At 38.2% G+C, this 288,358-nt stretch overlaps 2 protein-coding genes across 3 annotated transcripts; one reads left to right on the top strand and one right to left on the bottom strand.

Annotated features, from left to right (window-relative positions):
- The first annotated feature begins 85,073 nt into the window (after nt 1-85,073).
- COL3A1 (collagen type III alpha 1 chain) lies at nt 85,074-134,989 on the top strand. Its single transcript, XM_032190534.1, has 51 exons — nt 85,074-85,398; nt 101,510-101,718; nt 103,827-103,859; nt 104,433-104,549; nt 106,788-106,859; nt 109,695-109,760; nt 110,297-110,350; nt 110,569-110,622; nt 111,323-111,376; nt 111,535-111,588; nt 113,150-113,203; nt 113,727-113,771; nt 113,990-114,043; nt 114,727-114,771; nt 115,366-115,419; nt 115,717-115,815; nt 115,939-115,983; nt 116,108-116,206; nt 116,948-117,001; nt 117,133-117,240; nt 118,455-118,508; nt 118,626-118,724; nt 119,819-119,872; nt 120,177-120,275; nt 120,420-120,473; nt 120,592-120,645; nt 121,197-121,250; nt 121,601-121,654; nt 121,840-121,884; nt 121,972-122,070; nt 122,192-122,299; nt 122,831-122,884; nt 123,828-123,881; nt 123,982-124,035; nt 124,703-124,756; nt 125,105-125,212; nt 125,389-125,442; nt 125,944-125,997; nt 127,052-127,213; nt 127,864-127,971; nt 128,439-128,546; nt 128,952-129,005; nt 129,185-129,292; nt 129,913-129,966; nt 130,077-130,184; nt 131,298-131,351; nt 131,589-131,696; nt 132,376-132,658; nt 133,074-133,261; nt 133,450-133,692; nt 134,683-134,989. The coding sequence occupies exons 1-51, from the start codon at nt 85,320-85,322 to the stop codon at nt 134,827-134,829; spliced, it is 4,380 nt and encodes a 1,459-aa protein (XP_032046425.1). The 5' UTR covers nt 85,074-85,319; the 3' UTR covers nt 134,830-134,989.
- A 10,112-nt stretch (nt 134,990-145,101) lies between these two features.
- COL5A2 (collagen type V alpha 2 chain) lies at nt 145,102-246,592 on the bottom strand. Of its 2 annotated transcripts, none has more exons than XM_032190374.1 (54): nt 246,292-246,592; nt 196,695-196,931; nt 195,055-195,068; nt 192,942-192,974; nt 192,194-192,226; nt 191,474-191,527; nt 187,840-187,950; nt 186,213-186,290; nt 184,630-184,674; nt 184,051-184,104; nt 183,382-183,435; nt 181,819-181,872; nt 178,864-178,917; nt 178,096-178,149; nt 176,745-176,789; nt 175,416-175,469; nt 174,549-174,593; nt 171,567-171,620; nt 169,711-169,809; nt 169,211-169,255; nt 169,007-169,105; nt 168,500-168,553; nt 167,241-167,348; nt 166,567-166,620; nt 165,729-165,827; nt 164,933-164,986; nt 164,021-164,119; nt 163,858-163,911; nt 163,704-163,757; nt 163,154-163,207; nt 162,514-162,567; nt 162,157-162,201; nt 161,529-161,627; nt 160,727-160,834; nt 160,557-160,610; nt 159,667-159,720; nt 159,497-159,550; nt 158,372-158,425; nt 157,451-157,558; nt 157,290-157,343; nt 157,036-157,089; nt 155,907-156,068; nt 155,698-155,805; nt 154,593-154,700; nt 154,388-154,441; nt 153,957-154,064; nt 153,791-153,844; nt 152,345-152,452; nt 151,333-151,386; nt 150,537-150,644; nt 148,699-148,990; nt 147,840-148,027; nt 147,057-147,281; nt 145,102-146,156 (listed from the first exon to the last, which is right to left on the bottom strand). In XM_032190374.1, the coding sequence occupies exons 1-54, from the start codon at nt 246,392-246,394 to the stop codon at nt 146,010-146,012; spliced, it is 4,503 nt and encodes a 1,500-aa protein (XP_032046265.1). In that variant the 5' UTR covers nt 246,395-246,592; the 3' UTR covers nt 145,102-146,009. The 2 variants fall into 2 exon arrangements, with proteins under 2 accessions (XP_032046265.1, XP_032046266.1); XM_032190375.1 differs by having other exon boundaries at nt 196,695-196,919; nt 246,292-246,591.
- Between the last annotated feature and the right edge of the window lie 41,766 nt (nt 246,593-288,358).

Raw genomic sequence — 288,358 nt, 5'->3', positions numbered from 1 at the left:
TGTCCACCATTTCAAACACTTTTATAGGGTGATATGATTCAATGCAGACTCTTTAGATGAAATGCGTGCTTAAAGACAAAGCCTCTGGACTTACTGAAGTCAGGAAAATTTTCTCTGAACTAAAATGAAAACAGGATTTCACATGGACCTTCCTGGTATTTTAAAAGCCTAGTTTATCAATTTGAGGAACTCCTATGATAATATCTATAGAACTCAATGCCCAGCTTCAAAGCTCAGTTGCTGCTGTTCTAATGTGACCTTAAAGAACAACTGCTTTCATTTATCATCTACCACATGTGCCCTTTTGTCTAGAACATACTGTAGGGGGAATCAGTAATATAAGACTGGTTCAGAGAAGAGCAACAAAGCTGGTGAACAGACTAGAAAAAAAAAGTGTAAGGAGTGGCTAAGGGAACTGGGATTGTTCAGTCTGGAGTAGAGGAAGCTGAGGGGAGACCTCATCACTCTCTACAACTACCTGAGAGGAGGCTGTAGAGAGGTGGTTGCCGGTCCCTTCTCTCAGGTGACAAGTGGTAGGATATGAGGCAGTGGCCTCAAGTTATTCCACAGGAGGTTTAGATTAGACATCAGGAATAATTTATTCATGGAAAGGGCTGCCCAGGGTGGTGATGGAGTCACCATCCCTGAAGGGTTTTTGGACAGAGCACTTAGGGATGTGGTGTAGTGGTAGACTTGGCAGTGTTAGATGGATGGTTGGGCTAAATAATCTTAAGGGTCTTTTCCAACCTAAATGACTCTAAAAGTGGAATTTGCCTGGGAAGCAGAAAGGCAGTACTAGTGTATCTGCACAGAAAGTATAGTTCTTCTGTAGCTCAAGATAGAACAAAGAGATATAACAAGAATGATTTAAAGTCTTTCTTAAAAGTAAAGAAATAAAGATTAATATTTACAGAAAGTGCAGTACCACACCTCTCCTACGCCTTTTTTTTTTTTTTTTTTTTTAAATAAGAAAATCAGCTAGTGTGCATGAAGTTTTGTTGTTTATATTTTTTCTTCAGCATAAGGAATGTGCAAGGGAAGAAAGTCATAAAAAAAAAAAAAAAAAAGTACCTAAGCACTAGCTTCTAACTTCTTTGTGATGTCATTAGTATTTTATGTCTCACTACAAGATAATTGCACTGGTGAAGCTGTATTAGCTCTGGAGCATTAAAGTTGTCTAGATTAACAAAACAAGAAACCAAAGGTGCATTTAATTCTTCCTGACACACAGACTACTGTCTGTGCACTCCCTATAATCTTGCTCTATGCATTAAACAAAAGTTACCGGTTGCTAGAAGACCCTGGTGGGCTTCAACTACAATGATGATAACTGAGAAGGTCTCTACTGTTGTTCCCAGCTGTTTGCTAGAGGGCTCTTTCTGTGGTGAGGGTTGGCATGAGAATAAAGGTGTACAAATTGGAGCAAAGTTGTTTTAATCTGGAGAGTAGAAGGAAGCTTTAAAACATTTCTGGAGCAGCCTTGCACTAAGAATACTACAAATTTAAGCATTAAAAAACAGTTAACTTTCAAGAAAAAAAAGGCTTTGAGTTTGTAGGCCTCTGCTGCCAAAAAAACAGACTTAAGAAACAAGATGATCTTGTCCTTAAAATCCTCAGAGTACTGAGTCTCGGGAATGCCTCTGTAGCATTGAGTCATTTGAATCCTCTGTTGTATACACGCTGTTGGTTTTTTTTTTGTTTTTTTTTTCCCCTCAATTTATATAACTGACACTTAATTCCAAGAATTCTGAGAAAACGCTCAACAAATTATTAATGCACATAAACTATTGGTCATTAATTTATCCAAAAGAAACCTTGGCATTACTTTTGTTTAAGAATGCACCTGACCTTTTCTGTTCCTTCGTACAATGCAAGTATGAGTGTCAGTAGGAGTTTAACAAGACCCAGACAATAGAAGGCTTGCCAAAATCTCCTTACAGTATATGTATTTACTCCAGCATCAAGATCCTTTTATTCGTAGGACACTAAATGTTGAAAAATATCTACTTTCCAGATAAAGTTGGAATGCTGGAGTGAGGAGGGAAGGATGGGGGTTTGGAAGCCCAGAAACATGAAGCAGCTCACACCCTGCTTTTACTCTGTGAGCCCAAACTGGAAGAGCCTCGCTTGAACTAGGTGTTGTGGTGGGAATACTGTCTATGCAGTCTGTATTAAGACTTTTCTTATATTGCAGGTCTTTGTGATTATTTCTTAATTTTTTTCTGTCTCCAGACCTTACCTGCTTCTGGTTGGTTCACACTGACTTAAAAATGAAGGCAACAATTCATGCTTTGAAGCACAGATTTGGAAATCACTGGAGAGACTAAAATGGCATAGTTGATATTTAGACAATAAAATTCTCTAAGTTATAGAAGGCAAACATGGAACATTTCTAGAAATTCGTGCTCTGTGGAGTCCTCTTTCCTCACATCAGCTGTTGGGCTCACACAGTGTGCTGGGAGTAACTTTATTTGCATCTTCAATATGAGTTTCCTGGGAGAAAGTAGTGTTGTTGCTGTGTTTGCAGGGAAGAATTTAATTTATTTGTCATATTTCAGCTGTAAGTTATTTGGTTTTGGCCCTACCTGTATCTCCATTTGTCTTCATTAGGCAGTTTGCTCTTTGCATGCAAAGCATCCTTCAAACTGGGACTGCTGCACATGCAACCAGATGACCGTCACCAAGCCTTTCATTAGGGTCTCCACCAAGGGTCTGTGATGCAGTAATGTGCTTCCCATCAGGCCTGCTGTAGCATTGACTTGTTAACAGCCTGGGTATGCTGCAAATTACTTCCAGTTATGGAAGCATTTGCATCCAGGGTTTTATTTTCTGTCCCTGTCACAGCAATGTTTGGCCGTACAGCGATATTTATTGCCCTCATGTACAAACTACAGCTGGAGTTCCCTGCCAAACTGACAGCAGAAATTTTTGTTTGTTTTTTGAGTATAAAAAATATCAGACAAATTACATCAATCTTTTCTTTAATCCGAAAAAAGAAAAGCCCTGAAAGGAGCATTTTAAATAGGATTTTATGGAGTTCAAGACAAATACCTTTGAGAGATTCACAGCAAAACATTCTCAATGGAGGTTCCTGTGGCTGGCTTTTCACAGGTCAGTCAAATGACCAACTCCTATTGCAGTTTGGAAGATCTTCACCTGGTAGTTCATTCCTGGGAGAACTCCGCTTTGCATCATTCACTGACAGTGACATAAATTTGCAAGAATCACGGCCAGTTTTACCTGTAGTTCAAGGTGATGTGTCACCCAGGATGCTAGTGGAACAGCAGCATTTGTTGGCTTGAGCGTATCATATTTGCTTCCCAGCAAAATTACAAAACAGAGTGTGAGGGCAGCTCCCAGATGGTTTTGTCCATTAGGCAGTGTTAAATAGAGTTCATGTCCCACTTTAAACAACAGTATTTGAATTTATTTTATTTAACCTTCAGGCAGTATTTAGGTGATCCTCTTTACTTTCTGTGGCTTGCTGCTATGTGCATTTGTGTATTTCAGGGCTTGTTCCTGTACCTGAAATTCCCTGGGTGTCCTTCTCAACTGAGCCTAAACCTAATGTCAATCTCTTATATAACCTTGCATCAGGTCAGGTCAAAAACCCTGCATTGTCCTTGACCTCAGCTGTGCCTTGGATCTTTGAGAAGTGAGGTAATTCTGTTTCTAGGCCAGATGAGAGTAGATCAATGTATGAATCAGTGTAGATGCATGAACTATCTTCTCTTGTGTTAAACATACTAGGAGTTTGGGCAATTTGATATCAGTAGAGGATATTAGTTTACTTTCTATTTTCTGTGAATTGTTTATACCTTTATAACAGCACTAGATTAATCTGTATTTTAAAATAAATTTCCTACGTTCTTTATTATATGCAGTAATGAGGGTTGCACAAGTATACTGCATTTTATTTCTTCTGTATCGTGCTGTCTCTTCTACATAGTTCTTTACAATTTGGTAACATGTAGTGAACATCTTTGCATGTCCTGTGATTTGCTCTTTCCTTCTTATTGGGAAACATTTTTTTCTTTGTCATAGGAGAAACTGGCTCTCCAATACTGTTAACTAAAAGCATGCTCCATCGTTTGCATTTATTTCAAACAACAATTTTTAGAAGTATGTGGCTGGAGGGAGGGCACAATTTTTAGGTGAATCTTGCCAAAATTTTGCTCCAGATGTGCACTTGTGCCCTGGGAAGGTGGGGACATGCTCTGTGTGGCAGCACTGGGACTCTAGCTCTGCCTGTACCTGTTTCTTCAGCAAAAGAAAGTGCATTCTGGTGCATGTGGTATATCCAGTCCATCATAAACTCTATGACAAAAACTATTTTAGACTTGTTAGTGTTTACTCCACAGTCAAAAATCACACAGATGTGTCTTACTCTGTTTGCTTTACAAAGAAAGATTCCCAGTTTCCACACTGCAGACATATAGTCACACTGAGAAATAGAAAACACTGAGGAATTAAAAATATGTTTATTTTACATTAAAAATATATTTCCATTTCTGCATTCACATCTTTAAGAACTTCTTTTCTTCTATCTCCTGGTTGCAGTGCTAAAAGGGTAATAAAATTGTCGACTGCTTTAAAGGAGGGGGGAAAAAAAGACTGAACACAGAAGGTTGTTATCCTCTGCCACTAGCAAGTTACAAAATGTGAATTTATCCCTGCATATAAAGTTGCTAAAGCAACTGCCACAAGCACAGATGTCTTAGCAAGGTATTTCCAAGCAAGGCAAATAGCCAAGGGACAGAAGGTTATATGTAGACAATCCAAGTAATGAAGTATTCTTAGGTATAGGGAATAATAATGCAGCCAAAAAAAATTAAAAAGGCTCACACAGAAAGGCATCGTTTCTTTTAGTTAAATGAAATACATTTAAATACTGTGTTCACATAACGTTCTGGCTGGGTTAGTTGTATGAAAAACAAAAGAGTGCCAAAGTCAAGTCATAGATTGCACATATTGTCCAGAAAAATAGAGTAAAAATGCCAATTCTGCCTTAATGTGCCTAAAGCATTACTGCTGTAAACACGCAAAGATAATCTGTGGCAAAATTATTGTATGCAGCTCTCATATCTCTGAAGGTAAGGTTCAAAATTTACTTAAACTGGGTGGTTATCTTTTTGTATTTCACTTGTTAGAGTAATTTAGAGTAGTTAGAGGCATTTAGAGTAGATGGATCCGATTTTGGTTGCTGCTATATCCTAATTATAACCATAAATGCTTTTTGTGTTATAATGGGAATCTCTGTAATGCATGAGACTCAAAAACAAAGGAGTTGTTTTAGCCCTATTTGTGCATATATATTGACAGTAAACATGAATGGGGCCCCTTATTTCAGTAGAACAGCATGCTTAAGAGTTAGTATGCATAAAACTAGAATTATAAGTGAACAGAAGTGAGACTTGTACTAAAAGATAAAGAAGGTGCTGTAGTGCTGGCCTATTCACAGAATGTCAGATCATCAGAATATAAAGAACGATATGACATTTTGGGGAAGAGATGGATAAAAGATTGAGGAAGACAAGGGGAAAGTCTTCTGACTCTGACAGTTACTAGAATTTGCCATTTGTTTAGGGTATGGCTTTTTTGTCTGTGTGTTTGTCTTTTCTAAGCTAGGCCAAAATACAACAACATTGTATTGTTACACATCACTTTTTTTTTTTTTTTTTTTTTTTTTAAATTGGGAAAAGTAAATCAGGTCTATACTGTAGTGCAATTCTCTGAATGTAGCTTCCTCTGCTCTTGGTTGGATTGAAAGGCACAACTCTGTAGACATTATTTTGTTATAAAATCTAAGTCTGCAAGAATGTTGTTTAGTGCCTGCAAAACTGAGTAATTTGGCTGGAGCATTATTTAAAATAAAGTTATTGTTGATGGGTCAGAAGAGAGAATTTGAAGAGTAACTGCTTTAAAAAATAATTCAACAATTAAATGGTTAAATTCCAAGTGAATCACTAATAGGAATAGAAATATTTAGTAGGTATCTTATGATTCTTCCTCACTATTGAGAATACCTTCCTAAATACAACGTCACCTGTTCTGTGCCAAACCCAAAACCTAGTGCCAGGATAATTAAGGAAGCAATCATATATGAAGTCCTTATTTAAACCTTTGACTGTGCTTTTTTAGAACTGGCACCTCATTTCCCCTGTAAAACTGTTCTCAGTGAAGGAATTAGCTATGGAAGCTAACTGGGCAGGCAGAAACATCGGGAACTCTCCTTTTATGCGTGCAGTGATTCAGATGCATGTTCTGCTGGGTCTGGCCAGAGCACACAGCCTGAATAATGGAATAAGTGATTTTTGCTTCGAAGAATGAGACAAACTTATTTTCCAGTTGCAAACTTCCTGCAGTCAAAAGACTTATTGAACAAGTAAAACTATGTGACATTTTACACAAGGCCTATAGATTATAATCTATTTATAGTCTATATTACTTGAAAGTGTTTGTTTTCATTGCAGATTAACTGTTTTCACTGCAGAAATGTTGTTGCATCTATCACCAAAATGTAGTTTTAATTCAGACTTTACAACATCATAATATTGAGCTGATTTAACCTGCCTCTTAAATATAACAAGGTGTACTGTGTAAGGATGGAAATAGGGTGATATTTCCTATACATCAGATTTCTAAGGCTGATACTACCACCACCAAGGTACAGTTACAAAAATTCAGTCTTTTTCTTACTGTAGTTTTAAGCAGTATAGTGAAGGTTTGCAAAATCCTTAAGTGTCACAAGTCTAATATGTATTTTTTCTTTAATATTGGCTCTTCATTGTCAGTTTTGATGGCTTTTTAGGTCTATCATGCTTTAAGTTTTATTCACTTATATAAAATACGTATACACACATATGGGAGGTTTCTCTCCAGCCTGCTAAACTAAAAAATCAGCTGAAAAGGTACTAGTGCTGGGCTCTTGGCAGCAGCAAATCCTTGGTTATTTTGGAGAAATTTGGAGAGGAAACTTTGAGGAGACCCTGCCAGCTCCTAGAGCTGGGCCTAGCTGAGTTCTTCACCTCCATTGATACAACGTTGGGTTGGCTCTAGAAAGTGTAGCAGGGATGATTGCCCCAAACCATCTGGTACTTTCAGATAGCTTGAAAGCAGCATGCTATCTGCCTTTGTCCCAGGGTTGTGGCGTGGCACAAAGGCTTTTGGAGGCATCATCAGCAAGTCCTTCTTATTGGAGAAGATGGTTGTGGTGCCCCAAAGTGGCACAGGAAGTAGTCCTTAGGTTTTCAAAGCAGGGACTGCTCTTTGTACTGTGGGCACGGCATATCGACTGCATTGACTTTGCAGCACTACTTTTGCAGTGCAGTCTTTCAGGTTTGCAAAACACTTCTGGACGCTGTCAGCATAAGTTTGGACTCAGTAATGCCGTTGGCCATGGCTTGTGTACACGGGTAAGATGTTTTTGGAACTCAACACATGCATGGAGCTCCACCAAGATGAATCAGCAGCTCAGGAAACTTGGTCTTAGTACATCTTAGTAAAGCCAATTTTTTTAAAATTTCTTTTTAACAAGTGAAGGCTTAGTGCTGAACTTTTTTCCCTTCCCGAAGTTCGTATTCTTCTGCCAAAACTTTGACCATCTCGGAATAAATGTCTGGGATGGTCAAAATAGTGGTGATACCAAGTGTCTGTTCTTACCAGAATGCAGTACTGGACTCGGTTTCATCACAGTGAAAATATACTGAATAATATTACTTACTAACTTATTAGTCTATATTACTAATGGATTTAAAACCATTGATAAATGTTCAGTATGTCTGCTTTTTAGGGTAAGCAGAATTATGGCTTGGATGTGTTTCACTGTTCCAACTGCACTTATTTGTGTATGTACTTACTTCCAGCTAAACTATTTCAGGACCTTTACTAAGGATAGTGGTGGGAACAGTGTGTCTATTTCCATTAATTTCACAGGAATTAATGGTGCACATAACATACTTGATTATCTAACTGCTTTAATATATGTGTTATCTCTTGAAGACAGAAGTCTTCTCTCTCACTGATGTTCCACAGTTATATTTCTCATCTCCAAATGCAGATGTGTATTTCCAATATTAAATATATTCTATATTAAAAATATAGAATATTTGCAGAATAAGAAATAGTACATTGCTCTTCTGATGATATTTGTCCTTAAGAAAAATATCCAAGTGTGTTTAGATGTGGAAAAAATACTTTATTCACACTGCAGTAAACTGGTTCAAGATGATGCCATGTTTTTTATGCCAGCAGTTTTACTAAGTTTCATTCTTGAGCAGATTCTGCTACCTGGAAATACTGAAAACATGGAAATAAATTAGTCAATTAATAAATAGGAAAACATCAGTATTTCTGTGATAAACTGCTCTTATCTTTCAACTCATGCAAGAGTTCTCTGAAATTTTTCACATGCAGTTAGGCCTCTTTCAATTTTTATTTTTGTAGTGGTAGTCATGTCCAGGTGATTTCTTCATTGGTTTCTCTTTCTAATGCTTTCTTTCCCACCTGTTTGTATTATCTTAGTTGCTGTAGTGAATTAATAAAATAAGGTAGCTGTAGTCTTAAAATAAATAAATAATATATGGTCATTGGAATAAATACTGCTCTTTCAGTCATTTTCATTGTCCCTTAGTGTTATTTTCATCTTGATCATCCCACACAATTTCAAGTAAAACATCCTTAAAGTCTGCAACCTCTGGCCTGCCATCAGTTTTCCTTATATCACATAGAATCTCCTAGGTCTGAACTGCCATGTAATCAACACAGAGGAAATAATAAAATATCCTTTTCCATTTAATAACAACAAAGAAGATGTGAAAGAAAACAATTTAAAAATGAGGAGACTTCAGATGGAAGGAGGAGCCATGTTCTTCCCTCATATCCTCTCACTTGTGGAATTCTTTTATTTATAGAATTAAAACAGTAAGAAAAATAACCTATCCAAAGTAAGCAAAGATGACAGAGTATGGCAAAAAAATATTATTTTTAGATAGCAAATGCCTCAGTCTTATTTATCTTGCTTTCACCAAATTCTTCCTGACCAAGAAAGGAGAAACTCAATCTGTCCAAATCAGCAGTTTTACCAGCAAATGAACTGTTTTCCCCTTCTGTTCCCTACCCCCTGATTTCACCTCTAGATTGCATTTACCAGGAAATTACAAATGGTCTTGAAGTAAAGACCATCAGAGGAATCCCTGTTCAACTGCAGGATATCTTTGCTAGCCTTCAGATGCAATCTTTGAAATGTGTAAGTTAATGGTCAATCCTACCAGGACTATTGGAAAGCGTTCTTACAACACAAGCTGCTCTGGGTGTTCTGCAGTCATTACTAGATTGGATGAATGTTCAGCTAAACCTTCCCTCAAAACCTAATGGTCACACCTCTTCTTTAGAGGAGGTTTAACTAACAATACTTTCTTGTGAAATCTGTGAAAGAGTGAGCAATAAGAGCGGTGAGAGGTAATTGTCTGAGGATAAAACAGTTCAGCTTTGACTCATCAGTATAGCAACAGGATAAAAACAAATTGGTGTGTGCTCATATTTTCAAAATACTTGAAGCTGAAAGAAACAGTCATTGATAAGGTTCAGATCTTAGGGAGTCAAGAGGTTTAGAAAGCTAAGAGGAGCACCTCATTTAGAAAACGAGGCTCTGTGGGAGTCTGCTGGTTAGCCAGCATTGTACAAATACAAATGGAGAGTCTTGTTCTCAAGATGCATAGAGATTTTGGCCAGGTGGTTTCCTCAACAGGCATGCCATCTTCATCACTTTATATAACTCTTCTTCCTTTATCTCCTCTCATCAAACCCGTCTCTTCATTTTGACTTTCCATCAGCTTCTCATGTAAGTGTTGTCACCTCCCTGTCTCATGCTCCCCTGCATGTGTCACAGCCTCACTTGCTTCATCCTCCAAGCCTTTGCAGCTCTAAGTCAGTCTCAGTAAATAAATAAATAAAAATAAATAAAGTGGTAAGTTTCAAAAATGGTAAGACATAACTTTCAGGGTGAAAGTGCTGACCTCCCGGGAAGTTTCCAACAACCTACAGCTTTCAGTTTACCTCAGTGTTCTGGGACTCCTGTCATTCAACTTACCCATTTGTTTGTAACAGGAGGCAGCTTTTCTCCAATGCTGACTAGCGTTAGCCTTCACTTCTGAGTTCGTCTCTTTCCTGCAGTGTTCTCATTTTCTTAGACTTATATTCACGTATCTTTTAGAAATATATAGAAAACATCTCATATTTTGTGAGAATAAGAGGCTGTCCTTATACTGGAAGGCAATGTACTATTAAGTCACAGCTCATGATTAAAATGCATAGCACGTAGAAGTACTTGATTTGCCTGGATTTGTATGTCTGGTGAGGGTAGTCTCTGCTGCTTTCTTGATTAGTCTTGATTTTTCAGTGTTGTGTCTAATTGAATGCTCATCATACCGTAGTTTCTGAGTTTGGGCTAACAGCATATTGCAGAATCTGCCTACTATTTTTCTAGACCAGGAGTTTGCAATGTGCCACAATGAGTGGGCGAATCCACTCTTCACTTCCAAAGTGATATTCCATGACTCATGGATGACCTCCATAAAATTCTTTGTAACAAGTGTTTTACCTAAATTAGTTTTGGTTTTATATAGCAACCAATTCTATCTTTAAAAGAAAAGGAAACAAAGATAAGAAAAAACAACAACAACAACAAAAAACCTTCAGCTGTCTAAGGAAAACTGTTTGCTTGAATAAATGTTACATCAACACTTGTATAAATAGAATGAATGTAGATGAAACACATGCAAAAATCACTGAGGAGGACAAAATGGTTTTAACATAGGCTTCCTGTTATCCTGATTTAATTCTTTCAAACACATCAAAAAATAACTGCAATGCAAAAATAATTTAAAAGTCTGCACTGTACTCAGAAGCTTCTACTTCAGGTGATAACATATAATACCCTGAGTAAAAATCGTTGAGCTCAATAAGATGCTCAATAATGCTGTTAGTATGAAATGCTGTAGTAGAAACTCCAGGAAACAGCAGGGAGAAAAGAGGTTCAGATTCCTAAATACAGTCCCACCTCCCATGCTCCCCCTTCCTCCTCCTTCTTTGCTTTCTAGGACACCAAATGTCTGGTAACAAAATCATTCAAGAACTTCCTGGAAAGAAATTAATCTTATTTGTGTCTTCCTTTGTTTGCCTAAATGTATTTTTGCATTGATTTCTCTTCAAGCTACTCTGTGTTAAGAGATGGAAAGGTTCCAGGCACAAGGCAGAAAAGCTGTCTTCCTTCGAAGACTGCATGTGATCGCAACCCAAGAAAGAAATTCTCTGTGCTTAGGTACCCTGACAAGTAGTTCCACTGATTTCAGTGAAAATACATCAGGTATGACCTGATAATGTTCTCACATGATTTGGTGGACAACTATGCAGTTTTTAGTTTTGTTTGTTTTTTTTTTGTTTTCCTCCTCTTTATAGTACAAAAATTCAGGGCAAGGTGGAGTTGTACTGAATAGAAAAAATATATAATATATACTTCTTGCATGTGAAGTCTTAATCACAGTTAAGACGGAACAGTTCTTATTGCAGAAAAATGTTTGTACCTTGTACAAATTGTAAATTTTAATAATATATAATAATAAATTTTATTAAATGTAATATATATATATTATATATATTATATAAATATAATATATTTTAATAAATATATAATCTATAATAATAAATTTTAATAATTGTAACAAATTTAAAAACAAATTAAAATTAATTTACAAACAAATTAAATGTGTTTGAAAACAAATTTACAAAATTGTAAAGTGGAGAGCACCATGACTGAGCAGCCTGGGTACATTAATACAAACACTACAAAGCAGCATGGCCAAGTGCACACACTTGTGTCTTTGTGCTGTGCTTCTTGAAGTAGTAGTTACTGAAGTAGTGGTTAGCTGTGTTGGGGATACTTGTAGCTTGCCAGAGGTCCAATGAGTTCTTCAAGGGAGATGTGTGCAGTTCTTGCACCAGCTTCTGCAGCCTAGCCCTTGATATTCAGGAGAAACTGGAGGTGAAAATTCTGTAGGTTTTCTTCTGGGACTCCCATGAGCGTAGCAGCATTGATGGGGAAGAAGGTCCCACCGTGCCCTCGGGATATGCTCAGGAGCTCTAGGAATTAGAGGAAAGGATGTGGAGATATGCAATTGCAGCAGGTAATCACATGCCAGTCCCTAGTCCTCTCCTTCCCCCAAACTGTCCTGTTTTACATTCCTTCAGATAAGCTAATTGCTTTGGGCATGCTGGGGAAAGATGGTGTTGCTCCTCTACATGTTGCAGTGGAGATGTGCAGCTGGAACATCAAGGGACTTTGAGGTTGAAAGGGATCTGGGGATGCATCTTTTTCTTTTCCTCAGATTATTTCAGTTCAAAAGATGCAGAAATTAATGAAGTGATAGTCCATAGCTTTTAGAACATTTCTAACCTCAGTTGTCACACTCTTTAGTTCTTAATCTTGATTTAGGAAGTAATTTGGCGCAGTGGAATACACCATGTCCTTTTCCACTTGTGTTCAGTGTTCGTGTGAAACCAACTGACCCCTTCTCTACTGTTTAATTTATCTGACAGAGTGCCTGTAAAAATATTATCAAAACAGGCTCATTTTGATCATGCTAGCCTGTCTCCCAAATAGGGAGGCCGTGGAAGGCTGTGGCCATGAGGTGAAACCTTCTCTTTCCATGGAATTTGAGTAGAGTAAGATAGCCCTTGGAGACCATGCTGTGGGCCAGAGATCAAGACTACTGCTCACAGCTTTTTTCCCCACCCCTTCCTTCCAAGGCAGTCACAGATAGCAATTCAAGTCAGGCAGTGTGCTTCATGTAAGTGAAGCCGTGTGGTTGCAGAGGACTTTAAGAGATGCCACAGGGGTGGGTGGGATAACCAGAATAAATCTAATTGTCCACGGAAGCAAATGGGATGCTTTGAAAGCTGCTAAGATGCCTCCCATATGAGTGTGTGTAGAGCAATCATAGCAGGACAGTCTATATTTAGCCAAAAAGAGTAAGGCATCAATAACACTGAAAAGGTGCCCTGTTTATGGTGATGGAAGATTTCCTTTGAGTTTTCCCCATAGAAGTAATTATATGAAAATGGAAATTACTGTGTCTTCAGGGACTTTTGCCAGTCTAGCTACGTTAATTACTGGCATATTTTTTTTCCACTTCTCTGGTTCATTTAAGTCAATAGGCTTGTGTGACACACTTGAAGTCATAAAAGAAATATGCGGTGGAACAGGAACCTGAAGGTAGCTTGTGTGAGCCCAAATCATTTGTCACAGCACTGTGCAAGCAAGGCTTGCTGAAAGCATTTGTAATTTGTCGGATGCCTGTAGAGTTCATGATTACCTTCTGCCAGGCCTCAGCATTTACTGTGCATTACTGCTGTCCACTTAAGAAGAAATTCTGGATTTAAAAAATTTGTATATTCTTCTGTTTTCTTAAAACAGATAGGGTGCTTCATTGCTGGTAAGGATCAACGCACCGCTTTTGCCTATTTGCTCACTCCCCACCCTGCCCTGTTAGGAGAGAAAGGAAGACACAAAATCAAAAGCAAGAAAAAGCCCTGGGTCAAGATAAAGAAAATTCAGTAAATTAAAGAGGAGTGAAAAAGGAGAGAGGGGAAAAAAAAAAAAAAAAAAAAAGACACAAAGGCAATCACTTGCCACCAGCAGACCAATGCTTAGCCAATCTCCTAGTAACAGCTGCTGTGGACCCTTCACTCCACCCTGATCCCATATGTAATTGACAACATGGTGTTATAAGGTATGGGATATCCCTTTGGTCAGTTTGGGCCAGCTGTCCTGACCATGTCCCCTCCCAGACCCCTTGCTCACCCTCAGCCTACTTGCTGGGGGGCAGAGTGAGAAATGGAGAAGGTCTTGATTTGTGTGACCACTGGATTTGGGCTCCTTTTGTTGCTCCTTTTGGAGGAGGAGGGGACTGTTTCTTCCTAGTCACTTGTAATTGCTTTTTCTTCTTGATTGCCAGAGCAATGCCAGTGTTGCTACAAAGTGTTGTTCTCTCCGGAGTTGAAGACTTCGTGATGCTCAAACCTCCATCATAATCACAGCTTTTGTGTGTTAGGCATTGCTGAGCTGCTCTCAGATGAGTTTGCCCACAGGGCCTTTGCATGTGCTGGTAAACATTTTCTTGTGAGTTTGAGCAGCCTTGCTTAATGTATCTACTTTCTCTCAAATGCAAGTGATTAAAACAAGAAAGAGAAGTGAAATCTGAAGGGAAATTCATAGTAACAAATGCATGACTTTTCACATTGGGATGTATGAGGCGACACCAATGTTCCAGTGGTCACTGCCACAACACCTTTAGCTTGTGGAAAAGCTGCAGTTTTCTATTTTCCACCCTTTCCTGCATTAGGGGGCCAGCTGTAAACCAACCATTGAAATCTCTCTCGCTATTAGAAGAGTTGAAATCTGTAGAAATGATTTTTCTCAGTGCAGTTGCAATAAAATCGTTCCCCTGTAATATGGTATGAGTTAGTCTGAGGAAAATCTATAAATACTGCTGACAGCTTATAAATACGCATAGTAACCCTTCTGCTGCTGAAATATATTTCAGATTGCTTAAAAAAACAAACACAACTTTCTGCCTTTGATTGACATCTTCTACCTTGCTTAGACACTTTAATTTTGCTGTAAAAATCTAGGTGTTATAAGCTGTACCTAACAGGAAAAAATCTGTTTGGTAAACTACTAGCAGTTGAAGTTATGGGGGGGAGGAGGAACCTCTCTGTGATGAAGTCCTGTGCGACCAGGACAGTCCCTGCCCAAGGCACTGCACAGGTTACCTGTTCAGCAGGGCAGTGGCCAAGGCAAAGCACTTTCTTTCTGTCTGTAGCCCCGTAATGGCGACCAGCTTGCTTTCTCTTGGCTGCCCCCAAGGAAACGGAAAAGTGGAGCCTATGACTTCAGCAGTTTGCAGAGAAATGTTTACATGTTTGGGAAATAACCTTAGTTTTGTTACTAAGTGAAGTGCTGTCTTGCAAATCATTTGCAGGTGACAATGAACTTTTTTTTTTCCTTGTTTCTTCAACCCAGCATCCATTTTCAATCAGTCTCGGTGTGTTTATAAATGTATCACAATGAGATTTCGTCAGAGGCGCCTCTCACATGCTCCTCTGTGGAGATGCTGAGACTTCCCAAGGCTTGTGGTTCATTTTCAAGGACACAAATAGAAAAAGTCTTAGGATGTGGCAGAGCTTGGAGCTGCAGGGTGGATGTAGACAAAATATGGGCAGTCTCCTGGCAGCAGGAGACAGCACTGCAGGACCCAGGCTTGCCAGATTTGCCAGTTGTTTGCAAGACTAAACCTTGAAAGAAGGATGCTGTTGTCTGGCCACTTGTGTTCACGCTTGTAGGAAGTGGCTTTCTCATGTCCATGCCTTGTCACTACATTGTTATTTCTATTGCAATATCAGCCAAGGATATCACCCCTCAGTCGCTGCATTACCGAATTAGCTTCTGTTAAGCTAAGGCTCTATTAAAGCAATTAAGCCAGTGTGTATAACACTGAATTATCCTTTTAGAAATGTTCATTAGTCAGAAAATTCAAAACATAGTTTTCTTTAGTCAACGGAATCATCATCAGAATTTGCAATGTTTAAAAAAAAAAAAAAAAAAAAAAAAAAAAAAAAAAAAAACACCATAAATCACAATGGATAATCTGTAGTTTCTTCCCTATCGAGATCATGAGACACTGAAGGTGATTTAACAGGGACCTTCAACAACACAGCATTCCACTTAAGAACTAAAGGAGTGCTTAAAAGAATCTAAACAGTGTGATTAAATAAATGTTTTGATGTGAATTATAACCAAATCTGGGAAGAGAGAAGGAAAAAGATAGCTGTGCCAAAGTACAGTAACAAACGACGTACTTGTGGCAGTTACGAATGTGTACTTGTGTGTCAACCTTAAAAGAATCATCTCGATGTGTGCCTAAAATCCTGCAAAGTCATTTGCCATGAAGTCTGGAGGATGACAACTATGCTACATTCTGCTATGCACCTATTGATGACTTATCTGTCCATTTTTCTACTATTTTTCACTTTTTCTTCTAAGTTGCATAAATAAGAAAACATGACCCATTTTTTTTAAATTATTTATTTCCCCTTAGTGAATTCCCATCGGCTCCCATGGGACTGTACAAGAAACACAGAAAACGCTACCCTGAAGATTTAGATAAAGTCCTTCTTTAAAGGATAGTTTATTTCCTTGAAACAGTTGAACCGGACCTCTTACAATAGCATTTTGTTGCAAATTCTCTTTGAAATGAGGCTGCCCCATCAGAGATTTCACTGTTTGTTGAAAACTGCTTCATTAAGGACTGCTTCATTAAACTGAAGCATGATGAACCTGAGTGCTGGGCTCCTGTAGTGGGTGCATATGAACTACAATTCCCACGTGGTCTTGCATGACAGCTGGTATTTGTGACTGGTGGGGGCATCCCTCATGCTTTGAAGATTTCCCTATATGCATACTTATATCCCCATTAAAAGAAATTAAATAAATATATATATATATATATATCCCATTTTTTTTCTTTTAATATAATCTGAGTAACTGTACAGCTTGTGTCATAAAATTTGACCGGTCACCTCACTTAACCTCAGTTGCACTGATGTCTTCCCTGGCATTAGTTTTGACTGCTACAACTGTGAGATCAGAATTTGTCCATTTGTCAAAATAAACTGTTTTGAGGCACAACAATGAAATGCCATGGCCACAAGATGGCCTTCAGAACTGCCAGAAAAAGAACTCCATTCGGAAAGCGAGCATCCGTGTACAAATACTGCTTGTTGTTGTTCTTTGGTGTTTTATTTTTCCTAAAAGCAATCATATACAGTGTTCCACTGGGAAGACTGATGGGGTTATGCTAACCTCAGAGAGATAGAGACCTTCCAGAAGGTCAGTTCTTGATTCTTTTTCTTTCTTTTTTTTTTTTTTTTTTCTTTCTTTCTTTCTTTCTTTCTTTCTTTTTTTTGGTGAAGGATCACCCTATTATCACCTTATTCGTGATCAAGTAATACTGAGTCCTTCTGCAAATGATTTTTGGTAGGACCATCTGGACCATAAATAAAGCGCTAGTTGTCCTGAACTGGGCCCACAGGGATGAGAAATGAAGATGTCTTATAAAGATCTGATACAGATCTGTTACGTATGAAAAATGTTTTTTCTACAACTCCAAAAAAAAATGAAAAGTCAGATACAATGTAAGATATTACCAGGTGCCAATCTACCTACCATCATCATCAATGCCATCTTTGTCACCTTCTGCTCTTGTATGCAGCTCTAATCTGTGCTTTCACTACTGAAGTGCTTCTCCATCTTCTGCAGGTCAGGAAGCAGAATAAGAGAAATATCAGCCACCCCACTACAAAATTCAGCTTTTTTTCTATGAGTTTTACTAGTATTGCAGCATTTGATATTAACACACTATAAATCTTTCACAAGTTCAAAGGCTTTGCTAATAAACCCCAAAAGTACTAAACCTTTATTGAGTACAGATTTTACAGCTTTTGCTATCTGCCTTTAATACCTGCTTACTTCACGCTTGACAAAACTATCTAAATAGCATAATTCACTTCTGACTTCAAAGATCACAGCAAAAAAATATTTTTTTTTACATTACCTAGTTTTATAGTACACTAATGCTGCTTGTGCCGCTTTTTCTCTCTAGTAAAATGAATCTGATTCTATTTAAGCTGTGATAAAGATTTAATTTTAAAACTATCTGGTAGCTCAATTCTGTGAAATGTATCCTTCCGCTTATGTTCAAGTAGTATTAATGTGGAGCAGCTTGTCTATGCACAGTAGACAAGCTTTGAAAATCAGAAATACTATGAACTTTAAAGTATTATAGCATCAAATTAACCTAAAATTTGATAGCTTCATTCTAGGCATGCACTGTAAGCTATGGGCATAAACAGCATTAATCCATTTTCTTCAGCATGTATTAATGTTGACTTAGGAATAATAAGGAATAGCTGACCAGATATAATGCATAAACATCTGATGGACTGTAAGCTCCTCTTATGCATATAATTCTCTAAAATCGCTTCTGTGGGCTACTCTTGGAAATAGCAAGTGAATTTTTCTGCTATGGTTAATCACAGCACGTATTACGTATGTTTTAACTGTGAACGGAGACATACAGAAATATTTTAATGAAGCTTCAGCTGTCTAGCTCCAGAGAAATTTCTTTGTGGATGTCACTGATAGGATGATCTATGCTTCTAGAGAAATTGGATGGATCAGTATGGCTCAATAACATTATTTTGCTCTTCCGTTTTCTGGGAGGAAAAAAAAAAAAAAAAAAAAAAAAAAAAAAAAGCCAAAGAAACCAGTGAAAAGAACTATGTGTTTATGTGAATATACAAAAAATATATCCTTCAATCAACTTTTAGTGAGATTTTGGATGATAATGGTAAACGTGAAACTGTTGCTATTGGACTCACTACATGCCCATAATATATATCTATATGTGGATCTCTCTCTGCCTCTCTGAATGGAAGCAAGAGACACTTGACTAGAACATAAAGATAAGGGGAAAAAACACTTAAGCAATGTTATCTATATTTCCTTGAATATAAATCTGCAAGAGAAGGAAAAAAAAAAAAAAAGGTACCCTGGCAACTTAGAAAGTAAAATAATCCATTTCATTGCACGGAATATGGTAAATTCTAAACTAAATAAATGGGATCATATCTCTGTGCAAAGATAGAGGTTGATAGACGTAGGACATAAGGCAAAATATACTGTACAGAGAAGGAATTATGCACTGTTCAGCATATTTTACATAAAGGAAAATTATGCCGTAACAATACAGGAACATTTAGGAGGCTTTTGTTGTTTTTGTTTTAGTTTACTTTAGATGATATTTATTATGGATTACATTTAATTTTCAGTGGACTACAGTGCTGAATTTGATCATCAGAAAACTTTGTAGTACTGTTCAGGGATACTGATATGTGAGAACTTCACAGTGGTGTACTGTGCAACTATTTACAAGAAAGATTTTCTTTTTATTTGCTGTGGTTACCAGCAAAGTATTCTCTGTATTTTGTGGATAATGCAGAATGACTTTTACCCTTGATAACGTAAACAAAAACTTCTTCTCAAGGCCTATTGAAGAAGTACTAGCATTTCACCACTACTTTGCCATGTCAGAATTTTAATTTCAGGTGATAACCAAGCAAGAATCTTGTTTCTAAAGTAGCAACGACATTATTATAGGTTTTGAGGACTCAGCACCTTGACTTATGAAGCTCCCATGATCAGAGTAGTAGTATCAAAATTTAATGTGCATAAACTATGTGAATCCTGTTTAGGTTTTAGTTTAAGTGTTAATATTCTAGCCTACCATTTTGCTCTGAATTGCATAATTTTATTCTAGTCCACCCTACTGATGATGTCTGAGAAACACCTGGTAGACTTTTTGGAACCCCAAAACATTGTGGAATATGGACTATAACCTATTTAATAAAGGAACCTACTACTGTCGTTATGGTCTTGTATTAAAATGAGGTTCTGAATCAGTAGCCAAAGGTTTTCTGTGTTTAGAAAATGGTGCTTAAGCTGTTACATAGCTGCTTAAGCAAAACAGAAGTATACAGCTGCTTTTTAAGCTACTAGAGATGAGAAGTTCTTAAGCCTCTCTCTTATCCCTCTTCTAAAGCAAACATTTTCTAATTCTTTAAATCTTCAGTCATGGTTTTATTGATGTGGCATTTTCTTGCACATCCACCAACAGCTGTAGGATACTATTAATGTGGTCGCTTCCATTAATGGCTCAGTAATATCTAAATTATATGTGAATGTTGCCCTCACACAAAATACACTCTTAGTTAATGACTGATTGTTTATATAGTTAAACTCACACCACATCAAACATTTGGTTTGTTTCATGTCATGTACCCTAATTTTGAAATAAACTGTAGACTAGACTACAGATGTCCTAAAACCTCCATAGTATCTTTCTCTCTGTGTTTTACACCTTAATAATGTTACCTTTTGTGCATTAGAATTTGAATTCTGTGGCATTTTGATTTGAAGGGATCAAAACTACTGGCACTGAGTGAGGCAAAGCACTACCACTTTGCTATCTGAAATTCCTTTGTGTATACTCTGCAAGATGATTGGCATGACCAGCATAAATCAAGGTAGGCAGAAGATTTGGGGCTTAGATTTTTTTTTCCATGCCTTTCATTGTCTATCATGGTAAATGCTCATCTTCCATTTCTAATTAGTGGCTTTGGTGCCTAAATGCTATTTCAGGGGTCTTGCACAAAATTTATATTAAGTGCCAAAATCAGGAGAGTTCTTCATGCAACATCCAAGCCAGTTATAAGAACAGTATACTGGAAATCTTTGCAAGGTTGGACTCAGCTGGGATGATTTTCAAGCATGCAGATTGTGAAATATCTCCCAGTATACTCAAAAATTTGGCCACTAGTTAAGAAAACAGCAGCCCAAACCTAGAGTTAGGAACCTCATTCTATGTTTTCAAATTGCTCTATGTTTGTATCTGCTTTTTTAAATCTACAATGTTGCTTTCCGTTTTCAGAACCTTTGATAAACACTGAACTGTTTTAAAAATGTTGTATTGCTGAGTCTTGTATGATATCCATTTAACAACAGTAAGGGACACAAATCCTTTATTTATAAACAGGGCTATGAACTCACTGAACTGAAAGGGGGGCAGCTTTTTTAAAGTTCTCTTCTAGGTAAAGCTTTGCCAAACCATGATTACAGCTGATATTCGAAGATCTTAAAGGGGATTTTTTTTCTCCATATTGATACTTAGTTGTGATTGAAGATGAGTTTTTAAGAATGAGCGTGAGTGTAATCTGTAGACATGGCATAGTGAAGAAAAGGGAAATTGGATTATATTCAGAAATACCATGTCAGAGGAATCTTTGACAGAAGCTAATTTATGTTTCCCAAATTTTGGGGGAACAAATGATATTTTTCACTAATATTCCATGTGTCTAAATTGCAGAAAACAGATGTTGTGATAAGAAGTAGTACCGAGTTCTTATTAAAGATGCAGCGAGCTATGTGTGAAGTTTTTTGTCTCTTCTTCATGTGACATATGTTGGCTTCTGATTCAGGAAACATAGTTGAAATAAAGTTAATAGAAGGTGATTGGGGGTTTGTGGAATATTGTCTACAGCCTTCTTTCTTTGTGACTCATAATTTATGTAGTGTAATATATAGGAACAGAGAAAAACCAAAATACATACGTTAGCAACCTTTTTTTTTTTTTTTTTTTTTTTTTAAACTCTGTTTGTCTCTCTCCCCATTTTATGTCCTGTGATGACTCTTACTCCCTGGATCAACTACTGCCTTATCCTCATGTACCTCAAATAAATTAGTGATAATTGTTTTTAAAAATTTACATTTTTTAAACCCAGTGTGCTATAACTGAAATCTGAGTCAGCAATGTTTTAGGTTCTTTCACTCATCATCATCTGAATCAAATGAATCCTAAAATATAAGTAAACCCATTATGTAATTGCAGTACCTTTATCACCTGTATTATACATGGAGTTTCAATTTTACCCACAGAAGTTCATGGGAGATGTACTGCTGTACTAAGAAATTAGCAGTGATGAAAGTAGTCAGGCTCTCTAGCAAACTATTTTTTAGTGTCCTAGTCTTGTTAATGCTAGCAATTCTCAGTCTATGTCAGAAAATATCCAGCTTTCAAGAGTAGGCTCCACACTGTTTTTAACACTACAGTGTAAAATATTATAGTATTTGTTTTGTTACTACTCTAGAACCATATCCCATGCATGAAAAACCTAAAACAACGACAAAAAAAATAAGGCAAAGCCTTAATCAATTAAGGGCAAAGGCTATGTGTGTATCTAAATAGTGTCATTTCTGTTAATTTCATTAGCTTGGTACATATCTAACGTTAAGGGTTTTTCTTTAACTGTTTTGAAATATTATGAACTTCACTGCAAGTTGTAATGATACTGAGTTTTACTCTTTATTCTCCAGATGTTAAACATGAAAAATTGCACCAATGTGGAAAGAGCCTTGATTAATGGCACTTCACTGATGGTTACGCAAATGTTTTCTGGCTGTGCTGTCCTCTAATTCAGTATTAAAATAAACTGTTCATTCTTGTTACAAATAATAGGGCAGTCAAATAGTAGTCAAAAGATTATACTGAGGAGAGGAAATACATTTTAAATTAAGTGAACGTAGTCACAGTTTTCACACCTCATGTTACTGGAAGTAGTCATAAAATGAGTCGTTATAACTGAGCCATGCCATGGCGTATGCACCACTCTGGGAGATGCCTACATCACTGTTACCCTCTTTTTATGTTTGTGACTGATATTAATATAATTACTTGCTACAAAAAAACCTCCAAGTACTTGATGATGATGATACAATCCAATGCATAAATAATATTTGACTTATTATTCCTTCATATTGACGTCATCTGGCTTCAGAATAATTTCTGTTCATTAGTACTGCTGGTATACCTGCCAAGAAGAAGAGGTTAAGAAGTACCAGTATATTTATGACCATGGTCATGCTTTCTAGCTGCAAAGATTATGACTGACAAACTGGAAAAAAAAAAAAAAAAAAAAAAAAAAAAAGTATACTAATTTTTAGTCCCATTAATGACTACATACATAGTATGTAGCAGTACGTAACAGCATTTGTTAGGAAAGACGTACTGTGCACATTTGCAGGACAGACTGAAGTGATACCTGCAATTACTATGGAAGGCTATTCTAATTCTATTCTAATTACTGTTCGGTTCATCCACTGTTATTAGAAAAAAAAAAAAAAAAAAAAAAAAAAAAAAGCCTTAAAAAGGAAATAGCAGAAAAAAATAGAGAACACCCCAATTTTTCAAGCATTGGAAAAAATAAACATCTCTGTATTATCCTTCAAAGTAAATTTATGTAATGGAAGCACTTGCTGCTGTATGGTTTAGTATGGTTTGTGGGAAGACATTGTCCTCTAGTGATTTTTTGGGGGGGGGAAATTAAGTCAACACTGAGAGCTTTGGGAATAGCTGTTTTCTTAATGGATATGTTCATCTGTCTACATTGCCATTTATGGCTTTGTATGTTTCTGCCTCATAATGAAAATAGTGTTTGGTTTTCACCCATTATCCAAGAAAGAAAATCTTCAGATTTTCCATGTAAACATAGATGAAAGTAATAAAAGACTAAAAATAAAGAGGATAGGCAATTAACACCATAAGACAAAAAGTGGGAAGAGATCTTAGTAAGGACTAGAGAGAACAAAGGCGAATGGTTCACCACTGTAAAAGCAGTTTACTGTTCTGTATTTATACGTATTAGTTTCACATAATGTGTTTGTATCTTTTGCTAGTATAAGTTAGGAACAGTTTATTGACTTCATAACAAGGGTGATATATAATAAGGAATCTGGCAAACAATGTTCAGCATAATGATTTAATGTTTCTTCAGCCTCCCAAATACAAAATTAAATGTTTGCTTCATTATATGCTTTGCCCTTCTGAGTTAATTGACCAAATATGTTGTGGTCACTTTGTGAACAAGCAGTTATCTTATTATTTCATTAGTCATATATGTGCTGAAACATCAGTTTAAAAAAAAAAAAAAAAAAAACAAAGAAGTTTCTGTAGACTAACAAGCTCGGTTTCTTAAAACAACAAGAGGAAATAAATATATTAACCTCAATTTCTGCCACCAATCCAAATGTATAGCAGGTTCTTTGTGTAAAAGTTGATGAACTGTTTGTAAGATGTAATTTCAAGGTTTCATCCTGACCATCATCACCATTAGAATTTCTGATGGTGTAACAGCTGTTTTCTTAAAAGAAACAAATAACTTTTAGGCTGAAAAGTATAAAAATTCATCTGGAGATCTGTAATTCAGCACTTAGAAAGGGAACCTGGAATATGGCAGTAACAGACCTAAGCATTCTCCAGCAGTGAAATAAAATGGAAGGATCTTTCCTGATCAAACAAACCAGAAACCTCCATCTGAATCTTCCCAATTCCTATTCACAGACTTGCTGACTTCAAAATTCATGTTTAGAAATTCTAAACTCATGTCTAGAAACTCATTTAGAAATGTCTGTTCCTGCATGCTTCTGGTTACATATGGCACATGGAATCCCACCATCAGTGGAACTTGATAATGCAAACTTAATTGCATTCAACCACTAAGAATAAATATGTTCCTAAAAGGATCAAATCACTCCCTCCAGCCAGTAATGATTTATAAATCTTCATAAATTCATAGCAAAAGCAAAATTTTGTCACGTTGCAAGATAGTAGGATGATTTCCTATCATTCTAAAAATCTTTGTCTATCTGTGTTAGAATTCATCTTTCTTAAACATGAGCAATCCAAACTCTGCCTGCTCAGTGTTTTGGCATAGTTTTCAACACTGCATGTTTATATAATTGTTAACGACATGATATTTGCTATACTGAGGAACTCTCTGTTGTCCCTTCCATTCTTCAAGTGAGTTATCGTACCATTTTTCTGGCATCAATGGTCCCCGTTCTTTCTGTGGTTGCCTATTGAATCTCAACTCTAATCCTCTTCTGATTTTAGCTAATGAGACTGTTCTTGCTTTTTTCCTTATGTAAGTGCATGGGTTTAAGTTTTCTTGTACTTAGCTTCATCCCCTTTCTATTTCACCTGTTGTTGAGATATCAGATCTGATAGGATCTAGGCTTTGCATATTTGCTGCAGTGTTCCCAGCTTTAAATCATCAAGTACTTGCATCCCTTAACTAACCTTTTAGGGAGTCCCATTTTCTTCTTTAGTGGTACTACTAGATACCTCCCGTTTAGCCAAACTTCTTTTTTCAACTGTTTTTGTACACAAAATCAGGAACAACTAACAATATACTATGTGTTGCAATATTAAATACTGTAGTCTAGAAAGACTAGATCTATTTAATTTCATTTTGATTACCATTTGTCTTATCAAAGATACTCTCTCACTATGATGCAATCTATGTGAGGTCTGTGTTTCATTCTGCCTCACTTTCCAGTCATGTTAGTGTTTTTAAATTTTCTTTTAAATGTATTCTGAATCTTACATACTGCTGAAGTCAGTCTAATAGGACTGTAGGTGCAGGTTGGAGTAATCATTTTTCCATTCCAATATGGAACAGAAAAATTTTTTTTGCATGTCTGGTAAAGAACTACAAAAAGTTTAGTCATGCTGTTTTAAAAATAACAATAAAAAAACATAAAATAAGCCACCTTTTGTGGTATTTCCCATCATGCTGGAAAGAACCAAGCAACTCCTGGAAAAAATGTGGGTGGTGTTTTTGTTTGTTTATTTTAACCTTCTTTTACTGTCAGCTTGTCGTTGTTGTTGTTGTTGTTTTTTGTTAAATGTTTTGTCTCTAGTCAGGCTGCTGGTGCTGCCCATATCATATATGCAGACACAACGGCAACAGTTGATGCTCTAACTTTCTCTAAATCTGGTTAGTCCAACAACTCTTGCTAGCACAATGTGCATTTCTCCTGCCAGGAACCATGTGTTTCCAGGGATCCCATTCATTTTGGAGAAGTAGAATTTGGTTATTTATATATAATTTTTCCTAAAGCTTAATATATTTATATGAACCATAGGTTTTGACACAAGAATTTGTGAAAATAATACAAGAAAATTACGTAGAATACATGAGAAAACAATGGGAAAAGCTGTAAGAAAACTGACAGCTAAAGTAAAAAAATATATATAATAATCTTGAGGCCACCACACTTCTTTCTGAATCCAAAAATCTATAATCTTTGTGGTGTTTTGTTAGAACTGCAACTCCTACATCTTATGGCACGTGTTTATCTCTGTAAAGCCTAAATTTATTGTTAGGTAATCAGTTTCATAAGACCATACAGCAATGGAAAACTTTGTAATGGCCTATTGGTTTTCTTTCTGTCTTTGCAAACACTAGACTTTTTTTTTTTTTTTTTTTTCCCCAAGAATTAAATATTTAAAAGAATATTATGTTACGCTGGAGCCTGTTGAGTCCTGCTTGTTGGATTTGCTGTGAGAAAAGCATAAAGAGAAAAATGTCCTTAAAGCAATAAAATACAGGCCAATAAACTTGGTGTTTTAGTGGTTTTGGATATGTTTTTTTCTTTTGTTAAAGAGTTGTTTTATACATGTGAATGCTGTTCTGCCCCATTTTGGAAGTTTAGCTTCACTGGAGAAAATGTGAATATGTTTTGATGTGGGTTATGGCTAGATATAGTAGCGTAACAATAAACAGTGTCTTGTTACTCACTTTTGTGGTAGCGTTGTAGAGACTTTTGTTTAGTCATCTTTCATTTACAAAAGAGGGTGCAATGAGTCTTTCCACTGTTTTAATAAAAAAAAAAAAAAAAAAAAAAAAAAAAAAGGTGAAATTCTGTGGCTTGAGTAGTGCAATTGATGAGACTGTAGCTCTTGTTTTATGGAAGTTAGAAGAATCTACATGGGGAATACAGGATTCTTAATGTAGCTACATAGCTCCTAGTGGAAATATTTGTGACACCTATGGATGACCTAGCGATTGGTGGAGGATTAGTGGTCATAAGCTGCAGCATCTCGCAGATGATCCAACTCGGATTTGGAATATGCTTTAACTTATGCTCATTAGCTTCACACAGCTAATTGAGTCTTTCCTGAACATCTCTACATAAGCAAGCCCAGATGTTCTTTCAAAAATTCATGAGAAAATTCATTTAAAAGACCCTGAGAAATTATTTGTAGTCCTTGATGTGTCTGACAGTATTACAGAGGAGTTATCTACTGCTTGTCCTAACCACAGCCTTAATGTCCAGTGTAAGGGTATGTAGATGAAGAGTGTCTACTCCTTCAAGGATGTCTGGTCAAGGACCTTTTCCAGTGCAACAAGAAATAATAAGAAAGGTAGGTGGTGATGGGAACCAAACTTGGTCAGTTGTGCTAATTGATAAGGAATACATGTATGCCTTCAGTATAGGTGAAGAGCTAAGCCTTGCAGCTGAACACCACAGTCTGTCCAATCTTCTTATATTTATTTCCTCATGAAATCTTTTCTTAGCATTCTGTATTTATACTCCCTCCCACGTGTATACATGCTGAAGGACTATGTGCCAGCTCCTGATGAGACCAGCACGTGCCTATGTGAAGGCTGGTGCCAGCTACTGGGCTCAGGCTGTGGGAGTGGGCACCCCAGCCAATGGTGTCAGCTGCTGGGGCAGGTGGGCCCCACGTCAGTGCTTGGCAGGGCCATTGCACCCTAGATCTGAAAGGGTCCTACAGACTTTGAGCCCACAGGGGAACTTCTGCTCCCGGCCTGAAGCACCTCTTGCCCTCCTGAACGGGTCTTGGTGTTTGCAGGGCTAGTTCTTACTCCCCTCTCTCTCTTTCTCTCTCTCTCTCTTTTTTTTTTTTTTTTTTTCCCTTTTCTTAAATCCTCTCTCACAGAGGCACAAACAACATCTCTTACTGGCTCAGCTCTGGACAGTGGCAGGTCCCTTTGGAGCTGGCTGAAACTGGCCCTTATTTAACATGGGGCAGCTTCTGGAATCTTCTCATGGAGGCCACCCCTGCAGTTCCCTTCTACCAGAACCTTGCCACATAAACCCAATACAGTTATGGTGAAGGCAGCCTTGTCAGTGACCAGTCTGTGTCTATGGGGTATGTGCTCAGCTTTGCAAATGGGGAAGTGGCAGCCACATTCCCCAGCCTGGGTCCTCAGGCCTGTGCCTAGGCACAAGCGTCCAGGCAGAAGCTGTCCTAGGCCAGAGCAGCTGGAGGAGATAGCTGTGCTCACTTAACATCCAGGACAAAATGAGGGTCACACAGATAACGCCTCTGCCCATGATAACAAAACAAAAAACCTGTTGCTCTGAAGTATTTGTTAAGCAGCTGTGCAGCTAAGTATTGTCAGCTGTATTTAAGTTTTGGTACATATTTGTTGGGGAGAAAAGATGATTTTGGTAGCATCATTGAAAGTGAAGTGAAAATCATGAATATGCTGCCCAGTCAATCTAAAAAAGGAAGGCCGGGTGGCCAATAAGGCCAATGGCACCCTGGCCTGTATTAGAAGTAGTGTAGCCAGCAGGATCAGGGAGGTGGTTGTCCCCTGTACTCTGCTCTGGTGAGGCCGCACCTCAAGTGCTGTGTTCAGCTTTAGGCCCCCAGTATCACATTTTTTTTGCATAAGTCACATTCTTTCATAACCTGCTCACTTTTCTAATGCTTGGTGGTTCAAGAGAGCAGGTTCTTGGTGTCCTTTTGCCAATTACTTATAAACAGACCATGCCCATTTGCTTATTAATGAAGGATTCAAGGACTTGTATGAATTCCATTGCTGAGATTTTGCTCTGGATGTTTTCTTGGAATGGCTAAACAAGTTGTTCTTTTACGTGTTCATCAATATGACTTAAATACAGAATGTTGCAAGTGAGTGCATATGGTACTGCGTGCTGTTTTGCCAGGTTGCAGAGTAGAAATTTTAAAAGTAAAAACCCATCTGCCCTTCTCTGGTTGCTCAGTAATCTCTCAATTATCAAATATTTTAACAAGCTACTACAGAAGTTGTGCTTATCTATATTTGGAGTCAATGGTATTTTTGTTTTAATTTAGTTTGAAGTTCTGTGGTAATAGTTAATTTCTTATTACCTGAACTATCAAATAACCATTATCACATCTATATTAGGTGACCAGCTGCTAATAAAAGGAGAGTTAAAAAAGCCTGAAAGATGGTATTAAAAGATCAGTCAATTTTAGTTCAATTTTTCACAGATACAGTTTGACCTCTCAAAGACACTGATGGGACATGTTGACCATCAGTAATAGAGAACTGGGGCAAAAAGCAATAATGTACTACAAAACAGAACCATGTGCCATTAAAACATAGAATGAGATGCTGAAATTGAGATAGTGCTCTAAAAATCAAGTGGACATATGTTTTTTTTGAGATGTGTTTTATATCTGAAGCAACAATGCAGTTTTAATTTCAAGGCCTTTTAGCTTGTCATTCAAAAAATCTTTTGTTTCAAATAAGCTTATTTTGTTGGGTTTTAGTGGTCTCCAATAAAATTGATCTCAGCTGATGTGAAGAAGATTGTATTACCTTTTTATTCCATAGAATACTTTTTTTTTTTTCAATCAGATGAATAGAAGTAATTGACAGAGAAGTTTATAAACCCTGCCCTTGACAAAAATCTCCATTTAGATGGACTTGACAGTCTATCTGTGGCTTTCAGGCAAATCCTACGTAATTTATTCACAGAAGTTATCCCTCTGCAACTGTTTGAGAAACCCACACTGCTACTGCTCCGATAGCTTAGCGTGTGCAAACATATACTCCAAACTCCTTGGAAGAGAGTCCAGGTTTAGCATGTAGCTTAATATGTAGCTTTATTGTGGTTGGCAATGAATTCTAGCTTTTGTAACACTTTCAAAATAGATTTTGTCAAAATGAAAAATTGACTAGCACGTAGTTTCTATGCAGTTGCTCCAGTCACTCCAGTTTATCCGTGTCTTTTCCTGAGCTGGGGTTCAAAACTGGATGCGATATTCTGGGTGTAGTCTAAATGCTGAACTAAATGCTAGTTGCTTCTACCTTATTATTGAGATCCGTGTGAAATGGGATTGGTACCTGTTAAGATGCCTGAGGATTGTCACTTGGCGTAATATTACTTGGTGTAATACACCTCCAAATAACATACAAAACCTTTGTAACGAAGACATCAGTGTCATGCTTCTATATAGTCTGGAAACAACTGTACTTTATTTTGGGAGGAGGCAGAAAGCTTTTTTTTTATGTAACAACACAAGTTCAAGAGTAATATAACTGTGAAACAATTTATGTTGCTTCTAACTTAAAGGAAAGGAACATGGAAGAAACAAGTATGAAAAGGGGCATTAGTGGATGAATTGTAATCTACAGAAGTTCTCACACTTGTTTTGCTCATGTTTCATGCCTGTTGCCTGCAATCTGCAGAATTGTTTCAGGGATTTGAAGTGTTGTATGGGGATTTTGTAGTCCTTAGATAAGATGCATTTGATCTACTGAGGACTTTTAAGATATACATTGAGTAGGAATGAAAGTGCAGGATGAAATACTGGTAGTAAAGTGGTGTGTGTTTTTTTTTTTTTCGTTTGTTTGTTTGTTTTCATATAAATCTAATGTCTCCATATTCTCTTTTGCCTTGAGACATATCCTACTGCTTGGAGTCCTGTATACATAAATTTTCTGTCTGGGAAAGACAGGGAGCTCATATCGAGGATTACATCCTTCAGATTCATCTAAAATGGTAAAAGACATTTCAACTCTTCATGTCCGTGTAAATCTAAGAACGTTTAATACTGCAGAAATCTGCTGTACAGTGAGTGACCTTTCCCATCATATTAGAAGTGCTTTTGGAGGAACATGAGGATGTTGGAGCCATTTAAAAGTAACCTCTACTAAGTATTTTCTCCTATAAGTACCATCAGTTGTTTTTTTTTTTGTTTTGTTTTGTTTTGTTTTTAATGTACATTTAGTGACACTAAACTCTTATTATTTTCTGGAAGATATTTCATGTGTGAATAGATGTTTATCATTTTTGTGGCATGCTTAATATTTTAATATTTTCAAATTCACAGTCCTTATATAGCACCAAAATGCATTTTTAGTTGAAATAGTAGACAAATGACAAATAGCAACTGCTTTAAAACCAGGCTTTCTTCAAAGTTTCTGGAGACATGATATGAGAACTCCAATAAGTTTTTGCTAAAATGTGTCTTCAAAATTCTGTTACCCTTTTATTAGACATTGCAATAGCTGAAACATTGGGGATCTCTTTGGGATTTAGTGACTAGCAACAAGGCAGTGATGCTATTTATTGTTGATGCTATCATCCACTGAAGCAGATGGATGGGGAATTGTTTACAAGGGAAAATGTAAAAAATGAAGTAGATTCAAAGTTCTTTTTCTTGGATTTTTTTTTTAATTATTATTTTTATTACAGACTTACTAAATTTGCAGTTGAAACTTCCATACCATTTTTGCAAATGCTGTATTTGTATCATCATCTTGGAATATTTCAAGAATTTACCTGTAGAATGTATCAGATAGCAATATGTGATATTAATGCTGAACATTCACAGAATCACAGAATCACAGAATTTTCTAGGTTGGAAGAGACCTCAAGATCATCGAGTCCAACCTCTGACCTAACGCTAACAGTCCCCACTAAACCATTTCCCTAAGCTCTACATCTAAACGTCTTTTGAAGACTTCCAGGGATGGTGACTCCACCACTTCCCTGGGCAGCCTGTTCCAGTGCCTCACAACCCTTTCAGTGAAGAAGTTCTTCCTAACATCTAACCTAAAACTCCCCTGGCTCAACTTAAGTCCATTCCCCCTCGTCCTGTCACCAGGCACGTGGGAGAACAGGCCAACCCCCACCTCGCTACAGCCTCCCTTGAGGTACCCATAGAGAGCAATAAGGTCGCCCCTGAGCCTCCTCTTCTCCAGACTGAACAAGCCCAGCTCCCTCAGCCGCTCCTCGGAGGACTTGTTCTCCAGGCCCCTCACCAGCTTCGTTGCCCTTCTCTGGACCCGCTCAAGCACCTCCATGTCCTTCTTGTAGCGAGGGGCCCAAAACTGAACACAGTACTCGAGGTGCGGCCTCACCAGAGCTGAGTACAGGGGGACGATCACCTCCCTAGCCCTGCTGGTCACACTGTTCCTGATACATGCCAGGATGCCGTTGGCCTTCTTGGCCACCTGAGCACACTGCTGGCTCATATTCAGCCGACTATCCACCATCACTCCCAGGTCCTTCTCTGCCTGGCAGCTCTCCAACCATTCCTCTCCCAGCCTGTAGCTCTGCTTGGGGTTATTGCGCCCCAGGTACAGGACCCGGCACTTGGCCTTGTTGAACTTCATGCAGTTGACCTCAGCCCATCGGTGCAGCCTATCCAGATCCTCTTGCAGAGCTTTCCTACCCTCAAGCAGATCGACACACGCACCTAACTTGGTGTCATCTGCGAACTTACTGAGGGTGCACTTGATGCCCTCGTCCAGATCATCGATGAAGATATTAAAGAGGACCGGCCCCAGCACCGAGCCCTGGGGGACGCCACTAGTGACTGGCCTCCAACTGGACTTGGCTCCGTTCACCACGACTCTTTGGGCCCGGTTATCCAGCCAGTTTCTAACCCAACGAAGCGTGCGCCAGTCCAAGCCAAGAGCAGCCAGTTTCTTGAGGAGAATGCTGTGGGAGACGGTGTCAAAAGCCTTGCTGAAGTCAAGGTAGACCACATCCACAGCCTTTCCCTCGTCCACCCAGCACGTCACTTTGTCATAGAAGGAGATCAGGTTTGTCAGGCATGACCTGCCTTTCATAAAGCCATGCTGAGTGGGCCTGATCGCCTGCTTCCCCTGCAAGTGCTGCATGATGACTCTCAGGAGGATCTGCTCCATGAGCTTTCCTGGCACTGAGGTCAAACTGACAGGCCTGTAGTTTCCCGGGTCTGCCCTCCGGCCCTTCTTGTAGATGGGCGTCACATTTGCTAGCCGCCAGTCGATTGGGACCTCCCCCGATAGCCAGGACTGCTGATAAATGATGGATAGTGGCTTCATACATATGAAGCTACGAGTACATATACGATTTTCTCATTTACCTTTTTTTTAATAGCTATGATGTTATAGGACTTTAAAAATCTACACACATTGTAATTAATCTTTTGAAGTATTGTTTATATTGATTTCAAGGACCTTCCAGAATACACAGCAATGACGATTATTCTATAACATAAATATATTTAGTCAAAAGTAATAAGAAGAGTAAAGGAAATGTCATATTTCTGATAATCAAGTATATTAGCTAGATATTGATGGAAATCTGAAATGCCTGCACCTGATTTAAAATCTTAGAAAAACCTTTGCTTTTTTTTTTTTTAAAGTTAAAAAAAAAAACTTTTTTTTAATTTTTTTAATTTTTTTTTTTTTAACTTTTTTAAAGTTAAAAAAAAAAAAAAGTTGAATAACCAGCATGCACTTATGTGTAACATCTCCCAGAAAAGTGATAAATAATAACTGTACATAATGCACGTACTTAGCTTTAGGCAGTTGGAAATGAAAAATAGTTGCCAGAACACATACTCGTAACAAGTTTATCTTGGGGAGGCAAAGGTAATCCATAGGCAAAGGGAACAAAACACACAAATCCTCCCCTGCTCCCTTCTAATATCAGGTGGTATTGTGTGTGTTTACAGGTCCCAGCAGTGGGGATGTATAAATACTTTGTGAGTATTCCTCTGCAAAATACAATTGCTATGATGCACGTTGTTTTAAATGAAAACATCCTGAGGCCATGACCATGGCATGCTGGTTTTTTGTTTTTGTTTTTGTTTTTGTTTTAGTCTTTCTGAGATTACATCTTGATCAGATTTGGATTTTGGAGGGGATTTGATTGCAGTTTACTATCAGCCTGGAGCTTTGTGCTAAAAGTACCAAGTATGGACCTCCTTGTCTTCCAGGGTTTCCTTGGAAAGCAAAACATCAGTTGCCTAGCTGGCAGTTTTGCTGATGATGCTTAACTTATTTTTCTGTAGATGCATTTCCTATAACATTGAGTGGACTATGGTTTTGGTCAAGAAAACAAGCAGGTACAAACTACAAATCAGTTGAAGTATTGTGAAAAGAGCAACCTTACCTTTATTTTTTTTACAGCATCTAAATTTAAGTCACCCATTGTGATAATAGCTGTCCATACAAATGGCTGCAGAGACTGTAAACATTTCGGACCTTCTTTGTATAAACCTGAAGTTCTGTTCTGCAGCACAAAAGAAAACCCATGTTCTTCCAGACTTCAGTGTGTCAGGATTTTGCTGGAAAAGTATGGTAGCTATTCCTTTATACTTCCTGCAAAGCTGAGGAGGCAGTAGGCTAAATTAAGACTTGATGATGTAGTTCCAGGAAACTTAGGGATTTGATTGACAATTTCTAAAAAACAAACCTAACCATCCCTTGTCACTGGAAGATAACATAAATAAATGGAAAAATAACATAAATAAATGGAAAATCAGTATTCCCCATGGGATTCAACATGGGAATGAAGGTTACAAAGCCTCCACGTGAGGGGAAAAAAAGTCAGAAGAGTTGCATGTTATCTTTTCTGTGTACATTCAGTACTTTTAGACAGGCAGTCTTCAGAAATAAAGATTAAGGGAAGCATAATTAGAATTTGTTGAAAGAAATGAATGTTGCTTAATGAAGTGAAGTATGTTTGAAAGACACATATCTGATCATCAATGCTATAAAAAATAATTCCTCCACGTGGATGAACTGTGGAGATACGGTCAAAACCTGGTGAAATCTCACTGTGCTCTTGCAATGTATTTTGATAGAAGAGCTGCCAAAATAAAAAAGAGATTAAACAAAACAATAAGGACTTCTAAAACAAATACGAGATAAGGTGTTTAATGTGAAATGTGAACCAAGTGAAATTGTAAACTATGTTAACAATATTTCAGGAATGGATAGCAAGTGGTGTAAGGAAAAAGTGGCACGTTCCACATACTTTTAACCATTGGGCTTGAATATGAGGAGATTAATTTGGGGGAAAAAAAGGCAAATGTTAGGAATGTTGAGAGAGAAAAGAATTTTAATAGTTTAATCTTGGACATTCTTAATCTCACCAAACCTTTTTAAGAGAAGCTTTCTGCAATCAGAGAGAAAGATGTCTGGGGACTGGCAGAAATTGAGAGAGAGGTGCCAGTGAAAAGCGCATGAAGGCTGAAGAACACATAGTTTACAGGGAGAAGACTCCTGGATGCCACCAAAATTATGATCCAGGGAACAGTGAAGCATAGTGAAGTAGATTTTGTTTGTTAAAAATCTTTAATCTTTAAAGAGGTGGGTGTGAAATTACTGAAATACTGGGATGCTCATATCAAAAACGCTGGTAGGAAAAGGTATTGATGAAGTCATTTAGAGGAGAAAGACCAGGTAGTTACCAAAGTCAGTGAGAAATCTCTCGCTAAAATCCCTAGGGCCGGGTCAGACTTGGGGAGAGAAAAGGAGGGGAACAGAAAGCAAATAGCAAGGATGCTGATTAGGAGAGAATACCTAGGTACAACAGGAATATAATGTATAAATCAATATTAGCGGCTCCCTTATCTCTGAAGGGAGCAGTTAGTTTTCTCTGCTCAAACTATGCTGTCTTGTCTAGTCAAGATTTCTTTGAACATCTTTTGGTAAGCTTTCAGGCTCTTCAGTATAGATTTATTTAAAAAAAAAAAAAAAAAAAGCTTCTGGTACTCTTCATGGTTTTTCTTAACATCTGTGGTACAAAATTAAAGATCTATACCAAATTATTGTCCCTGTTCCCATGCATATTCCAAATAGCAAACTGCTATTGCTATTATCAGTTGGACATTTTAAAACCACATTATTCTTTCATAGTCAGGAAAATATTTTAGTGACTAACTGTGGTTGCCTTCACTAGGGAACACCTCATTTGTTCTGTCAGATAGTCCCTTTCTGGCAGTGAAAAAGACTGCAAATACTTCCATATCCCACATGGGTATATGGCTAGCTCTTCTGTTTTCCAGTAGCTCTTTGGGGAATTCAGTTTCTTGCTTCAGACATTTCCTGTTTGATGTTGTCATGGTTTCAGTGAGGATAGAGTTAATTTTCTTCCTAGTAGCTGGTAGAATGCTTTGTTTTGACTTAGGATGAGAAGAGTGCTGATAACACCCCAATGTTTTAATTGTTGCAGAGCAGTGCTTACACCAAGCCAAGGACGTTTCAGCTTCTCAGTCTGTCCTGCCAGTGGGCAGGCTGGGGGTGCAGCAAGAGCTGGGAGGGGACAGACCCAGAACAGCTGACCCAAACTAGCCAAAGCGGTATTCCATCCCATCTGGGGTCATGCTAAACAATATATAGGGGTGGCTAGCCTGGGTGGGGGGGCCAGACTGCTCGGGGTTAGGCTGGGCATCGGTCAGCGGGTGGTGGGCAATTGCACTGTGCATCACTTCTTTGTACACATTATTAGTAGTACTACTATTATCATCATTATTGTTATTATTATTGTTGTTATTATTTTTCTGTCTTAATAAACTGTCTTTATCTCAACTCTTAGGCTTCACTTTCCCGTTTCTCTCCCCCATCCCAGAGAGGGAGGGGTGAGGGTGAGTGAACGGCTGTGTGGTGTTTAGCTGCCGGCCAGGTTAAACCACGACGGATGTAATGGGTTGTCTGCAGTTTGGTAACTATGTTGTAGGTTTATTATTAAAATAAACACAGTTTTCCTGTGGTTCTTGAAAGCACCTTAGAATTCCACAGTTCCCATAGGGGTTATATTCTCCAAACAAAAGATAAAACAATGATAGCAGAAGAACCGTAGTGGGGAAACATAGATTTAAGCATTTGAGGAGGTTTGAGTTATTTCACTCTTGTGGGTTTTTGCAGCATGGACATTGCAGCATTTTATCTGAAACTGTACACTTGCATTTGGATGCTCAACTATGTCAATCTACTCTGTGAGTTCTTTAGGGTGTTATCTTAGGGATTGTCTTGTACTTGATGTAAGACATTAATCTTGCCTGGGATTCTACATTGTGTTTAGCAGCAACTGAAAGGATTTGCAAGTGAAATAATGCTTTCTTATATTCTCATTCCTCTTATGGTATTCTGCCTCTGCCAGCAGCCACTTACTCATGTTAAGGTTCTGCACATAAAGCAGTTTCCTTTTTCTTAAAAAGGCTTAAAATACCCTATAGTATTATCCAGTCTGCTATGTCATCAGCCTCTCTTTTTCTTCTGGGAGCTATACTTGTCCGTTTTGCAAATTCCCCAGCAATGTGGTCTGAACTAATGTAACAATCTGAAGTATTAAATACAGTCAAAATTAGAGGGGGAAATGTGTATATTCATAATTTTTCCATCTTAATGAATGTTTTTCTGTTCTTCCTAAAACACAATTTACATCCATCCCAAAAATATAGTTTATGACTATTTATTCACTGGGACAGGAGTTGAATGTGAATTTTCTCAGATTCTGACCGCATTCAGCTCTGCCTCAGCTGCTCTGTCTGGCAGAAGAAGGCATTTGTGTTCACCAGAATTAAACTGATGCTCCATCCCATGAAGACAGAATAATGACATGAAGAGCAGGTCATTGCATTGAGCTATGGTGAAAACAGTCTGATGCTGGTGATTGTGCCTGAAGTGAATATAGACCAATTTCACCACTCTGGGGAAATCATAAGCACATAAAGGAGACCATTAGGCTACTGTGCAATTTTTTCTGTTCTACTAAAGGAATAGATTTAAGCACTGCCGATAACTGTTACTAAAAGCAAGAGAACTTGATTCTTTCTCCAGTATTTTCATATAAGAAAGTGAGGTCATTGTCTGAACACTGCTGCTATTTGACAGCCATCGTGGTGCGTGGGATGAGGTTTAACAAGGCCAAGTGCCAGGTCCCACACTTTGTCCACAATAACCCCATGCAGCCCCATAGACTTGGGGCAGAGTGGCTAGAAGGTTGTGAAGAGGAAAGGGACCTGGGAGTGCTGATCGATGCTCAGCTGAATGAGCCGGCAGAGTGCTCAGGTGGCCAATAACGCCAATGGCACCCTGGCCTGTATTAGAAGTACTGCAGCCAGCAGGAGCAGGGAGGTGGTTGTCCCCCTGGCCTCTGGTGAGGCCACACCTCGAATGCTGTGTTCAGCTTCGGGCCCCTCACTACAAGAAGGACATGGAGGCCATGGAGCATGTCCAGAGCAGGGCAACAAAACTCATGAGGGGCCTGGAGCATAAGTCCTGTGAGGAGCGGCTGAGGGAGCTGGGGGTGTGTAGTCTGGAGAAGAAGAGGCTCTGGGGAAATCTCATTGCACTCCACAACTTCCTGAAGGGAGGTTGGGATGAGGAGGGCGTCAGCCTCTTTCAGATAACTAGTTACAGAACTCGAGGAACTGGCCACAAGTTGTGCCTGGGGAGATTTAGTTCAGATATCAGGCAAACTTTTTCTCTCAAAAAGTGGTCAGGCTCCGGAACCGCTTGCCGAGGGAGGTGGTGGAATCACCATCCCTCACGGTGTTCAAGAAGCGCCTGGCTGAGGTGCTACGAGATATGATTTAGTAGCTTAGTGGGTAGTAATGGTGATAGGAGGACGTTGGACTAGATGATCTTGTAGGTCCTTTCCAACCTCGTGTTTCTATGATTCTGTGACTCTGTAATGCTGGTGTTCATGTGGTCTCAGAATACAGTAGGCCGCTGGAAGAGCTGAGTGGCACTAGGTTCATTGACTGACTTATTCAGGAAGGACACGTTCCAGTAAATTACGTGGTCCCATTTTAAAACAGATTCCTAATCTCAGAGGAATATTTTGTGAACCTCTTGGTTCAAACCATTGCATATTGGTTAAATCAGATAAATACTTGTCCGAGGCCTTAGGATTTCTGCCCTGTGGGATTAAGTGCAGCTTTCCTAGGAGAGCTGTACTTAAGATGGTGCCACAAAACGTTGCAAAGGATCTGCTTCCAACATGTTCACAGCTATTAAAACAGTCTTCCCTGTGGGAGAGTACATGGAGTACAGTAACCTGACAGTGCTCTTTCACGATTACTCTGGTAACTCCTGATTCCACTGTATTTGAGCTCTTCCCCTTGGGAACTACTGAGAGATGAGTCACTACCAGGAATGAAAGCAGCTGTATTTTGTATTCAGAATCAAGAAACTTGGCAGTGGTTCTCCTCAGGAACTTAAAAAGAGAAGCACCTAAATTATCATTATTTATTGTGGTTTAAATTATCTAGTACAGTTTTATGGAAAAGGTTGTGTCACTACTTATATGATAGTATAGCTTCCTTTATGCTGGCTGTTCAGATGTAGTGATATTGGCTTTTTGAGTCAATAAGTGAACAGAATGATTGAAATCTTTTAAAGTAGCTCTTTGTGGAACCCCTCTGTGTCAAAAACATTCCTCTTGTATGTATGTGCATATAAAATACTACATCTGGCACAGAAAGACAAAGTGAGCTTCTAGTTTCTTGTTTACCTACCTTTAAAATCAATAGTGTAGTTATATAAATCTTATCTGTAAATTCCTTCCAAAGCTTATCTGAACATAACAGTTTCTAGAAGAGAAAAATTCTAGCCTCTCTGCAGCAGTTCATTATCAAAAAAGTCCCAACAGATATTCCTTACAAAACAGCCAAAGGCAGGGAAAACAAATTAAACTAAATAAATAAATAATTTTACATAACACTTGTACACTTTTGAAAAGAATACATATGCATGGGTCATTAAAAATCATATTTAAATTTTGGATTCTCTAAGCATGTCAAATCTAATCCCAGTTCTCTCTCTCTCTCTAGAGAACAGCAATAATATGTGTAATAAAAAAGCTCTCCAAAATGCAAAAGCTCAGTTTGGAGAGAGAAGACAGAAGTCAGAAATGGGAAGGGAGATGAGTTACTGGAAACTGGGATAAAACAAGAAATTTCACCCCGTCCTGTACAAAGGCCACCATGGTGACCAAACGATATTATCTGTCCGTATTTCTTCACTCCACAGATAGCTGAAGCTTTTATTTTCTGCTAATGCCTAAGATGAATTCTGTGTACTTATAAATACATCTTTAGCATGTCCACACCTGCATAACATCTGGGTCCCAGCAAAGGGGGGCCTCAACTGCTATATACATGGAGAGTTTGCCTGACAAACTTAGTGCATTTCTAAACAAATTTTATAAAAGCCAAACGTGAATTTTTATCCAAGCAAGGGAAGTTATCTGGAACCAATGTTTTATAGGCATCAGCCAAACTGAGGACTATTTTCCTTCTCTGCAGTTGCAGCAAGAGATGAAGCCTTCTCAAGCCAGCTGTGGCGTACTAGGCCAGTTTTTTTGGATTCAAAAATGTGTGCTGTGACCCTGGCAGATTGATCATGCAGCTGATAAAGAATAACAAGTCATTCCTAGGAACAGCTGCTAGGCTGAGTAAGGATTCCAGGCTCTCAAGTGTAAGTAAGCACTCTCAGGTCCTATTAATTTAAAGAGAACTTATTGTCACATGAACTGCAAAACTTCTCTCTCCAAACTGTGGCTTACTGTGCAGACTACTTTGCAGTTCCCAAAAGTCTGATCACCAGCAAAGCACTTCTCCCCAATATTGTTCTCCAAGGTCTACTGCCAGCAGAGGCATTGGTGTAGTCCCAGTGGGCTGTTTCACCACTTCATTGCCGAGGATGGTGTGTTGTGTATAGAAATGGTAAATTTAGATGGATTGTTTTGAATTTCTGTGGTAGTTGTAGCATAGCGTTTGTGGAGATGAACAGTGAGCTCTCCAGGAGTTTGGGTTTTTGTTTCATTTTGCTTTATATTTAACACTTACCTTTTTGGTCTTCAAGAATAAAAATAGATGAGTAAGAATAAATTTCACAAAGCAGTTTCCTGTGAACATCTGTTTGAATATTTCAGTAATAAATATGCTGTGTCCTTACGACTACGGTTTTTCAGAATAAGGAGCATTGTTTTACTATTCCTGTAGAACCTCCTCATTCCCTGATTCGGCCTGTTACTGTGTTTGACTTGCAGTGAAAACCTGAACTTTCTGGGGTAGAAATCCATGTCTTTCATGCATGCTAGCATAGTACCAGAGCAAAGCTCTGGCAGTGGCACAAAGTAATGGGTATCATGGACAGAAGAAAGCAAGTCAGGAGATAGTCAAGGACCCTAGGTCACTGAAGGACAGAGGGCAGGTCAGCTTGGGGAAAAAGAAGCTGATGGGTTAGATTTTAACCAAGACCAGACAAAGTCTAATGCAGCACAGATTATCATTTGCACTATCATTTATGTAGTATTTATCGTTTATGGCCAAGTATTCCCAGACAAATATATTCCAACAGCTATCTTTAGGGCCAGAGAAGGGCTAAATGTAGTCTAATAAATGATGCATAAAGGTGAATAATTACTTCTCTTGGTCTACTGGTTATGCTTCTGTTGATACAGCCCAGTCAACCCATTCCTCTAGCCTATGACTGTCACTCTGTTGTTCAGAATTATGGCTTTTCTCGAGCATGTCAACATTTCCCCACCATTTGCTCCAAAACAAATGGGGCTGCCTGAACGCAAGTTAAGGTAGATCAAGGCTCTCATTTTTAACATATGAAGTAGAGTGAAACCTACTGTGTTGCCCCACATCCTGAAAAACAAAATTGTAGACTTTTAGAGGTTGTAAGCAAACATTGCCAAGTAATTTGTGAGTAAAGTCTTCATAAATAACAACAACTAGCAGGCTTCTCTTACAAGTGCTACCAGTGCATGAGCCACTTCATGAACAGTCAGAAAGATGTTAATTTTCAAACTTTTTGACTCAAATATCTTGGCTTAGTTATCTCAAATTTTCTCCAAAACAATTTCAGGGCAGCCACAAATCATATAGCATTTTGTTTTTTTCTTTTGTGAAAATATATCTCCATGGGAAAATCAAGTTAAAAATAGAGATTAGTTTGGAATAGGAATCTTAACTTCATGGCTGTGATGCTGTACTGAGGGATTAGTGTAGAAATAAAGCCCAAGTACTGTGGGGCATTAGCACATGTATGGAGCCTCCTTGTTCTGGTGTTGATTTCAGGAAGTTCTGCACTACAGGTGGTCCCTGCAGATGGTCCATGGTCAGACATACTGGCCAGTTCTAATTACAACAGAAGACTTGAGGAAAAAGTAGCTCACCTAGACACTCACTCCTTATATCAGAAATAACCACCTGTTGTCTGTGTTGCTAGTATTCTGCATGGATGCCATTCTTGATAAGCATTATGCCTACTTGAAAAAGCTACCTGCTACAGTCAGGGGAGTTTGAATTGGTAAAGGGTCACAAATTAACTTTAGCAGAAAATCAAGCTAGAAAGTGAGAGGGATAAACTGTAAAAAGGTTAGGAGGAGACAATGGGAACATTTTGAAGGACTGTAGAATTCATCTACTGTATGGAGCACCAGTAATACGTCACTGCATTAAATATACTCGTTAAGGGTAAACCTTGATTTTTCCATTGTAGTGTGCAAACATTTTCTAGATACGTCAGGTATGTAATGGGCTGCATCATCTACCCATGTCTTGAACAGAATAAATCTGCTTGATTTTTCTCAATAAAATACTAAAATTTAAGATATCAAGATTTGCTAACTGATTCTCATAAACAGCAACTGCCACAAACTGAATCAAAATCCAGAATATTGTTAATGGTGCAAGCATTTGTAAGACCAAAATCCAGAACAAAAGAAAAGTAATTTCGTGTCTCAAGCAATTTGACCTTCAGGAGGCTGGTAGGCAGTCCCTCAAAGGCCTTTCATTTGCTTTGGCACCTAGAACGATCAGTGTTTTGCACATGCATATGTTTAGAATGGTACATTCTGTCTCTGCATGTGAATGACCCATTTTTGTTACAAACCAGACTGTCGACGTATGGTAATATATTTTAAGAATGGGTTTATTTCTTTAGCTGTCTCTAAACAGTTTCTTAATTGCTTCAAATTTTCCTTTCTTTCCAATTTTATGCATAATGGTAGTTGACATGAATAACTATTACAGGTAGTCTTTAGTAAATATTTGTTATGGAAATTGGATTTTCTAGCATATTTGAGTCTATCATTTTCTGGACTGGTATGTATGTATGATACAGTATAAGTTGCTTAATTTTTATTTTTTATTTTTTGGATCATCTTCCATCTATTTCCTGTTATTTTTGCACAAAATACCTTATTTAAAAGTCAGTGAAGTCTGGTGACACATAAGTAGGTGAACCTTATTGACACTGTGTGTGTATGAGGATAGGAAAATTTTTCTGTTAATGCTGTATTTGGTATTTTCCACTGAGCAACTGTCTTCTGACTCTAAAGTGGTCATTTTCTGGTTACATTTTTTTAATTCATTTTCCCTTCCTGTGCATTTATATCCCAAACCTTTCTCCCTGTGATTCTCATCATGTGTGACCTCATCAAGGTGATGAAACCTCAAATTTCATTCATTCCTTTTTCTAATGAATTTTCCCTTTTCCCAACCAAAAGAAAATATTAAAATAATAAAAAAAAAAAAAAAAAAAAGGTTTTAATTAAAATGCATTTCTTCTTAACTTAAGTAACTTTGCTTGACCCCCTTCTGCCCTTTCTGTGTCATCTCTCTGGCCTTTGAAGCCTAGACAAATACTGTTTAGAACTAAATGAAGGAGTTTTGAAATACCCCTTATTAAAACAGTGAGGTTTCTTGCACGAAGCATATAAAACTGGAGATGTAATTAGGCTCTTTTTTTTCCCCTCACCATTGGTGTACTGCTCAATGGAAACTCATTCTGGCAAAGACAGAAAGCTGTGGCTAAATGACATTAGTGGATGAGTCACTTGAACAGAACTTGCAAGGAAGGAAAGAAAAAAAAAAAAACAAAACCCTCTGCTGCTTGATAAGAACCAGAATAAGTCCAGATGGTCTCAGTAAATCTTCCCATACTTGCCTGAGTAGTAATGGACAAAAACATTTGGGGCTATGCTTACATTTTCAGTAGTTCTTGTTTTGATGCAACAGGAGCTTTCAAGCACATGGGAATTCTCTTCATCAGGTTTCTGTGCAGATTAAGATCAATGAGGCCAAGCTGAGCACCACATTGCTTCCACAGGTGTTGAAAGTTACTCACAGCTTAATAAGGATTGTAAGTGTTGTTATTAGGAATAACAGTTTGATGACTAAATACTTCACTTGTATGAATAACTGAAAATACAGGAGACAGAGTTTGCAGAGCCCAGTGCAACCCAGAGCTCCCACAGCAGAAGATCTGTGCTGAATCCTTGGCTGTGTTCCAGGACAGATGGAGTCTCTGGAGTAATGACGATGGGGCAGATCCCAATAACTGCATGCAAGCTCTCATGTTTCAAATGTTTGTGCATTGGACAGGTTTTGGTAGATTTTCACAAAAAAAAAAAAAAAAAAAAAAGCTGGGCCGCGTTCTGTCAAATTTCAGTTCTTTGCTCCCAACTTGGAGATTCTAAAGGTTTTCAAACAAAGTATGACTTCTTACCCTTGCATCATTTTTAGAAGTGACTGAGCTGTTTTGCCTGATGCTCTTCCTTTCTCTTGCCCTGATTCTACATCAGTGTGAGACAGAGTTGGCCTGGGTAACTTCAACATAGGGAACTAGAACTGTGCAAGGCTCCAAAAAGAGAATTAAGTGAGGTTACACTTGGGGTAACATGATAAAGGTAATGCTGAGACGATGGTCATGACACACGAAAGGAGATGCTAGAGCACTATGGACTTGTGTGTTTTTGAAGTGTTAGAATGTATACTTTCACATCAACAAGTGTAAGTGTGTTACACTTCCTACTGATTCTTTTCTGCTTACTCTTGTATTGTCAGGAAAATATCCTCAATTTGAGAATTAAGAATGTTCTTCTGTTTGTTTGTTTTCTAAAAAATGCCTCTCTAAGTGCATGGAGAAAGCAGGGAGGGACAGTTATTACTGAAATGTTCTTTCGTTTTCAGATAAAGACATGGCCTATGTTCACCGCAGTGTGTGTGAGAGAACCTACTCGTTATATACATGTATACTCATATATATATATACACTCATTATATATACTCAGTATATAATTCTAATTCATGTAGAGCTTCTGAGAGCTGCTGGTTGATGCCTCAACCTGTGTCAAACAAGACCTTTCACGTTCAACTCGCGATTCTACCCAGCCACTGGCTGCTGCAGTGGCCATGCATCACTCACCACTTCCTAATCAGCCCATTGAAATTCAGCGCAAAGGATATGCAGTCTGCAGCGCATTCTTTGAAGAACAATGAATGATATCATGCAGCATAACTTCCTTGTAGGAACCACCATGTAAACACAAGCATGTACACAAGTGTAATTGCCTTTGAAGTAGCTCGGTTAGGTGTCATGTCAACAGGTTTGGGCCTGAAGTTCTTGGCTGAAAGATTTCTGTGGATTGGTGTGAAAATAAATCATTGGGTGTGGGCCAGCATGAAGTAAAACTGCTGGCAGCTGATCTTTGAATTCATCCTACTAAGACTGTGAGCCGACAAGTGATATTGTAAGACAGTGTCTTAGCTCATTGAGGGGGAAAAAAAGGGAAAGAAAAACAAGCACTAGTAACTAGGGAAGGTGTGGATGCAAGCACAGCTGCCTAACCTTTGACAAGCAAACCACATAAAGCTTCTTTTAATGCACATAATATTCTGGTGAACTCCAGTTCCTAGTCTTCGGCCACCCACTTTGTCCTGACAACACACACTAGCCTATGACCCTGTTCAGCTTTTCAAGGGACATGGGCAGCGCGATGACTTGAGGGACACCACACGAGGGTTTGCAGTGAGCTGCTTGCTCTCCACTGCATTTTTTCCTGAAATCAAGCTTGCTTCCCCATAACAGAGATCAACCTGCAAGTGCTCTTCGGTAGTCAGCACAGCCGGCTTCAGTTTTGAAAAGGGTAGCACAGTAACATTATGCCTTGCTGGGAAGGGAATTCTGAGAGATTTTTCTTTGGATCTAGGCAAGCCTTTTGATCTAAAGATGCAAAGCAAGTTCCAAATAGACAGAGATAGGAGAAAAATAGCTCCAGACAGCCCTTAGAAACTGAAGCTTCAGTGTTTCCTTCGTCTCAATGCGATGTGAGAGGAGTTCCTGCTTATGAAAGCTTGTTTGTTCTAGGAGTAAATCTGGAGGGGAAAAAGATTTGGAAGAGCATCAGCAAAATTAAATGTAAATGTCTGATATTAATCAAGTTCATTTTGTATATTTATACCATGTGTGTTTATAGATAGAATTTTTTTTTGACAAAACGGGTGTCTATACGTAGGGATGACAAGCATTCTGACAACAGCAGAGGAATTAGATGTTAGATGTTTTTGTGCATGAAAAAAAATCTACTATGATTTCTTGATTGTTTCCATAGCAATATCACTGAATCACTATGCTTTTTGGAATGCAGTTATTCAAAAGACAAGAGGGGTAGGATCAACTTTTGACCTTTCAAGGTCAGCCAAAAACTACAATCTCTGAGTTCTCTCCTTATTGCTTAAAGTAAAAAAATGGGTGCTGTGGAGGTGTTGTGAGCACTCATGCTCAAAGATTTGATATCAGTATCATATCAAAAGCATACAAATGACAAACTGCTATCTGTAGCCTTTTAAAGCACAGTTTTGAGTTATTGAAAAGGTGGAATTGTCATCAGAAAATGAGGGATGATTGTTATCTGAGATATTTAAGGAACGAAGAAAGGAAGGGGCGGGGGAGGGAAAGCTGTAGAAAATACTGCTGAGAGTAATCCAGCCCTGGATTTGGCTACTTACACTACTCCATCAATAATATATGTTCTGTGGTTGAGAAAACGTGCTTCTTATGTCCACTGGCTGTAGTACATTCCAGCGAGGAAGCGTGAGATGCAGACACGCATTCTTTAGATATCTGTTAAGAAAAAAAACGGTGTCATTCAAGTTAACGTAGGCTGCAAATACCACAAGCAGCAGAAAACCCTTGCTTCGCATTCTTTCTAAAGAGCTCTGTTGCAACACTTTATAAACGATGGGAGCAATATTTATAGGACACAGGGCACCTTAGGTTAATAAATAAAAAACGAGTGACTTAAAACAAGGCATTTTAGGCAGAGGTGGAAATGGAGCACCTTCAAGATCTGTTCACGTTGTGGGTAGGTGATAGTTTACTTCCAGCTGACAATCAGCAAACAGTATATAAAATGCAAGTTGTTTTTTTTTTTTTTCTTTTAAACCTAGGTCTGCTCTCTGCTGTGTTTCTGCCCTCAGCTCTATTTCCAAGAAATCCCTCCTCTGAGGTTTCTCATAAGCTAGCTGAATATTTTACTACATCAAGAAAGACTTGCATGTTATCAGCTGGGAGGCAGCAGGACCATGCAGCCATGAGCACGAGAGCAGCCAGAAAATAGATGAGTGTAGGTGCCTGTAGACTTGCAGATTCTGTACATGTCTGTGTTGCTCAGCAAAGCCCTTTGATCTTCTCTGAGAATTCATCAGAGAGGATTAAAATAAACCATATGCTTTAACTTCCCTGAAGAAGTTTAAAATGAATAATTGTCTGCCTTAAATACTTTGTATTGTACAAGAGGTTACCAGGCATCACAGCTTCTCTCTAAGTGTTTAGGTTACAGAAAGCACTGAGGAAAGGGGGCAGATACAGAGAAAGGGAGAGTAGATGTAGAAATTGGTAAATACTGCTAGAATGACAATCTGTAGAGATCTCTCGTGCAGTTTCATCAAAAGATTGGATGCGAGAGTGGGGGAAGACTTGGAGTGAAAGGGACAGGTTCAAACATAGTGTTTAAAAAAAAAAAAAAAAAGTCTGTAAAAGTGGTCAGAAAAATGAACAGCACCGTGAATTTTTTTTAAGGATGAGAAAACTGGCACAGCTTCTACAAAACTGAAAGCTATGATCCATTGACCTGAAGGGCAGGCTGATGGGAGTTTGGGAGAAAATAATCATTTCAGAGAAAACATACATCTGAAAAAGATTTGTGACAAACAGCTGGGGAAGGTATTGTGTAAAAATGAGTCAGAAGTTCTGTTTATTTGGCACCCATGAAAGGACAGATAATGTAAATGCGATGGGACTGTGACATCTGTGCAAAAATTCCACATTTCCATTATTCCATAAGGGGAAACAGCTTAAGAGAGTTCATCCTGCACCTTGTGGTGGCTGGCAGCAGGTAGCCACTTCTTCAGCCTAACAGAGAATAAGGCATTAGTGCTGATGATTATTACAGTCATCTTTTCAGAACTATCTTAACTAAGCTGCATATTAGTCAGTGCTCTGGCTCATTTCTGCCTAAGCAAGAAGCAGATGGAGTAGTTTTGGGATGAGCTCATCTCAAATTAAGGAGCTGAAGGAACTTTGAATATTTCCAAAGGACTGGTCTTGCACACACATGTATATTAGCGTGGTCTGTATTACCATGAGATGCAAGTAGCCATGCAGGCATGATCCAAAGAAAATGAGATGGTTTTAGGCTCAGTCTCCCTTTACTTGTTGTGCTAGGTGCCTTTGAAATCCAGGGCTTCATCCCCTCCAGTAGTCATGTCTTTCTGTCTGCAGGGTTTTGGATATACAGCAATCTCCTGATGCTCACAGTTGCAAACTGCCACCAAAAAAAAATCATAACTGGTAGAACAAAATTATGGCAACAAATTTGACATAGCATTACGTTTTTCAGCAGAGAACTACAGTAGAGCTGTAAAATCTAAATACCTATAGCAGCCCTGAAGGAAAAGAGTGGGTCAAAACAGCAGTATTTATGCAAACAAAGCACGGCACTTCAGCGAAACTGGAGACCGATCCTAGTGCCCTTGCTCACAATAGCATATGGAAATACAACCAGTGATGCTTATAAAGTAAGCGAAGGAGAATCAAAATGAAATCCCAGCTGTTTACCCTGCAGCATATAAATGTTTACAAGTACAACAAGCATCTATCATTCTCCATAAGTGCAAACTCAAGGTGTGAAAGATCTACTAAATGGTTGTTTCATTTCATCCTACCTGGTATGGTTTCCATTGCTCCAAGTAATCTTGTATAAAAGGGTAAGTTGATACTCTTCTCCAGCAGATAAGTTGGAACTTAGAAAAGAAAAACCAACTGTGCAAGCGTTGATATGCCAGTCTTATTCATTTTAATCCATTTTTTTTATTATTATTATGGGTTATATTGTTTCTATTATAGAAACCGAGCAATGTTTATTTTTAGGTTGATATAAAAATATTTAAGTCCTAAAACAGGCAGAGCAAAACAAGTCTAAGTGGGAATACTTGGTTAATGCAATCAAGCCGCCTTATTCTGCACTAGGGGCTGTTCCACAACCACTTTTAGGAAGCTTGAGTATTCCCATTAATTTGTGCTAATTTCAGCCATAAAAATCCACTTCACTTGAAAGGTTCCTCTACAAAATATTAATCTGATGAGCATCAGTTCTTCTCATAAAGAAGAAATCCTTAGAATTACTTTGAAGGCATAGTTACACAGAACAGTTGTGTTTAAATAACATCAGTTTTAGATGTCATAATATGGTCTTAAAATCTGAAATATCTTTATAGTTTCTGAAAGGCCACACCAGGGAGGAGGTGATATGGGAGGGGATAAACATACCAGAGGAGAGTAAAGCATCAATTTAGCAAAGTCTCATCCTGATAAGGAAATGCTACCCTACCAGACGTGTAATTCTTCTGCAGTATAAACATTTCTCTCACACTGGGGACCAAATTTTCTTTAGAATTTATAGAATTTAGTGCTTCTGTGGGGTCATAATTTATTGATAGAAGTTTCTTCATGCTTTTTCACCAATGTATGGTCATTTGTAAAGTAAAACCTCTACATTTTTGGAAGAGGAGGTCATCACTATCAATTTATTTTCCCCTAAAATCTAATTAATCTTCTGAAAGGCTAAATTCCTCTTTTGCTAAAAGCCTAATTTTTAGAGCATGTTGTACTTCCTTGAGGTCAATGATATTAGCAGGTTGGGCATTGTGAGAGATTGAAACAATTTATATGTTCTGTTCCACTTTGGATGATATTATTTAGCTATCATAGAAAACTAGCTTTCAAAAACCTTAGTTTCTCCATTTTTTGTTAGTAAAATCTGGAGGCTATTAATTTGCAGCAAAAGTAATTAAAAACAAAACAAAACAAAACAACAACAACAACAAAAAAAAAACTCCAGGTTAGCCATTAAAATAATTTTCTGGATTTGTTGAGAAAAGCAATGTGTTTAACATACCAAAGCAAAAGCACTATTTGGGATGCCTCTGCTTCCTTTTTAAAGTTGTAAGTTCTCAAGATCTCCTAGCTGACTAAAGAATATGCTATACATAGTATTTTTGCTATTGCAGCAATCGGAGTTCACAGCAGAGTATGTGGATTTTCTGAATACCAGGCAGAACAAATCCACTGAATACAAAAAAAAAAAAAAAAAAAAGCAATAAAAGCAATAAATAGGAAAATATTCTGGGTGAGTTGTTGTTGGCTTTGTTGTTCGTGTTGTTTTTACTATAGCATTCCAAACCACTTAGATTAGAAGATTAGAAGCTTTCTGGCAGGCCAGCTATAAACTGTCCATATGTGTACAGTACATCCTACAAGATGCTTTGTTCTCAAGTACAGGGAAACAAATAAGGGCAAAAACACAAGATGCAGCAGAAAGTTTGTGCAGACATGTAGTGAGGAATACAGAAGAGTTTTGTATAAAGAAAGTGTTTAAGAGACTCGGTAAAGTATGTGAATGTTGAAGAGTAGGTGATAAAGATGTTTTGTATCCCTAAGAATGGTTAGAGGAGAGAAAGAGGAATGGAGTGTGCTCCTCTGCAGTTAATGTGAGCTTACTGCCTCTCCATATACTGTTGTAAAAGTATAGACTGGGTTACCTGTCACTGGTGCTTTTTTCTTTCTGGTGGGCTTCTACATGCGTTCCCCACTTCTCTAGACTCTTCCTTTACAGCTCCATTTTAGCATAAACAGAGTTTGGCAAAAATGAGGTGTTGGATTAGGTAGAACCAAGGCTGGAATGTCAGGACTGAGGACACATACATGTATAGCAGTTCAGCAGTACTGGGGGGGCAAGGGGAGGGGAAGCCAAATCTGATGCAAAAATGAACAAAACAAAAATAACCCAAACAAAAAAAAGCCACAGCGTGCGAACAGAGAGAAACAAGGCACTCAATAGTAACAGATCTTTAAAGATAGAATAGGTTATTTCACAAGAGTAGAACTAAGCACGTTCTATTTTATCCCGTTTGTTTATGTTGAAAGGAAAGTCAAGTAGCTCTCAGATTCCTATCACTAAGAGCTGAAGCTCCTGAGCTTCAAAATGGCTGTGGCTAAGCATTCTGACACCGCAGTAAGTCACCCTGTGCCCTTAATGTCTCTCAACTATTTCAGTTTGTTCAGACTTCCTTCTGAAAGAAGGAAAATCCATCAGGAATTAAGAACAATAACTTCTAAATGGTAACGGTTTGAAATACAATTTTCAAAAATGCAAAGTTCCCAGCACATTGTGCAACAAGGAATGTATGCCTGTGCATACATTTCTGTAGTTTTCAACAATTTTAAGTGGTAGTTTACCTGCAGATCTCATTTTAATCAGGCCCACAGTGAGGATCTGGAGCAGGGTTGTTTGCCTTTGAGGTCTTGTAGTTCAGTTCCATTCTGCAGTGAATATTATACACTTCCTGCTTCTAATGACTTCTCACTTTCTTCACTACCAAATCACCTGCCTGCTATGTGATTTAGCCTCAAATCTTCTGTAACGTAACTGTTGGTACAACTTTTAGGTCAGGAATCTACTTGAAAGAAGCAAGAATGTAGTTCTGTGTAATGCAGTAGTAGCACGCTCTGTGATGGAATTTTGTCTTTACATATATCTGAGAAAAAATGAAACCTAGCACATCTAGTGCAAGTGACAGGACAGATCCCTGTCTAGAGTACCCACTGAAGGCAGTGGAATTATAACTGGAGATGAAAGAGTAGAGTTAAAACCAACAGGTTTGCTCTGGTGGTTGTAATGGAGGAGTAGCAGTTGAAAAAATGGACCTGGGGATTTTAGTGAGTTGTTTAATGTCATGTTTTCATAGAAAATTGTCTATTTACTAAAATAAAAATATTCATCTTTTCCTACTGCTGAATGCATGCTCCAAACATTCTAGAAACACAGTGATTCTTGCATTCTAATTATGAGTAGTCTCTTCATCTTAGTGAATGAATTGCTTTGCTTAATGTCGTGATGGGCAATGGTTGAAATGGAAATTAGGAGCACCCAGATACACACTGTTCGGATGTATTAGCACATCATGCAGAAAGAAATACTGAGGGTATCTTGCCATAAACAATTTCCATTATGCTGACTTAAAATTTTTGATTTGCTTACTAAAATATTCCATTTGGAATTTCAAGAAAAATGTGTACTGAGGAATCAAAGTTTTCACAGAAATTTAACTGACAGTTTCAGAAATAAATCATAGATTTCAAAATATTTATAGTGCAGTACAAGAAGAAATAGTGTTTGGAAGGAATTACATACAGTTGTATATAAAACTAACCTTTGGCAATGACAGATCAGGAGGAAAGTTTAATTTTAGGGTTTGTTATTCTGTAGCTGTTCAGCAAGAATGTTTTCTGCTTGTCTTGGAAGCAAATGGTACCAACTACTATGGGAGATGAAAGTCAGAATAGTCAGAGTTCTGATCCAATGCAGCAGTTTGTGTGTATGACCAAAGCCTGTTCTTCCCTGTTTGTTTTTTCTCATCTTGAATATGTTTCGCTGTGACCCATTGGCCAAATGCACGATGTCTGCAAGAGTACAACAAGTGTGCAGGATATTTTCTTACACTGAACAAAATGTAATGGTTACATTTCTACGATTACATGAAAAGGCAGGTGGCTACCACTTTGCCAAATTATTTCAGTGAATGAAGAAAACTTGAGCTTGTTTAACTTATATATTTTTTTGGTTTTTAATTATAAATATATATATAATTTATAATATATATATAATATATATTATATTATATAATATATTATATTATATAATATATATATAATTTATAATATATATATAATACGGTTGTTTAACTTATATATTTTTTTGGTTTTTAATTATAAATATATATATAATTTATAATATATATATAATATATATTATATTATATTATATAATATATTATATAATATATATAATTTATAATATATATATAATACGGTTTGTAACTAATCCATAGACTGATTAGTTGCCTAATGAAAAGTAAACACAGTCTGGCACTGGAACTTCTTTGGCCATTGCAATTTCATGTTTGCAGAAGCTGCCTGAGAAAAAATAAACAGAACGAAGACAAAGAGGAGGAAAAGATCTTTTCTACTAGACCATGAAAGATCAAATCCTGTAGAGTAACAGCATGCTTAACATTTGCTCCAGTCTATAAGGCTGGAGTCCAGACTTAACATTATGAAATATGTGCAAGGAAAGACTGAGGAGTAATGTCATATCAAACCTTTTCTCTGAAGTTAAAGCTGGAAATAGATCTCTCTTAAATACTCTTTCTTATGATTTGAAAGGATAGCACACTTTTTTTTTCTTTCTTTTTCTTTTTTTTTTTTTGTCATTGAGGTTAGTCTTATTTATTGCCTTTCTTTGTGAACTTCTCATTTTTTGAAGGCTTAAAATAAAATTAAGTTCCAAACGGAAATGAGGTAGATAGTTTATTCTAGCTCCTGAGGGGTGTTTTATACAGAATTTTACAGGACAGGATTTGCCTTGCATATATTTAACTATATATGAACTAATTGTATACTGCACTGCCTGCAGTTTGCATTGTCAAGTATTGTTCAAATTAACAATGTTAATCTATAAGTCCATTGTCTTGAAGAGTTTAGGCTCCTTTTGCTCAGACTTAGAGGGACTTCACACAGTCAGGCCTAGCAGCTGTACTGTAGTTACTGATTCTGAGATGTCTGATGGGTTGCAGAAAAGCTGACACTGCCTAGCTCTTGCCTGGCCAACCCCCCATTTTTCTTGCTTCAGGCCAGTGTGGTACAGTGTTTCTGGAGCTCACCTTGAAGTCTGTTCCGGGGCCTCTATTCCTTCATGAAATTGCATAGATGCATATTGTGTGAAATGGTGTGAATGCTGGGTTTCCTCTTAAACCTTAGGGAAGTTTGCCGTGGCACTGTGCTCCTCTCACAGCGAGCTGCATGCATTGCAGGGACCCTGACTGATGGAAATGTGCTTTGGGAGCAGCACAGATCTGGGTCCTGTAGTCTACCTTCTCAGAACCTTTTTTGGAGCATCATTTCCACGCCCTGTTCCCTTCTGTTACTGTAGGGTTGATCCTCTGATACTTGCAAGTGGAAGTGCAAAAACCTGATGAGTCACTGACTGCTAAGATGGATCTGTACTATTTATTAATTATTTATTGAAAGCCATACTATAAAGTACCCTGAACTCACTATGTGACACACTATACACTGCTCTTATACACTGTAGATGTCACAGGAGGTAATAAAAACATTCCAAAAAAGTAATATTGACAAAGTATGATTTAGCTTTTATACTTATTTCTACTAATGCTGCTGCTGTTTTTATTTCATCCATTATTATTATAAGCCTTTGGCAAAAGAAGCAAAACCAAAATAGTTCTCCACCCAGTATATTCCATGTTCTTGAGGCAAAAGAAAAGAAACAGCCTTGCTGTTTGCATATGATTGTAAAGACTGTGTGGTGTAATGCATTTAAACCTGCAGCACTACAGTCAGCAGGCCGTGATAGTGTTAAACACTTACATAAACACCACTGTTAGTATTTTCAAATGAAGTGTAGGTAGGTTAGTCATGAAAGCCCTCTCCATAACCCTTTAAACTCTTTAAAAAGCATGAGTAATTTTCCATTCTTTTTTGTAAAACCTATTATAGACATGGTATTCTGTTCATCTAAATGTGCTGTTTGACTCACTGAAAGAAAGTAACATAAATGAAATCTGAATTACAGCTGTTGTGTTCTAATGAGTAACGTCTGCTTAGAAAGACATTGAGTCAAGAACCTAGTTCTCTGTGGAAGGAAAATATTTGTGAGTTTCACTGGAAAAGTTGACAGACATACATCTGTGTGCTCTGCTTCACAAGCTGAACACTAGGAATAATGCAAATTGTTGACTTGGCTTGGAGCAGTGAAAACATGGTTTGAGAATCCAACCATGTTCTGCGTGACTGAGTTCAAGAAGCAAATGTAAAGTCTTGGGCACGTGGTTTTTCTGTTTTGTCTTTTTTTTTTCTTTCAATTTTTCTTTTTTTTTTTTTTTTTTTTTTTTTTTTTTTTTTTAATGTCTGCTTGGTTTGCCTTTTTTATTTTGTGCTAGTTGTGGTATATTCATCCAGACTGCAGTGTGGAATGTCTTAAGCAAAGTTCAGCAAGTAAATCAACACTTATTTTTATCCAAGATAGATAACTGATTAGCAAAGCAGGATGTAAAAGAGGGTAGCCTATTATGGTCTGAATTTTTCATGTATGTGCATGCAGCTTTAAATAAACACTTCAGCTTCCTGAGCATGCAAATTGTGTTACAGAGTTTGCGAGGTTTGTGTGATTTATAGGAAGGCTACCCTAAGAGAATGGTGTCTGTTTTTCAGTTTCACCGCAAGGTCAGCTCTGAATATGAGCAAAGCTTCAGCATGACACTGGACTTTCCTCTCTTCATGTGTTCCAGTTGCTTAAGGTATTTGGAGAATGTGCAAGGCTTCTTCCAGTGTCATATGATAATAGCACCAAAGAATTTCTAACAAGTCATCTAACAAAATGCAGACTATTTCACCTCTTCCATTTGCATTTTATATATGCTTGTGTATCTAATAATAATTTTAAAATCACAAGCATAGTTTAGAAAATGTTTAAAAATCATGCAAAAGTGTAGAAAACCTGTATGACCATGTAACAGGCTGTGATGCACTGTAGAAACTAATTTCTACTTGTACAAGTAGAAAGACACCTTTGCTGAGACTAATGTTCTTTAGCTTAAAATGTTCCATAATATTCTTTAATAAGTAGTCATCTCTACGTACCAGGTTTGAAAGAGTAATGCTAGTTATATGTTAGAATACTCTCACTACAATGACATGTTAAGCCATATGTCATTATTTAAAATGAAAGGGCTAAAAACTTTGTCAGGGTTCACCTACCAGCCATTTAAAATGGCAGTAGGCATAATCAGTCTTAATATATAGAGCTTTGTGACTGAATTTGGGTTTTAGAAAACTTATTAGCTTTAAAAGAAACATTAATACAGTCCATATATGTGGGCAACCAAACCTTTTTGTAAATTATATTGCTGTCCAAACGCAATTATCATACTTAGTTTGCTGAAGCTGTCAAGCTCTTAGGTGATATTTTGTGTGCGTGTGTGCTGCATCTTGAATTTTGGCCTCACTGATGCCTGTGGACGCTAATGAAATCCAATGAAATACTTTATAAAAGATTGTAGTAAAATGTGGATGCATTAAGAATAAGATTCAGAACACCCAGGCCCGAATTTCCTACTGCAAGTTAGAAACAATTTCATTGAGAGTTTTTCTTACCCAACAGTGAGAGAAGTGTCTGCCTAGAGTCTTTGTAGTTTTACATCACTTGATCTGTGTTGCAGCAACTTCAAGCAATGCGTGTTCTGTCTCTGCTTTTTTGGTGTTTTTGTCTGAGAATTTTTTTTGTCTGAAGTCTACATTAGATAGATCAAGTCATGAGGAAAAGCATCAGATCCTCTTATACTTGAACTTGGAAAGATCCATTCAGAGGTATGAAATAAAATTAAAGTATTTATTCCTGGAATTAATAATACTATAAGTGTGTTTAGGTCACTTTATTCTCCTTGAAATTAGGTCTTTGTGTTGCAAGAATATGTTTCAAAGCTACCATGTAGGAGACAAAAAATCATTTTCACATTCTGCAAACTTAGTAAATCAGTACATCCTTTTTGTTTGCAGTTCTGTGAAAGGACTTTGATTCAGATCCTTTCAGTACTTCAGCCTTACTTAGGTGACCAGATTTGACTGAAAATCAGTCAAATTTGCGTCCTATCACACAGATATCAGATAACACTTGATATTCTAAATAACTAGAGTTTACATTCATTGCAATCCAATTTAAAATTTTCTCTACAACTCTTTTTTCTTTTTTTAAAAGACACCAACAACTGGTAGCTGCAGTTGTGAGTCGCCCTTGGAATTGCAGTGACACTTTGAAATGAGGCTTCTTGATTTATGTTGGCTCTAGGCAGGCCCTATGAAACTCTGAAGCAAGATGGAAGAGCAGAAACAGCGCAACCATTTAAAAATATTTCACTGGAAATTGGCTTCTGGGATGATAAAAGAATAGTTTGAGGTTCCATCACTTCAAAAGGAAAGAAAGAAAAATTTCTTTGAGAATACCCCAAGCAAATATCACACATTTCTCTCAAGATTTCATTTTGCCCTGCTTTCAGTCACTCTCTCCTGATTTACATCAGAAGTAAGCATAGAGGGAAGACAGGCTGAGACAACAGCCGCAGCTTTGATATGCTGCCTTGTGATGAAATAGTTCTGTCAAATCTGATGTTCTGAGATAGTTTTGTGCTTTTGCATGAGGGGAGGGAAGCAGGGATGAACAGATGAGGATATTGATTTCAGCCCTCACAAAAGTCTTCATGCTCAGCACTACTTAATTTATGTTAAACTTTTTTACTACAAATGAGATCAAAACCCAATTCTCATCTTCATGTGCATGATTGTGTTGTCAATTGAAAGTCGTGTTTCTCCTCCACTCCGCCATAAGCTGAATCATAGAGCTAAACGTTCCCACATTTGTAGGGAAAGGAACTGAAACATAAACCAGGCATGAATCCTGTGGCTTAAGTCCATCTCTATGTGTGATTTCTCATTCACTGAATTTTTTTATTGCTTTTTTGCTATTAAAAGCGACCGTAGCAGAGGTATAGGAAAGCTCCTACATCAGCCAAGTATAACCATCAGCAATATGCTCTGTTTTTTCAACATTTACAGTTGTCGTGATTGGAGAATGACAGACACATTTGGCCCAGCCGCCTAAATGTAAAAAACACACTTCTGTAGTCTGGCAAGCTGAGTTGCTGTAACTTGTAGGCCAAATGGGAGAGAGACAGGAACAGCAGCACTTGTAGAAGGGTGGTCACCTAGGTCTGCGCCAGAGGAAGGGCATTATGAGGGTACACGTGCATGACTTTGGCAACCTTTGGCAGTAGTGACATAAGGAGCATGAACCTCATTCAAAGTCATGAACCCAGAATGCTCTGGAAATGCTCCAGAGCAAGATAACATGTAAATTGTTTGCTTTGTCTCCAAGAGCTGAACTTCAGCTCACTCACAGTAGCCCTTCCTGCTGCAAAGTGATCTACACAGCGCAATTCGTGAGAGATTGGGAAGAATCAGTCAGGGTATACGTGACTCCATGAGTGCTAAAAATGTCATGGCCTTGAGGCAAGTAATTGGTTTGACCCAGATATTTATTTGAAGAATAAGCACGGATCTGTGCTGCAGAAGGTGGCAGCATGCTCAATACCAGCTTCCGGTTATCTCTGTTTCTTCTGTGAAGCCATAATAAGAATTATTGTTAATTTTATTGCTCATTAATGTCATACTTAAAATTATCAGTCTCATAATATGAGAAACCAGAAACTCTGCGGAGATATTCCATTAGAGTAGGAATGAAGCACTCAAAGGAAATAGTTCCGAAACATCCTTCCCACTGAAATCATAAATCCGGGTCAAATGCAAAATGCTCAAGAATGCAAAACTGGTCAAATCTTCAAAGTCAAGCAATTATTTTCTCTAATTAGGACACTCTGTCTGCAAGTAATACAAATAAGCATGGTTGAAGAGTGGCTTTCAATGTGGTTTTTTGGTTGTGTGGTGGTGGTTCGGGTTTTTTTAAGCATAAACGAAATACAAGGTTTCTCGATGTATTATTTTGTCATTAAGAGACTATTTTCCAAATTCAAGGACATCATTATGAATTCTTGTTTTAAAATATCATTTTCTTTTAATACTGCTTATAATCATGTATCATGGCATGAATCTCTCTTTCATAAGTAAGAACTTAAATACAGTATATAATTTAAGTGTGAGCCAAATCTCTGTAAATGCCATCAAATAACCTGGACTTCTATAACTAATTTTCCAAGTAGCATGTTCTGATTTACTGCTTTGCTGGAAGCACAGGAAGGAACAATAGGACTAGAATTTCTTCCAGGGCTGCCTTTTGACAGAGATGGTGAAGACTAGGTTCAGAAACAGCCTTTGTAGCATTTATCATCCCACACCATTTTAGTTACTTTTTTATTGTAAACCACAATCTAATTCTTCGTGTTCATGCATTTACCTTCTTTTATATATGGGACAAGATTCAGGTGTCATTGGATAAAGCTAAAGTCTTGCTTCACCCTTATGACTTTCAAAAGTCTTCCCTCTGGCAGTTTCCAGCTCAAGAATTCAGCAGTCAGTTGGAGAGATGAACGAGAAGGAAAAATTTCTGGGGGCTGAGCAGCAAAGTTTAATATCCAAAGCTGAAAAGACTCCCAGATGAATAGAGCAAACCAGACAACCCACCAGACACAAACCCTGGCCCATAACCTGCAGATAAATGTGCTTGCATGGACAATTACCTACATGGTCCAATGATGTCAGTGGAAACCAACACAGAGGTAAGGATTTGAGGGCAGAAGCTTGGCTCTGTTCAGGTTAGGGAAGCTGCTCAGGTATTTCATTTCTTTGTCAAGTGAGACAGACATTAGATGCTTGCTTCCATTACATATTTATTCAGTAGGCCATTATTCAGTTCAAGCCACTCAGAGTTGCTGGCTGTCATGCTGAGCTGGGTATTGCGCTTATCCCTTATTACTGGGAAGCTAGCTGCATATTTTAGACAAGGGCATGAGTGGAAATAAGACTTTTCATCCAACTATGATCTCCTTTTGCCACACAACAAAGTTTTTATTGAATCTTGCGCAGTTTGGGTCATGCCTGAGGAGACACACAGAGTAAGAAAAAGTGAAACTGAACTTCTAGCAGAGTGTCATGGAAGAGTTGGCTATTATGTAACTAAACCAAAATAATTATGCTATAATTTTGTGCTTTTGCGACTGAATTCTTTACACCAGTTTATAAATGCTAAAGTTACCCTTCATGCATACTCTTTTATACTCTGCTCATCACTTAAGAAATACAGGAGAAAAAATGTGTTTTATTAATTTACTGCCTAATGCTCTTATTACAGGCTTAGATACACATTTTGTAAATATTTTTAGCTCTATTTCATCTTATTGTCTCCACTTGCTTTCTCCTGCCCTGATTTTGCATGGTCTTAGCCAAAGAGTAACAGATGTCCCACTGATTACTAATGTAGAAGACTGAATTTACTCTTGAAAGTCTTTAGAGGACAAAAGGGAAGTCCTCTGAATAATTCAGGCTTCCTTGTCTCTTTTCCATTACTCAATCTGTGCTTTTGTTTTTCTCTTTAGATCTCCATGCTCCTTAAAATCACCTTTTCCTCACTTTTTTCAGAATCCTCTGAAAGTGATTTCTCCCAGCAGCCTAAGACGGTTTAGACTAGCTTTCAGTGGACCAAACATAGGAGATATGGAGCATGAAAACTTTTCCTTTAAATGTGTCATGCTTCTGTCAGGTTCAGACCCCTGTTATTAACCTTGGAAGCTATTTCTCTTTGTAAATGTCATCCTATAAGAGTCTTCACAAATATATAGCTGAGAAAACTGACACATTTAGTACTGAGCAGAAAAAAATACTTTTTTTTTTCCTAATGTAAATTATTTCTATTTATAAATTACTCTCTGGTATCCTGTAAAAGTTCTGAGTTTGTGGAGTTGTTCAGGAAGCACACAAGCTTTGTTCTTCAGATATTTAAGTAATCCCAATGTGTATAGAGATATACATACTTTGTATTTTCCAGGGTGCAGAGGCAAAATTTGTGCTGAGTGCAAATTTAAAAGTGAGGTTTCTGGCTTGACTTTCAGATGGGCAAAAAGGAAAAATAGGTCACATGGTTAACAGCGGCCACATGGAAGTTTTGTTTGTTTGTTTGTTTTCTCTGAAGTCTCCCTGAGACTAGTTTAAATCTTCTATCCTTTATACTGATGTTTTCATTTTATTTTGTCTTTTTTCTCATCATCTCTTGATTCCAGAAATAGCTAACAGCCACCATTCATTTTGATTACAAACGTATTTGGGTACTTTTCAGCTTAAAAGCATATTTAAAAACATATTTTAAAAAAAAAAAAAAAAAAAAAAAAAAAAAAAAAAAAACTGATTATCCTAATTTCAGTTTGTTACACTGTATATAATATATTTGGCTGAGTTCCACAGACAACATCTAAAGAAATGTCATGTTTTCATACAGAGTTCTGGCATCTCTGCCTGCTGTCCTGCCAGACGTTTTGAGTTAATGCAGGTCTGCCACTCAAAACCCCCTGGTTCTACCAGTACATCCCTCAGGCAGTGTAATAGTCAGTTTGTACCTGACACAGATGTTTGTAAGAATTACAGCTTGGGAGTTTACATGCATACTCTAAGATACCATGGTGAAAGCAGGTTGAAAGATGATGCAAGGTCATTATCGCAGAACATAGAAGGCTAATAATAATGGAGACTTTTTAGTTCATTATTAAACAATATTTTTGAGCTGATTAATCTTAGCTGTTGTCTGCTTTGCATTAAAAAAAAAAAAAAAAAAAAAAAATAAAGGAGAATTACTGTAGGGAGTAGGAGCAGTATGTCTTGGAGCACCATTATTGTGATGGCTTGAGTTTCCCATACCGCACCACAATTTTAGTTCTGTATGAACAGGGCTTTCAAGGGCTCTCAGCCTCTCCAAAAGGTACTTCATGATTCTGTTCACTTTAAAAAATACAGGCTGCTCTGATTTTGGCTAATTCTTTTCTCTGGCACAGCTGAATTATTTTATAGTACACAAACCTTCCCACACTTCAGCTCACATCTCTGGCAATGCAACCAACCCCTGCTCCTACAGAGCCAGAGTGTGTGGAAGGCAGCCATGCAGCTGACTTAGGTTGATTTAAAAGATGGTGATCAGAGAGAGCAGAGTCCTCCAAAATGGGAAGCTCTCAAATGGGGCTGTAGCCACTGCACATGACTGACCTTTCCATTCATTCCTTCTGGTGTCTGCTAATAGCAGCCCAATCTTCACAAAACATGCTTCCAAAAAAGCTTGGGCTAAGTGGAGAGGAAAAACATTTTGCCTGCTGTGTGCAAGCCTTTTGCCTTAGGTGTTCCTTTTCCATTCAGAGATCCATAAGGTTTACTACTTTCTTTGCTACGCATTCTGTTTCTCTTTCAAGTCCTTACCAGACTGAAACACCAGGTAAATCCTCGAGACCCTTAGCCCACACTATCTGCTGTGCATTTATGAATTTACACACTGATACTGCTCTCCTTTATCCTAGCTACCTGTTTAGTCTCTTGTTTCTGCAATACAGAATCACAGAATTGAAGGGGTTGGAAGGGACCTCAAAAGATCATGGGGTCCAACCTCCCTGCCAAAGCAGGTTCCTTAGAGGAGGATGCCCAGGTAGGTGTCCAGATGGGCCTTGAATATCTCCAGAGAAAGAGACTCCATAACCCCCCTGGGCAGCCTGTCCCAGTGCTCCATCACCCTCACTGTGAAGAAGTTCTTGCAGAATTTCCTGTGCTCCATGTTGTGGCCACTGCCCCTTGTCCTGTCCCCACATACCACTGAAAAGAAGTTGGCAAAAAAACTCCGTCTCCCACACTTCAGGTATTTATACACATTGATGAGACCCCCCTCTCAGTGTCCTTTTCTCCAGGCTGAACAGCCCCAGGTGTCTCAGCCTTTCCTCATAGGGGAGATGCTCCAGGCCCCGTATCATCCTTGTGGCCATCCGCTGGACTCTTTCCAGGAGATCCCTGTCTTTTTTGTACTGGGGAGCCAGAGAAACCAGAGATACACATATAATAATAATGTGAAATGCGAACATCCTTTTTTTTTTTTTTTTTTTTTCTGTCTATTGCCTGAGTCATACGTAATAAGCAACATGAACACAAAGGGATAACTTTCTTGATGATCTATTTTCTGTTAAGTGCTGTCTGTATAAAAGTCGGAGTATTGCTGTAGGCTACAATACTTCTTTCTGCAGGTCTTGTCACCAATATATCTCAGCAAATGTATAGTGCAACTATATCATGATGCCAATATTTTAACCCCGTTTCTTTACTACACATTCTTTTTCTTAAATAAAACAGTTCACATCCTAAGAAATATCCATGTTAGAGTATCAGTTAAGTTTAGATTATGTTAAGCTTAGCCTAAATAGATAAGGTTAAAGTCTAAAAAATAGGGCTTTAGACCATGATCCGGGAGAGCTTTTGTGAAATGTTTTCCTGACCTAAATGGGATTATTTGGGTATTTAATCTTAAGTGCAAAAGCTTTGCCAAACTAGAGCACTGTTTAACCATAATACCTCTCTTGCTTTTATAGACTTAAAGGGAAATATGGGAAAGCTAAGCAAAACAACCTCAAACAAGATCTGTGTAACTTCTTTGGTATATAAATATCCCTAGACAGAGGAGAGAGACAACCAGAAGCACCACTTGAGAAATGGAATTCAAGGCAAATGTGAGTAAAAGCCTTCTCTTGAAAGTTTGCACAGAAAACTTTAGAATACGTTTAAGACAGAGATATTTGCCACATTTCTTATTAACATTATATCCTCAAAGCCTATTAGGGAATAAAGACAGATGAATTTTTTTGATTAATTTTAGTATTACAAGCCTCAAAAATCCTGCCATTCCCAACTAAGCCTTAAGCATTAAGGCTTTCTCATACTCACAAAGTATCCATAAAGAAGAGTTACTGCCATCCTAGTATCCTGGAGCAATGGGCTCTACATTTTCAACATGATAATTCTGAATAATTTTTTCACTCCCCTGGACCTATAAAACTGGAAGGTTGTTGTTGTGATGCCTTACCCATGTGGACACCTGTTTTCTTTCCCACATCATTTTTCGTGGTGTTACTATCTTTTATTCCTAGTTTCAGAGAGCAAGGCTTAAGTCTTCTGTAATCCATTAGACATCCATAGTAGCTTTTCCTTAAATAATTTTCCTATACTATTTTCCAGTTTTGAGAACAATGACTGTAGTTGTTGTTGCATTTACTGTAGGTAATCTCAGTGTGGAAAAAAAAAAAAAAAAAGCAGGAGCACTGGTTCACAATTCTGTACTTTTGACAACCTTGGAAGAACAAGCAAATCCAAAGCTATAGTACACACTTCTTAGTGTTTTATGTTTTAAATTATGTCCCACATTATGTTATGTTTTAAATCCATGTCCCAACAGATTTCATAGCCTGATTATTCAATAAGCATTTTGAAATCCTTGCTCTACTGAAATGATAAAGTTACAGTATAACTTACAAGAAATATTCTGGCACTTTTTTCTGTCCGTATCTGACCCAGCCCTCATTGTTGCTTTAGGTAAACTCTCATCTTATTTCAGAAATCAGTGAAATTCTCATTCCTGTTGGGATGATCTATGTTCTGTCTACTAAACAGAAGCAAGCGTACAGACAACAAGCTAAACTTCTTTGGGGAAACAAAACAAAACAAAAAGGAAGGGAAATGCTCTTTCTAAAGAGCAAAGGGGAAATTCTAAGTCCCTTTTGCACAGAGCAATTTCATACCTTTGTCTCTCTGTTGCAAGAGGAGGCTGCTAGATTGCATGTTGTCTAGAGAGCCAACAGCTGGAGGAAGCTTTTGCAGTGGTTTATAAAACAATGAGGAGAGTGAAAGAGGAATAAGGAATGGCCGTGAGCTGCCCTGAACTACAGGGCATCCAACAAGACTCTCAAGTGGCTATATCAAACCACACAAAAGGAGCATTTCTTCATGCAAAGCAGCACAGTTCAAATGGTCATGGCCATGGGCCTTCCCATGGCATCTTGTGAATGCTCTTTGTAGAGGTTCACAACCCTCCTGGAGGATGCACAGGGAGGAAAAAAAGAAGAAAATCACATTTGGAATCTATTAAACACCAAACAGCACTTGTGACTTAGGAAATCCCCAAGCTATAAATTGCTAGAAGCAACTCTACTGCAGGAAAGTATCAGTTTATTACTGCCCCGCTCTTCCTGAGGGGTCTGCTGTCGGTCACTGCTCAGACCATCGCGCAGGGCTGAAAGTACCTTTGGTCTGATTCAGTAAAGGGGAAATAATATTTTTGTGCCAAGTAAATGATGCATGCAGTGTTTAGTAGTAAAATCTATGATATACCATGTTTCATCATTCAGAGGACCATCTTAAGTGAAGTTTGATATGTTTCTCACCATGTAAAACATTCAGTGAAGGAAAGAACACGGGGTACAGAACAGTTAGTTAATTTGGGACTAAATCACAGCTCTCCAATAATTCTGCAGAAATATATGAGGTGGGTGTTTGGCATTAGATATTTACAAAGATGTTTACCCAGAAAAGACCCAGTTTTCTTACTGGTAACTTAGATTCCCTGTTATGTTTGTTTCTTCATAAAATAAGGCCATACTAAGAACTCTAGTCTGTATGTTTTTAAATGGCTAGAAATATTTATCAATCAAGTGATTTCTCTTGTAAGTCTCAAGCATCTAGCATTTGCAGTTTATTTGCGTATACAAGCATTGATATCTTCCTTGGGAAATTGCAGGACTCCATGGATATATATATATAGGATATTATAAGAAAAAGCATGCAAGATTTTGGATGTCTGTCTGAAACACAGTGAAGTAGTCCCTCTCACTAATGAGTTCTTTAAATTGAAATTAAAGTCTCATGACAGCTGATAGTTTCACAGAATACTCTGAGGGAAATGGGGGGAAATGAAGGAAATGGGTTATATGCTGTAGAGTATACATAAGTATATAAGGCGGTAACCAGATACCTATGATTGCAGAACCAAAATAAACACTAAGTTCATAGGTTTTGTAAGGCTTTGTGTACATCACAGTTAACAGTGACAAAACCAAGACCAGGGCACTTAAAACCCTGCTGTTGCTGATGCCAGTGTACTTAGATCTGAGTAATACATTGTACTGTTTTTCAAAATTACAGGAATTTGTAGACATCAGAATTTGTAAAAACAGAATAAAATTGAAGCTCATTCTTTTAGTGAGGAGGGGAGATATTTTTAATAATGACTTTGTGTCATCAGCTTAGAATACGTACAAGTAGTTGGCCTGCAGATGAAATTTGCCATGGAGACAGAGCGAGCGAGACACAGACCACATAAGTATGTACAGTATGTTATTCTTATTCATTCCAAGGGCTGTAATTCAGCAAAGGTTTTCAGCCTGTTCTTTTAACTTAATAAATAGACCCACTCCATGCTCTTCTTCCTTCTGTGCAAGAATAAAGGGCTGATGGTGATTTATTTCATTTATTTTCATTGTTTCCAAATAACAGTCTTTGGTTAGATGATGTACAGGTGAGAATATGGAAGTGTTCAGCCCCTGCAGCATTCACGGTTGTATAACCCTGCTCCAAAAAGTAGTTTGAGCTGTAACGTTAGTCAGCAACTCCTTGATTTCATGCTCTCAAAATTTCTAAGCTAGTTCAGAGTCGTGTTGTATTTCCTTACAGTTGATCAGTACATTTCTGCTTTAAAACTTATCTAATCTGCCTGAGGAGATGGCATTGAGTTGGCTGTTTTTCTTCTTTATGTTATGTCCATGTTTTAACAATTAGGTTCATTTCTTTTGTGAGGCTGACATAAGCCTTACAACTAGCTGAGACTGTTAATGCTGAGTTGTGACAACAGCTATTTTTTTAAAGAAAATATGTTTTGCGTAGTCTGCCATTCCCCACTATTTCTATATTCTCGTATCCCACTGTCCAGCTGTCATTTCACCGTTGCCTCTGGCTTTAAAATGGCTTAAATCTGCTTCCTGCCTACCCATGCCTACTGTATGGCTGCTTGAGGTCAATCTCAGAATTTGGGTGAGGAATCTTCTTTCATTTTCTGTTATTTTCTGTTTAATGCTTTGCTTTATCACCCCTCAGATTAGTTCATGTCTTTTTTACCCCATTATGGAGCTTTGGAAAAGAAGTGCCTGTGTAATAATGTGTAACTTTTATTAACTTTTAATTCTTGATTCCTGGACCATGAACTCTGTATCTGTGTGTATTTTATAAACAGCTCTTACTTATAGTAGCAATCATAAATACCTATTGAGATGATCTCTGTCATAAAACATGCATTTGCCAAAATCTTATTCCTTGGACTTCCTTGTGGAAGATTATTCTGTAACAAAGAAAGAAACACTGATTCAAGGGGCAATACTATTTACCAAAGCTAAGTGTGGTATTTTTAACTACTGGCTTCTACAACACAGAGCTCTACAAAAAGTTCAGGATAAAATCTAATGCAACCCACGCCATCAGGAAATATATTTTCCCTTAAGTAGCATCTCACATCCCCTAAGAAAACATGTGGACTAAGAACTACAATCCTATAAGACCACATCATGTTGCCTTAAATTCATCAAGAACAGACCTAATTTAACTGTTTATATTTATAGGATATGTGAACTTGTAATGTAGTCCTATTACTTTGAGAATTTGAGTCTTGATTTCTAAATCAACATCGTTTAGAAATCTTTTAAGTTAGTAAATGTGTTCCTTGCCAAACCAAGCAGCAGCAACAGCTGTTTCCTTTTGTATTCAACATTGACAAGCCACCTCTCAGTATGTATAGAGGACACTTCTGCACCATGAGTTACCATTGTCTGTAGCTACTCATAGCTGCAGAATGGCCCCATCTGAGAAGGATGAGTTTGCACAGACAACTTCTAGTTCAGAATCTGCTCCATAGATCGCTCAGTGGTGGCACAGAAATTGCAAAACTGGCAGTTGTATGTTAGGATCGGCAAAAAAAGAACCCATTTATTGACTCTGGTGAAGATTACGGTTCTCACCAGCGGCATATGGTGTCATAATTAGATGTTATAAAGCTCATGTGTGGAAAAATACTACCAGACTTCTGGTTTAGAGTACAGTGAAGAAAAAAAAAAAAAAAAAAACTAGCAAGGAGGAAGTTTTGATCTAGGAGCAAGTGCAACACTTTATTCACAGGTTCTTCATCTTTCTGAAACCTTTCAGAGAGGCATCTGTATCTAGTGATATGTGCTTAACAATGAGATGCTTCAGTGTGCTTAAGTAGGAAGGGAATCTTCAGAGAAACAAAACATCAGGGGCACAGTTTGAATTAGAACATATTTACCTAAAAATATATTACTGTTGGAGTAGCATAACATTGCTCACACTTTTTTGCTGTCTACTCGTGGCCTTGAAACTTTGATTGCTTTCATCCAAGTGCAGTGTTTCCTCTTCACATACAGATACGTGCCAGGCAGAGCCAATCTTAAGTGTTAGCAAACTCCCATCTGCTTATGGTAGTGGATATCAGGAAGCAAACTAAGATTGAAGTCATTTTATCTGAAAAAAAAAAATAATAATAATAATCCTTTAACAGAAAGTACAACATCAATTATTTGAAATGAAAATCATCAAAAGTAAACGTTAGCCCATTTCCCAGTGTTCAGGTAGGCACATTTTTTTCTGAGGAGCAAAATGCATACCAAGCAAAAGACAAACATATTAGTACCTGAGGTGGTTAAAAAGATGGATTCTAAACCAGGCCATGAGGACACGAGTAGCCATCCAGAGTGGAGATGTCAGTCAGACTAGTATAGTTGCTCAAGAGCAGCATTAAAACAATTAAATGTAAGCGGTTTAATTTGATTTTATACTCTAAACATAAATAGTTTTCAGAAAATAAGACTATAAGGTCTTCTGGCAGTTTTTAACTTCTGTTTTCTTGGTATGCTACAAATAAGCATAGAAATAAACATTTTAATAGAATTTGGCATTAATAGATTAGTAAAGGATTATTTTGACAAGTCTTTGCATATTGCTATAATAGTACACTACAAGTATACATTTCTAACAAAAGTAGAAAAATGAAGGATAGTATTGCATTTATATATAGTAGGAAGTGAACCATCACAAAATGTGAACCAGAATACTTAAAACTGAATAAGTTGATGTGTCATGCTGTTATCCATTGTTCCATCCCTGGCATACAGGAGGGAAATACTGGGTTTGCTAAATGCTGTAGTCAAAACAGCTCTCTGGTTTGGCGTGCCTGTAGATATCGCCTACTGCTCTGGATGCCTTCAAATGCTGTGTCAACAGTTCATAATCCTGTATGGAGAATTACTCCTCTCTTTTATACAAATTGATAATTTTCCAAATATGCTCATCTTTAGTTACCATTTTAATAAAGACTCCTCTCCTGAGTATACTCACATAATCTTGGAGACTAGAAGTGGAAAGGACTTATTAGGTCATCAAGTTTATCCATCTGCCAGTGTGTGATTTTGCCCTACAGTGCACTTTGTAATTCTTGGTACAATGACATTTTAGGTGCACAAAGGGAAACAGGTTTTATCAGTTTAGAAAAAAATAAAATCTGTAGACCAGAGGTCTCTCATTTGCAAGTTTTATGTGTCTTGTTAACCTCAGTGAACATAAAGACTGAAAGGTTTTGCATGTTCTCCTTTCAGAGCGAGACTGCAGCCAGTATTTTTGCCTCAATTACATTGAAACTAAATAATAATAATAATAATAATAATAATAATAAATGTTTGAAGCTATTCCTCCATTATTCATCTTTTTTTTTTTTTTTTGCATCAGAACTTTCATACTATACTCTCTAGGTTGTAGAATGGATTGAAGGGTAAAATTAACAATATAAACTGTTCAAAAACATTAAGATTTCTCTCTTCTTTTCAGTAGAGTTTTTTTTATTGATGCAGGTCCTAGACCAGAGCTTTTATTGTTTTCAAGAAGAGGTAAGGATGTAATGATGAGGCTCTGCAGAACATCTCCCACACTATCTCAACCGTGAGATATCTTTGTTTTCCCACACAAAGGATGATGCTTTTTGGATTTTGATTGATTTAGAGTTACCTTGTTCCCGTCAGTGGAATCTTGTTGAGGTTAAGTCATTGAATCAGGCTCTGGCAAACACTCTTGTCTCATGTCATTGTAGCAAGGTACGAGGTAGACAGGGATCTTCAGAAGAGCCATCATACAGCTACTAGTTTGCTCTGGTTTTTACAGTTCTTTTGGAATTAAGGCTTCTAGATAGTCAAGATGAACATCTTTTCTCAGCTAGGTGTACTTAGTGGGTCCAAAGTTTCCACTGATATGCTCACAAAGCATAGAAGTAGACAACACAAAGAAACATAAACGCTTTGATATATTTGCAACTACATGCGTATCTAAGGTCTGTTTTTAAAACTGTCCCACTGACACTAGGTTAGTTCTGTAAACAACTGTTCTGTGTCTTTATTTGGGAGTTCTGAGCAACTTTTTGTTGTTTCAAGACTCAGAAAATAAGATTGCAGGAGCTGTTCCTCTCTAAGTTTAGTTGTTTTTTTTTTTTGGAATGTATCCACTAAAATAGTTGCCTAAAAATTTGGACATGTGTTGCTAACAATTAACCTTGTATTTAGTATTTCATTTCTCTTTGCTGTAGAAGTCTTGGAGGAGAAAAATAATCCTAACATACAGAGCACAGCTGCAGAATTGAATACAGCTGCAGAATTGAATACAGTTTCTATGCAGTTAGAATATGCATTAAATGTCAAATATGTTGATACCAAAATATACTTTATATACAGAAGTAATTGTTTCCTATATATATAAACACGGTATTACCAGAAAAAAGTTATGTTTTGAATTCAGACTCTTAAAAGCTCTCCTAACACTAATTTCTAGGCAGGGTTATTTGCTTTGTCTTCATGAGAGCAAGTGAAACATCCAGGAGCAGGATCTGAGTGGTACCCACCTCAAAATTCCTTGTTAGTCTTGAAGAACACAAAGTGGGAAGCATTTATTCAAATAATTCCACTGAATCAGTAACGAAGTAATGTTGAACTTTGATCTTTTAATATGTAAGTTATAATAAATTTTAAAAAATCTTTATATTTGAAATAGGATATAAATCTAAAACATCAAACAGTAAAAAAAAAAAAAAAAAAAAAAAAAAAAAACCCACAACACAATTCATTCAGAACTGATTAATTTGATTCTGCAGCTGAAGCTTGTTTGCCCCACGTTATTTACAACAAGCATTTAGTAATTTAAAACATAGAAAGTTACTGACATCTTAGGAGTTTTCTAGAAACAATAAGTCAACTGTTCGTTTTTTCCCAGGCTGTTACAGATTTTATTGCTATCTAATCTAATGTCCAGAAACCCACTGTAAACACAGACTGATGTAAAGTAAACACTGAAGCCTCAGTATCAGATAAACAGAACACTGACAATTCAATTATTTTTTTTCCACACAAGTTTTCCCAACTTAATTCACATCAAACTTTCCATATGTATCAATTTCCATGGGACTTTATAAACTTTACATTGTTGGTTTTTGGGTTTTGTTTTTTTGATGAAGTCTAAAATTTTGCTGGCTATGCTGGGGGTTTGATGACACTGCATGCTTTCAGTAGATGTGAATTCAGAAAACAAATGCAGCATTGTGTATATTGACAAAATGTGGAAATAATACAGAGGTCAACAAGAAAATATTTTCTTCTTTTTCTTCTTCCAGAAGAAAAAATGCTTTAACTCTTGCGTGAGTTTTCCGTATGATTTTTGTGAAACTTTTGTGCTTCTTTGACATTACCTTCCACAAGAGAGTGGTGTATTAGTGAAATCTTTCAGAGACGTGTAGAAAAATTTTGTCTAAAGACAGCCTTTGTCATAAATGTCATGAAAGCTAAGGAGGAGAAAAAAAAATAAAAAATAAAGCTTGAAAGGTGGTATATAATAAACTAGATAAAGGTGCTAAAAGGTCATTTGATAATTAACACTGGAGAGAAAGACAATGGAATGTTTCATGAAGAAAAAAAAAGCTATTGATGATGATATTATTTTATGTATTAGGGAAGTGTTAGGGAAGACCAGAGTAATAAAGTGCGAAACCAAAACCAGAGGAGTTGAGACTACCTTTACGTCTAGACACTGCTGTGGATGTTATTAGGCATTAAGAGTTTTTATGCAGAATAAACAAATTCATACTTCTTTATCTGCCAGCACAGGCAAAAACTAATTTTGTAGATCCAATATAGTTATCTAGTTTCTTAGTGTTTTTTTTAGCTCACTCAGAAAACAGTCAACCATGGTCTGAAAATTTCTAATTAGGAAAATACCAGGGATATTTTTATTGAAAGGCTGGCAGGAAATGGTGCATTAGTGGTATTTTCTTAAAAACTATCAGTTACATTTCTGCTTGAGTTATCTGAATAGAAAATACAATATAAGAATACTGAAGGCAGAAATAAAAAAGGACAGTGAGCAGGTCAGAGGTGCAAAACTCAGCCTGGAATGGAAAAGGCAGATGTGGATGGGATAAAGGAACTGTGATCCAAACATTCCAGAGAAATGCGCAATAGCTTGTGCAAACACTCCCCTCAATAATTAGTGCCCAGTTTTGCATGTTCTGAGGATCAGAGGGATTTTCAAAGTGGACAATACAATGAAATTCAACCCTGGTGCCAATTCCTAACTTCTTTCACCCTAACTGTATTTAGGCACTCCATAACTAATCAATCAAGATATTAATTTAATATTTTCAAGTAAGCTAGTTTCTACCTATTGCATAACATCAAAGTTTCTGCAAATTATTGCTGTCCCAGACATTAAACAGGAAGTCAGTCAGTGCTGTGTCTGCAGCTCCTTACAGGGAAGGCACAGAAGTTCAAAATTCGTAGCCAACATCCAAAATAGAAATTTACCCAAGCAGGTTAGAACAATCCCTGAGTCAATGAACATTATTTTTGCTCCTCATAAATTTATCCCCACCCCCCAAAAAAAGCAAAGTATCAAAGAAGCTTTTAAATAAGCTTGTGTTCTTCAGGAAGATCATGCGCAGAGAAACAGGCAGTTATTTGCTTATATGAGGGAATGGGTGGAAGGTTAGCAGACAGATCCATATCTCTGTGCTTCTGCTGCAGCAATGGCTGAAGGAATTGGCTGATCATTTTGTGGGTGGTTCTTTTGCTTTGCAAAGTCTCAGCTGAATAGCTGCAGCTCTCTTCAGCCTCTCTGCTTCCCAAAGTACACAGAGAATTGAGGAATAACTAACAACTGTGAAAATAACTCGGGCATCCAAATATGCTATCCAAGGCCGTCATCTCATGAGACAGGCCAAGCCTTTGAAAAGAACGACCAGTTTATAATAAAATATGTTACATAAAAAATATGTCATTTAAAATATATCCGAGAATATTATATATTAAAAAAAAAAGAAGAAGAAGAAGAAGAAGAAGAAGAACAGGTACGCCTTAAAGAAGCTGAATTTCTTGAAATTGCAGCTTTGTGTCATAAGGATAAATAGGACGGGAGTTAAAATTTTCAGATAATAGATTTCAGGATTCAGATATATGAGTCAAAGACAGTTTAGGGGAAAAAAAAAAAAGATCTGGTCAAAAAGAACAGACTGAAAAGATAAAAATGATATATGTGGGTTCCTGCAGATTGCAGGAAAACTTATTGTACTTTTCGCTAAGAAAATAAATTATTAATCTACTATTCAGATGTATAAACTGAACAGAGTTAAAAACCACACTTGATCAGCAAGGCCTTTCTATTAACTACATTTTAAAGAATTCAAAACTTCCTCATCTCTAAATTTCTGAGTGCACTCATTTACAAAGGTTAAAGGTCCGTGAAGTGTTTTATGTCTCAGGGTTAGCTCACTCCAGAGGGCATTCTGGAGCACAAGTGGGTCAGTCCTCACAGTAATTATTTTCATACATTTTAAGTTTCATTTATTAACTTGTCAAAATATCTGACTCTTGTTCAGTTCCGTGGGTGGAGATGGTCGCGTGCTAAAGCCAATCTTCTGATCTATCATTGCTGGCTTTGCCCCATGAGCTTGGAGGCCAGCCCCAGTAGAACAGCTCCTGCCCAGCTCCACTTTAGAAATGCTCCAGGGGCTTTGGTGGGGCTGAGGCAAGGGCAGCAGGGCAGGGTGTCAGCCCTCTGGCACTTCTGCAGTGGCTTGCTGTACCCTGAGGTCCTGGCTTTCTTCCTTTCACAGCATCCATGTCTCTCATCTCCACATCTACCTGCACAACTGTCTCTTCTGCTTCCTACCAAAATCTACGAGTTCTCCCTTTTCCTGGCCATTCCAGTAAGACCTCCTTGTGACTTGCTCATTCACTCCTTCAGTAGCTGCTGTATGTTTTGGTGGCTCCCATAAGTTGTGTTTGAAGGGAGAACAAAAAGGCGTAAGTCCCCCATTAACTGTACAGAGGTTAGATGGTTAACCCACTGCAGACAAGCGTGCTTTCATAGACATACAGCTGTCTAAAGATAAAGTTCACTAGCAAAAATATTGCAAATATTAATTGTAATGTGTGAGAGGAGCATTTCATAATATTCATTTTACAATATATCACGTGAGAGGAGTGTTTTACAATACCTATGGTCTGATAATTCCAAGGAGTCCTCAAAACTCACAAAAAATTCATATATATTTCTTATATATGAATTTATCACAAAATCACACACACATACAAAAAAAAAAAAAAAAAAAAAAAAAAAAAAAAGTTAATTTGAATTTGACCGTATGCTCATAGGAAAAGACAAAGAACAAATAGTACAAGCCCTGTGGGGCAATCTTTTCTGTCCGTGCTGGAGATGGATTGGCAGTGAAATAGCAATACAGAAGGAATCTCTGATTTAAATGTCCTTCAATTTTTTTTGTGTGTGTTAAGTAGCAAAATAAGTAGAGAAATAAACATGAGTGCAATGACTGTGAAACACTGAAAGGTTAAAAGAAAGAGCAACTTCTAGCTTTTGATTCCCTCAAGATAGCTGAGACGCTGCAGTGTCAGCCAAGAAGGGACTTGCTGATGCCATGCATCAAAATTGTGTGGTGTTGCTTTGTGCCTCTCTGGGGACAGGGCCTGAGGCATTGGGAGAGCTGGCTCTTTTGGCAGGCACAAGTCTGGATAGCTTGTGTTAAACCTTGATGTTGTGGTTTTTCCATTTCTCCAGATGTGCAGTGAGGTGCTTTGTTAAACGACTGATGTGTAAAATGAATGAGAACAAGGTCTAGAACAGAAAATGCAGGGCATGCAAACAACAGGTATGTACCCCTCCAGATGCTGGTGGGCGCCTTATCTTTTGCAAGAGGCCACAGTTTCCTACTGTTGGAAATAAGGCAATATATATAGGGGTCATATCTGTATCTCCTAGTATCTCAATGCTCTCTAGAGACAAATTAATAGTAACTTTTAAGATTTATTTTTTTTCCTGGCAAGGCACAGTTTGGATGGGCTTAAGTCTGTATTCCCAAGGAGACCAGGCCAGCCTAGATACAGTCAGTGTAACATTTGGGAAGACTAAAGTGTTTCATTGATAAGGAATGTGGTAAGTCTGTTTGTATTGACGTGGTAGGGCTGTGGTGTTTATACCACGTTTGACACGTTCAGGAGTCTGGCTTATGTGTTTATTCAGCTCACTGAAAATAATACATTTCATTTAAAGACTGCAAAACAATGTCTTCTCATCCTCTTTTATATCCCACATCACTTCCAACAGCCATTCCTGGAGTGTTAAGAATTATTCTACAGTGAAAGAATATTATTTCATGTGCTGTTTTTTCCTGACTCTTTCACAGAAACAGAAAATAAGGCGAGATTCTTCTTAATATATAGTTTCTTTCCATAAATCATTTTATTAAAAAGACCTTGGCGTCTCTCTAAATGTAGCTGATATCTATTTTAAGGTGAGGTAACACTTGCATAGTGAGCATCTATACGTTTTGGTCTTCTAATTTACTCTAAAAAGAATGTCTTCAGAATTTTCTTTCAGCTTGAAGCCTACCAGAAGCTCAGCTCTTAATAGAAGTTCAATCAGATACAGTGCTTCTAAGGAGGCCTAATAACTATCTTTCTCTTTTGAGGGGTGATTAGCTCTGCACCAAATAGATTAAAACTGGCTTGCTCATTGTCTTCCAAAATAGCCAATGTGCTAGGTCCAGAGGAAAATTGGTGCACATTGTTAGGCTGATAATATGAGAAGTTACTCAAGGACAAGTTCTTTTAATTTTTATGATTTGAATTATTTTTTACTCTGCCTAGCAGAAATTGCAATCCACATTGCTTGTGTATTTTTACAAGTACTACATCTCATAAATATTAAAGTATTGCTATGGTCATCTTTGCAGCTTTCCAAAGATAAAGATGAGGTGAATTGTACTAATTGTCCCTTGTTGGAAAATGGGGTTTCAAAAAGGTTTTGATGAAAAGCTCTGAAAAAAAACAACACCTTATTATAACTTTGAGTGGGTTAGTAAATAAATAAAAGCTATTACCTCCTATCTCCCTGCCCAGAGCTTGTGTATTGAATATGTTTGATTTAAATGTATGCTGCTTTTCCACCTATGTGACATTTCATTCACAGGTTAACAAAAAAAAGAATATGACCAAATCGGTGGTTAAAAATTTCAGTGTTGTATGTTGTCATTAGAAAGCTGCTTTAAGCTAGAATTCAAAAACCCTTTGATCACTAATGGGATGGTGACAGAAGTTTGCAGTTGGCATGCACCCATCTTGTCCCACAGATGATGAAGAGTATGTTGAAAAATGCAAGTACATTACAGCCTTCAGTGGCACCTAGGTGGCAAGGTCTCTGGGTCCTTGCTAGCTACCTCAGCACAAACAAAAATAGTATAGTAACTAGTGTTCGTATCATAATGTTGCCTGCACAGGGCTGCAGGTACACTAATTTTGTATGGGAGGTACTGCATTCAAAATATTTTAATGGTAACATCCCCAGGTGCCAGGCTTTAAGACCATGCGGTGTAGCTAGTTGTTATTCATTTGTACAAAATTTACCACACAACTTCCATTTTCTTGATGTTTCTTGACAATGTCTGCACTGGCAGTTGGCTCTGACATGGTATGTGACCCATTCAGGAGTCAAGGGAAGTCAAGTCCCGAGGGAAGCTGCCAACATGGACATAAGGGGCAGATCTAACTTTGAGGACACTCAGTACCCTTCCCAGTAGAAGTTCATAAATCTTGCTGTGATCTTTCTTCATCATCAAGTTTTAACAGTGACATGCAGTAACTCCATAACACCGTTTAACAGCAGAGGTAACTATAAAATAGTGCGAAGGCCTTATTACAGTGACATAGCATGTAACAACTTGATGGAACATGTGGCAAATTTACCTTTTCCTTTTTTCCACCAAGGTTTCAAGATGCCATCGCGTGCTGGTGCACCTGTGCCGTAGCCCTCAGCAGGTCCATCATCACCCCCAGAGCCAGGCATGGTGCCACCTGGCTGTGTTTGCAGAGGATGAGTAAGAGAAAGCTGTGAGGTTGTTGAAAGAGGAATGTTGTTTTATTCTGTTTTGCTAGTTAGGAAAAGTAAATATGTCAATGTTTTCTTCGTGATGAAGAACCTTACAGTGTGCTTGTTTTGCATGGTGTTGTTCTCCAAAATCTCTGTTGCACCCAGGCAAATGTGCATGCACATGCTTGCAGGAGTCAACTACAAAACATTATCTTGAGGCCACCCTTGCTATAAAGTAACCCAGCAGCTACTGAGAGAAACCGCCAGGTGAGTCCCTTTGTTGTTTATCTCCCTAAGGCAGTGGCCTTGAATTATGAAAATGGAAGGGGACTGCTCTAAGAACAGTCACGAGGCAAAAATGTCATCGCCGTCTGTATTGATTTTTTTTTTTAATCAGTCAGTGAAATCTGTTGATAGATTTTGCATTTCAGTGCCTGATTTAGCTCAGAACGTAAACATCACCAGCTGGGCAGCTCTGTCAATAGCACTCAATTTTCAGAGAGGCTAAATATTCTTACAGTAATGTTAACTAAATTTTTCTTCAGAAATTTGTTCTACTCTGTTTCTCCGCTTAAGAAATGTCTTCAGAAATCCAGCCAAAAGCACAGAAGGTCTGACTGTGGTGATCTGCCCTATTTGGACATTAGTAGAACATTAATGAATCATCAGCGTAATGCAAAATTTACTTTTTCACTTGGTGATGGTACTACTCTAGTTCCAAAGATACAGATATTAAGAGTTTGACAGGAATGGCAGCAACGTTTCTTAGTCATAATGGTAAATGTCATTTGGCTGGTGAGAAACAAAGTTGAGGTACACGGCAGTCTTCATGCACTGTAGCTCAGTAAATATGGCACTGGATCAGGACCAGGATTCTGCTTGTATCTTCTTTTTTCTTTCTAGAAAATATTCTGTTTCCTTTATGTTGTAGTTTGCCGTTTGCCTTTGCAAAAATTACACTTCCTAAAGTTCTCAGAGATCTAGAGATGGTATATGTAAACTATTCTTCATCCTGAAATTTCACTACACTTCCAAAAGAAAATATTTCCTCCAGTTTCTGAGTAGTTGAAGTGGTCATGGGTGATATCTTGAGAGCTTAAGAAATAACAGCATTGCAGTGGTTTTGTTCACAATGACAAAACATAAAGAGGCACAGTAAGGCAGCTTATGGGAAAGATAGTACAATAACAACACTGACCTCCTGACCCTTGTAAATTAGGAAGTGCAATTTCTAAATCAAAAACAGCACCCGAAACTCTGGGAATGGAAACAGGCTTAATTCTTTGTTGTGCAAAGAAACCGAGATTTCCATAACAGCAGTTCAGATTTTTGGTCCTGTGGACATGTCCATTTGTTTCAGAAATTCCAGACAGCTGTGTGCTCAGAGTGGCTTTGGGAACAAGGATAGACCAGTGGGGAAGTCATGAGGAGAATGGCTGGGGATCTGCACCCTTTCCATGACCAGGAGATGCAGGGAAAAGAGGGAGATCTCTATATTCCTAAATGCTCTCTGAGGAATCTCTTTGCAGTCAAGACCATTTTCTCCTGCAATGTCTGCAGGGCTGTCTTGAACACAGAGTCTGCAATAAGCCATGTACGTTTACCATCAGGGAAGAATGACCCAGACCAGATCTCTAATCTCAAAATAAACACTAACCAGATATAGTGGCATCCATGAAAAGATTCTTTCCACTGCTGCTTCCTTTAATTTTCTGTGTGCAAGATTTGTTCAATACTATGGGTCCTGGAACTGATATCTAGCAGGAGTTTGGTGGAACATCCTTATGAGGACAGGCAATTCATCTGGGGCTGGGAAGGTTGGGATTAATTATATATATATATTTTTTCAAGGCATACTCTATTTCTTTGCCCCCTTGTAGTCATTTTTTTATTTTTTTTTTTTATCCCTGTATAGTTCCACCAGTTTATTCATTGTTCTGCCATTTTAAAAGTGTTGTTCCATACCTTCAAATATTGATTTAATAAGTAGAAGTAGGTACCTTTTTGAGTTTTCTAATGTGTGTAGAAAATTAACTGCTGAGAAGAATTCATTCTTATATAAAAAATTAAAAAGATTTTGTACCTTTACACTATTTATTTTAAAAAATTAAAAGCATAATCTCGTATTGTTCAACTAAATATATACATATATTTTATGATATTTATTTTCACTTTTTTCATGAGACACAGTTGTTAGGAAAGGAGACAGAAAACATCTCTTATCTTTAGGAAGCAAAGAGCAAGTGGATCTCAAATAAGCATAACAATTTTTGTATTCCTAGAATAATTAGAATTTAGGTGTTTGGGCAGGTGGAAAGTTTACATTTTGTGTTAGTTTGTCTGGGAAAACATCTGTTTAGCAAATGCAAAAAGATTGCCTGACATCAACCCAGGACTGGGTCAAGGCAGTATAAATCAGGCTGCCCTGCTGCTACTAGAAAATAAAACTATGGCAAGCATTTGGGAAGTGTAAATTTTGTATATATATTACATTTACAGGTGTAAGCTACGTGCTATAAGCATGTGGAGATATGGGAGAAACAAAAGGAGATGTCTCAAGAACAGCCGCAGAGAAGACAGTTTTGCAAGCAGAAGTCCCTACCACGCATAGAAAGCCCACATTATGTTACAGCAACGTTGGAGAGTGACGAGGATGTGCTTGTGGGCAGGCTGGAAATCTGCAGGGGCTGAGGCAAGAGGAGGAAAGGAGGTGCCTCAGTACAAAAAAAGGTGGATTCCAGGGTTTGCTGGATTCATACCACTGTTACCGCTGTTTGTGCCACAGAGTTTGTGGGGAATGAATGTGAGCTAACTTCGTTCTGTTTTCTTGATGATTCTTCCTGACTGTTTAACTTGGTCACCAGAGTCCACCACAACTTCGTTGTTACTACTTTGGGGTGGTTTTGTGACATCTTTTTACTCTGAGTATCTAATAAAACACCCAGGCTTGCCTAAGCAGATGCTAATGACATTGAGCTGTTACATTTGAACTAGGATTTTCTGTTCTGGAATACAAAACCAAAACCTGCAAGCTCATAAACAGCTTAGCCATAAAGCAGGTTGGGATCAGTAGTATAGGAGTTCTTCTGTGCACGAGGATCCTGTGCATTACCCAGCATAACTCATAAGTGCTGCCACTTCCCTGTAGCAGATACATGTATACCACGGCCTGTATGAGTGTTAGAGTTAACAAGAAAGGAATGCATGTGACAAGAGGTCATGGATCAGAAGAGATCCCTTCAAGTAGATGTGGAGAGCCAGCCTTCCAGGCCACCCAGCAGCAGCGGGGCTGGCCCCGGCGTGGTCTGTGTTCCCTCCACCCAGAGAAGCAGCTGGACACCACCTCTCCATTCTAGGAAACCCGTACGCTCCTTGGACACGTGGCACATCTGTGGTCCAGAAGAGAACGTCACACCTGCCTTGTACAGTCAGGGAAAATTGCTCCAATGCTAATCCTGAAGATTTCTTTTTCTTTTCTTTTTTTCTTATATTTTGATGACCAGGGTTTCCTTTCTTGTGGATGAATCTCGTATTGCCATATTTTCTGACCTACTCACAGATCTTCCTTTGCCTCCATTTAGAATAGATTTTTCTAAAAAATTAATTGTTTTTCCTTTCTAATTTCTTCTGCTTTGAATCGTGTTAATTCCAAACCGATCAAGAGTTAAAACAATTAATCCTGTGTTCTTTGGTTTTGTTTTTTTCCAAACGATGAGTCATGAGTACGGATGGCCTTTTGTTATTCTTTAGTAAACTCAAACAAGAATATTTATTCCCTCATTAGAAAAAACAATAAATCAGAGAAGAGAAAAATGTGAAAAAAATAATTTAAAATAATTCCTGGCTGTGTCTTACAGTTGTTCTTTTTTATTTAGAAAATTAAAAAAAAAAAAAATGGGGGGCAGAAAAAAACATTCCTAAAATGTGTTGGATCACTAGTCCTGAAGGCTAAATCCTGGAATTTTTCTGTGTCAAGGTTTTATGTGAACCAACAGCCGAACTGCAGCATGCTTGAGCCATGCTGGGAACTCCACGTGCTCTCTGGAACAGCAGTGCTTTGAGCAGAGGCAGCAGAGTGAAGGTTGGTGCACCCCCACTTCCTCCACAAACTCTGTGGTGCAGGATAAAATACTTTATATGTTAGTGTGATCTCAGACTTCTCTCTTCACAGTCTTATCAGTTTTTTTGTTACTTGGACATATATCAAAACAGAATTTTTTGCACTCGTGTAAAAGCAAATGTAGCTGAGCAACTCACAACTAAATTTAGTCATAAGTATTTTCTGCCATTTTTATGTTCTGTTGCTGTCCATCTAGAAGCCATAAGCTGTATGTTGCAAAAGCCTTTACATGACACACAGTCTTGCAGCCATTCCATTGAGTATTTTCTTAGGGAATGGGATGGTGGTGTTTCTTTAAAAAAAAAAAAAAATGCGGAGGTCTGTTTTTTTTTCAGTTGCACAGTGGAAATCTGAATTAGAGATGAGAAGAAAGGATTCCTTGCAAAATAAGTTTGACACCTCGGTGAAAAAGAGGAGCATCTTCTCCAAGGCTTTGCGCCAGGGCCCTAAATTAACAGATTTCATCATTGGCGACAAGAGTAGGTACGTGTTCAGTACAAAAAACCACACCCTGGCCACAGATTCTGAGTTCCCCAGCATTCAGTACACCCAAAGGTCATTAAACTCGTTTGGCTTGCCTCCCTCCTGCTGTGAAGAGAAAATGCTGTGGGTGCTGTCTGCTTCACCCGTATGCAGTCATAATGTTGGCTCTGCTCTAAGAGCCTTCACAGCTGTGCTGTAACACAGTTAGTTCCCAACATGACTCAGTTGAAGGATTTTATTTAATCTGCACAGGATTTTTGCAAAAAGAGAATTTTCATTTGTGAAAAGCGTTGAAGCTGTGCTAAGGTGAAAGCAGAAGGCGTGTGAACAGGAGGCTGCATCTCAAAAGCTAATTTCCCACTGTCTTAGGAAATAATTTCAGAGAAATGGAAAGATAGGAGATAAATGGAACAATTTCATTGATTTGGCCATCTTAATTCCTGTAATTGTCCTATTAGTCATCAGTGCTGTGGTCGTAGTTTGTATTACTTCTAGTTCATAAACAGGAATGATTAAATTGCAAGGGTTTTTGTTGTTGTTGTTTGTTTAGTGGCTCTAAATTCGGCTCTTCCGGTAGGTCAAGTATTTTTTAAAAGTGGGCTTGAAGAGAAAACAGTCTGCTAGATGTAGCTTAGCAATGTGTGTTTGTTCACTAATAGTGCAATCCAGGGGGAAAAAGATAAAGTCCTTACAAGAATAGTTAGAAGACTTGAACCAGGTTTCACTGACATGGCATTTGGGGGAACTTATCTAAACTAAGTTCCCCTATTTATTTATATTTGCTTTTGGTGATTATTTGCACTATTTTTGGCTTTTTATTCCTTTGAAGTTATATACCCCTTTTTAAATTTCAAGATCCTCTACAATGATTTAAATCCTCCTAGAATAACAGCAACAAAAGAAATCTTGTTCCTGACATAAGACAATGACAAAAACTGAAGACTGGCAGTTCAGATTAAGCTCTCTTGGGGACAAAGGATAGCTACCGGCCTGTTTTACAAGTCTGAATTTTGGGAACTTTCAAAGTAACACTTAGATCATTTGCTTAAGGACTGATCTTTGGTGTAGGTGGACCTGAAGTCACCTGATAAATACATATTTTGTATTTGTATATATTATATATTCAAAATTTCATTGACCACAAGACTCAAATGTACATTAAGAATCCCAAATTGCAGAAGGAGTAGCATGAATACTCCAAAGTTGTCTGACACTGAAATTTGTCAATAGTTTTGGTCTACACGTCGTCCATGGTATCCATGGTAAAAAAGAAATATATTCAGTAACAAATTTTTCCAGGTTCCCTCCATGCCCATTCTCTGATTCTGATATGAATACATTTTTTCCAGTTTAATCCAGATGCCAAGACAAAATATGACAATACATTGCGCTTTCACTCTAGAAATATAAAATCAAATCTACCACCACTTTTATTTAAAGTTAGCATTGATGAGAAACTCCAATGCAGCTGATTGTTGCCATTAATTATTTTCTGAGTCACAGCAAAGATGCCCCAGAACTCACGGAAGATAATGTCAATAAGTGCTAGTGATTTTTATGGGATGTAATCATGAAGTGATATAGGTTATGTTTCTATTCAGGAATGTCAGAGTTCATTTCTGTACAAATTGAAACATGCAGATTGACTCTCCAATGCCTATCAGAAATAGTATATATCGTGATAAATTTGGCTTCATAACTTAGTTGGGGCATAATTTAATAGCCAAGGTGAACCATCCAGAACTGTTCTTAGAATTTAGATTTTAATTGAGTGATCTAGTGTTGTTCTATATAAATTGAAGGAAAGCAGTAGTAAAAATAAGGCATTCGCTAAGGGTGTTCTCTGTTTTTTTTAAAAAGATGAGAAGTATAAGGAAATATTTGGTGAAAATATGAAAAAAATCATATGAGAATATGAAAAAATGCGTAAGTAAAACCTTACAGGCATGTGCATACAGATTTTAAGCCTTTTGGTTAGGATAGATCAATAGCAGGTGGCTATCTGCTTATTGTAGCTAGTTGATATCTATACGCCAGATAACTTAACCTATTAAGTAAAGTGATACTGGGTATGGAAACCTACAGCTGCCTGAAATAACTCTGACATCCCAACACAGACAAGATGGACAATTTGAGAGTATTTAATTCAAGCAGAAAAGCCCTGCATCATGCCTTTGAAAGGTATGAAGCCATTTCTGCCTTCTGATGTGTAAGACGTAGAAGAGACCCTCCAGGTATGTTGAAAGTGTCATCAAATTATTTAAGATCTCTTCATACTTGCTTCACCACGTTTCACCTCAGGTGACCCTGGCAGAAGATGACTTTCCCATTTAAGTGCAAATGTATTTCAGGTAAATAGGTTTTGAAGTGAGACCTAATACCTATCAGATTAAAAGATAGCCTCACACTGCTTTGATTTTTTTATGCATGCACAGATTTGGGTCCCTTTTTTGGGGGATTGATAAATGCATTATTGACAGGAGAGACAGTTCCCTGGGTCACTGGTATCTCAGCAATGCTTAAGAGCAAATGAGTGAGCACTCTTGCAGTTAATGAGCTGGACCAAATTAATCAACTGAGAGTAGTAATTAATTTGATCACTGATTTATCAGAGATGCGCACTGACACAGCTTTCTGCATTCACTTTGGAGTCTCTCAAAGCTAAATTGCCAACAAAACTAAATTTGTAACAAAACCTGTTTAAGCCATCTTATTTGGAAAATAGCTCTGTATGTTCTAATTCTTCTGATTATCAGTAAAGTGTTATATGGAATAATTCAAAAACAGAGGTTAATTAGAAATAGTAGTTTGATTTTTTTTTTCAGCTATATCTTCCTCTTTGAGGAGCAAAGAGTAAAAAAAAAAAAAAAAAAAGAAAAAAAGGTAGTACTTGTTCTGCATTCCTTTCAAATACTGTAATAACAGCATTTAGCTGAATTATTGAAAAATGTATTAGTTTGTGAAATTGGTACATATACATATATATATATATATATAAAATATATTTAATGTGAGCCTCCTTCTCCCTAGGTCACACAAAATCCTGATGTGAGAAAAGCACTGGAACAGAAATGTTGCAATTTTCAGGCCTCCCCTTCATTAACTCTGATGAATCCTCAGCAGAAACAGCCAAGTTTGCTGCTGCACAGCTGAGACTTTTCAGTTTTGGGTGTCACATCAGGTACTCACCTTTCATCTTTGCTAGGAATCACTAAGAATTAAAAATTGTGTTTGGGTTGTATGACTTCTGATTTGCATGAAAAATGCTTTGCCCTGGGCAGGCTGCTGCTGGGCTTCTTTTTTTCCCGTCCATACATTTCGCACGCAGCGCACACTAACTGTGCGTATATAGGCTCGGTGCGCGCTTCACACATGCACAAAAGCTCCAGATGTGCTGTGTATCTTGTTTAGTTGACTTTATTCTTCTGTAAAGCCAAGAGAAATATTAATCATTCATTTACTGTTAGGGGATGGGTCTTCTTCTCATATTTCAGTAAAGGGGGTGGAAAAGTAAAGTAAGCCAATTTTTTTCCTATTTAAGGCCAAAGCTGGGGAATGCTTGTGGCTGAGTTCTGTACATGGCCCGGTGCTGGAAGGGCAGGGAACGACCGATGTTGCTACTTTGAATAGATTTTTCTTTCCCCCCCATTTTTTCTTTTTGCACAGAGAGTCTCATGTCTAATATTTAGACATGATGAGCTTTGTGCAAAAAGTAACTTTGCTCATTCTTGCCGTGTTTCAACCCTCAGTTATTTTGGCACAACAGGACGGTGAGTAATTCAAGCTTCTTATGATTTAATGTTCTTGTTTTATTTTTTATTTTTACCAATCACTTAATAGCTGGTAAGAAACGCGTACTGACAGACCTCACCAGAACATTTTTCCTTCACTAATCCAGCAGTAAAGACAGCAAATGCTGAAGCTGAAAGCTGCAGGAGCATGCATTACCCTCCCAAAGTTGCTCTTCGCTTTGCTGTTTGCCGGTGGCTAAGGGGACTGTGCAGTGCTCGCTGCTGTGCTGCATTTCTTCTTGTTCTTACTTGTTTTCCTATTACAGACACTGGAGAGTTTTTTGACTGTTTCCTTTAACTCTTGGAATAGCGTTTCAACTGCTGGCTGGGTGCTGTCTGGAAGTTATTTGTCACAAGCAATAAGTCTGCTTCCAGCTTTGTATCTGGACCGCTCCTTTGTACTTGCTTGTTTCCCCACAGCAGCATGGGGCTTTGTTTAAACAATTTGTGCAGGGAAAACAGCCTGAGAAATTCTCCTCAGCTCTGATGAAACAGCTTTTAAGAGCAACATATGAAAAATATGTCAGCGTGAGGGGTTTTTCCTTTGACATAAAGCAGGGGGGGTGACTGAATTCCCCTAACCACGATGGTTTCTGTCGTGCATCTGCAGGCTGCTTTGGTCCCTCCTGGGACTGAGCAGCGACTGGCAGTGTCTGTGAGTGCCTGAGAGTGCTTGTGTGTGTGTCTGCCGGACAGCAAGTGAGCGTGGAACTTGGAGAGAGGAAAAAAATCCTTCATATAGAATAATTCAGCTTACTAGGAAGATAAGTGTGGTATGGTGATTTAAGTTAAACATTCCCAAGTGCATCTGACCTTTTTTGGATGTGTCCTGGTCCTGCTTGCTAGGCAGTTGAGATCAGACCTTCCTTACGATAAAGCGTATTTCTTTCTTGTAAATATAAAAGATTTGCAATGTATTTATTCCTGTACTAGGGCAACAAATAACTTTACAAATCACTGAATAAGTGCCGGCCAGTTACACTGCAGCAAAGGAGAGCCAAATGCCTTTAAAGCCACACCCTACCCGTCTGTCTGCTGCAAATCAGGAAAACAGCTAGCCAGCTGATATCAAGCCTATCTGCCTAAGCCTGGCTGGAAAGCAGGAGCTTGCCATGAGCCCAGCAGCCGGCTGTGGCAGCCAGGTAGCACTGCCTGCAGCAGCAGCACGCCCAGCACCAGCCCACCTCGCCACGCGTGGGCACGGGTGAGGCACTGCACGGCAGCTGGAATTCTGTAGAGATGAAATGTGGTGTGCTGCAGACTGAGGCTTTGCTATTTCTGCTTTTCCAGCATATATGCTGTGCTTCAGTAACCCTCAGTGATGGCAATATGGGAAAATTTGAGCTAACACATGCTGTGAGTTCTTTCTCTGCTTACAGCAACAAACACTATACATATATAATTTGCATTAAATATTTGTAATACATTTCCTCTCTCTCTCTCTCTCTTCAGAGGGTTAAGGAATGTCCAATATAAAAAGAACAAACATTGGTTTTATTTCTCCCAATAAACTGAGGCCAGGTCTCTTTCCTTCCCTCTGGTTGCTTCCCTGGACGTTTCTGAAGTGCAACACATATTTGACTCAAGAGATGGTAAATCTGGGGTTAGAAGAACAATATACAAACGAAGTGTGAGGGAGTATTCTCGTTTCTCTGCCACATTCCTGTTTCATGGTGTAGTAACATTTCCTTCCTGGGCTCCCTTCCATACTACTTACAGAGATGCAGTTACACAGAGAGATTGATAAAATGCAAGTTAGCCTTTCATATATCCAGTAATATCCTCTCCTTGGAATGCTCCTTTCCACACTGCTCAGTTTGCTTTTCTCACAGGGAAAGAGATAATTGAAGTTGCTGGTTATTAGCATTGCGAATCTGTGTGCAGGGCAGTGATGGACGGGGAAGCCAAATTTTCCAGGATTCAAAAGAGAATTTCCAGACATGCTAAAATGCTCTCTCTTGTCAAGAAAAATGTTTATATGGTTAGTATCAAATGTAAGTCAATATAAAATTTTCCTTAAGAAAGCCTGCCAGTAGACAAGACTTGGCAAGATATTAAGGAAACTGCTCAGTATATACGAAGCTTAGGATAGTCAGACGTACCTCTGGGCTATGTGTTTCTTTGTATGGCTATAATAACTAGGAATGGAGGTTTGAGTACAGCCTCAGGTTGAACTTCTTCAAAAGCCTGGGCTCTGGATGTTGTGGAATAAGAAATTTTCTGGGACTTCCAAGAAGAAAAGCTGAGTACCCTGGTAATCCGTTTCAGCCTGTAAACGAAGTCAGCTTGAGACAATTCAGGTTTCCTGATGTGTGCTGACAGTCGTGGTGTAAGGAGCTGCCAAGCCCTGAGCGTGTGCAGTATGAAATGCCTCCTGGTGACTGACAGCTGGCCTTCAGGTAGATGGGACACATTCCAGAAAGGTGTATTCATTTCCACCACCTGCAGGCACCTTTGCACCCTGCATGCTAAGCTACCAAATAGCAAAAGAACTCTGAAAACAACTTCAGGAAAGAAATCCATCCTCTACCCAGCCCACATGACTTGTACACTTGTGTAGTCTTCAGGCAGTTCATCTTGTCTAACTTGGGTTAGTAGAGTCAGTACAGACAGCAACTTCCAGAAGACAGCTTTAATTTTAGCTAGACTGGCTGGAGGTACTTGGCAATGTACGCTGGCTACACAGGAAGCACATGCACAGCCCTGCTCATGTCGGGGCCAAAAGCAAGCTGAGATGGACCTGGGCCTGCCTCAGCTGTATCTGAGATGAGTAAAGGCCGTCACGTGGAGCGTGACACTTCTCATATGTACACCCAGCAGTCCACGAGGGACTTTCCTGAGGTCACCGGGAGAACACTGCTGCTCTAAAAGCAGGGTGCAAGCAGAGACAGAAACCCATTGTTTTTATTCCAACTAGATTTTTTCTCTCATGTAATTTAGTGTTTTCATTGTAATGTATTATCTTGGATGTCCGGTCAGGAAGTTCATTTCTGAGATAATAACTGGATCTTAAAATATCACTGGGAAGACTTATTGACCTTTCCTATTAGTTCGAATTCCAAGTTACGGTTTTAAAATGAAGGAGGCTTTAGGGGGCAACATGTAAAGAACTCTTTATGCCGAGTACTGATTTCTGATTAAAATACCCAGAAAGAAAGGATGATATTTTAGGAACACTTGTTAATAGGTTGATTGAACTATTTTGCTTTCTTCTTTTAGTTGGAAGGGATTAGATGGGCAATGGAATAGACAGGTACTGCTCAGCTGCATTGGTACTTCCAGACTGGCATTTTTAGCACTTAGCTATATGCAACATTACAAGTATTCCTTTTTGTTGTTGTTGTTGATAAATTCGCTAGTTTAAGGGTAATGTTAATGATAGTCAGAACTATCATTCCTGAAAGGTTATGGTAACACAAGAAAAACCTCCTCCAGATTTTTGAAGGTAAACACAGGCAATGTATATGTGGTACACTTACTGTGTGTTAACATATAATTGCATACTCTTAGCTCATCTAAACCTATAGAAGGTACAGTAGGTCAGGGGTCTAGTGCTCTTCTTCTATTTCTCCCAACTAGTTTATAGCAGACAATGTTCTGCTTAGGAAAGTTGATACATCCCTTTCTGGTTTGGAAAAATCATGCTAAACGAAAGCCTGGGGAATCCACCCTCTCTAAACATTATATATATGTCCTTGGAAATATGTCAAATTTCATAAACACATTTCAGATCACACATCCCTGGAAGACATTAGACTTAGGAAAATGAGACCATTAAATATCCTTTTCATTATTTTCCATATTTGTTTTTGATTTGAGACCAAGTCTACACAGACTGCATTTTTAAAGGAGGAGGGGGAGTTGGAAACCTCTCTTGCTTTATTACAGGGAGAAAAGGCAGAGGTAGAAGGGTGTTGACTCTGGCACTGATGTTATTGGTGATGTCTCAGAGTCATTACATTTGCTCCCTTCTTTGTGTTGCAGGTTACAAACTGGTCTTATTTCCTCTTCCAGCTTCTGCCAAAATTTTGAGGATTGAAATAGGCAGGCAAAGTGTCACTTGCAGAGTCACACTTGATGCCAGCTTTACACAGCAGCTGAGTGTTAGCTTTAATTAATGCTACTGAAGAGAAAGAAATGAATTAATTACTATTATTTTATCAGCCTGGCTGATAAAGCAAGCTGACATGGATCTACTAGTTATTGTCCCGATTATGTGCTAATGTTGTTCATTCCTTGTTTAGATCAGAAATGTGCAGAAAATCGGACATACCTAGCTTTGCAAATGGGAAAGCTTGCTGTAGATCAGTAACAGCAGTGATACAGACAGTCACCTAGCATTTTGGATCAAAAGCCATCTCTTCAGAGTTGAAAGGTTCAGCCTACCAGTAGGGGGAAACAACAAGAAAGTGTGCTTCCCCAGGCTAGCCAATGGCCTGAAAGCTACATTGCTCGATGCTCTTATGGCAGGTTAGCAGTTTGGAGAAAAGCACAAGGCACAGCTGCTGTAACAGTTGCATGTTTTAATTTGTCACTTAGAAGTAATGAGTCCTCAAAACCCACAGAACTGGAAATTAGCGCAATTGTCATGTCCATTAATACTCCAGAGTGTGTTATGCTTTAGTCATGCTTAAGCAACAAGGCAAAAGATCTCAGCTGAGAAAAGGAAAGCTATTGGTAATAGGAAATACATGTTGTTAGCAACATTGTTGGGTTTGAAGTAACTAGATTAGATTCCCAGTTCACCGCAGAAATTGGATGTGATAGAACAAAATTCAATTCAATTGTTGGCAATGCCCAGAAACTAAAGCTCAAACTTGAAAAGGACAGAATAAAATCCTTTCTAATTCAACACAAAAACCTGAGGTAGCTTGATAAATTGTACTTGTACAACCTTAAAGTGGCTTAGGGTTCAGTACCTATCACCTACCTGTACGCTTACAGTTTAAGACTTTCTGGGTTTGATTTTTGGCAGTCAGGTAAATAACCTTTAACCCAAGGTGGAACAAAAAGGAAGTTATTTTAGTGTCATCGTTTTACCTTGAAGTAGCTGCTACAATACTTTACCAACTTGTCCCTCCTTCAATACATCCATGAAGTCTTGTGCACATGGAGATCTGGGCATGGATGTGATTCCTTCTTCAGGGGTAATGCACAAAGAGAGCTATTGTGTCCCTGTTCCTCTGGAAGAGGCTGTTGAGGGAGGTGTAGATGGGTGCAGAAGAGTGTGCTCCAGCCCCAGCCCTCCACATGCTACTCATCTCCAGACAGGCAGGGACCCAAGGGACCGGTCCCAGAGAGAAGGTTGTCTGGGGCCATGCTGCTCATGGTGATGTTCTCTCAGTTACAGACTGCATGGTGACTCACTGCAGTTCTCTCCCAGGACCATGCTGTTAACAGACAGTGCTCTGGCTTAGTAACTGTTGTGGGATGGCTACTCCTGTATGGAGTTTCTTTCTTCCATTGAATCTTTTGATGCACAGGGGTTGTGAAGCTTTGCTTTCTGTCCTCTCTGTGGTTTCTCTGACAAGAGGTGCTTTGTGCCTGCAAAATCTAGAAGGAATCCCCACAGAATTTTCCGAGCCTTCTCCATTTAGCCCAGTCCAGACACTTTGCATTTCAGGCAAATAAGAGTCCCATGCATAACTGTTGGGACAGTGTCATTAATATTTCTCACATTGCTTGACGCTGCATAATAGCTTCAAAGATTAACCCTTACTTTACTCCTGGTTGTGGCTACCGGACTGATATTCACAGACATTAAAAAATAGAGTATTTGTAACACCTTACAGGAGTCAGAAAGTCTCTTCTGTAAGTATAATAGAGAGGTGTGCTTATTCTGTCTTGAATGCCAGAAGGGTGCAAGGAGGAATGAGTTCCATTGCTGGCAATAACCAATACATCTTTTACACAAAGGCACAGAACATTGTACATCACATTTATACTTTTAGACAACCATTTCTCTTTCCCATCTTGTAGTGCATAGCAAAGGTTCTCCCCATTTTGCTTGAGAAAAGCTGCCCTAGTTCCAACCGCTATTTATTTATTTCCACTTCAGACCCAATATCCTCATCTCTGAGTGTGCAAAGTTGAAGTCTCTGCCTGCTTCTTGTCAAAATTACAATGGAAAACATGATATAACCCCCTCCAACAACAATCGTTTGTTGGCTTTAGTTTGGATAAACTTCAACTCTGGGACTTCTGGCTTTGTTTAGTGAAAGGACAGCAGAAGAGATTCCTTTCAGATTAACTAAGAGTGCTTCCATTTTCCCTCATTTACGTCAACCCCTTCATTTAAACATGAACTATCAGGATGAGAATGGAAGCGGTACCTCATTTAACAATGTCTGCACAGTTTTCTCTTTCTTGGAATCACACAAATAGTCCATGAAGAGATGGCTGTCAGGGAAGAGAAAGCATGCACAGGACATTGAACAGGAAGAACGTGAAGATAACTAGAAGATGCATGGTTTAAAGTTGAATGTGTTGTGTTATTTTGGAAGCCCAGGGCTTCTCTAACAGTTAAAGGGGGGTGACATTTGTAAATTTAAGACTAGCTGACTTTGTACAAGAATGGCCTGCAGCATAAGCCAGAGGAACACAAAGCTATCCATAGCCAAAGGAGACCAATCCCTGTCTGCTGCTGCTTTTCTCTCTCAGTTAACGTGCATCCCACCCCACAGGGTGGCACAGGCAACTCTGCTCTTCTGCCAGGACAGCCAAAGGTCTGCTTCCATGTGGAAAACTTCTGTGGGCTACTATGGTGGCTTCAGGGTCTGTGTTAGTCCCAGCCTCAGCACTGCGAAGGGCAGTGGAACCCAGGAACAACACAAGCATGGTTGCAGCAGTAGATATCAAAGGATGATCTGTGTCTGGAAACTACTTCCCACAGCAATTCAACACTGGCAGTTCTTGGAAAATTTCTGGACATAATTATTTCCCACTGAAATTCATGCCCAGTGCCCAGGCATCAGCAGGCCATCTGCTGTAAACCTCTATTTTCCCTCTCTTCTTTCCCATCCCCTTTCTGCTTCTGCTTCTTTTTCTCTCTCTTTTCCTTCTCTCCATTTTCTTTTAGGAAAAGAAGCAAGAGCAAAGTTGCAGCTCCTTTTTCAAACAGACACGAGAGAAACAATTGCTCGCTTGGATACAGCTAATGGAAAATATGGGCAGCATCACTCATTATTCCTTTGATGTTCAGGATAATAGCCACACTGAGCATCAAAGGAGAATGAATTTCATCCCCCATGTTTTTCTTCAGTTATAAGCAGTGAAAATAGCCTTCATATTATCTTGGAAAACACTTCTGCGTTCACGAGAGGCTCTTTTAAAAATTTATATTTTTTTCTGGGCTTGGCTTTAAATCTGCTGTATGTTGCTAGCTCGTTTCCCTGCAGAGCAGTAGTCATTCTGTGCCAGTTGTTTAAGAGAGGAATGTTCTAGTGAAAGCAAACAATAGGCTGTGTGGTGGGAATTGCAAATCTTTGAAAAGAGTAATTGAAATCTGCTCAGATAGTTGCAAGATTTTTTTGTGCAATGTTCTGAGCCTGTTGGTGGCTTTGCAGTTGGCAGGGTGGTCCTCTCATTAGAGCACTTTTTTTTTTTTTTTTTTTTTGCATAGACAGAATAGCATAAATATGGAGGGAAAAAAAATAGAAAAAAAAAAAAAAAAAAAAAAAAGAGGAGATTAAATCCAACCAATTCTTTTGCTGCTAGAGTAGCTGCAAGGAGAAATAGTGGCGTAAACTTCTTTCAGTGAAAAGGAGGAAAAAAAAAAAAAAAGAGGACAGAGCCTCTTCATTTATCAGGTTTCCTCTGGCTTAAGCTCTTTCACTCATACCTTTTAAGGACTCCAACAGATTAACTGGTGCATCTGGCTGTGTCTGCTCAGGATGTTACAGCCCTCCTCTGCTCTGGGGAGCTGCCTCTCCTCGCTCCATGCCAGCTGGCACTGCGGCTGCGTGGGGCTGGGCGAGCAGGATGTGTGCGAGGGGCCAGGCAGGCACCGTAGTAAGCGATACTGCTCAACTCTTGTAAGAACAAAAGTCAGCTCTGGCCTTGCAGGTGCTTTGCTATGCCTAAAGTGTGGCCTTCACCTGACAAGGGCTCTAGTTTGGAAGATGCTTAGGCCTTTAGAAAATAGGTGGTGAAGTTGGAAGTGTCTTCAGTACCCTGAGAAAACCCTTGCAATACTGGCTGTAGTAGCCTTAGCAAGTTGACAATAAGAACATCGTGCTCAGTGTACAAATAGCCAATTAATGTCCTCTATGAGAATCAAATACTGCCATCTGTATCCAGCAAACTGTCCAGAATGGCTGTGAGGTGAATTGGTACAAATTGGAATGAGGAGTGAATGAATACAAATCCTTTTGCAGATGAAACTAGGCTAATGATGTTCTAGGCATTCAGAAATGCCTGCTGCATTTTGTTTTTCCCCTGACCTTGTGGATTGCAAATACTTTTAATTTATTGTCAAAGACATGATTCTTTTCTGTGGACTATATGCCAGAGTTCTTTAATCCATCACTGGAATATGAAATACAAGAACCAAAGCCTTCATTTACTTCCAAATTCTGAAATTACAGGGAAATCAATAAAACTGTACAGGGAGTTATGTGAGTGTAGAATTTGACCCCCTGCTGTTTTACTCATCTCTGATGCAAATCCACTACGGCCACAGAGCTATAAGAGGGCTGACTTTGCCCAAACTATCTGAAAATATAAATGTTATTACCATATGTAATACACTGTACTATAACATTTCCCATCTGTTCCAGTCTCAGGAGAGAAGTATTGAATCAAGCTGGTCTCTTCCAAGGAAAAGCAGAGAAATGGCATTGCATAAAGTCATTAGCCCTCTCACTGAGCTAAGGGGGAAGAGAAGATCATGGGCAGCTTAAAACTTTAATTATCTGGAAAAAAAAAAAAAAAAAAAAAAAAAAAAAAAAAAAAAAAAAGTTGTTTTAATTGCAAACTTAGGCAGCGAAAAGGAAAACCTGGTTGCACAGCCTGGACAACTTGCTCATACACAATAACTTTCCCAGATTTTCTTTATTCTTCCCAGAGCAGGCCTATGGCAAGAATGGTGCAAAGAATCCTTCAGCATTATAAACGATTTTTGATCCTGGTCAAAAACAGAAATGCAGAAGAGAATGTCTTGTGTCTTGGAGATACACCTTCACCTTGGGTGATTTTTATCTCTCTGATAGAATGGTGGATTTTGGTAATTTTTTCCACTTACTTAATCCTAGTAGTATTGAACATGAAGCTATTGCTCTCTTTTAGAAAAATGCTAGGCCAATTTTTGATGAGATTAAATTGAGATTAGCTTGACACTTGAACTCTGACCATACAAGCATTCATTGACTGCCCAAAGAGTGGGCAGGATGCATGTTTAAAGAAACCAATAAATCCATAAATTCACATCAGACCTTGAATTTATGTGAGCTTCCATCTGATTGCAGACTTAGACATGGGTCTTTGTGCCATTTGGCATCCTTCGCTCTAAAGACAAGGAGCACATCAAAACAAATTACTGCAGAGCAGTGAGAATTTGTACCAGCACTGCAACTGAATGTCCACAGGTAAACTGACTGCAGCCTGCTGCTTATTTTTAGAGTGACACCAAATGGCACAAAAGGTGATGTGCAAAAAACATTTTAATATAAGAACAGAGAGGATGGAAAAACCTCATAGGAGTTTTACCAGTAATGGTAAGAATGACTGAGAAATTATGCAATGGCCCTCCCAAAGACTCTGACTGCACTGAATTAAGATGAAATTTTTACTTGCTGCGTGCCGTCCTCTAAAGCAAACAGTTCATCTTGTCAAAATGCTCGGTAAAAGCCCAGTAAAATCAAGGGAGTTTCTGATCAGATGCTGATTACCCTTGATCAGGAATGAATGATACATATTGCAGATTATAGCAAAACAAGTCTACCTCTACTTAAAATACAGGTTAAAATGTAATTGGTTGAGTTGACTTTGGAAAGGAAATCCAAGAATAGCATCCCAATACAAATGGTCAAATAAATGAGAAATACAAATATTTCTCTGTTACAAAAAACAACAAAAAAAAAAAAAAAAAACAAAAAAAAACATGCATGTAGGCCATGAAGTTGTCAAGAAATAGCTAACAACAGAATTGTTTCTTGTGGCTATTGGGTGGTTTTCCCAAAACAACTCTTACCGATCCAGAAACAGGAAAGAAACGATTCTCAGGACAACCTTAAGAAAGAAAATTATTGACTGAACAACACAAACTAAACCAATTTGTTTTCCTGTTAAGAGCTTTGAAACAAGAAATCTGTTCTGCCATTGTCCTCCCTGCCATCCTGCAGCTGAAGGCATTGGGACTGTTGAGCAACAGTGTCCCTGATGGGATGTTGCTTGTGTCTGTTTCAAAGCAAGGCGTCCGTGGCAGGGTAACCTTTAGCAGTTGCATGGAGAACATCATTCAAGGATGTCACCACGTGAGACCGAATAGAGAAACATAAATGTTGAACACAGGGCACTGTGACGGTCCCAGTCCCTTCAGATCACATCACCTTCGAGAAGAGCAGCAGCCTTCAGAAGATACGGGAGAAAAGTTGGAGCCCTTAACATCAATCAAACTCTGAAATATTAGGAAAGAGCTATAACCTGTGAGGAAAATAAAGGCATTTTGAGTTTTACTTGGTCACATATTATGCCCATAAGGATATTGTTTGCCAAGTGTTTCACAAATTTCTAAATGCCACAGAAAGGTTGCAGCATTTGGAGCTTACAAAGAATGACGGACACAAGCAGTGATTTGCTTAAAACACAAATACTTTTTTGTACATGTGCAGGCCTGTTTGTTTGTTTGTTTGTTTGTTTTTCCCCTGTTTTGTTATGTGACAGACTAGGTGGGTCTCAGAGCAGGGACAGTCTGGCTACATGGCATAATGGACCTTTGCTTGAGAATCCAGCCTTCTCTATACATCGCCAGTGAAACAGAGAGAGTTTCCTTTCTCCAACACCTCTGACGTAAAAGTACAGCATTATGGTTTACCAGCATTATTTTATGCTGCTTTCTCTTCCTTGCTCTGCAGCTGAATAAAGAGGAAAAGGGCTGGGAGTGGAGTAGTGGCACTGTCCAAATGCCAGCTTTTTTGGCAGATGATCATCCCTAGAAGCTTTGCTTTCAGTTTAAAATTCTTATCTGCTGTGAAACTTTGGAAATCTGGGAACCATTCGGTTGCACTCCCATCCTATTGCACCCAGTAACAGCTCTTTCTTCTGCAGGCAATAGAGAAGTAAAGAATTTTTAAGACGACACCTCTCTGATTTTTCACAGGCTGCAGTTGGTGTTTTGTCAATGGAGGTTTCATCCCTGAGGCTTCCATTCACCCACACAGGCAGTACAAAATTCACCAGCTGTTTTAGGACAATTCCAGATGAGAAAATGTCTGCAGGCTCAGCAGTTTAAAAAACATGTAATTAACCTACTGTTTTTCTTATATTTCTGCCTGAACTACTTCAAGCTTTTCGAGTACTCAGCACTTACCTTGCTGGAGTCCACATGGGCAGAGCAGGCCTGTCTGGCTCAGCAAGCCGATTAGTTGATGAGGAGAGTCCATTTGTTTCCATTAGTGATCACACCATGGAATGAGCATGTTTGATTTTGTTATAAACACCACCTTAATACCAGACAGCAAGGCCAAACCACTTGCTTTGAGGTAGACACTGGCATTAATTTTCTGCTCAGTAGATGGAAAGCAGGGTTGCTTCAGGAGCTGGGATGGATTCCTCGGGCTTCTTCAGCATAGGGAAGAACAGGGCATTTCCACTGAAAATGAACTTTGTCCTTGTAAATTGGCCTCTTGATGAATAACATATAAAGTCTTGCTGGAATATACAATAAATAGATGCATTTAGCCTAGAATAAATGCAAAGATACTTTCTGAAGTAGTCATACAGTAAAGCAAATAACCCAAACCAGGTCAGTGTAAGAAAGCATAAGCTTTGTACAATTAAAAGTCCCTCCCTGTCTCCAGCAGGCTTTGGATCCAGTTAAATTTAAGGGTAAGGACTCCTTCATTTCAGCCCATTAGGCTTGACTAGATCCAAGGTAAATAAATGCAAAACTTTTGCCTGACTGGTGGTGGTGGTGGTCACCAGATTCTTAGAGACCAAAGCTCCTCAGCTCTGCTGGCATTTGGGCTCTGCGAGTTTGCCACTAACGCAATAGCTGGTCATCTGCTTCGTCCAAAGTGGAAAAGCCTGTGTTTTTGGAGGACACTGTTAGGAGATTTTTTTCTGTTTGCCGCATAAATGTGGTCAAGTCATGATCACAGCACTTCCACAGGTACAAAGCCAAACGCGAGTAGAAAGCAGGTCAGCTTCTCAGGTCATAGCACTTGCTAACAGATTTCCCTGTGTCAATGCTTATGTAATGTATGACATCTGTCATCCTCCAGGCCTAAAATGACCGTATTTGCTTCCTCCTCTACCTATCTGGGCTCCTTAATGTTCCACTCTTAATGTTCACTCTCCTTCAAGACAGAATGATGATTTTCCTTTCAGCTCTGCCTGAGTTGCCTGCTTCCATATACAACTGATAATCTGCTCATAAAATGGTAAATAACTCAGAACCAGCATATCACAAAGACTGTTACCATTTTTTTCTCCTCCTTTTTTTAGGCTTGCCCAGAGAAATACCACTCACAGCAAAATACAGAAATATTTTAAAATGTGAATGCTCAGTAAAAGGCATAAAAGCCAAGTTATTCAGGCTTTCAGATACTCTATAAAATTAATGACTTTTAAAATTTATCATAGATTGACACAGCTCCCAACAAGCCATCACAATAATTGTCAGAGAAACAAAGCTTTCCAGAGCTGCTGCATTCAGGGCTTTCAGGAGCAGAATAAGATTTTGCATTGCCTTAGGCCAACACTATTCATTTCTAATATATTTTTTAAATCTTGGCTAATATATATGTTCAGGAATCCATCAGAAAAGCTGGTTAAGGCAAGTATGCGACTGTTTTACCACAAGTCTAGGAGCAGGCAAGTCAGCTTTTTTATGGCCTTATGCTTCCTATATGTTGCTTGCCAGTGCTTTAGCACAAATCAGCTTTCCAAAGCATTTCAGAGCTAACATTTAATGTTTATGAGCAATGCAAAATGCATTATGTCATAACATGCTGACACATGGATCTACATCTGAGCACAGAGGGGGTGTCTTGAATGGACTAAGTCTTCCCAGATGCAAGTTTCCTTTGGAAATCTGTTTAATACTTTCATTCTGCCAAAGGCCACAACGATTTTCATTGCAACTCTCCTAGCTTATTTCTTAATTCATTTAATAATGTCCAGAAAGTTAGAAGCAAATATGAATGTCATTACATCCAGATGGTTTCAAGCTTTATTTCTTCTTTCTTCCTGTTAAATGATGCCATCTACTGCAGAAAAACTGAATGGCAACCTTGTAAGAACAGAAATCCGCTTTCTTTCTTTTTTTTTTCCTGTACTTGAGTCATTTAAGTGTACATTACATGTACACATAATAACAGGATTACATTCTTCTAGATCTGAGTAATGGCATTTTTATTTAATAATTCTATGCAAAACTGTGTTTTGCCCTAAGCTAAACAAAACTGGTCTCTTCCCTTGCTCATGATGTTTGTAAATGAGAAGGACATTTTACCCTGTGGAGGTGGAAAGTGTGTAAGTTGAGGTGATGCTGAGTACATTGCTGTAGAGCAGATTCGTGCCCAGCCATGCTTTCAGGAGCACGTCCATCTACCTACTTTTTTATGGACAGCAAGCTCTAGTCTTCCTAGTAGCTTTGAATTTATTCTACTGCATGCAATATAATGCCTTCTGGGTCTTCTTGTATACAGTGAGCCACTCACTCATACACTGAGCTATTCAGCTTCTGGCACTTCTAATTCAGGTTGATTGGTTGGTTGGTTTGTTTTTTTTTTATGAGTCATTAGATCACACACACACACATACAAAAAAAAAAAAAAAAGAAAGAAAAAAAAAGATTTCATTTGTAATGCTGCTCTTGTTTTCTTGTTTTGTAAAGTACTTTTCAGCCTTCTTGTTTATTGGGAAGCATTTCTAATTTGTCTTGTCAAGTTTGGTGGTTTTTTTATTTGTTTGTTTTCAACACAGTGAATTATTGGTTTCTTCGAGGAGGAAAATGTTTCTTAGAGAGACAGTCAGCTATTAATCAAGCAGAAAATCAGTTTATTTACCTGAGACACTGATGTGATTATGCAGGATGAGAGCTGGGAAACCGAGCAACTATTTAGAAACTAAATCTAGCCTGAGAGACTAATGATGGATGTCTGGATCCTACTCTGAAATAAATATTACACTCCTTATCAGATATAGTGGCTGTTAAATGTCGTCCTCTGAAGCAGCACCTGATGCTGTGACCCTATGTCCTGGAAATAAGACATTCTTCACCATCTCTCAGTCAGGAGGTCCTGGTGGGCTTCCCCTTTGTCCTCCTGTTTGAGCCCAGTTAAAGTATGAGTATGATGACATGAACTTCATGGGTGACACAGAGGGAAAAGTCAGGTCAATAGTGACAAGGAGATGCAGGGTCTGAAAAACTCATTTCAGTTGAGTGCAGGGCAGAAAAGTAAGTAGACTGTTCAGTTCTAAGACAAGAGGTTGAAGGGAAGATGGAAAGTAAAGTTATGTATTATGAGAAAGATAGACCTGAGCAGAGAAAATGGGGGGGGGGGAAGAAAGAAAAGAAGCATGAGAAGAGAAAGAACATGACCAAAAAAGACAGAAAGAAAAAGAAAGAATATAAACAGAAAATTAGGCCAATGTGCCAATGTGGTAGTGGAAAAGAGAATTAACAGAGGTGAAAGATACTACATGGGAGAAAAGAAAATAGGGCTGCATAACCAACAGTAATAAGCCGCAGTATAGATTTGGACTCAGTCTTGTACTACATAATTAGGACCATTACAACAATTTGATGGTATTCAGAGTTTTCAGTCCAGAGCCAGCAGTAATTTTAATGTCAGAACTCTAAATTACATGTTTTGGTATATTTTTGTTTTTCTTTTTGAAGAATGATGTGTAGTAGGCAACTTTTCCTTAAGGATTAACTTTTCTCTTAAGGGCTGTGTAGGTACACAGCTATTTCTCTATCACTGTGTGTTTGCAAACAAATTTTGAATTATTCATGGGGAAAAAAAATCTTATGTCATTAATGAAGGCATTCACTTATATTTGCAGTCTGAGACTAATATTTCTACAAAATTTACAAGGAACTTTGTTGATTATCTAACTTTGTTGTGTTATTTGTATATTACTTTATTAAATGGCTGAATTCTGGATCTGGTTTCTTAAAGAATACACAAACCTAAAGTTTAATGTTCAAATCTGTTTTCCATTACTCTCCTCAAATTCATTATCTACAACAAATTTGATCAGTGGAATAGCTGCTGGAAGGAATTCACATAGCTATGGATATTACAGATGAACAACTTTCTGAAAATAGAGACTTACAGCATTTGAGCAGTCCAGATGACAAATTTATGGCAAACCATTTGGGCAATTAATGCAAACATTCTTTTAGATCTATTGCATATGTCAGCTTTCAAAAACCATTTTGAAAACACTTGATGCTCTCTATTAATGCAAGATGCTAGCAGCAAGAACTCATGCTGGACAAACCACTTATTCTGCATCCATGTGCAAGTGCACATGTTGGCACTTGGGTGCCAATGGTACACTCATTTGAGAGATTTGGCCCACTTGCTTTTTATCTGCATCAGAGGATTCGATTGCTAATTACACTCAGTCTGACACTGAAATTACTCTAGACAGAAGATTATCGCAGATTTAATTGGGCTTTGGATCAACTCCAGGAGGTTTCTATTGATGTCTATTCATAGATTCAGAGCAGACTCTGCAGTTAATGTAACATCCTCCCAGTGTCTGAAGAGAAGCATTTAGCCTTTTACTGTACACAGATAAACTATATTACAGTAGAAAACAAAACAGATTATCTGAAAGCTTTCATGTTAGTCCTCTTTGATTTGTAAAATACATCTGTAATAATACTGAATTTTTTTTTCTTTCTTTCCCATAGTCCTAGGAGGATGTACCCATCTTGGGCAGGTTTATGCTGACAGGGATGTTTGGAAACCAGAGCCGTGCCAAATCTGTGTGTGTGACTCCGGATCTGTTCTCTGTGATGACATCATCTGTGACGACCAGGAGTTAGACTGCCCCAATCCAGAGATCCCCTTTGGAGAGTGCTGTCCAGTTTGTCCACAAACAACACCACAGCCTACAAAAGTAAGTCCTCAATATAGTTACTTAGGTGTCACCTTCTTCTTGAGCTAGGCCAATCTCAACTGATTTTCTCTTAGATGATTTTAAATACTTTTCTTTTAAATACAAAGCATGTCACTTTTTGACTCCAGGCAAATACTTAGAATGGGTACATTTTGCCAAAGCAAATAAAAAATACTGAACTTTCACTGAGTTTTATCTTTATTTTGGTAAAATTAAGAATATATCACTATGTCTGTATTCCAGCAGTGGATTGGTACCAGATCTGATAAAATACTTGTTAGCCCTTTGGACCATGCATCTGAAAGCATGAAGTCCTTCAACCCACTTTTCCATAGCCGACAGGCAAAGAGAAATAGAAACAAAGAGGTTAGAGGGCAATGGTTAGCTATTCATTTTTTCATTTTATGGCAAAACACAAGAATAATGCAAACAGCTTATTTGTCAACATCATGCTCATGGTAAATCCATGAAACTATTGCTAGCACAATTTTCACAGCATGCTGTGAGCTTGCATTTCTTATCATCTCAATTCTGTATCTTTGTATAGTAAATTTATTATTGCAGAGTTATTGTGTGACTTACTGCACTGTAAAGGAAAGTAAGTAGCATTAGCTAAAGCAGTTGCATCAACTTAACCTCATGAAAAAAAAATATTGTTAGTGCATGCCAAATCTACCTAAACTGCCTCAGTCCTTGAGCTAGCTATACTGAAATCTGCATTGTAGAAATACTCGAAGGTCATCTGAACATTTCATCCTTGTTCAAGATCCCTGAAATCTTAAAAAAAAAAAAAAAAAAAGTTGAAGTATATTGATTTCCACAGGCACGTTGACAGTTCTTAACCAGGCATTTAAATGGGACAGACTCCTGAGATTTTCATTGCTTCAAAGGTTGGGTTGTATTAAAAGAATTCTAATGAATGATCTGTCAGTAACTCAATATCCCAACTTCCATTATGAATAAGAAATACAGATCCCTATAGAGTGATCTTTGTGTTTGTGTATGGAAGAGAGGGGAGACTGTGTGTAAGAGAAAAATAAAAGGCTGAAAAGAGATGTGTAGACAGAAGAGGAAGGCAGAAGATGTACGATTACAGCTTTATAAATAATGTTTCTGTTTAAACGTGAAAAGTTGCATACAAATGTGTATCCTAGTGTTGGTTCCATTATTCTAGTGCACTTATACAGCTTTCAGAATTGCCTGAGCTGCTTCACTGAACAGTTTGTAGCTGCACAAATGAGTGGTCTATACAAGCATGATGGAGATTCAAGCACAGCTTCCTCTCTCCTTGAGTCTTGGAGCTGCTTTCTGTTCAGTTCCTGGAGTAAGGGGTTGTCATTTCAGGACTGAAATCCCCAGGCAGGTTCAAACCCTGTTTAATCAGTTCTGTGGTACCTTGTAACATAGGCCATGTGGACTATTTCCTTCAGTCTTCAATTTGCGAGAGTTTGGTCAGCCCAGTGGAAACTGTCCTGCTGACCTTGAGTAATGGACAGGAAACCACCACCTTGAAAAATCCAAGGTCGTTTCAGCTGAATATCCTTTGCTATCAGTAGCAGCTGAATTCAATTAAAAAAAAAAAAAAAAAAAAAAAAAAGTTCTAAAATGCCAATTGAGAATCTAGATTGTAACCTATAGATGAGTTGCTGATCGAAAAAATAAATTAATTGGGGGATTTTTCTTTCTGAAAGAAAATTAAAGTTAACTATATTATCACATGTATTAATGTGCTTTTTAGTAGGCAAGGATGCAAATAATTCGTCCTTTACAGACTTTCACAGTGGACGTCTGTCCCTATCATACTAAGTGGCAAAGCTCTACTGACTTCATTAGCACCAGATTTTTGCCTCCGGTAGATGCACACACTTTATGGATGCACCATGAATGTGCAGATGAAAGACTGACTGGAAAAAAAAAAAAAAAAAAAAAAACAAAAAAAAAAAAAAAAAAATGAATAAGAACAATTTTAATTTATTTGATAAAACTATATAAAACTATATTTCAGTATTTAAATGTATTTTCCTCTTGTTTATTTTTTTCATATATATTCAGTTTTCAGTTTGACTTTATTTTCTTTCTTAATTTAATTGTTTTTTCCTTTTTTCTAGCCTCCAGTCCCTCAAGGCCCCAAGGGAGAACCTGTAAGTGCAGCTTTTTTTTCTTTTTTTCCCAAGAAAACTAAAAAAATCAAGAGCCAGTTCTTACAGTGCGATATATACCATTCAAGCTGCTGAGATACCCAGCTTTCCTAGATGTCAGCACTGTCTGCAGCAAGTCTGTGCAGTATTGTTATTTTGAAGTAATCTCTTTTAGCTTCAATGGAACTCTTAATGATTTCAACTGGGGAAAAATAGACAGTGAGGAGAGTTTAGTCCAAACTGCATTACATGTTATTTTTGTCATTGTTTCTTCCCAGTAGAAGGAAAATCTACGGTCTCCACTTGCAGTATTACTTTCATATTCAGGAATTGACCTGTTTAATATTTCTGGTGTGCTTGATCAAATATTGGATGCAGTAAGGCTCCAGCAGCTAATAAAGGTTTCCTCATTTAAATTTGCCTACTGTCTGCATCTTTCCTGAATGATCAGGTGTGTCCCTAATTATGGTTAATAGAGAAAGCTTCCCACCACCACAACCCCACAGACTTGGCGACAAACAGAAATGTTCGAGGCAAGCTTTGATGTCTGTATCTGCCGTGTTTGTATCTTTGCAGGGCCCTCCTGGTCCTCCAGGCAGAAGTGGTACCCCTGGAACCCCAGGACAGCCAGGGAGCCCCGGAGCTCCTGGTCCCCCCGGCATCTGCCAGTCATGTCCCAGCATCAATGGAGGTGTAAGTCATCATTGTGTTCAGCTTCTACTCGTTGCCCATGAGCAGTACTGTCCTGTGGACACCCACAAGCCTTGCTGTGAAGCAGCAGGCTGGGCTCTTGCGTTGGTGATAACTCCCAGAGATGACTAAAAAGTGGATGGGGAGGGAGAGAAGCTTGACTGTGTCTCAGCCTTTTCCAGTCCTCAACAAACCATCAGGAAGGTAAATTGACACAGTTGTGGCAAGCAATCTGCAATTGGAAAGCACCCACACTGAGGAGAAATTTTAGGCATAATACAGTCAATAGCAGCACTTTATTGACTTTAGAGAGCCATTATTTCACCAAGAAAGCTTGGGGTGAACTGGAAATAGGAGACATCCTGTTTCATGTGAATCACAGGATTGCCCTGATTGTTTTTGTTTTAAATAATACATAGGAGGGAGGGTTTCAAAGGCAGTAAAGTATTTATCCCTTGTACCTTCACACATATGTTGTTTTCAAAGGCATTTGTCTCTCATTTGTGCCTTTGAAAAACACAGCTGAGTAATAGGTCAAGGTTTTGTTTCTCTGTAGTTTATTTGTTTTTCCATGAAATTTGGCTGAAGCACAGTTAAATCACAGTCTTATCTTATTTTTAAAACTTTTGGGCCAGATCTGATGAAAGACTTATATGACTCAGAAATAATCAGACCAGAAAGAACTGTGCTGGAGGAAGTGTATCCCCTCAAGCTTAATGACAAAGGATCTCTCTCACTTTCCTTTATTTTGCATGTTTAATAAAGAACATCCCCAGGCAACTAGACTGAAACTTGTGTCCCCTGCTTGCAGAGAAGTCTCATTTTGGTTGCTATTTGTTGTGTTCCCTCTTTATTTTTGGCCCACCAAATCTTGAATTCTCTCCTGAAGAGCTGGGCAGACACAGAAGGAAATCTTCTGAGGTCTTATTGGGGTGGTGGTCAAAACCCCTGAGTCCCCTGTGCAACACCAGCATCACCAAGGTTAGCAGGCTAGTAAAGAGGAGACTTTAATATTGCAATTCCATCTTTAGATGCCTAAAATTCTGTCCAAGCCCCACTTTTGACACCTTCCAGACGTACAGAACATGATTTTTAGGCACACGTGGCATTGGTAGCTATGCTTAGCACTGTAGTATAATTGAGGAAAATATTTTCTTCATCTTATTTTTTTCTGCATGGGGCAGTGTTCTTTTTTGCTCTCCAAGTGGTTCATGCTGTGTCATGGAAAATTTTAACTGCAGGTACTGTGCAGCTTGATTTTTAAGGTTGTTGATTCACAGTTAGCACTTAGAAAAGTGGTCCCGTTGTCTCCCAAGCAATCGAGCAAGCCCAACCTTACAAGATGGAATGGCTTTAATGCAAAACTGTTAAAATATTATGATAAAACAGTTACTTTTGAACACAGGCCACTGTTCATCTGTTCATAGTTTCCACATACTCTTCCCACTCACAGGTGAGCCAAAACACTGAGGAAAGACGTCTTCATTTTATTTAGTTCTGAAAGCAATCGTCAGGGAAGGACTGAGCTGCTGGGAGATGTGCTGTAGGTCAGCTAACCAGCCTCAGTGGACATCACAATAATATACCAAGATAACTACCACTTTTGGCTTGGCAGATGCAGATACAAGAAAGGCTGAACTAGTCTCCAACTCCAATGCTGTTGAATCCTGGCCTGATGGCTGATATCAATAGCACAGGATCCTTCTTGGGCCTGGCCAGTGGAAGAGCTGGATCCAAGGTGGTTTGGGTTATCAGACAGAACTCTGCATGTATCTGCACTTCAACCACCTATGTGCACTAATGCCATATTGTTCAACTAAGTTCCCTATTATCTGCATAATAAAGTCAACTTCAAATAGAAGAATTACATAGAATCTCCTTGAAAAACTGATTGTAAAATTCAATGGTTGGGGCTTTTTTTAAGCAGTATTTTATGTAAGTGTGCATGTCAGAGAAGCTATCTGCTGTCACAAAGCCCCACGGGACATGTTTTCTCTAAATGCTTTTGACTGAACTTCCATTGGTTTCCAGACAAATTGTCAGAAGTGTTTAAACCAGGAACACAAAAGTTACTGGCTGGGCTTCTCTTATGGATGATAGTACTCAATGTATGCAAATGAGTTCTTTTTATTAATTTGCCATATAAATGTAAGAAAATACTTATTTGACTTGTAGCAAACATTTTTTCTCTTTTTTTTTTTTTTTTTTTTTTTTCTCTCTTTTTCTCTATTTCTTTTACAGAGTTTTTCTCCACAGTATGACTCCTATGATGTGAAGGCTGGCTCAGTTGGCATAGGTTACCCCCAGCCCATTGTAAGATGATAAAGCCTTTTATCTGTCCTCTTTTTTTTTTTTTTTTTTTTTTTAAAGAACGAACTTTTTACTTGTAGATTATGCCTTGGATGTCTATGTATCCTGATTATAATTTAACAAATTATGTTTTAATTTAATTATTGCCTGCAAGTGGAATGTGGTGTAAGACAGCAGTTTGCTTGGCAGCGTCATTCTAGAAAGTTACTATAGATTATCTGTGGGTGCTTTGTTTTGGGGGTGTTTTTTTCTGTTGGTTTTTGTTGTTGTTGTTGTTGTTGTTTTTGTTTTTCTCTCTTTTTCTTCCTTTTCATCTTTCTAATCTCTCTCTGATTCATTTTCTCATCCTGCCCAAGAGTTTACTTCTTTCTCCCTTCCATACCCTCCTCATTTATCTGTTTTGGTATCTACTACTGATAGCTTCCCCCAACCTCCACCACATTTTTACCCCTTCTACTGTCCCAAATCTTTATTCTTTCAACAGCATCCTGTCCTTACTCAGTGTGATTTTCCATACTTGTTCACATTTCCACAACTCAAATTTGCCTGATAACAAGTGAGAAAACCCCTGCTATAAGCTCCTTTTCATCCCAGGCATCAAAGCTTTCCACTTTTTCTTTTTTTATTATGATTTTTTTACCCACAGCTATTCAGACTGTGTACTAAGGATGCTGTATCTCCCTGCTATGCCTGGCCTAAGTTTTTCACAATTTTTCTAGTGAGCTAAAGCTTGGATGGCCTGAAAGAGTTATGCATGAGCTATGTTTACTATATAAATTAAATGGTAAAGGTGTACCTCATGACTTTTCTTTTAGGCACTAGGATTTATAGATATTCACCACCGTTGACATGGATCGTTCTGCAGCAGTGATATCATACTGATATCTTTAAGTGTCTTTCTTGATTCAGGCAATCTGCTATGTGATGGATGTGATGAATTGCTATTATTTGAAATGGGCTGCTGCTTTGTTTAAACGTAATTGTGATTGCTAATCTTGTGCTGCATAGCAAGGTTTGGGTGCCATATATTGCAATATATCCAGGCATTCCCAAGCAAACGTATTGTTTTTCAGGGTTCCATCAGATCATCTTGTGAAATAAATCTTACTTAATCGTGGCAGCTGTTTGTTCTGAACTGTAGTTTGTTATTTTCTCACCTTTATATTCATCTGTTCGTTTCTACCTCATTCATTCACTAATGTGGTCATTCATCCATTTGTCTTATTCAGTCCTTTATTTTTGTATTTGTTTGTTCATTTATTTGTTTTCAGCTCCTTACAGTTTTTGCCCACAGCTTGTTGCATCATCTACATTTTGCTACTTGGTGTCTTAATATGGGGTGTGCTGAACCATGCTTGTTACCAGGGTTATCTCTCAGTTAACAAGCATGGTTACTCCTCTCTCTTTTGGCATTTTTCCCTGAGGTGTTTACTGCTTGTACTTTGATCACAATTAAATTAACAAATCAAGTCAATTACTTAACTAAATTAAATAATAATTTAATTGAGCATCCTAGAGTGTTTTCAACCAGAATTTTCTATATACTGTCACCTGTTTGTTTTATACTGCATCATGCAATACATGACTGCAAAGTAAGTAGCAGAGCAGTAACTGGATGTGACTAAATTCTCTAGAGCTATGCAGCATTTAATGTTAACATTGCATAGATTCTTCCCATTAATTTTAATAAATATCCAAACTGAAATAAAATGGATGTATAATAAAATGAAAAATGTCATTGTGTGCCTCAGTCACACATCTCCATTCCTGTCTTTCCAGTGGCTTCCTACTGCATGTAGGCTGATTTTGTATTTTACATCTCCGTTTCTGTGTACTTTCTCATATAACCTTCACATGTTGGCTTTGACCCTTTCCCCCAGTGCACATACCCTAACTAAAAGCCGCTCATTTATCCACAGTCTGGAGACACTGGCAGTGAGCAAATGCCATTCCTAACAATGAGTTTATCCCTCCAGTGTGCACCCTGAAAAAGAATGACATCTCGTTTGTTTGTAGCCGTATGTCTGATGGATGGATTGCAATTGATGAGTTGATGATTCCAATCCATGCTGAATCCAGACTGGGTCTGTGCAAAATGGGTTGTAACTGAACAGAGAGGGGCTGCCTGTTGTATTCATGTACTGAAGGCAACCCTGTTTAATATATAGCTGTAATATTAATCTTGTATTACAAAAATAAGTTTTGTGTGTCATCTGTAATGCCTGACCTATTCTGACACCATATAACAATATCCCATGAAACAAACACTGTGCCATATTAAGGTACAGCTTGTATTTGCTGCACTGCAGCACACTGTTTCTCACATAATACCTATACTTCATCTTTTTGGCTGTATGAAATTCACAAAGAGTTAAATTTAGCAAAAGCATTTTTAAAGAACCACATACAGCTGCAATAAATCACTGTGCTAATTTTTAAAAATGTTTGCATCTCAAATGCATTTGTGGCTGTTGCTACTAAAAGTAGAAATATTAACACTTTCTCCCAAATTGAGAATTTCCTTAGTTTTTCATTTTACTTCATTTTTACCAATTAAATAATGAACAGTGCTGCTGATTTGTTACTCCATGGGTATATTGAGGTGTTATCCTCTGAGTCCTTTGGTTAGTCCAGGTATAATTTATGCCTTATGGATTTGCACTGTTAATGTTCAGAAAAGGGCTCATTGGCAAAAATGCTTGCTTTTCTGACAAGCAACAAAAATATGGCCTTAATTCAGTAAGTCACTGTTGCATCTGTTGGTGAATATTGCAGCTGCATTAAGCTTTGTAAATATATTACACTGATATAATGACTATTTTTGAATCTACAATATAGAGTGGCTTTCCAGGACCCCCTGGCCCCAGCGGCCCCCCTGGCCCACCTGGTCATGCAGGTCCCCCTGTAAGTAGAATTAATCTTTTCATAAACATCCAACTCTTCTATCTTAGCTTCTCCTTTTCTCTTTAATCAGTATTAGGTACATTTCCAGCCATTAAATCTAGATACTAAGCTGAATAATTTTATGGATAGATGTAATTTCTTATTAACGGGGCCCTACCATCTCTGCAGCATCAAGGCTCAATGGCTAAGGGCTATTCTCTGTGTTTATGCCTGGGGCTTACTGTGATTCTGTGGGGTGTCATCTAAAGTTGACTATTGCCCTTAAAATATACCACTGGCTATGAATCTCTGCTAATATTCCCAAATGTTTGTTCAGACAAAAATTTCACATGAGAAAAAGGAAACTGGAAATCCGAGTGCACACTCAGTAAACACACAAAGGATTTGGGGTTTTCAATGTATATCCCCTTATAGAGGAGTACATTTAGTTCTGTTTTCATATTCTGCTTGGTAACAAGATCATTACGAAATACAGTAGCACCGTGGCACAGTGCATGGAGTTATTCACATCTTAACTGCTTTTTGCTGCATTGTAGGGTTCTAATGGATACCAAGGTCCCCCCGGAGAACCAGGACAACCTGGCCCTTCTGTACGTATGTTATATATCATTATATATGTCAAAGGCATGCTCCTACTAGCATGAATCTCTGTGTCATCACTGGAGTGGATTGAAATCTGGCGGTTCATCCTGCCTGTTTACTATTGTCTATGTCAATAGTACAAATATTTTATGGCACTTAATGCATTTTTAATTTGAAAGAGACTTAATATCTATTATTATATTTAATATTCATTATTTTTCTTCAGGGACCTCCAGGCCCTGCAGGCATGATAGGCCCAGCTGGTCCACCAGGAAAAGATGTAAGTTCACTATTATTTAAATTATTTATAGATTTAAAAATAAGAAAAACAAATTTCATTAAATGTTAAGTTAGCAGAGCACATTGATACCATTGCATTTAAGAATTTCTAATGTCTCCCAATTTCTCAGATAAACAACATGACTCTAAGAAACTGGATTTGGCTTACGTCAGGTATAAGTGTCTATTGCAAAAAAGTTTCAATTTTAGCAGGATATTCCACTAACACAATTAGGAAAAAATAAATAAACAAATCAGACAGTAATGGTGGTTGCCTGCTCCCTTTAAGTCTTGCTTTGAGAGTTGAGGTTCTTAAAACCGTCTTTTGACTCACAGCTGGAAATCCTGGATATGTATAGTACAGGGAGAGACAATCAGCTGATGTTTTTGTCCATTTTGACTGTTTTACCATGAAAAATATTTTTTTTCTGTGTTGATACCATTTCTAAAATGTTGGCTTGAAATATATTAGTTGCTAATCAAAATCTTGATTGAAAAAAAAAAAAGTGAGTTGATAACTTCTGGCAATGGTTTTCAGAAGGCAGTCATAGTGTGTACCTTCACCCTTGTGTAATTTTCCTTGCTGTCTTCAGTGGAAGTTTCACCTCCTTATTCCAACTCATCTTGATCTGTCAAGGCCATATCTATGCCAGTAACTGAAGCAATAGCAAAGAAGTCAGCAATTTACTTTCTTTCCACAGGGAGAACCAGGAAGACCAGGCAGAAATGGAGACCGTGGAATCCCTGGATTACCGGTATGAAAAAGCCCCCAATAACAGTGATAATCTAATGATAGGTTTTGTTTTCCCATTTTGTATTAGTTAAGTGAACATGATACTTAATGAGCATTGGTTTGTGCCCTTCATACAGTAGGTATGTAAATTTACTCATCTTTCTGTGTTTGTGTGTTTAGGGTCACAAGGGACACCCTGGAATGCCTGGAATGCCTGGAATGAAAGGTTCACGAGTAAGTATTTATTGACTGTACTGGGTGCAATGGAGTCTGTTGCTCTACATGAGCCATGGTATTGCACTGTGTTCCTTCAGTCTTCAATTTCCAGCTAACGAGATTGAATCATAGTAACACAGACTGTTGAATTTTATCTAGTTACCTCAATTGTACTGCTCCATACTGCATGTTGGGTTAAGCATGTGTTCCAGAAAAGCATCCACTCTTAACTAATGCAAATAGAGACATGGGGGAATAAGAATTTTCTTTCAAAGAGTGTTCTACTAGCTAATAGCACTCATTATTTAAATGTGCTCCTTTATGTATAACATCAAGTAATGATGACTGAATGTGTTACAAAGCTCAACAACGTGCTTCCTTCTACATCAAGTAACGTGAAAACAGGAGTGCTACTTAAGTTATAAAATCCTAGGATCAAATACCATGTCTCCATCTCTACAGCACCTAGCCCAAGACCCCAATCTAAGTGAAATTATTTCAGTATGAAAAACATAAGTATATGATATGATAATTCTAAGTGATAATTAACCATTTAATAAAAGTATTATTAAATATTATTCAAATATTTGATAAAGAAGAATAGTGACAGATGTACAATTTATGCTACTCTGTTAAAGTCAACAGTAAGAAACCAATGTGTCAGCAAGCTAACCCATTGTGATATCATTTATTAAATTATATTTAATTATTTATTAAATTATAAATTGTAGAAAGTGTAAGACAGTAAACATTCTAAAGCTAACTATTATAAAAACAATTGCAGTAGCAGAATAATTAAACATTATACTGTATAAACTTTACTGACAAGGTGAAAGCTTGATTTAGATTAATAGCTATTTTATAAACAGCTGTCTGTTGTTTATACAGTCTGTTTCCATCCACATCACCGTTTCTTAATTTTATGACATCATAGCTTTAAGTATAAAGGAAAATAATATAAATGTAAGTAAAAGTTAACTGAAGTCAAAGAAGATAAATTAAAAGCTCTGTTTCCACTTCTACTGTTTATACTTTGGAAATTAGGATTAATCAATCGTAACTATAAAGTTATTCAAGATTTTAGAAATAATTGTTTGTAATCCCTGCTCTAAGTACTCAGCTTGCACCTGTTATGGTAATGATGTAATGAATATTTGCATTCAGCATTTATACCATGCATCTTTATAACAGGACTAACAGGATTCAGTCAACAGTATTTAAACATCTCTTTTATCATAAATTTTAGGTCTGTGTGAAGGCTAGAAAACTAGCTGAAAAGAGATAGAGTGAGTTCTCAGCAGTGTAGATTGGAGCCCACAATTTAATCCATGTACACAGAGATTTTTGTCACTATTTTTTTCCCTGTAATTCTTTCTTAAACAATCTCAAATTTCCTACTGCCGTTCTGTAAGAATGCGTAACATACCTTCCTATGGTTCAAATAATTTTCAATCTTTTTCTAATTTAAAATATTCACAAAAAACAGTGTACTTGAAGCTCAATAATTGGCCAAGGGGAATCAGATTTTCTAGACTACAAGAGAAATAGTATTCACAGATATGGTTTTCCTTTCCCACAGGGTTTTGATGGAAAAGATGGTGCCAAAGGTGATAGTGGTGCTCCAGGTCCAAAGGTAAAAAAAAAAAATAAAAAAAAAAATGTAGTGTAATCTTTTTAACAGGTGTAAAAATACCCTCCGTTATTTGTTATGTAGCTATGCATTGCATATTATGCTATTCAGAAAAGCCATTAAGCATTGAAGAAACTGACTGAAGATCTCTATGAAAGGAACCATTCCAAAGGAGTTAGACTCTCTGGTCTATGTCATGCCCTGATCCTATAGCTGTAACAAAGATGAGATTCTAAAAGGACAGGACATGCCCAGATCATTTGACTTTATTGCATAACAGTAAAGGACTGTGTCTTCCTAATTATTTTTTCTGTTTAAATATTTTCTTTTGGCATTTTTTTTTGGTGGCTCAGGCCTCACAGATGTCTGTTCAAGCTGCAGACACACAGAGCCACACAGAAAGGGGCAAAGGTGTGGGCTGTCTCTTCCTCTTAAATAAATAAAAAAATGTTCTCACCAGAGTTCATTCTGTAATTGTTTGTGTGTTGTTTTGTTTTGTTTTGTTTTGTTTTAATTTACATAACAGGGTGAAACTGGTCTTCCTGGAGCAAACGGATCACCAGGCCAACCGGTAAATATGTGTACCCTGTAGCATCTAAATGGAAGGGCCACTGGCACTTTCCCCTTAATAGATTTATTCATCTTTTCATTTTTATTATTATTATTATTATTAACCTTAGTTACCCTACCACATACATTGACCAATAGTAAGGTCTGCAAATAAAAGCAGTACCAAGCCATATGTGTTTAGGAAATCATGTCACAAACTAGTTTTCTTATGTTTTCTAGGGACCAAGAGGACCAGCTGGTGAAAGAGGAAGACCTGGAAATCCTGGTGGCCCTGTAAGTAATTAATTGCAGCTGTTGTTCTTATCAGCAATCAGCATATATCTTGTTTCAATATGTTGATAATTCCTTGCTTGTTTTAAGATTTATCTTAAAACATCTGTAATGCAAAGGATTAGAAAACTGCATAGCATCTGTAAAATCATATATGAAAACATATCCGTCCCCAGCTAATCAGCAATATTTGTACAAACACTAGATAACTTGAGCAGCAGACCTGGTCTAACATGTCTGTAAGACAGGGAATTTATGATTTAAATCATACAGTTCTGTATCATATTCAGTTAGGCTTTTGGAATGATCTTTTTGTCTTTTATGTGAGTTAGAAGTAACTGTTATTTTGATCTTACTTATTTTTACTTTTATTTTTATTTACCTGTAAAAACTGGCCACAAGCGATTCTGGTAACTGTTATTTCCTTAAGAATTCTCAGAAGAATATATTTTCATGTCTTGCTGTCTCATCATTACAGTGCAAGTCACATAAAGTGATGGATATTCCTTCAAAAACATTTAGTTAATTATCATTCTAGAATTTTACACTTGAGGAATCCTTGGGGTTTGGTAAACTAAGTAGGACTGTAGAAACACGGAGAGATGCTTTGCGAGTCATGAGTGTAAAGGCATGTAGGTTCTGTGTCCAAGTAGTGCTCTTATCAGACCCCTCTGTTTTTTCCATAGGGTGCCCATGGCAAAGATGGAGCTCCAGGAGCAGCAGGCCCACCTGTAAGAAGACCTAGAGTTGTTTGAATTTGAATATTTGTGTTGATCAAAATGCTTGAGCCACACAGTGAAAATAGGAGATTTTTAACACTTTAAATCAGAATAGAATTGCTGTTCTCTATGCAGATAAAATTTTGAATGCTCTTATCCAAGACATTATTTTGCTGAAGTGTGCAAAAGGTTATTTATCTTTTCCATCTGCATGATGAAACCTGAGCATGCTCATTTGTATGTGTAGCACCTTTATTGGCTTATTTTTTTCCTACACCTGCTTTTTATAATTAAAACAAATTTTGAACAATTTTATAACTTTATTTCTTTAATGATAGCTTTTATGTTTTTTTGTTGTTTTTTTTTTTTTAATTGACAACAAAGAAATTTAGCTGAATATGAAAGTCAGGATAACACATAGGTGTGATATTTTAGGACTAGCCAAACTTTATCTTCTATAGCATAATTTATATTTGTTATTTTGCCATGTGTTTTCTTATTCAGAGAAAAATGTCATAATCAGGCTTTTCTTTTTTTAACTTAAGATTAATTCTATTCATATGGCTTTCACCTCTTGTATTAATACAATTTCTTTTACTTTTTAAGGGTCCCCCAGGTCCCCCTGGAACTGCAGGATTTCCAGGCTCTCCAGGTTTTAAGGTATTCAGCTACAGATACGTGCTAATACAGGATTTAGTGTTTTATGTTGCATTCTGGGAGGGTTTCAAGTGAACTTTCAGCATCTAGAGGAGCTATGCACCATACATTTGATGGATTGCACTGAGACCATGTGTCTCAGCACTGGGTTGCTGAACTGATTTGGCTCTTGCACTCGGGTGATAGTAGTGGTAATATTTTTCTCAAATCATGCAAAGGAGAGGAAGAGGCCATGACATTAATACTGATTTCCGTGGAGATATGACTAAAATGCATTCATTTTTCCCTTTTTTTCCTTAGGGTGAAGCTGGTCCTCCTGGTCCTGCTGGTGCTAGTGGTAGTCCTGGAGAGAGAGGAGAACCTGGTCCTCAGGGTCATGCTGGGCCACCTGGGCCTCAGGTATGTAAATACCACCTGAGAACAGGGAAGTGGAGTGCCAGCTGCTCTTCACAAAGCCTTACAACTCCTTTGGTTTAAGGATGATAGGTTAGCAGCAACAATTTAGACATTTCTTTTTTCCAGGGTCCTCCTGGAAGAGCTGGAAGTCCTGGCAACAAGGGTGAAATGGTGAGTACTTTTCACATCAGTGTCTTTTACTACACTGAGTTCATGAGGGTCACTGATGACCTGGGCAGAATCCAACCGTGCTGAGCTCTGTTCATCCTGGTCATCTCCTTTTGGCTCTCCACAGGGACCTTCTGGTATTCCTGGTGCTCCTGGTCTGCCAGGAGGCCGTGGTCTTCCTGGCCCACCTGGTGCAAGTGGAAATCCTGGAGCAAAAGGCACTCCGGTGAGTTACTAATATTCATTACACTGTTTGTACAAAAAAACAGCATGGTGGAAGTACTTCTGATATGTTAAAATAACTAAATAAATAAATTGAATTAGTCCTATTAATTTGAGATGGTCTCATAAATTATTTTATGATAACTATAGATAACTATTTTTTATAAATATATTTTTTATCTTTCACACATTACCTTCTATATTGGTATGTATGAATTAAACGTATCAATAATACTTATTATCTTTCCTAAATTATGTATCAAATCAGAAACACATAGCAAAACAGTATCTTGACTAAAACTGTTGCATAAAACAAAATCTGCCGTGTTAAAATCCCAGTTTCACCTGCTAAAATTCCCATTGTCCTGAATCTGCAGTCCACTACACCTAGTGAGTTGTATCTACTCTTACCCTGTCATTCACCCCGATATGCTCTCTCCTGGCAGCTATACACCACACATAGTTCTTTCTCAACAGACATAAAATTCTTCTCAGTGGTGCTTAAGATTACATCACTTCTTTACCGAATTTTGAAAGAGCACCATACATTCAACATCTAGATCCAATTGGTTTCTACTAATTCTGTTGCAATAAATTACTAAAATAATAAAAAAAAAAAAAAAAAAAAAAATAGTCAATATATTGAAATATGTCTATTTCTTAGTATTTTAGTACTACCTGATAGCTCTGGAATAATAATACCCTATTGAAATCCATAACCTTAATGAGATTTTCTTCTGTTTAGGGAGAACCTGGTAAGAATGGTGCAAAAGGAGATCCAGGCCCAAAAGGCGAGCGTGTAAGTGATTTTAAAATGCATTCAGAGACTTCTTCCCAGGAAGTCTGAACCCTGAATTATTCCACACACAAAACTAGGGGGGGTTCTTTTCAAATCCTAAGGTCACTGGTGGCTTTTGTTATTGTTGCCAGGGTGAAAATGGCACCCCAGGTGCTCCTGGACCTCCTGGTGAGGAAGGCAAAAGAGGTGCAAATGGTGAACCTGGCCAGAATGGTGTCCCTGGAACACCTGGAGAAAGGGTAAGCCACTGTAGACGACCATGCATACTAGGTATATTTTGAGTTAGTACAAAGGTGAAAAAAGCTGGTATTCAAAATTATTTGAGACAAAATTTGACTCCATATAAATTCTCACCAACGTCAACATGTGGAACAGGGTTTCAAAACTTGGGAGAATTCTTATCTAGTTCCTAATCTCAGCTGCAGAGTTTGTCTCTATCTCAGTCTGGAATACTTTAAATTCTTTTTTTGATATTGAGGAACTAAAGTGGAAGTCATATCTAAAGCTTCATGCTGAAAAACAACTGTAAGTACCACATAGGAATTGGAAACATTTTTTAATTTTTATGCTACTTTCAAAATGTCTTCTCAGTTTAAAAAATAAAAAACAAACAACTATTTGTGATAGCCATCACAAAGCATTAGCTTTGAAAAGTGAAATCAGTGCAAATTCTACATTCAGGATGTGTCATTATATCATCATCTTTATTATCAATATGTCTTTAGCGTCGATAATGTCAATAATATGGTCAGGGTATCTTATATCTTATAATGTCATTATTACCAGCAGTTTTTCAGCTACTACATTCAGTAACTTTCCAAAGAGCATTCTCACAAAGGAGTTCTTGAATTGATTAATTGAATAACAAAATAGCAACAACATCACAAATTTTGTATTTCTTTTCCCATCAAAATCAAAGGAAATTGTATTCATTTATTTATAACACCTAATTTAAGAATCACTTGCAGTGCTTGCTAAAGCTATGAGGAAGCTATGATCTATGTGATGCACAGTGAACAAATAATTTTACATATATAAATTAGGCTGCAATTTATATTTTATAATTAAAATTCTTTGTAAGCAATACAAATAGTAGTAAATATAATTATTACAAAAATACAGTAGAGCACTTTTCAGTATTGAATTAGAAGAAAATATTTCTTCAAGACTGACTGTGTTGTTTAATTTTTTATATGTATTTAAAAAAATGCTCATGAGTAAAGGGACTAATGTACGGCCTGCTGAAAGAAAATGAAGGACTACCTATTATATCAATAGGGTTATGTCCTTGAGAAGATTCTTCTTCAGACTTTCTTAGCACAGTGAAATGTCATTTCCATGTATTTCTTTCATTAATTTTCTGAATGTCTAAAGGTAAATGGTTTAGAAAAAATATTTCCCATTACCCAAGTTATTTTGTCTAAAATCCATACTTGTTTCTTTTATTTCACAGGGCTCCCCTGGTTTCCGTGGTTTACCCGGTAGCAATGGACTTCCAGGCGAAAAGGTATGAGTCTTCCTCTAAAACCATCCCACACTTCTGTTGAATTCATGTTAATTTGAATAGACAATTTCAGTTTCAATATGATTCCAATTTCCTTCATGATATATATTTTTTCTTTAGGGTCCTGCAGGTGAACGTGGCAGTCCAGGTCCCCCTGGCCCAAGTGGACCTGCAGGAGATCGTGGACAAGATGGAGGCCCTGGTCTTCCAGGAATGAGAGTAAGACAAGATATCTACAGAAAATAAGATAAATTCTATTAAAGATGCCTCATCTGAGCTGATAAAATAGAGAAGTCCAATTAGAGAACAAATTCTAGTGATGTCATTACTTCCTTTGAATCTGGAACATATGTTCATAGTGCTATAGATAACCATGCAGCAATGTGGAGCTTTCAGAAACATCTGTCAGATGTGAATGTATGAAATTTATATGAAGCTGAACATGCTCCACAGCTCTCATGCATTCTTATGGCTTTAATGTGAGTTAGCATTAGATGAATTTCTGTATCGTCTTTTTTTTTACGTTTTAATGAATATTGAAGTGTATTATAAAATGTGTTGTTATAACATTTAATAGATAGTTGGTTTATTGCATTTGATATTGTTTTACTTATTTAAATAGAGCTAAATTTGAAATTTAAATATATGTTTAAATTATGCACTAATATGCATGTTTTAATATACTTAAATATTTAATGCTTTATATATCGTTTATTTGCAAGTAATGCAAATTAATATAAATCTAATTGGTCAGATTTTCATAGGTTATAAATCAAGAAGACTTTCAGGGATAATTTATTGTATAACGCACACAAAACATAATAACATTCTGTGAACTGTACTAAGAATTAGAAACCAATGGCAATAAATGCACTGAAATTTGAGCTTGAATGAAGGCTTCTGGGAGTTAAAATTTTATTGGAAATGAATATGTCTTAAAATATAACATAAGTAATCTCTTTTTAAAATATAAAACAAAATAAGTAAAAATATATTATAAGTTGTGTTGCTTTTAAGTATAGGGCACAGTGAAACTTGTTTCATTCTTTGATTTTTTACCCTCTGAAATGAGTTTTTTCTCAAATAATGAAATAATATATTTTTGCTGTATGTTGTTTGATGGCTTGATCATGAAAATCTATGAGAAAGGGATTAAATCCTAGCAAAATTATTTGTTAAGATTTCTTCAATTTTCCCCTTAATTAGAGGATTTTAATAAAGAAGTTAAAAGCAAGAAAATATTTTAAAAACTTATTTATTTATTGCTACACATTTTAAGCTGAAGAATAACATTTTTTTTCCTTCAATTGCAGGGTTTGCCTGGAATTCCAGGAAGTGCTGGAAGCGATGGGAAGCCCGGCCCTCCAGTATGTACTATTGTTTGTTTGATTGACTAATTACAAACTATTGTTTGTATTGATTGTCTATTGTTTGTTTTAATTACCAGAGCGCTTTAGGTGCTGTTTCATTGTAATAGCTTTGTGCGGATCTTATACTCCATATTTCAAATATATTGAATTATATAGAAGCTTGGTTGAAATTCAAAATGCGTGAAGTCTTGAGTTTAAATGTCTCTTGCTTGATCTCACCTTGACTATTTAATGACTCATAGATAAGCATTTATTTCACCTAAGAGATGCCATGTCTTAATTTTTTTTCTGCTTATCCCAGGGTAACCAGGGTGAACCTGGCCGTTCTGGTCCACCTGGCCCACCAGGCCCACGTGGTCAACCAGGTGTAATGGGTTTCCCCGGCCCTAAAGGAAATGAGGTTAGTGGTATTTCTCCACACTTGTGCTTGAGCAATCAACTGCTTCATGATTGCTTCTTAGTGGAGGAATTTGGTGCTACTGCTTTGAATTATTGTATTTTGACCAGAACAGCTATTTTAAATGTGATCTTACTCTTTTGTAAGGGTCTACCTGGTAAGAATGGAGAAAGAGGCCCTGCCGGACCACCTGGAACTCCTGTAAGTTTTATTCATGATTTTTTAACAATGTAACAAAAATATTATAAAATCACCAAAATATTAGTAATTAATATAAAAATACCAACTCATAACCATAGCAAATTTTGCCTTTGTTTAGGGTCCTGCTGGAAAGAATGGTGATGTTGGCCTCCCTGGTCCTCCTGGACCTCCTGTAAGTGTTAGACTCCCATAAGAGTCAATTATCAGCTATTGCCAAGGTGGTCTGCAACCTACAGAAAGAGACTGTAAATTTGGGGGGTGGGGGGAGGGATATTTTTATGATATAAAGAAAGTTCCTTTTAAGAAGACAAATACCAGATCTCTTCTTCCCTATTATTTCCATACATTAAAACCATGTTGGGAAAACCCTGAGTCAGGTCCTGGTGTGAGTTGAAATGAAAAGTCAATTCACAGCTGTTAGGGATATACCATCTTCTCTAATTGAGACATATTAGTGCTCCCTTCAAAGTTTATCAGAGCTAGCAATTTTGGACTAGTGTCAAGTGACACAAATATTAAGTGAGATAAATATTTCTAAATTACATCTGGTGGTTGGGGTGAAAAGAGAAAATACCAGAACACTAAGATACATTAGCCTTTAGAATTGTGAAGTATCTTCTCCGATTCAAGATAAGGAGACATAGATTAGAGGTGGTGTGGAGGTGTTTCTTTGCTGAAATATTCTGAGACAGTTTCATTTTTTCCTCTTCTCTTTGATTCTAGGGTCCTTCTGGGGAGAGAGGAGAACCAGGGCCATCAGGTTCTCCTGGCCTCCAGGTACTGTGTGTTTGTAGTTAATTTCTTTCTGATTCTTTTTAACAGACTAACAAAACAAAAGAGAAAGAAAAAAGACATCTAACCACTTTCATTAGCATACATGTAATCATACTTTGAAGTAAAACAAATCAATCAGTTGATAAAATGTATTGCTCGCTATTTTGTAATTGCAAACCAGATGGCTGACTCTGTGGATATTAAACTGCTGACTATCAAAGTAACTCCTCCTTTGTAGAGGATGTGAATGAGTAGGGTCCACATCTTTGTGTCAAAACATTTTGCTAAATAGAAGAATGCTTATTTTATCTATGTAACCTAGACTTACCTTATGATGCTGTTCCTTCTTATAGGGATTGCCTGGTGGACCAGGACCAGCTGGAGAAAATGGAAAGCCTGGAGAACCAGTAAGTATTATTTCCTTTCAAAGCTCTTCCCAGATCTACCAAATTTCCAAATTCAGACAGCCATGAACATTCTGCGGAGCAGAGAACTCTGTTTTCAGGGATAATAAGAGGGAGAAACAGGGTGCCAACCACAACGCAGATTTATTAGGTGCATGGATAACTTGTGTTTATTTTCTCATAAACAGGGGCCAAAAGGTGATATTGGAGGACCCGGATTCCCAGGCCCTAAGGTAAATCATATAGCATCATTTCTACAGTTACATTAATAAATTGATAATTATGAACCTGACAACAAATAACATGTTTCTTTGTCACAGGGTGAAAATGGTATCCCAGGTGAACGTGGTGCACAGGGTCCTCCAGGACCTCCTGGAGCGAGAGGTGGGCCAGGTCCAGCTGGCTCAGAAGGTGCCAAGGTACCCACAGACTTGCCTGCCCTTCTGTTGCCGTGTACACCATTCAGTCATGCCTCATAACCCCCCTCCCCCTTTATTATTTTTGTCCCCACTATTTCTAATTAATTTTGTCAATCTTTAGGGTCCTGCTGGCCCCCCTGGAGCCCCTGGAGGCACAGGGCTGCCTGGCTTACAGGGAATGCCCGGCGAGAGAGGACCTTCTGGAAGTCCTGGACCAAAAGGGGATAAGGTAACGCACCCATCTCACGTACCCTTCCAATGTCAGTCTCCCATAAGGCATGGAGTTTTTTCATGTGTTCACTTTTGGCCTGATTTCAGAGGTACTGATTGTGCAGTATTGTTGATTTAGCAGCATTATATGGACCATATGCATTTATAAAATACAGCATTTTACAGCTGGTATAATATGCTAGCTATTTTGTTCTGCTTCATCTCGTGAGGGAAGGATAAAACAGAACAGGTCCAATGAAGCTAATAAACAACTAGAATAGTTTATGCCAAGTTGTCTGCCTATAGTATGGGCTCCATTTTGAATCAGTCTGGAGTTTTTGCATCCAAGTATTCTGTATCTGATGCTGAATACTGTGCAGAATGTCATCTTGTTTCAGATTTGTATGACCACAATAAGGAAATATGGTTATTTGGATACCCTCAGTAGGAGATGCTCTCCTCAGTAATGTGTGGTGTGTTTGTTTGTTTTGTTGGTTTTTTGTCTCTTGCTTGCTTTTTGCTTATCCTTTTTACATCTTCTGTTTGGTAGGGTGAACCTGGTGGCAAAGGTGCTGATGGCCTTCCTGGTGCAAGAGGAGAGAGGGTGAGTGGTCTTTCAACTTCTAACAGTTTATGAATTAGCTTCATATAGTCTACACTTAGAAGGCGAGTACACTTACAGTGAATAAATACTATCTAGGAGAGTTAAAATAGTAACCCCATTGTATTTCATTCTGGCTGTGTAAATCTGGTGATCATCTTCGTGATCATGGCTGCCCAAGTAGATAGAACAGTTTTTGCAAGTATAAGATTATAGTTAATTGGAACAATGCTTTGGAGGGAAAGTCCCAATGCAGAGGTAGGTAAAATGTTATTAGCTTCCTTAAGCTAGCCAACTGAGAAGACTGTTGGTTATAATGAAGCACAAAAAGACACTGTGATAGCAAGGGCTCTCATACAGACTACAGTTTACTATGTATGATATATTTATACATCTATATAGCATATGCACTTGAAGTGTATACATAAATCCAACAAGTACATGTAAGCAATATATACATCAATATAACAGGGGACAGCAAAAATATTAACGCAGCTTGTACAAGTGGGAGGAAGTAGAGAAATAGATTGCAAACCATATGGTACACATCGAATTCTCAAGGAAAAAAAAATGAGGTCATTGGTCAAGAGATGTTGAATTTATACCAGAGAAATATGGACCAATTATCTATAAAAGAAGTTAAAGCAATAGGTGACTTTTATTGTCTATTGAGAGACTCACTGACTTCAAGTGGCTTTGGATTAGATTTATATGGGGGGAAAAATAATGAGAAATGAATTGGAGATATCTCACATCACAAAATAGTATGATGTCAGTATATCACTCCAAAATGTAGTGTGCAACAACATGCTGCCATTGTAGAGCTGCTTTCATTTAGATAACATTTGTGTTTCAGTGCAAACATGTTGATAATGATATTGATCAAAATAGATGAGATAACAGCGTCATATTTTGATACAAAATATATTATTTTCTAATTGTTTAGGGTAATGTCGGTCCCATCGGTCCTCCTGGTCCTGCCGGCCCACCTGGAGATAAGGTAAAGCATCCTCCATAAAGATGCGTGATGCCATGAACAGTAGCATCACTGTCTCCTGGGAAGAGGAGGAAATCCTGGTAATCATTCTTGTTCCTTACAGGGAGAGACTGGTCCAGCAGGTGCCCCAGGTCCCATGGGTTCCCGTGGTGGTCCTGTAAGTGACAGTCGTTTTCTTCCAGCATACCTTTACTCATCTAGCCTGGTAGAAACATCCACGTTGTAAACTGTCCCTATCAAGAACATATTCAGTTGAGTCAGTAATAAACTAAGTACACTCAGCTCTCATTGACTCTTGGGATTTACACATGCTAAGGGCTTCAGAAAGTCAAAGCTTCTAAAGCTTTATAGGAATTGGAAGGCTACAATGACAGATCAGAGCAAGAGTTTGAACCAGTAGTTGCTACATAAAGCAGAGGGATTTCCTTGAATTGTTTCCATCTTGTCTTATGGTTAAGTAAAATATATATTCCTGTATCTTACCTTAATAAAACCACTTGTGGCTCTCAGTTGCATCTAAGAAACAACATGGACTGTGGTCAGGGTTTATACAAGATCAGTTTGTCACACTTTAGATAGTTATCATATAATTACTGAACAGTTGTTTTTTAGAGCTCAGGAGCAAATGCTGGCTTTGGTTGTTTGCCTTTTTTGCTTGCCATTTGTCTGGTCATGTGTCCATCAGCTTCCCTACCCTAACCCTCCCCCAATCCTCCCCCCGTTAAGGCAAAGAAACTTCAGCTCTATTCATGAGTGTTCTCTAACTTCTGATATGAAGCCTATTTTTCTGACATCTTCCATTGCTGACTTGTTGCTATCTACAGGGTGAACGAGGAGAACAAGGTCTCCCTGGACCTGCTGGCTTCCCTGGTGCTCCAGTAAGTATAAATACTTACAAGCAATTGAATGTGATTATCCATTTTTCATCTGTCTGAATTAATTTTCATCTCAGAAAGACTTGGATGTAACCACTTTAACGTTAATACTTACTACTTTACATTTAATTTTGTAGCAATATATATTGCTACAATACCAATAAAATTGCTACTCTTTTTGTACTCAGTCACACACAAAGCAACATTTTCTTTACCCTTCCCTTCCCACGCCAGTAGACCAATAAAGGTCATCCCTTCAGGAGAGTGTCTATATATGGTTTCTCATTACAGTGGTATTGTCTGCATTGTCTTGTTGTCGTGTCATAACATAACAATACAATTTTTCTACAGGGCCAAAATGGTGAACCTGGTGGGAAAGGAGAGAGAGGCCCACCTGGTCTAAGAGGAGAGGCTGGACCCCCTGGAGCTGCAGGTCCACAAGGCGGCCCTGGTGCACCAGTAAGTATGTGCTGTTCCTCGTTGCTCCAAATGGAAACACATCTTCAGTTCTCCCTCAGCCTCCTGGTGGCTTGGCCTACGTGCAATCATTCAAACTGCCTGTAACTTCATGGTGCAGCCAATAGTTTCTTATTTGTTTTTCAAATTATCTGCTTTGTCTATTTCTTTCCATGTAGGGTCCACCTGGTCCCCAAGGAACAAAAGGAGAACGTGGATCACCTGGAGGCCCTGTAAGTGTTTCTTTCACTTAGTAACTGATGAATGGTTCCTGTGTGTTAAAACAAACATGATGTAAATGAATCTCAAGGCCTTCAGTGACTTTAATATTTGTATTTCAAGAATATCTGAAGTCTTCCACAAGGAGTAATAAAGATTAAGGCATTTGTGAGCAGGTTTTCATAGATTTTAATATAAGTAAGGTGCCAAAATGGCTTCTGGGACAACACAAAGCTATAAATCATTTATCTCAGCAGTTATTAGATTTATATGATATCTATGACAAGTTTCTGAGAGACAATTGGCTCAACTTTGAGGGACATGTGGGACCTTTCCATGAGGTATGGGGGGGAAATTCCTCACAAAGCTGATAGTTGCAGGCTGTTTAATTCAGATTTTATTAAAATAAATAAATACATATAAATAAATAAAGTCAGCTTTTATACAGAAATCAATTGGATAAATTGCCATTTTTCTAATCTTCAGAAACTGACAAAATTATTGGTATCTTACAGGGTGCTGCTGGTTTCCCTGGTGCTCGTGGTCTACCTGGTCCCCCTGGTAACAATGTAGGTTGTATTCTTACCTTGCAGATATCTTTAGACTTATTAATCTTGATTAAGCTGGATGTACCATGATATGAATAGTGCGCAATCAAAGTTATCTTGAATATGATGTTTGTGCCTAGAGAAAAACTTCTACTAAAGAGAGTTTACTCTCCCTCTGTAAAAAATCAATCTGTTTTGATTTGCTTTAAAGATTAAGCAAACACAAAGAATAAGATGTATTTACCCCTTTTTAATAAAAATTACAAATGATTCATTGTACTGTAACTAAGACCTGAGAAAACATCTGTTATATTTGAAGAAAAGATTTTTTTTGGTTTTATAGTTAACGACAGATGCAGATATTGCTAAATAATAAGAAAAAGTAGGATTTTATTTAATGTTAATATTAAAGTCAATGCAATTCTTCCCATTGATCATCTAAGCTAAGAGTTTTAATGAAAAGCATCATTCAGCACACATTCAAGATAGCAGTAAAGTTAGCTGGCATGAATGAATCTAGAAATCAGCTAGAACTGCTACTATTCAGAAATGCTGGGTTAGAGCCTTGGATAAGGAACGTGCATCCTGTCCTGGATGCATAACAACCACTGGACATTCCAAATATGCCTTCTGAAAGGGTTGTTAGGTATTGAAACAGGCTGCCCAGGGAATCAGTTGAGTCACCATCCCTGAAGGTCTTTAAAAGACGTTTAGATGTAGAGCTTAGGGATATGGTTTAGTGGAGGACTGGTTAGTGTTAGGTCAGAGGTTGGACTAGGTGATCTTGAAGGTCTCTTCCAACCTAGATGATTCTGTGATTCTGATTCTGTGAAATGCAAATTGTATGTCCAGACAGTCAGGAGAAAAAAATGTGGCTTGAAAGCAGTAGACAATGGGACTAATTCTCTTTATAAGAACCAGTTCAGAGTTGGGTGCATAGGGGTTGTGCCTTAACGCTACCTTTAGGCAACGAACCGAGTTTGATTTGCTTTTGTGAGGAAAGATCAATGCAGTAAGTGTGTAGCACTGTTTCAGATGATAATACAACTCATGCTCTTATTTTTAAAATGTTTAGGGTAGTCCAGGTCCCCCTGGTAATGCAGGGCCTCCTGGCAAGGATGGGCCTCCTGGACCCCCTGGTAATGCTGGTCCTCCTGGCAGTTCAGGATCTCCTGGAGTAAGAGGTGAGCCTGGCCCACCAGGTGAAAAAGGGACACCAGGCCCTCGTGGAGAAAGGGTGAGTACATGGCAAGCTGGGGACTTTTATACCGCTAGGTAGGGATTCTGTTTTGTCCCCTTGTACTCAGCCACACCTCAAGTACTGTGTTCAGTTTTGGGCACCTCAGTACGTGAAGGACATTGAAGCTCTGGAATGTGTCTAGAGAAGGGCTACGAAGCTGGTGAAGGGTCTGGAGCACAAGACCTATGATGGCTGAGCAAACTGGGTTGTTTAGTCTGGTGAAGAGAAGGCTCAGGGGAGACCTCATTGCTCTCTACAGCTACTGGAAAGGAAGGTGTGGGGAGCTGGGGGTCAGCCTCATCTCACAGGTAACTAACAGGTGATAGGACTAGAGAGAATGGCCTCAAGTTGCACCAGGGGAGGTTTAGGTTAGAAATTAGGAGAAAATTCTTCTCAAAGTGCAGTCAGGCATTGGAATGGGTTCCCCAGGGAGGTGCTGGCATCACTGTCCCTGGGGGTGTTCAAGGAAAGTTTGGATGTGGTGCTTAGGGACGTGGTTTAGTGGGTAACAGTGGTAGTAGGGTGATGGCTGGACCAGATGAGCTTGGAGGTCCTGTCCAACCTCAATGATTCTATGATCAAGAACCAGAAGCCATCTTCCTGAATGTCAAAGATGCTCAGTGTTGACTGACCTTTCTCTCAAACAGGGGGCACCTGGCGACCCCGGTCCTCAAGGTATCATTGGGAGCCGCGGTAACACGGGTTTGCCAGGTCCACGTGGCCTCCCTGGAGCAGCTGGCATGGCCGGTAGCAAGGTGAGCGTGCATTCACTGAAATGATAGCCTCCAAATTAGTGCGATGACTGTAATCCAGCAGTTAAAAACAGTAATTAATGTTGTACTTCTTAATGCTTTTTAATCCAGTTATTTGCCTTTACAACCATAAGATCAGGCTTTAAAACATCCACTGGACAGCTATGGGATGTGAGGTTGTCTTTAGTCTCTAATACCAAGACTTTTGGACCAGATTCATTAGAAGTATATAACAACAAGACAGCAAATTGAACGTGAGTCAGCAGTGTGCCTGGCAGCCAAAATAGCTGACCTTACTCTGAGGCACCTCTTTTCTCTTGTTCCTAGTATTCAAAATCACCACAGTTACACTGGCACTTCATTTTATCAGGTCGCCTTCATAAGCACTGTATATTTCACTAAAGATGTATAACATGATGGCATTTCATAAGCACATTTTCTACAATTAAATTTCTTCCCTCTTTCTTTAGGGTGAAGACGGTAAACCAGGTGTCAATGGTGTTCCAGGAGAACGTGGTGCTCCTGGTCCACAAGGTCCTATGGGACAAAGAGGCTTACCTGGAGAGCCCGGCAGAGATGTGAGTGGATGTGTTAGGCCTTCCTGATAGCTTGTGAGTTATATACGAAAGACTCAGGAAGTAACTATGTTTTAAGGTTCACAAAGCTTCCCTCAAGCACCTGATGGACCATGTCCTGTGCAGATTGCCTTCTCATGTTAGGAGAAAGTACAATCTTTGTTTTACTTTTTACTACCAGTGGACCATGTCTCTGTCTCACTTGGAACTGAACAAGAGACTTCACTGCCCATGCACTTACAAAATAAAATGTCCAATCAATACTTTATGGGCCCCTCCACCTCCAGAAACGCTTAGTTTTTTGAAAACCCTTGCTCTGATGAGCACTATTTCAGTTTGATAGAAAACATGGTGATTGTTCATAATCTAGTTTATAAACAAATTGTACCAACTGTTGTTTTTTTCCAGGGTAACCCTGGATCGGATGGCTTGCCTGGACGCGATGGATCCCCAGGAGGCAAAGTAAGGACTGAACACTGTCTTCAGATTGTCACCTCTATGTAATATTGGCAATATAAGTAGTTAGCTCTGTGCCGTATAACTTGTTCCTCAATCCTGTTAGACTCCAAAGAATGCAGTCTTTACATTGAAATTCTATAAAACGTTGATTTTCTTTCTCTATTTGCTGTTACCATCTGCAGGGTGACCGTGGTGAAAGTGGCCCTCCTGGAGCTCCAGGACCTCCTGGTCACCCTGGGCCTGCAGGAAACAATGGTGCCCCTGGAAAAGCTGGTGAAAGAGGATTTCAGGTAAAACCAAAACAAATAGCCAACTGCTTATTTACATACCTTTCCTATGAAAAGTCAATTTCATGCAGTAATAGAAATGGAAGTTTGGAAGACTGATACTATAGCTATCTGTATTTGTTTCTGCCTTCGTTTCTTGGCATTGAGGGCCACTTCTTTAAAAATATCAAGGGGAAAGACATCACAATTTATATTGCAGATAACTATGTATACAGTAAACTCAAAATTCACATGCCTAAGATGCCAAAAAGCACATCATCCCACCAGGCCATTACTTTTCATCCCATATAATGTTCATTCAGTGTAAGCAGCCTTATTTATTAAACTAAGGGAGTAATTTTGGAAGTACTCAAGTTATTTTTCTGAAGTGCTGACACCAGCACTGGATGCACTGAGCACCTCACAAATTGAAAAAGGAGTCTTCTGCATGAGGTATGCATTGGTGCATATGAGCAGCTGAGTAAGACTAACTTTGGTAAGAAAAACAACTGATCAAAACTCTTATATATGTAGTGTGTGTAGCTTTTCCTTGTCTCTGGCTTTGAAGATACTCATCTGGAAATAAAAAGGTGGTCTAGTCAATTGCAACGAATCCATTCTATCTTGTTCTTATTGTGTTACAGGGTCCACCTGGCCCTCCTGGCTCTGCTGGTCCTGCTGGTGCTCGTGGTCCTGCTGTAAGTCACATTTAAAGTATTTGTGATAAAACACATTCACTGTTTCCTGAGATTTCGTCATGTTTCTCATTTCTTTCTATGCTCCTTTTATTGCAAATCTACTCTTGAAGGGTCCTCAAGGTCCTCGTGGTGATAAAGGTGAAACCGGTGAACGAGGCAGCGCAGGCATCAAGGGTCATAGAGGATTTCCTGGTACCCCTGGTCTCCCTGGTCCTCCTGTGAGTATTTTGCATTGGATTAGGAATTTCATCTGTGTTCTTAATTTATGTGGTTTGCATCTCAGGTAACTAGTTGGCTTTAGCTAATTCACAGAGGAGAGAAAAAAATACAAAGAAGAAATGACTTGCGTAATTTAATTGTCATACATGTTGAAAAGTTCATGTTCCTGAATCAACCTGAAAAAGTATTAAAAGAACTGGAAGAAGCTGCTAGGAGCTAGAGCTGAATTTGCTAAAATCCCTTTTAGTTCTGTGTCTTTCTGACTTAAATATAAATAAATAAATAAAACACGTTCCTTGTACTCATTTATATAGGCTATTCTTGATTAAATTGTCAGAGATAAAAAAAAAAAAAAAAATATGCGAGACAGGCATCTAAATCCATTTAAAAAAAAAAAAAAAGCTGCTTGGAGTTTAAAGATGTCTCTTCTGTCAGGCATCTTCCACAGTAATTAATATCAGAGCATAATGGGCATGAAGTTGTAAACTACTGACTTGTAAACATGCATTACCATTTGGAACAGTTCTTAATAGCTAAAATTGAAGGGTAAGAGACAAGCATGCCCTAGGTTTTTACAACAAGTAAAAACTTAAAGAGGGGGTTATAGTGGAAAGAACTCTTAATAGCATGCATGGTAGAAGTGAGAATCAAGAAACCAAAAAGCATATAGTTATTCTATCAATGATGGCAAGATTATGGAAGTTTTAACTATAAATGCCACCTGTGTAAATCTATTTAATAACACACCATTACCCTATTGAGTCACTTATGGGTAAAAAGAAGTCTGATAAATTATTTCAATTAATACATTATTTCAATTTATTCTCAATGAGAAGATGAATCATTTTAAAACACATGGTTTAGCTCTTTTAATACAAGATACCATTCTAAGCTTGTTGATGTCTGTTGGCTGTCTCTTTTTTTCATTAAGAGAACATTTGGTAACTTTTACTGGTACAAGAGTGACAACTATTCTTTCTCATATCTGACATAGTACTCTCATAAACTTGTATTTCATACAATCATAAAGATGTTTTCAGTGTATTTTTTTAAGGCACATCCAGCTAGCTGCAAAATATTACTGGAATGACTTACATACCTGTTCCTCATAGGGTCCCCTGGGTCCACAAGGTGCAATTGGAAGTCCAGGAGCTTCAGGTGCAAGGGTAAGAAAAACTCCTTACTTAGCATAACTGGAGGGAAGATTCAGCATGTTTAAAAAATAATAATAATAAAAATAATAATAATTTTAAAATGACCATCTTAACAGGCAACTGCTGAAGAAAAAGAAAACACCTGATAAACTGTACAGAAATTTTAGAAAGCTCTCACAAATATTTTTTGAATTAAGACTATCTGGTAAGCTATTTTTACCATAATATATGCATTCACCTTTGTTCTAGGGTCCCCCAGGACCAGCTGGGCCCCCTGGAAAAGATGGTACAAGCGGCTATCCAGGTCCTATTGGTCCTCCTGGCCCCCGTGGTAACAGGGGTGAAAGTGGCCCTGCAGTAAGTAAACTGTGCATACTCAAATACTTGTTTAGCAATTGTTCATTAAACAAAAGCTCTCTCCCATTTGAATTTCTACCTCAGAAAATTCTGTACTTCATGGACTGAGCTTGTGGTAGGACAGATCTAGCTGTCAAGCCTAAGTCCAAAAAAAAAAAAGTTGTAGTTCAGTGTAACTACTGATGCATTAGGTGTTGTTAGTCTCAGATAATTATTGACTTTTCTGTGTACATTGGGAAGATAGAATCTCCACTTCAGAGAACAGCTTCCCTTTGTGTCTTAAAAAAGGGCTTTCTTAAATTCCTCCAAAGAGACCAGCACCGTAGAGGTCACCAGCATAGCTCATGGCACTACTTACAAAGCCAAGAAATAGCCCATCCTCTGGATTTTGGTGAAAAGGGTTCTACCTTCCTAAAGCTTAAGTAGAAGGAGGACAGTCACAGCCTGAGAAAATTAGGAAAAGAAAATTCCAAGTTTAGGAAAATAATATTTTCCTAACAAATATTCATTCATAAAGAAATGTTTGCCTGGAATGTCTAACATATTTAATGTCACTTGCTATGAATAAATAAGTAAATGAAATGACTTTTTTTTTTTTTTTTAAGATTAGGGTCCACATAGATTTATAGTTCTAACCTGTGATCTCTACTCAGCATCATGTTCCACTGTTTCTGTTTAGGGTCCACCAGGCCAACCTGGTCTTCCTGGGCCTTCTGGTCCTCCCGGTCCATGTTGTGGTGGTGGTGTAGCTTCCCTGGGTGCTGGTGAAAAAGGTCCAGTAGGCTATGGATATGAATATCGGGATGAGCCCAAAGAAAATGACATCAACCTGAGTGAGATCATGTCTTCAATGAAATCAATCAACAACCAGATTGAAAACATCATTAGTCCTGATGGATCACGAAAGAATCCAGCTCGTAACTGCAGAGATCTGAAATTCTGCCATCCTGATCTTAAGAGTGGTATGCAAAGTTTTTATTGTGCTAATGGTATCGGGTCTAGATCTTTCCTGAATATTATTGTCTTTGAATATTCAAAGACTCAGAGATATGCTATAAAAAGTATCTAATTTGTTCTACAAATGTCATGATAAAGTTGGTAAACACAATAATCATTTAAATACCCTGCATTTACACAGCCTATACACTGATTTCAATTCACTCCTTACATACTTATAAGTGAAAATTTGCTTAAATCCCTTTTTAAAAAAAAAGTTGCATATTTAAGTGTCTTTTAACCCTATTCACATAAAAGCAGTGTATTTTTATATAGTCTTATTTTCTGAAATAGAAATAAGCCTAATGTCATACAGTCGAATTCTTCTCCAAATACATGTATATTAAGTCCCTGAGCACTCACTCTTTTTACCACCTGTAGGAGAGTACTGGATTGATCCTAATCAAGGCTGCAAGATGGATGCTATTAAAGTATATTGTAATATGGAAACTGGTGAGACATGCCTCTCTGCTAACCCCAGCACTGTGCCAAGGAAAAACTGGTGGACCAGTGAAAACAGTGGAAAGAAACATGTTTGGTTTGGAGAGTCTATGAATGGAGGCTTCCAGGTGAGAAATTAACACTGTTAGTAGCCAAAAAGGTAGTACATATAATGTACTCATATACATCACAATTTACTAAGAAATAATCCTGAAATTAAACTGAACTAACTATTTAATGGGTAAATAATAGTTATATAAACCAGCTCTAGGCATGACTAATTGAAAGCCTTTTGCTTATGTTTTGTGCTCTGCAGTTCAGCTACGGCGATCCTGACCTTCCAGAGGATGTCTCAGAAGTTCAACTGGCGTTCCTCCGCATCCTCTCCAGCCGTGCCTCCCAGAACATTACCTACCACTGCAAGAACAGCATTGCCTACATGGATCAAGCCAGCGGAAACGTTAAAAAAGCTCTGAAGCTGATGAGCTCTGTGGAAAGTGAGATCAAGGCTGAAGGAAACAGCAAATATATGTATGCGGTTCTGGAAGACGGCTGTACTGTAAGTAAACAAGACTTTACTGTGGTAGTCTAATAAATAACTCCTGCTAGAGTACTAGGCCCAGAATAAAGGGGGAGAGAGCCTTGAAAGATCTTGGTCCTGGGAAAGGACACAGTTGCAACTGTAGAATGTTGCACACACTCCCAATTAAATCTGTACTTTACAGACATCTTGCTCTAGAGCCAAAGACATTTAGAGGCCCACAGTGAAGTTATGGGGACCAAGCTTTGATCCCAATCTCATGTCAACTCTAAAACTAACAGCAGCAGTAAGTGAATCATCTCAGTCAATCAAGAAATTCAAGGCTAGCAAAGTCAAGCCAGTCGCATAGGCTATGATTATGGGAATGCACAAACCCAAGTATTTTGCATATTCAACTGTGCCTCCCTTACTGCAGCAGAAAGTACTGGAGAAAAACAGTAACATAAATGAGCATGCTAATCTTTCATTGTCTGCTGCCTTTTCAGTAATAAATACTAAACACTAGATATTATTTCTGCCTCCTGCTAGGATCCCAAAACACTAACAACCTGTAGATTAGCAACATACAAGGACACCTGCATGCATCTACTTCGCAGCCATTTTGTGGCCATTTTTAAAATATGAACATGAAGAGCTACTTCATTACTGCTAGCACTCTGACCTGTAGCCAAAAAAACTTTCCCAGCTGCGTAGCCATTTGTACAACCCCTCAGCACACCAAGCATATTTCAGTACTAAGTCAGGGCACTGCTCCGGAGTACCCAGCTGTCATCAGGGATCCCATCCATTCTTAGCAGAAACGTCTAAAACACCACACAAGCGTCTGACCAGAAATTAAGAATGTCTAGCAACATATTAATTTCTAAGGAGATTGTGTGCTGTTTTTATGATGCTGAAAGGAATAAAATAATATGGAAAGATAAAGTAGAAAATACAGTAAACTATAGGATAACGCTTATATAGCCCAACATTGATTTCTAACATTTTTCTACCTATTTCATTTCACAGAAACACACTGGAGAATGGGGTAAAACAGTCTTTGAATACAGAACACGCAAGACAATGAGGTTGCCTGTGGTTGATATTGCACCTATAGATATTGGTGGTCCTGATCAAGAATTTGGCGTGGACATTGGCCCAGTCTGCTTCTTATAAATCGAAGATCCTGCTCTTTCTGAAACCCCAGCAAACAGATTCACACTCCAACTGTGCTCCTTTGTTTTAACCTTGTCAGCTAGTACAGATGACCATCTGTATCCCAGTTATTTATTAACAAAATTTCTGGGGGAAAATTAATTTGATATCAAGGGTTATTTTTTTTTTTTGCTATTACACAAAGTACAGTAAAAATGCTTTTTGCTCTTTTTTTTTTTTTTTTTTTACCAAATTCCATCTTCAGAACATGTCTCCGTGGTGCTATAATAAAACTTCAACACTTAATAAAACAACACTGTGTTCTATTAGTTGAATGTTAGCCAATTTACAAAGCACTGATTGCTCCCAGTACAAAAGTTTACCCTTCTTTCTAAGATGCAGTCCATAAAGCTAGAAAGACTTCCCTGTTTCAACTACCTCAACATGGACAGAAACTGGGATGTCTGATGAGTCAAACCAGAAAAAAAAAAATCCATCAAAAATCAGTCAAAACACATTAAACCCATTGGTTAAGTCAGTGGAATAATTTGGTACAAAAATCTGTTATTGCTGTACTGATTAGCTGTGCAAAAGTACAGTGTATTTTAAGAGCTTAATACCTTAATGGCAGTTGTCACCGTAATTTTATTGTTGGATTGTATTCTGTTATCAAAGGTGCTTCTCTACTTTCCTGTCATTGCTGGTCAAGACCACTAAAATTAGGGAAGTGTAAAAGACTAATATGATGGTGCTAATGTATTTTTCACTCCTAACTCTGCAAGTCAGGGTTATTGACTTGCTTTTTAAAACAAAATATAAGGATTAAAAGCAATTGTAAATGTCTCCTGTCAAAGATTGTCATTGGAATGTCATTGCTCAGAATTTTTTCCCTTCACTGTAAAAGTCAATAAAGAAGCAAAATTGTGAACTTCTTTTTTCACATTAACACATTTATAGTGTTGAAGGTTAACCATCTTTGTAAGCTTTTATATGGTTGTTGGTCTATTCCTTACAGAGACACATAATAAAATATCTTAATAAAACTCCTTGTTTCATAAAACTGACTTTTTTAATTTTACTGTTTTTACTGTACTTTTTCCCTCGAACAAACTAATAAGGTAAGACAAATTACAACAAATCAATAAGGTAACTTGTACTATGTTAACTGTTTTTCTCAGATAATTTTGCTTGAAGGCAAACCTTGTAATCCTAAGGAATGCAGTTTATGGCATCATACAATGAAATTTTCTTACTTTTTCCGCTCTTCTTCCAGGCTCATGTTTTCAAGCATGGTGAACATCTCTGACTATCAGCCTGGATTCAGTTCTGACAGAAAGAACCAGAACAGTACCCATGCACCTAGACAGTTCAGTTTGGAGGAAACACAAGAGTTTAATTACTTCTCCACTCAAAACCGTGCCTCAATCTAAACAGGCCATTGTAGGCTGCTTATATAAAATGGTCCAAGGGTCTTCTACAGTGCAGGCTACTGGCATTGGTTATTTTGATACAGCTGACAACCTAAGCATCTCCATATCATTTATAGCTGACAGAGATGCACAGCTTAGTTATCTCTTGACCTTAACAAAAGCTCAAGTTGTTGCAATTACCTCAGTACTTTGGTGGTGTCTGAGCTTCAGGCCAGAAGAAAGAAATTAGCCACACACCAGAATCCTGGCTGTGAAACCTCTCCCACAGGTAGAGGCTGATTGATAGACTTGACTCAGTCTTTACCATGCAAGAGGAGCCAGAGAAAACCGCCAGAATTACTGTACCACCATGCATCACCTCAGAGTCCAGGGTGATGAAGGTCCCTCCTACAACAAGGTCAGACAACAAAACTTACTTAAGGGAAAAAAATTATAAAGTCCTAAATGCTCTTGCTGACGACTGACTGCAAATCAGGCACTCTCTAAAAATACTTTCTAGATTGGACCAAGCAGGAAAAATAAGTGGAGAAATGCTGAAGGTTTTTTAAGAAACCTCAGTAGGCGTGGGGCTGAGCCAAGATACCCGCCTGCTCTAGCTTCACAGAATTTGGACAGGCCCACACAGAACCAGAGCACTGAAGGTCTGGGAAGACTTTGCCAGCACAAATACCGTATCAATGCAGACATGACTGTACTTACAACACAAAAAAATAGTGCCAGCAATTCGTTAAAAAATATTGGCTCTCACAGGAAAACTCCCCATTTTATGATGAAAATAGCTACCGTTTGTGGAAGATGGGAAGTACATGTAATATTAGTCTGACATACATTACATGGTGGGAAGTCTAATAATTGGAACTGAACTTTTACAAAAGCAGTTCTTAGGAATGCTAGCTGATGGAAAAAATGCATTGGAAAAGCCTGTTCTCAGCCCACATGGCAGAGAAAAATAGCCTCTAATCTCCATTACTACCATGGCTGATTGTATGATGGCTAATAATTACTCAACCTAAGTAATTTACTTAATTCAAATAACCTTCATTTTTTTCAGAAGGTCACTACTTAGGCCAATATTGATTCTGATACTTCTGCCCTTTTATAGGAAGGCCTTTGAGACACGGGAAATATGAAATAGACCACGTTGTTAAAAAAAAGAGTTATCCTAGAAAATAAGGATAGCCTTTGGAAGACTTACGTTTCTAGTCCCATTTCTTACTCCTATTGTATCAGTCTGCAAATGGCTCCAATTTTTATTTTACATGGTAAATATAATAACAACAATAACAATGACAACAACAACAACAATAATAAATCTTACCTGCCACTTTAAGGCTAGCAGCACCATTACTCACCGCTATAGACAGCGCATCAAGATCACAGCAGTTCTGGAAATAACCCCATTTTGCAGAGGTTACAACAATTAGAGAACTTTCAAAGATGCACGGAAACACCAACACTTGCTTTCAAGCTCTAAATTGATTTTAGCACATATTCAAGCATGTCTTCATTTGGTATATAAATTTCAATTTGTACTAGGGTCACCAAATAAGAATGTTTTGCTTGCAATGGATAATGTGCCCATTTCAACCAGACGTTAGTGGCTCTTTGAAAAATCATGTAAATGTCTTGTGACCTTAGAAAGCACAGGAAAAAAATCAGGTCTGACAAGTTATGATTTTTAAATTGAGCACTTCTCTTCCAGAACTGTGAGTAAGGAGGCGTTTGTTGCACAAATCCTAAGCTACAGAAGTGTAGGAAATCTTTTTCCTCATATTTAGCATTTTAATTCAGCATGTGGTTGTAATTATATCTTATGATCATAAAGACAATCTACAAACCTAAAGTACTGAGAAAGATATTTTGAAGGATATTTTTCATATATCAGATATTTCATATTTCGTATTTATTTCAGATAGGGAACCTTCTCAGCATAACACCTTCTCAGCTGTTTCTGCCCACCTGTTTACCATGAGGAGGTCAGATGTCATCCACTCTGTGCTGAGGGATTGCCACTCCAGGATGAATTAAGTCTCGTAGAAAAAACTCCTGGTGCTCTTGTCTTCTTACCCGTACCTTGTCCTGCAATAACTACAGCTTAAAGAGCGTCTCCTGGAAGCATTGACACTAACCTGCCCTGCTGCTTTCCCATCACAGCAGCCACTTTTCTTGTGCCACCTCCTGCCTAGCAGGTCTGCGGTCATCCTCTTTTCTTTTCCTCCAGGTTGCCCATGACAAAGCTATGCTCATTCAAAATTGCTCTATTACTGCCAGAGGAGATTCACAAGATAAACTGCATGGTCTCCTTTCAGTTTTCATTTAGCCATGGACACCTCTGGATTAAGGATCAAAACTTGTTGCTGAATTTCAGGTCTATGTTCATATCCATTAAGAACACAATTTACAAGTCCCAATTCCTGAGGGGTTTTGTGAAGGTTTCTGTCATGACTCACATGTCAGCTTTATTGTCTTTGTTACAGTACCTCCAAGGTACCCAAAAAAGCCTATTGGTGCTTCCTTGTTCATTTGGTTGCATCTGCAAGGCAGAGAAGAGGATTGCTGTCAGGAAGTGGCCGTGTTGATATGGCAGCAGTAAACGCTTTGGGTTTACTCATTTTTTATCTAGAATAATGTATGTTCCTTAAAGGACAGAGGTTCCTAGATTACCATGATGGATCCTATAATTTTCACAATGTTCTGTGAATGTTGTGTTTCCGTGTCTCTGGGAAGACTGCTCCCTACCGTACAGGGAAAATATTTGACTGGAGGTTCCAGAACTACAAAAGTGTTCTTTTATTACAACCAGCGGGATTTTTGACTCAGCTGACTGAGGTCAAAGGGCGGTTCTTTGATTCTTTGTCAGACACAAACTTGCATGTTTTTTCTGCACTTACATTCCTAAATAAGGCTGCAGTTTTCTCTGGAGGATGCATAACCATATCTCAATTAAGGAATAAAGTCTACAATAGAAACATTTGATAGTGCTCCATCTTCAAAACTGAGAACACAATAGATTGTAATGATTATGAAATATTATTATTTAGAAAAACCTTGAGCAAGAACTTATAAAAAGATGATTTCTTATTCTAACCACAAGGAAAGAAAAATGTGCAAGAAATTAAGGTGCAGGGGGCAGAATAGAAAGAAACTCCTCTATAGTTTAGATTCAGTTAGAATGTTGCATGATACCTTAGTACTTTCCCAGATCTTCTCCCAACAAATGATAAAGCATACACGATAGCACAAGAGGTACACTAGCAATTAGTCTCTGAATTTTCTCCTACATTGGGTACACATATAAAGCATCTCAGTTTTAATCTTTGCATCATTCTGCTCAGGTCCTCCCCCAAAACTCACTGGCTTTACCACAGTTCCTGTTCCTCATGTTTGACGTGGTGTCCTTTCTTATTCTGCTTATGGAAAAACAAACAAACAAACAAACAAAAGATTGTTTCTTTTTCTATTCCTAAAGATATTTTATTTTTCCTATAATCAGCTCCTAGGAGTGAGTAACAACTTCACAAGAAAGCTGGTCTTTTGTACTTAGTTTTCCCTTTGCAACCATACATATGCTTTTGGGGCAGTCAAGGGCTCTGAATCATTATTCGTATTATTCTTCATAATGTTTCTCATGCTATTTGATACATTAATAAGCCTTACCTCCAGTTTTAACAGTAGCTAACTTACTGAACTACAAGACAAGAAAAACATGTAGGCTAAAGATATTATACTTCTTAAGAAACTGAATCTAACATTATGGCACCCATATCTATGACTGCATGAAGTCACAGGCTTTAACAAAATCTTTAAACTCATAGCAATAAGATAATGATCTAGTGGACAGAGTAATCTAGAATCAAAATCATATTTTTTTCCATCATAAACACACTAACCAGGTCTATGGCTCCACAGTTTCTTTAGCATTTCTATTTAACGTATTGAACTGATGGTTTGGTTTTACCTTTTGTTGTGGGGGGTGTGTGGTAATACCATCATTTTCTATTATAATTTATACCTTGTTTTCTGTGTGATATTTGCCTGCTCGATGGGGAATCTTTTTCTTTGCATTGCCATTTCTACATTCACGTTTAGTTCTGCTATTAGTTTTGAATCTGTTTTGATATCTTCCTGAATGCTTTTTGTTGTTGTTGTTATTATAAGTACAGCCTCTCTCATTGAGTCCAACTGTCTAGCAAGTATCAAGCCTTTAGTTTATCCTCCCTTTCCTGAAAATAAATAAATAAATAAATAAATAAATAAATAAAATAATCTGTAGATTGAGAGATTTAGTCACTGTGTAGATAAATTACCTTATCTGTTATTTTAAAACCTTGCACATTTCTGAGCAAAAGGCTGCTGAAGGCCACCTTTGTATAGAGGGTTCTGCTGTCTGGAAAATCCTAATCACTTTCTTAAATTTCATGTAGGATTCAAATAATTTTTTACCCAGTTTTAGAACTGGGAATTCCCTCTGGAATCTCATCTGAAATTCTGAGAGCCTTCCCAGGGAGATTTGACTAAACTAAATCAGGTCACAGGAAGTGGTCCTGCCTGCCTATTCAGCACTGCTGAGCTCACACCTAGAGCGTTGTGTTCAGTTCTGGGCTCCCCTGTACAAGAGAAATACAGACTTACTGCAATGAGTCCAGCACAGGACCACAGTGACGATGAAGGGACTGGAGCATCTTTCCCAGGAGAAGCAGAGAGAGCTGGGACTGTTTGGCCTGCAGAAGGCTCACCTGGGGCTCTGGGGAATTTATACATTCATGTGTATAAATAGCTGATGGGAGGGAATGCAGATGAGGGAGCCAGACTACTACTGTTCTGTTTATTTTTTACTGCGATGGCGTTCAAACACTGGTACAGGTTTCCCAGTGTCCACACACAGAGACACTCAAACCCTGACTGGGCACCTAGTATAGATGACTTCTTAAGCAGGGGGTTGGACTAGGTGTTCTCAGGTGCTCCCTCCCAAACTTAATTCTGTGATTAAAGCTTCAAACTCTTCTTTATTTTTCTAATTTCTCACACACACCTTCTTATACCTATATTCTTCAACCACGTCACCTCTCAGCGTGCAATGCCCTTCCCACGTTTACCAGTGTAGTAACTGCTTTGCTCAATCTCAGCCAACTACAGAAGATAAAATAAACTTCAGGGCCCTTACCCAGGAGTAATAAGATAAATAATACATTTTGCTTTTAATCCAGTTTTAGACTTTTTACTTGCCTTCACAGAGAAAAGCTTTTCCTCATTCTCCTCTCTTTGATTGCTATGCTCTGCAGACTTCAATTGTGTTGCCTCTAGATACAAATGATATCAAATTTCCTTTCTTAAATTTCCACGTTGCTTGGTGCATTTTTCTACTGTTGTGTAATACCCTGGTACTCTACAGAATGATTTTAGCATTAAAAACTTAAAGTTGAATGTTTATCGTAGTTACTGAGAAGATAAAAAATAGTTAAGGAAGGAGCATGAGAGGGAGAGGACATGAGGTTTGAACTTCTGGTCTCATCAATTCCTTTTCTGCCCCACATATTAAGCATCCAGAACTGCTCAATACAAATTGCTCTTTGTGAGAAGGCTCTGATCGCATTTGACTCATGCATTCAGAGCTGGGCTCATCAGGAAATACAGAAGGAATAAGAGCACTGTTTTTTAAAAAGATACAATATTATTCATTATACAGCACCTTACCGCTCCCAAAAAAATTAGGAAGAGATGTCAAGCAGCAATAAAAGAAAACATCTTGGAGAAAGCATAATTAAACTATCAAAATGTAAGATGAAAGCTTACTAAAACTAGTCAATAGCAAAAAAAAGAATAGGCTCAGCGATACCTGAATCTCAATTCCTTGTACATTGTGCTTGCAGAGAAATACACCTTGTCATCTCTGGGAATATTTGCCAGACCCTTCAAGGCCCACTGAACATATCTGAGAGATCTTTCACATTTTTTCATACCTCAGAATGAAAATATTCTCTTAAAGATTTAACTTGTAAGAAATCTAAGTTAAATACTCTATAAAAGTCATCAGTGTTAGGAGCCACTGCTCAAGAAAATCCATCCAAAATGGATTCTATCATATAAAATCAAAGCCACAAAGGTGAAAAGTTAAGGAACTCGTAGCTCCACAGACCAAAGCTGCTCCTTTTCTTAACTCGTCTGCTTTTTTCTTCTCAGTGAGATATTAAAAAGGATGAGATCCCATTGCACTGATAAGGCCCCTCACAACCGAGGAGCTCTTCTTGGTCTCAAGCCTATAAGAAGCTGCAGAATTGCAGAGTCAAGTTGCACATTTTATAGCTATAGTTCAGTGACACAGGGATAAAAGCTTAGCAGTGATGATATGAGCTTAAGAACAATCCAGACGAGTTGGTTAAATCAAATTTAAAAAAATAAATAAATAAATCCAAATAGGTTTTCTCTAAACATTCAAGCTGAACTATCGTATCACCAACTCCACCATTCTCAGCATACAGTAAAGTGCCAATTTGTGAGTAGTGGGTAACAAAATTTTACCTTCTGGATGAGATTTTAGTGACTATTTGCCACACTACTGCTGCACAGCTGCTATTGGGAGGTGTCAGCTACTGGAAGCACTGGGGTTCCTTTCTCACGGAGGACAGCATTCTGCGGGACTGGCAGTTATGAAAAGCAGAACAATAACCAATTCTTTTAATTATAACATTGATTTAAATGAAGCTTCTGACATTTTACTGCCATAACTGTTTTAAAGTACCTTCTCTATCATCCCTAAGGCCATTAGCAAAAAAGACAGGAGAATTGCACTAAATGCCCTAAATAGCTAATATTTGATTAATGTTACTTTGGAAGCAAATCAGCCTTTTGCAAATTATTAGCTCTTTCATTCTACATTCATGGAATTAAAGCTGTATTTATACAAGGCTATGCCACGTGGCCAGATGAGAAGTAACGTCAAGAAGAGAAATCCTGCCCCAATGCCTCCCATCCACTCCCTTACCTTTTTTTTTTTTTTTTTTTTCTTTTCCTTGCTTAAAAAGGTTCTACAGTACTTGGGGAAAGTTTAAACAATAATAGAGAGGTAATATGCATGTACAGAATAGACATTGTTATTCCAGAGCAGAAAAAACACATGTCCAACTATTTGCATTACAAAAGCTCTTCAGTTAACTATTTTGGTTTCCTGAGAGCTCACACTTCAAGGCTTTGCCTCAGCAATTCTCCAATGATGTTTTTTACAAAATATTATTTTAGGGTGCTTCCTAGTCAAAGCTCTCTTTCAGTGCTTGAGGCACCCTCCTGAGGAAATATCGCGCACTTTGTATGGAGATAGAGATGCAAAGAGAGAGACTTGAAAAGAAAGAAAACATATATCCCTTACAATTAGCTACTATTCTCCTTCAACCACCTCGCCAAACATTTATACTGATCATGGATTATGATATTCTGATGATGAAAATCACAAATTAAGAAACAACAACAACAAAACTTTCAAATGTGCTTTTATCTCCACATGTTCTTTACTTTGTGCTTCTGGATAAATGTCCCTTGGAGACACGATCACCGCCATCAGATACCTACCTTTCCGCAAGCATGTTGCAGTGAGCCACCATACCTCAGATCATTCCCTGTAGTTAATATTACCTAAACATTTCTTAAGCCTACAATATGATATGCCAACTCCAGAGCCACATATTAACAGAAATCATTTCATAATAAAAAAGAAGTGCTCGTGTTCCAGCGTGGGTAATAAAACAACAGCTAATGACAGCATGCGTCTGATGACTCCCAGCTCCTGTGGATGTGCCTACGGACAATATGGGAACTTCCAAAGCTCCTGCCCTTTCAGGAGGAAACAAACATAAATTCTTGCCCGCCTTAATAAAGTGCAACTTTATGGCTTGTCCAGAAACTGTATTCTGTCAGAGGTAACTTACACTGACACTTGGAATCGGATAAATCACATTTTGCTCAGTCTCAAAAAATACTAATCTCTGGAGTCTCAGACAACACAAGTTTGGCAGCCTTAATAGTATTTCTTGTGACTACTCCATACAAATCAACACCTACCTTGTGAAAACTGTCACAAAGTATTATTCAGGATACTTTCATATTCTTAGGTGTAAAATACTTCAGGTGAACACATTGCAAAGGAGTTCATCAAACAGCAACACAACAAAAGTTAAATACTTCTGTTTTTACTTTGGAAACAAACTGATACGGGACACACTGGAAGGAATTCTACAAAAAGGAAACCACTTCCATAGCGAGAAGCATGTATTTAATTAAATGCTTTGCAAAGATACATGAATAAAGCTATGTGCATGACTTTCTTTAGGGATGGCCCCAGCTGTTTATTTTTATTTTTTTAAAGAAACAAACAAAAAACTTGGAGAGCACAGATGCAGTAAAGAAATAATAATAATAAAAAAAAAAAAAACAACTACGTAAGTTTGTACCCACATACTTTACAAAATAAAGCATGCTGGTGGTACAAATCATTTTATATACTGCATGACCAACAAATAAATGCACTGCAACATTGTTCTCTCAAACACCGTAAGCCTAACAGCTAAACTCTGAAAATGACATTGACAGTCAGCATCTTTATTTCATCGGCCTTCTACAGAGTCATTTAGCACCATCACTTTTTGTTTGTTTGTTTTTGCCCTGCCTATCTCCTTCCTCAAAATAATAACAGAAGCATAGCACCTTTTAATATCTAAAATAAAAATAGGAATATTAAATGCATCCCAACTTCCAGAGATGAGGTAGCTCATGCTAAGAAATGATGGAATTTTCTTGCCTTGACAGCTCAAGACCAGTAAGACCAAATTACTGGTGATGCATGTCTGGATGTCAGCTAAAATCAATGAATTTCTAAATTTTCTTTCTCTTTATTAGCAATTGGTCTGATATACATGTGAATGATTTGCAACATACATAAATTGGCACCATATATAAGACACCGGTATAATTTGATATGTAATGGCTTATTAGATGGGCAAGTATTGGAAAATTGACAAGTATTGGGTTTAAAATGTATTTTGAAGCTTAATAATAATTTAATGGCATTACACAGATACATCATGAGAAGTGAAGTCAGGCCTTACAATTTAAGATATGGGACACCTCTACTGAAATCTCGTATTTACCCCAGTAGTATTTTTGCTTCATAAATTAATCATGGCTGTGGAATACTTTTATGAGCAGACTATTATATATAGGAAAGTGCAGGAAAGACAATGCCAGATTCAGATGATTTTGTCTGAGAGATTTTCTTCTACAAGAGACAGATATCTGTGAATGGCTAACACACTGGCAACCACAGGAAGATAAACTGGGGTAGAGAGAGTAGATATGATTGAAATATTGCCAACAGTTCACAAAAGTGCTCTACTTTTCTGTTATTCAGTATGCATCCAAGCAAAAGAAATTATTAGAGCTTAGTCCCCCATTAAAACTATCTATTTTGAATACCTGTAAATTCTGAAATTACCTGAAACAAAAGCAAGGACAAATATTCATGTCATTTTTAAAAGGTGGTCATCGGTTCTCTTAAAATTGTACTGTTGTACTAAAAAGTCGGTTTCAATCATTTAAAACAGAACGTTTATAAGTAAAATAAATATTCAAAAGGAGGCCGGGCATTTAAAAAGAACTGTATATACAATGCTGATCCAATATCAGCCATTACTTCAAGAGTCTCAGGATTAACTTCAATCAGTCTAAGTTCATGTGTTTAATTGCTGCTGTGGCTGGGTAGTGTGTTAATCTCCCCCCTTCCTCTTACACAAAACAAACTGGCCCAATTTCAATTCCAAATTCCTGGTCAGTGCTGCCAACATCCACTGGTGCAATATCTATGATAGGTAAGCGTGCCACATTTTGTGTTCTGTACTCAAAGACAGTCTTGCCCACGTTCCCATTACGTTTCTGAAAAAAAGGGGGGAAGGGAGGGGAGAGAGAAGAAGTCAGTCCACATCTCATCTGAGAAACAGCCTGAATTCCAGCTGGTGAGTCAATTGTCTGAAATATTTCAGAATTATCTCACTGCATCTCTGCTGAGTAATGCATCCCCTACAACACTGCACCTTGGTTATTTTAAAATGCGTATGTCTTTCTTTTACGGTGATGAACAGATCCTTCCAACTGACAGCAGGATTCCTCCCTCAAGCTGGATTGATTGATCTTTTTGATATTAAATTTTTCTTTTTGTGACCTGCACCCACATTCTTGAAGTACATTCCTTTAAAGTACAGAGAGTAGTCTGATATATATAAAGGGCAAAACAAATTTTAGGCGTATTTTGCTGCATATCTTGGACTAGGCTGAGAATGCTATTGAACTTGACAAAATTTACACAACTTCTACTTTCTGTTTTTTAAGGCCACTAAAATTTTCGGGGGGAATATTTTCCTTTCCTATTCAGTTAGCCACAGTGGATTTCCTCCAGGGTATTGCTGCAATAATCCTACCCAATTGGTAGACAGATGCTTGAGATTAACTGACTTCTTTGTGTGATTTAACACAGAAGTAAACAAATATTGGGAAATGCAAACTCTGAAGATATCTATTTCCATATGCTCACTAATAATTACTAAGTTATAAATATCCTCTAAATAATGAAGACTTCTATTATATAAAATAGGAATTATTAAGATACCTATGCAATCACTTATTTCTATAATTCATGGTGAAATTCTGCAGCATTGTAGTTACCCTATTCTATGGATTTACTTTTTTTCCAAATTAAGGAAGAACTGCCATTACTGCCAATGTTAGAAGCCAAAAGTCCTTTTACCCCATACCAAGTGACAAAGAGACAGAACTTACTGAACAGCTGTCATGAAGCACAGTGTATCTGAATCGGCTGTTTCCCTCTGCTTTGATCTCCAGGTCATTGGCCCCTTTCAGAATTACTGCCTTTTTCAGGTTCTTTGTCTGTTCATCCATGTACCCAACACTGTTCTTACAAAGGTAAGTGATATTCTGGGATGCTTCCTTTGATAGGAGGCGCAGGAATGTCATTTGAGTGACAGCTGTATCCCCATACACAAACTGTGAAGATATGAAATATATCACCATTTATTACTTGAAAATTGATTAAGATCTTGTAAATTTTATAAACATTTCTGAAACACTATGGCACATGACAACTTTATTTTCTTTAAAAACAGAATAGGTGACAATTAATAAAGTAAAACTTGTAACTTTAGCAGCATGGAGCTTTCTGAAAGAAAATATAGAATTCAATTAAACAATTACAGCAGTGATTTCAATCGTATATTAGGGTAAATATACACCCTAAATACAAAGATACTGAGTTACTAAAATAGGTTGTTAAAAAAAGCTGGAATTTTTAAGGTCAAGAGAAATAAACATCTACCAGAAGTGGTTTATTTATAGCCAATCCTGCCTCAGAAGTTCTTTCATTGCATCTCCCAGCTCCCTTTCCTATAATTTCTGTATGATTACAACTAACTGTATATAACCCAGTCTAATCAAGAGTTAAAATGCTCTGTTTCAGAATCTGATCAGTAGAGCAGATAAAATTCTAAACCAGAAGGAATCAATGTTCACAGTAGTTAATTCTTGAAATAAAATATATTTATTTACCTGTGATCCCCTGTTCATATCAAGGCCGTACCAAACGGGCTTCAAGTCAGATGATCTGCTGGTCCACCATGTTTTACGTGGGATAGTGGAAGGATTTGCAGAAATGCAGGTCTCTCCAGTTTCCATGTTGCAGTATACTTTTATAGCATCTTCAACACATCCCTGGTTAGGATCAATCCAATATTCACCTACAAAGAATAATAAATGAAATATAAAATTCTGTTATATTACTAAGATTCTTGAAATAACAGGGGAGTTATAAGAAAAAGTATGTCTTGACAGTACAAAAAAAAAAAAAAAAAAAAAAAAAAAAGCATGAATATCTTTCATGTGACAATCCAATGTGTGTTTTGATTTATCACTAGTAACCCATGTTAATTAGGGAGATTCCTAATTTGCATGTAAGAATATTGCCACCTATGAATTGCTAATATGGAACAGCAGCAGAGAATTCTGGATGGAAAGCATTCATAGGACATCAATTCACAGGTAACATTTTGAGCTAATAACAATCAAGCCAATATTCACAACTGGTGTACCAACTTGCATCTATCATCACATAAGTGGTACTCCATTGTGCTAACGCTTTCAGAATTAGTAGTAAGTGTAAGTATCAAATATTTCAGATGTAAAAGATACATCTGAATATATATATTGAATAAATGAATATGCAGCACAACATAATACATACTTCATAGGGAAGAAGAAATAATTTTTATGAGAAGTTTTTGAGTACTTAGTGTTAATGTTGATTTAGACCATCAAAACCTGTACTACGCTTTTTTGCAGTGACCGAGTATATATGGGAAATAAGACAGAATCATATGGCTCATACAGAAGGTGGTGTGTTTATACGCACCACTCTTCTTGGATGGGTGGCACAGCTTCAGGTCATCACAAGTCCGTGCTGGGTGTTTCTTTGAACCATCCGGGCTGCGCATAGTCTCAATCTGGCTGCTCAGTGACTTCAGTGTGGCATGGACTCCTGGGTCTGTTTTATTGTGGTCATCTGGAGCTGCTTCATCTTCAGTAAACTCTGGGAGTGGATCTGCCATAGCATCATCATAGTGTCCCATAATGTCACCAATGGCAGCAGTGAGGTGGCCTGGAGGGCCTGGAGGACCAGGAGGGCCAGGATCACCTGGTGGACCCTAAGATAAAACAAACAAAAAAAGGCAATAGAGGCACAGCAGAGTGAATACTAGGCAAAATGATATAGAAACTAGTGACTAAACAAGCAAAACTTTAAGGCCAATCACCTTGATGTGCAGGGAAAATTCAGATATAGGTAAGCAGTCTACATTTCCAGGATCAGAGGTAAGAGATTAGAACTGCACATGAGGTATCACACTCTGAGAAGAGATTAGAACTGCACTCTGCTTCATATCCTCACTGACTGTTTTAATACCTTGCTCAATTTTTTCTTACTCTAGCTTGCAGACAACAGCTGGAAAAAGTCATCAAGGAACAGCTTCTTGATTCCATTTTTTTAAGCCATCTGTCCCTCCTGGTTCTCAAACTCCAGCCTAATTGCTTTATTTAATAGAATCCCAAACAGCTGCAAGTAATTTTGAGAGCAATCTAAAATTCTTGCCTCCCCTGAATCACCTCAGGCACACTTGCAATTGGTAAACCTGGAGGGAAAATTTGGCACCATCTATACGTTTTTCTTTCATAGTGCTGGGCTTTCTGGCCCCAGGTCACCAAAGATATGAAACAGAATTCACATCATCCCGACTTGGCACAGCAGGTATTTTCCTGAATAAGATATCCCTGAGGCAGGTTTTGAGGTCCTTCTGTTAACATGGACTGTGCTATGTGGGGAGGTAACTGAGCCTTGAGACAGAAAACATCTGTCAATAAGCATTATATGTCCACCTGCAGGCTCTGTGAGCTCTCTGGCAGTGGAAAGTCTGCAATATACCTTCACTGTAAGTTTGATGGTGCATCTCTGGTGTGTCAGAGGGTATATCAAAATGTAGCATTTCCCTTGAGATTAATTAGTGCTCCGAAAGTAGTGCATACACCCAAACTCGTAGAGTGCATACACTCTACGTCTGGCAAATGAAATGCTTAACATTTATTTCTTATTGTTTCCAATTAATAGTGGCATGCAAGTAACCATGAAAAGCAAAACTGAAAATATGGTATGTACTATTTCTTGTATTGCCTCATTACACAAAAAGAAATATTTGGATACATGTATAAACTTTACCACAGACTATTCATTCAATATTGATTCCTCAGCAGAAATGGAAATTCTGGTAACTGGCAGAAATTCAAATGAAATAGTGTAAACATTTGCACAATAAAGACAGGAAACACCATAAATATTTGTCTTACAAGACAGGAAAACAGCTGAAAGTGCCTCCTCTGTCTTGCTCTTTGTTTTAGGCATCTTTTTATCTATGCTCCTAAAATAAGCAACGTCATTCTTTAACTCTTCACATGCTCATCCACATCACCCTGTCCTCAGACCACTCTAATTTTCTAACTACCCTCCTTGGAATGATATTACATAGTTTTATGATTTATGATTCCTATACATAGTTACCCTAAATAGTTGTTGGAGAAACTGTATCTAGTATCATGATTTATCTTGAGCTCATGGACATTTGAGAATGTGCTGCAATGGATTGCAAAAAAAATCTCATTACGTGAAGGTAACCTCTTCTCTCCATATTCCTATCAGCTTACCTCAGGTCCAGCTTCTCCTACACTTCCTCTAACACCAGGAGGCCCAACTGGCCCAAGTGGCCCAGGACTTCCATCTTTGCCTGAAGGACCGACTGGACCTGGAGGACCCTAGATAAAATAAGAGAAGGAAGGAATCTGTTTTAGCATTTAACAACAGTTGTATACAAAACAGCATTTTTACAAGCAATACCTCTTCAGGAAGCAATACAGTCATTTATGTCTATTAACAAACTTTAAAAATTGCACTTTTTCTTCTCCTCTAAAATGAAGAAATCAGTTTCAATGCTGTTCTTCTAACGTTAATCACCTCAGACAATATATCCACTGGATCCATAGTATTTCTTTTCCTAAAACATTTAAGTGAGTTAAATTCCAAGTGCTACACTTTGGAGTAGCTTCTGTATGCCCACATGCATACAGACCCAGAGACATTTTGTCACTTGGGAACATACAAGGATTCATATTTCACCTTTAATTTTGGGTCAGTGATACCCAGAGGGTGTGAGAAAGGCAGAATACCAATAAGCAGAACTGCCACATATGTGGCTTTGAATCAGGTGTAGCATAAGTGTCTGTATGAGCAAACTGTAGCCCTATAGTTATTCTGAACATTTATCTAGCTATAAACTTAATGCCTTGTTATATTAAGCAAGACAATGCCTTTCAGCAAAAGATATGGTAATCAACATGATATTGAAATCAATAAAAGCCAGTAAACTAAAAATGAAACCCAAACAGAAATCTGTTCTTAGGAAAAACAAGCAAGAAAAATTCCAGGCTGAAATCTTATACTCACCCGAGGACCAAATGGGCCTGGAATGCCAGGACTGCCCTGTTCACCAATAGGGCCCTAAACAGAAGAAACTATCATTACTGTTGTGATATTTACAGTATATTCCTTTAGTCTGAAAGAAATAGGGAGTGATATACAACATTATGTACAAATAAGGTTATAATATACAGGAACAAGGGGTAATACCTTTCCTCTTCTGATCAGTTTTCATCTTTTTTTTTCTCTTTTGTCACAAAGACACGGTAACTACAGCAGTCATGACTGAGATATATAGAATGATGCTTAAGTATATATAAAGTTGTTTCCCCAGAAGACAGGTGCTTCACAATACATAGAATCAGATTGGCTTACAAAAGAGTAACTGACTGCTATTATGAAGTGGAAAGATGCTTTGGGTTTTGTTTTGTTTAACTCTTTGCCTACATATTGAAACTTTCAGCTCTTGAACATGATCAGTGAAGAACTGTCAAAAAAAATAAGTTTTTGATAGTATTTCCAACCAATTGCCACTGAAAACATGAAGTTCTTATAAATATTAGAGAGACAGTCACAGTCCTCAGGAGACTTTGCATTTGATTTCTTGACTGTAGAGCGTTCAAATACACTGACAAAAACTATTCCACACTCTAATGTGATGATCTGAAACTATCAACTTTTTTTTTTTTTTTTTTAACATCTTGTGCTGACATCTTGTGCTGTCAGTGATTGGCCACTTTCAGGGATGATGCAAATGGAACAAGAAGAGGAGAATGCAGATCTTGCAAAGCATAGGTTTACTTCACCATGAAGCAGAATTGTAATATTGCATTAAAAATGTAATGTAGACAGACAGGCCACTCACAAACACCTACTGGGGGAAAAAAAAAAAAAAAAAAAAAAAAAAGGAGCTCTTGTGTACTTGCTTTTTCATTTGTTTTGATGTTTTTTTTTTGTTTGTTTGTTGGATTTAATGTGTGTCTAATACATGGTTTAACTACCAAGGAAATAAAATTAGAGTATAAGCAAAACAACTTACAGGAGGACCAGGAAGGCCTTGAAGCCCAGTGAAACCCCTGTGTCCTTTCTGGCCCCTGTCACCCCGATCTCCATTGTCACCTTTGTCACCACGAGGCCCTTGGGGACCCTGTAAGAATCAGTAATGAAATGTAAAATTCTTAACTGGAAAAAAAATAAATAAATCAAAAAAATCATTTTCTTTTAGACACTGTATTCAGTCCTATTTCACTTCTAAAGCTAAGAGGAAGGTGATGCTGAGGCAGCTCTAGGAATCTTAATTTTTATGAAAGAATACGGAAATAATTACTTAAAACTGTTATACTTAATTTCAAGTGTGGTAAACTTAGTCTGTTTAGTTTCATTATAGAGTAAAAAAGAAAGCAAAACAAAACAAAAAACTGTAATAATGATGCTAAACAAACTACGTAATGAAATTGTGAAGTATCTTTGCCTTACTGGATATGGTAAATGATTTTCATGGACAAGATCGAACTATTAAGGATCTTTCACAGTCTTGTAACAATAAAACCTGTTTTGAGTATGAAAACCTCCATGTTGTATACTGTGCTTCTCACAGCTCTTTTTGCCTTCATTATGAGTAAAGTACAACTGAAGTTACATTCTCTAACTGCAGATAACAGTGTTCAGGCTCCCCAATACAAATAGCTTGGTTCTACTGCTGTCTTAATTTCATTCTTGGTATTTTAGATAGGTTGAAGTTTTTCATACTAATTCAAGAATCATTGGAAAAAAATGGCTTCTGCTTTCAATTCTATACTTGTTATCCTTAATTTCATTCTAAATTTTCAATGCCAAATTCCAAATAGTTTATCAGTGGCATCAGTGTCATTAACTACTCAATAAACTTTCCTTTCTCTCATATGACTTCTGCTTAGGGACTGGACAGCTTTCTTTTGAATTTCCCAAGTTTGCAATTCATTTTTTGTTCCAAGCTTGGACAGTAAAAAAGTTATGTAACACAAATAGATTTTTTTTTGTTTGTTTTTCTATTTGGATTGATATCAGAATCTCATAAGCTGAATAAGGCAGTTTCATAGGAACAGGTGATTTTTTTATTTTTTTTTTTAATCTTTAATATTTCTGCCATTTTGATCCTAAAATCTGTCTTTTTGTTCAGCATTCATTGCTTTACCCTTCATTTGAATTAGAATTTAGTAATTTACTAACTCAGGTCTCCCATCCTCTGGGCAGTATCACACTCCAAATAGAGACTTCCACAGCACTTGTTATTTCTCTGCAAAGTATTTTAAAGAAAGAGTAAAAACACTGGTGCACTTAAACAGATTTGTGCACCTTTACAGTTCAGAAGACTACCTGTATTCATCTGCAGTCAGAACATTAAAAGTTGAAACCTTGTTCAGCATTGTCATTTGGGTTCTGTTTCTCACACACATTCCTGTAAAAAGTAGCTCAGATAAAATCACAGTGATCATGGAGAACTTACAGGCAAACCTCTTTTTCCTGCACGACCAGGTGGACCCATCGGACCTCGAGAACCCTACAAAGATTGCATAGAGATGACACGTGAGGCAATGCACAAAAGTAGACAAAATATTAAAAACAAAGCTAACAAAACAAAACCAGCCAAACAAACAAAAGGCATCACTTACAGTTTCACCTCTTTGACCTGCATCTCCTGGAGGGCCAACAGGACCTGGAGTTCCTGGGCCCCCTGGAGAACCTGGTAAGCCTGCAGGACCAGGTTCACCACGATCACCCTGCAAAACATAATTTCAATATTAATTATCTGAAGAGGACTTGACTAGATCAAAGCAATAAGTCTTTAGCATTCCTAATCTATTTTCTCACAGTTGCAATCTACAAAGGTAATCATTCTGTAAGAACTCAAGTCTGACTTTCTGGAGGCAGGTGTTCTTATAAAGGTTTCCTCAACTTTGAGAGATATTTATTCAAAGCTATAATATACTTTTAAAACAACTTCTCCATGGCAGTTAACTGAATGAAGAAAACAAATCCACTATAAATCAACAATAAAAACGGAGATTTGCATAATTGACTTAATAAAACAATTTATTCTTACACGTTCTCCAACAGCTCCATCTCGTCCAGGAGTACCATCATTACCAGCAGGTCCCTAGAGTTGCAAAACAGATACAGGACTATCAATTAGCTTTATAATCTTACATTTCCACAAGAACTAGAAAGCTGTTCTCCATCCTTAGCTTCAAGTATAGGAGAATAACTAGACTACTTATTTTTGTATATTACTAGACTCAAACACTTACTTCTGGGCCAGCTTCACCGACGGGACCAGTGGCACCTGACTGGCCTATAGGTCCTGGGGGACCTTTATCACCTGGTGGCCCAGTGGGACCTTGTTTTCCTGGTGTACCCTAAATAGATGAGAAATGTGACATCAAAATTTTAATCACTAAATGAAGAAAGCACCAGAAAAAAAGGCTGACTATAAAACACTATTCATGAATCTGAAGTACCATCAACATTCACAGTTTCCTAAAACTGAGAATTAAGTAATGTGTTCTTCTTGTTTATTTGGAATATGTATTTAATATAATGTGTATTTTTAAGCAATTGAATTGTGTTAGTCACTTTTGAATAGGCTTGTATTATCAAGTAGCTTCACAAGAAGTTTATCTAGCAGCAACTCTCTAAGTGCACACTCCCCTTGACATGTCAATATATCTGATGGCCTTATCACAGACAAGGTCTTCCCAACTCTGCAAAAATGTAATGCAGTTTGAAATAGGCAACTTTTTCTTTCTTTTTTTTTTTTTTTTTCCTTTGTCTGTCTCACCAACAACATATTTTGTTAGCCTGCAATAATTTCTGGCTGTAAATTGACTTTATGGATCAAGTGGTAGTGACAGGTCCTCCATATCATCATTTTATTAATACTCTATTTAATGACTTGATCTTCTGGATCATTATGCTTTCCAATAAGTATCTATAAACCCCAGAAGCAAGCAAAGAGAGCACAAATGGCAATTTAGAATATTGTAGTTCAAAATTTATGAAATAGCAGTTACAGGGTATTTACTCACATTCAAGTGACCTTTGGGCACCTAATTGAACAGTGTTTTTTTTTTTTTTTCAAAGATATACTTTCAAGTCAGATAGGAATATTTTAGCCAGAAGTCTTAACATATTACCCACTTATGCTTAATTTAGGATCAGATCATCCAATAATGGCAGAAACAAAATGTCCAACCTCATGCATTTTCATGAGATTTAGTTATTCACTATTCTCTCTACATTCACTCCAGGAATTGGAGATTTCCAACCTTCTCCTCACATTATGGCGCACTATACTATCAAACCCACAAACACGACAATGTTTAAGGCTGGTATATCAACTTGGTCATTACTTACCGCAGGACCTGGCAATCCTGGCATGCCTCTTTCACCTCGCTGTCCTGGCATGCCAACAATACCTCTCTGACCAGTAGTTCCTGCTGGACCCGGAGGGCCATCTGGACCCTGAAATCCACAATGGATAAAATGATGTTACCATCGTTTCTGTAGCAATAATACAACAAGACCAAGCCTAGAGGGAATTAATAACAACAACCAGGACATACCGGCTGCCCATCTTCCCCTGCATCACCCTTGTCTCCAGGACCACCAGGAGGCCCGGCTGGCCCTCGATCACCCACACGGCCATGAGAACCAGGATCACCACGAAGACCTGGGGGACCTTCCTTTCCTGGCTCACCGATAGGCCCAGCAGGTCCTGGAGCTCCCTAATAAGATTAAAAGACATCGTTACATTGGACCTTTTCCTAATAAGGACTATTAAACTCTAAGGTATGTGTTTTGATTAACTATAAACATGCACACTCTAAGGGATGACCACAGTGTGACAGAGCTGAGAGCTAGTACAATCTCAATTTACAGCTGTGCTGGACTCCCAGGGTTTTCAAATTATGTCCAAGCTCTACCCCTCTCTCTCATTCCACTGCCTTTCCAAACTCCCTCCTTTAAAATACATTTTATTTTACTTTTTTAGCCTCTGGTGTATAACTGCTGCCAGATAACTCCTTGCCCGTTCTTTTGAATATCAAGTAAGTGTTTTCACACACCTTTGTTAATTTCTCAAAGACTTTTAAAGAATTTCACATTTATAATATGTTTTCCATAAACTTTACCTTCGGATAAACTAACAATGACTGCAAGTTATTTTGGACAAAATCATCTTTGTGGAGATGAAGTTTCACTTGTAGATTCACAGGCATTTTTTTAAACTACAGTGTTTCTAAAAATGTTTAGACATGAGAGATTTTTTTATGTGTGTGTTCTTACTTTATTTTAATAGATCTTATGAGTAACTCCATAATGAGATAAACTGGAAGAAGCATCTTCCTTTCACAAAAACTCTCCTAACTTCAGTCATCACTGAAGGGGATGGTTGAAAGGAAGATAAGGTTGTTGTTTTAACTCACCAGAGCAGCTTGAATAGCTTGAAGCCTAACTAAAGCCTACTTAGCCCAGTGAAAATCCTGCACTAATTTGGACACATTGGATCAACCCCAAGACTAATGAATTGTATTTAATAAAGTCGGATGTAAACACGCAGTCACAAAAGTCAGTGCTCTCTTCCATAGCATCAGACCATAAACATTGCTTCATCCTTCCCACTTCATTTAGTCTTCAATTTCTCAATGACCAGATTATAAATTACACCTATGAGAAATATGTCAATTGACTTACAGTTGGTCCTGGAGGTCCAACTCTTCCAGCAGATCCTGGGAATCCAGTAGCACCCTAAAAAATATTTTAATATCAACCTTACTGAAAGAAATATAGCATGGATTGCCTAAAGTTTTGCCTAACTGAATTAGTGAGCAAATGCTATAGTTACAAACTGTGAAACATGAGCCGAGATGAGGAATGATACACACATTGCATAAATTTGCAGTATTAGATTATCTTCAGTCACCTCACAAAAAATTAAATCTACTTACAGGGGGACCCTGAGTTCCTCGACCACCTTTCAGACCAGGAACACCTGAAGGACCCTAAGATGAAATGAGAAAGAGTGAGGTGATAGTGAACACTCTGGACATTTTAATTAAGCAAGATCGACCTATGCCAATGTTTCTCCAATTACGCTATTTATACTTACTGGTGGACCAGGAGACCCTGCAAGACCCTGTGGTCCTGGAGATCCAGCATCTCCTTTCTGTCCAGGTTCCCCAGGTTCACCTTTCACACCTGGCTGACCATCAGGGCCCTATAAGAGATCATATTTAAAAGAGGCGTCAAGTCAGAGAACACCACATTTTTCTAACTTAACAAAGACATTTTGTAAGAAATATCTAGAAGTCAAAAAATAACAGGAGAACAAATCAGCTCAAAGAACAGTGCATTTGGTAATTGGGTCGACTCAATAGAACTGTAACAGTTCACCACGATCTGCAGAACACAGATATGTTTTCTGAAAACTCTGTGAAATCAGTATTTCCATTAACAATAGTTTCCAAGCTAGTTAATATTTTTCATTTCTTTAGATTTTCTATTTTCCTTGACACCTATTGCATATCTAAAAGTAAAAGAGACTGAACAAACATTTTTCTTTTCCCATCAGGGAAAGCAGTTGCCTAAGTCTTTGTGAAAGATTGAATCACAATATTTAGACTGTGGGAAAGTTTGGAGGTATTCACTGAAAAGCTCACAATTTTTCTATTTGCTCCATCAATTCGGTCCATCCTCCACTAGTCATGGAGGAAATCTTTTCTACTTTTAGTAGATGACACTTTACAACTTGCCTCATTTTAATCTCAAAGGAGCAACATAGCATATTCATGAAGATATGAAATCTGGTGAACAATTACATAATATTATCAACAAAATTACTTCTCAACTGTCTAGGGTATTCATTGGCCCTCTTCTCTACTTTATATAATGATGGGGAAAAAAAAAAACAACAGCTCTTTTTGAAACAAAAATGTGACTCACTCCAGAACACTGTAGTATTATTCATAATGAAAGAAACTAAAGTCAAAGCATGACTAAAGGAAACTCATTAGTATTACAAAACACATACCGGAGGACCAGCAAAACCAACAGCACCCGTTGGGCCATTTTCTCCTCGGGAACCCTGGTTGAAAAATTAAGAATAATTGTATTTAACATATTTGTCTTTCTATATATGGTAAAATTTGCATGTAAATACAGAAGAAATGAAGCTAACCATTTCTTGTCATAAGTGTGATTCTATTCTTGCTCTATTAATCAGAATCAAATGAGCATTTAATCACAATATAAAGGATGACATCAAGATCTTCCGTGTGTTCAAGACTGTATGTAAACTTTTGGAATTTAGAGATGGAAGACACATGTAAGCAGTAGAACAGCATTAAGAGGAATTCTTCTCTTAATCCTGCAAACCACTTCCAGTGGCTGTGGGATTAGCTGAAGAACATACATTCTATGGAACCTACCATTCTCATCGGGGAAAAAAATAAAAAATAATAATAATAATTCTAATGCGTATTCTTCTACAAGGTCAGAATGGGCTGTGAACTGCTTCAACTGAGCTTTCCACAAACCATTTGTTTGGAAATGGGGGAGATGAAGTCTGCCAAGCTCCAGCATTCCCCAGAGGAGTGGAAGCTCTTCCAATTTATGCTGGAGTTAAGATTGTTCTGATTTATGACAGAGACATAATCAATTCCAAGCAGTATGAAGGACCTAGAAGGGCTAAGCTTCTAAATCTTTAATCATTCAAGCCAACCCTCAAAATCTCTAAAATCAGAAATGGAAGATGACAAGAATTAACATAATTGGATATATCCAATAATAAGATGCATCTCTGAGTTTTTCCATCTAAATATTCTTATGGATACAGTAGTATCTGGCATGGGCATGCTTTTAAAAAGATTTAAACAATTAAAAGTGGTGTCATACTTTCAGGTCGGAGGTACATGAAGGTAATTTTATGTAAAGATTGCCCTAAAACAAGCGTAAGACAGAGCAACAGGATCTGGCAATACAAGTGCACAGCATCAAGACAGGAACTACAAATTTTGGCTACAAAGGAAGGAGAAGAAAAAGGAAAATATATCAGTAAATGATACAAATGCCTCGAGTGTGGATCAGAGTTAGGTATTAGCCATACCTTGGTAATATTTTTTAACTTATGCCAGGAAAAAAACAAATGTTTACTCACAGGGTTTCCACGAGAGCCAGGAGGACCAACTAGACCTCGAGGACCTGGTTCACCCTTAAAATAAAATTTAAGGTTAGTTTCCAAGTAACTTATCTGATGAGTAACAAAAGTTTCAACAAAGCATGGTGATTAGAAACTTCAGTAGGGAAATGCCATAAAACTCTGTTTACCTTTTCACCAGTGGGACCTGCTGGACCCATTGGGCCTATTGGACCAGGGAGACCCTTTTGAACAAATGAAGATGAAAAGAAGTTAGAAAAATGATGGTTATTCAAAATGGTTATTTTAAAACTTTTCATATGTTACTATTTCCATATGCTTCTTCATTTCTTAAAAATTCTCCTTTATTTCTTAATAATTATCAGGTCTTCTTTATCTAAAATTCACTAGCATTTCCTTTCCCAGTAACCAAAATCGCATATCTCAATAACCTTGCTTTCCTTCATTCTCTCTTTCTTCACTAAATTAATCTTCTCCTTTGCAACATTTATGGATAAGGCCAATGATAAAAAACAGCTCTGGCTTCATTTGTCACTCTCAAGAGGAAATGAAGTCATTTTTCACTGACTTGCAAGAAGCAGACTATCTTTTATGCTAGTGTTTCACTCTTAAAGTTTCTATTGTTACTTTTGAAGTTTCATATATATCTTGCACACACCTTAAAAGTTTGCTTTTTCTTTTCATGAGGGAGTTAGGCAAATAGGTTCCAATCTCTATCTGAACCAATCAACTACATTTGATGATCATACAGCACTAGCCATATCAATTTATTGAATATTTAGAATTCCCAAATTAACATGCTACTTCTGGGAGACTTTTCCATTAACATCCCCTTATCTATTATATAAAATATGGGCTTGGAACACAGGCATACCAGAATACAGTGCACATCTATCTTGGAAAAACTTGAAAACCAAATCTGGATCACAGGCAGAATGAGAACTTCAGCCCATCATATCTCCAAGTTGAGTACTGTTTAATTCTATGACCTGAGTAGCCCTAACACAATAAATAATCTTCTGTGTGAAGAGCAGGTCTAAACAGTGAGAGATTTACTTACTCGTGCCCCATCATTGCCAGCTGTACCTTCAGCACCTTTCTCACCTATGCCACCCTGTGGAAAATACCCAGAAAGTCTAAGTTACGACACTGAATGGTTCTTACTTGGGACAAGCGCAGTATTAAGAGATGGGTGATTCTACTCAGCCCAACAGAAATAGAGAGACTTACTCTATCGCCCTTTGGGCCTGGTGTTCCAGCAATCCCTCTTTCTCCAGGCATACCTTGAAGACCCGGTGGGCCTGGATCACCAGGCGTCCCACTTGGGCCTGGGCTTCCCTGAAACAAATAAAGAGCAAGTTGTTGTCTATTCATCTGAGAAGTATCTTTGTCTCTAGGCTGCAGAACATGCTGTGCCTTGTGTTGAAGTCTCTGGGGTAGTTTTAAGTAATAATTTTCTCTTAAATTTGGACCTTATTCATGTCCAAATACTTTTCATTTCCCATTGTGTTACTCAGGAAATTGTAATACCCTAGTCCTTCCAAATACATTAGCATGCACTCAGTACTTACTGGTGGTGAGAACAGACCAAAATAGAAGCTTGAGCTTCTCTCTAACTTGCCCTTGATGCCACATAGGTCTATTACACAAAGTAGCAACAGCTAGAAGTTGCCAGAGGTTTTTAATTATGCTTTGCTTCTCACAGCTCATATCTATTACAGCTCCCACACTGAGGCACTCCCTTATTGGTGTGAACTTCCTAGGCCCCATTAAATCAATTGCAGGTGAAAGAAAGGCATGCAATTTTCAGCATTTGTTTTTCAACACACAACCCTGCCAATCTTCTTCAAGTAAACTGACATGGTTATTAAAACAGAGCTATTACTAAAGGTCTTTTTGCAGTTTAGAAATGGCTGTGCCATGTTCTACTGAAAAACACAAACAAAAAAGAAAAGATCTCTCTTATGTTCTTGCAAATGAAAATAATTATAAAAGACTTCACTGCAGCAATACAAATTTCCCTATAACTTACCTTTGGACCATCAGGACCATGACCTCCAGCCATACCCTTTTCACCCGCAAGTCCTGATGCACCTGGCTCTCCCCTTTCCCCTGGATTGCCTCGCTCTCCCTAAAAAAAAAAATAAAATAAAATAAAAAAATAAAGGATAAATATTAATGATTTAGTAGCTAGGGCACAGGTCTGGTAGGAAAAACCTTAAATACACTATCTATAAGCACAGAACTGCTATTTAATAAAGGAGCCTGCAAACACATTCTAGGCAAACCAATCGAATGAAAAAAAGTGTTATGTTTTTATTTTAAAGGCAGGTAATACCATGCATTGTTCAGCAAAGTAAAGCCATTTCACAAACTGTAAACCAAACAGTTTTACAGACTAAAAAAAGAGTTCAAATACCTTAGCAGCTATTAACTAACACTGCTTCTTGAGCTATGGAGCCATTAAAGGTGGTCAGTTTCATAGAAAAACATACCACCTCAAAATGTATCCATGTATATAATCATTTTATTGGGGGTAAACATGAAATAAAAAAGACAAAATGTTCATGATAGCTGTTAAAGTTCATATAATGAATCTGCATTCAACCTCAGAGAACTGTTATAAATATTTCTGAAAGAAAATACTTGAAAATACATACCCTAGGGCCCAATGGACCAACAACTCCAGGATCTCCAGGAACACCCTATGCAAAAGAGAGCTCACCATTAGAATTAAAATATTATTCATAGACTTATAGCTGTGGAAATTAGAGCAAAACATTTTCATTTCCAAGATACTGTAATGTAAATGACTAGTTCTGGATACTATCTGTCCATGACAAGAAGATGACTATATTCTAGTAATTATTTTATCCAAGAGTAGTCTTGATAGACAGCTTGTCAACTGCATCAGTAAATATTATGAAACAGTGTGAGCAATTAAATTACAAAGAGAATAAAAGAAAAGGTAAAACTACATTATGAAGTGAATTATTGTCAAATTGTACAGAAATTACCTGATCACCTGGTTTTCCTCCCTCACCTGGAGGACCTGGTGGCCCAGGCAAGCCCTGTTAAAATGTAAATTAAAAAAATGTAAAAAATAAAAGCTATGTTTAAAAAATGCTGAAAAATTATGTAAATCAAGATTTAAGACACCAAGAATATGAATGTACACAGTACAGGATTATGCCAGCAGAGATCCCCAAGTGAAATAGTTACAAGAATATTACACCAGTGTTTCCCCACTCTAAGTGAAATAGCAACCCTTTAACTTTTGTCAGACGTATATATACTATTCCTAAAAATTAAGTTCTCTATAAACAGATTGACTTAATTAATACACTTAATTAATACTTTATTATAAATAAATATATATATTTGCTCTGTATTTGGAACATCTTCGGAAAATCTCCAAATAAAAACTGGAAAAAAAAAAACAACAAATTTTGTCTCAAGAGATACAGAGCTGCCATTTAAGCCTTTGCCAGTTCAGTTTAGTGTATAATTGATGTGAAAGCTACGTATCAGTAATCATTCTAAGCACTACTGCCATCAATTCTGAAGCTGTATGTTAAACATCACTTGATTGAACTTCTCTAAATTAAGTTAATAAAGACATGACTTATTTTATCTTACAAAAATAAATGCACATACCTGAAACCCTGTAGGACCTGGAGGGCCTTGTTCTCCTCTTTCGCCTGCCAGACCCTACACAAAAGGAAATAAAAAGTGTTAGAGGAATAGAGTCAGGTTCCACATTTTCCTTCTCTCTGAATATGTATATTTACAATTATGTATTTGTTTATTACACATTTTTACTTATCCCTGGCCAAGGTGTACCCTATCTAAAACATATAAAAGATACAACTTATCTCCTTATCTCTTTAAGACCCTCCCCCAAAATTCTGTGCTGATAGAAAAACACTCAGTTCCATTGAAACTAAGGAAGCTAGGAAAATAAACTATGAAAAAATTTTGCTCTTGTGCTATTTTTTTTTTTATAATTGCCATAAAAGAACTGGAATACCAATATAAACACATCTTAATACAAAGCCCACATTTTTTGTAAGATTTTCTTTTCATGTTATTCAAGTTTTTGTTTGGAATCAACAAGTGGCATGAAGATAAATAAAAACAGAGGCAGAAAGATCAACGAATGGGTGGTAGGTCAGATAGCCAAGCAGTATTGAAAAAGTTGACTTACTGGTGGGCCAACAGGACCAGAAGGACCAACTTCACCATCTTTACCAGGAGCTCCCTAAATTAAGATTACATAGTAAAAAGCCTTGTATAGTGAACAAACATAACAGAAATGCATGCTTTCTGTAAGCACTGAAAATGATCACAGTCACACTCACTCTCTGTCCTGGGACACCCGCATTGCCTGCTTCTCCAGGTTTTCCAGGATCACCCTAATTTGCAGGAATAAAAATTACCATTTTTAGGTTTTGTTTTCAGCTATTAACATGTCTCCAAATGGTTAAAGTTACGCAGACCTTGGGTACTAGGTGCAATACTCACACTACTACCCTTTGGCCCAGGAAGGCCCATGCTGCCTGGCTGACCTCTGATTCCTATTGAACCTGCAGGACCAGGACGTCCATCTTCTCCAGGGGCACCCTACAGAGAAAAAGCATTTTCCACATGAGATCAAAAATATTATTTATTCACATAAGCCTATTAAACTCTCGAAAATGACTCCCAGTGTAACTAGAGCCCAACCAGCTCTGACTGAACTTAAGAACAACCATGAAGTGACCAGATAATCACTTGAATTACTTCAGCAAAATAATTTCCTTAAATGGAATTAAAATATTGGATACATTTTGTCACAGCTCAGTAATTGAACCCATGCTGTTTCTCAGGAATCACAGATGGAAAAGGTCAGCGATGAAGACAAACGTCTTTCCAACATAAACCAAACAATCATAACAAAAAAACAGCATTTAATGCTAGAATGTTCTGTTTTAAAGTGAATATATCAAATGGTAGTTAAAACACTTTATCTTATATTGTTTACATATATAGAATAATACTAATGTAGTTTGGTGCTACAGTTATCAGTCAAAGCGTCTTTAAAGCAGACAGAGCTCTAGCCACACCGTTGGAGCTAAGAAAATATATAATTGTTATAATTGAGCCATTACATACAATTATTTTATTGTTCCCCAAAACAGACACTTAGAAAAAATATTTAGTTCAAAATGATTGAAAAATATTGCAGCAACTGCTAAGCAGACACTGTTATACAGACAAAATTATAGAAACATTAATTGCACTATTTTTGGAGTTGAGAATCCAAACTGAACACTTAAAAGAGAAGACGAACCTTCAGAAATCAATAAAAATCAGGTTAATAACATAATTTTAATGAGTTGAGATCTCTGAATTACTGTGGAATTAGCTGAAAAGACCAAGTGTTCTGTTGCTTACCAAAGGACCAAGTTTTCCTTCAGGGCCTTGAACACCTGGATTTCCCGTCAAACCCTAAAAGTGGAAATAATATTGGTGTTAGGTTGCACATGTAAGTCTAGGACAACAGAAAATTGTAAATTAACCCAAAAGATATGCTCAGTTACTACCATTGTTAAAGCACTCAGATATTCTTCACACAATTTTCCTTTCTGAATCCAAATTCCTCATCTTTATCTTCAAATTACTTTACAGCTTTATCATCCACTGTCTTTGATGTTCCTTTTTGCTATTCACCTTTTTCTCACTTTTAAACCTCTTGAACTTCCCACAGATTCATCTTTACTTCTGCCAGTATTACCCAGTGAACTATATCACACCTTGTTCTTGATGTTTCCTCTCTCGTTTTGTTACATTCCATATTCTCCCTACATCTTTTTCCTGAAAAAAAGTCTCTTGATGACATGCGCCACTCAACTATATAAGTCATCTATCACCAATACAATGAAGGTTTAAGTTTTAATTCATACTAGCTGTGGTAACTATGTGCTTTACAAGCACACATCCTTAAGTTGCATTAGCCAGTCTAAATCAGGGCTGTTTCTTTCAGAGACAAACGGAACCTGTGCTTTCCAACATCAGCAGAGAAAAGATGACAGGTATTTTGGCCTTTACCCTTTAAGTAAAAAATAAATTAAATAAATCTGAAATAAATCTGTCCTTGTACAGCAGCTTCTTAATTTTACAAAGTGATGCCTGCAAACTTTTGAAAATGAAAAAAGTCATGGCTTATAGTGTACTGTTATTAACTACTTACCCTTGCACCTGGGAGGCCAGGTTCACCAGGGCGCCCAGGATCTCCCTGACCCCCTTTAGGACCAGAAGAACCTGCTGGCCCACGCTCTCCTTGGGCACCCTACAAAGATACCAATAGGCTATTTGTTAACAGGTGTAACAGCCACAGTAAGAGAAAGTCAAATACAATAGATATCTTTAATTAAGGATTTATTTTTTTGAGAACAGAGCTCCAAAAACTCAATATTCTATCATTATTACTTTTTCTTTTTTTTTTCCAAATTTCTACTCTTCCATAAAGCAAGTTTATACAAGGACTTCAGAATCCCTGTATTTTTACCAAAAAGTTAAGGATTAGCAGAAACACTAGACAAACACATAGGTAAGTCATTTCCCTGCAAATGTTCCAGCAGTTAGGAAAAACACAGATAAGTTGATCTGGTCAAGGGACAAGCTAGAACAACTATACTACACACAAAGAAAGGCAATTCTTCAAATAATCACTTATTATAGAGCAATGAGTATAGCAGTATAGCAGTACAAAGAGGTCAATGTCTTTTATCTATTCACATCTGAGCTTGAGGGAGCATTAACTCAGGGGCATACAGTGAAAGCTGAACATAAGAGCAATTCAAAGTGATTTTCCCAATAAATTTTTAGTCTCAAAACATTCAGACCCCTTCTTGGCATTTGCCAATTTCTTGTGAATCTACTTCCAGTGATTTTGAGGTTCTGCCCACTTATCCAGAAGCATATGTTTTTAATGGAACACTTTCTTTCATATCTGCATGTATGAAAATTAAAAAAAAAAAAAAAAAAAAAAAAAAAAAGACCAAATAATAGACTTTTATTTCATTTACCTTTGGTCCAGGCAAGCCATCAGAACCTGGAAAACCACGGTTTCCAGGAGCACCCTAGGAAAAGCCATAGATAGATTACTGCCTTAATTTTTACATAACTTATTGTAAATAAAGTATTTGGTACTTCAGTACTTTAATCTTGTTCTTTTAGTCCATTTGGAGTGTTAAAAAAAAAAAAAAAAAAAAAAAAAAAAAAAAAAGCATGCTGACCAGCCTCTTTGAAAATGGGATGATCATTTGTATAGGGGTTAAGCACATCATCTGCAGATTAGCTTGTCATGTCTCCAAGCCATTACCATGCTGTACTGTACTCTGAATTCACAAATTAGAATATCCACTGTAGAAGTAATACATACTGACATGATTTCTTTCCCCCAAAATAGTACTAAGAAGTAAAATTGATTCAGGATGCAAAAAACATCTTCCCATATTTTTATATCCTGAGCTTCAGAGTATCATTTTCAAAGAGATTATAGTATGTTACAGAAGACAACATCCTAAAGTCAGTAATCTGCTACAGAACCAAGTCGTAGACATTATTTGACTACTGTTAGGAAAATAAAGTTTGGCCACACCTACAACCAAAGTCTATGAAAATTAATGGTTAGGTCAAGATCAAAAGCTTTTCAGATTGTCAGTGCCTCTCTCACAAGACATTCTTCTGGATTGCTTACCCTCTCTCCAACAGGACCTGGTGGACCTACTGACCCAGGATCACCTCGAGGGCCTCTTTTCCCTTCTTCACCTATAGGACCAATGGGGCCCTGTGGACCTTGTGGACCCTATTAAAAGTAAAATATGTTTGCAAATTCATTGTTAAGCTCACCACCGCTCACATTGAAACAGATTATCTTCTAAACATTATAAACATTGCTTCCAAATAAAGGAGGAAAGAAAATATAGTTAAGGTTTTGATTCAGTTAAAAAACATAGCATTTCAGGATCAGTTTTTCTCTTTTTTCATTATTTATAAGCAAATTATTCAGTAAGAAGGTAATTATTCAGTAAGAATTAATTCACTATGAATTAATTGTACTTTAACTGTACAGTTTGTCTATACACTATTATTACTACTATATTATTATTATTACAGTGCTTATTATAACAATCTGTTTTCTCAGAAATTATAATTTTTAATTTTATTTATTATGATCAATTGAACAGGTAGCAAAAGACTCAAAATCAATGACATTCTTGAAGAAATTCTCAAAGAAACAAGAATCCAGTCAGTGGTAAGGAAAACATTATTTTATCTGCACAGGTTTTTTGGTTGTTGCATGCTCACTTAAACTGGTGAGAAAGAAAAACTAAAGATAGATTGACAAACCAAACTGAACCCAACTTTGCGGAATTACTTTTCCTCCATAATTCATACGGTTACTGCATGAAATTAGCCATGTTCCCAAAGAATAATTCATAAATATTAGTTGTGGGATAAACAGCTATTCATACCATACAAGTATAGAGATATTTATATTATTTTAATAATTTGTATATATTCAGCTGCATAAGTATAAAGTGTATTAAGTGTATGTTTAAACAAATACTTTTTTATTATGATTAGCAAACAGATGTGTGTGCTTTTAAATGTTTTAAAAGAAACAAGTGGGATCCATTTCTTGTGTGATGAAGAAATTAGAATGAAGTAATTCTGACTGGTACAGAAACCTCAGTAGCTGCTGGTTTCTCTGTCTTTGAGTTCTTTGAGGCCTATAAGGGGTGGGATATTTATAACATCGAAGGACCTGCTTTACCATTCTTTTTCTACTGTCTAACCAGGTTCACTTTGGTTTGTCTTCCACAATAAGTATTTGACAAACAGAAGTAATCATGAGAAATAACATCAGAAACATCTTGAAAACTGTACCAGTCTATTCCAAATACTCCTACAAGCCTCTGTGATTCCTTTTCGTTTTACAAAGCTTATACTTACTGGTTCACCTTTGGGTCCTGCTTCTCCCTTGAAACCTGGAACACCAGGGTCTCCCTGAAAAAAAAAAAAAAAAAAAAAAAAAAAATCCAACGATTAACACCTATAGAGATAAAACTCTGCATAAATAATTCGATCATTTTGGATTATGTGATGAAATAGAAAAACATTCTCTAGTTTAGTAACTAGTTGTAGGGAATACAATAGGGTATTTTCAATGGTCTCTCTTTCCCTTTAGTGTGTTTATTGTGACATTTGCACAAAAACTTTAGTGAAAAATTTTAATTTGGGGAAATAACAGTTACTGTTTTTCAAAATTTATATAGACACACTTAGACTTCTAAGAAAGCCATAACAGTATTTTGGACTTGTAGAAGACTCACAAGATCTGACTCTCAGCATACTCATTAATTTATGTAAAGGATCCTTACTGCTAATCACCATTTTAGTTTCATGGAGTGACACATTTGCTAGATATTGTAATTTCCATGGTAACTAAGCCATCATTACCGGCTGCCCTCGAATACCAGGTGGGCCAGTACTGCCTTGGGGTCCTGGGGAGCCAGGTGGACCTGATAAGCCAGGGGGGCCTCCGGTGCCAGGAGATCCCTACAAACAGAAATAACAGCATGGTAAAGAAAAATAATAATATATATAAGGAAATAAAATAAAGCCACTTATATAATTTCTTCAGCAAGCCATGTGACTACTTACGGTTGGGCCTTTAGCACCTGGGGAACCATCTGTCCCTTCAGTACCCTAAAAATAACACACAAATCATTAAAATTAATTTTAGTTAGGGAGAGATTGATAACAAAAGCAGAAGATAGCAATTTTCTGCACTTTACAAGAGCAGAAGATAAAGACTATTAAATAAATATATTAGCATAGGATCTGTTACTTGTGCAAATGTAAATAGTAACAAAGTGGGCAAGTTAATGTGACTTTTCATCTCCATATCTTCAGCTTTAAAGTAATTGTAGGATTGAGACTATACCACACTGCGCAACTTGAAGCTTTCCAAGCTTTTTTAATTGAATTATAAAAAGTTGTTTTGAACAAAAACAGAAAACAAATAAATGATACATTTTCTTTTCTGGAGAAAAAGTAATTTGGGCAAAACTAACTGTCTATCAAATGGGGTATTAAAATTCCCTATAAACAGTCAACATGCACACACTTAACTACTGAGGAACTCGATTTAATATACTTACTGGAAGACCTTGTGATCCAGCTGGGCCTTGTGGACCTGTTTCACCTCTTTGTCCTTGAGGGCCTTCAGGACCACGAGGACCTGTTGGACCTGCTTCTCCCTAAGACATCACAGAATAAAACAACTGGAGATTATTTTGATCTAAATAGTAGTACTTCAAAGTAACTAAGGAGGAATACTAGGTTCATAAGACAAAAACAACTCAGATCTTTAAATACTTCATTATCCTTAAAATATATTTTGACTTAATTCTGCATCAATGTGAACATAAAACTTCAAAACTACAAATGGATTTTTTTCTCAATGTATAAAACGAAACTTTCTACAGAGAAGCAGCACTCTATACGGTGGCCTAAATCAGATCAGATATTTTAGACAGACATCCCTATCTAAAATCCCAGGACAGATTTGCAATTCAGAAGCTTTATTTTAGCTTTGTTACAAGCATTGACATGTGGGAGTAACATTTGGGGTTTTTTTTGCACAGTACAAATTAACTTGCTGTTGCAGCACGATATTATATATTAAACAAACAAATATATATGCATACATGCAATACTCTGTAATACTCTGATTGTCACAGCTTATGCTGATCAGAGTATGATAGACCAAAAAAATTATCATTCCCAGCAAAGCCTTGCCAGGGTGGACTGGATCCTCCTCCAACAAAACAATTTCTTCTGAGAACTCCTTTGAATTTTATTTTTATTAAGGAAATCTGAATTTTGGAATTGATGCTATTAATATTGCATCTTCAGAACTCAAGTACACGTTTTCAACATGTAGTCTGCTTAGCTTGTGTAAGTTCAAAGCAGCTATTCCAATTTACACCATCTGATGGTCAAACTTGAAGGTAGCTCCTCCTTTTCAAAAGCTTTCGTTGATTCTTCACATGACAGTTTCTCCAAATATTTATTTAGATATTTAGTACTGTTTAGCCATACCAAACCATTTCATGACATGCACCGAAAAGGCTTATTATTTTATTGTATATGTTATGTTAATACTATTATTAAGACTCGTTTCCAAAAAAAAAAAAAAAATGTTTCATGAATGTTGCCAGCTTTATGACAACACAAAACATCTGCTGAACTTGGCTACCTGGCTAATTGAAAAATAATTTTTTTTTGTATAATTTTATCCTGTCATGTTTAAGAATTGGAAAGAAGCAACCAAGAGCAGTTGGGTGAAGGGCAACTGAAAGAAGTATAAGGAAACTGTATGAGTCATCTTTTCTATCTTTGCAGACTTATTCTCAAGACTAGGAAAAAATAATTGAGTAGTTTCTAGAAAAACAAGAGAGGAAATTCCCACAAACACAGCACCAGAACTAGTGAAAGTTTTGCATGTTAGCCCAATCACTCAGAACCACAAAAGTTTGAAATCATCATTTGAATTATTGCAATAATTGTGGTACATCTCTGTTGGGGTTTCAGGCATTTTTTGTACCACTTTAGGTCATCTCAAAAACTTGTTGGCCAAAACTGGTCACCGGAAGGTGCTGCTTCCATATTAAGTCTTGGATTAGTCATCACAACTCAACTTGCAGAACTCATCTTGTTATTCTTTAAAGAAACTGCACAAGATTTTGGGAGCACAGCATAACAGTTATCTTATTATCATCCTGTAGTGCAAGTTAAAGTGAAAACAAAAAAAAAATCTTAATTGTGGTGAGTTCCAATTATTTCATTTGACTTCTGATTTCCATCTTCCTTCTCAAGAATATCAAGACTGATTTCAGAGCAATTCTTATTGATCTGAGTACAGGTCATTATGGAAACACTACATAGTCCAGGGTGATTCTGTGTTGTTAAACATACTAAAAGGTAGTTTTATTTCATTTATTTATTTACTTACCTTTACACCAGGAGCACCTGGAAAACCTGGAGAACCAGTTATGCCAAGTGGACCCTGTAAAAGATAGACACAAACAATTCCACTGTTTAGATCATACAGATAAGTATCTAATCAGTGGGTAAATACGGTTCTTGGATTACATATATTTTCATAGTAAAATATTTTTCATAACAAAAAAATATATATTTTTTTCTGCAAGATATACACAATTCTATGGAATTGTGATGTTTTAATAATATATTTACTGAATTGTAAGCAAATTTGCAGCTTGATTCAGCTATTAATGTGCAAATTGCAACATACACAAATCAAAGTCATTATAGCAATTGTTTTTCAATTTTAGTTTTAACAAAGTCTTATTTTCTCTTTCTAGGTTTATATTACTGTGGTATGGCAAGGAAAAGATATTTGTTCAGTGATCACAATTTGTCCTGTAGAAAGTAGCCAAGGAGAGTTTCAATTCTTTTAAACATAAAACACTAACCTATAAAAAAGAGAAATACTAGTCACTTCTCCATTGAAACTATTGTGTTGCTACACAAGATTTTTGAGGTGAAGAATATGACCAGTAATAATATAATTAAAGGCTGTGCAACTGCATGTTCATGCTTCCTACTCTTCTCTTCCATTGAGATTCTCAAACTCACAACCAAATTCATTTGCAAACTTTAAAATGCAGGTTTTGTATCATGTTTTCAAGGCTATGTAGACAAAGATGTACCGCAGGAAGTGTTAATTGCTTGGATTTTTTGTCCAGATATAGGCAGATATTTCTGGAAGAGAAGGAAAGGCTCATTTATGGCATACCATGAAACACTATTCCATGCAGAGGTCATCTTCAGTTCCCAAAAGCAATACAGAGGAAAGTCTGACAGCTTGAGCAGACCACACTATTGATGTCGCTACACTATTTCTCATTCTAGAGTCAAATTCATGGTGCCTTGTACTGCAGAGCACATGTGCACCTTATGGTTGGGCATGGATGCAACCAGCTGGACTTGCATTACATGGAAGACTGGCCAAAGTCACTAGACAGCAAACTGCAGATGTATATACTGTAACATACCTGCATGGTATGATGCTAACCCCGTTAAACATAAAGGCTTCCTATTGAGGACCTTTGAATAAATTTATAAATCATTTCCCTTTCCATAATGCCCCTTGTGCTGAACAATATATTCAACAGACAAACATTTCTGCTGTAAACTCTGTGTGGCGGCACACAGTGGTTATAAGTATTCATTACAATTCTGGCTTCCCAGAAGATTCCTCTCTCTTTTCCTGATTTTCGCTCTTTTTGTAAAATATGATGCATACTGTAAAAAAATGTTCCATGTAGTGAAGCTCTGCTGACAAACTTAATAAGAACAATTTGTACCAGCGAGTGTTAATTACAGACAACATTTCTGCCATGACCTCGCACTGGATTTCTACAGAACTGATGTAAGAGCTCAGTAAGTATAATTCTGAAAACCTATGTCCCAGTTTATTGGCTCACAAATACACATCTGCCAAATCTCTCTGTCATTTCAAGGAGAATTCCAGAATTAGGGGAGACCACTGTACTGACTCAGATAACAATGCATTTCATTAACTCTTCCTCCAATAAGAAACATATGCATTAAGAATCAGTATCTCCCTTGTGACTCTGAATGGGAATTTACCAAAAATGTTAGTCAACCAATTATCATATCCAGTGAAGCTGAACTCATATTTTATGCCAAATAAAAATTTCAAGCTTCATGTAGAACGGCTTGCCTTTTAACTCTATTTTGCTTTCAGTACTGAAAAATCTTTTCACTGTTTCAAAGCTTCTTCTAGTAAGTTGCCCTTTTTTGTGATAATAACTGAGTTTTTAAGCCTTTAGATAAATACTTATCTGCTTCTATTCCAGTTACTTTTTTTTTTTTTTTTTTAATAAATGAAGTTTGTCAGAAAACTGTTCATTAAGATGACATATATAAAATAAATGTTTCTCAGGGCTTATATCACTATGAAACAAAGTCTCTACAGAATGAAATTTTAATTGTGGTCAGGTGTGTTTGGGGATTGGTTCATGATGGCTGCATCAACAGGCGGAAACTGTCAACTGCATCCCAGAAGAGATGCTTGCAAAACAAACGTACACACAAACAAAACCCCACATTTTAAGGTGTGAGTTGGCCTAGCACAAAGAGCATGAAATTGTCTTAAACTTCCGTTTGCAAAAGCAACACATAACTAGTGAATAACTGTTAATAATCACACTGGCTTCCTCATACATTTGCTCATGTGAATTGACTCAAATGCATCTTGCAAATGCACTGTCATATTGCATCATAGGAACAAAACACCATTTGGTATGCTAACACCCACACTTTAAACTGCCACAGTCATACTCAGCTCAATTGCAATTATGTCAGAACTTCCACAGTCATGCATACCAGGCTTTCTCAGTAAGACACTTTTTATCAATTTGGAAAATGTTCACACACATGCTGCTGGTTCTTCAGTTCAATGTGTAACAGCCTATAATTAAAAGTCTGTCTTTTACATGTTTTGTAATGGATTAATTGCAAGTATCAAGTTTTGCTATTGGTGAGTGCATTTTATCTTGCTGAGAATGGGTATAACCTCATTTGTCAACTTTGTATGTAAAGGAAGATAACCTGCAATTATAAACTGTTGTACATATCATTAAGACAATTATAGCCCTAAAACATGGATCTTACTTCATAAAAGCAGCAAAGCATCATCTCTCCAGGGAAGGTGCTGTATCCTACCCCTCTGCAAATTAAAACCTTTAGATGAAGTAAAATACAGAGCATTGTTTCTCAGCACTAAAGCTACAGTCAGTGCCAGAACCAAGAACCAATTACAGATATTATAGTGACACTTTCTTTTACCAGCGACTACCAACAGGCATTTGTTTCTTCTGGTGATGTCAAAAGGCAAGTGCTAAATATGAAGTGAAATAAAAATGTGATTAAGAAAGAAACTTACCATTGGCCCTGGCTTCCCAGGCATACCGTGCTGGCCACGTCCACCCTAAATATGAAAACAGAGAAACATTTGTAAGAACATTTTTTTTTTTTTTAAGTTGTGGTAACAGCCATACAGACTAAAGCATTCAAACAAATGCTGGATTACTTCTGGAAGAAATTATGCTTACTTTAAGTAAACAGATTTATCTACTAAATTCAGAGAGTACAATATTTTGACACTGTCATTGTATGGAACAATAGCAAATTGAGCAGAGAAATGTCATGGGGAGAAATGTAAGAAAAAAAAAGCACAAGCTTTTTTTACACTAGATGTAAAGCAACAGAGAGAAATTTCTACTCAAATATGGTCTCATGTCAAGGCTAATCCCCCTTTTTGCTGAAAAGCAGAATAATTTTTAACAAGATTGCTTTCTTGCCTGGAGTTAAATGGTAATAGTTAATATAAATTGAAAGCCTAGATTTTCATTTTAATCTTGTTTCCAAACTTTTTTTTCTCTCTTTTTCAAGAGAAAAGCCATATTGTACAGAAACGAAGAAGAAATTTATGAATCTCAGAAATAAGTGGGAAATAAGTGGTGGAAGGATATTTGGATACTTGGGCAATTCTATCATGAGAAATTACCATGCAGCTAACATTGTCTTTTTAAAGTTGTTTTTGACTTTTGAAATATGCATTAATCATTTCACCCCAAAAACTCTGTCCAGTCTATACTTTCTTAAGCAGAAGTCACAATGGAAGTGACTAGCAGTCACACACACATGTGAGACAGAAAAAATAAAAAAAAAAAAAAAAAAAAAAAGCACATAAAGGCTAATGGCTTTAAAACAGACGAATTACAAGGAAACAGAATCAAGACCTACTTACAGGGGCACCCTGTGGTCCAATTCGACCTCTCTCTCCTGGCATTCCTCTAGGTCCCTTGAAGACAGAATTAAAATAAATAAATAAAATCAGCATTCAAGAGCCATCATTGTAGAATAACAAAAAGTAGAAAACACAGCTCACTTGATTTTTCCTCCATAGCAGAGGGGATGCTCCCGCTCCCCTCCCCATCCCACCCCCCTCTTTTTAATCCATCTTTTTCAGTTCTTTTTACTTTTTCTTCAAAAGCCTTGACTTTACTTTTCCTTCAAAGAAGTTCTGCACTGTATTACTCTTCAGCACTTTTCTGTTCCATCTTCTTTATGTGTTTGTAACAAGAACATGATTAGTTTCACTGAGACTACAAGCACAATAAGAACAGGCGATGTGAACGATGGTTGCAAAAACCAAGGGCTGTGTTTTTTGCCTCCTGTAATTGTTCCTTATCTTGTTCTATGGCAGGAAAGTAGTAGCAGCTTACATAAATCCTTGCAGCCTCACAGGCTTGCCCAGTGGAAATTTAATAGACTGCAATTTCTCTTTTCCTGCTCCAACAGTATTTCTCATTTTAAACACATTAGAATAAATTCTATATACACTCACTAGGGTCAACAATGCAATCTCATTTACTATGACTCATTCACAAACTAGGTTCCACTTCAGGGACATTGCATTCTGCCTGACACAAGATAGTGCTTCACAGAGATGCCATTAACTGATATCAGACAGGTGCTTTACATCTGTAAGCACTGCTGAAAGTGGATTTTTGAAATGTTATACTGCTTACAGTTTTCCAAAATGACATCTGAATGAAATCTACTCTGAGAAAAAGTTTATCTATTTTTATGCCACACATGCTTATCCTCACCATAATCTCATAACCTCCCAAATCCTCTCTGTGATTTTCTTACGTAGTGCATCTCTGATCTAAATTATTCCATTTCTATCACAGAATGTGATAGTCTAATCCATATGAAGCATCAACACACTGGAGGGGGGAAAAAAAAAAAAAAAAAAGCAGAAGAATGTAGTTACCCCTAAATTTCCGTGCATTGGCAAACAACTACCAAACCTACATTCAAATTTCTGTTAAAATCTTCCAATTTATCATAATTATTTGTGTGCCTGTGAATTGCCAGGAAAAACAACTTATAATGGACTAAAACTACTCTTAGTACAATAGAAAACAAAGCCTTAATAAGGAGAAAACTCAGCCTCAAGACATCAAGTACAGATCTCAAAACCATAAAATTCCTGCATGCACTACTGGCAACAACATGAACAATCTTAAAAACAGTTCTATAAGTAATATCCACTACATGTGACACTCACTAGAGGACCCGTTGCACCCATGGCACCTGTTGGTCCAGATTCCCCCTAGAAAGTGAAATGAAACGACACAGTTAGAGGGAACAGGTTATAAGATAAGAGAGCTACATGTCTCATTCCCTTCCTCTGCACTTATGTTAGACCTAAGAGGCAGATTTGCATAGTTGTTTGTGCACATCACACCTACTCCGAGGGCATCATTTCATATAACCTTGGTATACAGGAAACACTGTCATCTTCTTCTCCCCTGGTGTTCCCATCTCTCTCTTTCATTTTCATTTCATTCATCAATTAATGGGGTATTGTCAAGTCCGATGTTTCAGCTCTTGTTGCATCCACAGAAAGTGGTAGACAGTCTTAGCAAAGAAATCTCATCTTAGACAAGCTTTCAACTCCTGATTTCACATTTAATTTTACATTTGTGGAAGATTCCCTTCATTTACTACATTTTTAATCTGAAGGAATAGGTTTAGCCCATCTATGATTATCATCTTCAGCAAACCAAAATGTTTCAGTATTGGTACTGATTAGCATGGAAAATCCTGAAAAAAAAAAATTTCTATGCTCTATTAAAATAAATTTTAGTCCATCTTGAAAATATTGAATGCAGCTGGCTATCCCGTGTTGTCACTGCTTTGAGCCAAAGTAGTAAAGGTGATCATCAGTGAGGGTCAAAAATACTACGAGAATAAAATTGTTATGTGAGAAATATTTGGTTTGATAAACTCTGCTCTCCTCTGCAACATCTGCTTCTTTTAAGCCAATCTAGTTTAAACCTACTATGGTAACCTAAAAGAAGAAAGTTAGGATTTAATTGCTTTATTTTATTAACTACAGAAAATATTAGAAAACTGTCCTCGCTCTGTTTTAACTTTGTCTGACACTGAGGATTTCCAAGGGAATTCAGAAAGCAATGGAACAGTCTCTCAACCAGTTCCCACAAAACCAACAAGAACCATATACTAGCCAAGCATCAATGTCTATGGGCTCTTTGCTAACAGAATTTACTGTCTTCAACACCGCGTAGGTGTCACAGAGAGACCTTAGTTAATTCACCTCATGATACTCTACAGGACTAAAACTGAGCCCCAAGTGAAACTGTGACCAGCAGTTCACTCAAACTCTCTCTTCCTGTACAGAGCCCAGACATGCCAGTTTATAATATTTGATGTGGATTGAACACACAACAAAAACAGGCAATTCCATATAGCCTCTCCAAGAAAAATGTAACTCCGTGCAAGTACCACTCATAGGAGAGGTTACAAAGCTTTGTTCTAAAGATCTATTACCTTTCACTATTTTGGCATTTCAGAAGCCATGCTTAAGTGTTTAGTTCCTTGAGTGATGGAAATACCTTTGCTCCAGCTGCTCCAATTTCACCTTTTGGACCGTCAAGTCCTTTCAATCCCTGTAAATGGAAAGATTATATTGATATACACACACACACAAAACTTCTACTATTGTTAAAATAATTCGATGTTAAAGCCTTAAGAATGGACCTGAGGTGGCAAGAGCAAGAAAGAAGGGGGAAAAAATAAAAAACAGATGGAAAAGGGGGAAAAGTTTCTAAATTTTTTCTAAATGGAAACCATTTGTACAAGGTACATTTCCTTGGATTTAGTTTCCTTTTTAAAACAAGAGTTTAAAAAAAAAAAAAATCCTAAAACAACAGGGATGAGGCTCTGAGCCACAGGAAACCTATTTATTCCTCCCTGAAGTAAAGTTCTGGCCAGAAAACTCAGTAATTTGTAATCAGTCCATCTTGCAAACATATCCACCTCTCGAGTTCCCCACCCTACCACAAGACTTGCCAACAAAGTGAGAGAACTGTCAGGTTTGTGCCTCCTGAAGCTTGGCAGGACTCACGCAGGCTTCTTCCAGATTCCCAGAACATTTGAAAATAAAGTGAAGACACAAGAATATAACACGGAGGTCAGCTTAGCTGGGAATAGCGCTGATTTTCTGCAAGGCCCTCTTTCTCTCTAATGGCAGTGTTTCTGCTGTGATTGGCAGGACTAACAGTGTAGTCAAATTCACCACAAATACAAACCAAGCTGAATGTCTTTGCACTGAAATTGTCTTGAAACGTTATGAATAAGGAGAGGGAAACCTTGTTTCTTACCCTGTGACCCTTAAGACCTGGAAGACCTGGAGCACCAGGAAAGCCTCGAGGCCCCTAAGTAGAAAAAAGGAGGAAAAACAAGAACAACAAAAGTAAAACACCGATTTCTGCAGATAATCCCAGTAATAATGTTGCTAACAGGGAACACAGTAGTAACATTAATAATGATATTCTTAATACTCCTTCAGCTTGGTGAATAATACAGCCAAATAGAGAATTTGAGAGGATCACAGATAATACAACATAACATCCTATGAAGCTAGACAATCCTCGTGTTATATGCTTTTTCACTGATACCAAAAGTTTTATAGCTTACATTGGTGTATGCTCGAACATTAAATTTCAACAAAAGTAATGAAAAAAAAAAAACACAATGCTAGATCAAGTTTTGAAGCTTTATATGGAGAATCCTTAATTAAACAGAAGTCAAAAATCTTTTATCATTTAACATAAAACAGAAACTGAAACCAAACTGCTAACTGTACATGTTATATCAGAATATATCAGACAGATAGCATGACAAACAGCAATTAAAACATACCTAGCATTTAAACCAAAGTTGCCTTGATCTTTAATTTCTACCAAATTTCAGGATTTCTCTTTCAGGAAAGGTTAAGTAACGAAAGGGACTTCTTCACTTCAATGGCAGCTGGGCATTTCCACCTCCCCCAGCTCTCCACAGCTGTATGGACCTACAACTCATTCCTTGTCCATTTACAGGTTTTTGAAAGAATTTCTTATATTCATTCTTTTAATAAGCAAAAAACATGTACCAGAAGGAGCCTCTCAAACCTATCTAGGAAACCAACACCAGAGATTAACTTTCTCTGCTTTGAGAGGACTTCACTCCCTGTGTGGTCTCATTGCAACCAAGGGCACTTCAGTCATGATTTTCTATTCAAGAAAGCCCATCGGTATCTTGCTTAGTGAAAATAATAAAAACTGAGTGCCTCTCAACCAAAATTTTCAAAAATAGCATATTTCATGCATTTTGGAATACCGAAAACTCATAAAGATATATAATAGAAAATGAAGCACCATGAAGTAACTTTGAAAAAGAACATCTAAGACCTCAGCATGAGAGAAAAGCACTTTATATATGCTCAAGCTGTTTCCTTGTTAGCATTAAGAAATGTAAGAAAGGGCTTTGTTACAAAGGTCTTTCCCATAGTCAATTATGTGGATAATATCTGATCACAAGGTTCAGTTGGAAATTACTCCAGAATCTACAGATTCCTAAAGGACAAATTACTTCATAAAGGTATGAATTTTCTGAAACGAGTAGGCTGGATTGCTTGAAGTTTCTTATACTCAGTGAGTTTCAGTGAAGGACAATCTCTGTCATTGTACAAAGCCTAGCATGTAAATTTGAAATTGTACAAATTATGCTTCTTTAGACAGAATAGAGCCCATAAAAACAATTTATTCGAGCTGTGCTCAAGCAGGGGTATATGTATATCATCTTATACAACCAGAGCAATCAAATGAAGCACACATATGGGACAAGTCCCATAAGCAGGCAAATCCTGCCCAAGGGGAAATACTCATCAGACATACCTGTAGAAGTCTATGAGGCTTGTCATTGATCAAGGCATTACACACTTCTCTGACATACCATCTGTGTAATCAATGCTGTTCTATCTGATATTGTGCAATTGCAGCAAACTCTTAGTTGATTTTTGTGGGTGTGCAGTAAAAATACCTCTTTCCTTCATTCAAAAGTCTTTTGATTTTAAAGAGAACACAAATCCTATTCTCTAGTAGCTTGTCATTGTAGAAAGAACCTGCAAATCTGTTAAACTAGATTTATCATGAGCAAAGGGAGAAATACTGTCTGAAGTTACTAGCTAAAAATTCCCAGTGCTTCAGTCCTTCAGGATGCTTTTACTATACCCTACTCTCCACAGTATCCTCGGTTGAGTGCACATGTAACTATGTTCTCTCAAATCAACTTTTCCCAAGATTTTATTAGAGGCTTTAAATGCAGATGATGTTCAATAGCATGCACTATTCTAAAAACATATGAAGTGAAGATGATTTTATTGAGCAAAAATAAAACAGCTTGATCTGAACAGAACACTCTGCAGACTACATTAGCCTCAAGCAGCTTACAAAACACTGTCTTTGTGTTTTATAAAAGCTTTGGAGGGAAGCTTAGGAAAAAATGCTGCCTCATTAAAAGATCATTTCTTTCTCTCTCTAAGAGCTCATATCTCCCGTTGCTAACAAAATTACCAGGCAAAAGCTGTATGCTTGAAAGAAAAGGAGGCAGCTTAAGAGATGATGTGTATCAAGTGGCTTCCGTTCTGAGATGTATCTGTCCCCTTTTTGGCCACACTACAGCTCCCTTCAAGGTGCAGAAATGGGACAAACAAAAGCAGAATTCATAATATGAACCAAAATTCTATGTGATGATAATGACATTTTAGACATAACTGCTTTCTCTTATTTCTAAAGTTAAACGTTATGAGTACCCTCTGCACTATAAATACATGTACCTACTATTTGGAAATCCTTTAATCGCTTTTTCATACTGAAAATAAATTTTATTTATAGTTACAATACCATTCCTTCTTTCCCTGTCCCTCAGACTGACTGTTTGAAAGATAGACACTGCCACCGTAACCTGACATCACTTTATATTCTCTCAGCACTGTTTGCACATGACTGTGAAATACTGGGAACTGTACAACTTGCATGCACTGTCATCTGTTTTATGCACATTTCATCTATGAAATAGTTGAAACATGCACCTATAAAACAACTCTCAACATTAACACAAGGGCCATTGAATCGCTTATTTGTTTTTTAGCTATTACACTGATCAGGATCATTAGAGTTAGCTGACACAAGTACTTCAGAAACTGAAAGGGCAAGCTTTGCACTTACTGTTAAAACAGATACCGGTGACACAATTATTATTATTTACTAAAATGTAAATAATTATGTTCTTACTGGAGATCCTGGGAATCCAGGCTCACCAGATTGTCCTGGTCTACCGGGTTCACCCTAAGGAAAAAAAAAAAAAAAAGAACATATGAAAATAGCAAATATAGTAAATAAAATTATCTTACCATTTTCTATTCAAACAAATAATGATATTCAAATGTCCTATGTCAGCACATCAGTATTATAAATTTTCTCTTTACTGTAACAACGTCAATGACATAAATCAAATGCACACTTGACTAACAATGTGCATTAGGCATGTTAATTTAAAAAATGTATTGAACAAAGAATTGTGGAAACTGAAGATTGAGTCCAAAATGCCTCTCAGCATCACAAGGTGGCGCTGCAATGTGGTTTTCCTGGGAATTAACCAGGCAAACTTTTGCCATCACTTTGCTGACAAATTAATTTAAATTTCATTACAAGCAGCAATCTAAAACCGTTTGCATTATAGCTCATTACTTCTACTCAAAATCTGTTTTAAAATGGGTATAATTCAATTCTAAGTCAGTAACTATTTTCTCCATGATGCAATAGGAAATAAAATGTGGTAGAACTAAACAAGCATATTTTAAGAACTATTCAAAGTCTTCCACAGCCACAACCAAATATTCCTTTATGTGAATCAGTTAATTCAAATACTTCCAGAACACTGGACTGCAGGAATATGAAAGGCTTCAGAAAAACAGTTTCTGGACAGAGACACAGTAAATCACATCACAGATGCAATTAAAGTGCCCCATACAAACATAAATGGAAATGGAGCAAGTTCTTCAAGTAGTATTGAGATTTAGTTTCAGTGCATTGAGAATTGAGAATAAACTGTTTCCAAAGATTCTTATGACTTCTTGTACAGTTTACAGGAAAGCAAAGATTACAGAAACTATGGTGATTTCTACATTAAATCATCTGGCTCCTTCAGGTTTCATCTCACATCTCAGTAACAATTTACAACTCAGATAGATTTAACATGCTTTGCAAACAAAGAATATATGTCTAATGGAAAAATCTTAGGTTACTGTTGTGCATTACATATATATTTATGTATATCTGTGTATTGTACATGTAATATAAATATACATGTATACATAGTCATAAAATCAGTTATGGATATAATAAACTATTAAGTTTTTATATAGTAAAATTTTATTGTCCTGATCTGGGTAAATGTTATCATTACAGTTGTTCTAGCTCATCACGTGATCCCAAAGAGAGGAGGTGCTGCAAATTGCTCCCTAGTAACTGCTGCATACAGTCAAGCATGTATCAAGGTTGATTTCAAGATAGATATCTTAATTGAAGAACTGGCTGAGGCAAGAAACAATAAAAACACAGTGTTTAAACCACAGGTATCATGGTAACATGTAACGAGAAGAAAGGATATTCTGGAAAATATCCATTCCTACGGTTATTGTTATAATACTGCAATAATGAGAAGTATGATTACAAAGAAAAGGAAGTAGAAAAGAGTAGCTGTGACAGGCACATCTGCTGATTAGTCATTGTCTCAAAGAAGCCAATATTTGTTTTATTAAAAATAAAACAAGAAAAGAAGAATAACAAACTTACATCTTCACCAGGTTTGCCTGGAGGTCCTTCTGGACCGCGAGAACCAACTGGACCCTAAGGAATAAATATATTTGTTGAGAAGTCAGTTTAGACATCACTAAAATCGCTCCGTCTGAAAGTCTTGCTTTACAAAAATAAGTGTAGAGAAAGGATGACTTTATGCCAAAACATGCTTGTTAAATACTGTGGTGCTCTTTCTAACCACCCTGTCCCTAAGAAACCAGCATTAAGTTATATAAGAATGGAGGATGGATTCTTCAGGAGAAAAAATAAATAAAAAACAGTTGGTTTTATTCCCATATTGTCTCTCACTTTTACCTTTGGTCATTATATCAATTCCCAAAATAAAGAGAATATTTTAATCTTCCTTTGTGTGATAGCAACACCTAGTAGCTACAGTGTTAGTGCTTAATCATCCTCAGGCCTGTGGTGGCAAAGTAATAATGATTGCTTATAATAATCATAATTATCATTCAGCTACAAAACAATTCAAATTCACTGATACATGGCAATATGCTTTGAACCCCTCAACTCTTGACTAAGTAGTAGTTAATTGATAGCTTTGCTTGAGACAACATGAAGAAAAAAAAAATAAACTTCTAAAATAAGGAGGTATAATAAACGGTTTACTATTTTATTGTAGAAGTGTTTGTGTTTATTTTGCCTTACCATAGGTCCTGGATCTCCAGGTTCACCAGGTGGGCCTGTGGGGCCAGCACCGCCCTAAAATTAGTGACATAAGTACAATTAAAAATTCCAAAAAGCAAACATGAAAGGATGTAAATTAAAATCCACGATCAGGAAAACAACAGATCATGGAACAGTCTGGATTCTAATTCAGAAGCAATTCACTCTGCAAGACAAGTGGAAGGTAGATGCTAAGATCTAAAGCTTGAGGGATAAGTCATCAGCCATACTTAAAACCCACTGGACACTAACACCATCCTAATACTGAAAACACCTGAACAGACACCATTTTCATTACTGTTTACTCATTAAAAGATGTGTGCTGGATTTAAACTTTTTTAAGCGTCTAATTAATTGTTCTTTCCAAGTTAATTTCTGTCTATAGAGTACATCTGGAACAGAGTTCGAGAGCAGTATATTTAGGTTCACATCTAGATGAAGATGCATTCAGCCATTCTTGAAGAAAGACACGGCTCAGAGCTGAGTTCTACATATACAAGTCACTATGTGATTTGTCTTTTTTGGCCAATTATCTTAAATCCCATGATATGAAACACTTACTTGTTTTCCTTGGAGACCTTGAGGACCTCTTGGACCCACTGGACCCTATCAAAACCATAAATAGTTACACACTGAAAATCACACTTCCCTAAGTAATGTTCATTCTGCACTGACAGCAAAAATTTCCTTATAATGCATAACTGTATTGAAAAAAATGTAAGACTACAGGTACAGTTGGAGAGAAGAGTCTCCCCTTGAATTGAACATCATTACTTAGATTAATCTAATAATGGAATTAATGTCAAAATAAACTCATACGGCTGTTCTTGGCCATGAGCAGGAACAAGCAGCAATGGAAGGATGCATTTTCATGAACCACACAAAATACCAGAACAGCTTCCAAGTGGTTGATGTTTGTTACAGAAAATTCTCCTTTACATTTTCATGGTATTTTTAGAAAAATCTCATGCTTCATTGTAACTTGTACTATGAAGTAAAAATAATCCTGAAAGTAATGCTTTTCCTTCTAGCAACACAAAAAAAATATATAGTGGGCAATAACTTGCATTTTGACAGAGGTCATCTTTAACACACAGTTCATTCATTTTTACAAATTTTTACCTTGCATTTTAAATCCTTTTTGCAAACCAAATGCTAAAGAATTACTCATAGGCCATTTAAAAGTTCCAATTAAGAATAAAACCAAAACACAGTGGATCAGCTGAATGACAGTCAGTTACTGAATTTTACTGAGAACCTTTCAAAGAGTGTTAAAACAGTTCGAAGTTTACTGGTGGGGACTTGGATGGATAAGACACAGGTAGGAAAACTCATGGACAATGCAATTACTGAAGGACAATTTCCTCGAGAAAGAATGCTAAAAAATAAAGGGGGGAATGGTTAAAAAAAAAATGCTAACAGTATCTTCACAACATGGTAAATATACGTAGTACACATAGTAAAAAGTAAAAACTTAAAAATTAAGCAAAAGAGTTCAGACAGAGACAGCTTAGTGTGGCAAAATGTTTTTCACAGAAGGTAAAAAAATATATATATATTCCATGTTACCACTGTTCTTACTACACTAAAAGCAAAGGGCATATCTAAACAGTGAGAGATTTCAATCATAAAACTGGACTCATTGGATAAAGAGAATGTCCATCTTAAAATAATAAGCTCACAGATGGTTTCAGAAATACTCTTTTAAATTGCTACCAAAAATAACTATCTTTGATGTCACAACATGAAAAAGAGCCTTCAAAGTTACATATTTGTTTGTTCTGCTTTGCATTATACCTGATGCTCTGCAGTTCCTCTGCAGTGACTCAAGAAATGAGAAAATCTAAAGTTTTTTTTTTGTTTGTTTTGTTTGTTTGCTTGTTTTTCCATACCTAATTGGTAATAGCTGCTGTATTTCAGGAGGAGAGACAAAAAGGAGGGACAAAAATCTTTCACTATAACCAAAGAACCTTTTTTCATTGTTTTCAGATACTATGCAAAACTACACAAGAAAATTCTGTATATTCAGGTTCTAGATAGTTAGACAGTTCAGGACTATTAGGAAGTTGAGGAGAATTCTTTTGGTTTTTGTATATGCGCTTCACTTCAGATTTTTCTACAGTACAGGGCTAATCTGGTCTTACCACTGCACCAGGCATCAGTCCCATCTGACTACCAAGTCCAGATTTTTCATCCAGTCCTGCCATCTGAGCTGCAAATGGCTGAAAAAAATATGATGGGTGATTTTAGGTGTTGGTCACATTGATGATTCACAAGGCAAAATTCTATGCAACTCTTCATTACTTACATTAGCTTTGCAGCACTAACAAGTAAATTCTTGTTTCAATCAGTAAAATAAAAGTCTTCTTTCCTATACATTTGACGTGGTCTAAAGAATCAAAAAACAGTCAAATGCATCATGTTGTCTGCTTACTATTCTGACTCTACACCCACTTTAATAATAAACGAATATGAAGATGACCTAGATAGAGGAAAGCTTCCCAATAAAATAATTAGATTTCTTTCACTGCCCTCCAATATGAATCACACCTTAGCTTCACCTGCAATATTACTTCATTTCTTCTAAGACTGATTTGTTTTCACTTACTGTGCTTCAAGTTTAGAAACATCTGAAGTTAAATGAAAATGTAGCCAATTTTATGATTGCATATCAGTATTTTGACTGTGCTGCCCTTAACCAGCAAAGTTGAAGGCCACTGCTGTTCATTCATGATAATTTGCAGCGACAAATGAGTTAGAGCAAAGAGAACTCTCAGACATCCTTCCATTTTCGTGCTTGCAGATGTAGTTGAAATCAACAGTTTTATTTTGTTTGGTTCAGAGACAGTTCCTCGCTCATGGCAGGTCAGAGCTTAAAATGTCTGAGAACAACCTACAGCACATATGGATATTCAGGTCTTCTGCAATTCATCTCCAAACACACCTTCTTAAAGACTGGAGATTGCCTAACTTCAGAAACAGAAATATAAACCAAAAATGCCTTAAATTTCTGGCCAGACCTAGTCTTCCATATTTTTTGTTGAAATTCATGAAGGATGGTGGTCTATCACCCATCCTGGTTCTTCTGCAGTTCTCTGTGCTGAAGAGATTTGGAAAGAGATTTTCAGTGATGTTGCAGGAACAATGGAGGTAGAAATCAAAACAGCTACCTTCCAAACAGAAACAAACATTTAACTGAATATACTTCAGAAATTCAGATATGTATTTCATTATCAATCATTAGTCTTCCACAGAATTTTTTGGGGAAAAAAAATAAATTAGCCTTGGAGAATACATTTTCCAAATCTAGGGCTGGTTAACATGGCTTTCCACAGATAATTTCTGACTTAATCATCCAAGTGGTGGTGTGATTAATTTCAGCAAGAAGTAGACTTGACCACATTTTAATTGCTCCACTGATTATTTCCTGAAATATAATCCATCTTTTTTTCTTCTTCTTCTGTATTCCTGATTTAGTTTATCAATTTCCATGAACCGTTGAATTTAATAGAACCCTACTTAGATTTGGGCACCTTGGCTTTTCTAATTGTTAAAATACATTGTAAGAGGTGTGTCCTTTCAGAGCTTTTCAGCGTGTTCCAATTTTCAGTGAAACTTGCATTGCTGCTAGCCACTGCCCCTCATTACTGAGAGGTAGGAATGATGAACATAGTTTTCTGTATTTGCTGAAGCATAGAGAAGTTATTCTGTTACATGTGAACTTATCCAGACACTCACTCCACTTTCTATCAAACCAATTGAAAAACTTACCCTGCTTAGTCCGTCTGGTCCTGGGTGGGTAGGATGTCCGGGAGGACCAGGGTCACCAGGCTGGCCAGGGATACCAGGTTCCCCATCAATCCCTTGAGGACCACGAGGACCCTAGAAAGAAAATGATAAATGCAGAGAGTGTGCACAGGTATTCAGGAGTAGCCTTGTAAATGGCAAATGGTATCATCTGTGATAAATCCAAATTTGCAAAGAAAGATCTTCCAAAAAAAAAAAACATCCATCAACATATATTCTTACTTTCAGATCAGAAGCACTGACTAAAATGAGTTATGAATCCAGCACACGAGTAAATTGGAGCAATTTCTCTCAAAGGCTATTCTAGAAACTTAGGCTTCCTATAACTTCATATTCGAGTATACTATTCCTGATAAACTGCTGTTATATAGAACAACAAAAATTTATTTATAAAATACAGATAGCTCAAATTAGTGCACATACATAAAACACACACAGAAAATTCCAGCAAGACTGATTTCTGCAGCCTCTTGACATCACAAATGGTTTAGCTCATACTATTCCTAAATTCCCAACACTTACACTGCCAAAAATGCAGAGTAACTCCCTTGGTGTTGATGTTATCTCTAATTAGTGTTTGCAGAATAGGTTAGGAGGCTATCCCATTGCTCCCATTTTTATTGTTCACTTTTGATTCCTAAATTGCATTCATCTTATGAATGCAGTTTTGTCAGAACAAAAATTAAATACAGAAGCAGCTAATAAGACATTAATGGAACAAAATCAATAGCAGTATGGCCAATACGTATATACTTCAATCATAAGTATGGATTTCAAATTAATTGTCACACTTGCTTCCTTCAGTTGGAAGAAAAATGCTGGAAAAGAGTGAGGGAAAAAAAAAAAAAAAAAAAAAAAAAAACTGTATAACATGCTCTTCTACCTTAAGAATCCTTACACAGAAAACTTTGGAAGCCTGGCTCAATGACTCATCTTTACAAACACAATCAGACAGATTGCTTGTATTTCCATGAGATGAGGCATATATTTCCATGCAGTCTGCAACAAATTTCAGTGGAACTTAGGGTCTGAACTAGTATGGTTTGAACTAGCACAGTGTGCACTTTAAAGAAAAAGCGTTCTTTGGGAAAGAGCTACATTGGCATAGCACTGACAATAGGGTTCCTGGAAACTCTCAGAAAACAAGCTAATTTTTCCCTATTATTTCTCAATATATCTTTATGACCTGAATTTCTATATGCTTGGTAATCAGAGGACATTTTTTTCATATCAAATACACATACACATACACTTGCAGAACATAAGTTGCAAATAGATGCTATTCTGAAACTCATGTGTAGATCGTTGCACGTTGGATGGGAACAGAAGGTTCTTTCAGAAAACTTTATTATCTAGTATTTCTATCAAAAATAAGTATACCCTGCCAAACTTAAAAGTGTACAATGTCTGAAGGAGGAAAACCTTAAGTTTTCTTTCCTTTATTCTCAGCACAAAAGGAAAACACAGCTACGCATTAGAGAAAAAACAGATTTGCCTAAAAGAATTCATCAGACTTCTATAAAATAACTAGTGATTTTTCAGTACCCAAACTGAGATGCATTAACAAGATCTGATTTAGAAAAGTGATATTCTTTTTAGTTCTGTCTTAGAAAAGGAACTACTTTTTTAGTTACCAATCCTGCTTTAAGAGCAACACTGCAACCACTCCTATCTCAAAACCCCAAAAGTCCCTGAAATGCTTGTTTGTATTTATAGCTGGTAACTAACTGATGGTATGTAAGAAAATTGTATTATATTTTAATAAAATAATGATTATAATTAATAATATATATGAATTTATATGCATATTAAAAACCTTTCATTTTCTTCCACCAGCTTACAGTAGTGAGGTTTAATATATTAAAAACCTAGCACAAGCCACAAGATGGCATCCTTTAAACATGTATTCAGGATAATGACAGTTTAATAATTCTGGCCCATTGCTGCTGCTGGTCAGGAGACATTAGTACAGATTTTGCCTGTAATGGAATAAAAGGAAATGCAATTCACAGTAGAGCACTTTGAAACTACTATCTATTTTACTGCTACTTCAATTACAATCTAGTATAAAAGCATGCTGAAACAAAATGCACTGATGGTTCTGCGCATGCTCAAGATTATTTTCTGTCTTCAAAGGATTAGTTGTAATTGCATCACACTCTAAAACTCCCCCTCCCCGGATGTGTTTTGTAAATGCAAACACACTCTAGCCTTGGTGTTTCTCTCTCAGTGTTATGCTAACAAAGAATTTGAAGAATATTACATGCTAATAGTCCTGAATTCATGAATCCTGCACTAGCAGGCACTCCCTGTCTAAAGTACTACTCTTTGCTTTTTTAGACACACAAGGTCTCACCAAAACCTTTGACATTATGTTTTCAAAGAAGCTGACTGGTTCCTAATGCCTTGATATCCCTTTAAAGCACTATTAATAATCCATGTCAAAGCAACTCAAAACTGTTCACAGCCTTTTGATATTTTAAGTGTTTCTAGCCACCACTCTGTAAAGACATACAAGGAACTCATGGCACAGGACCAGAAATTTAGTGTCTCATTGATAAACTTGCACTCTGGGAAGATGATTCAGATATCTCTGCAAACACAGTCGAGGTTCCTCTGCAAATGACAAGGTTTCACAATTACTCCAAGAATTCTTTTATGTATCTTGATAGCTATTCATCAAAGGTCTTAAGGTGATCCAGAGAGGAGCAGTGTCTTGGCATCCAAATCAGAGGCTACACACTTATTCCTTGCCTTTAGAAGCATTATCATTACCATCTATGGACAACAGACATCCACTGGAGGAACAGCAAAAAAGAGTTGATTTTAGACGTATGCCTAAAACGCAGCTCTGTTATTCAAGCAAAATACGCTAAGTATTGGCTTGCTCTCTCCTGAGGGATAGGAAAATATCTACATAGAAATTACAATGATACTATTCTTTAAAACCTGCTAAAAACAGCTTCTGCATTTTGCCCTAGCTTTTTCAACAGGAACGTGTCGTCTTTGGTATTTTCAGCACTCCCTTTTGGCCTTTCTGTGGTTCTCCACATGCAGACGCTGAAATTCCCTTATGAAGTCTGTATTTCCACTGAGCAATCTTGATTATATTATTCACCAGCATACCAACATATGTAGTCACATATTAACTCCTGCTAACTTCCTGAGCTTTGTCTTTTCTGAAATACTCTGATCCACAAAGTCCACACAGCTGCTGATACACAACAGAAACCAGCAAAAAAAAATCAGCAAGTTCTTAAAACAGAGGAAGATGATGTTCTAGATTTGTTGTTTTTTTTTGTTGTTGTTGTTGTTGCTTTTGTCTTTTAAATACTGGAAAAAAAAATGTACTCTCAGACGCTGCTTCAAGTAACTGTTGAAAAACTATGGCTTTTAGTGGAAATACTGCTAAGCTTCTATCAGTTATTTCAGAACATCCAGAGATGGTGAGATATAAACATTTTTTCTGTTTGTTAGTTAATTCTTGGAAGATATGAGGAAAGCTCTGGTAACTCTCAAAGACATGGAGAAAGTTCAAAGCCATCTAACCTCTTAAGGTTACTCCAGAGCTTAATTTTAAAAATATTTAATAACTTACAGGTCTTCCCTTAGGTCCTCGTTCTCCTCGTGGTCCTTGTGAACCTGGAGGTCCCTAAAAGAAAGTTTGGAAATATTGAACGCCTCTTAAAGTAGCTAATGACTTATAAAGCTTTGAAGATATGAAACAACATGCTTATTTGAAACTTAATTTTTGGTATTTTTTTTCTCCACATGATCATAAAGGAAACAGCTATGACCACTGAATATTCAGCTATCTCTTCTCAAATGCACGTTGCCTGAATGGAATAGAACCAGGATTTAGAGATCTACAAAATGGTTTCATATCTCACATGCTCTACAGCTTAATTTAGCACAGGTTTTCTGAGTGCTGAAGTCTATAAATAGTGAGTTGCACAGGTCTGAGACACCCTTCCTGCTAGTCCAGAACTGCTCTCTGCTTAGTCGCAGCTGGAGAGCATACTGCATCTCCTCCTACTCCTGTTAGAAAAGTATTCCCCAGCGACAACCTTACTCAAAGGTCCTCAGACATGCATGTTCTACAAGCACACATCTGTTTGCTTAGGGCATTGGCTGACCTGACACTAGTACAAAATCCCAGAATTGTGAAACCTCCTCAAATTCAGCAGTCCGGCAGACAATGCCCCCTATCACACGCATGGAAAATTCTTCCTTCACATCATTCTCACAACACAAAACAGAAGTGGCAGAAAGTGGAGAATGCTATTATCAGAGAAACAGAAGTTCAGAAAATACTCACTGCAGGTCCTGGGCGGCCTCGTATTCCTGAAACCTAAAGAAGGCAATAGAAATTAAAGTTACCACACAATGTTATGCCTATAACAAAGTATCATTGTTATTCTATACAAAGGAGAAAAAAAGAAAAAAGAAAAAGAAAAAAAAAAAAAAAAGGAGATAAATAAGTGAATGACAATGATTTAGTCTCAATTATTTACCTAGCCTTTTGTTTCCACACTTTAAAGCAGGAATGGTTAGGCATTGTAACAGGCTGCTCAGGGAGTTGGTGGAGTTGCCATCCCTGGAGGTGTTTAAAACATATGTGGGTGTGGCACTTAGGGTCCTGGTTTAGCAGTGGACTTTAGAAAGTTTTTGAGTGTTAGATGATGGTTGAAGTTGACAATATTATGGGTCTTTTCCAACGTAAATGATTCTATAATTCCAGAAATGTACAACAATAAATGTAGAAAGGGAGAATTTATATCATTTTCCTTAATGTTTCTACTCTTTCCAAACACTAATATACCACCATACCTCCACAGAATTTAACTATAAAGATTATGACACTTTTAACTCTAAGATTCTTTTCCCAAAATGCAAATGACAGGCATTTCCAATGTCACATATGTGACACAGGGTAATTCATTCCACACCTTTCACTACCAGCTTGTACATTTGTATTGCATTTCTTTAATAGCTGCGATTCTGTCTTAAGCACTGAAATGTACACTTCTGGGGGGTGTAGATAAATGAAGAAAAAATGGACTCACAGGTGGCACTATTCCAGGTTCTCCTTTTTGCCCCTGTAGGAAAAGGATGCAAAATCATCAGATGGCAGAAAACAAGTGAAATTAACAGTAGGTTTCACCAATGTAATTCCTGTGACTGAGACAAATGCAGAGATTTTTCTAAGGATACAACTGTGACTAAATTAAAGTCCCTGCAATAGTTAAGCCACACTATTTTAATGAGTACAGACACTGATTAAATGAAGGCTATAAATTAACTAGGTTTCTCTAACTGCACAATATGCTGGATGAAAAAAAGATACACAGTAAGAAATTACCATCATTTTTTTTAAGTAGTAGAAAACATGCTGCCGCTCTGTTATGGGATGATTTGATTCAGCTGAAATGCATTCAGATGCCATTTCTTCAAGACATTAAATTAGAATTCATAACATGGACATACAAAACCTGCATGTCCACCTGCAGTGTAGGGACAGAATACAAAGCAATGTTGCACGGCCTCAGAATGAAGGGGATTGCATTTAGCAATTGACTTTTCTCTGTGCTGAATGTGTTCACAATGATTACACATTAAATAAAATAACTCGATTTAGACCTACTGGTGGTAACCATTTTATTAAGAGAAAATGAGGGCTTTGTAAACACACAAAATTTCCTGCCTCATTTAGCAAGTAGTGAGCTGGTCACAGTCCATTTATTTCCACAAACTACCTCTCCATAGAGAGATGCTCAGTTTTAAGGAGAGTATATACTTGATAACCTAAAATTAATTTCAATTACTTCTTGAGGCTGCTTACCATCTCAGAAACTCATTTACCAGAATGCATTTTAATTTCTCCTATAAGAATAGATCTTCTCCACATTTAATTGCACACCATAAGCTGTGATGCCCGTGGAAGCGTGTCTCTGTGCAGAAACACACCGTTGCAGTCCTTTGGCAGTGCCAGGACCACGCGTCTCCATCCTATACTCAGCCATACCCAGCACCTACAGAGCTGTCTGTCGGAGGGGACCTGCATGAGCCCTCAGGTATCAGCTGCCAATGTTTTACTTAGCGGTGCCTCAAACATAGTCGTGATGCGATGCAAGCTGCCTGGGGCACCCTGAACTAATTCCACAGTGAAAGCACAAAGGGTGTCAAAAAAAATTACCATTTTTAACAGTAGTTTCATACCTTTAACTATGGCTGAGTATTTTTAAGATATTTGGGCAACCCTCTAGTGATTTAGACAAAGCCCAATTTATTCATGGCCAAGTATATAAAATTAAATGCATCAGCAAATGTAAGAAAAACAAAGTTATTCTTAAAAACATGATTTAGCTCAAAGAGCGGTGTAAAACATCTTGAAAAACTTGATCTTGGAGCTATAACTTTGTGATGGAGCTCATCACATCAGTGCCCTGGGATACCAGTAAGGCAGAACAGATCTGGGGTATGTTTGCCTACCAGTAGAAATTGTCATATAGGTTCCTGCAATTACATTTGGTGCAGCGATAAGCAAGATGGGCTGCAAAGCTGATGTACCAGCCTTGCACAATACCTCAGGGGCTGCTCTGCCCTATATACAGTAGTGCAACAGCTATCTTGTGGCTGTTGCCTGAATTACGTGTAGTTTAAAGCCAACCCCAGGATGTCTAGACAAGATGCAGTAATGCCTTGCACCTGAATATAATACATACCTCCTGCACAAAGTGTCAGCAAATACAGCAGGAATGTTTAAAGAGTGGCTGTGCTACCTAGTGCACACCAGGCAGCAAAAAGTTTCAGCAAAGCCAAGATGAAAGTTTTAGGACTTTGACTTCTAATAAAATGGTGGTTCCCTTCCATCATTTTGTGGCACTGCCTGATATGAAACAACCAAACTACTTAAACTGGAATTCCTTTGATGCAGACAGCAGGGATTTTCAGTCAGGGGATTCTCTATATTAAGACTAGGATTTTTTGCCTGCATCCCAGGATTTTTTCCATGAAGATTTGCTTCTTCCCATCTTGAGGAAGAACAAGAGAAAAAGAATTAATTGCTTTTACAAGAGTTTATATTTATTTACTGGAAAGTGCTCCAAGGTGACGCGAGAGACTTTTTAACAGTTGTAATCTGTTTAAAAATAAGTAAACAAATAAAGGAAGTCTTACCTTTCTTCCTCTACCTATTAAAAGGGATAAAAAAAAAAAAAAAAAAGAGAGAGAAACAATTAATGTTTTTACTCCAAAAGACAGACATGGTAACAGTTGAGTGAAGGTGTTACAACTAGAACCATCCAGATCCTGGATGCACAGAGACCTGGAGAAGGTCCCAGAGATACACATCCTCCCTCCTTCAGGTGTGAGGAACCAGGAAGGTCTCAGTGATGTCCCTGACCCTCAGCCTTTTCCAGCATTGCAAAGGTAAGAAGCAGCACTTCAGGAATGCAGAACGTCCTGTGGGGAACTCTCAGAAGCTTTTAGCGCTGGCTGAATGGTTGGCAGTCAAGTCAAACAAAGTTTTATTACAGATCTGCACACAAGCAATGCTGACAGATCCACAACATATAACACAGTGTTTTTCAAAAGACAGAGCTGACTGGAGGGTCTTTGACTTTTTTTTTGGTTAAAGTTTTACAATATCACACATGCCTGAATTCAGAGCCACGTAGCCACACTCCTATCCACAAACATCCTTCAGAGGAATATTTTATTAATACCTTGACTAACAGTAAGGAATTCTGGAATGTTTCCATACTGCTCTTATATCTTATGGGTGTATCTGTTGGCTTTGGCCTAATGCCTCCCAAAACACAGCAGGAGGCACCCCATCTGTTTATTAATGCTTGCCACATCTTGCTCCATTGCTCAATTACACAAGTCCCTACCATGCACTCTTCGTTACTATTTCGTTCTATACTAAGTTAATCAACAGTCATTATACCTCCTGAAAAAATAAATAAATGCTTTAATTGTCGTATAAAGAATAGTTCAGATAATGCAATGCACTGTATTAATGAATATTAATTGCACGTTAAGAGATTTTCTCTTAGGACAATATTTGGAGGGATTTACTTCATCCAAGTCTCTCCCAGAATTAAAAATGGACTGGAAAAGACATTATCTTGAAGGTATATCACAGAAAGTGTGCAAGCAGGAAGTTAAGAATACTTTATACTACTTTCTTTTTCTGATGTCTCACGAGAGAACTGTGTGTTCGTGTTTCACCTTGGGGAAACGCTTTATAGTGCTTACATTTCACCACTTACTTATAAGATTTACATTGATTCAGCTATTGGAGAGGCCTGGAATTGAGCTTTCTATCAAAGAATGCCCTATTTTATTATGTCTTAGCATATTCATCTTTCAGTTCCAGATGAACCACAAAAAGAACCCAGAAAGCAATCTCCTTGAAATATCAAGATGGAATTCAGCTCAACCTCGGAGCTGTAAAGCCTTTGGGCTTAATCACATTCATAGTCAGAAGAAAACTGTTTCCAGAGCCAGCTCAGGTGCAAACCAAGACAGAAAACAGCTGCCAAGTATTTACTCTCTTCAGATTTAAACTTTCACCATGGAAATGCTATTAGAAACTTCAGTATCGTGAGGTTCCTACTCCTTTGGGCTGATTTTAGAGAACTTTAACCTCACCACCAACCTTCCTGCGCATTCAGACTTGAAACGGGGAACAGATCTAGATTTCATCAGGGTCTCCCTATCCCATTTGGAACCACAGCAGAGCAAATCTCATTCTCAAGGCCAGCCTGACTGGTTCTCCTTTCAACAAAAAGTGAACTGGAAAGCAATCTTACCAATGCCGTTGTCAAAATCTCGTGTCGTATGGGGACACACAGGACAGCACTCCCCTGGGGGCACCTGTGGGTTCTCACACTCCAGCACATCTTGACACTGGATTTCATCGCAAAGAATAGCTCCGTTGTCACAGACGCAAATCTGGCAAGGCGATGGCTTCCAAATATCCCGGTTCAGGTACATCTGGCCATTCTGAGTGCAGGCGATTTCTTCACCGTCTTCTCCTGGAAAAAAGGCTGAGGATATATAAAACATTTTCCAACTGTGAAATCAAAGGAGTATTAGGATGAGGAAAGAGCAGGTCTGGAGATGAAAAGCAGCACCACATACATGGAGAAAACAGTCTACCAGCACAGCTGAAGTTAATGGCTTTTAAATACCAGTCATCTTAAACGTCTTTCTTATTTTACCACCTTATTCCTCAGACAAGGAGAAGTAAAATGGAGTCATTGTGGAGAAGCATAACCCCACCACAAGGTCTCAAAAGCGTATTGCCTTAGGAGTATCTGTATATAATAGATTGTCTACGTGGCCATTTACATCAGTGCAGCATCTACTGACTATATGAATGTCCTATCTGTGTATGTTTTTCTCACGTTTGTATGGAGCTCATCCTATTTTACTAAAGTTATGCATCTTTTTTACCCTAATCCATGTGCTTTATAGCAAATTGTCTTTCTTTCTTGCCTTAGTATTGTCACCTTTATTTATTTTTCTTGAATTCCATTAATTCCATTTAGAAATCCATTCAATGTAGTTTTCCAGTCTACTGTCACCAAGACAGAACGACTTCTCTAGGTTGAATTCTCTCTCTCTCTCTTTTATTGTTTGTTTTTTTGTTGTTTTTTTTGTTTGTTTGTTAATGTTCTGAGAGAACTTAACTTTTTCAAAACTTTCCCTGTTTGAGGGGGAACATGACTGTCCCTTTAGGTATTGTTCTATCCATAGTTAAGTCTATGCCTTTGTTTTCTTCCTACTGTGTAAGCAAACAGTCCAAATATCTGTAGTTGTTGTTTGGGTTGGTTTTGGTTTTTGGGGGGCTGAAGGGAGAGTTGTTGGTTTTTTTGTTTGTGTTTTTTTTTGTTTTGTTTTGTTTTTTGTTTTTTTTTTTAATAATGAAGTAACAACCTCCTCCTAAAAATAAAATACAATTTTAAAATAAAATACACTTAAAAAAAAATTCTTTGGCTGTCCAACATTTTAAAAAATGCCCTATCAACAGAAAAGAGACTTTTTCACTTTGGCCCAATGAATACTTCATCCTCTAAAGCTCCACACAACACAAGCTCCCGCAGTAGGAACGAACTGTCCTCAGACAGTCCCCAGGCAATGGGTCCCAAACCTGCAACCCAAAAACCCCAGTGCCAAGATTCCCTCCTCAGAGCCATAGGCAGCAGAGCTCCCACACGCAGCCTCCTGTGCTCCAAACAACTCTCCTGACCTTGGGATACCGTGGCAAGGATTCATCTTATCCTGGGTGGCAACTCCAGCTGACCACAGAAACCCTTCTATCAAAAATGTCTTTGGAACTGGAACAATCTGGTTAAAACCACGGGCTGAAGTTTCCCAAACAGCTCTAATTTTGAACCAAAGTAAGACTAGGAACAGAGGTAGCTCTACATACATATTCTGGGTGCATCCCAGTAGTCAAAGATCACAATCAGCATTTTTTAAGAAAAGCTGTTATTAGCATAACAATTAACAGCACCAAGCACAAGGTCAGCTTCACTGTTCTATGCATTTCTGCCCTAACTTGAACCAGATGTAAACAGAAAATCACAAAGCAATAAACAGGAACGGATTTAGGATTTCAGCTTTGTGCCTTAACTCAAGTCCCGTTACTCCATCAATGTCAAAGCTCAGAGAAACGGAGCAGATGTGTCATTAACTGTTGCCTGCCATCATCAGCTTCTGCAGCTTCCCAACAGAAACTGAAATCCAAATGTATACCAGGTCATCTCCTCTTCAACTGGTTCATCACATACACTGACAAAACGACTCGAAGGGGTGCCACAGAAGCTTGGGAGGAAATGTTTTCAGTGTGAAGTAAAGACATCGACCAAGTGTGGTGCACAGCCCATTTAGGATACTGTGAGAATCACTTTCCAAACTGCAGAACCATTTTGAAAAGCACTCTTCTCACTTCTCCCTTGTGTGCATGACATAACGTGCTGTCTGACATATTTAGCCTTTTTCCCCCAGATGTCTGGCATATGGTCTGTGTCTTCCTTAACGTAGCACCAGTAGAACTCGCTGTGCTGTTCCAGAGCTGCAGTTTGCATAAATGAAATTTCTGAGTTACCGAGCCCAAAGTCAGCCTTCTGTCACGGCTTCAAATAAACCACACAGCAACTGCTTTGGCAAATCAGAGCTGCGCCAGGTGGTGACTGGCTTCTGCCGGAGCCCTGCTCGGCGGCTGGGGAAGGGACGGGCAGGCAAAGGGAGGGGGCAAACCAGCACATACTCACTTCTGGAAATATTTTAAGAAGTCTGGCTTCCTCTCAGATTGCAGATACACTGATAACTTTCAAAGAAAAGCAAACATTTTTTTTTTTATTTCAAATCTTTTTTACCACATTTGCTGTCTCTAGTTTTCCTTTAGGCTGTGACTGTGCTACACTAAGAGTAACCTGCAGAGAGCAGCTCCTACACCTCCAACTCATCCCACAAGCACCTTTTAATGTTTCACTGTCAGACCTGAGCTGTAGGCACGTTATCCATCCATACCCAGACCAGCAGAAAAGCAGCAAAGGAAATTGTACTACTCTTTTTCTTCCCTGCCTTGGAAATCAACGAGTTTTTTAATTATAGAGACCAAGTCACTAAGTATTTGTTTCACATGTTCTTTCTACCTCTGCAGTTGTAACACAAGATGCTGAATGACTCCAGAAGCAGCTTTGGAAATTGTTAATGTAGCAAAATGATCTGGTAGTCAATTAACCAACTCCTTTCTCACCAACAAGTACAACTATTACCGCTATTGAACCTGAGGACAGAATTCACAGGGTCACCAATCCGTTTGAGTCAGGGAAAATGAGTCTCAGAGCAGCCTGCAAACACAAAAGGCAAGGTACAAAAAATACCCTAGGAAATATTTAAAGACATTCATTTGTGTGCTTGTACAAAAGGACCTTTCAGAAAGAAGTTTTCAATGAAATGCACCATGACTATAATGTGATTTTTTTTCTGTTATACATTAATCTGTTGGAATATCATTTTGGCATGAAAGAACTGTTCAACCAGAAGTCCAAAGTCAGCCGCAGCTGATATATCAAATCATCATGTTCAGAGACCAAGTATCAACTCTTTGCAAGTAGAAATCACGTCATGCACTGACATACCCAGGCCCAGCTCTGACAACACTGAAGTTGTACAAATTACTGAGGAAAATAAATAAATAAATAAATAAATAAATAAATAAATAAATAAAAACCTCCCAGCCACTAGATGGCTGTCAAAGCCCATCAGTCACACGAGCAAAGCCCAAAGGCGTCCAGCAAGGGCGTGCAAGCCACACCCTGCTTTGGGCATTTTTGCTGAGCTTGGTTTCTTTGCAAGCAAATATCCATGTTAATTCCCCTCCTCAACGAGCCAAGGACACGACGAATGTTTTAAGAGAGAGCGTACGAAACCACTGAAATCTTGCACTAGCAGATGTGCACCATGGTGCAAGTGCACCCGGAGATCCACCACTTGCTTGCTTTTATGGCACACGTTGCCTGGTGAGCAGAGCTTGGCCAGCAGGCTGCTCTTCCAAGGGCTGACACAGGGGAGAGAAATGGAAATCAGAGAGTAAAGTGGGAGAAAATGGGTCTTGTTGTTTTTATAGATAGGGAAAAGAGAAGGATTCAACAGCAAAGCAGCTCCATTTCATTTCACTTTTACTCGCTCAAGCAATGCCATAATTAAAGGAGTGTAAATGCTGGTGGACCTCCAGAGGCAGAGAACACAGCCTAACAGAGCCAGAAGAGATGACGGCTGGTCCTTAAAGCTCCGGCTGCCAGTGTTATGCTTTCTTTCTGCCAAGAGGGACTTCTTGATGCATATTCTACACAAAGTCCACTACTTTTTTACATTGTTTAACATAAAAAGTCTAGAACAGAAAAGGAAATATTACAGAATGAGAAAGACTGGAGAGAAAAGAGCTTCTGCAGGTAGCTTCTCATCTTTGTAGCCTGATTCTAGACTGTGGAAAGTATATGGAAATACAAGATTGCAGTAAAATACTTAGTGTTTAAGTTAAAACAAACAAAACATAACCCTGCAAGAAAACTCTAGCATATGAAAAGCTGAATTTCAAGTTATGCATTACAATCTAATCCTGCTGACTCATAAAGCAGAGGTGCAGAAGAAAATCAAAGTGAAGGACAGTACGTGCAAACAGCCATTTTGCAGATGTACCATTGTGCATGTGGACGGAGTGCCAAGAGATAGACAAGAGTAGCTTGGTGTTAACAATGCTTGATTGCCAGCTTGCTACAACATTAGCACAGAGCTTGATCCAGTTCTCCTTAAATCAATGGGGAAAAAACTCCTATTTGCTCCTATAGGAATCACACTGCCTGTAGAGATTTTATCTTTTGATAACTTTTGCATTTGTTCCATAGAAAGGATTCTTCTTAATAGTGATTAGCACAGACAGCTTACAGAGGAAGTAATTTGTAGCTACATGTATGAGGAGGAACCTGGAATCCCTTAGCAATTATAATAATAAAATAATTCAGTATTCTCTTTATGTTTGACTGGCATTATCAAATCAAATTTGTGTTCAGATGTCTCCATTCAAGATGTGTCATGCTTCTCAATGACCTAGAAGTAATAGCAACAGCACAAGGATGCACTTACATGCAAATAACAGCAATCTCTTAGAAAAGCTCACCAGTACCAAGGTCTTTCACACACTGTTAATCCACTAAGTGTTACAGATGAATGTCCTCTCCGTGTCTTGAAAGGCAGTTAAATTCCCCTGCACAGTCAAGCCAGTAAGTTAGGAATAAGACATACAAACCCCTCAGGAGTATAGCACAGAGGATTTATTCATTATAGGACCCTGAGGTCCCATGAGGTGTACTGTGACATCTGTGTCCCCAGGCACATCTGGTTCCTGCTTAAACACCTTACCGGATTACTTGCAAAGTTCATATGAAATAAATATTTGAGAAGCATCCTACAGATTAAAGAAGTCCAGTGGTCTCAGTTCATCATGAGATTTCAAGGTGATTGTTTAGTCAATCATCTAGAGACGGAGCTGAAGCCCTTGTGCCATGTTTGAGAATAATAATAAAAGACCCAGGGTGTATTCCTAAATAACACAGGTAATTTTAAAATGTGTATTTTAGGAATGGAAAATTACAGAGACTCAACTGTTTTTCTTGCAGAGTCCACTACCATAACATTAAGTACGAATAAATACTGCCAAGTATCAAGATGTAAGTCAGCTCCCAAGCAGGGACTTAATGAACTGCTGAAATAGCTACAGCAGTTAACCAGAGCCTTACTGAAGACATGCACTGTGCAGCTGGCCAGCTGTTCTGGCTGGCACCACGGAGAGGGATTTCACCCCCCAAGGTTTGTCAACCAAGAAAACCTAAACTCAAAGCTCTGAAGAGCAGTCTGGAAGCAAAAATCAATGATAAACCAATATATGTTGAGTTGGGAGAAGAGAGAGACTCCCAGGTAAAGGCCTCTTTGAGTGTGATCTGGCTATTGGTTTTGTCTCTTACAGAAAATTTTGATAAAATAAATAATTCTGTTTTCCATCTCAGCACTGTGATTCGAGATTTGGATGAGTGGGGAAAGCTGAAAAGCAAGAACCATTCTTAGGATATTGCTAGACTCCTCTGAGTGAATTTTAACTTGATATTCTAATATAACTGATTCCTCACATTTCCTTAACCAGATGGGAGCACTACTACCCCACATTTGGTTTGTTGGTCCAGACTTCCCCTCACTCACAGGTTCATATAGTTATGGCTCAACCAGTAAGAGCAATAGTTTTGCTCTTTTTTTTTTTTTTTAATGGAAATAGTTAATTTCCAAAACACGACAATCAAGAACAATATTTTAATTACAAGGTCCAACACGTGCTGGATATGAAGGCAGAATATACTGGGAGCCCTTCTGGTAAACAGGATTTCTCTTGATGCTCCCACAGCGTTATCCACTGTTTCTTACACTGCTCAATTCATTAAGAGTATCTGATGCTGTTGTATCTGCATATTGACTTCATCATTCCTGAGCCAATTAATAAACAAGGCAGCCTTTCTAAAGACCCCATCTTATCCTATGAACAGAGCAGTGCACTGTAAAAATTGGTCACGTTGGTCTTTTTCTGTGGGTAACCTTACAGCCTTGGGTCTGTGCATAGCAGAAAAGCATTTGGTTTTACTAACTCACTCGAGTCATCCTGTAAATAAGGACAGGTGTATAAAAATGTCTTTATTTTTCTCTGTTGTTACTTTGGTTCAGAAGTAGAATGGCTGCTCAAATTCCTTGGTAGGAGAAAAGGTTGAAGAGGGAGCTGAAGAGCCTGGCCTGCAGCAGTGCTCATACAAATAGCCCCTGATGACAACAAGCAAGCCTCAAGCATACAGTGGGAAATGGAATTACTTCCAAATGGCCGAGGCTGCACACAGATAGTTACGGGGAGGCGTTCGGGGCATGCCTGAGAAAACACCATAGCAGATTTCGGCACTTGGAGGAAATAGTTAAAAGCTCAAGTCCGTAGCAGGGGGCCTGGTTTCTGCTGGAGCCCGTGCTGCCACAAGCATGGTTCCAGTCTGTGGAAGCACAGTAGGGCCAGGGCTTGGCACTGCTGAATTTTCACAAGTCCTGCAATATAGGCATTGTCTTTAAAATTAAAACAGAGTTAAAACTGTGAGGCTGAATGCTTTGGCTTTGTTTTTGAAGCAATCACGCTCTGACAGAGGGAATTCTTGCCAACCTGCTGCTGCATTTCTTATCAGGATGTAAGGAACTGTGCCTAATGTCTAAAATAGTAACACTTTAAAATGAAAATGTAATATTCTCTGACTGTCTACTCTGGCACACTGTTTTGGAATCTGTGAGTGCTTCATTTGGGTCTTTCCAAAGTCCAATCTTAGACTGCTATGCACCAGTAAAAAAAATAAATAAATAAATAAATTAAAAAAAAAAAAAAAGATGTGTTTTGGCTGTGAAGAAACTTGTATCAGCAATATGCGGTTTCCACACTCACAGGACATTTGGATTCCTGTGATAAATCTGTAAGTGCATCACAAGCAGCCCTCCTGGTCGTCACCTGGCCAGAAACCGACTGCCCAGGTGATGGGGTGAGATTGCGCTGCGTCAGCTCCTGGAGAACCATTTCTGAAAGCACAAAGGGAGCTGCTTGCTGCGACATTGTACAGGTGCCTCGCACTGCTGTGTGTTTTCATCTCGTGTCAGATGGTGAGAAAATACATTCTGACACCTGAGCACTGTAAGTAACCCCTTCTATACGCGTATACTTAACTACCTGAGGTGGGGCTGGGCAGTAAGCTGCCATCTGCTGTGACACTGAGAGCGGAGCTGGTCTGTGTGAACACCACACACCACAGTGCCAGCCTCAGCGGACTAAATCCCATGCTCAGTTCTGATGGCAAACACAGGACAACCTCTTTGCTCAAGATGAGCAGATCCAGATCACTCAACCTACAACACGTGCATCAGCTCCTTCATTTCTTGGTGGCCCACCCATTTACACACTCTGGTCTTATTCTTGACCTGAAAGGCCCAAAATGAACATCTGAAAGAGCTCTATGTCATTTGACCCAGAGAACCCTAGGTCATTTTCTTCAAAGCTGCTCCCCAGCAAGTCAATCCCCAGTTCATCCTCTTCCAGATGCACTTGCCTTTGTTAAACATAGTGAAGTTTCCATCACCCCATTTCTGTCTAGATCCCTCTAACCAGCAGCCCTGACATCCAGCATATCAGCCAGTCTTCCCAATTTGCTCACCAACAAAGTATTTAAGGGTGCACGCTGAAACAAATTAATCGTCTTGGCCCCAGCACTGACCACTGTTGGAGGAATGCCACTATTAACTAGCCACCAGCTGGTCTTTGAGCTGCCTGCCATTACTCTTTGAACTCAGCCAGCTTTTCATTAACATTGTTGCTTTCATTCACCTTGGAGCCCTTCAGTCCATACTTTCTCAATGTGGATACAGATGCCATGGGAGACTGCATCAAAAGCCTTGCTAAACGCAAGGTAAACAATATCCACTGCCTTCCCTTTGCTCGCCGAGCCAATTATCTCATCGTAGAAGGCAATCAGATTTAACCAACTTGACAGCAACAGGAAAATTCATGAAGCAGCTAGCCCCTACCTGCAAGCTGAGCTCGTCTGTGTACCCACCTACCAAACTCGGGCAAGTTCCACTGTTCTAGTTTCATATATGCAATAATGCTCAAAGTTTGACTGACAAAATAACTACTTTGCACTGTAAAACAGCTGGTTTGCCTTCCTTATTTTGTAGGATTTATGTCCTTTGAAGTCAGACAAAAAGGGTATGGATGTTGTCTTATTACATCTAAGAGAAACACACTTGCTACTGCCCAAACATCCTCATTCTTTGAAGCCATACACATCAAAGTTCAATAGAAACCTATCATTACATTGCCTTTTCCACAAAGCTCTTTTACATTGCGGTTTGCAAAGTGTATTCACGCAATCCCCTAAATGCATCCTCTGCTGGCTAATATCACCCTCTTTTTTAACTAAAAATAAAGATTTGTAATTAGTAAGAAAAGTCAGTTCCATAATTAAAAATCCTTACATTCCAACAGGCTCAGTATTTCAGACTGAAGAGAAAACCACCCAGTGCTTGGGTGGAGTAGGAAGGTACTGCTGGAAAGCTATACTCATAACATGCAGTTTGTACAGCATAGCTATTCATTTGCTGAAACCTTGGGCCTCTGAAAATAAAAAAGAATAGTAAGCAAGAAAGTCTGCAAAGATTCCAGCAACAAAACCTCTGTTTCTATTCTGCTACCATTACCTTCGCCACACTTCAGACAGCTCAGTCAGCAACTTCTGGCTTCAAGATGATATGGAATAGGCTTTAGCAGCCCTCAGGGCATTCTAGCTGCTTTCTGCACAGCATCAGGGATGAAGGTTATAAAGGAGCAGCTTAGTATCAAATGCAATCAAAAGTCGGTCACATATGTGAGAGAGAAAGATGGTGGTTTATGTACATCTCATGTCCAAGAAGAAATTTAACTCCTGCAGAAATTAAACTTATTTGTTACTTACAGATACAGGAGCAATAAGAAATTTCCTTCTCTCAGTCTCTAAAAATAAGTGTCGATAAGCAACAAGTGAGCAGAATCCAGTCCATTTCAATAAAGGATAGCTATGAATAATCAAAATCCTTGAGACTGAATGTCAGAGCAGGACAATTTGCATCAGTCAGGAATTTTTCTACATTTTTTTTTGGTTGTTGGAAAGCACTGAATTACTGAAATACCAAAGAATGTAATTTTACTAGATATATCCACTTGAAAACCTTTTTATTTTCAGAATGCTTGAAATAACATATTTCAGTCAAGAAAACATTGGCTTTGCTACAGAGACCTTTATATCAAGAAAGCCTTGCAAAAACAGACACCCAAGTCAAATTGAGGAAAAGCATTTTCATTGACCTGACCTGATTCTACCTTATTACTGAGTCATCAGACCCCTCAAGGTTACCTCAGTTCATCCTGAATTTCCAGCTAGGAAAGCCATGGATATTTCCAAGCAGCTTCCTCTCTATCAGACTGGTGTTTGCATACTGCAACTGCCAGGATGTCTTCAAGTAGAGTTTTACATTTGCAGACCAATTTAATTTAATGTAATTCCTACCAGAAGAAGAATAAAGCTAGGTCAGGGAAAGAATATCCCTACTCCATAATTTTAATTTTTTAAAAATTAACGAGAATAAAGAATGTCATTGAATGTTAAAAACAGAAGTCAGCAAAGAAAAAATCTTGTCCACCATGTCATTTAGATGTATAACATTAATAAATGTTCTTAAAAAAAGATACATACCAGCCTTTACTTTGCTCTCCTGTAGGATTAGGATTTCTGGGACAGAGGAAATGAAAGGCTTTTCTGCAGGCTCTCCCGCTTTTATTCATTGGATATCCTTCCATGCTTCAGGATGAAGCATTATGAACTTTTGTCAGGCAAATTGTCCATGGTAAAAAGGGTTTGAATGAATTAAAATTCAAGTAGGGATCTGTAGTTTAAAACAAACCAGCCGTCATCACCTCCAGCAACTGTTTGCTTTGAACTTCATTTACTTTCTATTTCCCTTAGTTCTTCCTTTCAAAAACTACTTTATCATTTTTCATATCTTTTTAATTTTATCCTTCCATTGTTTCTTTAATAGAAACCTTTAAAAGCCCAGGAAGGCTGCATCCAAGCAACTTTTTTCTTTTTCTTTTTTTTTTTTCTTTTTTTTTTTTTTTTCCACAGCCAAGCTCTATAAATACTGATGTCTTTCTGGTCTTTCTGCAGCAGTTAACTCTCCCAGCAGAGGTGGAAGCTGCAAGCAGGTGCCCATAATGCATAAATCTTGCAAACCAGGTTTATTTTCCCTTTTATAAAAGAATGAAAATCCGTGTAGTGTTGAGAGAACTTAAGACATTTGACTGCAAGTTCATGTTTCACATAGACTTGAGATAGATAGCTCTGTGTGGGTGGTATAGTGGACACACTATAATTTGAGTGCCTATGCCCTATCGTTGGTGTAAGTGTTCGGTCTTCCACTGCATCCAGAACTCTGCAGGAACTACACAGGGAACCCTGGCCCACAACTGGGCTCTTCTGTGACCAGTCCTGGTTTTGTCTTTGAAGTGGAAATGACCAGCTGGAAGCTAGAATGTGTACTGCCTTCACCTTGGTTCAGCAGTGAAAGTCTGAGACCTAGTTTAGCTGTCTCCCAAGCCACATGATTGTACTGCATACCCAAATGGAAAAACAGAACAAACAAAAAAAAAAAAAAAACACACCTGAAACCTGAACTGCTATTTTCCTTACTATTACTTGGCCTTCAGTGCTATGAAATGATAAGATTTTGGGGATCAAACCTCTGGAATGAAAAGACACCCAGTAATGTCCGAGGGCTTAATGCTTCTCATGCTGTGAGAAGCTTCTCATGGCTGTGTTGCATTCAGAGGCACTGAAATTTCTCATGCATCATATTGCTTCAGCTCCTTCTAAACACCTTTCAGTTTATGTTTTCCCTCTAACATAGTAGATGGCTAGAAGCGACTATTAGTGGTGAATTAATTGTGTCATCTATCATATCTTTCACAAAGCATATAAGACCGCAATACAACCAACTAATAAGTGCAGCCCGATTACTTCAACTAACCTTACAGATTAGGACTTCTCTTAAAGAATGGAATGGAATACTTCATAGAATCATAGAATATGATTGGAAGGGATCCATAAGGATCATCGAGTCCAACTCCTGGCACCACACAAGTCTACCCAAAAATTCAGACCATATGACTAAGTGCACAGCCCAAACGCTTCTTAAACTGTGACAGGCTTGGTGCAGTGACTGCTTCCCTGGGGAGCCTGTTCCAGGGCACAACAACCCTCTCAGTGAAGAACCTCTTCCTGATGTCCAGCCTGAACCTCCTCTGCCGCAACTTGACACCATTCCCGTAGGTCCTGTCACTGGTGACTAAAGAGAATAGGCCGGTGCCTGCCCTCCACTGCCCCTCACGAGGAAGCTGTAGGCCGCGATGAGGTCTCCCCTCAGCCTCCTCTTCTCCAGGCTGAACAGGCCCAGTGCCCTCAGCCGCTCCTCATACGTCTTCCCCTCTAGGCCCTTCACCATCTTTCATCTTTCATTTTCTGAACCACAAAGCTCTTCCCTTCTTCTTCCGAAAACCAAATTTCTCCCCTGAACCTCTGTTTCCTTTCCCTAAGAAAACAACACATCTTTTCTTTCCTTCAGCACCTTACATCTCCTGGAATGCTAAGGGATCCCTTAACATTACAACTCCCCATTTGAGAAATGTCCAATAAAATTTAGGAAGAATCAGTAACTCCATAGGCAAGAAGTAAACCAAAATGCCTCATCCTCTTGGGAAAAAAAAATAATAAAATTAAAAAAAAAAAAAATCACAGCTCATTGATTTAGGAATAGACAAGCATTTAACATCCCTTACCATCGATTTAGAAATAGGAATCCAGTTCAGTGAGGTACAAAATACATGAGAAATACATGGGAACATGCTTTTGGTAACATGAGGAAAGTCTGATGCTCATTATGAGCGAGAGGACATAATTGAGACCATTATCTTGGAAGCTTATGCCTGTAAGACATTTATATGTTGAAGTCTCTTAAGAGGTGAGGTTGCTTGAGTCACTACTCCCAATGCTGTGCAAAATAAGACTAACATCTGTATGTAAATAAACATTTTTTTTTTGTTCTACCAGCCAACTGAAATGCCTGAAATGACGTTAATTAATTAGGAACATTATACTTCAGACTTAGCACAGCTTTAGAACAAACTCCAATCTTTTACCTCCTTCAGAATATCACAGTCATCAAAGCATGCCCAAAGACACTCGTATTTCTTATAGTTGAAGAAAAATGCTGGAAATAAGGCATTGCATTCTCAGCTGGTACGACAAGTTACAGCTATTAAAAATCAGTAGCTATCAGTAAACTGGATCTTCTACCATTTACACCAGCTAAAGATTTTAACTTTTAGTGCCTAAGTCAGCATCTGTTTTTTATATAGATATCTATCATTCTGTTCTAAGAAAGTTCCCAGAGGATTAGAAGTAGCTGGCATCTATCCACAAAGTACACTAGAGGTCTGTGATAATTTCCAGAACACAGTGTCCCATTGCTAAAATTATTCACAGTAGTGAAGAAATGCAATATTGCCAATGTCCTTCCTCACCAACTCCTTCTCCACCATTGGTTTGTGCTCTTGTAGCCTCATGCAGCTACAATCCAACTTCCAACAATCTTTTGTGCAGGTAAAGCCAAGTATGCTATCATTGCATTTTTAAAATGTGAACTCTACCAGATTAGAAGGGTCATACCCGGAATCAAATTGATTAATGGGTTGCTAAAATGAATGATTTTTTCAAAACAAAATGCACTGCAGGAAATGAGTTATTACTTTAGAAATTAAAAATGCACACCAGTGTTTGTATTGGGTAGACCTTCCAACCAGCTTTCTAACTTAGTGTAACTTCAATTTTGCCTTAAATAATCAGTGATCTAAAAGTGAAATACTAACACACCAATGCTTATCTCCTTGCTTTTCTGCCAGGCTCTTTGCAAAAAGGGATGTGAGATTTCAGACTTTCTGTAACGATGCGAACTGTACTAGGATGCTCTTAACGTGACAAATTTATTTCATGCTGCTAGCCCACTCACAAGATTTTTAGGTTGCACTTTTGAGCAAGAATGGGTTGACCTTCAGTTGCACTGAAGCTACTGGAACAGCAGCATCACCCACTGCTTACATCGACCCTTCAGGGCAGCTGCCTCCTACACCAGTTTGAGCAGGCTGAGTCACAATTTTAAGAGCTGCAGAATGAGATGCACATCTAAATGTGGTCCTGTGTGCTGTATCCCTGAAGAGCCGCCAACACTGATGAACAAGGGGAGCAAAAAAAAAGGAGCAACTTTCTGCCTCTAGTAATGAAGGATGAGTAAATTGATATATTAACTGCATGGTATCAAAATGGACAGCTGTCTTTCATAAAGTTCATTCTCAGCATGTCAGTAACTGCACTCCTGTATGTTATAGACACTGAAAAAAAAAAAAAGAGAGAGCAATGTCTTTTCATAGTGATAAGTTTGACAAGAAAAGATAAATAACCACTTTACATGAAACTGATGGCTTACACTGCTATGCTATAGATAAAGTTGTGCCAGCAATTCTGTAAAAGGCCTCCCTGTTTCCAGTGGTTTTCTAGCTGGCAGATGAAATTTCTACATCAACTAGCAAGATATAATCCCAGGAGTTACTTGGAAAAAATGGGGAAAAAGTCATTCTTGAGCTACTATTGGAAAAGAGAGAAGGTAGTTTGTGTGGGAGCAGACTGACAGAGGAACTGGGGGGTTCCCAGCAGTTCTCTGACTTCTACCAGAAATGAGTTTGGCAAGCAAGGGGGATCTCAGCCTGCTGCTCTTGGTGTCCCCAGCACCATTGCAGAACAATAATGCATATTGTATCTGTCATGTAGTGGCTATATAGGTACAAATATGTGTGTGTGCAATATGCAGTTTTATGAACAGCTGTAAACCAAAGATAAGTGTGGTTAGAAACTGAAGATAACACAGATAAAACAGCTGTTTGTGATAGATGGAGAAGGTTAGCTCCTAAATGAAGATGTCTTTGATTAAAGGATCATCACAGATCCATTGCTGCTGGAACTAATCCCAGATTTACAAAGACTGTTCAGATACATTTCAGACAATATTAGTTCAGCCCTGTCCTTCTCCAAAGCATTTAACCTGAATACTGTTCTAAATACAGAAGTTAGGGTCCATCCTGTGCTCCCAACTACAAAATGGGATTTGTGCAAAGAGACCCAGAGGCACAATTTGATCTAGAGCTGATGATTATCTAAGATAACTGAGTGCATGTATGCTAAATGTATTTGTTGAAAGTGAACTGATTTTTTAAGATCTATATTAAAGATAGAACTAACAAAGCTTCCATGTCTACTCAGTGCTGGATCCAATGCCATCATGGTTTGGGCCACTCTAATTTAACAAACACAACTTTTCTTAATTTCAGTAAAAGTGGATTGGGTTCTCCTGTGTACATGTACTCAATTTACTTTGTATTGACTAGCTTTGTTCTTCTTGTGCTACAGACTTTGGGGTATTCCAATTTCCTCTTATTTAGGCCACAAATTCTTTATTGACAAGGAATTGGCTCACTGCTTGACAGGATTTTTTTTTACCTTGTTTTTTTTTCGTTTTGGTGGTAGTGTTGGATTTTTTTTTATTAGAGGGTTTTTTTTGTTTTGTTTTGTTTTGTTTTTTAACTGTTGTGGAAGGCACTGAAAATAAATAATAAACTGAATGCTGCCACCGTGGCAGACTAAATTTGTGTCAGATGCTCTGAACTATCAAAGTTACTCTCATATTTAAAACAGAGCAATGTACAGAGTACAACAAAGGTTACACCCATCCAAGCTACAAAATAGTGTTTCATATATTTTATATATATATTATAAATATTATTTATATATTTATTATATATATATATATATAGTGTGTGTGTATATATATAATTACATCAATTAAGCATCTGGGAAATCCCCCAGAGAGGCAATTTTTAGAAACTTGAAGACTGTTGCTTTGTTTCTGAGTGACTGAGTAATCAAGGCTGAGCACTGAGCTGTGTGGCATTTTGGCAGGGTATAACCTCTGTGTAGCTCTGTACAAGGACGTGTGACCACAAGAACCTAATACAAATTTGTATTTACTTTGGGGCACGAGGTGGATCTTCCCTGTTGCTACATTGCAGGACGAGTGCAGAGAAGCCTGCTTCCATGAGCAGGGGCACCCCGCTGCACACTGCTGACAGAAACTGCCAGAGCACATGAAAATGCTGTGATTTGACCTTAATGCAATACCATCTATTTACAAATCCATCAACTTAAAACTACCGTGGAGTATATTTTGTAGGTTTGGGTTGTGGATTGGTTGTTGTTATTTATTTGTTTCCACAAGGAAGCAATATAGGAGGTGAAAATGAGCTTTTCTTCAACATCAGGAGAAAATCTTAGTGCTGAAATGCATTACACCAAAACACAAACTATTCCTTAGTCACATCAAAATACACTTTATTACTATTATCTAGCCATATTTATAAAACTGTGATTCAACAAATGTCTGTCAAGAAGTTTTGGGAATGCAAAATGTGCTTTTAGTGTATTAGGAGATCAAATTATTTGCTTTTGTTTTTAAATAAAATTAATGACATAAACTGAGTGTCATTTCAGGTCATTCACTGACCCACAGAGCACAGTTCTGCATCTTTTCTGCATCATTTTGATAAACAAAGTTAAAAATATGTTGTGTTCAGACGTAAACCTCATTCTGAGGCATTTTTTGGATATGAATGCTTGAAGAACAGAAGAGCCTTGTTGTTTCAGGTTCCCCTGCACTTCTGATATTATGCAGAGCAGGGTAGTTTACACTCGATCCAGTCTGTAATTCAAAAATAACAACTTACAAAAGCACATAGCTCAGGCATTGTTCTTTGTATTTTATAGCATCTTTCCAACAAAACAGAAAGGCAACTGCCGAGTGATATACAGTTATGGCATTTATAAGGGAATAATAATAAATAAAAGGACCATTTACTTCACCCTAGTAAGATTACAAAATGGAATTACAGAATACCATCAATTCTAAAGCAATAATCTCTTGCAGCTGCTGAGCAACTGACCATTAGAACTAGGTAAAAAATATCATTAAAAAAAAAGAAATAACTCAAAATAACTCACTAGCTATTATTTGTCAGTTGTAAACACAACAAACTAAATACAAAAAATCTCATGCAGACCAAATTTTTTTTAAAATGCAAATGAATTTTAAAATAAATCACTCTATCATAATTCTTAGATATTGGCATTTACCAGTTCTACCATGCAACCTGCCACATGGATTAAAAGCTTTGGTTTGGTGAATGTCCGCTGTGTGCACTGCTAGAAACATCAGGAGAAATCATGTTCTCCACAATGACTGTAGAGCATTTCGTAATTACATTTCAAAGCTTAATTCAAATAATATTTCAGTTAATGGTGTTAACCTAATTTTTTCTTTGTTATTATATTAGTAGACCTGCAATGCTCATTTTTGATGAAGCAATATTAAATATGTAATTAAATCTAAGTTTATGAGTTAGATTGTCAAAATATTAAATTATTTCTCTCAAAAATAATTTAATCTTCTATACTTCCTTCATAGGTGATTTGCTTACTGAACTTCAGTAAATATCTTTGTGCATTGCCTCTACAATTTAATAGAATTTACTTGAGGCAATATTTGGAAAAGTAGAATGGATAGATATTACCAGATAGTGTGCGCATCTAGAAATATATATACTATATATAGTGTGTTCACTAGACACCTAACTGTATAGTATTTGAAAAAATAAATAACTAGAGGAAAAGTGCTGCTACATTTACCCTACATTTGAGATAATTCATAGGTGGACTACATGATCCATCCCTGGTCCGTACCATCCTTTGGAGATGACACCAGAACCATCTGCAGCGTCTCATTTCTTAAGCAATTCTTTTGAACTGAATTTCTGGGTCCTCCACAAGGCGCTCCTGTCCAAATGTGCCTGAGGCCTCACTCACCCCTCTGGAAGCTAGCTTCAGGTGCATGCAGCCAGAGTGAAGAAGCGAGTTTCAAGAAGGACAGCAGGCAGGAGCAGAGGAAGATCACTGGTGGTGCATCCCTTGTGTTAGTGACCCTCATGCTCATGCCCTATCACGCCACGTTAGCAGCAGCTCCATGACTCTCCCACAGGCAAAGAAAGCTCTTTATAACCTCGCTGATCTGCATGCATGAAAGCAAAGAAAGCCTAACAAACAAGTCTGGCCATCATTACAGATATAGTCCCTCTGAGTTGTAATAGCTTCAACTCCACACCCCTGGGCAATCTGGTAATAACCAGATTGCAGTCAGCCTTCACAAACAAACGCTAGGACAAGATTTCTAGGATGAATGAATACTGACATACTGTAACAGGTTACAAAATCCAAGTAACAGAAATCTTTGTTATATTTTAATGCTTTCACTGAGGCACGAGAGAATAAAGATTGTGTCATGGTAGTCAGTGAACAGTGAATGAAACAGGTGATAAATTTAAATTATGTATTTGTGTAAGTACTAAACTAATATTGTGGTTTCAAGACTCCTAACACCAAGGAAACGGACAGGGCATCAGACCCCACTGACATCATCAAGAAGCACAGATGAGAGCCAAATGTCCAAATGTCCACAAGAACCTCACCTGTGCCTCCCAGACTGTGCTTTCTAATTAGATGAGGAGCCACCAAAAAACCTGAAAGGTACCTCTGTAGTTCTTGACAATTGGAAGAACGAGGTGCACTAAGGTTTTTAATAATGATGTAATCAATAAAAATGGTTTTGTCAAGCAGTGATTACTGGGCTCAGGGATGAAGTGGTGACAATAAATGAAGTGTGACGTACAGAGGGCCAGAGAATGGTTGGTCTGAGAGTCCCTTCACCTCCAAGAATCCAGCAAATAATCTTTCACAAACTTAACAAGGTGCTACACAAATTGCTATTTAACATTTACATATTTATTATCATATAGAGAACTGAGCAAGGTTTATTCCACGTTCATCTTCTGAAACCCCTGCTTCATCCGGGACTCAATGTACACAGCAGTCTCTGATATTAAGGAGTCATTCAAATAGCTTGGGGTTCAGCCGTAATGTGCCCACATTATAAGGCTCCTTTCAACACGTGAGAAGTTTCCAGTCTCCAGTTTCAAGTGGGGAATCACATTAATAAAGCACCAGAGATTCAACTTCAGATAACAACAGAAGGAAGCAAAGCTTCACTAAGTCACAACGCCTCCAAGCTCTGAAATCTGGGTAAGGTTTGTGGGCACTGCAGGATGCTAGCTAAAATAAAATAAAAGCCGTTCATGACACTACTATGCATTTTCCTAGCCTGTGATTTCTATCAATTTCTTAGCACAGGGGATGCTACAAGAAACCTAACTTGAAATGAATTCACCATGGATTGTGAAGCTGTCCTAAGCGATAAATCCACATCTCCTAATCAGTCAGTTGAGCAGTAGAAGAGTTCTTTTTTAAGGGCTGCAGAAGCAGCCCAGACAGCTGGAGTTTCTCAATGGACATCTTCAAGCACACCTTCCCTACGCCAGTTACTTTCAAGAAAAGTGACATTTATTAGGCTATCAGTCACCAATGCTTTTGCAGACATCTTCATCTCAGAAAAGTTTATTAATGACACTGAAACACAGAAGTACAGAGGAAGCCATTTCCAAAAAAAAAAAAAAAAAATCCCCACCAAAACGTTGTCCCATGGTTACGCCATTTCTCCTGAAACAGTCTCAAAGAGAATTGGCATGAGTGAGACACAGATAACTAATGCCTTCTCCAGTCCAAAACAAAACCCCACAGATTGTCCTCCAAACTGCTCTACAATTCCCAAGCTGGAAAAGAACAACAACAAAACAAGCCCACATTTCCAAACCAAACCGAAACTCTAGTTTATTATTCTTCAATGATTGTTTCATGCTGCATGAAAGCTTTAAAACCAAAACTGATTCCTCTAATAAAGTACTTCTGAGAAGGAGCTGAGCTTTGTTTAAAAAAGCCCAGTTGTGTTTGTTTCAGGTAAGATTAACTTGATTTATGGTATGATTAGACTTTTATTCAATTATTGCAGATGTATTTTTTGGCTCCCAAATCCCCACTGGTTCAAAAGCCACTGTAAAGCTATCATTTCATTTTGCCTTGGTGCTAAAGCTCCGATGGGTACCCCCAAAAACCCTTTGGATGACTTCCCCTCCTCTCAGAGATCGTGCCAGTCTCTAGAGACAAACGAGCTTTTGTGCCACGTTTTCTATCTATTTTTATATCACAGGAGGTCACTTTCCTAGGATCTAAGTGGTAGTTTCCTGCCACATCCACCCACTCACACTGCAGCTTCTCACAGTGAACTCTTCAAAACACCCCAGAGGAGGAATTATGGTTTAGCAAAGATCAAAGTGCTCTACCTATGAAAAACATTGATCTAAGTTTTGCAACACCAAGTTCTCCCACACGATCCCTTCTCTCTCTCTCTCTTTTTTTTTTTTTTTTTTTTTTTTTTTTTTTTTTTACATCAGCTGTTCACACCAAGACAAATTAAAGGACATTTCTGTGGACTATTGCTGCTGCTCAGTCTCTGTCTTGTATTTTCTACATTCACATTAATTGCTAAAACTCATTCTGGAGTATAAAAAAACAAGCAAAGAAACAACTGCCTCTGTTTTTATTCCCCAGTTTCCTTGCTATGCCTAGAAGTTCAGCTACCTTCAGTCATCTCACCACTAAGTGTAATAAATACACCTACCCAAACTCTCCCCAGTTTCCCGAAATTCCAGAGAGTCAAATTTAAGACATCGACTATACCAAGTGGCACTTGAAATATCACCTTGAAAAACACTTGCCCCGAGACATAAGCAACTTCTCTGCTAGAGCAATCCTTCCTCAGTCATAACCCACGCCTGAGGGTCCAGGAGGAATTAGCATCCATCAGCTTTTTTGTGCTGCAAACAAGTGGTCAGTGCTTAAACCTTACGTGCTTTCTTCAGATTTCCACTGACTACAGTGCACAGAATATTTTAAAATGCTTTATTTCATTTTCAATCTTTCACATCTGTTGGAGAGCATAATAAATACATGCTGAGATATCTAACTCAACAAACCAAGCCATCACTTGCCAGAACAACCTCAAAACTTCTAGATGCATAGCAAAACACAAAGCAATTCTGCAGGCATTTATCTTGCAGCCTCTTCCCCTCACAGTTCACTACCCAAAAATAGAAAGAGCAGCTAGAAATAGGCCCTGCTGCTGTTTAGTATCCCCTGGCACTGGCTGCTGGATGCGATCATTTCACCCCTAGGGCTCAGGTCAGCACCCAGGGGACAGTGACCGTTCTGCTACAGGGAACTGGGGACTTGACCCTATAGCACAATGTTCCCCTGCTGCCTGGCTGCAAACCCTTAGCAGCTGGACGAGACACACACTTGCACCTCATCCTGCTAAGGATCATCAGTGCAAATGCATTGTTCAAAATCTATTTTGGATTGTATTGTGTTTTTGTTTGTTTGCTTTCCTCAACTGCTTTTTAAAAGGTGTTTTAGTATTAGACATCTATCTTTAATGGCAAATAGCATAAACAGGAGTTTACTTTTTCTCTTCCCATTTTAACCTAACCTGAGTATCGCCTCACAGTTACACAGAAAATTCTGAAAGGATCGATCTGAGCCTAAAGCCGAGTTTTTGAGGAACCTGAAACAAAACCTTCTGTTTGTCAATACAAACATTGATAAATTAAATTACTGACACAGTACATGATACAACAGTTTACCAAAGGATATAAACACAGGCAGGGGATCGGAAGCTGCCCTTGGTGTAGCCCCTTACTGCCCCATTCCTGTGAACATCGCTGTGTTGACCTTCCTCCACCAAGGATTCAACCTCTCTGCACACTGACAAATCGGTGACTGCCAGGGATGGGAGCCACAGCCTGAAATACCAGTTTCCCTTTTCTTTCCATTAAATGTAATACTCCATGGAGTTTTGGTTTATGACTTAAATAAATAAATAAATGGCAAACAGACACCATCAATCTGGGATTTCAGCCATTCTGAATTTCCAATAGATTTATGTGCATAGCGTGTATTTTTGTCTTTCAAACAGTTCAGTCTGGAAATGTATCCAGTTCGACGTACTGTATTTAACAGGCATTTCATGCATGTTCTCAGCAGTTAAAAAAACAACAACAACTGGACTCCGGAACAAAATAGCAGGCCAGTATCAACTTGGTTTGCATTTAAAAAAAAGTCAAATGCATTCCAGAGCATGCAAAGTGCTTGTGTTAGGAATAGACAATATTGTTGTTAATCATTCTTCTGTCCTATCTAGTTTTGAGTGATTTATCAAAGTCTAGCAAGACAAAGAGGCATTAAGGACAGAAGTAATTAATTTAGCTGTGTGAAACCAGCTGTTTGCATGTCAAAAGGACAAAGCCTATCTGAGGCTGCTGTCTGGGGAAAAACTGGGGGACAAATTATGAGCAGTGAGTGTGTGGTGGACTGGAAGCTTTCTTCCACGAATAAAAGAAAGGAAGCATATTTGCATCATTTCCCTAAACAAATCTCCAGATAGATCCCATGTAATCTGTTGTAAATTGTAGTAAAGCTCACAGAAATAATATATGATAATTATATTTATATATATATATTATATACAACATATATATAATATATATAATAAATAATATATTATAAAGAACACAAATTATATATGGCTGCTCTTGGTGATATTATTAAAGCACACAGTAATCACAGAGTATCTCTACATGAATAGTAATATTAAATACTATCTTAGGAAAATAACCAGTTCTACTGTGCCTCAGAGTATCTATTTTCTCAGCCAGGTAACTTCAGCTTCTAAGAATGAGACATATTTTGAACCATTACCTTTCTGTCAGGAGGTATGCATCCGTATATCTGAAACTTAGGCAAATTGTTGGTTCTACTTTCAAATCTCTCGTTTTCCTTCCCTGCAGTCACAGCACCCTTGCTCCACATATCTTTTGTATCCTCCCCAATGCTAATGAGAACTAGGTATGTATAAAGAGAGATAAAATAGACTTTCAATAAAGGAAAAATCCCAGTAGCAATAGTGAGCAACTTAAGCATGGAAGAAAAATATACATTTCACATGTCTTTATAATCGATTACATCCCACCTTAGCACTAAAGAACAGGGCACATTTTTTCCAGTGTTTTAATACATATGGGAACCTGAGACACAGCCAGAAAGGCTATTTCATACGGAAATAGCTTTTCTTCCAGAGTTCAGGAAACTATTCCATTTCTTTATAAATATCTCCCTAATCCCAAGGCAAATTGAATTCAAAGAATGTGGAATAAAAATCAGTCTGAAGGCCCAGGCTAGCACAAAGCTTGATGTGATTTGTTTTCAGTCCTTGGCCAGCACTGATTTTCCTTGCCACTTACACTCAACAAATCATTGCCTCTGCATTTTCTTTCTATTTCATGTTATTAGTTTCTGACAGACTCAAAATAAAGAAAACCTCCTGATCTAGGCTATGGCACCTAATACAGAACCTGCATCACAAGAGAAAAAGATCATCCCACAGAGACACATTACTCAGTTTCAGCTGCTCGTTTGGCACTGCTTGTTTTAAATCTCAGTTTCTGGGGACTAATAACTCTAGGTAAACTCCAGTTTGCCATTAACAAGCACCACCAAACAGGTAGGGAGAGGACAATATTGTCATTGCCATTTGGGGCACTAGCTGACAGCCTAAATGTGCATCACAGGAGAATGGCACAGTGATGGCACAAATCTGGAGGAAGCCATGCTGGGTTCAGCTGACCCTGCGGGAAGAGCTCCAAAGGGCCTTTAATCAAATACACTCCAGTGTTTCCTAAATGCGGTGTCTGGATGCTCACCACACAGTGCATTTGGAAAATGAAAAGCAGGCACAACGTGGAACATTTTCTTTTCAATAAAACAAGGCCCCAGCTTGTAGCTGTTAAGTTTCAGGTGCTGTGAAGACACATTAGAGAGCCGGAGCGGCGTCCAAGATCCCCAGCTCTGCCAGCCACCGCCTTCAGCCATGAGCTGAAAGCTTCTAATCCCATTGGGGCAGATCCAGAATAATCCCCTACGCACACATGGCGTTAGTTCATCTATAAAGGATGGTATATTTTGGAAACCAGGATCAGAAATCACCATTGCAATGCTTGCTGTTCTACCCCCTTCCATATGCATCAGCTTAACCTAGAAGGAAAGGTTCGCTCTCCTTCTTCATCTCTGCACACTCGAGCAGCCTTCCAAGCCCTGCTGGCAGCTTTCAGAAATCACTACGTTACCAAAAAGGAAAAGGCAGCCAAATCGGTTTAGTTAATGGGATCTGGACACAATAACACAAAACAGCCTGTAGGAACAGGTCTTTTACTTGACCTCCGAGAACAGCAGACAAGTTCAAGTCTTAAATAGAAGCCACGGATTTGAGAAGAGTTACCCAGCACTGATTTAGACAGATATCCATTACACCATCTCACCCTTTTTCATTTAAAAGTAAACAAAAAAACAAAAACAAAACAAAACAAAAAAAAAGGGGAAAGAAAAAGGTAGTACAGTACCAAATACCTTTCCCCGCCCCCCAAAGAGTGTTTCAGACTAGCTGTTTTAAAACTCTTTAAAAATATTTCTTAGCTACAATTCACCTTTGAAGCCAGGCAACACCATCTTTTCTTACAGGAACAGCACAGCTAAACAGATTTTGAAATTTCTAAGAGCAGCGGTACAAAAAGCCATTTGGAAAATGTATTAAGCCATGTTCTATTTTGCTGTATTCTGGTTGGACCTTTCCAGAAATATGAAATGCATGAATTATAAATGAATTATAAAGTCTAAATTGTTCCTGTTTTGAGTAAGTATGTATCCTACATAATTCAACATATCAAATAAAGTGTGTAAAACAAACAAACATAAAACCACAAAAGTTTTAAATGTTTCACTCAGAATTAAAGTTTAACTTATAGAGAGCTAATAGACATACGCTGACAAGTCTAACATTTCTGGCTTCCACCGTGACTTAGGAAATCATCTATTTCTCCCACTATTCATGAGCAGAACATATTTATCATAACTAAAATAATAAAACTACTTCCAAGGAATATTGAATAGAATTATTATTCCACTATTACATCAAATATTAATAGGAAGTATAGTTCGTCCTCCTTCTACCTTACCTATACTCCAGAGAAAACCCCATCGCTCAGTACTAAGGAGTAATAAATAGAGGATGTGTTACCCTATCTGTTCCCATGTTTTTCTGGTAAGTCTGAGGATAGATGGTATTTTTCTTAAGACTATAGATTCTGGATTATTTGTGAGGATTTAAGCTGTCTTGGAAAAAATGACAAATCTATCCCACATGCTTGCTCATGGAAAGAGGAAAGCTGTAAAATGTAAACTCCAAGTGTTTTTTTTTGTGGTTTTGTTTTTTAAAAGGGGCTACAAACTCAAACAAACCCAGAAGACACCTAAAAAAGCTAAGCTTACAATTATTTTAGCATGACTCATGATTCTGGAAGACTTTGGATTGGCAATACCGATGTATTTTTGTTCCAGCAATTCCTTTAGAAGCATGTATTCAGGGTGGCATATCCTTTCTTAACACAACTGTGCAGTTTCTTCTGTGTCTTAAACTTCAGTTCCATTCATCCCATAAGATAGTCCTTCTCCATCCCCAAAAATTCTCTCTTGTCCTTTCAGAAATAAAATAATCACCCTAACCCACTACCAAATTTCAAGCTACTCCCACTCTGTTCATGTTCTTTAAGTGACAGAGCTGGGATACGGTAGGAAGTGGCTAAGTACAGATGAAGGCATAGTTCATAATGGTCTTGGACAGTTACCTTACAGCAAAATCCAGGCTGTTTTTCTCCATTAGCAAGAGTAAATACACATTAATTAGGTAGTGGTGAGAACACATCTTTCTGGCACTAAGGACAAAGCTACTGTTTTGTTCACTTAGGCACAAAAAGAAAATCAGTTCCCAAATTGATTCCATTGTATATTATTGAAACATTTTCTAGATTCGTTCAGAATATGCAAGCTTTCATCTGGGGAGCTGATAACCCAAAAGCACCTTTGGTGTTTATTAAGTGAAACACTGTATAAAATTCCTGCTATCAATACACTTGCTAACCGTTCAAGCATGCAAATTTAAGCAGATGAAGCTAAACAGACAAAGGACATTATAAAAATAGCCTGTCTACCAGTGTACAAGGGTTTATTCAAGAATTTGCCATAGCAGAACTTCATTTTATGCCAAAGACCGAATCAGAAAAGAATATCAATCTAGAAGTCTAGAAATTATGATAGAAGTGCAGTTGTTCATAGACAAGCAGACATTTGTCTGTCACCAGAAATCCAATGGGGTTCCACCCAGATCTGCAGCCTGGCAAGAGGTCATCTCCATTTGAAAACTTTCAGGCTACTTTCCACACTCCGCAAGAGCTGACATAATCTGGCATTGTGTTCCTAAATTATACGGTGTCTTGCAAGAAATGCATCCTCAACTGGGCATTTCTCAGGTTTCTAACATTCCAGAAGACTCTGCTTTGGTTTATTTTCTAGAATTTCCAAAAAAAATAAACCATTCTCACGTTCCCTGCAGCCCAACTACTTGGCACTTCTCATGCAAGAAAAAAAGAGCATGAGACAAATTGTAACTAATATATTCCAACAGCCAGACACATTCCTTATTACTGCATTAAAAGGACAAGCAGCAGCCAGAACTTGCTCATTAACCCTGCAGTTAGCCAGCTGATTGTGTGTGCTAATAAGCCATAAGGAAGACCAAACACGCTGGCCTGCTGCCCTAACACTGATGGCTGTGAAGGACAGAATAAGGAACAGAGTAAAAGTTTGAAAGCCCTGAATTCCTCCTGTTTACCTTCACTTGGGCCTTCCCTTCACGAGATGATTGTTTTAATTAATTTATCATGTCCTATGCCTACCTTTAATTTTCCTCGCTTACTTCAATGTCCCCCAGCCTTTAAAGCCCCAGCAGCTGGATCACAGCTCCCCACGAGGTCTGAGCCACACCAAGAGCAGGAGGCATCCAAGGAAGGTGTGACGTGGACACCCTGGCTCAGACAAACCCATCTGGGCAGGGGAAGAGAAGGCAGATGACCAGGACACCAGAGAGTTTCACCCACTAAGAGGCATGCTGGAATTGCTGGGAAGGCCCTTGGGACAGGGCTGAGCACAGCTAACTCTGGGGGGAGGCCTGGGCTGCGTGCTCGGCTGTGCTTCATACACCGAGGTGAGCGGTCCGTGCAGTAACTGCACGTGCACGTCTATGAACACGCCTGCTTATCTACCCTGCAGATTCAAGCATGTAACCAGAAAACTTCCTCCCCCATTTTGGCTTGAATTAGTCTATTGTTTCTAAGAGGTTATGGTCTCCCGCATATAAAATATGGGCTTAATAGCAGTCATCTTTGGCAAGAGGTGTCCTATCCAGTTGTGTTTTAGATTCGTAACAGCTAACTTTTCATAAAAGTAAAGGAGATCTTCATCGGCACAGCATTAACTATATTTCAGCTGCATGACATTAGCCACGTCTTCTGTTACCAGCATCAAATTGTTCCTTCTTTTTGTTTAGTTCTAGTTTTCCATTTCAGATTGTGTTATTGGTAACCAAGCCTTAATTAATTGCACATGTGTTTCCACAGTTACCCAGAAAGGCTAACATCAGCATTATATGTATCAGCACCATGTAAACATTTTCCAAATCCTATCTTTGCTCTGACATCCTCCTCCCACAAAACATCTTTGTACTCACACAAAACAACACGCACACACACACAAAAAAAAAAAAAAAAAAAAAAAAAAAAACTAATAAATTCATGTTTACTCAACTTCAAGAGTACTAAGTATCTCCATACTCACTGATGCAAAACATCAAAGGGGATGCTCCTTTTTAGCATTATCAAGCAGTCTGAACTTCATTTATTGCCCCAGATGGCAGAAAACAACTCAATTATAAATCAAAGGGAGCAAGGGCATTTTGTTGTAACATACATTCAAGGTGCTGAGAAGAGAAAAAGCTCAGTGATGAGTCCTGACGTGCAACTGGCCGTGTGTTTACTCTCAGGTTCTGGCAGGTCCAGCTACTCACAGTCAATTTTCCTCAAACTGAAAGCCTGACATTTGAGATGCACTATTTATATAAGAGAAATCTAGTGGTTTTTCTTTCTGCTTGATATACCTCCTGGCACAGCTGAGCTTGGGATTCCCGCGTCCCCATGCCTGCTCCTACTCTAGCTTTCTGCTCTCCTGCTCCAGACATCCACCTGGTAGCCTGGGCTCCTCCGTGTCCTGCCCTTGTGTGCCCACAACCACATTCTCACTGGGTCCCCTGGACCAATGCATTCCTGGCGGCCTCCTCAGAAACCATAGTGCCCTCCTCTGGGCCACCCTTCTCATTTCTCTAGGGCTTGTCCAGCCTTCTACAGGTTCGCCATTTAGCCTCTGAATGTTGACTTCACATGTGCAAATATGAGTGGGCTTACTGATTTTGTTCTTTAGTTGCACCATTATTAATAGTTGTTTAGTTCTCTAACTCTTTTTTCAACTAAAATTAAAATTTTGGGTGAAATACAAGGAACTTTGGGGCATTTATACAGTTTTAAATATTACACTAAATTCATTACTAACTTAAATCAGTCCGTAAATTATCCTTCAAAAACCAAAAGGCAGGGTTGCAAGAGACAATAATAAAGTCTGAAAATTACTTCAGGTGCAAGAGAGCCACAAAAACCCACACATAAACACTGAAGTACATAAACACCTAGTACACACTCCTTAATAAATCAGGCTTGGTTCAATCACTTAAAGGTAGGTCACATTGTGATGTTTTAGACATGACACTAGTCAAGACACCTACGCGAGGCTAGCAGGCCCAACACAGGGCACACAGGAGACCCACAACTCTTCTGGACTATGAGCTGAAGGCTGGGCAGGATGCACCACAGCTTCTTGAACAGCACCAGATGCTTCCACACACGGTACATACCCATACAGTGCTCCTGGGACTGAGACAGTTGGAGATGTCCTTCCTCCTTCCCTACAGTAATTTATCTCAGCATCCATGGTCCTAGTGTACCTAAAGTGGGTAAAGGCCCCACATAAATTTATATATTCATGCTATTAAATTGTCAAGGAAGCCAGCTGATATTTGCTTCCTGCATCCCGCAAATACACTGCTGAGAATGAAACTCATTTGCCACTTACTACAAATCTACCGAATGGCTCTAAAATTCAAAAGAATTAAAATCAGGTAAAACCACCATAAAAACAGATAACCCAATAGTGTTTGCATAGCCACTTTGACCTAGGTAGCAGCAGTTCACTTGTGGTTGTATTTAACCGACTCTCACTTTATTTGCAATAGCTGGCGCTCTGTCTCGACCTCCAGAAAATGTTTTTGCCAAGGAGTGCAAATGCATGGCTGCATCAAACTGGCTGCCACGTGGTTTCGCTAGCAGGTTTGGTCATGCTGTTGCAGTCAGGAACTGCTGGCACTAGTATGCAAGCTTCATGCTATTTTTCAATAACCTATGCACAGGGCTGGATGGGTTTTAATGCTCATAGAACAACTCGTGTTTTGGTTTGACTCTGCTCCAGTTTCAGCTTGCACATGTCTGGCTTTGCAAAACCCTGATGGCTGAATTCAGCTAGAACTATTAGGTAATCTTCTAGCGTTAAAATTCCTTACAGCCTTGGTTTACTCTTTGTATTTTGCTTTATTAGGAACACGAAAATAATTTACCTGCCATGTAGCTTGCGTAATTAATATAAACCTTTTGCTGCAACCTTTAATGAAGTTGGAAATATTTTGCTGATATGGAAGGGGAAGGGCTGAGGTTGTTAGCTAACTCTGAAGAACTTAAAACCTCTGATGTAGCATCACACGTGATGGAATCCAACGGAATTAGCAGATACAGTGCCTGAAAAAAATACTAACAGTACTCAAAAATCCCTTTTGAAATATATTTTTCCTACCACTTTCTTTTTCTGTTCATTGAATGAATTCAGGTAAGACAGATATGCCCTAGGTTTGCCATACAATCTCTTCCTAAGGAGATTAGGATCCTTACCTTCACATTACATAAATCAGATACTATACATACAGTATGTATACACTCTGAAGCATTTCAAATGTGTAAATATAGTTTGAGCATGTAATAGTTTAGACTTATGATTAATACTCTGCAAGTGTTATTTATGAAATTCATAATTTAAGGAGATCTTTACCCACTGTACTGTGAAACATTTTAAGATGGCATAAAGTTTATATAAAATATTTTAAAGACAATTAATTCCATTATTAAATGGAATTTAGTTATTAAATGCCTTGAAGTTTCAAAAAACCCTAGGTTATATAACATTAATTTGTTCCTATTTTACAGTGGCGGAATGTGGAATATTTGAAAGTTGCCCCTTGTTTCTGGTTGTTCAGCTGGAAAGATATCCTTTATTGTTGTTTTCTAATGAAATGATGTACAGCTACCACTCAACCTGAAGTAAAAAGGGCAAATAAATTGCTCCTTTCAAATTCAGGCCTCAAAATCTCCCAATTTAGAATGCTGAAATCTTTACCTCTTTGAAATAGTAGGCCCATTCATCTCGAGACCCTCTGAGGACAGCTACTCATCAAGTGCATTCCTCCTTTTCTTTCTTTCAGTTGGCCAACGAAACATCCAACCAGAGGTCACTTTTCAGAAATCTGACCTTAGCCTGCACTTAGTTGGAAGACGACCTGCGCTTTTTTTGGTGGTTTGAATTTGATTGGTTGGTGTTTAGTTTTTTGTCTTCGTTTTTTTTTTTTCTTTTTTTTTTTTTTTTTTTTTGGTTGGTTGGGGATTTCTCTCTTTTGTTAAAATCTTTTGATTTTTTTTTAAGTTACCTTCTGTTTAACACCTAGGTTGCGTAAATGAATACTCCTATAAAACCAAAAAGCATTTTTCAGTGTCAGGCTGAAATCTACTGGTTTGCTCATTTTACTTGCTTCTCAATAGCAGCACTGATTTTGGTGTTAAAATTATTTCAATATTTCTTGCCTAACTGTATACAGTGGGAAGTCACTGAACTCTGTTCCATGTAAATAAATTTGTTCCCAGAATTTGCCAAGGGTGATTTTACATTTCATCTGTCTCCCTGTTCACATCTTAAAAATGTCCCAGGGAACTGGAAACTTCTGATTTTGAAGTGAAGTGATTCCATCTGAGATAGCAAGCTGAATAGAGCCCACTGCCAAGCCTCAGAAAATCTTCCCTACTCCACTGGAGATGCAGGAAGCAAAGCAAGGGCACTGCAGATAATATGACCAGAAGACCAAGTTTATTTTCACGTTTTATATAGTTTGCAACTACAGCATCTGGCCATTTTATAATCTCCCCTTTTTTATTCTAGCATTTATCTCACAAACTTTGCTTCATGGCACTTTTACTACAAAGTAATTTATACAGTAGATGAAATGATCCTTAAAAAGAGTAACTACACCGCAGGAATGTATAACAGCAAATTAAATTTGCTGGGTACATTTTGTTACATGCATTTTAAAATGTTTTAGAGATTTAAGCAATACATCTATCACAAATGCAACTGCATTACAATCAACATTAACAACAGTAGTACTGAAGAACTGAACCAAGTACCTGCCTTTTCATCCACTGGAAAGAAACCCATGAACTCTTTTCTCCAACCCTCCACGAGTAACTGCTTCCACCCTGACACACATACTCCGCAGCTGGTTTTGTATACTCACAGTCCATCTGTTTTTAACAGATTTTACTGTTAAACAATACATACCAAGCTTGGCTTATTTGTTCTACTCTCTAAACTTCTGTCTGATTATCAGTACTTCCCTCCACATCTGTAAGAGAAATGGGAATTCCACATTCAAGCTTGGTCAGCACAGTCATGAAAAGGGAAATCAACTCCTACTTGCTTGCACTGCCTTGATCCTAACCGAAGATCGCTTACAATGGGAAAAAACTTTTTTTTTTTTTTTTAATAAAGCGTTTACTTTGAGTCTCCAGCAACACAAGCCAGAACCTACTGTCTCTTTACTTATACCGTGGTAACAAACATCCCTAAACATAGAAATGTTTGCAAAAGCCACTCTGTATATTCAGAGCTAGAAGTCTGTTCTACATTCTCATGCTTCTAGCATTTGAATCATCTCACATGTCTTAATTAGCAACAACAAAAGTTTAATAACAAATAAGCAAATAAGTGAAAGCAACTGCCCTCTTTCTCAACTTCAAATTCATTTTAAAAGTACACAGGAAGTGAAAGTCGGGTTTTCTTTTTTTTTTCTCTTAATTCTCTAAGTTATTCACTTAACTACTTCATCATCTGCATTGCTTCAAATTAATGTTATACTTTCTTTCTACCTCATCTAATTTAAAGGGAATTACAGGTCACATTTCACCTTGGAGGTGAGGCGTGCTGTAAAATAAGCCTTCATTACAATTACGAAACAAACACAGCCAATATTGACATTACTGAAACTGATGAGATGCCAAGATATCAAGTATTATCAAATAGACATCCTCTCAGCTTCAATGTACCAACTGTATGAGGCTCTGCTTTAACCCATGGCTATATAAATAAACATCACAGACCACAAAGATTAACACTGTTTCCTGACACTCCATGCTGGCTACAACACATTTTGATTTCACTTATTTCCAAATGCAGCTCAAGACTTCTAATGCAACTGAAGAAAATGCCCATAAGGAGGTAATTCTGAAGGCTTTTGGCAGTGGCTTCATTTATGTCTTCATCCTTTTATTTTCCCAAACTACTCCAGCCTTATTCAGTTATGTTTATCAACTGGAGAAAAACTGAAGAGTTATTTGGAGAAAGAAAACTCACATCTCATCTCATTATGGTAATCCATTAACTACAAAAGTAGGGCATGTCATTAACTTTGTTTATGTACATTTGCTTGGATATTTTTCTTGTATAATACAAGGTGTATTATTAACTAAAACAACTTGCATTCAACCACATTACTTAGTTTTGTGTGAATTCTAGATAACATTAAATACACAGAAATTGAAAATCTTGAGAATAAATAAGAAAAACAAATCTAAGCTTTAATGGAAATATGTACTGATTTAGAACAAGGCTAAAAGAAAAAAAAACAAAAACAAAAAAAAGCTCACTGAAGTTAAATTCCTTGTTTTTTCAAAAAAAGTGAAATTCTTTTTATGCTATCTTCTGCCTCTTGTTTAGAGACACAGTAACTTGACCACAAGAGAAAGAACTTTTTAGGCATAAATTATTCCTAAATGTTCCCATAGAAGTTGGGAAAAGAAAGAAATATCAGCATCACACGATGCCAACATTCACAAATGTCTTCTGCTTCTTTTTAAATGATACTCCCTAACAGTCATTCATCAACATAATATGCTTTTTTCCTTTTACTTTTGTTCCACATATGCATACACAAATTCCTTCATATGTTCTTCACAGCTTCAGTACGTCCCCCACCCTTCTCTATTAAGACGTGCCACGTAGCAATCAAATAATTTCTGTACTTCCAGGCAATGACACGATCTCAAGAAGTGAAAATACATACATTACCAATTAGCTTCTATGCACCTTAATCTTATCAGCTGTTTTACTGCCAGAGAAAGTACAGGGAAGGACTACATGGGTCTTTACAGATGTAAATCATCTGCTTGATTTTATTCATTTTACTAGAATGTAAGCTTGATGATATCCCAAATGCTTTATTTCAGTAGTAAAACCGTTCAGTGAGGAGGAGACAAACCAGCTCCCTGTAGCTATTTTTAGACAGTAGTATTATTACTTTTACTGGTAGCATCAGAATCTGTTTTATGGTAACACCTGGAGCCTCAGAATCAGGCAAAAAGACTTGGTCCTTTCTCAAAAAGTTTACTGTGGCACCAGTGGAAATACCAGGTAAGCTGCTGCAGACTGGGAATTCATACACTGCAACCCACCTCTTTCACTGCCCGTAGTCTTCACCACTGCCACAAACAGCAAAGGGCTCTAAACCCACCCGTTTCCATACACAAGGTTAAACAATGTCTGAAGAGCATCATCCGAACTAATGAAGTTAAAACTAGCTTCTCAGCTGAGCAGGAAGAAAAGGTCCCTCTCGCTTTCTGCATCTAGGACATGAAGAAGTGTGAAATGTGGCAACATCCCACTAACCGAGTGAAGAGGCACTACTCCCAGGCTTTATTCACATATTTCAGGGCCATGCCGGGTCAGGGCCAAGTGAGGAGCAAACAATGAATCACAACGTTTTTATTTGTTGTTTTTCCTGTGTAGAAATTCATGCATTATGGGAGTTCCCTCTATCAACAAATTACAGCCTGAAGGTTAGGGAGTATTTCCAAATTTACTGATGTACTCTGTATGCAAAAGGTAAGCATCAGTAAGGATAATATTTTCATTGCATGACTGCTTACCATGGTTAGCAATAGCTACGCATACCTCCACGAACAGAGCAGCACCACACTAGAAACCCTCCAGATCGTTATCGTATACGGCGTGATTTTACAGACAACAGAGAGGGAAAAAAGCATGAAACCAAACACCCCATCACCCGATCTCTGGATAACGTTGCAGATCTTTGGCTTGTGTAAGTTATTCCACTGAAGTAATGGCACCCCTGTGATTTACACGAGCCTTTTTCCCCCCTCAAGACAATAAGGCCAGGAGACAACTCCTCTCCATCTTGTTCCAATCTCCCTGATTAATGTGTTGTGAGAGTCCCAGTTTTATATCTCCACCAACCCTAGCATGCCAGTGGCCAACACTCCCTGGGTTAATCTAGTGCCAAGAATAACGTTACTGTATTTTCTCTTAGAAAGAAAACAGAGAAAAGAGTAGTCTAGAAAGAGCTAGGGAGATGAAACCAGGACTGGATTTAGATACCACATAACTCTCTTCCCAATTAATGACAGATTAATAATCTGTCATTCTTCCCAAATATAGTAAAAGTGTATCGTCAGATTTAAATGTGGTCTTTGACAAAAATTTCATTACCATAAAATTTCTACCAGGAGACACTGGCAGAGAATGGAAGTTTAAAACAAATTTTCATAAACAAACTGAGAAAATCCTAAATTTCCAGTTCAATTCTAATCTTAAAAAGCTAAGTGTAGCCTCTTCCCTTGTACTTTGCATAGGTGAATGAAAGCAGACCCTGCACCTTCTAGGTTCCTAATGCTAGCAATGCTGGGAGGAGGTTTTGTGCTCATGCCCTGTCTCTCAGAGAGCGCAGAGCCATGCCAGCAGCGTGCATCGATGACCCCTCACAACCCAGTCTGGGTCAGGAACAGAGCTTTCTGACCATTTCAGGGCACTCAGTCCTGGGGGTTTGGTTCCAATCCTGAGCGTGGGGCTCGAAGGCGGTGGCTGCAGGCAGCCCGCAGCTGAGCAGCGCCGGCGTGCTGACGTGGAGGAGGCACTCTGCTCCAGGACTGAGTGGGTCCAGATGCTTCTTCTCTCTTTAGAAAGGAAATTATAGTCTGCACAAGAGGAGCTTGGCACAGCCAACCTTCTAAGCTAGGAAATTTCATGATCTGTTGGAATATATTAACATGTACATTTTCAACTCCAACAGAGACAGAGCTTGTTTCTGGAACAAATGTTTGATAGGGGCTGGGTTGCAGGGCCTAAGGGAACACGAGGGGCTGGATGATTTCATTTCCCCTAAGCTAAGGCAGTTGGCAAATGCGGTTTGCTGCTTTTTTGCTTTTATTGTTATGAATTGTGTGGATAATTGATGGCAGGTTGCCTAGAGCCTAGGATAGGCCTCCTTCATGGAAGCTGACATAAACAAACGGTGGCTTGCCTTTATTTCAGTCATTCTGTGCAGATTTCAGAACCAACAACGACCCACGGAACATGGAGAAATCCCAGCCCAGAAGACTCGAGCAAGCTCATGGAGGTCACCCTTGAGTCAGTTCGTGCTCCTGACTCTCGGCACCAGCTGCAGGCACAACCCCTTCGGGTGAAAGGGGTTTCAACTTCCAAGCAGCTTGCCTAAGACCATTTCCAAGCCCTGAACTTACAGTTCATACTGCAGATCAGAGGTAAAATAAATAAAAAGCGAACCTCCTGAGAGCTGCATTTAAAAATAAGAAGAAGAAAATAAAATCAATCCTCGTTTTCTCAGCCAAAATTCTCCAAGCTCAAATAAACCCATTAATACTGCATTCAAATAAAATATTTACCCTCCCAGTTATACACCAGATCTGCACAGGTGTGTGTCTCACAAGCTATTTGAATTCCTAGAGCACAAAAAGTGTTTAAACTGTAGGCAAAATATGTAAGGTAAGGTTGGTAGCTAGGTGCCAACTTGTACAAGGATCAAGTACAGCTAATTTCCATTTCATAACCAGTTTAGTTTAGCCGTGAAAATAAAAACCAACTGTTTGAAACATTCATTTGAAATTTAGCATGTTCTTCATGTCAATCTATCAAGGATAACAAGAAAAAAGTTGATTTTAAACTTTTTCAGTGCAGAAACCAAACCCGAACCACCACTGGGACAGCCAATTGACAACAAGTGAGAACTGGTGTGTATTCAATTAAGCACTTCTCCTTTTTTCTCCTCAAAGTAACACGAACAGCTAAAGTGAAAATCATTTTGGAGTTAGTAGGATCTCAGGCACTTGGTTTTGCCAGCTTGAGGCGGTGCTCGAAGGTGGCACCCAGACTGAGCCGAGGACACACGGGGCGCGAGGAAGGAGCAAGGGAGCCGGAGCACTGCGGTCACTGCTCATCGGGCGGGGAGCAAGAAGGGGCATGTAAGAAGGGGGAAAGTTAACATCTTGGTCAAATAAAAGTGAATTCCCTGCCCAAAATGTGTTTCCCACCCTAAGGAGGAGGCAGATCTGCAGTGAATCTAACTGCCAACCCCAAGTCCAAACCCTGCTCAGCTGCCCTAGGTAAATGTCAGACTGCCAGAGGGAAATTCCCTCCACCACCCCCTCACTCAATACTGCAAAGAGCCAACCTTCCAGCAGCACTGACACCAACATTGCATTTCTTTTATGGCACAGCACCGGGGAAGGCACAGCAGAGGACATAACCATACATTTCCCAGAAAATGCTATGTAATTTCAACTTAACAGCACTGCGAGCTCTATAAAATCCCTCTGTGAAGTACATTCTCTATGTGCACCTCATTGTTATGGTTGGCTGGATTTATGTAATTATGTACAGTTTGAGGTCAGTATGGAAAACAGGACTCATCCTTTACTGGCGAGCTCACTCCAAAAAGAACATACCCTGAGGAGCCCAGGGATCAGGCACCGTGGCAGAAGAGCCAACTGGTAAGGTACAAAGGCTGTGATTGCTTCATTCAGAACACAATTCCTCTTCGGAATATCTTAAGGGCAATAAATTAAATCCCAGATGCACATCTGGTAATAAACAATGAAAGAACAGAATAGCATCCATATAAATCATATCTCTGTTACCAAAAGCATCTTCTTCCAAATAGGACAGTGTACACCAGCCGGTGCAAGTCTTTTGCACAACATCCTCGTGCAATGGAGCTAAACAATTAAATATAAAACAGGTGTCTACAGCTCCCTGTGAAACGCCCTTACACAGAAGGTGGACATTACGTGAATAAATCTTTGAAAGCAATGGCTGGGTATCAGAGTATCTGGAGGGAATATTCAGGAGCAGCATACAGTTGGAAATGGATGCCTAAACCCTCTCTGCTTCCATTTCCCCACCTGTTAGCAGCACAGCATCTTAACACATGAAGAAACTGCATACATTTGTGTATGCAGAGCGTTTTGAAAGGGGATGACATCATTTTATAATGATGTCGCTCTACAAAGTTTTCAAGAAAGCAATCCAGAAATAAAACCCATTCTAAAGTCCATAAAATACAGGAATATTGAAGTACGGTTAGTGGGGCACTTTAACAGATCTTGAGAAATCTCTCTGCAGCTATTTCCTGCTCTAAATCTCTGTTGCTGGTTGGTGAAGAACAAAAATGTTATTGCTGCCCTGAACTCTTTGTATGTAACTACACGGATCAGAAGCACTTGTAACACTGACTCAGGGCGTACTGCAGAGGCAGCAGACTCTGCTCCAAAACTTGCTTTAGAAATTAATGTGACTGGTACGCACTGGCACAACATAGGACCTGAGTGACACCCAAAAACTTCAAAGGCTAAGCAAGCCTGAATTTTGTAAGCACGTCAGACTCCTCATGATGCAGGAGAGAGTGCGTTACTACAAGTGCTGGCAAACTGATTACAGACCTGGTTGAACAGAAATTAAAACATTGCCTTAGTGTGAAGACAATTCCATTGCCAAAACCAGAGCTGTCTGGTAGGACACTCCAACTTGTTTCCCACAAGATGAGGAGAGGAGAAAAGAAAAGGAGGGGGGAAAAAAATAAAATAAACAAGAAAAATAGTATAACATAGGAAGGATTTTGAGGACTCACTTTGTGTTTCCTGGTGTGTGGTATGTCTATGTGCATGGGTGATGGCTAAATCTGCAACTGCTCCCAGCCCCAAATCCATTTCTGGGTTACCAGAACGTGTAGCAGAGCTCACGAATGACACATGCGTACACCACCCTTAGGAACAGGGGATATGTTTAGTCCAGTAAGACTTGAAAGAAATATTTCAGATGTCTGACAAGATCATGCTGTACCGCACAAGAAATATTCACTGTACAATATACATCTCTGCCCATGGCAGGGGTTGGAACTAGATGATCTTCAGGGTCCCTTCCCTGAAGGGGAGCTTTCACGAGCAGCTTTTCCTGCACGAGCTCAGAAATCATTCACCAAATCCCCATCCTATTTGTACCAGATGGCTCAGGGTTAGTGGGGCGCAGACCTTCCACCCACAGAAACAAGTGCTAGGAGAAGCTGGCCGAAGCAAACAGCTCTAGCCTCCAACCAAAGTTTGTTTTGTATCAGAAGGACTCCGAATGCTTAGCTATTTGCCTTGCCTGCCTATGACACAATGTCCTGGAGCTAGCTCTGCCATTTGAATAAACAGTTTTAAGTCAATACTGTCTGCAAACTTCGGAGCATCAGTGTCCTGGTATTTACATTACATTGTGAACTGCTTTACGCTGTATAAACAAATGACTTAGAAAATTCTGCGTCTTCCTAACTTCGGGGAGGAATTTCAGTCTTTCAGCCTTCACAAGGGAGAAGACATTTAAAAAGAAAAAAAAAAAAAAAAAGGAAGAAAAAAAAAAAAAAAAAAAAAAAACAAGAAGAGTGAATTTAACCACCTTATAAAGAAATAAAATCCAATCCAGGAAAAATCACTCTGATTTTTATTTTCTTTGAGGCCAGAAGAGTAAGCTGGTAGTTGCAACCAACAGCCACTGGAGACCAGTTTCAGTAAGAGCATACCCCTTTAGCTAAATCAGCTGCAAATCTTGTGGTTGTATAGTGAAAAACTCAAAGTTTGAACATGGACCGCTCCCCTAACCAAAAGCAATTTATTTTATTATGCTGGGAGATAACAAGGGTACATTAAACCCATACCTTTTTTATTCAGCTTTCACTTCAGCTTGCCATCTTTCAGCTCACAATGCCGTTTTATCTCACAAGAAGTGCTGTATTTTCGGCTACATTTTGAAACAAGTTTCAACATTTAATCTTTTGGATAAGCAAAATGAAAAACTGAAATAATTGAAATCCTCTTTCATTAAGGTATTTAGGCAAACACAGCTAACTACAAGTCACGCCATTGTAAGAAAAAAGGCTATTCATGCACTTTAAGTTGGACTCTAAAGCACTCCACTGAATGGGAGGTTTAAATTGCCAAACATTTGCTTTCTGTGTTCATTACATTCAAACACAAACAAAATCCGCTGCCTATCTTGCACAGTGCCTGTAAAACAGACAAATTCCATCCTACAGGGGTTTCCTAGGAAACCAGGGAAGGCTCGAAGAAACAGAGAACAGCTGGAGGGGGGGGGGGAAATTAAAGTATTGAGTTCTTCATATCCTCAATTGTAGAACCATGAGAAAGATATCACTAATAAAAATTAGAGCAGTACAATTCACAGTGGTTGGCCCTGGAATCCTTCATGAGGACAAATATGCATAGCCTGAAGAGATAGAGACTTAACTCTTCTCTCCCTGCCTCCCAAAAAGCTAAATAAATGGAAATGTGCACGATTTGATGCAATGTGAGAAGCTGCAAAGCCTGTCTGCTCAAAGGAAGACAAACCTGACAAAGAGGTGTATGTACTGAAACCTTACAGCAAGCAAAAAGTCCTGTGGCTCAGCATCTAGAGATTTCTCTGCACAGGGCCCAGATTCCACTTCCGAAGTGAGTCAGCTATTCCAACTGAAAATCCATGCGATTCAACAAAAATATTATTAGCATGATGACTCAGTACATATATTACAGTAGTTCCCTAAGGCTTCATCGGAGATCAAGGATGCTTTGTGTTCAGCAGCACTGCACAAACTTGTAGGAAGGTCCTGCACTTTATAGTAACAAGATACAATCAGATTACACCATAACGACTCAGTCTCAGCATCCAGGTTTAGATAAAACTTTCTCTCACTACAGCCAAAGTTGCAACCAGAAAAATGAAAATCAGGTAAAGAACAACTTGTCCCTGATTTCTGAAGCAGACTGGTGGCACTCTGTCTGTCATTAGTATAATTTTAATATCCAGTGCTGTCAGAGTAGCCATACTGTGGTGTTGGCTCTCCCTTCCCCACACAGCTCCATTTTCCATGTTCTGCTGTCTTTGTCGCCAGGCTCAATGTCTCTTACATCAGGTTCTTTGCTTCCTTTCTTCCTTTGTTGCCAATGCATGTTCCAGTGTTTTCTGCCTCTTGCCAAAACAAGCATTTAAACATCTGGAAATCATCCTCCATTACCTTCTCCAGTGAGACGCCTTGCAATGTAGTTCCCATACAGTGGGAATGTCTGACGTCTTGAGACATCACCAGATATATAAATGCACTATACATATATAATATACTGCATATATAATGAACTATGTATTACACTAATCTAAGATTTAACACGCTGGGAATTACTAACACAAATGAATTTCTGTGAAAAATTTCAGCATTTATACCAGTAGCATTACAGTCCAAAATGTTTCTGATTTGAAAGAGTTCTAAATTAAAGATATTTACAATAAATACAAAAGATGATGCTTATTACATGCAGACTTGATTTCTTTTCTAGTACATGCAACTTGAAATTAAAATATTTTTTCCACTAAGACTTCTACTCAACAAAGCATTGGATAACCTAAATGGGATTTCAGATGCAAAACTGGGAGCCTTTTCTGTGATCTGCCTATAATAATGACATCAAAGTACTGTGATTTGAATACTGGGCCTGTGAAAATCCTCATGTCTTCAGAAGTTGTTGCCACATGCATTCCTCTTTGCTGCTCAGACAACTCAAGCTGTTTTTAAAGGTTCAGTTTTAATAAAATACAGGATTGCTAACAAATCTTATGCTATGTCTCATTAGAGGCAATGTATGCTTAATGCACCAATTTGGTCCTCTACACCTTTCACCAAAGGCATTATTTTAATAGCTCACATTTCTGAGGAATCACTCTGAAGGCATATATATCAGCTTTTCACATGAAAAACTCTTCCCTGTTCCCCGTGAGTTAGCATTAAGGAAAAATATCTACCTTTACCTGGGGTTGGTAGCTGAATGATGAGCAAAAGCCTTCTCCATCTTTCCCTCACGCTTTTCTGCCTAACATGAAAACACGTGCTGAGAAGGCTGCTTTCTCTACTAGATCCTACTATCTGACAGAGAATTGCATCCTTAGTTTTACCCTCCTCTGATCACACAGCATAATGCGAGCTCTGCTTTTTGTTTGCTTTTAGTTTTTTGAATCACCAGCCTACACTTTTCTAAGACAATTCTGCTCATTGATTTACCCATGTTTTTGCACAGATGGCGAGTATTTCATTCCTCAGTGTCATCTGTGAAGTTCATTCATATCCTGCTTTTTTCCTGACCAAGATGACTACAGAACACCACCTGTGAAACCACAAGGTATCATCCACAATGGAGATAAATTACTGTTAATCTTGTACCTTTAATTAACTGTCCCACCGCTCACAACAGCAACATTCAAACCAACACTGGCTTTAAGAATTCAGGAGACAGAAGCACCAACCACTTTCTTTTCAGTGAAATGCTTTCATATAACACTGTATAAAGCCCTCAAACAGCAGTCTTTTGAAATTATCTGGAGAAGACGGGAAAAATAAAAAAAAAATAATAATAAAAAAAAAAGAAAATAACTCTACTACATCTTTCCCCTGTAACAGCCATGTATGTTGTAATTCCACACTACACACCACGTACATGTATGAGTCTGGGGGACTGAGAGGTGCTGCAGCACCGTCTTTGAGTTTGAACCCCAAAATATTTTGGAAAGATTTGTTCGTATCTCCAAAAACTTGAAGTCTAATAGATTTTCAATCTTCCTGATGAATTTTCCAAACCTCCAATAAGTGGCCTTTCCCTGTAGAAATAATACCTGACAGCTCCAGAAGATACTACCAGCAGTCATGATGTCAGGCAGGGTTGAGGCAGGACAACCCCAGAACCTCTCCTTGCTTTGCCAGTCGGAGCCCTCAGGGGTTCACCTCCACTGCAGCTGATTTCCTTGACAAGTTTCTGGTCACAGGCACCACCGAAACGCTCTCCTGTTTTTGACCTTAGCTTCCTTAAGCTGACGGCTTAATGTGAGATTTCAATCGCCAGTGAGATTTCAGTTATTCCAACAACGTGCCATGAGATGCCGTTACCCAACCACTGAACATGGGAGGTATTTGGAAAACCCAAGGCACTGCAGCAACCACTTTGAGCTAAGTAGAAAATGCAACAAAAGTAATTATCACAGGACAGCTGTCACTGTGCCGTTAAATCACGTTCTCATTACGTCAAAAACTTGGTGGAACCCTGTAAAGAAAATGTTTGTGCAAAGCTGAATGGAAAACAGGCAAGCAAGCAAGCACGCCTTGCATTTACTGGTTCTGGTTTAATTTTTTTCCTTAAATATCTTACTTTGTCCTGTTGAGATATTTAACAGGATGGCAGACGTGATACCTTAGACTGGAAAGTGATTAAAAAAGAAAAAAAGAAATCAAGATCATCCATGATCTACTGTTAGAAGGACTGCTTTAAAGCAAAGTCTCAGCCCAGTGTCTGAAGGAACCCAAATAATACAGCTATCCAGGGACAGGTGGCACAAGTTCCTCCCAAACGAGGAGCAATTTCTTCCTGGCTAAGCCACTATTTTCATGGTCATTTCAGAGTGCAATATTAAACTGGCCCAAGACACAGACTCACAATGATTCCTTTGACCTCCCTTATTCCCTCCCGTCCTACACTACGGGGCCATTGTGCCTCTAATATTTCACTTCAGGTCCTCAGCTTGCTGACGGCTGCTGGCAAGGACTTGGTGACCGATGAGTGTTTGGTGAAGACATTGCACTGACATTCTCAATCAGACATCTACTGCTCGGCAGGGAGCAGGCCTGAATGAAACAGCGTACTCTTGCCTTCCTGCTCTCAATGAGGTCACGTCCAAACCTCTGAGTTCCTGCCAGCAGCGTCAGAGTTGCTGTTTTTGTTTCTACTCAGCCACATTATCCCAAGAACAGGGGCACAGAGATTCACATTAATTCCCTTGTCCACCCATGCTACCGTTATCTGGTCCAAAGGCTATAAATGAAAACCAGCGAAGGCACAAAACACCGTGGAAGTTTCTCCCTATAAAAACAGCCCCATTATATCATCCTCCCAACTGTAGTATTTACGCGAAGCTGCAGAAAACCACGAGCTCTCCAAACTTCCAGTCAACCTTCAACTGGCAGCAGCATGGCCAAGGAACAACCTTAGCCTGGCTCTTCGAGACAAAACCTTTCTTCAGCAGCTAATAAAACCAGAATCTCAAGGGCCCGCATGAATAGAGGCTTCCTGCAGGAAAGCCTCTACTTAGTCTACTATATAGTAGACTAAGTGCTACTATTTTCATAACCATAAAGCAGCCTATAAGACAAGAGTTTTGATGTGGAAACCCAATGGCAGCCAAGCTCTGCTTCTAGCAGACAGCAACCATGGGCAAACTGAGGTGTGTCGCAGCTCAGGGCACGTCTGGTGGCCGAACACCTCACTAATATAAGAACCCTAAGTGCAAAAAGTTGTTATCTGTTTCCATCCATAGTGGCTGTAGTTCCCAATCTCTGATATATAAGCATTAAAGAGAGTCACAGAATATTCCATGTCTGTATTTTCCATAAGGAAAGAACTCCTAATATCGACACCAAATATGTTCAGAATCATCAACATATTCCTTGACCCGTAGTAAGGATGCTTTAGAGCATCATGGCATCAAAAGACCATCGCTATCACAAGCAACACAGGGTTAGATTTCCCACTTCTCGAATCTATTTCCCTTCATCTGCAGAAGTTTGTAACGTTCATTAGCAATTATTCAAAAACTTAAATATGCAAAAGGCAAGAGTGTCTAAGTGCCCTTGTTTGCAATAAGGAAGTCTAAACATGTGGGCCTTTTTAAACTATTAACTTGGAAAATGTCCCAAATTTGTTGAATTGTTGATAAGAGTTTTAGGAATGTGTCAGTTCCAGGACACGCAAGCAATGCTGGAGTTCCTGGAAGAGAAGGCACCACAACGTAGGATTTCTTACTTGCGCAACATGAATTTTTACAGTAGGCAATTTCAATAACGGGCAACTAGGAAACAAAATTGCCATCGCTTTCTCTTTCTCTGGTAACTCAAAAAGTCAGAAAAAACATAAATCGTCAAAAAATTATCAGTGTCAAAAACTGTGGAGAAAAGGTATAATTTATAAAGGCACAATGTATGGCTTACATCAGCTATATAACCAAGACACGGTGTCACCCACACGGTACCCCTCACCCTCAGAACATTACGTGTCTTATCAGCGACTTTTCTGCAGCTTGAAAGCATCTGATTTCTTCAGTAACTGAAGAACATTTGTTTTATACGACTAAAACCACAGTTTTCCTCATTCCCTTCTGACTATGCTTTGAATTAATGCATTACACATTGCAGTTCAGATAGCACCGGGCCTCTTGCATGTGACGCTCTCGCCAAGGGTTGAGGACACTTCAGCAAGGTGGGTCTGCTGCACTGGGAGGGTTTGGGCAGCGAGCACAAGGCTTTCCTCATGCTTTGAATGTTCACCTCCAAGAAGCCTTTGTCAAAAACTGAAATTCCAAGTTAATCTGATTAATTCATTTTACACTAAAGGATACTTAATTTTGCCCTATACATTAGGCTGAGGATAGGTTCTTTTGGCTATAAAATAATATAAAGTCTCTTCTCCAATCCAACTGGATTATCAATTGGGTCAGCACTTGGATTTATTCTTTCTAATCAAATTTTTCTCAAAATTTCTTCTATCATCACGACCTCATACACAAAAATGAGCAGGGTCACAAAGACAAACATGGGCGAAACAATCAGTGTACATATAAGGACAGATCACGTGCCTCCAGCTGGAATTTCGGCTATTTTTTATTAGTACTTTATAATTTTTTTGGCTCTGAGTTCATTGCCTTTCTCTGTATATGGAAAAATAGCTGCACACAGGCCATGAACATCTGCTCTGTTTTTTTAAAGGATTGTAGCATTGCATAAAGGTTTGCCTTCAGAGGAACTGCTTCCCCACATGTACACACAAGTATCCGTGCATTTCTTTTCTCACAAAACACTGAAAACCAAGTAAAATCTAGTGAGTTGACCTGTTAATACACGTTACTGTTAAAAAGAACCAATCCTGCAGTGTTTTACATGACCAAATGGACCCAAGGGAATGCTACCGTATTGAAACAAATTGCAAGGATGAAAAGACTTCACCAAGAAATAAACGGTGCACGTGCCAAAATGTGAGAATGGGAGACTGAGAGAAAGAAATGACCATTCTGGTTTCTAGGGCAATAATCTACATTTGTAAATAGTGGGGGAAAAAAAGCCTGTACAACAACCATCAGACACAATTACTCTTCAACCACAACGCATCTTCTGAAAAAGCCAAGCTGATGTGGATGGCTTATGAGCACCTCAGTTGTGTGGATTCCAGAATTTTTGAGCAAGTGTCCACTCATTCATAGGAAGAAACTTCCTCAGGATTCTTCTGGAGGCAATTTCTCCTTCCCACACTGTTACAGGCAGGGGAGCCAACCACAGATATTCAGAAGTCGTGAGCCAGTCCCCGAAGAACTGAGTTTGTTGTGTTGTGTATTTTTGTGTGTTTTTTCTTTTTTTTTTTTTTTTAAATAAATAATAGATTCTCATTTTCTGCTTGTTCAGAGCCATAATCACTTCTGGTTTTGAGAGATTCACAATGATCAGACCCACAAACACTGATACAGGTGCACACACACACATGCTTTCTCTCACACAAAGCAGAGGCACACATTTAAGCAAATGATCCTAAAACCTAGAACTCTGTGAAAAGAAAAAGCAGGTATCTTGAGATCCTCACTCCGATTGTGAGAGCTAGCAAGACTGAGATGTTTTTGACCCCTTTTCATCTCATTCTCCTTAGGAACTCTCAGTCAGGTTGACAGATCCAGGAAAACCAGGGGAGCATCTGGTATGGATGCTCAATAATTTCCCCCTCATAGCTACAGTGCACTTCTTGCCATCGTATTCCCAGCACCTGTCACAGAGAGGAGGCTGTACAACATTTTAACCTCTTTTCCCCCTGAAGATAACGTCTCTGTGATCAGGGACAGGTTGATGGACATTTTAATAGCCCCAACTCGATCAGCTCAGCTGTTTCTGTCTCCATTAAGCCAGATCTCTCCTTTATTTGGTTTCCAAAGTTCAAGACCTGTCGAATTCAAAGAGGGCAGAGAGGATCATGAATTCAGAGGGGACAACCCTCATTTGTCTGTTCTTGTTCACACAGTGGAAAGAGGGAAATTAGTTCAGATACTTTTAATCAATGCTAGGGCTCACACTGATCTCAGCTGACATAGGGCTGACACTGCCAGAGTGGGACAGGGAAGGATAAACCAACACAACATGCTCAGACAAAGGTGAGATGCAGAAACTGATGAGAACCTAATGGCAAATCTAGGGCTGCGGTGAGAAATATGAGGTTGTGGCACTGGGCCAACACTGCCATGCCCCCATGGGCTCTGCACAGACGGATCCTTTTGGAGGAGGCAATTCCCACAGCTACAGCTCTCAGCCAAGTTACCAAGAGACCTTCCACTCAAGGTGTGTTTCTAGCTTTCTTAAATAACCATGTCAAAGAAAGCAATCACATTTACAAGTCCAAATGGATGGGAAAGGATGGCAGCAGCATGCACCGCTTCTGCTAGTGCTTTCCTCTATACTGAGTCCTAACGGAAGAGGAAAGACAGCACTGTGTGTGGAAATCCCTCCAGCAGAGCTTCCAAGTAGGCACAGCTGAAATTGTGCTATTTAAGCCATCTTCTGGGCACTCACTCCATCTCTCAGCCTGTCCATGCCCCTACAAAGAACATAAAGGCATTTGCAGAGCTGCCTTTATTCCTGTGTAACATTTTAATGGACACACTTAAAACAGCTAGGAGCAAAATAACAAATTTTCCTGTACTAGGCTTGAAAGCGTCTGTTTTTCACATTTTGATGTGCATTTTAAGTGTGTGAACTATACTGCACTGGCAGCCAAGTGCTCTTGAGCAAAACAGATCAGCCTGCAATAGTTCCAAGAGGAAAAATAATAATAATAATATAGAAGCTGGCATTACTTAAAAGCACAGCAATGATAACAACAACAAAGTTAATCTGGTTTAAAGAAGCATTACAGCTCTTTTATTATTATATATATGTATATATTTACCCGCTTTATTGGTTTGACTTATTTATCAATATATGGATGTCACTCTCACTGCCATAAACTCTGTCAGATACTTCTGCAAAATTATTTCTTGCTTCCACTGTGGTTGACATAACCAGTTTCTAATTGTTCTCATTTTTTCCACCACTGGCATGATAAATGACTGCAGCACCAGTTTTACATACTTTTTGAAAGTCTGAGAGTTTTTTTTTTCCTCGTTTGCACTTCCAAAAGCACCTTACTTGTTTCCCCAAGTACCTCTGAAATTTGTTTAACATGGCACCTACGTTCAAGTGACACTTGACCAACTGAGTGGGGAGAAGTGAAGCAGCAGCCAACACAAAATCACTTGCAGTCCAACACAACGTACACTGCTCTTGGACCTCTGCACGAGCTGGTACTGAAACCAAGACAAATGAAGGGCAAAAATGTCCCCATTTGGCAGCGTTTTGGGGCTTCAGCCAGGAACTCCATCAGGACTGAAAACCCCTTGTGTATACTCTTAAACCAGACCAATGTGTAGGATGCGCTACCTTCCTCCTTGCTGTTCACCACCCCTCACAGTACAAATAGCTCTGTTTTCTCTCCATGTTTTTATTTGCAATATATTGAGCTTATGAGAAGCAGCTTCCTCGTACGTATGGTAGACAAAAGTTATTACATTCCCAAACAGGAAGATGAATAAGTGAAATAAGTGCAAACAGATGTCCCTAATTTATTACAACGTATTTTGCTCTCTGGCTTACCACGTATGTCTCGGTTTCCTCAGCCATCAGCATATGGGAAGTACATCCCAGAAGGTGTTGCTACATTACTGGCTCATCCCCTAATTTCCATAATAGCAACAAACTAAGAAGTGAGACGTAATAACTTAACCCAACAGACATCCCACATAAGATTTGCCTTAAAAATAATAATAATAAAAGAAAAAAAACAGTAAAATGTATGATTTTTGCTAAACAGCTACCAAAACCTGAAGTCAATATTTTCACAAGTGTTTTCTCTGGCATTTTAAGTATCTGAGAAATCCACAGTATGCGTCTCCCTTTATGGCAAGGACAGGAATTATACTCCCAAGACTATACGAAGTGCCCCCTCTATGGGACTTCTCACACAGCTGTGTGCGGCCAGGAGAGCCCCACTTTGCTCCGTGGAACAAAATTTGCAGAACCGTAGCTGTTTTATTCACGGGACTTGAATCCTCCTCACTTGTGTAATGCAACGTTCAGCTACAAGGAAAACGAAACTCTTGAAAATATTCAAGAAAATATCTGCAAGCTGTGCTGTATGGCAACACACCGGCCCTTTGGCTTCTTTTCTGAGCAACGTCCAACAAGGTTAAGCACAAGAAGCCCAGAAAGTGCGCGCAGGAGTACAATAGCTACAGGACAGCCTACAACCAGGCTGCTCACATTTCAGGAAACCGACATGCAGCACGACACCCAGCCTGATGAAAGCACCAAGAGGCTGCTAGGAAGTCTCCTGACCATCAGCCGCTGTCCTGCAGGCACCGAAACGCTGTGAAGTAAGAGCAGATAGAAAGGAGCCTTCAGGTTGCAGGGGTCAGGTAGGCAGCTGGCCGGCCGGCCCCATTTCAGACAGCTCGCACGGAGCCACCGCTGGTGGGACAAGCAAGGCTCGGGGTGGGAAAGCAGGAGGGCAGGGAAGGCTGGGTTCCATCACAGCCTGTCACTGGGGATTAAACACAGCCTCCGCAGCCAGGGCCCGAGGGGGAAGGAGACGGAGAAGGGGAGAGAGGAGGAGGAAAAGAACCCACGAAAGAAAGGGGGAAAAGGGAAAATGACATTTTGGTGTTTCTCTAAAACAAAGAAGGTAAGAAGGCAGAGGTCGCTCGGAACAGAAGGGCTCCACCCTGCACGGCTCCGTGTTTACTTCGCCCAGCTCCGGCTGCTCCCCAGCCCCGCAGCCTCCTCCAGCCCCATCCCTAGGCGCTCTCTTTTGTTGCAAACTTCCCAGTGCTGAGTGCTGCTCACGCCAGGCAGCGGGGCTGGGGCTCACTGCGGGCTGCTCCACAGCTGCTTTTTGCTTCCCATCGGTCCTCCCTCCCCTGTGTCCGCAGGACTGTGCGCGGAGACCTGGGAACTCTGCAAATCTCCAACTTTTAAAATCCCCTCTGCCTTCTGATCAGGTTCCCAAAGCACAAGCCTCGCAGCCCGCTCCTCGGCATATAAAGCCACAAATCTTGTTACTCCCGTACCCCAGAAGTTTTCCATTGCGCTTATTAACCAAATCACACACTAAGCATGCTGCATACAAAGAGAAGAGGAGGAAAAAAGGGAGAGAGAGAAACTCACCAGCGTCATATTCCTCCTCTTCTTGTGCTTTTATGGTTACAAATCGCCCTAGTAAAGCAGCAAGGATGAAAAAAGTTCTCGTTTGTACCCAGATTGCCATCATGCCTAGATATTAGACATGTATCCTCCTGGGCAGCAAAAAGCAGGGAAACGCGAGGTTATTTTAGCACCATGAAGCCAGCTGGGGAATCTCTCTGTCTTTCAGCATCAGTCCCAGGACAAAGTCTGCGAGCCCTTTTTTTCAGCACCAGCGCCAGCACGGTCTGCAAACACTCTTTTCAGGGGATGCAGCTTTAAATAGGAAGAATGCTGCCTCCGCTTCTCTTCCTGCCCCTTTTCGGCTTGTTCAGGCTCATAATCATCCACTCCCTGCCAAGCAAGAGTCTGATTGATGGTAAATAACCGAATCAGAGCTGGCTTCACTCTTCCTTGAACTTTTCTCTTTGCAAGTACACTTGTGGGATATTTTCCTGCTGCTGTGCAGCGCGTATGCTGTGTCAGAGCAATTTAATAGGACGGCAAAGCATAATTCAGTGCGAAGCTGTCAGGGGGAGAAAGCTTTGCTTTTAACACACGCACGCTTCCCGGGAATGGAGGGCAGAGCCCCACTTGGAGCTGCTTCGCTTACTGGGAACTTGAGCCCTTCCAGCGTGCTGAGGGGAGGCTTTCCTTCCCTCCCCTGCTACCTGCCCCTGCCTGGCTCCGGCTGCTCTGCCCAACGCGACTCCAGAGCCCTGAGAGGGGCCAGGAGCCCCCAGCACAGTGCCGTGCAATCCATCCTCAGCTGCTCACCATGCTCTGTATTTACAGTCCCACCAGCTGGGAAGACTATTGGCAGCCTCTGGGGGATGCTCGACGTTTCTACATCATAATGACAATCCAAGTTAACTAAATCATCTGCTTTTCTCCTCATCTTTACAGCCCCAGTCCGTGACAGCTGCAAATCTACCTAACCCCAGCCTCGTGCTTAGCCCTTAACAATGCACTGTCAGTAGCATTCCAGCGTGGGCACTAAGCAAATCTCTCTTTTGTGGATCACTTGCAAGCAGGAGGAGTAGGACACCGGAGTTTTTTCTTCCCACCACATCGATGGTCTGTGAAAAGGCCGCTCAGTCTCTAATCCCCTCCTCTCTTCAGACTGGGGCTGCCCGTACCTGCTGCTGGGAGAGGCAGATCCATCTGCTGGCAGGTTTTCTATCTTTGAGAGCAATCCCATGCTAAGGGGATGCAATGAGAAGTAAGCTGTCTTCACCAGAGTGGGCCAGTGCAGTTGGGAGCACTGGCCCACTACTCTGCTTACCCCAACAGCATGTGGCCTTTCTCAGTAACATAGCAGCCAAAAGCCTGCAAAGTTTTCTTCTGTGGCCAGAAGATGAAAGGTAACACCAGAACCTGACGCTGGCTAGAAACATCAGACATTTCAGATATACATCCAGACCCAAACTTTGGCATCTGTGCAGTTCTATGTGCTCATTCGTAAAAGAGAGCAGCAAACGAGCAGCTTACAGCCAGAATCCACCACGCTGCCATTGCGAAACCATCCCATGAAAACTACACAGAATACAAGGTGATTGTATACATGAAAAATAACAGGTCTGAAACCACCCCTTGTAGGGTTTCCCACAGCTGGAGGTAACCTGTCACAGAGTATTAAGAACAGAAGTGTTAATATTAGTAATTTACGAAAAAAGAGGCTGAGAATACAGGCAGCATTTTAAAGCCTATTTCTGCTCATTGACGAGAAACCATTCCAACAAACATTTAGGTGTTTCTGAGCTACGTGCTACTAACTGTAGGGGGCTTTTGTGACAATTCTTCTAAGAAAGCTGACAACTGCTCAGACAACCCCCAACTAAACATCCTGCTTGGGGAAACCTACAATAAAACCACAGGGAATTCCGACTCTGCCACTGAATCATAGCAATGCCCATACACTGGTAAACCTTGCCATCAGCATTGGTAACTTTGTCTTCACAATTAGCTGCGAAGTGCCTACATTAATTTCTCCAAGGCTTAAGTGTGCAACGGGTTGGTAAATTCCTCGTGCATTCACAGCAAGAATGGGCCTTAGCATCATTCTCCTATCTGAGACAAACAACACAAGAACAGCGATGGCATTTTTCCCCTGACAGCTTGTTGAAGGGGAAGAAAAAAGAACCAGAAAGATCCCTTTTATCATTTTCAGTGCAAATTCCTTTTGAGCAGTGAGAGATTTTTAACAGCACCTTCTACCTCATCAGGTCTAGCGTCCCCTTTGAAGAAGACAAATTACACCACATAATTACAACAGCTAAACAACAAAGAATAAAAAAGGATGTAAATTACTTAGCAAATCAATTCCCTTATGCCTCCTTTTAAATAATTCCTTTCACCATGTGTGTACATTTAACGAGGGTTTTCAATTTATTTACAACCATCATGACTCTAGTCATTAAATCTATGATTTGTCATGTAAATGAATTCAATTCAAGGGCTAAACCATCGCGCATCACATTTGGGACAAGTGAGAGGAATTGTTTAGTTAGCACCCTTGTAAACAGCATCAGACTAAGCAATTAAGAGTGGGCAGATAAATAATTCCAAGTATGCTCAGCATCACCTCCCTCCTCCTCCCCTCGATACGGGGAGGACCCAATGCTGCATACAATAATACTGTATATTTATGTAGCAATTTCTCTCCAACCATTTTTCACTTTTTTTCTGTAGTTTTTAGGATTCTGTAAGGGCAGAGGAATGTGGAATTCAGCAAACTAGCCTAAGGTCATGCATTCAGTAGAAGTAACGCCAGATACAGATTTTTGGAGTTCATTTTTCTTCTGTCCCAAGGAAAACCAATACAAGATGAAAGTTACTTGAGAGGAGAATCCAGGGCCCTGACTCTCAGAGCTGATTCTCTTCCAACCATCATTATACATTAAGCTTAAAGCGTGTAGCAAACCCAAACTTAGCAGACAGAGCCACTGCAGGAGCAGTAGGACCAAGTACTCTCCTCTTTCCAGGCCATCTCAGGAGAGCAACTCTTCTGCAAAAGTGAAACATAAAGCCAGTCTCTTCCTACCAGCAGGAGATTCTCTGCAATCGGGATGGTCTCACCTACTGATTTGTGGTTGATTTTTGACTCTCCAGAGATGAAGAAGAGTTCCGACATGATTAAAAGACCACTTTCCAATGCTTCCTGCTTCACACAGCAGCAACCAGATGCTTTGAGATTTGAAGGGTCTTTACCCAAAGCTAGGTAAATCTCCTAGAAATTTCAAGATACAGTAACCTGAATAAAGATGCAGGCAAATAGTCTCCATTACTCAGTCTGTTGATATCCATTTCCACATTTTAGGCAATGAATAGGCACTGTACATTATCTGATCTAAAATCATACATAAGGTTCAAAGTCAGAGATCAAATTCCAAGCACTTTGAGTGATAGATGAAGCTAGGAAATACCACCAGGTAATGTTGAGGACTCACAAATATATTAAAATACAATTTGCAGGCTTATACTTTTCAAAATATCCAAGTCAGACCAGAAACAAGCATGCATTTATTACCTTCATATCCTTCAGAGCAGGCATACATCCGAGCAACTAGAATTCCAATATCCATGAGGGTCTCATTCAATGAAATACGAGGAACTTTCATATGGTAACACAAAATGGAACAGTGCTCCTGTTTCAAACTCATTTGTACCAAGCTGACAAAAAATACATTCACATAAAAGACAAATCTATCTGCTACAATAAGATGCTGGACCAATCTTTTAGTAGGAATCTGAAATCAATGGAATGGTAGAAATTTAAGCCTGAATTCAAAACATCTGTTCAAAAAAGAATAAGATTTTCAAAAGCAGTGCAGTTTGACCAAATTGATCCTAAGTCAATGTAAGAGTTGCTACCAAAATTTTATGTAGGTAGTTAAATCTGTGGTAAGTGCTGTTTGAAATTTCCACCCCCTATAACAGTTCTTCGATCACACACTTAGCTTGGGTTGTGGGGGGGAAAACACACTAGCAAATGGATATACCAGATTTTTAACTCACAAGAATATAGTCAGCATACACTGTTACACATATTTCTTAGTATTGACCGTTAATAATTAAAAGTAACATTACTGAAATCATGTATGAGAGAAAAATAGTTCCTTTCCTTTGAAGTGTGTTCACTTTGCACTTTCAAGACCCTTTATTGCATAAGGAATCAGTTTTCTTGTTTTATAGAGGTTTTTCACATAGTAAAAGGACAGAAAATTCCGTTATTTAAAATAAGAAAATGTAATAGGAAACTGCAGAAATTGGCAAGAACATAAACATAGGAACATGACACTACTTTTAGCCTGGATCTTTAAACAGTCTAGATTCCAAACTGCACCACCTCAAAATCCCAATCTCCCTGCTCAGAAATCCACCAAAACCACTAGTATCAGCTAGAAATGTAAACAATGCTACATCAGTAATGTTACTGCCCATTTGCAGAATTTTCCCATCAACTTTAGGGTAGAAAGGTTAAAAAACGAATTGTAGTCTTTATGGAGCAGAGGGAAGAAAGATCTCTTTCTTGCTTACACTTAAACCTTGTAATTCTGTTTCACAGCTAGTTTTAATTTGGGTAAGTAGGATGATACTTCGCTTTTAAACTGTTAGTGTGGGGTCTTGGATTATGTCAGTCACTATAAGTCTGATTTTGCTATGGGCAAGTCAAAACCTAATAAGTTCTGTAATGTTATTAGCACTGGCAGCCTTTTCTTCAGAATGCCTCAATTAAATTAAATTCAACATTAGTACAAGGAAAAAAAAAATCAAGAATAATTACGGAAAATCTTGCATGAAGCCTCAATGAAAACTTTTTTTTTTTTTTTTTTTTTTTTTTACCTAGAACAGCAAAAACAGCATTAATATTTTATTGTTATTGTTTATTACAAATTCTTTGTCAAGCTAGTTTGCTTTCTCCTAAGAACTTAAACTGATTACGTGAAAACAAAGAGCCACAGCAAGCTACGCATTGAAATGGCAAGGGCAAATGCTAATCTGTAATTCAAACAGGCACCAACTACCTCCACCTTTCTTCTTTCTTTAACTATTAAGCTCATTTACCTTGGGACCCTAAGTGAGTAAACTTTGATTTTTTCCATTGTCTAAGAGTAAGCGCCCTCAACTATCCAAAACAAAATAGCCAGCCTACCACAATATGATGCCTGGACATGATGCTCAGTTTTCCTGGTGGTTTTAATTGTTTCAGTTTGGTTAAGAAAAGAGTACATGGCTTCCATTTCTGGTCTAAAGAACTAACCTAATGCTGGCTGCAAATATCAGCGTAATATTGGATCAATGCACCGTAAATACACTGGACAATTCTTTTCTTTTCCCAATCATTATAATTTATTTTTTAAGCATTGATCTTCAACATGATAGTTAATTATATGGAATACCCAAAGCTGACAGTCATTTACCTGAGGCAGGCCTGGGGAAGAGAGCATTCGAGTCTGTAGTAAAACTCCTACCAACCATAACAAGCCTAAGTTCAGGATGCGGTCTTACATATTGTATTGCTCCCAAGTTGCATCTTATTTCCTAGCAAAACAGAAATGCTGAAAGGAATTGTACATACTATGTGCCAATTAACAGAGTTGGCCTACAGACTGGAATTGAGAATGGTTAAAGAAACATCACCACTCCACAGGGGATTTTCGAAACACAAAGCTACTCACACTAAACGTATGTTAAAATCAATCTTGGAGGAAAATATATATATGCGTTCCAAGGAAAGCTAGTTACTGATCAAGCTCTATGGGCTGAGCTGCCAAATAAGATAAACCCTAAGGTAAGCAAATGTACTGGAATTTGTCTGTTAGCTTAAACACAAGAATTTTTCCTCAGTTGTTTCAGACGGGGAGTGATGGGGGAAACACTCGGGTGGTCTGCAGAAGGGAGTATCTTGAGCAGATGGGGCACTGGCATGCCAAAAGCATGGACAGGTCTGAGGAGAATTTCCCTTCTCAGGAGGGAAATGCTGAGGAAAAGGGCCACTGATGAAAAGAATTTATTTTTTTTTAAACCTACAATACTATATTCTTTACTGCTTAGAAACTGTACATACACCCACGTGAAACAAAGTGCCTGTGACTTTACACATGCTATAAAGTAGGACTGAAGGGATCCGTTTACACAGGATATTGTTTCCCATGTAAAAACCTTAGCAGATGTTTGGTAAATGTTTGATATAATGTCATACATTAAACTTACATTTGCCAGAAAATCTCAATTTTTATTATTTTTTTTTTAATCCTGGAGAGTCAAGGAGCATGTGACTTTACCTACCCCCTAAAGTTAGGGAAGGCCTCAGCTATATTGACAAAGGGAACTTAGCTTGCTCAGGCTATCTTACTGTAATTGCTCAGCTTTTTTTGTAAGGTAAAGAAATTATTTAATGTCTTTAATGATTAGAAAGAAAGAAAAGAAAAGAAAAAAAATAAATAAATAATAATAATTTGGGGGCAGATATCCTTGACACAATATTGAAGTGTCTGACACTGTGATGATGGCTATTGGCCTGCTGAAGATGGCAGCTGAGGTGAAACACTGGCCCGCTGAAGTTAACAGCGGTTCAACTACTGACTTCGTATTTTCCCCCAGGATTGATATTTCTACCCCTTTCTAACAATCTGACCACACTATTTGATTAAGAAGGAAAGTTAATACATAAACAGGCATCCATACATGAGGTAGTGAACATAACACCCTTCTGACGAGTGCTTGCGGCAGCAACCGTAGCGGGTCCATCCACTGCGACTAAAACAAACAAACTGGTTCAAGCCCTCAGCACACACATGCATTCACACTACCTTGGTTTTAAGATGATAAACAAGGTGGTTGTTGGTCAGCTTTTACTGTACCTGTCCCTTGAGTATTCAAGAGAATGTGAATGCAGGGGAAAAAATACATTTTTCTGAGGTGAGGAACAAAAGCAGACCAATAAACAAAAGAAACGCAGTACGTACATCTCATCAGTATATCAGCAGTCCTAGCAAACCAAGTCATGACCAATTCAGCTATTTCTAGGCCTTTCTCTTCCATGTGTATCCTGATATATTTTGTACAAAGTGCAGCCTTGCTGTGCACATGCAGAATCTGGAGCCCAGCCCTTGCTGCACCAGACGCAGCACAGCAGGACAGGGCAACAACTGGCGATGGGCATCTTGCACCTTCCCTACCACGAGAGGGCTTTAGGAAAAACTTAGATAAACACCTGCAGGGAATAATAAAGGGTTTATCCTGCCTTACAGGATGGGAATAGAGTAAATGATCTTTCTAGATTCTTTCCGCTATTTTTCTATGAGAAGGAAAATGTGGTTTATGCACTGACTATATTCTCTTTCAAAATTGCATCATCTTCTGGAAAACAGGATCCACTTCTACCAGAGGAATAAGAAAATGGCAAACCAGGAGATGAATAAAGCCTGATTTTAGAAGTATTTAAAATAAACTCACAAAAAAAAAAAAAACCTCATATTTTTAGTACTTTCTATGTTAACATGAACTTTCCATTTCTCTTTCTTGCAAGCAGCAAGGAAAAAAAACTGTGCCACCATTGACCAAATTAAGGATGGTTAACAGAAGGGGGAACAGCAACGGCAGAAGGAAGTAATAGAGAAAAGGGAGCAAGAAAGGGATAAGTATTTGTGTAGGTCAACAATATAAGACTTGAATTTATGAATCATAATCGCACAGAGCTAAAACAAGAAAAAAAAATTGTCTAACAGAGCTATAACTCTGGTGCTGTGGGTATTGATGTCACTATTAGAATTATACAGGCAGGACAACACTTTGTAAATGTGAGTACAGTTGCCTGGTTACTTACACTAGGTTCAAATACAGAATGCAAAACAGATTTATTAAAGAGAAAGGTTCATTCTGCCTCCTTTACTTTTCCATTTCCTTTCCATGCTGTCTTCTTTCCAATATTTTATAGCCTTTATGAGCTTTATTGCATTAGGATTTGAATACATGTGTGGAGCACATTTCCTACTGCCTTTAAAGATTAAGTGCTAATAGAAAACATAGTTTACTCAGAAACAATCCATCAAGTCTACATTTTATTTTTGCTGTGAAAAAGCATTAACTGAGCCTTTTTAGAAATCTTATGCCAGAACTATTCATGAGGTGGGCTTATTTTCAAAGCTATGGCCCATCAGCAAGAGGATTTTCATCTAGTTAATGGGCTGAAACAGATTGTTCAGGGGAATACCAACCCTCCGTACTCACGGGCAAGTCTTATTTTGCCTCGACTGATTGAATATATGAAGGATTTCAGGAAACCAGTTTGATAGCCTTCTTAAAGAATGATAGCCAAGATGAGTCTAAGGTGTTTTATAGAATATCTATTAATGCTTAAAGAACACTTTCAATTTCCCCAAGAGTGTGTCTTATTTCTCAAAGATGCCCAAAATTCTCATGACAGGTAGCAACTTATAAATTGTCTCCCCTCTATCTCCTGTTAGCTGGGTAAGCAGATAAACTAATTAACCTTCAGGGCACTGCAGCACGCGGGCAACACAAAGGTACCTTGTAACTGAGCCCCTTCGATTCAGTAATGCACTGATTTAAAACAGAGAGATTACCCACAGACAGGGACTGGATTTCTCTTTTCTCTGCATTTCTCAGGTCACAACAGTTTCAAAAGACAAAGTTGTTCCTAGAAAGGAAGGGTTTGCATAAAGGATTTCTATTCATGTATTTTTTACAGTATTGCACCATATATTCTCCTTCAAATCTCGCAGAATATTCATTTACATCCACATCAGTTCAGCACAAAACCCAAGTCTAAACACTGCAACACCAAGCAAAGCCCACAAAGACTTTCCTACACACAAAACCACCCTAGACACGATGTGGGCAAACTCTGCAGACCTCTTTCTGTGCATATTTCCACCATGTAATGTGTTTTCCATACAGACCCTCAACCAAACGTCCAGTCACACCCCCCAGCTCTGTGTCCCACAGCAAAGTGGTGAGCGAGCAGCCTCTATCCACCCAAGCCTCCCACTGCTCTGCAAGCAGATGGGGCCATTGTGCAGGGAAGCCACAGAAACACTAGAATTCATAGTTTTAACACTTTATTCCACGTCTGCTACTATATAGACCTCATTGTCACAAATACTCGTAAATTTTAATTGACTAAGAGTTATTCACTTAATCCAAGCACAAACACATCTGCAAAACAGAGGTAGGAGTTCACTGCAAGTCATGCATCTTGCAATTGTGCTTGTTGGTCACAAGCTTTTCATATTGTTTTATCATTTTGATTAAGGCATTCCTAACAGTATTTCATGTTTCTTTCAAAATGATTATTTCACTTTGTTTAATAGAAAGTAGTTGATGTTCCACAGATTTTTAGGATACCAAAAATTAAATATTTGATTATAATGAACCATATTTTTATGCTTATATTTAAGCATCTCACATAGTAGGTAGAAAACAGATGAAAATGCCATTTCAATCTCTTCCATATACTTCCAACACTCAACACTGCAATACTACTTCTGCTATGAAGATTAAAGTATAACTTCAATGAACAACACTTTCAAAGAGGTTGGAAGAGATGCTCTTGTTCAGTGTTAACAATTTAAAAAAAAAAAAAAAAAAGGAAGAAAAAAATCTATCTAAAGACTTGTGAAACTGGAATACAATCTTTTTATTATCATTATTACAGATACACTTACACAACTACCAATAGATAAGATATGTATAATGAAGGTAGAAGAATATTCCACATCTTTCACCTGCTTCTTGCAAATATTTTTAGAATTTTATATAAGAAGAAGAGACAGGTGTGAAATCCTAACCCTATTTTACTGAGAACAGAGGAAAAAATAATAATAATTTAGATTCTTGCCCTTGTTTATTTGGATTCATGAAATCTGTAACCACATCCCTCTAAAGAAAAAACAAAGACTTTCATGCCAGAGGTAAAGCCATGTCATGATCTAGACTTTAATCTCAGTTTTATCTTATAAGGTGTTATTGGAATAGTTGTCAAAACTATCAGGAGCCACAGTGAAGTTGATAGGGCTTTGTGCAGATGTTGACTCAAAGATGTGGTAAAGTCTTTAAAAGTCACCAGCATACAGTTAAATATTCCTAGGGATTGATTGCTCTCCAGGCTTTGCTAAGTTTGGTTAATAAATATATATATATATTTATTTATTTTTTGCCTTTTGAAAATCTTAGGTTTAGGCTTGTACACTGGCTCCCTAAACAGAAAAATATAGAGAAGGAGAGGGGATGAAAAAAAAAAAGTAATCCTAACCTCCCCTCAGTGCCACAGACGTTTATACTTTTAAGACAATTCTTAGATCCCTAAAAGTTCCCCCTTTGAAGCTGTGTAATAAGGTAGTTTCCAGTTAGGGTAGGACCTATAACTCTACAAATTCTAAAAATCTCTAAATATCTACAGAGCTTGTTGCATTGTAGCTTAGACATATTTCTAAAAAAATCAGCCCACTAACCTGCTAAAGCATGTCCTCAAAAACAGCTTCCCACTACGGTCAAAAGCAAGCAACCAGTAGCCCATATTCAGACCTTCTGTGTGTCAACAATGAAATAAAGAAATTCAGATTGCGCAGACAAAAGATAAAGCAAATGAGACCACAGTGCACTTATGATAGACTTGTAATGGCTGTTTGAACACTTGCTGCTAAACCTAAACCAAAGAATTTTAGAAGCCCACCTCTTCCATACACACTACAACAAACAACAGTACTCCAAGCTGAACCTCATACACCCATAGACTAGAGGAAGCACTTAGTTAGGGTGGCACACAGATAAATATTTTCTTTGGCAGAGAACAAGCCTGCATAAACTTGAACACATCTAAATCCTGCACTTATTATGGGATCTAAAGTATCTGAACTACTTAAAAAGATGCTACCCCAAGTTAAAACACATAGGAAAGACCAGACCAGATACGCAACTCAGAATGTTGCTGTCATTCTTGTGAAGCTGGATCACATTCAACATTTTTGTTAGCATATTCCCTCTCACACTATTTATTGTAATGTTTTTGAAACTCTAGATGTTATATATATTACACCCAAAGGACCATGCATTTCTACAAGAGTAGATTTTTCAGTAAATCCCTCAGTCCATCCAAGGTCAGTTTGCAACTGTCTGTTTCCAAGTTTTATTTTGTGTCACTTTCTCACAGCCAGATTCAAGCCAGCATGAAGTGCCCTTTCTGAACAGAGGTCAGAGAACTTCAGAAAAGCCCAAGACGAGTGCTGCTTTTTTAATCACACCGAGAAACGACCAAACAAATGGCAGAAACAGTTACTCCAAGTGGTATTGAAGCTTGAGTCTCTGAATCTTACCAGCGCTCCGAGAAGTCATTCACCAGTATCTGTAAGGATGTGCTGACAGTAATTCTCTATTTTGGTCACTCACACTCAGGCAGGGGCTACTGGAAGGCTTCAGTCCTGTAGCTTGGCTTGCCTACAGTATTCCTCCCTAAACACACAGGTACCCAGCACGCATCTTGGCAAGTGAGCTCTCAATGTCTTTTTTTTTTTTTCCTTTATTTATTTGGAAGTGAATGTATCCATACTGCTGAGGATAGACATTATCTAGGGTTTAGTTTTACTCTGCTCCAAGAACATTTACAGCTGCTTAATCCCAGGCTATAAAACTCAGTCCTTCTGCAAATTCCCTGCCGGTCCAGGAATTCTCAAAATTAACCTATTTCCCCAACTCTAAAAACAAAATTTAAGCAACAGCAGCATAGTGTGCTTAAGCTACTAAGAACTGATCTCTTAGCCACATGATTATAGTAAAATTAAAACTATTAACCGAATTATATAGAACATATTAAAGTCCTCTGCCAGTTTTCTTACACTGCAATTGATGCGGACCTCTTGAAGCCTAGGGCGTTTCAGTAATTTTTCATTTAACAATCTAGACCAAAGTTCTCAGTGAGTAGTTTTTCATATCCTTGTAGTACTGTTGCAGTACCCCTGTAAAATCAAATGTAATTGCAAAGTAAGATGAGAGGGGATTCATCTAAACATCACTTTTTCACATTTATGCTGACAAATGCATGGCTTCTGTGAAATATAATAGCATTAGAGTTACATGTGTATTTAGGGAGCTAGGGACTACTTACAGGACGTGTTTGTCTTTATGCAATCCTCTGCTCCCACGGTGCAAATGGGGAAGCACTTAACTAGTTAACTCAATGCCTATATTTTTGTAAGAAAGGCAGTGTGGAAAATTCAGCCATTAGCCTTCAAACAAAAACAATCAAATATTTTGAAATCCCAAGTCTTCGATGCACCTGTATAGCTCTCTCTCATTAAAATCAACCGACATCACACACGTTTGTTGAGAGCAAAACACACTCTTACAGCTGCGGCTCTTCTTGACTGCTCATTTCCTTGGTTTCTTATGACTGCAGGCCATGTTATGTTTTAAAAGGCAAAAACTGCAATATGTGTCAGCAGACTAATCAACGTTGTTGGCTTTGGGCTCACATTAGCTTGAGGCCTAGGTCTATGTTTGAAATATGGAGCAGCAGGCGGCTGTGGCTCACGCTGCCACTACTCCTCCAGTCGTCCCTGCCAGGGACGCAGGACTTGGGGATTTGTGCGTGCCACTTGGAGGGAGAGCACATCCGAGCGGTCCAGCATCCTGCTCCCTGAGCTTCTCTCCCACTTGCTCAGAAAGAGAGGACCCAGGCACAAGCGTGGCTGCCCTCCAGTCTGCCGCCAGCAATGAAATCCTGGCAGGGCTGACCCAACACCTCCGTGCATCACTGCCAAGCCCAAGGAGCCAAGGCCAGCTCCTGCCAGCCCACCCTGCTGTGCTGCCCGTGACACTACCTGTTCAGCTATAAGGGTTGTTTGGATTGCTTTACCCCCTGCCCCATCCCTCAGTGTTTGAAGATTTGCCAGAAGTGAGCTACGTCATCATTTTCCAAAGGAAATAAGCTGCTGAATGTGTGGTATAGCTTTTTTACTTTTATATACACACACATAAATAAAACAGTACAGTAATATATTCCCAGGTCACATTAGATCACACTTAGGTTTTCTGTCAGGGTGATAATTACTCCTGTAAATGAGATGTGCTCTGAACTGTGCAATGGCAGGTCCGGCAAGGTTATATGTGAGTGTTTGGACAGCTTAGTAACTTTAATAAAAACCAGCTAACATTTGTCTTTTCCTCTCATGAGCAATGCTGTATTATGGAATAGTAGTTTAAAAGCCATCGCTTAAATAGAAAATGCAATTTTAAAACTTCCTGCTAATTTGTATTGTGCAGCAGAGGGGGATGTGTGGTAGAAGACCAGGGAAATAGCAGTGCAAGTAACATCCCAGCTTAGGAGGGCACTGGATCTGAAAGGAAGATATGTGTGAGCGAACGTGTGAATAAGAGGGTCAAGGAAAACACATGGAGATATGTGCCTTGCAAATGCACCTGAGCCAGCAGAGAGCCAGGACTCACTGCTCCAAAGATAGGTACCCCACAGACGTAAGTATCCAGCTCAGGACAATAAAAGGTCAGCGAATTCCAAAGAAGATGGTTCCAGCCAGGTTAGGAGAGAGGGGATGATTTATTTCACATTTCCCAGCTTCTTCAAGCAACAGACGCACCTGAGGTTTCCCCTTTTCATCACACAGCCAAGCATTCTCCTCTCCTCATCAGGAAATCAGCTGCCAGTTCCTTCACACAGTCCCACTGGGATGAGCCCCTAGCTGATTGCATGTCTCACTTCACAGTGCTGGCCCAGAAGCTATTTTTATTTCACTTCATCCTTCTCTCTTAAATGTTAATCTGCCTGTGTGCTCCTCTTCTTTCTCCTCCCCTTCCCCCATAAGAACTTAAAAGACTTTTCCCAGCAAGGCTAATAAAATAAAGTCAGTAAAGAGACCGAGTTAAGGCATTTTGGAACCAAACTAGTTATAGCTTTCTAAAAATTAACTTCCTGTGTGTTTCTTAAGAAATGCATCCTTTAATATCTTTTTTTCTGTTACTTATCCAGCTTCCCCAGAAAATACATAGCATAAAGCTGCATTTCCAGCCTCCCTAAGTAGAATCTCCCTTTGGCCTGAACAGCGAGGTTACAGCAGCTGCACAGTCATCCACAAGGAATTCCTCTTCGTGGAGCATAAAAACTGCTGCTTCATTCGTAAACTTCCCCCTGGATTTGTAAGTTTTCATAAGGCATTTGCATGGCTGCAGGAGTGCAGAACTGAACCAGGGAGCGATCAAACTTATTTAATGATAGGAGGAAAGCAAGCAACTCCTAGGGAAGCTTCCCCACACACACCTTTTTATATTTTTTTTTTTTTTTAGAGTATTGAGATTTTATTTCGTTGAATAGAAACCTAGTATCTTCAACTAGTTACATTTACCAGCTTTAGCTACAGAAAATAAAATCCCAAACTACCCTGCAACAAGAAGGATGAGGGATGAGTCATATTTAGGTCTGTTTTCACGTAATAGTCTTTTTCTTCACATTTATGAGGTTTTAAAAAAAACAACACAGACAACCATTGCAACTGGAATATAATTAAAAGGCCAACTGTGAAGAGGTTCTGACTCATGGGCAAGGTATTCCTGACTTCAAGAAAGCTCTGAGGAAATAATAGTATCTTTTGTAATTTGCAGAAATAATGACACAAACCTTGGGAAATGCTGTCCAGTATATTTCTCAGGTTTAACACTTGGGCTACTGTTTCCTTAGAAAAGGGATCCTCATTTGGAATTAACCTGGTAGATATATCTTGTTATATGAAAGAAAAAGAAAAAAAATTTGAAGAAATAAGGAATAGAGAAAAAGACAAAACAAGAAAGAGTAAAAAAAATAATAATAAAAGCAGACAAGAAACAGGAAGCCACAGCTTTCTATTTTTGCCTTTTTTTCCAGAAACATCCAGTGAAGAGAAGGTTCCAGAGTAAATCATCATGGCTTAAAAATGCAAGGTATTAATGATGTCTAAAAATGAGACTTCAAAGCTGATCCATCTTCAGAGAGCATGCAAAAGCTTCTTGTTTCGATGTTGGTTCTTTTTAAACCAACTAAAGTAATTGCAAACCTGTTGCCTGATCACTTTTCCTGCATGTTACATCTCCTGAAGCTTGTTGGGCAAAAAGGCTGACTTTCCCCAGAGGAAGCAGAGCTTTTCTCTAAAAAGGAAAAACGAGATTTTTCCAACAACCTTCGGCTGCGTCCGGATGAACGTGTCACTCTGAGATGTGCCGTGTCACCTTGAAGATTACAACAGTTTGGCTGCCATGGAACCGAGAGCTTTCCAAGGACTATTTCAAGACACCAAACTCAATCAAAATGACTTAACAGAAAAGAGTGTGCTGCCCAAATACAAAATTATGGAAAACTACCAATGGTGAAAGAAAACATGTTTTATGTGGACCATTCACCTCCCTGGTCACTCCTTTAAAATATATTTTGGGAGATTTTGGAAAAGGGTTTATCTCCCTCCAAGATCAAGAGCACTGAGCAAGTCTGGGGGAGAAAAAAAAAAAAAAAAAAAAAAAAAAACTGTTTGAGGTACAGTACATTTTTAGCTACCCCAAATTATGTTGAAGATTCTTGCATACCCAGATCTATTCTACAGCTTTCCTTTATAATACCATGCAGTGGATACCTTATTCCCTACTTTTCCCACTTTTCTACTCATGCCAAGGTTCAAGGATAAATGTCAGCTTCTCTCAGCACACACACACAATAAATCAGTGGAACAGCCTAGAATATGGGCAAGGACTTCTTGTTTTCTGTCAACAGCTGCAAAGCCAATGCATACAAAAAAAAAAAAAAAAAGGTTTCCAACTTCAATACTTTTTGCTTGATTTCTATCCCACCTAAACGTCTCAACCCTGTGCCATGAACTAGTGCTCACATACCCAAACACTAGTTACGTACAGCTAGCACTACTGCTTATCAGTACACAGGCAAGGTAATTGACCAAAAGACAGCAGGAACTCACCCTGTTTAAAATAAAGTAATAATAAGTAATAATAAGGGGAGGAAGATACGGAAGAGAGAGAAAATCCCGACCACAATACAATTCAATAGGCTTTGTTATGCCCATAGTTTCGTGTGATGTTATTGCATATACTCAAAAAAAGAGCATGCAAGCATTTAGCCTCCTAAATTCAATTTCCAGTCTGTGGGGTCCCCATTTTTTTATTATTATTATTATTTTAAATAATTTCCACCCTGTATTGTTCTAATCTACTATTACTTCTGCATCCTCTCCTTAATTCCCCACTGTATTTTCTCTCCCCAAAGAATGAAGGACTTAGGTCACAATTTCCAGAGGAAAGCAAGGCTGGGGGTGAAAGGGCCACACCACACTACAGAGAGTATGGTGAATGCAAAGTGAGCTCCCAGCTTTGCCCCTGCACAAGTGTATTTCTTGTATTTCAAAGAACTGAAAGTTTGAGGGAGGGCAACTTAGAAATTCCTGCTTTGCATCCCCCTTCTAAGTACTGCTCTCCTGAAAGGAAAGTATTCCATCAGTAGAGAAAGTGACTGAACATATTTGCTGATTTAAATAACACTTCATTACTTACATTTTTGTTGTGCCCAGAGCCAGACATTTTACTCATCTGTGGGTTGATTTCCACACACACACAAAAAAAAAGCTGTGTCCCAGCAGTTTCACAACTTTGAATCCATCCATACCTGAAAATTCCCAGAACACGGGCTAATTCCCAATCCACACGGACTAATCAACCACCTACTTTGCAGTAGAGAAACACAGACACACATTAGCAAGACACGTTTCTCATTCCACATGATCCTGTTTCAGTTTTGTTAATACAGTTCAGTATTACAAGAAGCCTAATTGAGCCCTAAATTTACACTTGATGCTCAGTGACAGCTTACTTTGTCTCCTCTTTGTATCCAAGTTCTTAATTATCACCTCCATTACCATATAAATTGTCAGCTATTAATATAACCTCAATTTGTTCTCGTAGCTCTGAGTCACAAAACATGTAATGAAGCTTTCTTTTCTAAAGCCAAAGCTTCTTGGAACGAAGAGCTTTTCAAAATCAGATATACAAACTACTTATCGATATCCACAATGAAGTTTGACTTAGATGGAGTCAAAAGGTTCTTAAATTATAGCCAGAGATATCCATAACAATTAATTATAAGAGATTGAGGATAAAGTTATAATGCAGAGACAGCTTCTCACACCGCAACGTCTGAAAATCTGAAACAAACTAATTAACAAGTAACTGAAGAGAGAGCAAGCAATAGCAGAACTGCATATAGAAAGCCACAGGTGATGCATTGGGAACCAGTGGAAAAAACATACTAGGAGATGGCATGACAAATCACACAGTCTGGATGAAATATCTTAATATCTTCTGGATGAAATATCTGTTTCTGGATGAAACATCTTAATTCACGTCATAAACATGGCTGATGGGCTAGAGTTGACATTAAATCATTACACTCAACAGAACAGGCAGTGCTTAAAAGAAAGAGGCAGCAGCAGGAAAAAACAGACCCAAGACCTGTGAACACTTTACTTTCACGTCTGTGTTTGCTCGGCTTCCCACTTGAATGGGATGTGCTGAGGAAGCAATTAAATTTAAGGCATTTCCAGGCAGAGAAATCTCCATCCACCATGTAAACACAAAACACAACAGTCGTGCAAGGCTGTTTTCTACACTGACAGTTCATTGAACTTGTGTCCTGCTGAATGGCTATGAGAAGTCACTCTGCAAAGACAGTCAATTCCTCTTTCTTGAGGAATCAATAATGGATTTATTTTTTTATGTTACTTCACAAATATTCAGTGGGTCATTTTTTTTCTGATACTATTATTAATTGTTTTTAAATACTGTTACTTCAACGTGCCTTAATTTCATCTGTAAAGCCAGTCTAGTTTTTCTACAGCTCTGGGGCTTCTGATCCCCAAATGAGTTTGGTTTATTTCCAGCACTGACTGATTACATCATGAAACTATGCTTCCAAGGAAAACTTGGTCTCTAAGCTATATGGGTGGGAGAAATTTGATCATTTGATGGAATTTCTTCCCATCTATGCTTGCAGAAGAGATGTCTTTTCACATTTGCAGCCATGCATAATAAAAGGAAACAGCTGTGTGCCATCTAACAGGAGACCCTAACTGATCAAATATTTTGCTTCCATAGCAGAGAGCAGGTCGATCCTCTGACCGCAGTGGAGCAGTTAAGAAGTATTTGTGGGACTTAACCCATGTCATTTGAGACATGGATCGGGGCCAATGCAAACCTGCCTGCTTTCACCCTCAGGAGTGATAGCTGCATTTTCACTTCACTGAAAGGAACTGCCTATTACTTGATTGCTAAAAAAAAGTTGGCCATACAGCTAGTAAGACATTGAACACCATACAGGTAAGGAGAAGCAGGCAATTCTGTGAATCAGGAATGAATCATCTTACTCCTTGTAAAATTATTTAGCTTTGCTGATGTCTGCATGGTTGGCATTTTACTTCAGTTATGCTGAGAGAGGGTCCGAGGTACATTCTCATCTGCTGTCGCAGATGTAGGAACAACCATACTAGTTAGTTAAAGATGAGCACCTCACAGATCCCATTAGGGCACCAAGGACTGAGTACAAAAGACGGGAAAAAAAAAAAAAAACCACTATTTTTAGTTCCAGTGACTTTTTCCCAGGGACTAGCTATAAGCATTCAATCCAACTCATAAAATGTAGTAATAACTGGAAACTAAAGAAATTCAGATAGAAATCCAAACTTCTCTTAGTTTAGTTATTGGTACAATTACAATGCAAGCATCTGTGTAACCACAGCCCCTAGTGCACAGAGCACTGCACTCAGATCAGAACACCAGGTTTTATTTGGGGTTATCCTGGGGGTTACTACACTTTTGAAAGTCAATTTCAGTCTTATTTTGCATAGGGTAAACATGACACCACATTCTGTAAAACACTGAGTAGATCTTTTGATCTACTAGAGGGGTGCATTTTGAATTCAGTGTGTTGTTTCTGTGGAGGAAGCTTCCCCAGGAAGAGTACAAATTGAGTGCTGATCTCCCTCAAATACAGCGCACTGGGGCTCCTTATTCTCTGGGAACTGATTTCCTGCAGCACACCGTGAATGCAAACTCTGCGAACAGAAGGGTCTTCCAGCTACTTCCCACCCCTCTCCCCAAGAGCTCACTTACTTGCAAGCTGCCATATCCATTGATCAGTGTTCACTTTTAAGAGACATCCAGCTTTAACTGCTTCTTTCAGCCTGGAGGTGCCTATCAGTTAACATTTAAAGCTGAGACACAAACTAGCTTAAAGGAGCATTCTCACCTAGAGTTAAGATGGTTTCCTGACTGAGAAATGATTGCACCTGTTACAGCATCAGGAGTTGTCTAGTGTTCTCAAATAATAATTAACAGAGGATGAATTAATAAACATTCCTCAGAGAATAACTAAAAAAATAAAAATGAAATTTGTCTGGCAGCCTAAGCTATAAAGTGTTTTTATACGTATTCCCTTATCTATCTACAGAAAGCTGGCTGAAATTTTCTTCCGCAAAGTTTCAGATTGACATTATGGATTGAAAACCAGTATTTGAAACAAAGTTTGGCCTGAGCTCGAATGGTGGCACTTTTGTGAAGTATAGTACGTTTTCCTCTGCCTAGAAACAACAAAATCCTTATATGCTATTCCGCATCCTCTCTGAAATTTCCATACTACATTAATATATGGGAGAACAAAGTAGGGCATCGCTGCTACACTAGAGAGCAGTTTCCCATCTCCCCTGTGCTCAGGTTTTGTTTCATAGGATCAGGCAGTAATTCAGTTTGGAAGGGACCTCAGATCTCTGCAGTCCAGCCTCCTGCCCAAAGCTGGGTCCCTTTGGAAGGCACACCAGGTTGTCCAGGACTTCGCCAATCTGGAGATGAACAAACCTAAGTTAAAGGACAACTGAGAGATGGACGGGCAGAACTTGGCTGCTCCCATTATCATCAGGACTGGAGCTCTATAAAGGCCTGGTCTGGAGCCCACAGAAGCCACTGGTAAGCTCTCCATGACTTCAGAGGCGTTGGATGACTCCCAGCTCCCTAAAATAGATCAAAGTGCAGCCATCTGAATTAAAAAGATCTAGGACAAAGTTTCTCCTCATTCTGTATCTCAAATCATCCATCAAGTATAAAATCTTTATGACTCAAAACTTTGTTCCTGTTTGCTGTGCAACCAAATCTAGAGACAAGGCCTGTAACTGGAATTTCATGCCCAGATACAAGTTTTCCTATAGTTGCTGATTTTAAAAGAAAAATAAAAATTAACAGGGCCTTTCAAAATCACCCAAGTGACCAATGAAATTAACCTTGTGTTCCTTGTGTTTAATTAGCATTAGTAAAGAAACAAACAGGATGCCGAAACACTGGATGGAACAATAAATCAAGTAAAAATACTCACAAAACACTGTACATTTCTAGTCATGGAAAGTTGAGTTCCTTCTACTCAGGCAAAGTAAAAAATTAGAATTGCCAGATGTTCTCCCATAAACATACCCCCAAACCTCAGACTTCTGACCTTTCATTTTGAAAAAGAAAGGGGAAAAAAAAAAAAAAAAAAAAAAAAAAAAAAAAAAAAAAAAAAAAAAAAAAAAAAAAGGACAAGATTTAAGTCTTCATTCAGGTTTCTGAAGTCCATGAACATATCTGAGTCACTAACAGCCTACCAGGATCTCCCAGGCTGGCAAGAAGTCCAGAATCCTTAAACAGCAGCATAAATTGTTGGTAATTATCTGGTAGCATAGCCTGAAGATATTCTGATTCTTAAAGGCAAAATAAGGAGATAAATATATGATAAAGTGTATTTTAACTGCAGCCAAATTGAGGGCACTTGTGTATTCAGCTGCAAAGGTCTGGAACTAGCAGGGTAGGTATGCAGGGCTGCCACCAAGCAGCTATTAAACAAATGAAATCAGACTGTGGAGGAACTGGGAGGGTCCAAGGATGACAAAAACTTGCAGACCTGGCTGCCAAGCATTTGAAGCAGATTCCCAAAGCTATTAGCTGCGTTTAAAGACATGAGAAAAGCATCCAATGACAACATGAGAATGACAAAGTTAACCTTCTACATGAAGCAGGCTATTCAGAAAGGTGCTATTTTAGTGGATGGGTTGTTATTAACTATACATAAAAGGAAGAAAAGGAAGGTTATGTACACTCAGTCATTGGTAAGGCAATAAAAAAAAAAGTCTGAAGGCTTAAAGTATTACCCACACTGTAAAGGCAACTGTTTAAGAGCAGATCTTGCAGCAGACCTATCAGGCAGTCCAAGGGACTGCTCCTTTCTTATCTCGCCAAGCGCTGCAGAGCAAATACGAATGGAGGGAAGGAAACGGGTTGAAAATTAAACAAGGGGGAAGCCCTCTGTTGCAAACATGCCTACTAACTCCTTTAACAAAATCAAGTTTAAAAGGGACATTCTGAACTTTCCATGACACTCAAAGTCTCATAAGAAATATTCTCCATTTAATTCAGTCTTACAGTAATATTAGATGAGGTTTTGAGACTGAGAGGGAAAAAAAATTTAGAATTGACCTTATACCAGCTGCAGAATATGAAGCAAGTCATATAGAAATAAAGCAACTCACCATCTCTGTATTCTCTTTAAAAAATAATAATAATAATAATAATAATGAAGTTCACATCAACATGTGAATGGTAACCAGCACAGCCACTTTCTGTGTCCAAGTTTCCCATTCAATTAATATAATTTATTTCCTCTGGTACAGAGTCCAAAATTGCTGAAGAGCTATAAATCATGTAATGATGTTTCTTTGTTTGCATTTCAGAAAATTAGACCAAAGCTAGTTCATCTCTGTCAAAGATTTCCTTTCCACGTCAGGAAACATGTTTTCTAATGGCACCCTACTTAAGAAAGACGTGACAAATTGACTTCACAGTTCAGATGTAAGTGCATTATTTTGGGGGTGCCAGGGTTTCCTAGCAAGTCTGATCACCCTGGATTCTTAAGACTAAGCTCTAAGACAATCACAAGTAAACAATTCAACATATTCATTGCAGTGTACAAAAAATTCCTTTACAGAGTACCATGTGTTTTTACAGTGACATGGATTAGCAGTTTTCATTCCCCAAAATAGTTGCATCTGTCATCATTTATGTTCCTACCAAAGAAGTCTGGTATTTCAGAGTGGTTATGCTTCTCCACAACTATGTCTGAATGGAGGAAATGAAGAAGAAAGCTCAGGGATGGAGAACTATACTTCAAATATTTGAAAGTGACCACTGTAAAGGCACAAAGCTTTCTGAAAAGCTGCTTTTTCCCAGTTTTCTGAGGAAGCAAAGCTCACTCTTTTTGTCCTACCTTTTTTAGTATGTTTTCATCAATCAGTGCAACTGCTGCTGGTTGAAATCTGCTTTCCATTTGATGCCAACTTTTAAGTTTTATAAATCTGTTTTTTACAACTTAACGTAATTCAGAGAAAAGAAATTGAAATAGGCACTTCTGCATGCTACTGGATTTGAAGAGTACGTACAGGATTTTCAACTGGCTCTGTCAGTCATTTCACAGCCTGATTAGTGAAATACCTTTGTTAAGCAAACATAAGCAGTAAGAGGTAAAAGTAATACATGTCTTTAAAATGCAAGTTAGGTGGACATTCAAAGCTATCACAATTATTGCATTTACACACCAGCTCTGACATCATTTCTAATGTATTTTTAACCAGGAAGAGAAATCAAATCAATTTGGAGAGAAAAAGAGATACTTATTCTGCATGGTGGTCTTTTTATTTACTTTCAATATCTAGATTCCTTTCCTAGATCTTCTCTAGACTAAACACTTGTTTCAGGCTTTTCTTTACTTAGTATTTGAGATGCTTATGGATAGTTCATCTAACAATTTATTTCTCTTCATTTTACAGCTTTCAACAATGTTTATAACTGAATTTCATCAGTGTAACAGCATATAAAAATTAGCCTGCTGGACAAAGCAAGCATTAATTCACACTACAACAGTGGGCCCATATTTTCTACTCTACAGCAAGACACCAGCTGGCGTTTCTTTGTTCTGCCTTTACCACAGTCCATACCTCATTAAGGGCTTCTTTGCATCATTGCTATGAACTCTAAAGTCTCAAAAAACATTGATAAAAGCAATTATAGCTCTAAGTTTAATTCAAGCCATCAAAACCTGAATCCCAAAGGAAACATTGCACTACAACAAGCAGGAAACCTTTGGAAGAGGTGCCCAGCAGAAAGGGTTTCTGTGGAAGAGCTGGGGAGAAGTGCACTGCAGTAAGAAACACTCCACTGCACTTTTAGAGTAGGCACTTCCGAGCAATTGGTTATTTTGCTACAATAAGGGAGCCTCCCTCCACCTACAAGACAAGGCATCTCTCAAATTCCCTAAAGCAGCACTCCTCACTCATGTCTTTTCTCTACGGAGGTCTGCTTTTATCAGGATCTACCCACCGTAAACAATTCACCTCCCAGACTGTTTCAACATTAACACTTCCCTCTTTCGACCCTCAGTTTGAAAAAGAAGTTTGCAAATAATACTCTACCATTATTTTCTTAACTATTAATAAGATTGTACTCCATATGAAAAAAAAAGGCTTAATTGAAATCTTAGGACAGTCAATAAAACATTCTGGAGTTTAACTATAAGTTATCTTGCAAGTCAACCCTTCGGTCTGCCTAATGACAGAAGTTTTTAGCTGTCTCTTCTAAAAAACTCTGCAAAATACTATACACAGCCATAAAACAGTATTTTAGTTTTATTTGTCTCTAGAATTCGGAAGCTCACTGTAGCAGCTGACTAATCACCAAAGGCTATAAAATAAAATGACACTATAATTAAAATGACGCTCTTCTGAGCTCTCTTTCGATAACAACCTCCGATGTTCAGCCACTAATGAATTCCTACTACCTTGCCCAGCTACCATAAAGAGCTTAGCGCAGAACTTACAGATATCTTTGTCTGCAGTAGACAATCAAAAACTCATGTTCTTCCTGAATACATTGTTACTGCATTTGGAAGATTGCATTTTACCCTGCTACGAACACAGCTTTGCTCTCCAAGATGACATTCCACTAGTGCCACTGAAATAAGAGGAGTTACCAATCTGCAAAATCAGCACAAGCAATAAAATGAGGTCTGTTAGGCCAAATGTTTCACATTAAACATACAATTGCTGGCATAAAATCTAATGTCTCTCATGCTCATTTCCCTTAAGAAAGGAGCAGGATGTGACTCAACAAAACGCACTGTAAGTCATTTAATAGTGCTTCGAAGCACTTCATATTTCTAGCTGGAGTCTAAAAAGAAGAGTTTGAAGAGCAGACTAAAAATCAATCTTAATTAAGGTACTGATAGTACTGCCTTGGCAGTTTAATTTCAAGCAATAAATGTTTAAGTTTGGTCCATTGCAAATGCTCCCCATAGTCAAAAAAATCTACACCGTGCCTCTTCAGTACTGATGGCTGTGCTGCCATTTGATGGGGAATGAAACCAGCAAGCACAGCTGCACACGAAAGAGCTGCAGTGCACTGATAGAGCTGCCAAATGGTTCCTAGCACCATCTTGGTTAAATTAGGGGACCCTCAAAACGAGTATCATTCTCACTGCGCAACCTCTTCACTGCGACATTTGACATGCAAGAAGATGGGAACTTGCACGTGGGCTTATTGCTGCATTAAGAGTAGAAGTAATTGAGAATTGCAAGTTTTATCCAGTCTTTTTACAGTAAACACGAGGCCCATGTGCTGTCACGGTGCCTGAATAACTGCTGATAATACCAACAATCAAAACCAGCTATTTGCCTACATGAACAAGAAACCAGCAACCTAACTGAATTCGCATGGCCACAGGAATTTTTCATGGTATGTTAAACGAGTTCACTCTGTTTTACAAAAGCCACCTACCTTGTACAGACCAGATTGGCTTCCCTGTTCTTATAACCCTGCACAAGATGACTTGGATGATTTTCCCCAGTTTTGTTAAAATAAGTGAGCTCATTTAAGTACTTAAAAAGCACAATTTAGCGGAGACCAGATTTAGATGGTTGATAAGGAAATGTAAATATTTTGATTTCCAGGCTGCAAATCAAAATGTAACCCACTCCAACAACAACAACAGAAAGTTAAATTGTAGGATAACTGCATAGATATCTATGGTTTCAAAATTATTTTCTAGTGAACAGGCATCATTAGTACATAAACTATCCCAACTTTCCATCAAAAGATGCCCTGGAGGCTGAAGTGTGCTTTGAAATTGCCTGCCTGAATTAAGGTGAGTAAATTAGCAGCTTGATCTATACCTGTCCGCACTAAGTCTGGTCTCAGAGAAGATAAAAATTATTTTCTGGCATTATCAATTTGACATAGCATTATATCTAAGTAAAAGAAAAAAAAATCCAAGGCCTACCCATCTTCACAGCATCCTTTAATCCCCAATTATTTTGTTAGTGTACTGCCCAACTACAACTCTCCATTCACAAAATTCACTCGCTCTGCGTGGATATACACACATGAGAAGTGTCAGCATACCCTGACAAAGGAAAGTTACGATCTCCTCATGCCTTAAACGTGCCTATGGCTACAATAGCTTCAGCAGTCAAAGACCATTGCTGTGCTCCTGCTCGTTTACAGAATTGCTCACCCTGGGATTTCCAAAGTAAGAATAATTGTCCAAACTAACATCCCTGCTCATATAAGGAATCTAAGTCATCCAAACGAGGGATGACAGCCACTCATCCAGCCATTTAGTGCCATATTTTTTCCAAAATACCATGGTATGAAACTCGAGACATACACCTCCCCATATCCACACATTAAGTGTTAATTACAAGACTGGTAATTTATCCAGCTTTGTTGACAGAACTCTGCGACCTTTCATTTATCTGTGAGATGCTATAAGACAGAAGGGCATAGACTCTCCTTTTTGTTTTCCATATAAATTAAAAACTCATTGGTTCTCGGAACAGCAGTCTGCAAATACAAACATCAGGAAAATTCCTTTTGCTCACTTTCCTCCAGGAGTAGCTAAAGGTGTACAAATATAGGAGTGGCAAATTCCACAGAAACTTCAAATAGATTAAATAATCATATTTATCATAAGATGGTACTAATCCTTCCTTGCGGCTACATATTTTAAAGCTATATTTGGATAGTGAGAAGCATAGGCAGCTCACAGGGAACACAAACTATCACTGGCCTGATTTTTAATTTAAAGTGATTTTGGAACTTGCCTCCTTCCACACACACTCAGATGAATTCTGATATAAGCCTGAAATGATTTCTTATTTCCCAAGAGAAAAAAAAAAAAAAAAAAAAAAAAAAAAAAAAAAAAAAAAAAAAACAGCACCAAAGCTTTCAGGCACAGAGTGGGAGCTCTCAGCATAATCCCAGGGCAAAACCCTGCTGCTGCACGTGGCAGAAGTCCTGCCTGCATCTGAGATGCCCCGATCTCACACCGCTCTCCATTCCCCTGACATTCAGCAACTGGCAGGGGTTTGTAAGTTACTGCGTTCACAGGAGTGTACCAAAAATTTCAAATATAAATCTAGAGCTAGTGTACAAAAATAGGTGCTGAATAACTATTTTATTACCAAGGAGATACTAAAACACCATCAGTTATTTCTTATCCAGTTTCACAACAGAATGAGAATACCAACAAACAGCTGCAGCAGGAGCATATTTGCCAAAGAAAACTGTTTGCAAACACGTATTTTGAACAATGATTCCCTTCTTAAACCCTGGAAAAATGGGGAAAGGTCTATGTTAAATAAGAGATTAAGAACTCTATTCTCTCACTTGTTCTCAATTCTGAAAGCCTGCAGAAGCAGCAGCATAGCATTAGTTCTATAATTCTGGTAAATTCCTTTTACAACAGAAAAATTAAGCAGTAAGCTTAAGCATACTTTCAGCATCAAAGAGGTTCGTTACTTATTTAGGTATCAGAAATCCCATACTGTATGTGTAATACTCATGGTAAGGACAAAATGGGTTAAATTCTATGCTTTACAGAGCAGACAGAAAAAAAGGAAGCTAATGCAACTGTTGGTTCAGGATATTTGACACGTCAGAATGATATTGCCTCATACAACCCTCTGCAAGCTTCTTTCTTCCAAATCAGATGCCTCTTCCAGAGTATTTTTTTTTTTTTTCTTTTTACAGAAAACAAAGCTATTGTTGCAATCCTTTTTCCAAGTGGTAAACAGTTCCTAGGGGGCTGCCATATCGTTCCTTTCTGATTCTCCCACCTTCAAAGGAGCCAGTTTAGAAGCAGCAAATCAAAGCCCCAGCAGTGGAAAAGATGCTCACAGCCTGCTAAGGACACACACGTTGGTTTCTGTGTGAGAAGGAGCTATATAAAGAGTTTCCGTAGGTGTGATTGCACAGGTTGCTTCTTTAGATCATGTCTTCAAAAACCAAAGTCTGCCGCGAGACTCGAGTCCTATTCTGGATGGAGAGAGACACTTCTGTCCTTCCACTACCCCCTGGTTTTGAGATGTCAGCCTTTCCCTTCTCTGCTGTCACTCACACAGACTGCCAGCTCAAGGGGCAAGTATTTCATATGGCAATTGATACTTCTAGACATTGCTACAACAGAAACGTCTGCCAATTACTAGAGAGCCTAAATTTTCTCTAGAGCCAAAATATCCACCTACCTGTTGTCCTTCAGATATATACCAAGACAATTTCCCATCAAGCTAAGAGAAGAACAGCTCGCAGGAAAAAAAGAGAAAATAAAATTCAGCATTTCAGAAAATTTGGTGGGGTCAAGACATCATACTGAAGTGAGTGCTGCTGCAATAAAGAGATTTGAAAAGGGTGAGAGGTTGCAGCACAACTACTGAACTGATTTTTTTTATTCCCTGGAGACTAAACACAGACCTTTTGGGAACTCCACTTTGAAACTCGTTGAAAGTCATGGCTGTAATTATAAAGACGAAAGCTACAATTCAAAACCTGCCGGGATGCTGTCCTTTACACTGTGCTCTTGGTGATCCTGCTTGGAAGGGGCATTGGACTTCAGAGGTCCCTTGTAACATCAACCATGCTGTGATTCTGTAAAATTGCAGCAGATTTAAATTCGACTGAGCAGCAAGTCAAGCAACAAACCTAGTGAGCTATCCCAAGCAAGACAAATCTTTTACTTCTATTAAAAATGCAATTCAGAAACCAAAGCTTCAGATAAACATCCAGTTCTCCAGCTCTTGTTACAGGAGATGCCATCCCTGGCACATACAGAAGTGTGCGGCTAGCACTGGCCACAAACAGCTCCCAAACACTATTCAATACATCTCAGGTACGCAGCCTTTCCTACGCTGCAAAAACTGTGTAAACCCCCCTGAGCTAATGTAGTATATTGCTAAGATACGTATCGGGCTTCTTTCCCAACAGAAAGAGAGGAAAAAACAAAGCAACACATTTTGCACTCTCAATGAACCTAGAGAAAAGAAAGTTTAAAACTGTGGCCATCACTTCCAGGTAGGGTTTCTTCTTCCAAAACGACTGCTCTGTAGCATGGCTTTCATACATGCAGGTAGGTATCAGCAGCAAGGCACTTTCAGCTTAAAGTTTTCTGTAAGCAAAGTTCTCTTAAAACAATCCATTAAAAATGTGTTCTGGACTGCAAATCCAGTTGATAGTTACCAAAAAAAAAAAAAAAAAAAGTATCTGAAGTGTGAACCACATGTATTTTAATTCTATCCATGTATATAAACATATGGTATATTTATATTATATTTAGCCAAAAAATACATTTAGGAGTTAGACATATAATTTATCCTCAGGACACCAGTCTCTGACTATATAATTTCTTAACTCTGTCTTCTGCTTGGCTTTACATTGCTAGACCACATCACTACCTAATGTGACAACTGCTACATCAACACTTAGCAAAGGGTTAAACCTGATGGAGCAGTCAAAAGTTTCCAAATCAGAAAGTGCTTATGGTTTACCCTACATATTGCAAAGACTCTTCAAATTGCTTCCAGACAGTGCTATTTTTATAATTCCATCAGAAAAGAAAATCTTACTTCACATTTCCTTTACCTAGATTCATCTTAAATGAAAATTGTGTTGCATCAGCCAGCAGTTGCCCAAACTGCTGAAGAAAAATCCAGATAAAAAAGTTCAAATAAAGCCATAAGGAACCCAGGACAGAAGCTCTAAGAGTACTCCCCAGCACCTCTCCAGGAACCAGAGAACCTTAACGTCTGTATTTGGGGATTTTTCCTGCCTAGCAGTGAAGCAGTTGTACAAACTGCACAAAGCTGCTACCACATGCTCTGAAGGGCAAGACAAGGATACAGCAGAGCAGCAGACAGGCAGGAGCTGTGAATGTCTCTGTTCTGGTTACCAGTCCTTCTTTACTGTTCACAGTCCAAGATGACTGGCTTTTAATTTAATTTTATTTCTTTTTTTCTTTTTGATGGCTGTGAGGTTAGTTGTCAGCAAATTTCACACAGTAAGTGAATAGGCATTACAAGCCTACAAGTTCCCGTATTCCCTTCAAAAAAAGGGAGCTCCTTTATGATCTGACATTATGTTTGCCAAGCATTCCTTTCTGCTGTCTCCATATTTCCAAATTTGCAGTATACAATCATCTCATCCTGCAGGAGTGGAATATTTATTAAGCTTTTCCACTCCAAAAATACATTTTGGAAATATATGTTGAATGTCACTTTCCTAGGGCATTTGGAGAAGTTGTTTCTGGTTTAAGACACTCTGAAACAGGAGCCCTAAATACAAGCAAAGTAATTGCTTCATTAATTTAATCTAAAAAGAGCAATTGCAACCCAGGCTCCTGGAAAAGGAAATGTATTTCATTTGCTTAAATGTTTCTGAAAGGTCTACCAGGAGGAACAAAAGATTTGGTCAATGTGAGCTTTGAGATTCACATTCAAAACAGTATCAGATGGTTTTACAACACCATAGAACTTCAAGGATTTATTTTTTTAAAAAACATTAAACTTTTATACACCAACATCAGCATTTCAGTCTGTATTTAAGAGCACACACGTTCCTCAGCAAGTTCTGTTGCACATTTCCATCAACGTAATCCTCTGACTAGCTTTAGAGCTTTAACCACAGATTTTCACCTCTGATGCCCCGAGAAGCCCCAGACAAAGCTGCATTCCTCATGCAGCAGTCAGCACGCAAGCACGCAGGGAGCCATGCAATACTTGCCCTGAACAGGAGGTACTCTAGGAAGGTTTCAAAGAATGGGAGTTCAATGGTCTTACACAACTGAATTTGAACAGAAATTTCTCACTATACAGCTGTGAAAGTCTTCCTCATAATACCCAGAAATGCTTCAGAAATAATACAGAAGTCATCCATTCCAAACAACAACAACAAAGCTTTTTAGTTTTGTTTTTTAAAGGAAAAAAATGGATTTCTATCACATTTTATACAACTTTTCAATAAAATATTATCAGAAAATACATAGGCTATAAGGATGGATTTTACTTCCTAAGAGGAAATGGTTAGGTGGAGGAAAAAAAAAAAAAAAAAAGCATGTTTGTTTTTTTAAGAAGATAAATAAATTGCTCTTGTCCTTCCCATTTATTGCTTGGTTTTAAACTTAGATTTCTTCCTTTTCATAATCCACTTCCCTTTTCTCCTCTGCTACAGAACTTAGTACAAACTACTTGATGAGAATCACAGCTAAGAAGAAAATACATCTTGCACCATGGAAAAACATCACTCCTGCAGTGACTTACTGCTACGCTTTAAGTGAATGTTAACTAGAATTCAGATGGTGGGCTGGGGGGATAAGAGAACATGAATTCAAGCTCTATTATTTGAATTTATAAAGCAAAAAACTTCAAAGTTTCTGCTCTGTATAGAACAAATGCAGATCTAACACATAGGAGTCCAACCCTGCAAGCCAGGGCAGAAGATGTAAGTGTTGCATTACTACTAGGGATATTACAGATGGGAATCCTTCATCCTTACTAACTTAAAATTGCAGTTTCTGTACTTCTAAGGTTGCCAGAAAGACCATACACCAAAACCAACATTCGCTACAGCAGCTGGGCTCAAGTCAAGTTACTACCAAAATGCTTTTGGTGTTCATGATTGTATATTTGTCACAGAGGCACACAACAGATAAATAAAATAATAATTAAAAAAAAAAAAAAAAAAAAGAATTTAAGACATTAAGAAAGCAGAGACTTCAAAGGCTAACATAAACAATTTGTGCAAGCTTTACTGCTTTCACACAACCACTCACAGATACTGCTCTTATAAAATGTCAAACTATGTCAACTACCTTCCAAAACTGCTTATAAAGAGGTACCCAGACTATTTGACTTGTAAAATTATTTATATTAGATAAATGCAGTTAGCAATGCCACCCACACACCTGCACATAAAAACAGGCACGTGGCTCAAACAAAAGAAGCTATTTTAGATTACCAGTTCAAAGATGGGTCAATGCCATAGCAGTCCCCCCAAAATGACAACTACAAACTGATCACTTACTTTTTTCATGTTGACTCCTGCATGTTCTTTCAGAAGAACTGCAACTGATTTACTAACCCCAACAGTTAGTAAATGGTGGATTCACCTGTGGGGTTTCTTTAGTGGTACTTTTGGGCACCACACCTGATTCACAAGCTGCAGGTGTTGTTCTGCTACAACCTCTATTTTCCAAAACTTTAACTAGTGGGGAAGAAGGTCATTAATGCAGAGCAAGAAGCAAACACCCATTTTATCACCATTTAAGTTTAAAAAATAATTAAAAAAATCATTTGTTTTGCCCATCACAAAACAGCATATATATATTTTTTTTTTATGTCTCCAGAAGAACCACGTCTTAAAAAAGTAAATTTTCAGCAATAATTATGATCTGTGCATTTTCACAAAGAGCCTCAAACACCCACTCATGCAGGGAAGGAACACAATCAATGCCATGATTCAAGTTCTCATACTTTCCTTTTCCTCTCTCATATGTAAATTCATGGAACTTTAGTCCTCTTTGATTAAGAATGGAATTCAAATTATGAAGAATTTTCAAGATCATAGCTAACGTTTCCCTAAACTTGCACTACTACTTTATAACAATAAGATCTGTTTTTCAAATGTTGAAGCTTACAAACCACACATTTTTCATCTCTTTTTGCTTCGAAATAATGATATACGAGGTCAGAATAGACATCTTCACTTCTAACATCTTGACTTGTTAGTAGCAATACCACACAAATTCTTCCAGACTTCTTGAAACTCAAGGATTTGTTTTGTTTTGTTTCATGTTTTGTTCTTCTTTAATCAAGTGATCCAATCCTAACACATAAGTGGAAATCATATCCAAAAAAAAAAACCCCATAGATTCTTGCAGAAAATATCTTTATGGGTATTTCAACATGTTAAAAGGACAAGCTTATCAATTTCTAGTGACACAGCAATTAATATCTACCAGTTTATATTATTTCTAGAACACAAGCACAAAAAGTTTGAAAATGCAGACCCTAATTTTGTCACAAACTCTATGAAGGTAAACATCTCAAGAAAATTAGCAGATGTATAGATATTCGGCTGGTTTTTGTTTTTTTTATAGGTATGCAAAGTACATAAACAACAAAGCTCATATAATCACAACTCTAGTCAGCAATAGTATACACGAGGATTTTTCCCTGAGCTCTTGGTATAGCTGTAGCGCTTTCTACAACTCACCGCAGTGAATCTCCAGATAGCAGGACTGCTTCCTACTTCACCTTTCTCCTTCTACCTGCTTGCCAAAGAGATCCCACAAAACCTGGCACGCCACTTTGTCAACTCCACCTGGCTTGTCAATTAATCTGTTAATAACCCTAATGACTCACAGCAGTCACTGAGACTTCTTTTGTGAGAAAAACACTTGTGCTTACAAGCGAGCACCTATTTTCTGGCCACTGCACAAAGCAGTCATAAAAATGTAATTAGCTGCACACATAAACCCTCATTATTAACATTAAAAGGCAGTGTGGTATAATATGTTGCTGTAGCTTTTCAAAGCTTTCTTTTCTTTTCTTTGTTAGTTATTATCATAGAATCATAGAACCACAGAGTATCCGGAGTTGGAAGGGATCCATAAGGGTCATCGAGTCCAACTCCTGGCACCACACAGGTCTACCCAAAAATTCAGACCATGTGACTGGTCATGCACAGTCCAAACGCTTCTTATTATCTGTAAGAAGATACAACATTCACCTATAGGTTTGCTAAGAAATCAGATTTGCACCGCCTTTATGGAAAACACTCCTCAAGTAACTGCAGTCTCTGGTGTTTAAAAAAATAATAATAATATATATATTTATTTTTTTTAATGGAAATTTTATCAGGGTGGGGATTTAGTATTGCAAGCCTCATTTAATAATGGAACATATGAAATTCAATGCTGGCTATGAAAATTGAAATGGAGCTTTTTATTTTTAAGAACTCTTCAAGTTCAGATATTTATTTTTAACAATTTTCATGTTTAGCAGTGCCCCACATCGGTGACTCTTCCACTTCACCCAACCCACAGAAGTGAAAGGTAGAAGAACGCAGCAGGTACAGTAAATACAGGAAGACGTCAGTGTAATTTAGAAGTGTTGGTACTTAATTTTAACAGGAAAAGGAAAATAAAGTGAAATGAATTTTCACAATTTCAGGCAGGTAATTCTTTATAGAAAGTGAGTTCTACCACTCCAAAAGCTGGCAGTGTTAAGCATCAGTAACACGTCCTCTCAAACAACATTTCTATTGCATGTTCTGATGGGTGTCTTAAATGTTTTAAGAATAAAGCAAGAATTACGAATTATTTCTGCTGCTTATTGTATCTCTCCTTCAGAATAATGCCTATCTGCGGACTCTCTCAGATCCAACCTTTGTCACAGGAATAGTTCTTTCTCGATGATTTGATCAAATCCGTTGATAAAAAAATAAACAGAATTTCCAGTTAGAACATTATGTTAAGAAAAAATTATACACTTTGTCTTCAAACTTGGGTCTTCTTTGTATAATGACTGTCGCACGGATATGTTTACACACAGAGCAACTTTCAGAATTTGGATGAAGAAATGGCAGTGGATTGTGATTTTCAGTCATGAGATCTGCTGCTTTTATTTCATGCAATAAATCCACCACAGGTCTAGCTAAAGCTTTAGCTGATGACTTTGCTTATTTGTGTGCCAAAGTAAAAAGTCATGAGAAATACATGAGTTTAGAAAACAAAATCCAAGTGAAATGCTATAAATTATCAAAGACCACCAGATTCAGCTTTACTTTTTTATGAGAAATCCTGTTCTTTATTGGAGTAACTTGCAAGGTATTTTAAACTGAGATGGATGCAGAAACACAATGTTAGATGGACTGGACAAACCCATCTTATAGCAGCACATTACTGAAAGTCATTACCTCCCCAGAATGTGGGGAGCTAATGCTGGTGCTATTGCCTTCAAGTAATAAAAATCTGATGGGGATGACCCATAAGCAGCAAGGGAGCACAGCATTGTTTGGCACTGAATTTTCATCTATTTTAGTTCTCCCTACCATAGCCCTGGCTGGTCTCATCATCTGCACTGAGGGAGTGAGCATGCGAAACATTTTCTGTAGGTGCCTTCCCATTAAGGGTTACTCCTGGAAATCCTATATGGGAACTAGCTCTCAGTCTTCTCTCGTGTATGTTCCTTTAAAAACTCCATCTTCCATCCTGGCTACACTTTACTCAGTATGTTCACTTCTTTGCAAACCAATCACCATCCTCCCACTGTTTCATATAGAGAGATTATGTGATCAGATTGTTCCACGCATCAGCATGGCCGAATTTCTTTTTCCAAAATAAAATCTGTGCAGACCAGTAAATTAAATTATGCTGGACATGGGAGCAACGTACCAAGTGCCACACAAGGGTCGTACTGCACAGTCTGGCACACACATAGGCAAGTGATAGCCAGGAGATATTTCCCTCTGTTTGCTAGCTGCTCAGCGTGCTAACTTGCCAAGCAGAAATTCACAATAAGGAAAATGAAATTAACTGCCATGTAAAGAGCCAGGAAGCACCACGGATTTAGTAAACTTAATTAATTTCTTCTAAACAGGATTCCCTCATGTTCTTACAGCTGGGCTGATGAAAAATCACTGCTCTGCAACTGAACTGAATGGAAAACGTTAAGAAAGCCAGGACTGGAGCAGACTTATGAGTCACTACAGAGCAATCCAAAGGGATACAGAGGTCGTCCACTCACTAGAATGTGGGCTGAAACAGTCGCTGATTTATTCTCCAGGAATCCCAGTAAGAGGCACTCTCAGGGGAGCAGAAGACAAGAGACTTTGCCATGACTGCAGCTATACAGATGACTACAGTAAGAAATTCTGGCAAATGTTAGTGGCTGCGATAGTAAATCCATCCCGTACTCAAAAACCTTGGAGGATACTAGGGCTGATAGAGAAGCAAGACATAATCACAATAGCCTAAGTGGTATAATTTGGGGAGTACCAGAGGCATTCACTAACTGATTTATTTGTTTGCATTCTTATCAAAGAAAACATCTTCGAGGGTCAGTGTTTGGGACTTATAGTTTATGACTGAGGTTTCCACATGGAGTGTCTTTAGGTCGCTTTGGACATCCTCCTGAACTACAGGACCAGCAGGCATGCCTTGCAAGGAAGGATTAGAGGTAGCGTTACATTTGCTGCTGTATGCAGAGTTCACCTCATCCCTTAGAAGTGGCGAATTTCAGCGGCTGCTTTCAGACAGACATTGAGGATTGCTTAATGAGATAAAAAGGTAGAATAAAAAATTAGATTATCGTTATAAACCAGGCTTTCTCTTGGAGGCTGCTGGATCAGCCTAAACTAGGTTAAACGCAAGGATTTGTCTTCATATTAAATATATTAATTTAATATTAAACCAATTTTTAAAATATACCTCTAAGGCTCTAGACGACCAAACTTAATTATACAATACGCTAAAATGCAATTAAATGAAAACCCACAACCTTGGCCACCCACTACTTTGCTGTTCCATAGCTTAAAATGGAAACTTTTAATCTGCTTGACAGAGGCATGGTTTCTTTAGCAGTATTCCTGGAAGTCACCACATTCGGGTTATTTCTGAGTAGCTCAGGCAGAGTTCCTGGTCTCTGAGCCCTTGCAAGATGGTTGTGTGTGCAGCCCAGACCCTTTTATAACCGGGAGATACAGCTCTGGCAACTCTTCTGATTACACCTGTAGTACGTGGAACTACACATTAAAGAAACTGCAACATCAACTAGTTACAACTAGTAGAAATTACCTTCCATGACATTAAAAAAGCACTAAGCCCATGTAAAATTAAATATATAAAAATGACGCCGTTTTAAGTGAGCAGTTGGGAACAGAAAGCGAACTACAGGACATCAAACTCAAAGCTGAAGAAACTGCAGTTTGGGCACTCCAAGCGGATGCCATATAGAAGTCCAGATGAAAATGAACATGCTTATAATGCTTACAGAGCTGCTTTCTGCCAGCTGTGGCACACTAACCGATTCATCACACTCCTGCCTGTCACAAATTCACCAACGCATGCATTAGTTTCATGCTTAAAACCCAGTTTTGTGCAATATATGGATAGCACCTGTTTTATCAACCCTAAAGAGAAAGAACGAGAACCACGATTTGTTTTCACTAAGTTCTTTGAAACTTTTCTGATCTCAGTAGCATTTCTGCAGCAGTTGCTGAAGGCAGGGCTTGGCCACAATCGCCTCGCTACAGGTCACCAAGAAGTTCTGCATCACAAGTTTCTTGGTGCCTGATCCCCACTGCGGCATCCAGTGGTTACCTGCATTGCTAGCTATGGAGCTGAGCCAGTGGGAAACTTTGGTAATTTTTAGATTTGACTCCAGTTATCAGTTCTTCCTCCTCATCAGTAGCTTTCTTCACGTGCCTTTCTTATCAGTGACTGTTGCTTGATGAAGGTTCTCACTCAGACTTAAGCAAAAAAAAAAGGTAAATTAGGCCTAGGCTCTCTAACCTCCCACCACTAAAAGTTCACATTGAACCGGTAAAGCAGTGGTGGAATTTGGCAGCCAAAACCACTTTTACTTTGTATGATAACATGTGTCGCCACCTTTTAACATTTTAAATGGCATATGCAATTTAAGTGGGGAAAGCAATCACAGAACTGCATAAAATCCCTCTGCCAGATGTTGATGTAGCAGAAGAGGAATCCCAGAGATATCACACACTGGAAGCCACAGTTCATCCAGCAATCCAACCTGGAAAACATGACGAGTGCTGTGGGTAATGTTCAAACATCTGTCTTTCTTCCAGAAAGAAGAAGAAAACCCACACCCTGGATTTTTTTAGAGCTACATACATCAATGCATACTCTGAAAATGCTGTGAACTTTTACGTGCCATTTTCTGTCTGCTTTTTAAGTAACCTCACTTTGAGTGTAGACATGGCTCTTCAGTTCTGTCTAGAAAAGATGACTAATATGATCCCAGTCAGAAATGTGCAGTTTTAAGTACGTTATTCTGTGTTTTGCATCAACTGTCCACAGAGAGATGGGAATTATTAATCACTGTAGCAGCCTGCCGCACACAAATAGATTCATTTAACAGATGTAAGATTTAAGTAATACTCTCTGCTCCCGATGAAAAATTTGGAGGAAGTCCAGTGAAAGTAAAATACAGAGCACAGAACACATTAAAGGAGGAAATGTGAGGAAGAAAAGCGTCCTAAACAGCCGGCACATTCGTGCCTTCCTAGGAGGACACCAAACTGGGCAACCCTGGGGAAGGAGGAGGAATCCTGTCTACTTCCTGAGGAAGAATGGGGAGCACAAAATTCACTAGCCCCAACCTCTGGGAAGCTGACTCCACAATTATTCCCTGTTTTAAACAAGTAAAAATGTCCATGAAAGTCCTACACAATAGCACAGTGCCTTTAAAGGGGCATCTTTCTGTCTAATTTCCACTGGTGATCAGATTTATAATCTGAGAGATGAGTTGTTCACTTGCATGCAGGTTAAAAGGATTTATTTTTTTTAATTATTTTTAAGAACCTGATACAAAACCTACAGAAATAGATAGAAAGTTCTTAAGCTTCAAAAGGATTTGGATGAGTGTGTTGTTGTGTTAGAGGATGGCAAAATAAATTGTGCAGTGCACTTTTTCCTGGATGAAGTGCCTGAAAAACCCACACAAATGAGAGCTCTTCAGAGGTTGTTTTTTTTTTTAGTAATCTAAGACAAAAATCCTTGCAGAAAGACAATCCCTTTAAAAGATCACAGTATTACATCATCTCTCAAAGCATTATTAAAATACCATTCCCATAGCGTCAGTCGGTCTTACTACCACCAAGAAGGAAAATTCAAGTAAATGGAATATTTCATGTGCAGTCTTACTACACGGCTAGAAATACCATAACAGGTTGTAATTTTTGGAGGATAATAGGTTGTAATAATATATGCTGTGGCTGGTTTTTGGTTTTAACATATTTCTAAAATAGACCGGTATTTCCATCTTTTAACCAAGTTATTACAGCTGTAGCATATTTTGTGTTCCTGCTGTCAGAATATGCTTACATGACAGATGACTATATTTGATTTTATAGAATGAATCATACGATCGTAAAATATCCTGAGTTGGAAGGGACCCAGAGGGATCCTCAGTGCTTGGGTTTAGAAGCATCTAAACGCAAATGCTTGGGTTTAGAAGTACCAGTCAAGGATTATATCATAACAGCATTATGGTAAGAATAGGAAATAAGAGTGTGTGCCTATCACAGATGAGAGACTACATCTGATAGACAGAACTACAAGGTAATAGGCAGGTATTGTAACACACAATTTAAAGTCAGAGCTAATCCACTGGCTAAATATTGCTGAGTATTTGGAGGTATCTCAAGGTCGAGGAGATTGCCTGCAGGTATTTTTTGTTTTGTTAAGATTTGGGTTATGATAGGCTTAGGGGAAAGCAGAGAGCTGGCTGCAAACAATAAAGTGGACAGGTTGTACATAACTGATAGTGAAGAGATGTGGGTGAGCTAGAAACATATTAACTAACAAGTAAGAGACTGGACCATCAGCCATTAAGCGTGGAGAGAGACAATAAAGGAGAGAGACAATGTTATTAACAATTCTAAATATAAAGCTTAAAGCTTTTAATGTGCTGTGTTTTTTGTGTTTTTTTTTGTTTGTTTGGTTGGTTGGTTGTTTTTTTTTTTCTATTAATAAGACTTAGTTGAGACAATGTTCAACGTTCAATGTTCAATCTTGCACATGTTTAATGAACAGAAAACACCAGGTACTCTAGGATGATCTCAGAAATGGGATAATGGTAGTGAACTTACACTTCAGAAACACCTGGAAGGTCATAATTCCATTTTCAGTCTTGGAGAATTGATGTGGAACGTGCTAATTCCTGACAGAAATAGCAATTACATTTACACTAAAAGCAGTTACAGTATATTTTGCTGACACTTTTAAAGAAAAATTATAAAATGCTCTAAGACATTTCTGTGCATCAAAGTTATCCTTTGTAGGGTTACAAGTTCCTCCACAAGCATGAGCCTATTTCATGCATTCCAAGTAAAAGTAGACTTTTCAGAATTTTTGTATAAAGAAGATTCAGTGCATAACAGTAAACAAGCTTTATATCGTCAGACTTCTGGAAATTCACGTAAGTTATTTTTGATTTCACAGAAGACACTGGAAAACCTTAATACCCAGATGAGGGAATCATCAAATACTACGTATTACATTTATTTCTTAGTTCAAGGTAAAAACATTGCCTCAAATCAAACTGATAGAATGTGATAGAAGAAATTATGGGCTGGACTCAATTCTATATGTACACTTGTAAAAACTTTGCTGGAATTGTTGTGTTATTATTATTATTATTATTATTAATAATAATAATAATAATAATAATAATTGCCAAGTCTTAAATGATGCAATATTAATTACTCAATATAATTATTGAAGCCATTACTTCCTTGCCACAGGAGTAGTTTATGAAATATAATTTTCAGCTGGACAATACAAAATGTCTAGAAGCGCTTTCATTCCTAGACTGCATATTCCAACCTAAAAACTCGTTTGAAAAAGGGAATGTCAGAGAAAATGTCTCCATTGATGAGAAATGGATTGAATTAGTTCTGTGAAATGGAGAGCAAGTGGGATTCATTTGGAGAGAAATATTCCAGAAGCAACCTCTATAACTGATAAAACACTTTGTACTTTGCCTACAGAAAAACAGGCTGTTGGATGTAAGACAAATTGAGCTGTGATTGATTCGAGTCTGCAAAATGTATGCAACTACATCCAATGCATGACATACACTTCTTTATTTTTTATTTTTTTTTTGTCTCTGTGGAAGCTGTTTTTTTCAGCCCTCCCCTCCCCACAAAAAGGTGAGAAAACAATATTTTCCAAAAAAATAAAAATAAATAAATAAATAAATAAGTCAAGTTGGCTGGGATGCCTACTTCTACAAAGAAAAATATGAAAGAGTAGATAGAAACCATCATTTAAACTCAAAAAATACAAGTCTATAGCCAGTCACAACCTCCTTTCAGAGGATGTTAATTTCAAATAGAACCTGCTGATACTTCAATACTTTCTTTCCCTCTGCTCCCATTCCTTCAAGTCCTTCAGCCAGGAGCTTTAGCTCTGTGTTCAGATCTGGTAGGTGGGTATAAAGGTCTCTATTCTCAATTAGAGGAGTAGTAACTTTTTCATAAAAATTTTACATCACAATTTACATTCTGTAATGTGGCTATTATGTGGATTCATTTAACAAATGCAAAACAGCAAAATGTGCATGGTAGAACATATGGACCTCTTAATTTTACTGTTTATTATCACAGTTTTCCAAGGTAATGTGAAAAGAGAAGCAGAAATATTAAAATACATTTTTTGCTAGGATCACTTTCTTATTTCTATTACAATTCCAACACAGGAGAATAACAGGAAGTTTCAGGTTGCCTTCTATGTCCTCTCAAAATTTAGTCTATTTTGTCTCTGTGGTCTAGAAATATTTTCATACTTTCTCTTAGTGTTTGCCAGTAATTTATTCTAATATAAACATTAGTTTAGCATTCTTTTCGATTAAAGCAATGTTCCAATTCTTTCACTGTTCGTATTTTCTCTTTCCAAAGAGATTTTTTTCAATACTACTAAGCTAAAGTTACTGCTTTGCTTTTCTTCATAATCTCCCTCCTCTGAGGACCTAATCCAACTTTCATTTATTAATATAAATACATTTACACGGGGGATCAATTAACATTATTTCAGTATGATGGAAGATAGATAATGTGGTTGGGAAGAGACGGCAAGAGAGATATTTAAAATTATATTTAACATACTGACCGTATTTTAATTTTTAATTGACTTTTCACCCCTCCCAAAACACAGTCACATTACCTACTGAATTGCTGGCATTTATGAAGACTGATGAAAACTTAAGGTGTGTGTTGGGATTTTCTCATCTTCATACTATTATCCTCATAACTGTTTTGGGGTAAAGGCAAAACACTAAATGTTACAAAATTTGAACCATGAAGTTGCCACATGGTTGGAGATGAACCTAGGCAATACAAAAAATTGGGCGAGCAATTACACCAACTATGAAGCGGTGTCTGTGTTGGTGCCAGTATTATTACTGAGCACTGGAATAGGTAAATACACAAGTATTTTCCCCTGCAAGGGGCCTATGAGCATAAAGTTAAAATGACTAAAATTAATCACCTCTGTACCAAAACTAGTAATGGAATAAGTTACAAAATAGTTACTTCTTACTCAGCTTGGCTGGGCTTTCATGGGAAAATAATTGTCTTCTGCCAAATGAATTGAAAACAACATTGCCAAAGGTGAACAACTGGGATATTTTGGTCACACATCAGGAACCACCTATAAATTGTTCAAACTCTACAACAGGAAGCTTTTGCTGTTTACACCTTATTCCATTTTATTTTTCAATTGACAATTATATACCCTGAAAAAATACTGTGATTTGTTTTTTTCTTTTTCCCCCCAGAAATGGTACAAGGGCAAAATTACCATTCCTTTATGTCACTTCCCTTGAAGAAAAGTAGGGCCTATTTAGATGGC

This window comes from Aythya fuligula, chromosome 6 (assembly GCF_009819795.1).
Source record: "Aythya fuligula isolate bAytFul2 chromosome 6, bAytFul2.pri, whole genome shotgun sequence".
In the NCBI taxonomy this organism is placed as follows: Eukaryota; Metazoa; Chordata; class Aves; order Anseriformes; family Anatidae; genus Aythya; species Aythya fuligula.
This window is presented reverse-complemented; position numbering and strand designations above follow the sequence as displayed.

What these genes read in the sequence shown, in the direction of transcription:
- COL3A1 (XM_032190534.1), top strand. Translation starts at nt 85,320, where the DNA reads ATGATGAGCTTTGTGCAAAAAGTAACTTTGCTCATTCTTGCCGTGTTT. An exon ending in CTGGAAATCCTGGTGGCCCT is followed by an intron (nt 114,044 to 114,726) that starts GTAAGTAATTAA and finishes TTTTTTCCATAG; the next exon opens with GGTGCCCATGGCAAAGATGG. An exon ending in CCGGATTCCCAGGCCCTAAG is followed by an intron (nt 121,885 to 121,971) that starts GTAAATCATATA and finishes TCTTTGTCACAG; the next exon opens with GGTGAAAATGGTATCCCAGG.
- COL5A2 (XM_032190374.1), bottom strand. Translation starts at nt 246,394, where the DNA reads ATGATGGCAATCTGGGTACAAACGAGAACTTTTTTCATCCTTGCTGCT. An exon ending in CAGGTGCTAAAGGCCCAACC is followed by an intron (nt 169,106 to 169,210) that starts GTAAGTAGTCAC and finishes TTCTGTTTGTAG; the next exon opens with GGATCTCCTGGCACCGGAGG. An exon ending in CAGGGGAAGATGGGCAGCCG is followed by an intron (nt 155,806 to 155,906) that starts GTATGTCCTGGT and finishes TGTGGATTTCAG; the next exon opens with GGTCCAGATGGCCCTCCGGG.